The sequence below is a fragment of the Blennius ocellaris genome, assembly GCF_963422515.1.
Source record: "Blennius ocellaris genome assembly, chromosome: 13".
NCBI lineage: Eukaryota > Metazoa > Chordata > Actinopteri > Blenniiformes > Blenniidae > Blennius > Blennius ocellaris.
The window spans coordinates 3,745,395-4,033,752 of NC_137662.1; the positions used below are offsets into that span (position 1 = coordinate 3,745,395).

At 44.7% G+C, this 288,358-nt stretch overlaps 9 protein-coding genes and 1 long non-coding RNA gene across 10 annotated transcripts in view; 8 read left to right on the plus strand and 2 right to left on the minus strand.

The window, feature by feature from the left end:
* Positions 1-1,939, plus strand: part of mdh1ab (malate dehydrogenase 1Ab, NAD (soluble)) — a 6,389-nt gene extending 4,450 nt beyond the window's left edge. The window contains exons 7-9 of the mRNA XM_080507555.1: positions 249-362; positions 649-738; positions 1,439-1,939. Coding sequence (XP_080363681.1) covers positions 249-362; positions 649-738; positions 1,439-1,561 — 327 coding nt within the window. The 3' untranslated portion in view covers positions 1,562-1,939. The remainder of the gene's footprint in view (positions 1-248; positions 363-648; positions 739-1,438) is intronic.
* A 3,594-nt stretch (positions 1,940-5,533) lies between these two features.
* On the plus strand, positions 5,534-9,979 carry LOC308138441 (E3 ubiquitin-protein ligase TRIM21-like). The gene is made up of 2 exons (XM_080507552.1): positions 5,534-5,646; positions 6,154-9,979. The coding sequence occupies exon 2, from the start codon at positions 6,163-6,165 to the stop codon at positions 7,792-7,794; it is 1,632 nt and encodes a 543-aa protein (XP_080363678.1). The 5' UTR covers positions 5,534-5,646; positions 6,154-6,162; the 3' UTR covers positions 7,795-9,979.
* A 10,474-nt stretch (positions 9,980-20,453) lies between these two features.
* On the minus strand, positions 20,454-20,987 carry LOC308138448. The gene is made up of 3 exons (XR_013936883.1): positions 20,921-20,987; positions 20,713-20,820; positions 20,454-20,627 (listed from the first exon to the last, which is right to left on the minus strand). It is a non-coding gene; the product is annotated as an uncharacterized lncRNA (long non-coding RNA).
* Positions 20,988-29,350: 8,363 nt separating this feature from the next.
* On the plus strand, positions 29,351-30,982 carry LOC308138442 (E3 ubiquitin-protein ligase TRIM21-like; the record flags this gene model as incomplete). The annotated part of the gene is made up of 1 exon (XM_080507553.1): positions 29,351-30,982. One exon carries the CDS (start codon positions 29,351-29,353, stop codon positions 30,980-30,982), a length of 1,632 nt encoding a protein of 543 aa, XP_080363679.1.
* Positions 30,983-39,314: 8,332 nt separating this feature from the next.
* LOC308138445 (carbonyl reductase [NADPH] 1-like) lies at positions 39,315-44,335 on the minus strand (the record flags this gene model as incomplete). The annotated part of the gene is made up of 6 exons (XM_080507556.1): positions 39,315-39,689; positions 40,625-40,678; positions 40,795-41,003; positions 41,722-41,823; positions 41,938-42,107; positions 44,223-44,335. The coding sequence occupies 6 exons, from the start codon at positions 44,333-44,335 to the stop codon at positions 39,516-39,518; spliced, it is 822 nt and encodes a 273-aa protein (XP_080363682.1). The 3' UTR covers positions 39,315-39,515.
* A 5,862-nt stretch (positions 44,336-50,197) lies between these two features.
* LOC308138446 (tubulin alpha-1A chain-like) lies at positions 50,198-51,662 on the plus strand (the record flags this gene model as incomplete). Its single annotated transcript, XM_080507557.1, has 3 exons — positions 50,198-50,365; positions 50,448-50,596; positions 50,682-51,662. The coding sequence occupies exons 1-3, from the start codon at positions 50,245-50,247 to the stop codon at positions 51,660-51,662; spliced, it is 1,251 nt and encodes a 416-aa protein (XP_080363683.1). The 5' UTR covers positions 50,198-50,244.
* Positions 51,663-53,123: 1,461 nt separating this feature from the next.
* Positions 53,124-55,970, plus strand: LOC308138443 (tubulin alpha chain-like). Its single transcript, XM_080507554.1, has 4 exons — positions 53,124-53,222; positions 54,286-54,508; positions 54,615-54,763; positions 54,874-55,970. The coding sequence occupies exons 1-4, from the start codon at positions 53,220-53,222 to the stop codon at positions 55,840-55,842; spliced, it is 1,344 nt and encodes a 447-aa protein (XP_080363680.1). The 5' UTR covers positions 53,124-53,219; the 3' UTR covers positions 55,843-55,970.
* A 1,700-nt stretch (positions 55,971-57,670) lies between these two features.
* On the plus strand, positions 57,671-59,789 carry LOC308138447 (uncharacterized protein). The gene is made up of 6 exons (XM_080507558.1): positions 57,671-57,800; positions 57,882-57,999; positions 58,072-58,208; positions 58,288-58,365; positions 58,472-58,758; positions 58,847-59,789. The coding sequence occupies exons 1-5, from the start codon at positions 57,732-57,734 to the stop codon at positions 58,532-58,534; spliced, it is 465 nt and encodes a 154-aa protein (XP_080363684.1). The 5' UTR covers positions 57,671-57,731; the 3' UTR covers positions 58,535-58,758; positions 58,847-59,789.
* A 1,204-nt stretch (positions 59,790-60,993) lies between these two features.
* thada (THADA armadillo repeat containing) lies at positions 60,994-169,944 on the plus strand (the record flags this gene model as incomplete). The annotated part of the gene is given in 38 exon segments (XM_080507551.1): positions 60,994-61,066; positions 61,194-61,300; positions 62,047-62,177; positions 62,320-62,468; positions 62,551-62,583; positions 62,658-62,706; positions 63,042-63,226; positions 63,300-63,394; positions 68,786-69,009; positions 69,093-69,814; positions 69,895-70,049; positions 70,145-70,300; positions 71,010-71,117; positions 71,209-71,332; positions 72,874-73,019; positions 73,113-73,341; positions 73,847-73,982; positions 74,097-74,233; positions 74,820-74,954; positions 75,308-75,453; positions 83,856-83,965; positions 88,251-88,383; positions 91,178-91,300; positions 91,416-91,538; positions 91,636-91,727; positions 98,172-98,261; positions 105,608-105,739; positions 113,613-113,781; positions 128,106-128,209; positions 131,161-131,243; positions 141,812-141,978; positions 141,980-142,225; positions 146,381-146,505; positions 148,737-148,809; positions 149,099-149,252; positions 149,334-149,456; positions 166,252-166,433; positions 168,995-169,944. Coding segments are annotated over 38 exon segments (5,772 nt in total). The 3' UTR covers positions 169,298-169,944.
* A 2,133-nt stretch (positions 169,945-172,077) lies between these two features.
* zfp36l2 (zinc finger protein 36, C3H type-like 2) lies at positions 172,078-175,524 on the plus strand. Its single transcript, XM_080507092.1, has 2 exons — positions 172,078-172,360; positions 172,527-175,524. Exons 1-2 carry the CDS (start codon positions 172,271-172,273, stop codon positions 173,784-173,786), a joined length of 1,350 nt encoding a protein of 449 aa, XP_080363218.1. The 5' UTR covers positions 172,078-172,270; the 3' UTR covers positions 173,787-175,524.
* Positions 175,525-288,358: the final 112,834 nt, after the last annotated feature.

The following is a 288,358-nucleotide window of genomic DNA, read 5'->3' on the forward strand; positions in this document are numbered from 1 at the left end:
TATACACGATTACTCTGCACACTGCTCTCACAGCTGACAGTGGCTGTGAGAGCAAATGTTTTTTTTAGAAAAAATGTGAAATTGGATAATTTCCCGCGGCACAGTGGTTGAAAAACACTGATCTAAAGGGGCAAACGGCCAAATACCAATGTCATGACGCTTTACATTGAAATCAAATGACAGTAATGGTCCAATACAGACTGTGGACTAGAGTCAGTAGTAATATTCCACACGTTGTTGCGTTGCAGACGGTGCAGCAGAGAGGCGCTGCAGTCATCAAGGCCAGGAAGCTGTCCAGTGCCATGTCTGCCGCCAAGGCCATCTGCGACCACATGAGGGACATCTGGTCGGGCACCACGGAGGTAGTGGCGCCGCTGGCTCCCCGACGACTGTTGCCACGCTGTGCCAAGTTGAACACGTGTTTATATACTATATCTAGTGCGTATGGGAACGTTGCTCAAAGGCTTCGGTCCGTACGTTTACACAGACGACGTCTTGAAGTGAAAATGCAGAACTTTATTTGCACACTTTGCTGCTGAGCTGCTATTTGGATCAATATTCATATTTATTTGTATACATGGATGTTGTTTGTGATTCCAAAAGCCCATAATGACTGTCACTGAATTTCTTTTTTTTTTTTTTGCCCAGGGTGAATTTATTTCTATGGGCATTTACTCCAGTGGAAACTCCTACAAGGTCCCAGACGACCTCATCTACTCGTTCCCTGTGCAGATCAAGGTGAGACGCGTTTCGCTTGATGATGCAAATAACAAACAACACATTTGAATTCATTAGTTGGTTTTCTTCATCGTTTCAAACGGTGACGCTTGTGTAGATTTTTCATTCACTGAAATGCAAACATCATAAGTGGGCTTTTTCTTTCTGTTATTTGAATGTCTAAGTTACAGACATTAGGTCCCGTTTACACACTTCAGGTGAAAACGCATCGTTTTGGTTTGGGCAAAGCAAAAAAATAAAAAAGCCCACCAGTGGTTAAATTGGAGTCGGACTCTGCGTGTGGCTGTGGAGGGAAATGTTCTCCCACATAAAAACAATTATTTTAAGAATTCATTTTTAAACCGTTTCAAAATGGGTTTGGGTCAGTCGTCATTTATAATTCTGGCCTCTTAAAAGATATTTGTAAATATTATAAATGGGAAAATGTCAGTCTATTTTCTGCTTTTTTTAATGCATATATATATATATATATATATATATATATATATGAATGATATTGAAGGCTCACTGTTGTGGGTAAAGATGAACTTTTCCATTTTGGTTTGAACATTAATTCTTATGGATTGGGGTAAAGTTGTAAAATTCCCCTGAAATATTGATCACATGTCGTTTGATATGTATTTATTTATTTTATCGTTTTGATTTGGTCACAGAATTGTGTGTGTGTGTGGGGTTACTGAGTGTTAAAATCTGCCCCCAGGACAAAACCTGGAAGGTCGTGGATGGCCTGGCCATCAACAAGTTCTCCCAGGAGAAGATGGACGCCACAGCAGCAGAGCTGATGGAGGAGAGAGACGTGGCCGTGTCTTTCCTGGGGGTATGACTAGACCCTGCTGGGACTCTGCGCTCACGCCACGGCCCCACGGCTCCAGACGCCCGGCTGTGACCAAGCTCTCCACCATGACCGTGTTTATGAGTGTACGGCGGGAGGTACATCCGTGTGCTTTAAATGACGTTTGGGATCGGAGCCACGCCGAGGAAAAAAAACGCAAGAATGTATTGTTGGTTTGTTCACCTGAGTCACTGGGGACACACAAGTATACCTCTCAGTATGAAGACATGCCCAAAGTCCACCGACGCATCTATTCCTCTTTTCCAGTGATTTTCTCTCAGTAAGTGAACGGATGATTGTTACATTTAGTCAGTGATGCACTACGTCCTCCAGCACTGGAATTTAATAAAGACAAAAACATGGAACCAATGTGGCCTTTTTGGGGTTTTTTGTTCTTCATAGAGCTTCAAGCTGGATGAAAATAAGATTGATGTATAAATAGTTCTGGTGGTTTTATAATTTTTTTAAAGAAAATAACAGAGTGGCTGTGAAACCGTGATAAATTTAAAATAAGCCATGTTGCAGGCTGTGTGTAACACAATGCTTTTAAAAGACTGGAGAGTTTAAACCTGCAGGCTATAAACTGGAGACGAGTTACAGAAACTGAAAGTGATGGACGATTCAGCTCCACCTCATTTGTGACGGTTTACAAAGGATTGAGTTTGTTTTGTTGGATATTCTATGGTAAAATAGGATGTTTTGAGTCTATACTGATACTTTGTATTGTTTGTTCTATTAATTTTAAGCGTGATATTTCAAACATTTTGTGCAATCACATATGAAATTGATCAGTCATATCCAACAATACTGTACTTTGATCAATTGTAGCATATGGAAAATATTTGGATGAAATATATAATGTGTTTAAGTATACCCACACATTAAAACATACACACATTCCTCATATCTCTTCAACATGCCTGAAAAGGGGTAGGAAGAAGTAAACTAGACAAATGAAACTCCTTTGCCAATATTCAGTAACTTTATAATGATCTTTCTGTATCAATAATAGTTGGTATATATATATATATATATATATATATATAGCAGTAACAATGTTACCCAATATAGAAAATGTAGAACATTCTAAAATGAAGTGCATATGTTTAAGTATCCACATATTTTGTAGGGTTTTGTTGTTCGACTGGAGAACTTGACCAAACTCTGCTGTCATTTACATTTTGCTGTTGTCACATAATTATCTCTCTCTACAAATGTGTCTGGAATTACAAGGTGCAAGCGAGACGCCATATAAATGAGTTGTGGGACATTCTGTCCTTCATCTCTTCTAATACAACAGTGGCAGTAACTAAGAATGTCCACTAGATGTCACTAAAGCAGCAGGAGTATCGAGTTCAGGGGCCACGTACGACCCATGTTCCTCCTGAGGGACCAGGCTGGACACTTTAGTCACAGTTATGTCAGACAGGTAAAGACAGTGTTCTCCTGCGTGTGCTTGTCTGTGGCCTTGGTTATCATGTTGGACTTTCCGTGCTCACACACTGCTCAAAAAAATAAAGGGACACTAAAATAACACATCCTAGATCTGAATGAATGAAATATTCCTATTAAATGCTTTGTTCTTTACAGAGTTGATTGTGCTGACAACAAAATCACAAAAATCATCAATGGAAATCAAATGTATTAACCCATGGAGGTCTGGATTTGGAGTCACACTCAAAATTAAAGTGGAAAAACACTACAGGCTGATCCAACTTTGATGCAATGTCCTTGCAACAAGTCAAAATGAGGCTCAGTAGTGTGTGTGGCCTCCACGTGCCTGTATGACCTCCCTACAACACCTGGGCTCCTGATGAGGTGGACCATGGTCTCCTGAGGGATCTCCTCCCAGACCTGGACTAAAGCATCTGCCAACTCCTGGACAGTCTGTTGGTGGAAGAAGAGAGTCATGTTGTCCCAGATGTGCTCAACTGGATTCAGGTCTGGGGACCGGGGGGGCCAGTCCAGAGCATCAATGTCTTCATCTTGCAGAAACTGCTGACACTCCAGCCACATGAGGTCCAGCATCGTCTTGCATTAGGAGGAACCCAGGGCCAACCGCACCAGCATCTGGTCTCACAAGGGGTCTGAGGATCTCATCTCAGTACCTCATGGCAGTCAGGCTACCTCTGGTGAGCACATGGAGGGCTGTGTGAACCTGCTTTCATCTGTGAAGATCACAGGGCGCCAGTGGCCAATGTGCCGATCTTGGTGTTCTCTGGCAAATGTCCTACACGGTGTTGGGCTGTAAGCACAACCCCCACCTGTGGACATCGGCCCTCATACCACCCTCATGGAGTCTGTTTTAGCAGACAGCTGCAAACAAAGCCACAGCTCATTGATGTTCCATCCTGGATGAGCTGCACTCCCTGAGCCACTGTGGTTGTAGATTCCGTCTCATGCTGCCACTACAGTGAAGCACCGCCAGCATTCAAGTGACCAAAACCTCAGCCAGGGAGCAGAGGAACTGAGAAGTGGGCTGTGGTCACCACCTGCAGAAACACTCCTTTACTGGGAGGGTCTTGCTAATTGCCTAACTGATTAACCAGACTGACGTCTGTTAAGTTTCGATTTTACTGGCAAATGTATGTGCTGCCATCTATTGGCGAAGAGTATTTATACATGTTTACTCTTCAACACACTGCTCTCACAGGCTGTGAGAGCAAATGATTTTTAGAAAAAAATTTGAAATTGGAGGCACACCTGACTACATCTCGCGGAACACCAGTGTGCCGCGGCACAGTGGTTGAAAAACACTGATGTAGAAGCTGCAGCTCTGATCACCTCCTTCACTGGCTGCTGCTTCACTGACAAACTCCTCCCAATCTTCAGTCCCTGTCGTAATGATGGTGGTAAAAACTCTGCACCTCTGATCATCTGTCCTGTCAATCAAACTGTCTGATCAGTTTTTATCATTAAACGTCACCAACAATGAATAAAGTGGTGAGAAAGTGACGATTCACTGTGATCCATGGTGAACAACTCTAGGATTTCACTGAGCAGTAGTTTGTACCTAAAGAAACGTTCTGACAGTTTGTCCTAAACAAGTAAAGATCTGATGGAAGAGGAAACTGAGCAGTCAGATTCATGACATGTTTGACGACTCAATCTAATATAAGCAGACAAATTATTAAATTAACCAAAACACAGCAAACGCTGATTACAGAGAGGCGTCATGGACTCATGGGAAAGCGGACATTTTTTCTATTTTCTAAGCAATTTTACTTTTCTTTCTTGACATATTAAGTTTTTATTCCCCTCACTTTTGGAAATTGTAGTCATTTTAGCATTTTTTTTTTTTTTTTTTTTTAGCTTTTTTAAATTTCTTGTTGTTTTATTTATTTGACCTTTTTAAAAACCCAAGCAATAAAAGTCATTTTGGAAATGACTCACCTACTTGTACAGTTGTAAAAGGAGGAGGAGCTCTTCTGTCTCCTCCTTCTGGCACTGGAATGGGAAGTTATTCAGACAAACCTTGGACTTTCTACGGAGTTTACCTGGAGTCTGTCACATACTGGTGAGTTTCTACAAGCACACTGAATTCAAAGTCCACCAACTTTCAAGTATAATAGAAAAGTACAAACTGTAAAGTCGCTCCGGTGGAAACTGAGGTTAGTTTCTAACTCATCGACAGAAACTGCCGGAATTTGCAACGAGTTCTGAGGTTTATCAACAGAGAAAATCACGACAACTTAAAGTCTGAGTGAAGCAGAGACTCATAGGAGTTAATGACGTTTGAGAAAATCCTGTTATTTACCGCTTAAATCGTGTTATTGACGATTACATGTGATTGTGGTGCGCAGCTTCAGTAAAACCGAAAGTAAAAAGCGCTGCGTCACAAATGTGGAAAAACAGGAACTGTCAATGTGATCATACTTTAAGATGTCAGCAAAGTGTTTATAAAAGAAGCCATTGCGCCTTAAGAACGATTTTATGTGGCGGATTACATAATAAAGAAGTGGAAAAACATCCATCCATCCATCCATCCATTGTCTACCACTTTATCCGGGGCCGGGTCGCGGAGGCAGCAGTCTGATCAGAGTGGCCCAGACTTCCCTCGCCAGGTTTCACACTGAGTGAGTAAAAATACAAAAGAAAAATTGGGAAATACTTTTTTTCTGTATTTATTTGATTCGTGTTGATAAAACTTTGATGAGAATGACTTTATATTGTTAATAGAGGCTACAGAGTTTCAAATTTTGACATTTTCGGGTGGTGGTGTGCCTCCAGATTTTTCCAAAGAAAAAAGTGTGCCTTGGCTCAAAAAAGGTTGAAAAACACTGGTCTAATGTGCCATTTGGCTCTGCAACTTCTAGACTGGATCATGTGCATGCTGACTATGTGGGCTAATTTCCTAGTATTTCCAGACCTTCCTTTTCAATCGTGACCTTTGTATGTTTACTGTCTTGTTCTGAAGGCTCAAGTAGAATAGAATCTTAATGATTTATCCAAGAGGGAATTTTCTTTATTAGATGAAATGTTGGTTTAGGCATAATTTATAGAAAGCCACTACAAAAAGGCCAAAGAACCACATGTACAATGATGCATTCATCTTTCAATCAACTCTTGTCTTTTGTCATCAGGGTGTGAAGATGTCTGCTGCCAGTCCAGATCAGTTCCTGTGCTCCATCTGTCTGGACGTGTTCACTCATCCAGTCTCCACACCATGTGGACACAACTTCTGCAACCAGTGCATCACTAAACACTGGAACTCCAAGGTCATATGTGACTGTCCCCTGTGTAAAAAGGTTTTCAAAAAGAGACCTCAGCTCAATGTCAACACTTTGCTCTCTGAGGTTGCTGCTCAGTTCAGACATGAAGCTGAACACAAAGCCAGCAGCAGCTCAGAGCAACAAGCTGCCAAACCAGGACAAGTTCCCTGTGACGTCTGCACTGGAACCAAAGTGAAGGCCCTCAAGTCCTGCCTGGTGTGCCTGGTCTCCTTCTGTCAGACTCACCTGGAGCCTCATCTGACAGTGTCAGGCCTGAAGAAACATCAGCTAGTGGAGCCTGTGGAGAACCTGGAAGGCAGGATGTGTCCGAAGCACCAGAAACCTCTGGAGCTGTTCTGTAAGAGCGAGCAGACGTGTGTCTGCATGATGTGCAGTGTTTTAGAGCACAAGACTCACCAGATTGTTTCTCTGAGTGAAGAATGTGAAGGAAAGAAGACGGAGCTGAGGAAGACTGAGGCTGAAATGCAGCAGATGGTCCAGAAGAGACGAGTGAAGATCAAGGAGATCAAAGAGTGTCTGAAGAAGAGTCAAGCTGCTGCAGACAGAGAGAAAGCAGAAGGTGTTGAGGTGTTCACTGCTCTGATGCAGCGTGTTGAGAGAGATCTGAAGCAGATGATGGAGAGAATGGAAGAGGAAGAGAAAGCCAGAGAGAAACAGGCTGAAGGTCTCATCAAACATCTGGAAGAGGAGATCAGTGAGCTGATGAAGAGGAGCTCAGAGGTGGAGCAGCTCCTTCACTCTGAAGACCACCTCCACCTCCTCCAAGGCTTCTCCTCCCTGAAAGCTGCTCCACCCACCCAGGACTGGACGGAGGTCAGCATCCCTCCATCATCCTATGAGGGGACTGTGGTGAGAGCTGTGGCTCAGCTGGAGGAGACTCTCAGCAAAGACATGAAGAAGAAGCTGTTTGATCCTGAGCTGAAGAGGAAGCAGCAGTTTGCAGTGGATGTGACTCTTGATCCTGATACAGCTCATCCTCATCTCATCCTGTCTGATGATGGAAAACAAGTGAGTTGTGGTGAAGTGATGAAGAAGCTTCCAGACAACCCAGAGAGATTTTCTTTTTTTCCTTTTGTTTTAGGAAAACAGAGTTTCTCTTCAGGTCAATTTTACTTTGAGGTTCAGGTTAAAGGAAAGACGAAGTGGGATTTAGGAGTGAGCAAAGAGTCCGTCACCAGGAAGGGAGAGTTCACACTGAGACCTGATAAAGGTTTCTGGACAATATGCTTGAGAAATGGAAATGAGTACTGGGCTCGTAAAGAGCCTTCAGTTCGTCTCTCTCTGAGGTTTGCTCCTGAGAAGGTGGGGGTGTTTGTGGATTATGAGGAGGGTCTGGTCTCTTTTTATGATGTAGAAGCTGCAGCTCTGATCACCTCCTTCACTGGCTGCTGCTTCACTGACAAACTCCTCCCATATTTCAGTCCCAGTCTTAATGATGGTGGTAAAAACTCTGCACCTCTGATCATCTGTCCTGTCAATCAAACTGTCTGATCAGTTTTCATCATGAAACGTCACCAACAATGAACAAAGTGGTGAGAAAGTGACGATTCACTGTGATCCATGGTGAACAACTCTAGGATTTCACTGAGCAGCAGTTTGTACCTAAAGAAACGTTCTGACAGTTTGTCCAAAACAAGTAAAGATCTGATGGAAGAGGAAACTGAGCAGTCAGATTCATGACATGTTTGACTCAATCAGGATATTTTTCATGTGTTTGTTTTAGAGCTTCATGAGCAGGAATCTTTCAGTCTGTGTGTCTTCAAGCTGCAGAGTCACAACATGAACACACACGTTTTTCTCTGCAGCTTCAAAGCTTCTTAACGGCGACATTTAATGTGAAGATTTTACAATCAAATGTAACAGTTTGATGGAAGAAGTATAAAAAAACCTTTTTATTAAAGTTTTCATTTATGTAGGATGATTAACACGGTGTGTTCAAATGAACGGGTTGAAAGGTAGGAGGTTTGTCCCACATAGTGTAAATTGAAGAGAAACAAAAAACAGCATCAACAATAAAGTGTAACGGCTCTGTGAGGATCAGTGCAAACTACATCCTGATCACACGTCATTTGTGAGGATTTTGCCTGTAAAAATTGATGAATGTTTGAAAACAGACTTCAGCTCATGAATATAGACTCGCTTGGATCACCTGGAGTTTTTCCTCCATGGAAACATTATGGTTGGTGAAAGTTTTTTTGTTTATTTGAGCAGTAAACATTCTGCTCAAAAGGAGTGGGCTGAAGCAAGAAGCTTCTGAGCGCCTTCCCCCAAATTAAAAAGTACATTTTACACTGGTATAAAAGAACAAAACATCAACAAAAACAACTTGTTACATTTTAAACGACTATATCGACACGGACCAAACTTACCACACACACACACACACACACACACACACACACACACACACACACACACACACACACACACACACACACACACACACACAGACACACACACACACACACACACACACACACACACACACACACACACACACACAAACACACACAAGTTGATCCTACTCCTGATGGCAATGCATTTCTTCCTCTCTGTATATTTCAAAAGTCTTTTGTTTGTATTTGTATTTGAACAGGTTGATGTTTGGACATTGTTTCTACTCCGTCTCCAATTTGTTCCACAATTGAACACCTTTAACTGTCGGGCTAAAACTTTTCAGGGTTGTGTTTATGTTTCTGAGTCCTAAAGTTTAATTCCTCACGTATTTCATAACGACCAGTACGATCTGGAACCTTCTTTGTATTTGTCTAGGTAACAATCTGTAACTTGCTTTATATAACATCTGTACTTTACATAACATCTGTACTTTACATAAAATCTGTACTTTATATAACATCTGTACTTTATATAACATCTGTACTTTATATAACATCTGTACTGCTTGGAACTCCACAATGTCACTAAACTTCATGATCTTTGTTTTAAGAAATAATGACTTTGTGTGGTCCAGAAACCTTTATGGATTAATGGAATAGCTCTTTTTTGTAACATTACTATTGGTTTTACTGTGTTTTTATAAGTACTACCCCAAACCACAGTACAATAATATAAATAGGGCAAAATCAGAGAACAGTATAAGGTGTGTAGAGCTTTGATATTTAAAATGTGATTTGCTTTTGCTATTATTGCAATGTTTCTTGAAATTTTCTTGGATATATATTTAATGTGAGATTTCCAAGTAATTCTATCATCTATAAAAACTCCAAGGAATGTGATTTCATGCACCCGCTCAATAACAACACCCTCTATCTGAATTGTTTCCTGTGAATTGGAATTACAGTTGCCTAATATCCTCATTTTTTCTTTTACTCAGATTTAGAGATCATTTGTTTTGTTTGAACCACTTGTTGACACTCTTGAGTTCCAAGTTAACAATTTGACACAGTTGTTTTAAATCGTCTCCTGAAGCAAAAATATTTGTATCGTCTGCAAACAAGATGAATTTAAGAATTTGAGAAGTTTTACAAATGTGGTTTATGTACATGTTAAACAATTGTGGGCCCAGAATGGAACCTTGAGGTACTCCACATACAATTTGTAGACAACTTGACTGATAATCACCAATGTTCACACATTGTTTTCTATATTTTAAGTAACTGGTGACCGACTGTAGAGCTCCACCCTGATCCCATAATGTTCTAGCTTATTAATTCATATGTCATGGTTTATTGTGTCTAATGCTTTACTCATGTCAATAAATAGCCCTAATGCATATTTCTTGTTGTCAACAGCATTAGTTATTTCTTCAGTTATATCAAAGAGTGCGTGTGAAGTTGAGTGATTGTTCCTAAAGCCAAACTGATTGTCAGAGTAAATTGAACCGTTCAATAAAGCTGTCAAGTCTGGAATTGAAAACCTTTTCTAAGATTTTAGAGAATTGCGGTAAAAGGGAGACAGGCCTGTAGTTTGTGAAGAGATGTTTATCTCCTGCCTTGAACAGGAATCACTTTTCACTTTCATACTATCAGGAAATTGGCCAGTTTGTAACGATAAGTTACAGATGTATGTCAACGGCTTAGAGAGACTTTCAATAACACTTTTTAAGGTCTTCATATCCATGTCATCATAGTCTGTCGAGGTTTTATTTTTACACCCTCTAACAATGTCCAGTATCTCCCTTTCATCAGCAGGATTGAGGAACAGGGACAGAGGATTTGTGTCTATGAGCTCACAATTATAATTCTCATCATTTGCTATTGATGAGAATTAAAGCAGAAAGTGACGCACTGCTTCAAAACATTTAATGCGGTCAAAGTAGTGACGTCTACTGGTTGTTTTGAGGTACTGCATTCGAGAGGACAACTTCACAGGCGTCGTCGTTCATTTAGTTTTTAAATGCGTGTTCTCCAATCTAAATATTAAGAGAGAACCTTAAAATATACATGAAGATTTAATATAAAGTATGATGGTGAATGTTCTTTTTTTTGTTGCAGTATTACTCCATTATTATCAGATAAAGAAATATTTCTATCTGGGTAAAATGGGAGAAATAAAGGATATTCTCAAAAACCAAAGTTTCTGGACACTCAGGGTTTTTACACTGTCCAGGTGCTTTTTAGTGCAACCTGTCTATATTTTCTGAAGGGTCTCTTCCACCCACAGTTCAAATACATGCACATTATATGGATTGGATTTTTTATATTGGCCAAAAGCGTCAATATATACTGGAAGAGTCCAAATATCTTATGGGACAGGGTTCATCAATATGAAAACTGCTCTTCACGAGATATATCTACCTTTTTCTTTACACCAGCCATTTAATGCAAATTCTAGAGTGTTTTAAATTTTAAAGTGACTATTTTCAGTTCAAAACAGGCGAAACGTATCCCGTTTCCATCTCATTAGCCAACACTTTCAATCTGTCATCACTTATCGGATCAGACAGTATGCTCTAGGACTGTATTAAACGGTTTGTTATAAAGAAATAACGTATTTTTCCTTGGAAAGTTGTTGTCATTTTAACTTCGATGCGAGCGCCGCTTCATGAAGTGGCGCTTCAGCAACTGGGGCAGAATCCCAGCTGCTGCAGCTGCTGCCAGCGAGGCCACGCCCCAGAACCACCCTGACGGCGAGGCCACGCCCCAGAACCACCCTGACGGCGAGGCCACGCCCCAGAACCACCCTGACGGCGAGGCCACGCCCCAGAACCACCCTGACGGCGAGGCCATGCCCCAGAACCACCCTGACAACACGCCCGGCAACGAGTCTGACTGCCTGATGGTCAGTAGCGACTTTGGTTCACTGCGTTTTCTCAACTGAAGTAAACTCAGCCACATATTTCCTGTCCTGGTTTGTGAACCTCGGTCACACTGAGTGTTTCCAGAACCAGAACCAGATCATCTTCTATACAGAACATGGAACCCCGTTCAGAGCCTCGGACCCTGGCGAGTCCATCTACATTCACTGATTCTGAGCTTAGGTCTGTAGAAAACTTTGTAAAACTACAACGGGCACTCGGTAGAGCACAGACCTTCGCCAACGCCACATTTGTTGGCAGAACCCAGCTGGCATCACTAGCATGATAGCCGTTAGCTGGTAGCCCACTGCCCTCTACTGCTTTACTCACATAGTTGTACTGCACCGCTCCAGTTGTTTTCTCATTCGCACAAATCACAGTGAAAATTAAACATGTTTACGCCAATACACTCGAGACAAAAGTCCTGGTTTTAGACACTCTTTGTCTTTCGATGCTATAAAAATCATGTGGTATTTAAATATCTTCTGTGTGTGAAGTTGTATCATGTCTGCCTCGTTGTGTTTTGACAGACGCTGATGAAAAGCTTCAGGACATCCTCGACAGCCAGGGCTACTTCTCTGATCTCGATGAAGAAAATGAAGATGGAGAGTAAGTCCACCTGTGAATATTCAGAGAAAGATGTTGACGTGTTGATTCTCTTTTCTTTAGCACACAGTTAAAAAGACAAACATAATAAATGTGGCTTTTAGTAAATACATGTTTGAGGATATTGTGACAATTGCTACTCTATTTAGATTTTTTTTATATACTGAAGCCTCTGCAGTCAGTGTCCATACTGAGAATCCTCCTGATGTGGGATTGTTTCAGATATAGTGAACGGGAGTGTTTATAAACCTCATTACTAGTTATATAGTCATTTTAAAGCCACTCCTGTTCCCTCCACCTTTTGTATGACACGACGGTGTCTGTGCCTGTAAGTAACAGTTTTTCCTTTGTGTCCGCAGGTACGAATTCGAAGTCGAGATTGAAATTGAAATTGAGGAATCGCCTGAAGATTACAACATCATCAATATAACCATAGAAGGCCTTGAGGACATGAACCTCCATTAGTCACCACGAGAATAAAGTGGCTAAACTTAGTCTTTCTGTCAGGAGTGTTTTATTGAGGCCTCAAGACACACCACAGACCGTAGTGAGAGATGAGTCAGTCTGAGACTTGTCCTGTGTAGAGTTTGGTCTGAGCACGTGAAGGAAAACAGAAGGGGGGTGACGACCATTACTCCTCCCCCTCCATGTGGAGCAGCTCTGGCACACAATCATTTCCCCTCACAATCGTTCAGAGCAGCACGATACCAAGACTCCTGTGAACACCAAGTACACAGCAGATAGTATATACCCTAACATTTAGGGAGGACCGTGAAGGTGGAAGAACAATTTGTCTTATAATTGCAGGGTTGCGGGTTCACTCCCATCTCCCCCTCTTTACATGCCGAAGTGCCCTTGAGCAAGATATTTTACCACAAACTTCTCCAGATAGTTGGATTGAGCGTCCATGTTGACCAGAGCATGAAACTAAACCCAGGTCCTATTTCTTTGTCCAACATGGAGCCGGTGGACCTGGATGTTGTAGAAGAACAGGTTGTGATAACTGAATCATCTCTGGGAGGCTGAGAGGCCTCAGGTCCAACACACAATCAAATATAGTGTTTTATCTGCTTGTGGCAACAATTTAAGATCAGTAAGTTTCATTGAAAGTTAGAATTTATAGAGCTGGGAAGCTCAAAGCTTAACAAAGAACTTCATTGATAGTTTGACACTCCAGTAACTCCACAATTTGAACTGATTCAAAATTGTGATTAGATTCTAATGAGGTGTGTTCATGATTATCTAAAAACAAAAGTGTAACTCCTGTGAATGTTGGTCTGAGGACGGTCTGAAGTCCCGAGTTACAACCTGAAGGAAAAGTCAGGTTGATGCCTGAAGCAGAGTTCAGCCGTTTGTGGCTCAGTGGCAAAGAAGATGTGTGAATGTTGGCAAATAAAATCATTTAAATGAAGAATGAAGAGTCAGTCTCTCTCTCTCTCTCTCTCAGGAGGACAAAACACTGGTCGAAGAGAGCAGCTACGTTAAACTCAGTTTTTCATTACAAGAGTTTCATCCCAACAGCAACAAGCTAGTGAGGACAAATCCTACTAAATCCACCTGAAAGGGAAAACAAGGAACATTTTTTTTCTGGTATTTACAAAACAGGCTGAGTTTCCCATGTAGGATTTGACACTTATGTCTGTTACTTCTCTTGTAGTTTCACTCTGGCTTTGTGTGACCACAAGCCCAATACAGTTCTAACCAAACATCTTGACCCTGACGTGATTTGAACACGCAGCCTTCTGATCTGGAGTCAGACGCGCTACCATTGCGCCACAGAGTCACACACAAAAGCACATTTGTCCCCTTCTGATCTGGAGTCAGACAGGATAACGTCTCCTGCCCTGACCTGTTAGAAAACACACACACACACACACACACACACACACACACACACACACACACACACACACACACACATCACACATCACAGGCTGGACGTTCCCACGGCTGCGGACTCCGACGTTTCTCTGTACGTCGACTCCAGCAGCTCGTCCGTAGAAGACAAAGTGAGGTTTGGACTGAATCCAGAAGCTGAGACAGAATGTGGCAGTGATGCTGATGCATTGTGGGAGACCTCCGTATTTTTCCAACTTCTGGGGACCCGGTGCAAAGGGGGGGGGGGGGGGGGGGGGGCTGATGTCCTCTTACACCAGAGTGTCAACACACACTTCTAGTCTGAGCCGTGCCTTCCACAGATCTTTCTCATTTCCACACTTCAACCTTTAATTATCACTTCCATATTGAGTTAATGCAGGAAGTAATTCCCCCTCTGGGGATTAATACAGTGCTATAAAAAAAACTACAAAAATGTAATGCAAATACACTGTTTGCTGTCTGATACATTCACACTAATCCACAGTGGTTCACAAAGTGAGAAGGTCATAAACAAACAAACAAACTGACCCTGACGTGATTTGAACACGCAACCTTCTGATCTGGAGTCAGACGCGCTACCGTTGCGCCACAGAGTCCCGTGGGAGAGCTCCATATGTCTATTTAGTTGGATGGTGAACAGGAGCCCAGACAATCTGCATTCCTCTCACTGTATTGGTTCAATCAACCCATCATGACAACAAATCTCAGCTTTGTGATCTGGATCAAGATGTTCTGACACTGAACCACATTGACAACACTGAGTATGAGACATTGAAATCTCTCAATTAATCTGAAGCTTCAAAAGGTACATCTTTCTCTCTTGTCAAGGAACATGGTTTGACAAGTTAACCTTTCCTTTTATTTGGACGGGACAGTGCATATGGATTAAAAGACCATTGCTTCATAAGGTTGCTGTAAATGTGGTACAAAGCTTTTTAATTCATTAATATGCTCCTGTCTGATATATGCATGTGTATGAGAAATGACATTGACCCTGACATGATTTGAACACGCAGCCTTCTGATCTGGAGTCAGACGCGCTACCATTGCGCCACAGAGTCACATTTACCACCAGCCCCACCGTAACAACAAATCTCAGTTTTGTGGTCTTAAGTAAGATGTTTAGAACATTGAAACACATTGACAAAGCTGAGTATGAGACATCAAAATCTCTCAATGAAATGTTTTGAAAGATAACATTGTAATATTGAATCACATTGACAAAGCTGAACAAAAGACATTGAAATCCCTCAATTACCTTCAATCTCCTAAACATTTGCCGTCACTTCTCATAAAGGAACAGAATGACACCGTCTTTTGTGGTTTACTGGATCATTCATGTCAGACAGTGAGCTCACCTGATACCACTGAGTTTAATAAGGTCATAATAAACACTCACACTGATGTGATTTGAACACAGAACCTTCTGATCTGGAGTCAGACGCGCTACCATTGCGCCACAGAGTCTCAACTCAGGTCAATGTCTGAGTTCTATCAACTCACCGTGACGACAAATCTCAGCTTTGTGATCTGGATCAAGATGTTCTAACATTGAACCACATTGACAACACTGAATAGGAGACATCCAAATCTCTCTATTAACTTGACGCTTCAAAGCATATATGATCACATCTCATCAAATTATACAGAGTAACTTTTGATTGGTTGGGTTCTTCTTGTCCCACACAGGGAGCTCACCTGAAACCAGACGTGTTAACATGACATTGAAACAAGCACATTCACCCTGACGGGATTTGAACACGCAACCTTCAGACACCACAGAGTAACATTTGGAAGTATAATATTTGTATTAAAACATAGGAATTGACCGTTCACACATTGAAATCCATCCCAGACATTTTTGATTTGGTACCACATATGATCTTTTGTACAGAGATCTGAATCACAACGTTCACTCAGCCACAAAATAGAAGGACTACAGGCCTCTGTGGGGAGACACACAACCTTCTGATCTGGAGTCAGACGCACTACGGTTGCGCCATGGATGAAAAAGAAATGCTTGTATTTTTTTGCTCTGTTGTACTCCTGTGTGAAGTCATCAATTCATGTCAATGAAACCTTACTGGACCGGCACTCACACAGTATCATGTCATGGTTCAACTGCGACACTCGTCCTCCAGCGACTCCACAATATCTCCTACAGTAGCCTCTGGGGATACGTCACTCAGGACCAAAGCCTTCGCTTCCTGTTTCCTAACACCACTTCAAAAGCTCAGATTGTAACTGTGGACGAGGAAAGAGTCACATTTGGGTAGATAGAGTTGTTACTATTTATTCAAATCAGTGATGCAGGGATATTTCCAGGACGAGCCCTCATGAGCTGTGGCACACAATCACTAAAATGGGGGAAAAGCTTAACAATGTCAGAGAAATAAATCAAGTAAAACTCATGAGAAAAGAAATAAAATGGTTAAAATGGCTGAAATGTCTTTCCTTCCTGTGGCCAATCAGTCCTATAATTCCTCCCTGTAAATACTATTTGCCGTGTTTGGTTAATTTCATCCTTCTTGTGTTTAGGTTCGTCTCTGTAAAGCCTTGAATATGTTAATACCTCAAATTATTATTATTTTTTTTATCCTGTCTTATTTGATATGTATATCTATTTTGTTTATTTATTCTCTGTGGCGAAATGCTGAAATGAATTATATTCTATTTTATTAATTCTTTTCTATTCAATTGTAAAATGTAAAAAATATCAGAAAATGTTGTAAAAGAAAACTGAAACCTTTAAAATCACTTACAGCTGAAAATGTAATGAAATGTTCATCATCCTAAATTGCAATTGAAACTTCGCATATGCAAAATAAGATATAGTTTTTGTTTTAAAACTACTGAATGTATGAAATCGTACAGAGTGTTTGAGCCTCGTTTAAAATTTTGTGAAACCGTGATAAATTTAAAATAAGCCATGTTGCAGGCTGTGTGTAACACAATGCTTTTAAAAGACTGGAGAGTTTAAACCTGCAGGCTATAAACTGGAGACGAGTTACAGAAACTGAAAGTGATGGACGATTCAGCTCCGGCTCATTTGTGACGGTTTACAAAGGATTGAGTTTGTTTTGTTGGATATTCTATGGTAAAATAGGATGTTTTGAGTCTATACTGATATTTTGTATTTTTTGTTTGCTCTATTAATTTTAAGCGTGATATTTCAAACATTTTGTGCAATCACATATGAAATTGATATCCATACACACTCATATCCAACAATACTGTACTTTGATCAACTGTAGCATATGGAAAATAGTTAGATGAAATATATAATGTGTTTAAGTATACCCACACATTAAAACATACACACATTCCTCATATCTCTTCAACATGCCTGAAAAGGTGTAGAAAGAAGTAAACTAGACAAATGAAACTCCTTTGTCTCAGAAAATTTGAATATTGTGATAAAGTCCTTTATTTTCTGTAATGCAACTAAAAACATGACAATGTCATACATTCTGGATTCATTGCACATCAACTGAAATATTGCAAGCCTTTTGTCGTTTTAATATTGCTGATTATGGCATACAGCTTAAGAAAACTCAAATATCCCAATAGAATATTAGAATATCATGAAAAAAAATTGTAGCAGGCCATTTAACTAATCACTTGAATTGTCTAACTAACTGGAAACACCTGCAAGGGTTTCCCTGAGCCTTTAAAAACACTCAGCTTGGTTCAGTAAACTAAATCACAAGTATGGGGAAGACTGCTGACCTGACTGCTGTCCAGAGGACCATCATTGACACCCTCCATCAGGAGGGTCAGACACAAAAAGACATTTCTAAAAGAGCAGGCTGTTCACAGAGTGCAGTTTCAAAGCACATTCACAAAAAGTCTGTTGGAAGGAGGAAATGTGGCAGGAAACGCTGCATAACCAAGAGAGAGGACCGCAGCCTTAACAGCATTGTGAAGCAGAGCCGCTTCAAAGACAGTGGACTGAAGCTGGCGTCCAGGTATCAAAAGCCACCGTATCAAAAGCCACCGACACAGACGTGTCTTGGAAATGGGCTACAATAGCCGTATTGCCATGGTCAAGCCACTCCTGAACTCAAGACAACGGAAGAAGCGTCGGACTTGGGCTCTGGGAAAGAAGCACTGGACAGTTGCAGAGTGGTCCAGAGTCCTGCTTTCAGACCAAAGCAAGTTTTGTATTTCATTTGGAAGTCAAGGCGCTAGAGTCTGGAGGAAGGCTGGAGAGGAGCAAAATCCAAGTTGCTTGAAATCCAGTGTGAAGTTCCCACAGTCAGCAATGGTTTGGGGGGCCATGTCAGCTGCTGGTGTTGGTCCACTGTGTTTCATCAAGTCCAGAGTCAATGCAGCTGTGTACCAAGAGATTTTAGAGCACTACATGCTTCCATCTGTTGAAAAGCTCTATGGAGATGATGATTTCATTTTCCAGCATGATCCGGCACCTGCCCACAGTGCCAAAACCACCAGTAACTGGTGTACCGACCATGGCATTACTGTCCTCCATTGGCCTGCCAACTCCCCTGACCTGAACCCCAGAGAGAATTTGTGAAGAAGAAGCTGAAAGACACCAGACCCAATAATGCAAATGAGCTAAAGGCCGCTATTGAAGCATCCTGGGCATCCATAACACCTCAGCAATGCCACAGGCTGATTGCTTCCATGCCACGCCGCATTGATGCAGTAATCCGTGCAAAAGGATTCCCAACCAAGTACTGGGTGCATTAATTGACATTTTCAAATGTTTGATTTTGTTTTGCTGTTATAAATCTTTTTTTTTTTACTTGGTCTGAGGAAATATTCAAATTTTTGGAGATAGGATTTTTGAGTTTTCTTAAGCTGTATGCCATAATCAGCAATATTAAAATAATAAAAGGCTTGCAATATTCCAGTTGATGTGTAATGAATCCAGAATGTATGACATTTTTTGTTTTTTTAATTGCATTACAGAAAATAAAGGACTTTATCACAATATTCTAATTTTCTGAGACAGTCCCGGGTTTTGTTGTTCGACTGGGAAACTTTACCAAACTCTGCTGTCATTTACATTTTGCTGTTGTCACATAATTATCTCTCTCTACAAATGTGTCTGGAATTACAAGGTGCAAGCGAGACGCCATATAAATGAGTTGTGGGACATTCTGTCCTTCATCTCTTCTAATACAACAGTGGCAGTAACTAAGAATGTCCACTAGATGTCACTAAAGCAGCAGGAGTATCGAGTTCAGGGGCCACGTACGACCCATGTTCCTCCTGAGTGACCAGGCTGGACACTTTAGTCACAGTTATGTCAGACAGGTTAAGGCAGTGTTCTCCTGCGTGTGCTTGTCTGTGGCCTTGGTTATCATGTTGGACTTTCCGTGCTCACACACTGCTCAAAAAAATAAAGGAACACTAAAATAACACATCCTAGATCTGAATGAATGAAATATTCCTATTAAATGCTTTGTTCTTTACAGAGTTGATTGTGCTGACAACAAAATCACAAAAATCATCAATGGAAATCAAATGTATTAACCCATGGAGGTCTGGATTTGGAGTCACACTCAAAATTAAAGTGGAAAAACACTACAGGCTGATCCAACTTTGATGCAATGTCCTTACAACAAGTCAAAATGAGGCTCAGCAGTGTGTGTGGCCTCCACGTGCCTGTATGACCTTCCTACAACACCTGGGCTCCTGATGAGGTGGACCATGGTCTCCTGAGGGATCTCCTCCCAGACCTGGACTAAAGCATCTGCCAACTCCTGGACAGTCTGTTGGTGGAAGAAGAGAGTCATGTTGTCCCAGATGTGCTCAACTGGATTCAGGTCTGGGGACCGGGGGGGCCAGTCCAGAGCATCAATGTCTTCATCTTGCAGGAACTGCTGACACTCCAGCCACATGAGGTCCAGCATCGTCTTGCATTAGGAGGAACCCAGGGCCAACCGCACCAGCATCTGGTCTCACAAGGGGTCTGAGGATCTCATCTCGGTACCTCATGGCAGTCAGGCTACCTCTGGTGAGCACATGGAGGGCTGTGTGGCCCCCCAGAGAAATGCCCCCCCACACCATTACTGACCCACTGCCAAAGCGGTCATGCTGGAGGTCATATATATAGATGCAGCATTATATTCTACAAATGAACACCTGCAAAGTACAACCACCTTGGTTCTGTGGAAAGAAACTGGACTTTTCTAATTGCATTCAAATTAAAATGGGAAAGTAGATGAGAAAGCATCTTCACTGAAGCTGAAGCGGCGACTCTACAAAATAAAGTTAATCCACTGCTGTGGAGTTTTATTTGTGCTACCAAGCATCAACAATCATCAGGTAAAAGCAATAAATACAAAATATAAAATAGTGCTACTCGTGATAATAAAAACAAATGATAGAATGATAGTGAATTTTTAAAAACATTTTTATTTATGAATTGAGTTCAGGGCTGTTGTGGGGCGGCAGTGGGGATCAGTTGTGGCAGATTGAAGGCACAGCCATATTCTGTTTGGAATTGGTGGATTTGGCCCATATTGTCCATCCAACAAAATAACAGAGGCTGCCCTGGTGGAATGGTGGGAGCCACGGCTTTGTTTACCCGTCTCCTGCGCGGCCTTTTTTTCCCCTAAAAACAGAAAATACTTATTTTTAGCAGTTCTAGTGAGGTCTTGTCAACATTTATGAGTTTTAGGTGAGGAGAGAGTTCATACATAGTTGGAGGCAGACGACCATCCTGGATGTTGAACTTCGTGGAGCAGTGCCTCTGCATTGGCCTGTTCATAATACTCCTGCTGCTCGTCTTTCGGGAGTGACTTCCACTGTGGAGAGATGACAACACGTTGTCACAGACACACACAAACACAAAGACAAGCCAGCTTCTAAACATGAGCGATGAATTTGCAGGAGCGGACAACTTACCCTCTTGCCCACCTCCGTGTTCACAGCTGCACTGCCCGTGACGCCCAGCTCAGCCGCTACATTTGCCCTTTGCTCTTTCAGAAAGAGCATGAATGCGTTCTCCGGTTTCTTGACGTAGGGCTGGCCGGCATCGTCCTGACGGGGGCGCTTTCGTTTCCTGCAGGAACCAAAAACAATCAGGAAGAGTTCAAACATACATTGACATGTAATATGGCGTTCCACCCAAATATGTGATACACACTCAGGCCTCACTGAGACTAAATAAACTGAGATTTTCTAGCTGTGCAACGACTCGGAGCTTGAAGTAAAGTGCATGTCGGTAGGTAGGTAGGTAGGTAGCAAGGAAAGTGGACAGGTGAACTCACCTGGAGCTGGAGGGGGCGGGAGGAGCAGCAGGGTTGACAGGATCCACGCCCTGGGAATTTGATACGACACACTGTAGATAAAAGAAAAGTGTTAAATGCACAAGTTCCACAAGTTGAGAGACTGTGAAGATCAACACCAGGAGACACCACATCACTTTGATAGATAATGAGGCAACACACACGTAGTGAGGTGGTATTTAAAGGCCAATTGCAGGAGGAAAGGTTAGTTTTTGTGGACTGATTAAAGGGTTAAATAATCCCTTGTATTAAATTGAATGCCATTTGGATCAAATGTGTCTTTTTTTAAAAGCACATTTTGTTGTGCAGTTAAAGGAGATGTAACTATCAATCAGAGCCCCACATTGCTCCACATCTGGAACCCGTTAACAAGTGAAATCACAGCTCTAAGTTCCAGACCACTGAAGGTCTCACCTGTCCCTCCCCAGTTGGCCCGAGGCTGGTCTGAGGGAGAGCGACTGCTTCGCTGGGTCCCGGCATCTCCTCTGGAGGGTTGAAGGTGAGGTCTGCCAGACCCCCCTCTTCATTCAACACTTCCCGGATCAGCTCAACCAGGTCACTGCTCAGGCCCCCATCAATGTCTTTTCTAGAGCTAGAAGGAGCGTTGAACATTAGGACGAGGTTCACAGTAAAAACTGTGACAAGAATAATGATGCAAACACTGGAACTAACAGTTCTTATCAGAAAAGATTGAATTGATGATTTCTTTCACAGCAGTATATATAAACACAACCGATAACACGTGTAACCGTGTGAAATGTTACTTTTCCCCCTCAGTGAAAACTTGAATGTATTTACTTACTCCACCAGAAGATCTCTGTCATCCACCACAGGCTGGACCGGGTCTGATGGAGCTTTTTCCTCCACCAGTGTGTCAAGCACTTTGAACACGTCCATCCTAGAGATAGAAACATGGTTGAATGTTAGAATGAGGTTCAGAGTCACTTTAAAGACAAACATGTTACAAGAATAATGACATAAACACTGGCACTAATAGTTCTTAACATCAGAAATGACTGAATTTATGATTTCACAGCAGTAAATATAAACACAGTTGAAAATACTTGTAGAGAACATCAACCACAATCCAAGAGCTGTAGCAACAACTAATACTGCAGGATAATTCACTGTAAGATAAATGTTTAAAATATACTGAAACACTACAAATTGAAGTTTCTGAGTGAAAACACAGTGTGACATGTTGCTTTTCCCACTCTGCCAGTTAAAACTAGATTGTATTTGGAGTTTCAAAAGTGGACTCAATAATCTGAGTGTGGCTGCTGCTCGGTGTTAGCTAGCATCTCTAGCTAGCATCTCCTCGATACTGACAGTGAGTAGGTTAATATAAAAATATCTCTTAATTGTTCGTCTAGGAGAGACATGATATATATAAATGTGTAATAATAACAATAATAGTGGGAAAGAATCAATAAAGCATCCGTAATAGTCAGAAAGTAGTCGGAAACCTGCAGTGTTTATGGGTCGTCATGGAGACGAGGTCCTGCCGTTGCAGGTTAGCTTTAGCAGCTAGCAGGACGGGAGTTGTAGCCTCAAATAAATTATTATAATTCGATAGCCGAGCGACCAATTTGAAGTATTTTTGAAATTGCAGCTTCCGTTTTAGTGTGAAATGTTACTCTTGGTTAAAACTTGAATATATTTGGAGTTTTTTCAGTATTTCAAACTAAAATGTTTGTCGTCAGAAACTGTGTTAAACGATCCAAACCTCTCAGAGATATCAACTGAAGGCTACTACAGCATGATCTAAAAACAACAGACTGTGTAAACACTTACGGTGCCTGTGGCTCTGGGTCGTCAAAAAACAGGACCGGGTCTGGTGTCCAATAGTCGCCCAGAAGTTGTTGAAAAAATGTATCGCTGTCCATTCTAGAGATGAAAAAAAAAATTTAATATAATTTTTAAGAGTGTGTGTTTGAGAGAGATATGATATATATGTGGATAATTCCAAAACAACACAATCTCACGTGAATATGGAGCTTTTTTCGGGTCTGAAGGTTGGCAGATGCTGACTCTGAGAAAGCTGCAGCAAGAGTGGCGGCTGGCAGGGCTTTGGCAGCAGTGTCGTCAATTAAGTTAACTGTCCTTCACATAGCAACAGGTTCATACATACACTCCGGTCAATATCTCCACGGTATCCTTGTCAAACAATTTTTTTTCTTTAACTGCGAAGTCAAACTTATTTGGGAGGGGAAATTAAACTTTGAATACCTTTATATTTCTGTCAATTTAATGCTCGTTAAAAGTAACCAATTTTTAAAAATGTCAAATTTCCCAGAGTATGTGGATATATTTGTATATATTGATAATTATATTAATTAGTAACTATATTATATTAATTCATTATGTATAGATTAAATTATTAGGTCATATTTTTGGACCGCACTGTAGTTGAGCACCGCAGCGGGCCGACGTTACGGATTAACTGGTTTCCATGTTAACTGGTACCCAACATCAGATATGCATAAAAAATATATTAAAAAAAATATATATATATACAAACCCGACAGAAGTCCGTAGCAGTCCTAGCCAGCGCCATTTAACCACATTTACAATAAACTTTAAAAGTGAGTCTTATTTCAATGTCTGCAGTGACAAACAGCAAAGATTGAAAGAGGCCGGTCAGTTAACACGGACGCCAGTTAATCCGAAACTCGGGCTAGCGGACTGATTTACAGCTACATGTCCGTGATGAAACTATTATTAATCCCTGTGGGTGGAATAACTAAAGTAAAAGAAAATGGAGGAAGAAGGACATTCAAATGATAAAGGTAAGACAATTGTTTGTGATGCTGGCTTACCCGGAGGTTTAACACTGATTTTTCAGCAAATGTGTTTATTTTATTTGTCCTGCTTGGTTGGTTGGGTTGGTTTGCTTCATGGATTTAAAATTAATATGTCGTGCAAAGGTTTATTTTGAAGTGAATGTTAACAATTTGGTCAATTGATGTTTATTTTATGCCATTGTGGCAGTGGATCATTTATCTTAATTTTATTACATCAACACAGCCTGAGATCGCTTGGTAGATTATTGAAGACTGGTGAAATGATTGTCTTGAGTCTTTGAGGAAAAAATGTCTCAAAAAGAGACACATGATGAGCAGATTCTGCAGGTGTTTGTCTGCTCTTTGTGCTGTAAGCCTCATTTGCCATTTTCCCAAAGAGCTTCCTGTCCTCTAGGAAACCTCCTGAGAAAAAGATCAGTGGGGTTGAGGTCAGGTGACCGTGACAGTCTGCTGCAAAACATTCTTCACCCAAGAGGGCTGTGGTTGGCACAGGGAGCCTTGTTTGCTTTGTGGCATTTCAGAGTAGTGAGGTCCATGCTCTCCACCTGCTGCTACTGCAGGTCTTGAATTAGTCATTGAAAATATGGTTCTCATAAAGCACCTCCCGTTTGATGGCTGAATCTTGTGTTTCTCCACCAAGAGTCCAAGACATAAGTTAGGCTCACTATTCACGGGGTTTAAGTGCTGATGGGACAAACTTGATTCATCTCTGGAGTTGTAACTTTGAGATGTTTACTGTGTGAAGACAACCTGGAGAACACAAGGCCACACGGCTATTCATAGATCATTGCAGAAGAGGTCAAAAGGGTGAAGTATTAAAGTTCTGGTATAAATGACCCAGAACTCAGTCGTTCGCCACACATTGGTGTAAACCAGTAGCTGGAGCAAACATGAACATTAATTCAATAATACCACATCTAATACATTAATAAATACTGGTATATCCTGGCAGCAAACCCAACCATGTTTTCTCTTCTTTGAAGAGAAATGCTAAATAAAAGACATTGTTTTTTTTTTTATTGTGATTGGATTGTATGTTGATGAACAGTTTGCAGTGTCGCTCATTTGATTATGTCTGATTGAGCTTTGGACACAAATGATCCTGGTATTATGGAGTGCAAGATATTTGATATTTCATCATTTAGCTTTTCAGAATTTATTGTGCATAAACGTTTTAACACTTTCTCTGATGCTCTTCCAGTTTTGGATCAAACTTATTCACAATACGGTTCTAACATTTAGATCCTTTTTGTCCTGGTGAAAGATCCATCACTGGGAATGGTCTCCCTTCTTTGCAGATTTCTGATGCTCCAGGCGACGGCTGCCTCTGGTGAGAGCACCTTGTTGAAGCACTTTTCCTCAGACTGCTTGGACAAAGACGAGGCCACAGGCCTATCGATGCCCGGCAGCGCTGAGGTGGAGCAGATCCTCTTTGATACCACCAGTCTCCACGACGATGAGGTCATAGCTGCCCACTGCAGCATGGTGGACGACGGGTCCGGGGAGACCCAGGCAAACTCTCCAGGAGGCTGTAATCTAGCAATATGGGTTTATTTATTTTTGGAAATAAAAATGCTTGTAGATTTGGCGTGTGGAAGGCAGTGATAAAGCACTAGTGGACAAAACACAACATGGACAGTTCTGTGACCTGGTCCTTTACACCTACAACACGGTCGGGAGAGAGAAACGGATCGTCTACATTTGGTGGCTGTGACATTTTCACCATCGCTAAATATTCTGTCCAAATAGTTTCCTTAAACCGGACCTGAAGTTGTATTTACTCCAACACAATTGAACAGACACGCCTGTAATGCCGTCACATCTTTGTCCAGCATTCCTTCTCCAACACGAGTTAGAAATATCATTCCAGTTAACTTAATGATTATTGACTTCAGCTTCATACGGCTGCATTAATTTGCAGACTGGAACTTCTCAATGTGGTCAAATTCCAGCTGAATTCTAAAAAGTACTGTGGCTTTGCTGTGTAGGCAAGGACAGAAGTGCAGCCAAGATGAGCTGGGTGCTGGAGCCGTCCTGGCAGTGGAGCTGGACGACTCTCTGTGTGGAGAAGCTCCACAGGTAAGATGTTTCCATGTTTAAAGTATAATGTAGGCTGTGGCTCCTCTCCATGTGGTCGGCCCCCGAGGAGGCTGTTTTCTGTCCTGGATCATCAGTGCTCACACATTCTTACTTCACTTTTTATATTTTGATACGGGCAGTTGGGGCTGGTGGTATGTGTGCTATGTGTGTTGGATTATGAGGAGGGTCTGGTCTCGTTTTATGATGTAGAACAGTGTTTTTCAACCTTTTTGAGCCAAGGCACACTTTTTGCTTGGAAAAATCTCGAGGCACACCACCACCCGAAAATGTTAAAATGTGAAACTCTGTAGCCTATATTAACAATATAAAGTCGTTCTCATCAAAGTTTTATCAACAGGAATCAAATAAATCCAGAAAAAAAGGATTTCCCAATTTCTTTTTTCTTTTATTTTTACTCACTCAGTATGAAAACTGGGTCTGATGGATGAACACAGAGCTGATATCCTGGTTAACATTCTTGGTTTTCAAAAACTTCTCCATCACTGTCACTGACACAGTACTTTGGTACAAGATGGGAGCAGGAGGTGGAGATTAACCAGACTGACGTCTGTTAAGTTTCGATTTTACTGGCAAATTTATGTGCTGCCATCTATTGGCGAAGAGTATTTATACATGTTTACTCTTCAACACACTGCTCTCACAGGCTGTGAGAGCAAATGATTTTTAGAAAAAAATGTGAAATTGGAGGCACACCTGACTACATCTCGCGGAACACCAGTGTGCCGCGGCACAGTGGTTGAAAAACACTAAGCAATTTTACCTTTCTTTCTTGACATTTGAAGTTTTTATTCCCCTCACTTTTGGAAATTGTAGTCATTTTAGCATTTTCTTTTTTTTTATTATTTCTTATTGTTTTATTTATTTTACCTTTTTAAAAATCCAAGCGATAAAAGTCATTTTGGAAATGACTCAACTACTTGTGGCTCCAAAGTTGCAGTTGTAAAACTGAGAGGAGGAGGAGGAGGATGTCTTTATTATGTTTTAAGTAGGAGGACCACGACTGTGTACCTTCGAACAATGGCTTTATTTAACTAAACTACTTTTCCCAGCATCCATCAGGAGCGCGGGCTTTTTACAAACAGCAAAGACAAGTACACGTCACTGTTGTGACACACCCACATAAACACCGGTCACGGTGGTATGTAACAGTCTTCTGTCTCCTCCTTCTGGCCATGAAATAGGAAGTTATTCAGACAAACCTTGGACTTTCTACGGAGTTCACCTGGAGTCTGTCACATACTGGTGAGTTTCTACAAGCACACTCAATTTAAAGTCCACCAACTTTCAAGTATAATAGAAAAGTACAAACTGTAAAGTCGCTCCGGTGGAAACTGAGGTTAGTTTCTAACTCATCGACAGAAACTGCCGGGATTTGTAACGAGTTGTGAGGTTTATCAACAGAGAAAATCACGACAACTTAAAGTCTGAGTGAAGCAGAGACTTAGAGGAGTTTATGACGTTTGAGAAAATCCTGTTATTTACCGCTTGAATCGTGTTATTGACGATTACATGTGATTGTGGCGCGCAGCTTCAGTAAAACCGAAAGTAAAAAGCGCTGCGTCTCAAATGTGGAAAAACAGGAAGTGTCAATGTGATCATACTTTAAGATGTCAGCAAAGTGTTTATAAAAGAAGCCATTGCGCCTTAAGAACGATTTTATGTGGCGGATTACATAATAAAGAAATGGAAAAACATTCTTATTAGTATTGTCTTTAATTTATAGGATAGCATGTCAATTGCATGTAATAAATTAGAAATCAATACTAATACAAAATCAGAGTACAATATAAATACGCATACCCAAAAATAAAGATGATGTCAATAGGTGAATATGTAATATTAATATTTACAGTAATAGAGAACAAGCAGAACAAACAGTTCAAATATCCAGAGTTTGCACACAGTAAATTACAGACTATATACGAAACCAAATATAACAGTGCTATACAGAGCAATATAAAGTGTGTATATATATATATATATATATATATATATATATATATATATATATATATATATATATATATATATATATATATATATATTGTAATGCTCAGGCAACTAGACGCAGTCTTCTTTCTTTTATCCAGCACTTTATTAACGAGAACAGCACACGCTCATCCTACAACACATGCTCAACTTTTTCCCGAACTTCCGGCAACAACTCTCTCTCCTTCCGTTTCCGCTAACACCGCCCCCTCCCATACCCACGAACAGTAACACATTAAACACAGTCATTACAATATATATATATATATATATATATATATATATATATATATATATATATATATATATATATATATATATATATATATATATATATATATATATATATATATATATATATATATAATGTTGTTGTTGTTGGCCTAACGTTTGCACAGGCTAAACGACTGAAGAAAGAAGATTGTTATAGCTATTATAGAAACTGAAGATTAGTAGAGGAAAAGAAAAGAAAACGTAACAGATACATGTTTATGAGGCATGTGTAATATAAAATGTATTTTTTTCTGACATGCATATTATAGATATAGACATATTCAATACAACTTTATTGCCATGACAGTGAATGGTTGATAAGCAGTAAATTGCAATTTAATATTGCATGTTCGAATGCTACGTTATGGAGTAACAACAACAATAACAACAACAATAATAATAACAATTAATAACAACAATAATAACAAGAACTTTACAATTGAATCAATGTCAGCTTTTCTAGTTCAAGATTTAATAGTAATAATTCGTTTTAATAATTTTATTGAAGTTGTTTTTTTCTTCTAGGTTTTGTGGCGCCCTCTAGAGGCCATGACACGCTTTGCATTAACTTTGCCTCATGGGCCATTTGGCTCTGCAACTTCTAGACTGGATCATGTGCATGCTGACTATGTGGGCTAATTTCCTAGTATTTCCAGACCTTCCTTTTCTATCGGGACCTTTGTATGTTTACTGTCTTGTTCTGAAGGCTCAAGTAGAATAGAATCTAAATGATTTATCCTAGAGGGAATTTTCTTTATAAGATGAAATGTTGTTTTAGGCATAATTTATAGAAAGCCACTACAAAAAGGCCAAAGAACCACATGTACAATGATGCATTAATCTTTCAATCAACTCTTGTCTTTTGTCATCAGGGTGTGAAGATGTCTGCTGCCAGTCCAGATCAGTTCCTGTGCTCCATCTGTCTGGACGTGTTCACTCATCCAGTCTCCATACCATGTGGACACAACTTCTGCAACCAGTGCATCACTGAGCACTGGAACTCCAAGGTCATATGTGACTGTCCCCTGTGTCAAGAGGTTTTCTACAAGAGACCTCAGCTGAGGGTCAACACTTTGCTCTCGGAGGTTCTTGCTCAGTTCAGACATGAAGCTGAACACAAAGCCAGCAGCAGCTCAGAGCAACAAGCTGCCAAACCAGGACAAGTTCCCTGTGACGTCTGCACTGGAACCAAAGTGAAGGCCCTCAAGTCCTGCCTGGTGTGCCTGGTCTCCTACTGTCAGACTCACCTGGAGCCTCATCTGACAGTGTCAGTCCTGAAGAAACATCAGCTGGTGGAGCCTGTGGAGAACCTGGAAGGCAGGATGTGTCCGAAGCACCAGAAACCTCTGGAGCTGTTCTGTAAGAGCGAGCAGACGTGTGTCTGCATGATGTGCACTGTTTTAGAGCACAAGACTCACCAGCTTGTTCCTCTGAGTGAAGAATGTGAAGGAAAGAAGACGGAGCTGAGGAAGACCGAGGCTGAAATGCAGCAGATGGTCCAGAAGAGACGAGTGAAGATCAAGGAGATCAAAGAGTGTCTGAAGAAGAGTCAAGCTGCTGCAGACAGAGAGAAAGCAGAAGGTGTTGAGGTGTTCACTGCTCTGATGCAGCGTGTTGAGAGAGATCTGAACCAGATGATGGAGAGAATGGAAGAGGAAGAGAAAGCCAGAGAGAAACAGGCTGAAGGTCTCATCAAACATCTGGAAGAGGAGATCAGTCAGCTGATGAAGAGGAGCTCAGAGGTGGAGCAGCTCCTTCACTCTGAAGACCACCTCCACCTCCTCCAAGGCTTCTCCTCCCTGAAAGCTGCTCCACCCACCCAGGACTGGACGGAGGTCAGCATCCCTCCATCATCCTATGAGGGGACTGTGGTGAGAGCTGTGGCTCAGCTGGAGGAGACTCTCAGCAAAGACATGAAGAAGAAGCTGTCTGAGGCTGAGCTGAAGAGGAAGCAGCAGTTTGCAGTGGATGTGACTCTTGATCCTGATACAGCTCATGCTAATCTCATCCTGTCTGATGATGGAAAACAAGTGAGTTGTGGTGACATGATGAAGGAGCTTCCAGACAACCCAGAGAGATGTACTAATTTTATTATTGTTTTAGGAAAACAGAGTTTCTCTTCAGGTAAATTTTACTTTGAGGTTCAGGTTAAAGGAAAGACGAAGTGGGATTTAGGAGTGAGCAAAGAGTCCGTCACCAGGAAGGGAAAGTTCACACTGAGACCTGATGAAGGTTTCTGGACAATATCCTTGAGAAATGGAAATGAGTACTGGGTTAATAAAGAGCCTCCAGTTCGTCTCTCTCTGAGGTTTGCTCCTGAGAAGGTGGGGGTGTTTGTGGATTATGAGGAGGATCTGGTCTCTTTTTATCATGTAGAAGCTGCAGCTCTGATCACCTCCTTCACTGGCTGCTGCTTCACTGACAAACTCCTCCCATATTTCAGTCCCTGTCGTAATGATGGTGGTAAAAACTCTGCACCTCTGATCATCTGTCCTGTCAATCAAACTGTCTGATCAGTTTTCATCATGAAACGTCACCAACAATGAACAAAGTGGTGAGAAAGTGACGATTCAGTCACAACATGAACACACACGTTTTTCTCTGCAGCTTCAAAGCTTCTTAACGGCGACATTTAATGTGAAGATTTTACAATCAAATGTAACAGTTTGATGGAAGAAGTATAAGAGCTCTCTCTTTAAAAAACCCTTTTTATTAAAGTTTTCATTTATGTAGGATGATTAACACGGTGTGTTCAAATGAACGGGTTGAAAGGTAGGAGGTTTGTCCCACATAGTGTAAATTGAAGAGAAACTAAAAACAGCATCAGCAATAAAGTGTAACGGCTCTGTGAGGATCAGTGCAAACTACATCCTGATCACGTGTCATTTGTGAGGATTTTGCCTGTAAAAATTGCTGAATGTTTGAAAACAGACTTCAGCTCATGAATATAGACTCGCTTGGATCACCTGGAGTTTTTCCTCCATGGAAACATTATGGTTGGTGAAAGTTTTTTTGTTTATTTGAGCAGTAAACATTCTGCTCAAAAGGAGTGGGCTGAAGCAAGAAGCTTCTGAGCGCCTTCCCCCAAATTCAGTGCAATAAAAAGTACATTTTACACTGGTATAAAAGAACAAAACATCAACAAAAACAACTTGTTAGATTTCAAACGACTATATCGACACGGACCAAACTTACAACACACACACACACACACACACACAAGTTGATCCTACTCCTCCTGGTGGCAATGCATTTCTTCTTCTCTGTCTGTTTCAAAAGTCTTTTGTTTGTATTTGTATTTGAACAGGTTGATGTTTGGACATCGTTTATACTCCGTCTCCAATTTGTTCCACAATTTAACTGTCGGGCTAAAACTTTTCAGGGTTGTGTTTATGTTTCTGAGTCCTAAAGTTTAATTCCTCACGTATTTCATAACGACCAGTACGATCTGGAACCTTCTTTGTATTTGTCTAGGTAACAATCTGTAACTTGCTTTATATAACATCTGTACTTTATATAACATCTGTACTGCTTGGAACTCAATAATGTCACTAAACTTCATGATCTTTGATTTTAAAAATAATGAGTTTGTGTGGTCCAGAAACAAACTTTATGGATTAATCGAATAGCTCTTTTTTGCAACATTACTATTGGTTTTACTGTGTTTTTATAAGTACTACCCCAAACCACAGTACAATAATATAAATAGGGCAAAATCAGAGAACAGTATAAGGTGTGTAGAGCTTTGATATTTTAAATGTGCTTTGCTTTTGCTATTATTGCAATGTTTCTTGACATTTTGGTAGATATATATTTAATGTGAGATTTCCAAGTAATTCTTTCATCTATAAAAACTCCAAGGAATGTGATTTCATGCACCCGCTCAATAACAACACCCTCTATCTGAATTGTTTTCTGTGAATTGGAATTACAGTTGCCGAATATCCTCATTTTGCTTTTACTCACATTTAGAGATCATTTGTTTTGTTTGAACCACTTGTTGACACTCTTGAGTTCCAAGTTAACAATTTGACACAGTTGTTTTAAATCGTCTCCTGAAGCAAAAATATTTGTATCGTCTGCAAACAAGATGAATCTAAGAATTTGATAAGTTTTACAAATGTCGTTTATGTACCTGTTAAACAATTGTGGGCCCAGAATGGAACCTTGAGGTACTCCACACACAATTTGTAGACAACTTGACTGATAATCACCGATTTTCACATTGTTTTCTATTTTTTAAGTAACTGGTGACCGACTGTAGAGCTCCACCCTGATCCCATAATGTTCTAGCTTATTAATCAATATGTCATAGTTTATTGTGTCTAATGCTTTACTCGGGTCAATAAATAGCCCTAATGCATATTTCTTGTTGTCAACAGCATTAATTATTTCTTCAGTTATATCAAAGAGTGCGTGTGAAGTTGAGTGATTGTTCCTGAAGCCAAACTGATTATCAGAGTAAATTGAACCGTTCAATAAAGCTGTCAAGTCTGGAATTGAAAACCTTTTCTAAGATTTTAGAGAATTGCGGTAAAAGGGAGACAGGCCTGTAGTTTGTGAAGAGATGTTTATCTCCTGCCTTGAACAGGAATCACTTTTACAACTTTCATACTATCAGGAAATTGGCCAGTTTGTAACGATAAGATACAGATGTATGTTAACACTTTTTAAGGTCTTCATATCCATGTCATAATAGTCTGTCGAGGTTTTATTTTTACACCCTCTAACAATGTCCGGTATCTCCTTTTCCTCCACAGGATTGAGGAACAGGACAGAGGATTTGTGTCTATAAGCTCACAAGTATAATTCTCATCATTTGTTATTTTTGCAGCCAGGTTCGGTCCAACATTTACAAAGAATTTATTAAATGTATCAACTACTTCATTCATATTATTTACAGTTTTATCCTCATCTTTGAAATGCTGTGGATAATTGATCTTTCTTGGTTTACTTCTAATTATACTGTTTAAGACATTCCATAAGCCTTTAATATTATTCTTATTGTTATCTACCAATCTATTATAATAATCCTGTTTACATTTTCTAATTATACCTGTCAATTTGTTTTTATATTTCTTATATTTGATCTCTGCATCTTTTGATCTATTATTTATAAATATTTTATAAAGTGAATTTTTTTTCTTGGATGCATTCAACAATCCTTTCGACATCCATGGGTTTTCTTTACACTTTCTGTTTATACAGTATTTTTTCATTGGGCAGTGTTTATCATATAATTTTTGGAATATTTTTATAAACTCATCATCGTTATTAGTATCAATCTCTCTGAGTACAAAACTCCAGTCTTGAGTTAATAGCTCCTTTTTAAATGCATCAATAGTTTTATCTGTTTTTACCCTTCTAAACCAATATTTGTTTTCTTCTTCATTATTTGAACATCCATTTTTGTACACTACAACAACTGTTATCTTTCAAAACATTTCATTGAGAGATTTTGATGTCTCATACTCAGCTTTGTCAATGTGTTTCAATGTTCTAAACATCTTACTTAACACCACAAAACTGAGATTTGTTGTTACGGTGGGGCTGGTGGTAACTGTGACTCTGGCGCAATGGTAGCGCATCTGACTCCAGATCAGAAGGTTGCGTGTTCAAATCATGTCAGGGTCAATGTCATTTCTCATACACATGCATATATCAGACAGGAGCATATTAAGGAATTAAAAAGCTTTGTACCACATTTACAGCAACCTTATGAAGCGATGGTCTTTTAATCCATATGCACTGTCCCATCCAAATAAAAGGAAAGGTTAACTTGTCAAACCATGTTCCTTGACAAGAGAGAAAGATGTACCTTTTGAAGCTTCAGATTAATTGAGAGATTTCAATGTCTCATATTCAGTGTTGTCAATGTGGTTCAGTGTCAGAACATCTTGATCCAGATCACAAAGCTGAGATTTGTTGTCATGATGGGTTTATTGAACCAATACAGTGAGAGGAATGCAGATTGGCTGGGCTCCTGTTCACCATCCAACTAAATAGACATATGGAGCTCTCCCACGGGACTCTGTGGCGCAACGGTAGCGCGTCTGACTCCAGATCAGAAGGTTGTGTGTTCAAATCACGTCAGGGTCAGTTTGCTTGTTTGTTTATGACCTTCTCACTTTGTGAACCACTGTGGATTCAGTGTGAATGTATCAGACAGCAAACAGTGTATTACATTTTTGTAGTTTTTTTTATAGCACTGTATTAATCCCCAGAGGGGGAATTACTTCCTGCATTAACTCAATATGGAAGTGTTACTAAAAGTGGAAGTGTGGTAGTGAGAAAGATCTGTGGTAGGCACGGCTCTGACTAGAAGTGTGTGTTGACACTCTGGTGTAAGAGGACATCAGCCCCCCCCCCCCCCCCCCCCCTTTGGACCGGGTCCTCAGAAGTTGGAAAAATACAGAGGTCTCCCACAATGCATCAGTATCACTACCACATTCTGTCTCAGCTTCTGGATTCAGTCCAAACCTCACTTTGTCTTCTACGGACGAGCTGCTGGAGTCGACGTACAGAGAAACGTCGGAGTCCGCAGCCGTGGGAACGTCCAGCCTGTGATGTGTGTGTGTGTGTGTGTGTGTGTGTGTGTGTGTGTGTGTGTGTGTGTGTGTGTGTGTGTGTGTGTGTCTTTTCTAACAGGTCAGGACAGGAGACGTTATCCTGACGTTATCAGAAGGGGACAAATGTACTTTTACGTGTGACTCTGTGGCGCAATGGTAGCGCGTCTGACTCCAGATCAGAAGGCTGCGTGTTCAAATCACGTCAGGGTCAAGATGTTTGGTTAGAACTGTGTTGGGCTTGTGGTTACACAAAACCAGAGTGAAACTACGAGAGAAGTAACAGACATAAGTGTCAAATCCTACATGGGAAACCCAACATGTTCAAATTGTGGAGTTACTGGAGTGTCAAACTATCGATGAAGTTCTTTGTTAAGCTTTGAGCTTCCCAGCTCTATAAATTCTAACTTTCAATGAAACTTACTGATCTTAAATTGTTGCCACAAGCAGATAAAACACACTTTATTTGACCTTCAGCCCACCCAGCGGGACATTCATTAAGACATGTTAAGACATTCATTAAGACATGTTAAGACATTCATTAGGACATTAAGATGGACGCCACAGCTGGAGAGATGCACTACGTCCTCCAGCACTGGAATTTAATAAAGACAAAAACATGGAACCAATGTGGCCTTTTTTGGGTTTTTTCTTCTTCATAGAGCTTCAAGCTGGATGAAAATAAGATTGATGTATAAATAGTTCTGGTGGTTTTTTTTTTTTTTTTTAAAGAAAATAACAGAGTGGCTGTGAAACCGTCATAAATTTAAAATAAGCCATGTTGCAGGCTGTATGGAACACAATGCTTTTAAAAGACTGGAGAGTTTAAACCTGCAGACTATAAACTGGAGACGAGTTACAGAAACTGAAAGTGATGGACGATTCAGCTCCGCCTCATTTGTGACGGTTTACAAAGGATTGAGTTTGTTTTGTTGGATATTCTATGGTAAAATAGGATGTTTTGAGTCTATACTGATATTTTATATTTTTCAAACATTTTGTGCAATCACATATGAAATTGATATCATACAGTCATATCCAACAATACTGTACTTTGATCAATTGTAGCATATGGAAAATAGTTAGATGAAATATATGTGTTTAAGTATACCCACACATTAAAACATACACACATTCCTCATATCTCATCAACATGCCTGAAAAGGGGTAGGAAGAAGTAAACTAGCCAAATGAAACTCCTTTGCCAATATTCAGTAACTTTATAATGATCTTTCTGTATCAATAATAGTTGGTTTATATATATATATATATATATATATATATCAGTAACAATGTTACCCACTATAGAAAATGTAGAACATTCTAAAATGAAGTGCATATGTTTAAGTATCCACATATTTTGTGGGGTTTTGTTGTTCGACTGGGAAACTTTACCAAACTCTGCTGTCATCTACATTTTGCTGTTGTCACATAATTATCCCTCTCTACAAATGTGTCTGGAATTACAAGCGAGTAATTCACGCAAGCGAGACGCCATATAAATGAGTTGTGGGCCACCTTTAACATGACATTCTGTCCTTCATCTCTTCTAATACAACAGTGGCAGTAACTAAGAATGTCCACTAGATGTCACTAAAGCAGCAGGAGTATCGAGTTCAGGGGCCACGTACGACCCATGTTCCTCCTGAGTGACCAGGCTGGACACTTTAGTCACAGTTATGTCAGACAGGTAAAGACATGTGTTCTCCTGCGTCTGCTTGTCTGTGGCCTTGGTTATCATGTTGGACTTTCCGTGCTCACACACTGCTCAAAAAAATAAAGGAACACTAAAATAACACATCCTAGATCTGAATGAATGAAATATTCCTATTAAATACTTTGTTCTTTACAGAGTTGATTGTGTTGACAACAAAATCACAAAAATCATCAATGGAAATCAAATGTATTAACCCATGGAGGTCTGGATTTGGAGTCACACTCAAAATTAAAGTGGAAAAACACTACAGGCTGATCCAACTTTGATGCAATGTCCTTGCAACAAGTCAAAATGAGGCTCAGTAGTGTGTGTGGCCTCCACGTGCCTGTATGACCTCCCTACAACACCTGGGCTCCTGATGAGGTGGACCATGGTCTCCTGAGGGATCTCCTCCCAGACCTGGACTAAAGCATCTGCCAACTCCTGGACAGTCTGTTGGTGGATGAAGAGAGTCATGATGTCCCAGATGTGCTCAACTGGATTCAGGTCTGGGGACCGGGGGGGGCCAGTCCAGAGCATCAATGTCTTCATCTTGCAGGAACTGCTGACACTCCAACCACATGAGGTCCAGCATCGTCTTGCATTAGGAGGAACCCAGGGCCAACCGCACCAGCATCTGGTCTCACAAGGGGTCTGAGGATCTCATCTCGGTACCTCATGGCAGTCAGGCTACCTCTGGTGAGCACATGGAGGGCTGTGTGAACCTGCTTTCATCTGTGAAGATCACAGGGCGCCAGTGGCCAATGTGCCGATCTTGGTGTTCTCTGGCAAATGTCCTACACGGTGTTGGGCTGTAAGCACAACCCCCACCTGTGGACATCGGCCCTCATACCACCCTCATGGAGTCTGTTTTAGCAGACAGCTGCAAACAAAGCCACAGCTCATTGATGTTCCATCCTGGATGAGCTGCACTCCCTGAGCCACTGTGGTTGTAGATTCCGTCTCATGCTGCCACTACAGTGAAGCACCACCAGCATTCAAGTGACCAAAACCTCATCCAGAGAGCAGAGGAACTGAGAAGTGGGCTGTGGTCACCACCTGCAGAAACACTCCTTTACTGGGGGGGTCTTGCTTATTGCCTATAATTTCCACCTGTTGTCTTTTCCATTTGCACAGCAGGTGAAACTGATGGTCAATCAGTGTTGCTTCCTAAGTGACAGTTTGATTTCACAAAGTGTGATTGACTTGGAGTTGCATTGTGTTGTTTCAGTGTTCCCTTTATTGTTTTGAGCAGTGTATAATGCCGTCCTCTGGATTAGAAAGCTTCTTTAAAAATAAAGATTGATTCATGTGCACACACATAACTAAGGCTGCAAAATATTAAACATTTGATAATGTTTTAAATCACTTTGATCCAACTTTCACCAAACACAGAGCAATGTCTTTTTTCTTATTTTTTATTACATTTATTTATTTTTTCATTATTTTTTTCTTTCTTTAATTTATTTCCAAACATGTGAAAAATAAAGGAAACAAGAAAAACAAACAGAATTCTTGTTTTTTTTAAGAGACTCATCCATATGAGTGATCCAGAGATCCCTCACTGTTTGAAAAATTGGGTAGGAAGAAGTTTAACTTTTTTAATCCTACCACTTTAGCGTCACAAATCACATTAAAGATTTTTTTCTTAAATTACATACATACATACATTTCCCAACAGCATTTGTTAAAAAAAATTGTTGTGCTTTGGAATTGTGGCCTGTCTTCATGAAATCTGATGTAACATTGAAGAAACTAATTTTAAGAACCGTCCGTCGTCTAGAAACTCTTGTTCCTTCAAACCTCCACCTGATCTGAACATGTTGGCATGTTGTTGGCATAACCCTAACATGGAAACTGATTCATGTTCGAGAGACTGAGTTGAAGGATTTTTCCCACCGTGAGCGTCAGAGGAGGCTCAGAGCTTCTCATGTCTTGAAAAGCTTCCGTTTCACCAGAGACAGTTGATAAAAAATGTCTCAACTTTTGGGTTTGAGTGAGAAAATGTCTCCCAAAAACCACACTGGAGTGTTTGGGAGGAAATGAGGCACATGCTGCAAGTCTAGAGAACCGTTTGTGTTACAGACAGAAGTGGCGCCTTATGAGAAGCACAAGGCCTGCAGCTACGTTTTCATGTATAATGTGACAAAATTGGGAGAGAAATTTGGCCGCAAAGACGAGAGAGATGTTTATTTTTTTAGTTTCAAGCTTGACACCTTTTCCCTCTCTAAAAAAAAAAAAACTCTCGTTAAACATCAAAAACAGCTGAAAACGTTACCAAACTTAAAGGCTCACCGGTTAAAATGGGCTGAGGACAGGATTGAGATGTTTCCACACCTGAATAGAGGACAGACGCGGCACCGTTTTCAAAGTTAAATTAGGTCTGGAGCTGAAAGTATGGCGATGTCACCTGGCGTTGGAGACGGAGGATTGTTTGGGGTGTTTTTCTCTCAGTTCACACGGAATGCTTTGAATGGGAAATTATTCGTTGTGTAAAAATTTGGACAAACACCGTGTCGCAGACAAAAAGCATTTTATTTTCTTTCATATAAACACATTTATGATTCATCCACTTAAGGCCAGTTTACAGTTCCATATAAAACATTATAGTATACGAGAGAAACGAGCACAGTTGTCTTTGTATATGATAAAGTCACACACTCGTGTTCTTTCAAACGGTTTGAACGCGTTTGTGATTCTATTCTCAGGTATCTGTGGTTAGTAGCTGTGAAATGTTTTATAATACCCGACTCATCATTCGAAAGAGTTAATTTTTGTTGTTTTTCACCAGGGCTGAACTTTTTGGTCAGAAACAAACTTCCCATGAGGCTCTGAGGCTCCGGGCGGCAGCAGGGCGAGGTAAACCGGCGTGATTGCGCCCTCCTCTGGCGACTTGGAGGCTTCAGGGCTGGTCATGTCTGTGCGCACCCATCCTGGGCAGCAGGCGTTGAGCAAGATCTGGAAAATGAAGACGTATCGGTGAACCTTAACCGAAAGCAAAATCACAGCACGTTTAAAAAAAGAAAAAGAAGAAAGCAACCCAAAAACCATTATGATTTCATAGTACTGGAAGTAGAAAGGATCAGTTTCAAGTTACCTTTAACCATTTTCTTAGTTATGCTGCTATAGGTTTAGAACTTTTACAACACAATGAGCTTTTCTCCACTATGAACTCAATTAAAATATCACTGAAATTGTACTTTTCCCCTCCTGTAGCTGCTGATGTGTTGATGTTGTGGTTACGGCAGCTGGAGTTGGACACGAAGACATACTTTGAGAAAAAGTTTCAGCGAGCGTCACCAGACGTTAGAAAGCCTCCTCTGATCTCGATTGACCACAACTTCACAGTGAAACCAAATGTGGGGAGATCAGAGTCGAGTCCAAAATCCACTTTGACACAAAAGAAGTGAGGTTTTTCTCTAGAGAATATCTGTACGTCCACAATCAGTGACCGATTCTTCTTTTCAATTCCATTCTATTCACTATTCTTTCAGCTTTAAGGTCTTTATTGGCTTTTTATTGGTTTGGTCTCAGCGTTCTTTTCTTTCTTTGCCACGCCTCTGAACACCCTTGAGCTCTGCACTCTGCAGGCAGGTTTCGGTTCTGGAATAGAACCACTGGAGGATAATGCGTTTCTGATCGCTTGACGCTGGATTCGTTCTGTGATCACGCCCCAATAACTTGCAGGGCTGCATACCTCTGAAGGACTTTGTACTTGTCAGAATCTGTTTGATCACTTTTCTGGTCTATTTAACCAGCTTTCTTCCTGTTACACTGTTTCCTGTGCTGCTTATGTGAAATTGCTGGTTACTTTGTTTCTAGTTCATTGAAGGAGGATTAAGAGCACGACATTAATAAACGGTTGTGATTCTATCTGGATGAGTTCTCCTTACCCCGTCATTCGGTCGCTCCTTGGACAAGCGACGAGCCAAGATCATGGACAGGACCTAAACACACATCAGACATTCCGGTTTAACGTGGTGAGAGCAGAGGTTTCCATCACGTCATCAGAGTTTTCTTCCACATTTCAAGGCCACGACACAACAAATGTGGACGAGCCCACCGTCAGTCCAGTTTTGGACAAGCTGTACGCCTTAAGAGGGCTGTCGCCTTCCTTCGGTTCTTCATTCTTGGCCTTGTCCACCATCTGCTGCATGAGGCCCACCAGCTCGTCCTCGCCGATGTCCTCGCTGCGGAATCGCTGCTGCAGGGCCGGATCGCACTGCGTCAGAGCGCTGCGGCCCAGAGTGCTGGAGACGTTCACCACACGGCCTGAAACCAGCAGGAGACGGTGGAGGTTGAAATGGGAGGCTCCAGCTCTGATGCTTTGAAATCTCAACTGGAGACATTTTGTACACAAGGGAGATATTACAGCACATTGAGCAGCATTACAAAATAATACAATCAGCCTGAAGAGGATGTTTACATTCAGTTGCAGAAGAAGTAATAGTCATAGCAGCAAACAGAAGGGGACCAAGGACAGCCTTGTGGGACGCCTTGTACAATCGTTTACAACACATGATGTACGTCTGTGTGAGACCAATTGTATGCGAGTCTACCAAAACCAAAGTTATTAAGCTTTTGTATAATAAATAAAAAAAACAAAAACATTCAGCTACATGCAAAGCTTTTGAAAGGTCAATAAAGTAAATATTTCTTATAATTCAGAGTTGAAATGTCACTGCAGTGCCTCAGAGGACTTTCTCACTATGATCGTTCAATCGCCAGCAGTGTGTCACACATGTGGAACACAAGTTTCTCACTTCTGTGAAAAACGCAGAGATTCTGAACGTTGACGCAGAAAAACATCTAAAACTTTGTATATATTCTACACAAATAAATCATATCAAAATAAGTCAATTGAACGGTAAAACATTGAAAGATGCTGTGCTTTACTCTCAAAATGAAACTTTTTTTTTTAATGACGACTAAGCGTGCAGAAGCAGAAAAGACACAGGAGAGGAAACCGCATTCAGATTGTTGTTCGTACCTCCTGCTTTGACCAGCGGCATGAAGTGAGTCAGCATGTCCCTGGTGGCGAAGAAGTTTGTCTTGAAAGTCACGTCCATGTGGACACCGTAGGGCTCAGCAGCTGAAAGGAAAAACACATGCATATCAAACTTCATCACAATGGAATTGGACTGGAACAAAATTGTAGTCATGACCGTCGCAGCTTTGACTCGAAAATGCAATTCGAAAATCTTACAACTCATCAATATTGCGGCGTTATTGACGAGGACGTCCACTCCCCCGTAGCTCTGCTTGAAGAACGCTGCAGCGGCGGCGATGCTGTTCAGGTTGTCGATGTCCAGCTGGTGAAACTTTGCCTTCAGCCCCTCAGAGCTCAGCGACTCCACGGCTTCCTCACCGCGACCTCTGACACACGAGCACAGACTCATTGATTCTTGTCTGTGGGTTAACACACTCACCGGCCTGCATGTTGTTTCTGTTTTGTTTTTGGCTTCATCAATTTTGCATTTCACAGTTCTCCACCATCTCTTTTTGATGGTTCTGAACAGTTAAAGCAAATGGACTAAACTCAATGCAAACCAATAAGTGACTTTAAGCAACTGGGAACGCTGAAAGTGACCAGATGGGGAAACGATTTCCATCTCTGTTCACCGGTCTGCCTCACAAAACCAGACAGATAAATCCATCTATTATTACTTATTATGTTAAATATAGACACTGCTGCATTCAGGCACCGCCTCGGCAAACAATGTCTGGCAAGTTCCTCTTTATCTGCAACAAGGGAGGTTCATTCATTTATTGGTGGGAATTAGTGAGAGTGACCAGTTAGGAAAGTCCCACTTTCAGATACGACATGATCATTACACACATAAACCAACACAAACATGAAATCATGCTTTGAAAGTCAAACTTCCAAGGACTTTACTTTTACACATGCGTAAAGGTGGATTATTTTCAATTCAACAGTTCAAGATGATTAAAAGATAATACAAAAATGTAACTTTTTTGGGACATTTCACTGTAATGAGCACAAGTCTAACATTTCTCAATGAAACCTAAATGATTTATGGTAAAATCAATCATAATATCATTTACAATGCATTTGCATGTTGGTGAAACATTCGTGTGAAATCTAAGCCCACAACATATTTGAATAATTTGTGGTGAGTTTAGGCAGTTTGGTCCAATTCTTTGTTAATGTTTCTAAAAAAAAGATGTAAAAACAAGTAACTAAGTACTTATACCATCATAAACACAGTATGATGACAGTGTGAGACCAGCACAGTGCTGATGTTGAGGACGAGAGGACTTTGATGTAGTTTTCAGGTTTGTGTGCAGGATGATGCTTTATTTATTTTATTTCAGTTTAACGTTCCTTAAGAAATTAACAGAAAAATATTTCCTCAACAGTGTTTGCTGGACCGGTACTCTGGTGGTTCACAAATTACTTTCATCAATCATATGAGAGTGTTTAAAGAGCAGACTGGTGAGTCCATCTGTGTTCACGTCATTACATTTATAAACCGTCCCGCGTCACACGCTTGTCTTAAATAAACAAACCGGATCGTATCTGTCCACTTGTGTGAACTCCATTGTTTGACTCCGAGCCGTTACAAGTCACACAAAGCTGGAATGTCTCCCAGCAAACACGGGCTGAGAGCCAGGAGACCCTTGCTGTCGACCGTTTCCTTCAGGTTGCACAAACGCACATCTACGGAGTGGATCCGGGAATCGCTGGAGGTTGTGTGACGTGTGGTTTGGATCATCATAGTCCAATTAGCCAATGACACAGTGATATTAGAGAACAAAGAAACAGGAGAAATTCAGTCCCGAACACCAACCTGGACATCAGCGTATGTCACAAACACCAACAAAATGACCCAACCAGGAGGTCCAGATGCTGGAGATGGATTCACATAGATAAACTTGCTTTGACCAAACTGGTGGCGCTAAATCAGGGGTGTCAAATATAAGGCCTGTGGGTCAAAACCAGCCTGAAAGTGGCTGCAATGTGTCCCACAAACCCACCATGCAAATTGAATAAAAAACCTTTCTGAGAAGAAAGCAGAGAATTTTTAACACAGTCATCATTGTTCCCAACTCGCCCTCAAACCATGCTGTCAGGGTGAGTTTGTGGAAAAAATGCGTGCAATAGGCTGTCAAATACAACAGTGAGAAATGTTTATTTTGGACATTTCACCCCATTAAATCATTAAAATTGTCTAAACGTTGAGGTCATTTTTGGCACTAATTGCTCCGTCGCATTTTCATGGACATTTTCATGGTGTCTCGTCTTTGCTACGACTAAGAAAACCTTTACAGTGTCTATTTAAAGGCTATTATGGTATGAGTTCACCAGTTCAGCCTGCTGAAAATCAAACTGGGCTGGATGTGGCCTCAAAGCTTAAATGAGTTCGACACTCCTGCAGGAGTGAATGTGATCGAGTGTCTGGCCCTCCATGAAGGATGGATGTTGTTGCAACACGTGTGAAAGTTGTTTTCCCACGGAAATGTACCTACACGTCTCTGGCAGTGAGGTAAACGTCTCCCTGGAACTGTTTGCAGAGCGCCTGTACGATGGCCAGGCCGATGCCCTTGTTGCCACCTGTTACCACTGCAACCCTGGATGCCATGTCTGGGGGGGGGGGGGGGGGGGGGGGAGAGAGAGAGATCAACCAATAGAAAATTGTATTAAAAGCACCAGACACAGCCTTTCCTCTCCTGTCATATAAAGTCAGTTCTCCCAGCAGTCTGCAGCGGAGGCTCTGTACCAACGCACAACATTTGCTTTCCTCATGCAGTTGACAGTCAGTGATGATAAAACCTTTTGTTGTCCGGGAGGTATGTGAACGTTTTTATAGAAATCTCCCAGTTGGGTTTAATGTTGGTTTTGACGTCACAAACACAGAAGGTGACAAAGCCTCTGCCTCCTTTCTGGGCAGAGAGGTGATGAAGACCTGATTCACACCAGGGTCTTCATCACCTCTCTGCCTGTTAGAAATGTCAGAAATATATCAGTCAGATCTATTCATCTCTTTATCTCCACCTGGATTTCTTAAACCTCACACTCTTCTCAATACAACTAGGTTCTTAAAAACTCAACAGAGATTCTTTAAACATGACCCCAAACTCTTAAAAGTAGATTTAAGGGTTGTTTTAAAATCACATGGATTCATCAAATATCAGACGGATTTGTTTCGAAAACAGCACAAAACAGGGAGCAAAATAAACCCACACATAACTTTCCCTGTTTAAACGACACTTTCCAAACCAAACTAACAGACACGAAGTCTTCAAACGAAACGACTAGTTGATGTATGCATGATGGACTCTGGAACCCTGACCAGAGACTCTTAGGCCTTTATGCAAACAGCATGTGATATAATGGCAGTAAAAACAAGGCCCTAAAAATAGTAATTTTGAATATTTGTAGTCGTTATTTTCGCCTCTGACAGCAAATATATTGACATGTAATCGTAGACTCAATAAAATATTGCAAAATACAACGACTGTGTCGATATTATTACGGAATGTGAAACGTTTTAAGAACAATCATAGCGCCTGCGTCGTTTTATTGTACATTTACACAAAAACGATTTCTGAATTCTACCTAAATACAGAGAAACTGTTCATTTACAGATCACTATTGAACAACCTTCGGCGTCCGCTGCTGTTGCGTTCAAAAACAACCCGCTAAACGAAGACGCGCCCTCACATAGCTGTGAAATGTGTTTTAAAAAGGTATTTTTTGTGAGTCGCTAAAGCGCAGCCTTACCGTGAGAAAGGCTGAAACGCGGTTTCTTCCTGAGAGCCGGAGGTGAAGCTGCTTCGCGGGGCTGATCAGAGACAAGGAATGAAGCCAGAAGGGGAGGAGCTTAGGAGCTCCGAGGGGCGATGAACGCACCATGGGAATATTCGATTTAAACACGCATGCCAGTGCTGGCTCGGTTTAATTGAACAAATAAGTTTGTAATTCAAATTGAACGGAGTTTAACAGCGTAAGGACTCTACGTAATTCATGTCTCCCCCAATCCACTGTTGTGGAGTTTTATTTGTGCTACTAAGCATCAACAATAATCAGGTTAAAGCAATACATATCAAATATAAAATAGCGCTACTCGTGATAATAAAAACAAATGATAGAATGATAGTGAATTTTTTTTTTTATTTATGAATTGAGTTCAGGGCTGTTGTGGGGCGGCAGTGGGGATCAGTTGTGGCAGATTGAAGGCACAGCCATATTCTGTTTGGAATTGGTGGATTTGGCCCATATTGTCCATCCAACAAAATAACAGAGGCTGCCCTGGTGGAATGGTGGGAGCCACGGCTTTGTTTACCCGTCTCCTGCGTGGCCTTTTTTCCCCCTAAAAACAGAAAATACTTATTTTTAGCAGTTCTAGTGAGGTCTTGTCAACATTTATGAGTTTTAGGTGAGGAGAGAGTTCATACATAGTTGGAGGCAGACGACCATCCTGGATGTTGAACTTCGTGGAGCAGTGCCTCTGCATTGGCCTGTTCATAATACTCCTGCTGCTCGTCTTTCGGGAGTGACTTCCACTGTGGAGAGATGACAACACGTTGTCACACACACACACACACACACACACACACGCACACACACACACACACACACACACACACACACACACACACACACACACACACACACACACACACACACACACACACACACACACACACACACACACACACACACGCACACAAAGACAAGCCAGCTTCTAAACATGAGTAATGAATTTGCAGCAGCGGACAACTTACCCTCTTGCCCACCTCCGTGTTCACACGTGTGAGTTTGTGCGCGTGTTTATTGTATTTTTTTATTGCATGTGAAGTATATTGCGCTGCCATTTTTCTTTGCATGAGAAAGTGCTATGTAAATAAAGTTTGATTTGATTTGATCATTAACCATATATGTATTCCACATGCACAGGGAGAACATGTAGTTAGAACTCCAAGGCCAACAAACATCTTGTTAGAAGGCAAAATGAAATAATTAATGATCTCTTAAATCAATGCTGTCTTTTTCCAATAAAGTCCATGAGGCAACTATATGGCTAATGTTTAAAAGTGTGCTTGAGATTTGATTACCAGAGCAAAGTTTGCTGAGTCGTTGTGTGACATGATTTACTGATTTTGTGATGAAAGGATAAAAAAAAACATATTTTTATTTTAAGTTTTAATTTATCGAGTTGTGTTTTGCAGCATAACTCACTTAATTTAAACGTGCAGGAATAACCTTATATCTAATACACCTAATATAGAAATAAAAGCCCACACCTTGTCGCCAGCAACAAGCTTTGCAATCTTCAATCCCTGCAGATTATCTGGAGCCGGCTCGCAGAATAAAAGTGTTGTCATTATATGGATAACAGATATGAACACGGTCGTTTTCCAGGTGCTGGAGTTTTCCCAGTTCTGTGTCAAACTCAGCAGACTGCAGGTTTATATTGGCTGAACAGAAACTCCACACAACTCCAGTTGTTGACTTTGATTCCACTTTGTGAGTTGATCTCTGTTTGTCGCTGCCCCTGAAAAGCAGAACAGGATGTTTAGGTTTCACATCGACCACCAGTCTGATGCAGAGGAGCTCAGTTTACAATAGATGAGTGGTTCTCAGCAGGTTTCTTTCTTCTCTGAGTTGCAGCCCACAGACTTCCTCTACGAAAGGTTGTGGACTCAATCTCTGATCGGACACGACCTCTCTCACCAAATACAGTCAAAAGTCAGAATGAATGTTTAACCTGACTGATACACGAAGCTCTTTTTTTTTATGTACTTGAACTGTGGAGGTCAAATCAGCCACCATAGACAAAAAAAAACCAGGAACCAAATAATGTATTAAAAACAGATTCATGTTCCATCAATATATCAATCTTCAGTGCTGCTTCATCCCCGTCGGATGTTGGGACTGGAGCCGATCTCAGCCAGGAAACACCCTGAACACATCGCCAGTTCATCACAGGGAAAACAGGTCGAATAGCAAACATGTTCACATTCAGTAGGAGTGGAGTTACACTTTGGTAAAATAAAATGAAGAAGTAAAAATTATATTTAAGACATTTTTTAGTTGGGAGGTTATATATTTACTGTCGATTTGAGACAAATAAACAAGAGGTGTCAGTGGGGAATGTCTTGTTATTTCGAAAAAAATAAAAGCTCATGATCACATTTTACTATAATGGAAAAAAACACCTTAAAATGTCGTGATGAGTACAGGAACTCTCACACCAAATGAAAGTGCACACTGGCATCTCCTGGCCTCTTTCGAACTTTCACTAATTTAAACAAGTTCAACTTGTAAAACATTCAACAATTTAAACTCCTTTATTTTTCAACCTCTTGAAACTTTTTGAAATATTTGAACTTTTAAAAAAGCATTTAAACTTTTAAGAAATATTTAAACTTTTCGAAAATACTGTAACATTGAAGTGGTTGGAAAAACCTTCAACTTGCCTTTAAACTCCTTGAACTTTGAACCACTACAGGTTCGCCAGACTTTCAGCGAAAAGACTTAATTTAACTTTGAATTCGTAACAAAATCTGTCCACTATTCAGGTGAGATAAAGCAGGGACAGATACGTTCACTGGTTTTAAGTAATTTTCTTTTCAAATTCAGTGCTTATAAACTTTATATATTGGCTTACCCTTTTTTCTTTGCAGGGGAGCTACCGCCCTCTGCTGGCGCTTTATGGAAGAACCACGAATTATGGAGCAAAAACTGTTATTTTTGTGCAGCTTCAATACGTTTAGATACCAAATATAGACAGACATATTTGTTTGAAAATGAATAAATGTAACCAATTTATCTTTGAGTAATTGAATTATCGCCAGTAAAATGTGATCAATGTGGACAGATTACTCTCACTGCTCATGTAATTCATTAATTCATAAAATTTTTTATGGCAAGCCTGACTTTGTTGATGCCTGACCATCAGATTTGACCAAGAAGGCCTGTCTCAGATCATTTTGAGGTTTTTTTTTTTTAATTCCACATCAGTCTCCACAACCTCTACGGTCTTTAATTGAGTGTTCTTATCTGAAAATGCAAATCCTCTATTGGCAGCACGTCCCACTGTTTGGCGCTGATGAGGATCTCTGTCCAGCTCTGTGTGTGTTGAGCTGCTGCCTCATCCGGCCGGTCAGTTATCTGAGAGCTAAAGCCAATGAAAAGAGTAACTAGGGAAACTAAACGAGAGCACGTTCAGGCAGGCTTCACTTGGCTCTTGGTAACAGTTTGTCATCTCTCCTCTCGGGTTACCTTCAGGGGCTAAGGTGAAACATTCGACAGTCTTTTGAAGTCATACAAAAGAGCATTTATATGATTTTCATATTTAAAAAAACATGGCCTTTAACGCTTTTTTAATACTTTTGTAATTATGTATCCATTCAGTGTTTCAGGGAAGTCCATGAAGAACAACAGCTTTATTGTCTTTGGGGAGAAATTCCTCAGGGCAAAGTGTAATCGTCTGTTAATCTGTAGTTTAAAGCGACATACATCCACTTTGCCTGTTTTCTCTTTAGTTATGAACAAACATCGACATTCTACAGCCTGTGTGACTACACAGTGATCTCATGTGTCACCTGCTCCGATGTTTTTCGCTGGCGGTCGGCCCCCTTTGCAATGCAAATTAATCCCCCACCAAAGTGTCGATGCAACGGTAACAAAAGCCTATTCAGTTTGCTGTGGGAGGTATCCGCTTTCTCCCAGCCGTGAGATGAGAAGAGTCAGGGTCCAAAAACACCCAGGGCCGGGTTTTAATTTGAACAGGAGAGAGCCATTTCCCTCATATATCATGTTTTAAATTTTAAAAAAAGTAAAGAAAAAGAGTTTGAGTTTGATCCATGAGCAATAAAGACAGTTCCTCGCAGTCAGCTCAAGGGTCATAGAACAATGTTTAACATCACAGGCAAGGCAACAGGTCACGTTTCACTGCCACTCGGGTCACTGTTGACAGTTACTCATCTGCATAACGACAGCCGCTGTTGCTTAGATCGGTACCAGGTGAGCACATCAGTACATTTTGCTCTTTGTGCCCCTTCCTCCTCATCTTTCATCTCAGAGAAGCCACTTTGTGCGTCTCCAGCTCCTCCGGTTACCACAACAGAGCCGGCTGTTGCTTAGTGATACGACGCTATAAAGCAGCTTCGTGCACTCGCAGCTGACACAGAATCCCCGGCCGCTCTTTTCAGGTGATCAAGGGACTACATCGGGCATCAAAACCATGGTGAGGATCTCTTTATTACATCATTATTTCAATGTAAACGATTCAAAGTCTTCATGAGTGGATGTTCAACATCTCGCAATGAAAAAGTAAGACTATAATGATGCCATATGCCTTATAACCTTTGAGCCAGATTTTCTGGTGAGATGGTGCTTTGTTCTCATAGTTCATTCTACCTGAAATTTTCTTGCTTTCAGCGTGAGTGCATCTCTATCCATGTTGGCCAAGCTGGCGCCCAGATCGGAAATGCATGCTGGGAGCTTTATTGTCTGGAGCATGGCATCCAGCCGGACGGTCAGATGCCCAGCGACAAGACCATCGGAGGAGGAGATGACTCCTTCAACACCTTCTTCAGCGAGACTGGAGCTGGCAAACATGTTCCCAGGGCCGTGTTTGTGGATCTCGAGCCCACAGTCATTGGTGAGATCATTACTCGCTGATATATATTAGTGTTGTAGCATAGCAAGATTGAGGAGTCGTCCTTATTGTTTTTCCATTATAGATGAGGTCCGCACAGGAACATATCGCCAGCTGTTTCACCCCGAGCAGCTGATCACAGGAAAGGAGGATGCTGCTAACAACTATGCTCGTGGTCACTACACTATTGGTAAGGAGATCATCGACCTGGTTCTGGACAGGATTCGTAAACTGGTGAGTTTGTAGAGAATATTGTTTTATAATTTAATTCAGTTCCAGTTAACGATTACAAATTAAAGTTATATCTTCACACCTGCAGGCCGACCAGTGCACGGGGCTCCAGGGTTTCCTTATCTTCCACTCCTTTGGAGGAGGAACCGGCTCTGGCTTCACCTCCCTGCTGATGGAACGTCTCTCTGTTGACTATGGCAAGAAGTCCAAACTGGAGTTTGCCATCTACCCTGCCCCTCAGGTGTCCACTGCTGTGGTGGAGCCCTACAACTCCATCCTGACCACCCACACCACCCTGGAGCACTCCGACTGTGCCTTCATGGTAGACAACGAGGCCATCTACGACATCTGCCGCAGGAACCTGGACATCGAGCGTCCCACCTACACCAACCTCAACCGGCTGATTGGACAGATCGTCTCCTCCATCACTGCCTCCCTGCGCTTCGACGGAGCCCTGAACGTGGACCTGACGGAGTTCCAGACCAACCTGGTGCCCTACCCTCGCATCCACTTCCCACTGGCCACCTACGCTCCGGTCATCTCAGCAGAGAAGGCCTATCACGAGCAGCTCTCCGTGGCTGAGATCACCAACGCCTGCTTCGAGCCGGCCAACCAGATGGTGAAGTGCGACCCTCGCCATGGGAAGTACATGGCCTGCTGTCTGTTATTCAGAGGTGATGTGGTGCCCAAAGATGTCAACTCGGCCATCGCCACAATCAAGACCAAGCGCACCATCCAATTCGTGGACTGGTGTCCTACAGGGTTTAAGGTGGGAATCAACTACCAGCCTCCCACCGTGGTTCCAGGAGGAGACCTGGCCAAAGTGCAGAGAGCAGTGTGCATGCTGAGCAACACCACCGCCATCGCCGAGGCCTGGGCTCGCCTGGACCACAAGTTCGACCTGATGTACGCCAAGAGGGCCTTCGTCCACTGGTATGTCGGTGAGGGGATGGAGGAGGGAGAGTTCTCTGAGGCCAGAGAAGACATGGCGGCTCTGGAGAAGGATTACGAAGAGGTGGGCACCGACAGCCTGGGAGACGAAGGCGAGGAAGAAGGGGAAGAATACTAAGTTTAATTCTAACCAATAAAATAATCACTTCTGATGCTCCGTTTTGGTTTCATGCACTTCAAACAAAGCTGGCCCATCAATTTGTCATTTCACCACGTCAAAAGAGCATCGAACTGCTGTTTCAGAGACAGATGAAACACCAAAACAATGTACAATGTTTTTTAAACTCTCCAGCTCTCTCGCAATTAGTTTGTTTAAGGGATACTGATGCCTTTGTATTTGCTGTTTGTTTGAAAAAACACATTCAAGCTTTGCTTCAATTGTTGCTAAGACAATGTCTACTTAAGATTTCTGTTTTCAATAATGACTGTAGAGCAGGATAGTTATGAGGTACTCAACTCAGTATGGAAAAGTCAAAATTGTCAAGTCCTCATGAGGGAAAGCAGTGTGCTGATAATCTCTAATTATTTGTAGAAAATAAAGCATAGCATAATATATAACATTTTTAGTGTGAATGTACCACCTGTCTCATTTTATCTTAAAACATAACACTGAATCATGTTTCCACTCTTTATGGTGCCTGAGTGAGCATCATTAACTTACTTCACCCTTTGGAAAAGTCCTGATTATTTAAGCATTACGTAACAAAACCTGAGAGGGATCAGGTCCTGAGTTGGCACAGTGTCACAGCTTCATCACCAGTGAATAAATTCAAGGTGATAATTTATAGCTTTTTCATTGAAATGTTTGCATAAATCGGTCAGTCTTAATTTTCTTTTATGATGTTGACATAACTTAGTCACGGTTTATAAGTAAAGAGAATTGAATTAAATGAATGAACAAGTCCTTCTCTTAGTGGAACAACTATACATACTATTTCAATAATAAAAAAAAGCCTGCTGTACTTACTTCCATATTTGAGTTCTGTTGCCTTTAACAGCAGTGAACCAAATGCATGAGGTAAAATTATGATATATTCATACAATTACTTTCAGGTTTTCAACAATATTTTTAGATTTCCCTTCAAACATTTACATACTAACAGGTGCATTTTACACATTTCTTTGACAAACAGTCTATTTTGATGATTCTTATCTGATAAATTGTTGTCTTGTTTTGAATTACTGCATGTCTTCCTAAAATCGAGACTGTATTATACTAAATAAATGGAAGAAACACGTGAAACACATTGAAAGGTTGACAGGCTTCATTGAATGCAGCAGCCTAAGGATTTAGTAGTCACATGGCTGAACAGGAAGCCACACGCAGGCTCTTTAGAACGTTTGTTTTTCCTCTATGAAAGCTGATTTACAAAGAAACGTTAGACTTATTAACTGACGGACTGCTCGAGTGAAGATTCCTCCTTTCTTCATTAAGGTAAATACGATTTCCAAGTTTTCACAACGTGATTAGAGGAGTGTGCATATTACGGACAGCACTTGAATGCATCACGGCTCGACGTACAAGACGCTGCCACTAAAGTTGAACGTTCTAGAAGCTGCTTTAGCCCCGCCCCCCAGCCAAGTATAAAAGCAGCGGGCGCACACTTCCTGCTCCAGTACCGCCTTCAGGAACCGATCCTTAGAGTCGAGAAGAAGGACAGAACCTACTTGAAAAATGGTAAGTAAAGATAAAGTAGAAAGCGCATACATTTAAAGTTGCTTCATTTTAAAATTAGACCGTGCTTGGGATTAAAGCGTAAAATTTTGCCAAAAATATCTAATGTAATAAATTATCCGCGCCGTTTCCCCCGTGTGATTCGGTCTGAAAGTCGTGTAACCCGGTGTTTTTACACTTTAAACCGTTAATCATGTAATGTGCGTAGTTATCGTTATCTCAGGGCCACGAGCCCCGCTGCTCATCCATCCAGTCAAAATGGAGGAGGAAGTCTGGGCGAAAGCGCGCGACCCGTCGTGTCATATAAGGCTTTTCAGTTGAAATAAGCCATGTAGTTGAAGAAAATAAAGTCGTTTTCTGCTTTATTTTTTGTGTGTGTGTCCTAGTGCACCGTTTTAATGGGCAATGCGCAAACATGACTATGCCAGGGCCCGGCTCGTTTTTAATTTTTTTTTTTTTTTTATCCTGCCGCCAGATTTTCAGCTCCGCGGCGAAAAGCCATTGGAAACACATTTATCATGCGGGAAATTGTGATACGACTTTTATTAACGATTCGGCTAACTGCGACAAAACCCCCTCATTGCAGATGGGAGTTCTTTGGGGGGGGGGGGAGAAAAAACCCAAAATGGAGGAGATGCTCGTTGGTCGGCCGCGTGCGTCGGGCACTAGTTTAACCATGAAGTTAGTAGTTCGTTTTTAACGTATGTAAGTGGAACTTATAACGGCTTTTAATTGAATCGGAAGGCGCCATCAGTTAAGACGCCCTGTCCGTGAACGTTACACAGACGTTGGGCGGGAGGAAGGGGGGGAGGGGCGAGGCGGGGCGAGGCTGCGCTTACTTCCTGTCTGCATAGATCAGTGAAACGTCGACCAGGGAGGAGTTTGACAAATCCGTCGCTCCCGGGAGGGGCGAGCGGTACGTCACCACCGAAATCAAAAGCCTTGATGAGTTTTCAGACATTTTTGGTCATTTTTACAGTCGATCCCAGCACAAAACCTCACAATGTTTTTTTTCAATGTGAAATGAAACCTGTCTGTCCTGACTGACCTGTCCCTCTTCTTTCAGAGGGAGTGTATTTCAATGCATGTCGGCCAAGCCGGGGTCCAGATGGGGAATGCATGCTGGGAGCTTTATTGTCTGGAGCACGGCATCCAACCAGACGGTCAGATGCCAAGTGGCAAGACCTCTGGAGGTGGAGACGACTCCTTCAACACCTTCTTCAGCGAGACTGGAGCTGGAAAACATGTTCCGAGAGCTGTATTTGTTGACCTGGAGCCCACAGTCATCGGTAAGATCATCTCTTACTTATGAAAGGTTTAAAAAAAAAAAAAAGCTTTGTGTATATATACATGTACAACATTCTCCTCAACTTGAGCCCGTTTTGTGTTTTTCAGATGAGGTCCGCACAGGAACATATCGCCAGCTGTTTCACCCTGAGCAGCTGATTACAGGAAAGGAAGACGCCGCTAACAATTATGCTCGGGGTCACTACACGGTCGGGAAGGAGATCATCGACCTGGTTCTTGACAGGACTCGCAAATTGGTGAGTTGTTTCCAGAAATGCAAATTCTTTATCAAGCTCCTTAATGATGTAGTGGTTTTTGTTTTTCTTCCCCACTGAAGCTGAGTTCTCATTTTAAATTCTTTTCACAGGCCGACCAGTGCACGGGGCTCCAGGGTTTCCTTATCTTCCACTCCTTTGGAGGAGGAACCGGCTCTGGCTTCACCTCTCTGCTGATGGAACGTCTCTCTGTTGATTATGGCAAGAAGTCCAAGCTTGAGTTTGCCGTTTACCCTGCCCCTCAGGTATCCACTGCAGTGGTGGAACCCTACAACTCCATCCTGACCACCCACACCACCCTGGAGCACTCCGACTGTGCCTTCATGGTAGACAACGAGGCCATCTACGACATCTGCCGCAGGAACCTGGACATCGAGCGTCCCAGCTACACCAACCTCAACCGGCTGATTGGACAGATCGTCTCCTCCATCACTGCCTCCCTGCGCTTCGACGGAGCCCTGAACGTGGACCTGACGGAGTTCCAGACCAACCTGGTGCCCTACCCTCGCATCCACTTCCCCCTGGCCACCTACGCTCCGGTCATCTCGGCAGAGAAGGCCTATCACGAGCAGCTCTCCGTGGCCGACATCACCAACGCCTGCTTCGAGCCAGCCAACCAGATGGTGAAGTGCGACCCTCGCCATGGGAAGTACATGGCCTGCTGTCTCCTGTACCGTGGCGACGTTGTGCCTAAAGATGTCAACTCGGCCATCGCCACAATCAAGACCAAGCGCACCATCCAATTCGTGGACTGGTGTCCTACAGGGTTTAAGGTGGGAATCAACTACCAGCCTCCCACCGTGGTTCCAGGAGGAGACCTGGCCAAGGTGCAGAGAGCAGTGTGCATGCTGAGCAACACCACCGCCATCGCCGAGGCCTGGGCTCGCCTGGACCACAAGTTTGACCTGATGTACGCCAAGAGGGCCTTCGTCCACTGGTATGTCGGCGAGGGGATGGAGGAGGGAGAGTTCTCTGAGGCCAGAGAAGACATGGCGGCTCTGGAGAAGGATTACGAAGAGGTGGGCACCGACAGCCTTGCCGAGGGGGAAGAGGAGTATTAGATATTACAAGAGTATTGATTTAAGTTTTCCCTGCAAATAAAGAATTATGAGGCTCTCCCCATTTAGCCTCATTCTTTAGACTGCAAGTCTTTTTCTCTTGTTAAATTAATAAAGAGTCTTAAAATGCACCAGTCTGTTTCTTGCACAAAACTCCTCAATTTCAATTCACTGTCTTAACTTGTACATTTGAGAAGTGCTCCAGTCCTTATGGACTGAACTTTTCAATTGATGTTCAGCAGAAAACATGGTGATGTGTTGGCTGTAAATCAAATTTAATCACTTTTTCAGATGAAGTAATGTCTATATGAAGTGCAGGTGTAGAACGTCACAAGAAGTGACTGCTGCACTTGGAAACAAGCACAAATAGTTTCTCTTCCAAGGTAAACAATCTATCCAGAGACAAAATGATCTGACTGGCTCGGAATGCACTGCACAGGAAGTGACATTTGAGATTTATCTTGCAGTGTATCTGGCTTTTAATTTTTTTATTTTGCTGCCGTCCAAAGCTGAACATGGTGACTACAGCAGCATGGATTCTACAAATGACAGGAAAAGAGGAAATTGGAACAAGGTTTTCAGTTTAGACTAGATTGATAAAAATGTGTTTCAATCATTTGTGGCACCCATTTTATTTTCAGACCTACTGCTTTTGAAGTTCTCTGAAAATTCTTTACTTAAAAAAAAAAAAAAAAAAGCTATTCATGAGGCTATCATTAAATGCCTAATGACCTAATTTTGAGTTCTGTAAGTAAAATGACCATTCCAGATGGTACTTTGGCATCTTTCAGCAAAGACTGATCCGACATTACTTTAGCTTGATATCTAAAAATTTATCAGTGCCTTGGCCTGTATGACACCATCTTGTTTTTCTCAATGAATTTATTTCTTTTTGACAGGCAAGGTCCTTCCCTCACATAGATGCTGTCTCTATATTACATATTTCATTGGGGTCAGGCTTCTTCGTATCCTGGTTTTATGGAGGCAGAACTTCAGCGACTGCAGTAAAAGAAACAACTTGGGGATGCAACAGATTGTCGTCACACGCAGTAATGAGGAAATGGGTCTAAGGTAAACATTTCACCTGTAACTGTGTGGTTCAGGATCATGTTGATGAAAATGTCCAGTCTGGCCGGTCCCGTCGCTATGGAAATAAAATAAGACGTTTTTTTCTAAAACAATCCAGATGTTTTGTGGGGGATGAGTAGAAGAGCTGCCACTGAAATGTTGAATTCTTGGCTCAAAGTCAGATATAATCAAGGGTCTGTTTGAACTGACTTGATTTAACCCTGGTTAGCATACTTCACTGCAGGGTAGATCCAGAGTTTGTCCCAAACATAAAGCCCTATTATTCATTATTCTTTATGCATTCTATGAATCAAGGACAATTCCAGTTGACTATTGTCAATACAGTTGTTTTAAAATGTCTTACAGTGGTAACAATAACAATCACATTCTTGGGATCACATTTTTATAATTTTTTACATCAGTGTACCTTAAATTGACACTGAATCAAGAGCGACTGTGGAATTTATTTTAAATTCATTTAGTAAAAGCAGTATTACTTTTTCAGTGAAGCTTTATAAAAATGTTAAGAAACAAAACAAAAACCCATATTTGATTTTCTGGAGCGAAGCAATGTAATATCACATTTGTATCAATTATTTTATAAATATCACATTATTTTACGAGGACAGATTTCCGAATAACGCGCGAGGGGCGGATCGGGTCCTTGACTGGTCACGTGGTGCTACGAGGCCTCGTACGTTACCACATACGTCATCAACACACGCCTCGATGCGCAGCCTCATAACAATTCGTCATGCATTACGCGACCCACGACTCGACGCCTCGACACGGAAGGACACATCGTTACTGGAGACGTCTTTGTCATGGAGCCGCCGAGAAAGAAGAGGTTTTCACCTGTCTGGGAGCATTTTGAGCTTATCTGTCTCAATAAGGTGATTTAGTAAATGTTATAACTCGATATAAAACGTGACATTGCATTGTCACCTTTGTACTAATGTCCATCCATTCAATAGGTGAAGTGTTTATTGTGCTTCAAAGTAATCGGATACAACGATAACACCTCGTCTATGCTGAGGCATTATCGAGCACTGCATGAAGGAAAGGAGACCATCGACAATGACCCAAGCTCAGGTGAGCAGGTCGCCTCAGTCTCCCTCCCATATTAATGTCTGTACTATACTACGGTGTTTTCTGTTTAATCAGGAGAGAAGCGTATTGCGGATGAGGCCTTGGTTGACATGGTGATAGAGGACTCGCAGCCCTTCACTATTGTGGAGGATAAAGGGTTCCAAAAGCTTATTAAAGCGTTAAATCCGAACTATGTCCTCCCCACAAAGCAGGTATGCATCTGAGCACATGAAGCACCCATCCTCCCCACACACATTTTCCAATATTTGACAAGAATGTTCTGTCTTTCAGACTTTGAAATCTATGGTGGAGGACAGATACCAGAAGTCCAAGGAGAAGGTCAAAGCCGCTGTGTCCCGAGCAACAGCGGTGAGCCTGACAGCAGACATGTGGACCCCAGTAAACACGGATTCCTATCTCGCTGTGACGGGCCATTTTATAGACACAAGCACCTCTTTACAATCTGTTGTTTTAGGGGTGCTGCGTGTCCCACAGCCACATACGGCTGAAGATCTGGCGAGCGCACACGCGGCACTGATGTCACAGTGGGACATCACACACAAAGTTACTGGCCTTGTGACGAACGGTGCCACGAACATGGCGGCTTGTGCCAACGCCCTGAATCTGGAACACTCGCACTGTGTGGCCGATTGTTTCAATGTGATCGTTCAAAGGGCTCTCGAAGAAAACCCCGCGCTGTGCGATATCCGGGCACAAGCTCGGAAAATTGTGGGTTATTTCAAGAGCAGCACCACTGCAAAGGTGAGTTGTTTACATCACTGTCGCATACCTGATGAGACAGTCGCTTGAGTTGCTGCTGCAGTGATGATTTTGTTGTCACATTTTGTAGGAGACACTGGTGAAGGTGAATGAAAAAATGTGCCGTCCAAAACTAAAATTAACACAAGAGGTGGCTGCCCGTTGGAACAGCACTTATGATATGCTGCAAGGCGTTCACAACCTGCGGAAGCCTATTGGAGCTGCTTTGGCTGGCTTACGCACAGACATTGGGCCACTTTCATCACAACAGTATGCGATAATTGCGGAGTTTCTGAAAGTTTTGTCGCCGTTTCACGATGCCACCGTGGAGCTATCTGAGGAAAAAAGAGTCTCGGGATCCAAAGTTATTCCCCTGTTGACGATGCTCCACCACGTACTGGAGGAGGAGGATCTTGAAATCCTCCAAACTCCCGAGTGCAGAGATCTGGTGGTGAGCCTGAGGAAACAGGTGAAGGACAAACTCTCCGTCTTCCAATCAAAGAGCATCACGTCACTGGCAACACTGCTGGACCCACGGTTCAAAAAAATAGGCTTCTATAATCCCCATAAAGCTGAGGAGGCAGAGAAGAGGCTAATAGCAGAATGTGCTGCTCTCTTCCCTCCATCTTCATCTTCCTCCTCATCCTCATCAGAAGCGTCTCTCTATGGGACTCAAGGTAACCAATGTATTTTAATTGGTTTATTGTATGTATTTTTATTGTATGTAGTCACTTCTTGTCGGGTTTTCTCTTTTAGAGAGCAAACTGTGGCATCGTCTGGACGCCACGGTGCAACAGACAAGGATCCATAACGAAACCGCGGCTGCAACATTGGAGGTCCAGACATATCTTGCAGAACCAAACATCAGTAGATCAGAGGACCCGCTACAATACTGGGAAACGTATAGAAATGTACACAACAACTTGTATAAGCTCGCGGTGAAGATTCTGTGTACCCCAGCCTCATCTGTGCCCTGTGACCAGGTCTTTTCAAAAGCAGGTGAAATAATCTCAAAGAAAAGAAACTGCCTGACGCCAAGCACCCTTGAAAAGTTGCTGCTTTTAAATGAAAATTAATAAATGTATCCCCAAGCACAAGTAACATGAGCATGTTTTTCTTTATTGCGTTATCATTTAAGCACAAATTATGTCAGAGCTTCACGCAGTGAAGCCACGTTATTATTTGAATGAACCACTGCTTTACATCTATTCATTTATTTGGTGACAAACGTTATCTGGACCGGTCACGTGGTACGGCCGGTTCGCAAGGCGTTGAACGTCATCGACACACGACTCAGAAAAATCAACCTAAATTACTCGACACACGCTTCGAAGTCTCGACAGCATGTATCTCTATTATAAGCCTCTCCCTGGACTGTGTTGTAAAATATAGTAAATATAATGAATTGTGTCTGATAAAAACATATCAGAAGTACCCCGCGTCGTATTGCCCGGACCAACATGGCCGACGCATTGACCTATGACGTCTTAAATTGAGCGACCAGAGTGACGCATTGCTTGTACGGAGAATGAAGCTCTCGGGAGGTACATGCGAAAGAGAAGACGTCTGCCTTCAAAAATAAAATTGCACGACAAACAAAAACAAGAAGAAAGCTATTGTTTTCTGAAAATTTGGGGGACAATTGTATTTTCATTGTTTGAAAAAATAGAACCATGTAAAACACTTCACGACTTGTAGACACAACAGTCTCGGGTTGATTATTTCTAATCTCTTTTCGAATGAGGTTTTATTCTGACGAAAGCAGTCCCGGAAATGAAGTGGCTGCAGCTGGCGGAACTCTACGAGCTGCTGTTGGAGTGAACCACATGCTGATTGTAAGCCAATGTTTCTCTTCCTAAACTGTACCTATTAATGAAGCTTTTCTAGTATTTTAAGGGTTTCTGGTGTAATATAAACACATTCTGTACCCGTTTGCTCACTTTTAATCGCAGCCCGTGCCAGAAAGCAAGCAGTAGTTTTCGAGCCGGCAACACAGGGCTCAAAGCAGGGAAGAGAAGAACGATGAAGTTAGGATGGAGGATATGTATTGTATTTCTGTGCTTCTGTCCTTGTTTACATATTTATGCGTGTGTGTTTATGTGTGTGTGTGTGTGTGATAGAAACTGAAAGCCACTGTTGATGTTGTTTAACTTGCAGCAGTTGAGGTCACTGATTGTACAGAATCATCTGTTCAGTTGAGTTGTAGCAGTGACTTGATGGTTGATGCTCCTCAGAGTCATGGTGGTGAAGAAGAAGACGACCAGGGTGGAGGCTGTGGTGCTGGAGGAGAAGAAGCTGCATGAGCTGATGGGTAAGTGGTGAGAAACACGGATCTCTTAACTGATGAGAGAAATGATGTGTAAATCACGTTTTATTGTGTTTCCATGGGAATAACATGCGTCACTTTTCCTTACTGTGGTGTTTTGAATCCGTTCTAGCGTTGCTCTCTGTTGGAGGGGAGGATGGAGTCACACAGCTCGCTGAAACGCTGCAGTCTTGTCTGGAGCTGACGGAGCCGGTGCAGCAGATCCAGTTGGTTAAAAAGGTGCGTCCAGGTGGAAATGTGGAATTTTATAGCGAGCTGAGGAAACAAGACAAAATACCATTGACTGTAGAATTACTTTGTATGAGTCCAGGCTACTAAACCAAGTGAGAAACTACCTCGGAAAGACACGCAGCTGTTATGCAGATATGCAAGATGATCAAAAATAGAAACACAACCATCACAGCTGCACATATATTGATCAGGGAAAGGAACGGGAAGCTGGAGTAGCTGGAGGAAATCCACATACAATGAGAACATGCCAACTCTGCCGGGCTGGATTTGAATTCACAACATTCTTGCTGTAAAGCAAGAGGCTTCACCACTGATCCACCGCCTGGTGAATCAAAAACTACAACAGGAACACACAACTATCACAAAATACACAAGAAACACAAAGTTGAACTGAACGCAAAATTACCATGAAGAAGCAGAAAAGAGACGTGGAGCTTTTTACAGCACCATTTACACATTATTCAGGCGAGGCATCGTGAGCAGGTGGTTAAACCGGACAACCACGGGGACGTGATGCTTCCAGATACATACACAAAAGCATGTGGTGACACACACACACACACACACACACACACACACACACACACACACACACACACACACACACACACACACACACACACACACACACACACACACACACACACACAAACAGAAAAACACTCATCCAGACAGTGTGATGCTTGTCTGTTCTCAGTTTTTGTGATACAGTTTGTGTGTCCATGCTGCCTCAGGCAGGGTCCCAGCTGGAGGCCCTGGGTGGAGAGCAGCGTGACGGAGAACTTCTGGACTCTTGCGTACACACCCTGACTCTGCTCTACACGGCCCTGCAGGCCAAGAACCCCCTACGGCGAGCTGTTGCCAGGTACGCGTAGCGCGCGTTGTCCTACGCAGTGTTTTTCCCCGGACAATAGAAAGTTTGCTGCAGATGTGATTGACGGGCGATTAATCCAGGGTGCAGTAAGATAATCTGGGTTTTGAACCTTGCTGTGTGTCTCTCTCCTCAGCGCTTTAGCATCGGCACCACACTGGCTTCAGGAGCGCGTCGTCAACCATTTGTCGGCCCGTTTGTTGGACTGCACATCCTGTCCGTCTGCAGAGAAGCACCCACATACTGTGGACACCATCGGGGCCTGCCTGGATGGCTTCCCTCTCGGTCTGTGCAGACAAACACACGAGTCTGGCCTCGTCTTATTGGTTATATAAGCACCTTTTGTAAAGTTTCTGTTCATTCCCAGGTGAGAGATGCATCAAGAAGCTGCTGGTTGAAGGTTTGTATCCGTCGTAATTTATGTGAAACGACGTCGTATTTCTGCCGTCAACAAGCTCTCCTTCTGCTTTGTAGTGTTGCAGTTTTTGCACAAGGTGTTGAGTGAATATCTTCAACAGAACAGGTATGGAGGTGATCTTTTAGGTCTTTATGTTCACATTTAAAGCCTAATATATATATAGTCGTGAGAAAATGTTTGGTGTTCAGCCCTAAGATATAACCAAATCATCAACTGTGGGACTAATATAGTGGCAGAGTGAACTATATTGTATCTGCTTGTGTTTGACTATGTAATAATATTATAACTCCTTCTATAGTCAATACATGTAGGACTTCTACATTATTCCCCGGCCGTACATGTCAAACACACCTCCCATCTTTCTGGCTGCTGCTTCCTCCACCCGTTCTTGTCCTCTTCTCTCACGTGTGTGCCTCTGTCGCCCTCTTCTGGCCCGACAGAGGTCTGGCAGGCCGCCACATCGCCCAGGCCCAGCTGATGCATTCCTGCCTGGCTGCGGTGAAGACCTCCATGCTGGTGGTCCAGAGGTGTCAGGACTCCCTGGCTGCCGCTCTGCAGGATCAGCGCGAGCTGGAGGAGCCGCTGGCCGGCCTGCTGGGCTGCTACACGCACATCCTCACTGACGGTGAGCCGGTTACCACATCCGGCCACGTCCGTTACGGGTCGGCTTAATTCAACTGTTGTCGTCTTTCCTCCAGAGGAGTTCATTCAGTCTGTGCAGAGCACAGCTGGCATGGCTGTGGTGCTACTGATCAGGTCTGTCCTGGGCTCCGGAGACGACGTCGCCTCTGTGGTACGTGAAGCATGCAGAGGAATAAACGCTCCAAATGTTCTATTTGGCATAAAGTAATAGAATTTACAATAATGTTTCATATGCCCCTTTTTACATAAACTTAAACGATTAATTGTCCCATTGCCCCATAAGGAATATTACATAATACCAACCGATGGACACACATACTTATAACAATCACCAGCATTGCTTTGATTCATTAGTAGGTGATAGCATGAGCATGCGCAGTGAGTGATTCCAGTGTGACGTAATCGAGTGCAATCAAACATGGCAACACTGAGCTTGTAATGCAAACCTTTCTGACTGAAGAGGGGAAAAACAACAAACTAAACCAAACTACACAAGGGGTAAATTAAGGTAAAGTATAACACTGCAAGAAGACACAATAGAAGACCTTCAAGCATACGTGGACGAGTGCTACGACCGTCTGGTCATGTCCAAGACTCCGCAGACGTCATCGTCAAAGAGGAGCCGCGCTGAAAACTCCCCAACAGCGGCTCCTTCACCATCTCAACCGTTCGAGGACATCCTGGACAGCATCAACACCAAGCTGTCCAGCTTCGACGCCCGTCCCGCCCTGGTGGAGGTGCTCCACCGTGAGTTTCAAGCTCTTTGGGAGTCGCTGGAATTTAGCCAACAACAGGTAGTGGACCTCATAGCAGAGAACCAGGGGCTGAGCTTCAGCGCCTCCCCCGCATCACAGTGGACAGGCTCTACGTCAACGGCCGGCTGTACCGGGACCCCGCTGTCACCCCCTGGCTCCACTGCTGGTCCTCAGAAATGAGTAACATCCCCTCGAACACACACACACACACACACACACACACACACACACACACACACACACACACACACACACACACACACACACACACACACACACACACACACACACACACACACACACACACACACACGCGCACACATCACAGGTTTACTGATGCCCAGGTAAATATCTAACAGCAACATTCATAAGCATCATGATTGATTAAATAAGGCGAAGGTAATTAATATTATATTGTTAAAATACACGAAAAACAAAGCAGGCACTCTTACGTTACCACTAACGTCACCTATGAGTTTGGGTTTTGGTTTCCTACTTTCTATTTCTACACACTCCCTTGTTTTAGCAGTAATGCTTTTCCACTGTTTTAACCACATTAAGACCACGACACCACAATCCAACTGTCATGAGATCACACACTCCTATTGTGGCAGACACACACTCCCATGTTGAAATAACCAGTCACAATTAGGAACCTTAAAAACAGACCTAACACAGACACACACGCACACGCAGACACACATGCACGCACACACAGATGCACACGCACACACATATACACGCACACACAGATGCACATGCACACACAAATACACATGCACACACAAATACACACGCACACACAGATACACACGCACCCACAGATACACGCGCACCCACAGATACACACGCACACACAGATACTCACCCACAGATACACACGCACACACAGATACACACGCACACACAGATACACACGCACCCACAGATACACACGCACACACAGATACACGCGCACCCACAGATACACGCACACACAGATACACGCGCACCCACAGATACACACGCACACAGATACACACGCACACACAGATACACACGCACACACAGATACACACGCACCCACAGATACACACGCACCCACAGATACACGCGCACCCACAGATACACGCGCACCCACAGATACACGCGCACCCACAGATACACGCGCACCCACAGATACACACGCACCCACAGATACACGCGCACCCACAGATACACAGGCACACAGATACACACGCACACATTAGAAAACCCACCTAGAAGAGATGGTGCCGCCTTGGGGCTCTTGGGGCGTCGTGGCTTGGGTGGTTGGCGGCCCTGCGGTCTAGGGGGGTGCTGGCATCTATCCTGGGGAGTGGCGGCCTGGCCTAGGGGGTGCTGGGGAGGTTGTGTGTTAGGGGGGCTCTGCTCTGGGTTGGGGGTGGTTCTGCTGGTGTGGGGTGGGGGTGCTGGGCGTCGGGCCCCAGCCGGGCTGCCTGGCCGGGGCGGGCGGGTGTGGGGCTTCGGGGCCTTGGGGGCTGGGTGCCCTCCCGGTCCTGGTGGGGGTGCCCGCTGCGGCGCCGGGGGTGGGTCCTCCCTCTGCCTCCCTCCCCCCGCTGGGGCGGGGATGGCCCCTGCTGCCGTGCTCTGGGTCTGGCTCGCTCCCGGATCTGGGGGGAGACGGGGGCAGTGGGGCTCCGGGTTTGGATGGACAGCTGACTGGAAGTGACCCCCAGGGGCGTTTATGTGGGAGAGGAGCCGGGTGTGTGTGTGTGTGTAAGTGTCTGTGTGTGTTTTTGTGTGTATGTGTGTGGGGGGTAAATGTGAGTGTGGATGAGTGTGTGCGGGTGTATGTGTGGGTGTGCATTCTATATATGAGTATGGGTGTCGTCTTGTGTGAGTATGTGAGGGTGTTGGGGGGGGGGGGTTAAATATGTTCCCTGGCCGCTGGCCTCCAGCCGGGCTCGTGCTGGGCCATGCGGGTCTTAGACTCTGCTCTTCGGCTGTCGGGTGGGGTGGGGGGGCTTCCTGTCCGGGTCCTCTTGCGGTGCCTTGTCGGGGTGGGTGTTGGTCCCCGTGTTCCAGGCCGGCCACTTCGGGGTGGGGCGGGGCGGCGCGGGGGGTCCAGCTGGGCCAAGTCCTAGCGACGGGGGGACCTTCTCCCTCTCAGCCCCTCCTACCTTACCTCACCTTACCTCATTCAACAATAGGGGCCAGTGGGCGGGGCCTAGGGTGGGGGGCCCAGGCTACTTAACTGTGGTCTGGACCCTCCCCCGACTTTGCGCCGCCCACAATTTTAACTACACTTAGTCACGCAGGGTCTTGAGGGGATCAGCTGGCTTTCGGGGTTCTGCCGCTGGGCAGCGGTAGAACGCCCGGGCCCCCGCTACCTCTCAATTTTAAACTGCACCCTAGACACACACATTGCACCACCTCTTCAAAACTCAAATACACACCTCCACATGCATCCAACACCCCTCAGGGTGGAGGGGGTGGGGGTGGCGGTGGGGGCTCCCCCCAGCACCTCCCGCTGTGGTCCCGCCGTGTTCCGGGGTGAGTGCGGCTGGAGTACGGGGGGCACGCTCGCTCGGGCGTGGCGCCTCCGGGGGGGCTGGGTAGTGGTTCTCCCTCCCTATTCACAGTTGGATTGGTGGAGGACGAGATCCCGTAGTGGCCTGGTGGGGGCCTGGCTGGCGGCCTGGGGAGTGGGGGGGCACCCCCCTCCCAACCAAATAAATGTGTGTGTGTGTGTGTGTGTGTGTGTGTGTGTGTGTGTGTGTGTGTGTGTGTGTGTGTGTGTGTGTGTGTGTGTGTGTGTGTGTGTGTAGGCGTATGCTTAGGTGTGGGTGTGCGGATAGGCTGGGAATAAGTGATTGGGCGGTGGGGGGTGGTATGGAGGCTCCTGGGGGTTGGAGGGTGGCTGTCCTCTGGCCGGGCCTGGCTGGGCCTTTGCTCTTCCTGGTCTGGGGGGGGTCTGATCTGGGGCTCGGCAGCATGGGCCCTCTCTGTCCCAACGGGGTTGGGGGGGGGGGTGGTGGGGGGATGGCCCCTGGGGGTGCGGCGGGCTCCGCTGCTGGGATCGGGGGGGCTCCCTGCCCGTGTGGCCTGGGGGCGCTGCACTGGCCGGCCCCGGCTTGGCAGCTCGGGTCGGGGCCCGGGGCTCTGCACCCTTTATCCTTCTCCTGTGGGCCCCTCTGGCCTGGGGGGGGGCCTCTCTACGCGCTCCGTCTGGTGCCTTCCGGGTTGGGGCGTGGCTCTCCGGGGGGGTTTGTCGGGGCCTTCCTGGGTCCGGGGGGCTGCTGGGTACCGGAGTGGCGGCGTCCGGCCCTGGTGGCCTCGGGCCCCGGGGTGGTACTGCGGGCCCCCCCACAACAGTTCCATTCACATCCAGAGGACAAACACACACACACACACACACACACACACACACACACACACACACACACACACACACACACACACACACACACACACACACACACACACACACACACACACACACACACACACACACACACACACACACTTCCACTTCCACTTCCACTCCTCATTGATGAGATTTTCTATTGCTGTTGTTCTTTCAATGATCAAAATCATGTTTCTTTTTGTTCTTTGTTTTGTGTCATTTTGTTTTTGCTTTTGTTATAATTGTTGTGATTGTTTTGCTTTTTGCTCTGTTGTTGTTCAGGCTGGTTTAATCTCATGACAGTTGGAAAATATTTGGATCAGTTTGACAAACAAAACAAACAAACAAACAACAACAAAAATATATATGTAGCACTAACAAGGGTATTGTATGTATCTCCCCACCAAGTCTTTCTCTGTCTCTCCTCTCCTCTCCTCTCCTCTCTCCTCTCCTCTCCTCTCCTCTATCCTTTCACCCCAACCGGTCCGCAGAAATCCTCCACCTCTGACTCTGGTTTCTGCAAAGGTTTCTCCCTGTTGGGAGTTTTTCCTTTCCACAGTCGCAAATAAACCTGCTTGCTCATGTGGATATGTTGGGCTTTTCTGTTTTCTCTATAAAAGCACATAGGAATGACTGTACTGTATTAAAAAAAAAAAGTAAGTGATATATTATAACCACACTATTAATTTTAGATTCTAGACATTTCTATTCTCATTTCATTAATATTCTTCTTAATTTCTTTACTTTTACATTTATTTCACTACTCATTTCCACATTTATTTCTTCAGTTATGTACTCTGTGTATAATCTCTGCATATCTATGTATATTTATATCCACATTTCTATTTTATAGTTTTCCATCATAATGAGCGGGTCTACAACCTTTACCACTGAACGAGCTGTTTTCGCGAAACATTCAGATTTTCTGAAATGAAGAAAAAACTTTGCTTTCTTTTCTTCTTCTTTTTCAGACTTTTCAATTTTTCTTCATATTTTCTCTATTTTTGTCTTTCTTAATTTTCTCTTTTTGCACTTTTCTTCATTTTCGACTCAATTTTTGTGCTTTTTCTTTTACTTTCTTCTGCTTTTTGTCTTCATGTTTGTCATTTTTTCCATTTTCTCTTCATGTTTTTATTTTTGTCTGCATTTTACCCCCCCTTTTGTTTTCATTTCCTATTATGGTGGCAATCACAATAATCTTTTTTCTATTTTTAACCATTGATCGTAATTCCAGCTCTCCTTCCTTCCTTATCCATCTTTATCTGCTCCGAGTATGTCGTTCACCTTGAATATAAAGACGGTGGTTTAACTAACGGAGAATATTCCCCCAAGAAGACCAATAAGATATCTGTACTGCAATTCTGTTCCATGTCTTATTTATCGAAGCAGTTGTTGTCATTCCACTCCCCCTGTGTCTCAGGTGTGTGGTTTGCTGCGAAGCTGTGCTGGTGTTCTGGAGTCGGGCCCTCGGTGGTTGAAGCAGCGGTGTGAGGGCCTCTGCTCCGGCCGACGCCCCGCCGGCGTGTCTCTGTACCTGTGTCACGGAGCTCTGGCCATGCTGGGCTGGAAGAGCGCCCTCCCCGGGCCGCAGTGGGAGCGGCTGCTGCTGCTGGTGCCGAACACGCTGCTGGAGCTGGACGTCAGGTAGACCCGCCTGCTCCCGTCAGACACTGCAGTTGTTCTTCTTCCGAGCGGCTAACGAGGTTGTTGTCATGCGGCCGCCGTAGCATCAAGGAGTCCGGCACGGCCATGGTGGTGGCCCGGGTCCTCACCCTGTGGAGCAGCGCCGCTCTGGACTGCCTGCAGGGGGAGACTGCAGCCGGCCCCCCCTCCCTCCGGCAGGCCCTCGTCGGAGGCTCGGAGCTGCAGCGGCGCCTGCTGGAGCACATCTACTCCCACTGGGAGCACCCGCTGGACGGGGTCCGCCACCAGACCCGGTCCCTGTTCCGTAACCTGCTCGTCCTCCATCAGCACGCCGCCGGCGCCGCCGCCGGCCCCGACCAGACCCGGGACCCTTACGTCTCCGAGCTCACCCGGAGCCTGCTGGGGCTGGAGTGGCACATGAGGGGCAAGTACGGCTCCCTGGGCTGCCTGGTGGAGCTGTACGGGGCGGGGCACCTGCTGGACCTGCAGCCCCGGCTGCCGTCGCAGCTCCTGGGCCTGATGGGGGACCAGACCCTGGCTCCGTACGCCAGCGACCTGCTGGAGCGCCTGTTTGTCAGCCACAAGGCGCAGCTGGCCAGCGCGGCGGCGGGGCCGGGGAGCCGGGGCTGGATGGAGCCGTGGCACCAGACGTGGGTCGGCCCCCTCCTGCGCGTGCTGTGCCGGGCCCGGCCGGACCAGACCACCTACATCCTGGACTACTTCTTACCCAAGCTGCTTCGCTGCAGCCCGTCCAGCCTGGCTCACATGGTCGGGGCCTTGCAGGACCCGCCGCCCTGCAGTGCAGGTAGGAAAACACCCGCGTCCCCGGTTGCATTTCGAGGGGGGAAATCTTTGCTTGAACCGTGTTTCTTCTCTCCCCGTCAGGCCCTGCAGGCAGCAGGGGGGCTCTGGGAGCGCTGATGACGTGTCTGCGGGCAGCCAGGGCCCAGGGAGTCATCCCGGCCTCCGAGGGGGGTCTCTGGGGAGGCCTGGTGCCCCTCTCCCTGCTGCAGCAAGCTTTGATCCACAAGCATGATCAAGTGAGATCCGGTTTCACTCTCTGAGACTCCAGGTTTTCAGTCTTTAAGCTGCGTCGTGACTTCCGGTGTCCCCCCCCCCCCCTTCCTCCCTCCAGGTGAGGATGGACGCCTTGGGCTTGGTGTGCGAGAGCCACCGCAGCACCGAGGTTCTGACCACAGAAGAACTGGAGCTCATCCGCCACTTCCTGCCTCCCAACCTGAACAGCCAGTCACCAGGGATCAGGCAGCAAACGGTCAGCCTGCTGAAGAAGGTGAGCTCTGCCCCCAGCGCCGCCTTCCAGGTTCCTCTCCTGTCGTGACGGAGCGCCCCCTCCTGGTGGGACGCAGTCATCCCGGGGTGTGTCGGAGCGTCACCGAGGTGCTTCAGTGACCGCTTCACCTTTAACATGGTGTTTCCACCAAAACTCATTATTTCTTTAAAAAGCTCAGGTTCAGATAATCTGGCTTTATTTTAAAGAATCTTTTTGGGTTTCAGATATTTTTTTTTCGTGTGAAACATAGAATATCTCAGTGATAATATATTGTCTTCTAATACAATGAAAATATAAACAAAAATAGGTTGTACAATATAGTATTGGCTGTAACTCCAACATCAAAACAGAAATGGGGGAGAAAAAGGAAGATAAAATAAAGCGTGACTCCCTCCTCATCCCACCGTCTGCCACATGCTGCTCAACATGGTCCAACATCATTCTTCAAATATGAAATGATCTGTTTCCAATCCTCCTGAAGTCCTCCACTTAATTCTCTCCACATGTAAAGTGTCAGGACAGTAGGTGGCGCTGTGGTCTCTTTAGGCTTCAGAGTCCATTGGATCTGGGCTCATTTTGGTCTTAAAAACACCTTGAAAAGTTGTACGTTACGTTTGCAGACGCTCAAAGAGACTCGGTTAAGTTGATCAAGTCTGTGACGAGTGACGGTCTTGGGTTGAGAAGTAAACGAAGCTCTGTCTCCTCCCAGCTGCTGTGCAGGGCGAAGGACGGCGCTCAGCTGCTGCAGAAGAGGCGGAGCCAGGAGAGAGACGGCGAGCAGAGCGAGGCGGACCGCCACACCCTTCACCTGTACAAGGTGCGAGTGTCCAGCGAGAGGCGTCGGCGCTCGGCCTCCGTTCGGCCTTCCGTTAAAAGAGTCGCCTGGCTTTTTGTTTTTTTTGACGCAGGAGTTCCTGCGCTGGCTGAGCGTGACGCTGCTGGACGTGCTGCTGCCCGCAGCCTCCTTCTCCAAAAGCCTCCTGTCGCTGCAGCTGCTGGCTCTGCTGGCGCAGCTCTTCACCTTCAGCACCGGTACGGCACTTACAGAGTCAAACACGTCCTCAAGTCCTGGTCCTTACACTGCGTATGCAGGGAATAAGCACTTAAAACCAAAAAAAACACGTGGGCTGTTTGCACTGTTTTTACATTATCACTGTGTTTCAGGTTAATTCAGCAGCCAGATGAGTTGTAAGTGTAAAGAACCAGCCTGCTGGATAGAGTTTCTGCTTGGACTTGGATGTTGGTTTTAGTTCGAGGAAAGTGTGAATAAATGATGCATTTTCCTCTGGTTTGGATCCTCTTCAGTGAATGTGAGGATTCACATTTCGATCGGCTCAAATTGGGTGTTTTTGTCCTTAACACAGACGTCATCTGTCTGGTGTGCAGCCTGCGGTTTGCTGTTTTTAACATCTTTTAGCGTCAGAAAGGCCTCGAATATCTTCCATTTGTGTCTTCTTGCATTCGTGATTAGTTGGTTTTGGAGATTCACGTAGAAATCAGAAGATATACGATCATTAGAATGCTCAGTATGAAAAGGTATTTGAGTACGACATCTGGTGTTTTCTTTCTGATTAATACATTTTTTTTTTCACACCACTGAGGCTGTATGTCTGGTCTACTTTAAATGAGAGCAGCTTTCTGGTGTCGAAGAGGCATTACTGAAACAGAAAAATGATCGATCAAACAAAAATGTCATGCTTATTGTGCAGAATATCAACAAAAATGTCAAACTACCTGAGAAGTTTGGATCCAAAAACTTGAAATAACTACTCATTGACTCAAAGAACATTTGTGGTTTAATCTCAACGAGTGTTTGATTGTAAACACTTGTCGATTGTTCACTAAATTGCATTTAGTGAAATGTTAAAATCTCCTTCCACTGCGTCGCTATTCATGTTTAAACATCACAATAACAGTTACTGAGGCTGACCGTACGAAGCTTTTCTCTGAAACTGATCCTGACCCGATGTGAGTCCATGGAATTGATTCCCAATGTTGGAACTTTGTGGGCGTCTTGTTTAACTTCTCCTCTTGATGCTTCACCACAACGTGTTCAGTGCAGGAAACGATTCCCCCCATAAACACGTCGTCTCTTCCTGATCATCAAATAAAGGAAATTATTCTTTAATGTCAGTTTTATTACAAACTTGATGAACCAAGTTTAGTCATTTGTCTTCAACACGGGCGAACATAAAGCTGGAAATGTGATCGTGTGTGCCAACGAGTGAAATGCATTATGGGATTGATCCATTGGGATGATATTCAGGTTGTTACGTCTACATGAATCCTGAATAATTTCATTCGGGAAGAATTTGTTGAAGTTGTTGACGTAAAAACAGCTACTGGTGGGGGAAAAACATGCCATTCATCTGACAACTGAAATGTTTTCCAGGAGAGCAGAACCTTGTTTTACTTCAGATTTATTCCAGGACGGTTCAGCAGCAGTACTTTTCATGGCCACCGTGACTCGAGCACATTTCCTCCCGTCTCTGTCCTCCAAGCCAGCGTCTCTACTTCGGCCCGACGCTCCTCCTGACGTCCTCTCGCCTCTCGCCTCTCCTCTTCCCTCTCAGGCCCTGACTTGTTCGCCCTCGGAGAGGTCGTGACCCCCGCACACGCTCAGAACGTCCTCTACTGCGTCGCCAGCAACTTCCTGGAAGTCAAACAGCTGGCCTCGGCGTTGCTACGGCAACTCCCCCCATCCACTGTCGGCCTTCAGGTCTGAGAACTCCGTCACGTTTTCTCGACGTGAAACCAGTTGCAGATATCTCAAATGCTTTGCGCTGATGACTTAGTGTTTTTTTTTCTTCAGGAGCCCGACCGGACGCTCGGCGTCCTGCAGGCGGCGCTGGACCTCAGCACCAGCACCAAACCCTTCGACAGCGTGACGGCGGCCCACCTCCTCAACCTGCTGCTCCACCAGCCGGACCTGAGCCGCGCTCTGCTGCTCTGCGCTGAGCAGCAAGGCCTCCGCCTGCAGCCCCCCTCGCCACCCGCCCAGGCCTCGCACACTCTCCTTCTGGAGCTCAACACCCTGGCCGGTCCGTCACACACACCGATTTGTTTCTCAATATTTATCAATGTAAACACTGTAAATACCACTTTCTTTTTCGTTTAAGATTGCTTGACACCGTTTTATTATATGTATGTATGTATACGTTGAAGCCATGATTGGACTCTTCGGTTTGGACTCCGATCTTGAATCTGGCCGGTCCAGAACAGAATGGATTTACAAATGGCATAGAGATCAAATTCAACATGTCTGGAACTTGGTAGAAAGAAGTTAAACTTGTTTACTCCTACCACTTCCCCCCCAAAAAAGTCAGTCATTACCCTGACTGTTACTTGTTTTGCACTTGTTTGTCTCTTGTCTTTTCATTAACTTGCAGATTATTTTCCATTTGTACATTATTGCTTTGTTAATAATGAACATGCTCATCAACTGTTTTCTAATCCACTCAAATTGTGTTTTTGGGAATGACTGTTGCCGTCTTTCAGTTCATATGGATATGATAGATAATTAACCAGCGGTTCTCCGGTCCTCAGTGGTGCAGCTGCTGCTGCTGTGTCTGCAGTCAGAGGTCCAGAAGGCCGAGTCGTCTCTGCTGCGGGCGGCGTCCTCCCGTCCCCTGTACGGCCGAGCGCACTGCATCACCGCCGTGCTGCAGCACCTCGACACACAGTGAGCACAAACATCCACACGTCTCCCATCTGCTCTGCTCATGCAAAAAAAAAAGAAGAAAAGTTTCAACATGTTCTGTCCTGCATGTGTGTGTGTGTGTGTGTGTGTGTGCAGGAGTCTGACCCGGACAGAGCAGTGGAGGTTCCTGGTGTCTGAGCTCATCGAGGTGTGCTACAGGATGTCCCGCGTGGTTTCGCCTGTGGTCCAGAGCTCGTCCCCGGAGGGACTCATCCCCATGGATACAGACTCGGGTAATCAGCAGCCATCGTTTCAGCGCACCGCTGCGACAAGGAGGCTGTTTAATGGCAATGGAAACAAAATAAGCATTTTATTGAGGCTAGTTCACTCACCAACAGTCAAAATAAAATAAAAAAACAAGCCACCATTTATAGTAAATCAACACTGATTTTCAATTAGTAGGTTGAGACTCAAAAGTTTTTCTCAATATAAAAATGTACATGGTGTCAGTTATTCACATTCCTTGATTTTAAAATTTTTGAATTTTAGATTTTTGAATTTTAAAACAAAAGATTTAATAAAAACGTTTGGCGTGTTGCAAACCTAAAAAGCTGTTTAATAAACATGCTTAATGGCATTTAAAACAAAGTTAAGTGTTGGAGATTGTATTATTCCAAATCTGGACGCCAATATTTTCACCTTTATGGCAAGTGAATATCGGCTCCGGACATTGTTTAACGGCTCCTTGACCACGAATCGTCAGTATCGACCATGAGAAGACCCTCTCGGTCTGGCGCTAATAAATATCTAAAAGCTGAATTCAACTTGAGTGATCCTGCAATGATAAAGGACTGAATCCTAATTGTTTTTTCTGTACAGACACGTCGGCCGGTCTGCAGAGGATCCTGCAGGAGATTCAGCCCCGAGACACCAATGACTTCTTCACCAGCGCCAGGCAGCTGGAAACTCACCAAGGAGACCATCGCAACTCGCACACGCCCTCCCTCCACGCAGGTGAACCCTCCTTCTGCTCCACAAGCAACTTGTTTGTTTTTGGACTGTGGGGAGAAACGATCACGGGGGAACTGGCTGCAGTTCCCGTGATGTCCAGGAGGTGGGAGTGTTGTGCCTGTCTGTGTGGCACCCGTTCGTCATGACTGGCTGTGTCGAGGATGATTTCGTGTGAGATTTGTGTCACGACTGAAATCAAACATGAAACACTTCACTCAGCTTCAGCTCATCACACAGTAACATGTACAGTAACATCAGTTCATAAGCCAAAGACTGGTCAAAGGTTTCTTGCGTTAATGTGTGTTACTGTGTGTGTGTGTGTGTGTGTGTGTGTGTGTGTGTGTGTGTGTTGACAGCGGGCGGCGAGGGCTACAGGGTGACCGCACAGATGGTGCTGGTGTGCTGCTGGCGGAGCATGAAGGAGGTGGCCATGCTGCTGGGCCAGCTGTGTCAGACCCTGCCGCTGCACTGCACACAGCCGGGGCTCATCACAGAAGAGCAGGTGAGCACACACACACACACACACACACACACACACACACACACACACACACACACACACACACACACACACACACACAGGCTCAACACACACACACAGCATTCACACTGTCACAACAGGGTGGCATCCAGCCGGCGTCAGAGTCTCCACCGTCACCTTCACGACTCCCGTCCTCATTGATCTTTGTTAGAATCTTCCACTTTGCTGTTTTCACAATATCAGCAATTTTTCTCTCAGGTTTCCAGCTTAAAGAGGCTCAAGCTTTCCGCCCGAAGATGTTTTAAGTTCAGCATCAGAACATGCGAAGCCTTGAAATAAACTGTCCCGTTAGCCTCTCGCTCATCTGAGGTGAAAATGTCAAGTTTGATACAAACTTCTGTTATGAAGTGAAACTTCCCACCATGTAGAGTGGTGATGAGGTTTTTTAGCAACATGCTTCTTTAGCAGAAATGTTTAACATTTTAACATAAAAACGTAATGAACTTGGATCATTTTCCACCGTGACTCGCTTAAAAGATTGAAAAGAGGCAGTTAGCAGGACGAACGATGACGTAATGGATGCGATTACATGAACCTGAGTTCTCATCAACGGGTTTAAATGCGAGAAAACGAGACATTTTGTCAGCGTCGTTATTGCGAAAGCCCAGACTACGGACGTAGGAGTCGGTTACGACTTCCACAGCAATTTGCCCTCAGAAATCAACACCCGGCCGAATGAAGTGCATGAACTGCTAATACTGGCGCTGCGGTGCACCGCCACAAATGGCCGAATGTGGAAATGGGTCGACGCTGTGCGTCTTGACGGAGACCTCGGAACGGGCGCCGCCGCTGCCGCCACGAACTCGCCGACCATTCTGGACCGTCTGAGCCTGATGCCGAGTCAGCCGTTTGCACACATCGCGCATTCTGTGCAAAAGCTCTTTTCACTGTCTGCTCACCTTTAACGGGGAAGGATGTGAATGTGTGTGTGTGTGTGTGTGTGTGTGTGTGTGTGAGGCCCCACGCTGGGAAGACTCTTCAATTAGCGTCTGCCCTCGTTAGCGCCGCGCTTTCATTTGAGGCCCGACCCCGCTGGTTTAATGGCCGCGCCGCCCCTCCCTGTTCCACTGCATTCTTTCCAAATCACTTCCACCAGCAGCAGGAAAACACACACACACACAAACACAAACACACACACACACACAGGAATAGTTGTCTGAGTGGTTCAGCATGTGTACGTCCTTAATAACAAGGGTCCCAGACATGGGCTGTGTTTGTCTGCGTAGGGGGTGAAGGGTGTGTGTGTGTGTGTGTGTGTGTGTGTGTGTGTGTGTGTGTGTGTGTGTGTGTGTGTGTGCGTTAGAAGGCTGCAGTTTTTCCTGTCCAGGTTCTTCGCCTGCGACGTGTTGACTGTTGCAGCCGTGAGCAGAATTTATTATTGTCGTTTGGCAAAGAATGAGAGAAAACCCTGCAGTTATTCACATTCTCGTCTTGCTGTTCAGTACATAAATAATAATATACTTTTTCTTTCAACAAGATGGATCTAATTACTTGGTAAATTGGCTCTCCTGTTGTTCTCACCGGTCTGTCTCACCGCGATTCACGCTTCAGGTTCAGCCAGCAGAAATGTTATGGCGTGTTGGATTGAATCCGACATTTTAAATATGGGATATTTTTTAGTTTAATGTGATTTTCAGCAGATTTTTAACAGGATTTTTAAGGCCTCCGAGCATCTTGCCCTGGAAATAACTGAACTCCAGGACCATGAGGAGTCTCCAGTGAGCCGTTTACGTTCTTATTTTCACTATTACATCTGAGTGAAGCTCCGGCTTCCTCTGATTGAGACTTCATTTCCTCGCTTCTCACCTCCACAGCTGGTCTGGTCCTGGATGCTAGGAGATTCTGACTGTCAGTGACGTGGTTTTATTTGCTTTTCATCGTCAAGCATTAGTACGAGTGTAGAAGAGTCCCTCACTTTACTGCCAGTGCTGCTTTAACTTGTGGTTCAAGTGCTCTACGACGACTCTCCAGCCTTGCCCCCAAATGATCACATTGACGCGTTCCTGTGATATTACTGCGTTAACTCGCCCAGCCTAGGCTTTCTTTGGACGGAACGATCAGTCAGAGTCTCTGGCGATGGAAAGCAGCGAGGCGAGCTGGGCTCATTACCGTCAACTTAGAAGTGGCTCCATGATTGATTCGGGTTTTACAGCAGTTATTCAATCTTCCTATCGCGACCGGCTTGAAGCAGCCAGTTGGAAGCCTCAGTGTTGTGATGATGCCGCGACCGCAGCGGGGATAATTGCCGGTGATATCATGTTGTCTGTGGTTACTATGGAAACGGCTCGATTACATAACCGGCGTGATGTAACCGAGTCAAACTGAGGAGCAGACGGACAGAAGGAAAATCTCAACTCCCACCCTCCTCCTCCTCCTCCTCCTCCTCCTCCTCCTTCTTCTTCGTCCCCGCCTCTCTTTTTCATGTTCTTGCTCCTGTCGTCAGCGTCGCACTCGGCCAGCGTGTGCGGGTCTGACTCGCCGTCACTCCGCCGCAGCGGTGACCTGCACGGCCAAACGTACGCGTCGAGGTGTTTGCGGGACCAAAACGTGTTTCCTGCGGGAAGGGAGCTCGACGCCTCCGCCACCAGCAAATTGTAAAAGAATTCAAAGAAAACTGACTTTTTTTTTAAAAGCACAGTTCCTGAAATGAGCGCACTCGACACAACACTGAGACTCCAGCTCAGATATTGGTGATGCTGTCATGAGTTTGTAAAAACATGCGTAAAGCAACAGCTGTGAGAGACGTTTTATGGACATTTCAAAGTATTTTACACCAGAAGGTTTCGTTAAACTGGGGTTTATGTTGTAAAGTACATTTCTGGAGACATTTTCATCATTGATTCAACAACAGCAAAAAAAACTTTAAAGATTAAATGTGTTTGTACTATTTTGCAGGTCCGGCCCACTCGAGATGAAATTAGGCTTAATGTGGGTTCGGGTGAGTTAAAATGTGTTTGACACCCCCGTCATAGATGGCTGGGGTTAGGTCTGAGCCTCTGATCATAGAGGATTCATGTCCGGTCGCTTGTCACTTTAACCATAAATCAATAAAAATGATTCCAACTTTTAAGTTGGTCACATTCTTTTAGCTCCCTTCAAAATGTGATGAATTCAACGTTAAATGTATTAGAAATCACCTTGAATTTGGACAGATTCAAAATAAACTAAAATCCCACATTTACAACGCTATCTTCACATTTATTCTGCACAATTGTTTGGTCACGCCAAGCGGCCACGTCATCATCACTGTGTAAGTCCGAGAGTTCGCAACCAAAGCAGCTGTAACACGTCGACTCTGCTCAACGTGTGAAGGCGTGCAAGATGTTAGCAGGTCATTTGACTCCCATGCATCAGTGAGCATTAACTACTCATGTACCTGGAGCCAGTTTACTGCATTTCCTTCTTTTGGCCACTTTGGATGGATAACCCCACGACAACACGCCTGCTAACACGTGCCATGAGATCAGTCGTTGTCGCGAAAGCACTAAACCTGTTTTATCAGCAGCTCCTCATGTTTTACGTAAAAGTTTTCTTAAAACAAAAAGGCAGATATGGAGTCCCAAGGAATTCCAACACAAACTCTGCTGGATGTCCTCCCTCACTCCAGTTGTCTTGACGACACTAAACTAATAGTGGACACTTTAAGTTTGAACTGATCTTGCATGTTGTCACCTAGTTATACAGTTCCAGTAAGTCGCTGGTTCTGGAACCGCTGTGGAGATTCTTCATCCTTCTTTTTTTTTTAAAAAAAGCTCTGACGTCGTACTCATCCGTCGCTTCGTTGAGTCCTCTGTACTCCTCTCCAAGTTTACTTTGTAAACGTCCCATCAAATTAGTTGTGTTGCACAAATGCTTCCAAGCTCGACAAGCGCTGGTTTTTGCAGAAGGTGCAAATTGCAGTTGGATTGTTTTTCACTCTGTACTTTGAAATATTTCCGTGTTGCTGATTATTACATGGCGTGTCGCAGACGCTGCCCAGTTTTTATGGCAGCTGTCATTAAACAACCCCCAGAACTAAACAAGCCGAGGAATTAAAAACCTTGAAACTTGTTCGATGTGATCAGTGTTTTTATTCACAGAACTTATTGGATTATAAGATTTAGATCTGATCTCCTGATATTAAAAAAGAAATATTGTAATATTGTAGAACCTCTGAATGTCCCGTTCATTTTCAGATTAATAATCATTGAGATGAATAAACTCTTTAACAAGTGTGTCCTGAGGAGTTGGTGGGTGGCCGAGGGTCTTGCTCAGGGAACCCCCGGTGCATGTTGGTTTTTCGGACTGTGGGGGAACACACACACACACACACACACACAAACGTGTCGAGAACATGCAAACTCCACACAGAAAGGTCCTGTATTTAAACCCTCGACCTTCTTGCTGTGAGGCCAGCGCGCTCACATGAGCACTTAAAATGATTTAAAATTAAAACCGTGAAAATGAAATAATTTTTCAAACAAACTCTAAATACAGGTGATGGACGGACTTGAATTCATTGCAGCGAGTGTGTGTGTGTGTGTGTGTGTGTGTGTGTGTGTGTGTGTGTGTGTGTGTGTGTGTGTGTGTGTGTGTGTGTGTGTGTGTGCGTGTGCGTGTGCGTGTGTGTGTGTGTGAGAGACCACCGAGGTGGCTGGTCAGCTGCACTGTGACGGCTCTGGTGTTTGTCCTGGCCCAGCTCTTTCGCGGCTTTCGGTCACGCAGAGGAGGCAGACGTTTGTTTGGGCCGCTCTGCAGCAAAGGAGGAAACGCACCCACAGACACACCTCGGAACACAATGCCAACGCTCTGTCTGACGTTGCTCTATCAGCAGACAAGGTTTACTTCACGCCATCTCGTTGTGAGAGCAAGAAGCCTAAAAATAAATCACAACGCCCACGAGGGTCGAACAGAACAATAAACTCTCCTAAAAGTGTGACTTTTCACAACAGAGGCGACTTTTAGAAGATTCATGGAGCTGATGGTATAAGAGGAGTTTGTTTTAGATGTACACAATGACTTAAAGTGTGTCCTCTCATCATGAACCAGTGCAATTGACCCGTGTCACAAGTTGAAGCGTGGCCAAGGTTCAACAATAGGGTTTAATGCTGATGTTGACACAATCCAGTCGTCGACCAGGATCAAGTGGAGATACACTGATAGTTAAGTGGGTAGTTAACGACACTATGGGAGTCTTTTCTTTGTTCTTCTCGCTCAAATGTAGTAGGTGTCCCTCCTGGTCCACACCAGAATGCAACGAGAGAGTATAAGACTCTTCCAGTGAAGACGCCTCGCTTTTGTGTTTCCGTGTCAGAAAGGTGTTGCGGTTTGAAAAACAATGTCCGTCTTCACGGGAACGGCAGAAACGCTGAGCGTGTGTGTTTACGTGCATTATCGGGTGTCCGTTTCCATGACGATGGTGCCACTGAAAACGCAACCGGTTGACAATGCTCTGACTCGGTTGCCGTGGAAACGGGGAGAGAGATGCTACTTTTCTGAAACGCCATCACTGCGCATGTGCACCTCGGTGTCAACGGGCAAACTGGGCCTACGATGGATAAATCCACTGAAACGGGCTAAAAAGAATGTTAAAATGACCAGACGGTTGTAAAACGTTGATAAAATATCTTCTGAACTGTAGAGATAATGACGTCATTATATTGCAGAAGACAAACAAATAAACTACAAAAACCTGTTTTATCTTAATTTCTAAGGTAATTATGTTTCTTGCATTGGAGTAAAAAAGTGTTAAATTAAACGTGTTCTAAGCCAGTGTATTAAATCTGCAAGTCTGTTCTTTATTCACAGTCTCACACAACCACTTTATATTGAGCTGCGGGCGTTTTAAAGCAACAATAGATTGATTATGGCTTTTTTGTTTTTTTAATGCTGGCACTGTGTTTTGCAGACATTGAGGATTCCTGCTGCAGCAACAACAAACATCAGCAGAGTGGAGTGTAACCTCCGGGACATTGGGGGGGGGGGGGGGGGGGGGGGGGTAGAGGAGCTGGCTATTTGGGTCACAGTCACGGCCCACGAGCCACACATGTAATTACACTTGGGAAACTTCCCTCACTCCACACAAGTTCTTTTTTTTTTTTTTTCTGGGAAACGGGTGCGTTTGCAAACAGGAAGTTGACGTCTAAATAAAGCGCCCCCCCCCCTTCCTTTTCTTTTTTTTCTCCCCTCAAACTCTTGCACAGACGAGGACGGAGCAGCAAAGGGGAGGTGAAGCTTTCTTAAATAGGCACCAGGAGGGCCGGCCCCTGCTCAGGGCCAGCTCAGCACCGCAGCGGTCTGGGCCCCGGCGAGCCGCGGGCACCGTCCACACCGGCGCCCGGCGCTGCCATTTTTACTCCCCGATGAGGTCAGGCCCCGTCCTGGGAGTCTGTGATAAGTCACGGGGCTCGGGGCGGCGGCGGTCGGCTCCGGACTCAGCTTTGGCGTGTTTTTTTCTTTTTTTTTTTTTTTCTTCTTCTTTCCCCGGGTTGGTTCACTTTAGGTCCGCGGGGTCAGCCGGGTTTATGGCGGCGACAAACGGGCTGCCTAAGCCCTCTGTGTCTCTTGAGTCTTCATTCATACGTTCAGACCGGTGACATCAGGGCCAAACTCCAGTGACTCCACAGTATTCCCTCCACTTCGCGTGTTGCGTCTCACCCCGCGTCCATATTTTAGTTATTCATTTTCTCTCCCTCGCTTTTTCTTCACACTGTTTTGTCTTTGATTTAATTTGCCCCGTGGGGGGTGGTGGGGGGGGGGGGGGTGACCCCTCCCTGTGCCCTCCGTGCCACCCCTGACTAAGCCGAGGCCAGGCTGCCTCTGCGGTGGCGATGATACCGCAGCCGTAATGACAGGGCGCTGCAGCCTCGCCCTGCCGCCTCACCTGCAACACACTCACCCGTTTACGCACTGCCTCGTCTGTGTGTGTGTGTGTGTGTATAGTTAGAATAATGTCGCTAACACTATTACTAACCGGATGGTTTTACTGACGGTGGCCATTATGCGGATGTCTCAGCATCCGCATTTGAACACGGTTGTCACGCTACTGACACGCCGCTCTCACGCTCGACATGCTCGCCGCTCGTCGGAACCAAAACGAAGTGGTCGCCTCTAAAACAAGAGTGTGGCTTGTGGCGCTGGCCAAGCTTCAGCCGTCTCTCTCTCGCTCTCTCTCTCCCTCTACCTCTCTCTCTCTCTCTCTCAGCTGAAGGAGGATTAGGCAATGCAGTTTGCCTTCTCCGTGTTTTTATTTCGGACCTAATCGATAGTTCCGTGTTCAAACGGCGCAGCTCGTCAGGGAGATTGTTAATTTCGCCGTTTGTGAGCGTCTGATAGTGCAGTTATTGTCATTGCCAAGGGTAGAGTCGGGTTCGAGGGGGTTATTGTTCTGGTCGTGTTTAGCGTTTATTGCACGTATTTAGACGTAATTGCTCCACTTCAAAATGATTCTTCCGCTAAAGCGAAGCACCAAGTTGGCCGTGGAGGGCTTCCCGGTGCGTTTCTCATCGTTCTCATTGGAGGGATTCTCCCCGAGGCTGGCGGAGGCACTGACTTGGCATCTTGTTGTGTCCAAACACAAAAGTACGCAATGTCTGACCAGCAGGCCGTAGTAAATAACGTGCGCGTGTTCTGGTTGGTTTAATTCTTGTCTCGCCAACTTCTCTCAGGAAAACTTGTCTTTTTTCATTAAATGGCTGGTTTTCCCTTCTGCAGCACGTTTCAACTGCTTGAGCAGTCCCAAAGCACTTTACATCGTTGATCACATTCACCCGTACACACACATACACACACACACACTCACACTCACACTCACACTCACACTCACACTCACACTCACACACACCAGTGGGGGAAGTTGCCATGCGAGGCACTCGGTCCATCCACTGGGAGCAGTTTGGGGTTCAGTGTCTTGCTCAAGGACACTTTGACAGGTGGAAATGTGAATTTACTCCACTCAGTATTCAAACTAAATCAATACTTGGTACTAAGTCTATATTCAGACTTCTCACTATGCATTTAGAGATATGATATAGTAATTACTGCGTTGAAATCGGCAATAGTAACGTCGAAATGCGTAAATTCAGCCTTTTTCTCGGCTGCTCTCTTCACTAAACTCATGTCATCCTCAGCCATGGCTCCTAATAGGACATCATGTATTCTACTTTACGTTATGGACGGACCAGAAGGAAAACCCTGGAGGAAACTGCATCCATGCAGCAGTCCTTCAATCCAACATCCTTCTCTATAAAACAAAACCATAGTGGGTCCTTTTGTTTCCCTGTAATTCACTCCGTGATTCGTCGGTTATGTCATTGTGACCTGTTGAAATATGCGGTGAGAAATGTACTTCCTGCTGAGTGTGTGTGTGTGTGTGTGTTTTGCAGGTGGAAGGGGTGGGCCTGTACTTCCGTCAGCAGCTCCTGCAGTCCCGTCACCGCGGCGCCTTTGAACTGGCCTACGTGGGCTTTGTGCGTCTCACCGACATGCTGTGCAGGTGCGTGTGTGTGTGTGTGTGTGTGTGTGTGTGAGCTGAAAAGTAAAACCACGCACACACAGTGCGCCGCGTCATTCCTCAGATGTAATACTCCTTGATTACAGCTCAAAACGCTGGATTTAATAAGTCTGGAGCTCAAAAACACAACTTGTCAGGACGCCAAAAATGTAAATGTATGATAGCATGGCTTTGAGGCAGCGAGGTAAGGAGGCTCCCTTACCTCGCTGCCTCAGCTCGGGTCTCAGAGTTCTGTAACCCTCTTAAGAGATTTTTTTTTAAAAATCAACGATTTTTGCTTGGTGGTTTTGCCGGATTAAAGCCTCTTGCAGGTTGGTTTTGGCCCACAGCCTTTACGTTTCACACCCCTGACCTAACTCAGGTCTGGATTTGTATGCATTAGTGTTAAGAAATATAATTAATTCAGGTATTTTAGGTCCATTTAGCTGAGTCCAAATGTAAAAAAAAAAATTACTATGTGACTCTTCAGTATTGTTATTAAAGTAAGTATGTGTGTTTCTATTTGTTTTGATTGATTGATCGATCCTTTATTCATCTCGCAGATGGAGAAATTTACAATGAATAAAAGAGGCTAAAACAATAGGTAAGGAGATGAGAAAAAAAACAAGGCAGGTCCCTTCTTATAAAATATATTTTACATTTTTTGTCTGTGTCATTCAGACAGAATCGTCTTCGACGATCTCTTTTCTTTTTTTTTTTCCTCACTGTTTTTGCAGAACAACTATTCCGGTTTGTTGTTTCTCGCCGTTTCTATGGAGACGGAGTTAGACCATTTTCAAAAAGTTCCACCTCGGGAGGCATTTAAAAAAAAAAAAAAAGTGTTTTCAGTGACTTTGAGCACCTTTGTAGTTTTAAGCGACTCTCCACAACGCGACGGAACTTTTTCCGCTTTCACATGAGAACGTTGCCGTGGAAACGGACCCTTGACCTCCTGACGGTCTCGGCTTTTTTTTTTTTCCTCGACTTTTTTTCTTCACTCCTGAAATTCATGCCACATTTGTCTTTACTTTACTCACAAATAAAGGCAAGACGTAAACAATGGGCCTTATTGACCCAGGTTACGTGGCTCATATAGATATAGAGACTTGACATAGATAAACCATACACGACTCCACTCCTCATCACCTCGGCTATTCCTAGAACTACCCCCCCCCCCCCCGTTTCCCACTGGAGGGAAGCGAGACGGAACAATGTTAATATTTTAAACGACTTCCTCGCACCTCACGCCCGGTGCTCCTCGACGGTGGGCTGCGGGGAAACGTCTCGCTCCCTGCAGCAGGTGAAGAACCGCAGGAGTGCCGCAGTCGCGTCGAGCCTCCCGGTGCCGAGCAGTTAAAAACCCGGAGCGGCCTGTTTTTTTTTTTTTTTTTGGTTCCTGTGCAGGGAAGCAGTCGCCGTGAGGGGAGCGACATTCCCGCGGTAGTGTGTTTTCCAGGAGGGGAAGAGCAGAGTGTGGATGGTATGCAGGCCGTGCGCTGTGTTATGGGGTGTTGATTGTGGGGTGTGTGACCGCAGCCGTTTGATGCCCGGCCTTGGCTTTTGGTGCGCTGCACTGTGTTTGCACTCTCACTGCGCCGCCGCCTCGCTCGCCACTCATTCTTGTCCGTCTTTGTTTCACTCCCGTCACTTTGTTTTCCTTTCTTTTTATATTTCAAACCCCGTCGCCTGTTTGGGCCCGTGCATTTATATTTTCGGCGGTCCCCCCCGCAGAGCACCCAGTTGTCCCCTGTTTGTACTGTCTTCCCACAGTCACCCTCCAGTTCCTCGACAGTGCCCCAAAAGTCTTCTCTCTAAGCCCCGCCTACTTTTTAACCTGTTTTCTGTGGAGGAAACGCACCAGATTTGACTCTGGGTACACTTTGCAATAATGCTACTTCCCTTCCCTGCACTTTTTGTGCGGTGGAAACGGAGCCCCATGGAGTTCCCATAGTTTAGACCAGGGGTCGGCAACCCGCGGCTCTTTGGTCCCTCCACTGCGGCTCCTTGAGCCTCCGTCCCACTGCAGTTCATCCTGGAGGGACGTAAGGAGGCAAGGCCACCCAGAGTACAGTCCCGCTACAAAGAGTGGTAAAATGTAGGGTCGTGAACGACGCAGTGATGGAGCGTCATTACGCAACAATAACGGCAGGAAGAACGTAGAATTGCGGCTGCAGGTCACGACAGCGGCTCAACTGGTGTCTGAAGCCTGGAGCTTCCTGTACCTTTCACAGTAAAACTGCTGCGCTGCGGAGCGCCGACAGTTCCGGGAGGTTCATTGCAGGCTTGTTGAGAGTGACGACAAATTCTAGTGAATTACACAACAACTACAGGACATTAAAGCCACACCACTCACACTCATGGTTCTAACAATCCCACATCTCCCACATTTATCTTCCATTTTAATAATGTGCAGCAATAAAGGAGCTGAGAGCTGCAATGCATTGTGGGAGTTTCTGTGTGTCGTGTTTTAAATGTAGTTATTGAGGGTTATATTAGGTTTGTAGTGTCGGTAATAATTGTGTTGTGTTGTGTTTTTGTTGCTTAGTTCATGTAGTTTAGTTTATTAGTTGTAAGTTGTCGACCAGCAGTGAAGAAGGTTTTGTGTGTAGTTTCCTCCTGGCGTGGTCTGCCTGTGGGACTGTCAAAATAAAATGTGTGCGGCTCTCTGGGTGTTGTGTTCTGTAGGAAACGGGACCAAATGGCTCTTCGAACACTAAAGGTTGCCGACCCCTGGTTTAGACCCTCTGTACTTGTGTGTCCTTGTGCCTCCTTGAGGTATCAAATGTATAATAGAATCGTCCTCGCTTCTCTCACCTCGTCGCTGCAGCTGCTCCTTGCGGGACCGGATCTTATTCCCAGGCCTGGTTTCACCACGTGCAGCAGACGACGGTGTAAATGTGTCAGAAAGGTCAAAGCGTGAGCTCCCATTGTAGCGACGGCCCTTCACGACCTGTACAAGCCAAGTCGTGGATCGACATGGGAATGTGAACACGCGGGAATCATGTTATGCGCTGGACGAGGTGACACCATTTATGAGTTGGATTTAGATCCAAACCATGTTTCAGTCCGTGATAAGAGGATGCACACATTTTTATATAAACATAAATATTATTATGCCGTTGTGCGGGCTTGCAATATCTCAGCATGTCATTAATGCACTTGCAGCTTTTCCCTACTTTGTCAGTCATGTCCCCACTGCAGAGTTTCCTAATGTTTTGTACAAAGTGGAATGAGTCAATTTTATTATTGTGAACTACGAGCGCAAGTCGTCCATTAATTCCTGCAATCTTTTGCAAAGGCAATCACATTAATCCTGCAAATGGTAATTATACTCAAGTTACCAGTGAATGACTAATACATATTGTCTGTGTAAATAAGATATTTAGGCACGCAAACAACGTGATTGTTTTCAGTTTGATTCCACCATCAAGTCCAAACCATTAGTTGAGAGCAGCCAGTGAATCAAAGCAGCAGATGGAGCCGCTGAAACGTCGTCCAACACAAAGGCCTCCTGCCTGGATTTAGGATAATATGCAGAGACAATCATGAGGCCCGTGAGCCAAAACCGGCCGCGAGAGGCTCCAATCTGGCCAAACCACCAAGAAAATTTGAATTTTTTTTTTTTTTTTTCAACAACTTTTGACAAATGGCAGACGCCATACAACAACGACACTCGAGCTAAGATATCAGTGATGCCGCCATGAAATATAGAATGAGTTTATAAAAACATGCATAATGAAGCGGTTACAGGAGAAACGTTTTCTTGAACGCTTCACTGCGTTTTCCACATGAAGGTTTCATCAAAATTGGCTTCATGTTGCGATTGGAGTCAATTTATATATTAATAGTATAGATTTGTGAAAATGTAGACATTTGTACGACACATAGTGAGAAAAAGTTAAAAGTTGGCCCTCTTTTACCAGTGTGATCCACTGGAGATGAAATTGTGTTGCTTCATGCAAATTTTTAAATTTTTTTTTAATTTTTTTTAATTTTTAAATTTAAATTTATTCAATATAAACAAAGCATATGAAGATATGCTGCAATTTCTAGTCCACTTAATAGAAATCACATTACCCACACTTCGACATACAATTTATCAGTAAGGTTTTGAGTGGTTTTTAACGATACAAATTTCACATTTTGGACCAAATAGACGTCGCATATAAGCGTCAACACCTACAACCACAGCGTATTTAAGGTCTGTGCGACGTGTCCAGGTAAGCCTACTTCATGGAGGCCCCCCCCTCGCCGCGTTGTGACCGTGTGGTGTTGCCGTGTGTCTCAGGAGCGGCAGTCAGCCCCTGCAGCAGCTTCCCGCCCGCTGGCTGTCCCAGGTCCTGGAGGAGGTGAAGTCCAGCGACCCGTCGTCCAAGCTGTGCGCCACCCGCCGCAGCGCCGGGATACCTTTCTACATCCAGGTTCGTACGGCCGGCGTGAAATTCTCTTCGCCGTGTTTGGGAGAAAAACTATTTTATTTGGAAAAAGAAAGGCAAAAAAAAAAAAAAAGAAATCACCAGCTAGCCCAAAAACCTATAAGCATCCAACTTAGGCTTTAATTTCTTTCTTATTTTTGCGGAGCTCAGTCTAGTTGCCATCAATTAGTTGAAAGTGGTTATCTCCACCAGGGGCCCCCGTCCTGCATGTCTTAGCCCTCCTTCAGCAGACCTGACTCTACTGATGATGTCATCACCAAGGCTGGGAAAAAGCCCAATAACGAGCCCCTTCGTCGCAAACAGGTGTGTTGAACTGGGAGGAGCTAAACCCTGCATTGGTAATGATTATATTATTCAGTTTTTATGATTTCTGACACCTTCTAATGAAGGAGAGACCAGTTACAATGTCTGTTTTCAGCGTGTGAACATATTAAGCTGTTCTTTTAATTGTTAGAGCTGCTTAAAGTTGTTCATCGAGCCTCAACATATTAGCTGGTGATGCCCTCTTTTTTTCTCTAGAGCAATAGTTTTTTCATTATTTTATAATACAATGCCACAGAGTGAACAAACACACAACGTAATAATATAACATGACAGATGGATTTCTACATGACTGACTTTTCAATTTAACCTCCTAAAAGGTGAAAGTTATGTAAAAATCCTCATATTTCCTCACGAGTTTTACAAACAACTAAGACCCCGTTTGCAAACAACGTTTTAAAGTGAATATGCAACACTTTCCTTGTTCGTTAACACGACCTCAGTGTGCGGAGACACTGGAAAAAAATAAACAATATTCAGTAAGAGTTTCAGTATGTGAGATGAGAGACCATCTTAACCAAAGATCAGACGGTGATATTCAGAGAAAAACCATGTCAGAGTTGGGACTCGAATACACTTGAGCTCAGAGTTTTGGAGAGAAGGTTTCATGGCCCACGTATCATCAAAAAGTCCTAAAACTGACTCAAACCACCAACAGAACAAATTAATTTGAAAGGTTTGTTTTCCTGTTCTTGAAAGGAAATACAATCACAGGCAATGACACTGTCCTCTTTCCTCCCATGCAGTTTTCCATTTGCCAAATAGTAACTGAAGCCTCAGCTTCTTCATTCATATGGTGTTTGAGTGATAAGAGACTTAAAAAAAGTACGTTTTTGACTTCTCTAAAGTCGACTCTCAAATGCAGCTTGTATGGGCTGACCTGCTCCCGCTGACACAGGAAACATGGTTCATTTGTTTGATTTGCAGAGTAAATCGATTGCAAATGAGTAAATAATGACCTGTTTTCTTTTTCTCATTCAACAACAAAAAAAAAGAATCTTTGTAAAGCTTTTTACATTATTTTCTTAAATCAAGTTAACGAGCCCTTCAGGTGAGCGGGCTGTTTATCCGCCGTACGATTCCCCCCCTTCGTGTCCAGGAGAAAGTTTTCATTGAAATGGTTTGGGAGGTCGTGGTGAGACGGTGCCTCCTGCATCCCTCCCTTTCTCTCGTACCTTCCCCCACTTCTCCCCTCCACAAGAGGAGCCAGACGGCGCCGCCGCCTCCCCGTCTGCTCCTCTATCCTCCATCCCTCCGTCCCTCCGTCCTCCCATCACTCCCTCCTCCGGCCCGACACACAGCTGGCTCCCATCAGCTCCCACCGCCAACATCTCCAGCTCCCACTGCTTTTACAATTCCAACGGCATCATCCAGCGACCGTCCCGGGGGAACTCATCCCATTTGTTTTTTTTTTTTTTTTTTTTTTTACAGTACGTAAACATCAGCGCGGTTCAGCCGAGAGGCTTTTGCTCATTTGAACTCTCGTGATCATGAGACGGTTTGAGGGACGTCCATCATCCTGCTCTCAGCGCTGTGGAGGGTGTGTTCTTCTCTCTTTAGGTGACGTCTCCACTGAGCGGCAGCCTGATGAGATGGTCTCTTTTTTTTTATATCATTGGTGGAAACCGGTCGTCTGTTTTTTCCAACGGACTTCATGATTCAGTCGTTATCCTGATGTCACAAACAAAATCGCAAAACCTGTAGCCATAGAGTTAGTGTCTCGAGTGTATTGTGTATACTCATATTGGCTCAAATTAGAAAAAAAATTATATTAAAAGATGTCCAGTTGTGAAAAGCACCAGGTGTGGTGGTTCTGTTGGTGTGCGCCACAATTTAAAGTGACAGTACGCAGTGACAGATGATGCAGAAGCAAGTTTCCGAAACATTTGATCAAAATCCCTTTTAATCAAAAGTCTTTGGATGTAGGATTTTTCATGGTTCTAATGTCTTACATCACTGTCCTTTATTGTTTTTTGTTGGATTGTATTGGGTGAACAGTAGTTTAAATCAACCTTTTTGGACTAAAATGGTCATTTTCATGACCTTCTTCCGCGATGTTCACGTGTCGTTTCTCTGTGATCGAATCTTTACACTTCCATCAAACACACTGCATGTGGGTTTGAGTCCAGCAGTTGTTGATGAATCAAAATCAAGTTCAGACCCCCCCCCCCCCCCCCCCCCTCACATTAGATTTATTTTAAATGATTTTAAGAACTTTTCTTAACTCCTGGCTGGCTTTCCATGGTTTCCCAACCATTTTCTGAAGTCCTTCAACAAGTTGCCCACCTCAATGGCAGAAGTTAAATCTACAGTGAGCTGTTCTAAGTTATTTATCCACAATCAGAAAGAGGACCGCACCAGATTTAAATGCATGTGATAAAAAGCCTTTTTTTTTTTTTTTGCCATTTCTAAAAACGTGGTGACAACCTGCGGCTTCACCACTATTTCTCTGTCACAGGCTCTGCTGTCCTCTGAGCCCAAGTCGTCCAGCTGCAGCCTGTTGAAGATGACCATGAGGACGCTCATCGCTCTGGCCACGCCCTCCGCCGAGGGGGACGGCGACCGCTCCACCGTGCCGCAGGTCCGACCACGCAACGTCTCAGGTGTCACCTGCCGTCAGGTGTGCGTCTCTCGGAGAGGTGGAGTCTCCGTTTGACCGGCCGACGTCTGCCCCCCCCCCCCCTCCCCCCATGCAGGTCCACGCTCTGAACATCCTCCGGGCTCTCTACAGGGACACCCGTCTCGGGGAGAACATCATCCCCTTCGTCTCTGACGGCATGCAGGCCGCCGTCCTGGGCTTCACCTCCCCGGTCTGGGCGGTGAGTGTTCCAACGCCGTCCCGACACCCAAAGGTTGGACCGTTCCCTCGCTCTCGTCGTCATACCCCACTTTGTCCGCCGCCTGTTTCCCCCACAGGTGAGGAACTCCTCCACTCTTCTCTTCAGCACTCTGATCACCAGGATCTTTGGGGTGAAGAAAGGGAAGGACGAGCACTCGAAGAAGAACAGGTCCGCTGCGTCGTGCACCCCAACACCCAGTTTTGAAGTCGCGTGCGTGGAATTTAAACCTGTGGATCAATTATCCTCTAGCAACCATCAGTTTGACCTGAGCCAGTAGGATTGTATGTGGTCTTATAGCATAGTGTTACCAGTTCACCACAGGGGGGCACTGTTGTTACACCTCCTCAGCTGGGCAGTAGCAGTTTAGTTTTTTTTATAGTTTTTTTTTAAACCTCCTGCCTGCTTATTATTTCCTTCCAGGGAAGCAGGTTTTCACTGCTTCTGCACCAGCAATAAGGAAATGACAAAGTCGGCTCGAGGAAAAGGGAAGTTTTAAACCCCCCCCCCCCCAAAAAAAAAAAAACGCCCCAGAAGCACAAAATGGTAATTTAGTTTTATTGGTATGAAAGGAGTATCAGCCTTACTGAGCGTGCTCTGCAACAGATAACTTTAATATTTTCCAAACAGCGGATAAAAGCTGTGGATATGAAGTGGGAGGGTGAAAAGTGTGGACAGATTTGCACATAGTGAGACACTTCACTGAAACGCATAGCGTTGCTCTGGCAAACGGAACATTGTTTTTACTCTACCTGCTCTTCATTTCATATGTTCGATGGCTTTAGAGCAGTTTTCAGTGGCTCAGAGCAGCGCTGGCGAGGGAACAGACCCCGAAAACACAACGGAAGCGTTGCATTTTCACTGGAAAACGTTTTGTAAACATGGTCCCCCGACATGTCCAGTCAGACCCGAGGGGATAATTATGGTTTATATTCTTAATATTGTTTGGTAGACCGACTGTCCTCCAGCAGCAAGCAGTGACTCACAGACTGACGAAGAATCCGTATAAAAATCTGTTTCTGTTGGAAGTTTTATGGTCGATAGACTAAAACTTTACAGGTTGTTTTCAAAGTTTTGATTACTAACAGACTTCCAGCACCTTGTCAAACAACCCTCTTCCTGTTTGAACACCTTGACAGCACTTCAGATGTTTGTTTTTTTCTCCCCCACACATACATTTTGGGATTTGAGTTAACGTGTTAATCTCAGCACACTGGTTTTGGATTACAGCCACTCAGCATTTCTGGTAAGGTTGCAAAATAGTCATTGACGTGGTCCATCCAGGTTCACTTTTTATTTATTTTCATATTACTGGGTGCTTTGGTTTGTCTAAACTTGACGTCACCTGAAAATGTGCATTTTCAAGGTCAGGTTTTGTGGAAACCGGCCAGACTCCGTGGAAACTCGAGGAAACGCTGGGAAATTGTTCCGGTGCACATGCGCCAAGGAGGGAGACAATAACAACGATGGCGGCCTCCGTCACGCCATGACTCCCAGTCCACGTTCTCCTGGGACCTGGAAAGTTTTATAGTCGAGAGTCTCTGTAATAACCATCCAACCTGTCTGTTCATTGGAGCATCATTCTTTTATCGTCGGCGTGTTTTCATTGCTAAGTCCTAACTGGCTCACTCTCCAGATTTCATCATCGTGGGAGAATAAAGGAATATTGATGGACATGAAGCACTTGGACCAGTGTGACGGTGGAACTGAGGTCTATATCGAGCTCACAAACCACTTGTTCACTCGCAAGACAGTCCAGGATATGAAGTTTCCCAGGGCTTTTGGGGTTCTGCTTCAGTCTGGTTCCTCATGCATTTACATTTTTGTTCCTCCTCCTCCTCCATCTTTCTCTTGGCTCCGTCAGCCCAGCCAAGGCTGCTCCTGTTTATCTTGTCTGTTTTCACTTGTGTTTTCAGTCTGCACTTCCAGCCCTTTTGTACAGCTCTCACTTATCTCCCCCCCTCTCGTCTGCAGCTTACGTTCTTATTATTAGTGCGCTGCGGTTGCCGTTGAGCGCCCGTGGGAGCGTGCGCGCCGTGATGAATGAGAAACAACAATAAATGACGGCTGTAGAAAATGAGCCCGGAGAACTCCGGCGGGTTATCGCGCGGGAGTTTGGACGGCTCGGGGATTCTGTTTCCCCCGCTGCCCCGCCATCACGTGGTCATTACTTCTCTGCTCCCGTAACACGTCGCTCACCACGGCAGCGAGTCGCAACAAATCGACCCGACATTGTTTCCAAACCGCACGTTTCTGAGCCGCAACGGCGGCGTCTCATCTCTAATTGTCTGTGAGAGTCCCCCCCCCCCCCCCCCCCCCCCTCCGCCCGGCCTCTGCTATTACCGTGATTTTACTGTAGTGATCTCTGGCAGCGCACAATGCACTGTGACAGCTTGTCCACTCTAATGTTTGGCAGCGGGAGGTTTTCTCGGTTGGCTTAAGCTGGACCATAAACACCCAAACCCCCCCCTCACGCAAAACCCGTTTTTATCACACCGCTTTGCGACGACGCCAAGCGAAATCCAGCATCCAGAGGTGGGGGACTCCGATCCATCCCGCTCGGCGACCAGATATCGCCGTCGACACGCACGCAGCCGCAAACAAAGCGGGCAGAGCGAAGAGCGCACTCCGCATTCCTGCCGAAGGCCCGGCAGCCTTATCTCCGGTCGGTCGGCTCCTCGCTTCGAACCCCTCGACTGCTAAAAACATTGACGCTGGAGTGCGACGAACGGTATCAGACACTTTAATGAGGAACGAGATAAAAAAGCGACACAACCAAACCATCGATTGTCCTCCTGGTAAGTTAAAGGGTGTGTTAAAACAAACCATTGCCTTGTTGCGTGGATATTGAGATCCATTTGGTCTCCAAGCGGCGCGATCAAACATGGAGAGGAAGTCGGAGGACACCGAAGTTTAGACTCCGTTATTTCACAGACTCTCAGTGAGTTCTTCAGAGATCTGTGGACATCCAAACACTTTTTACATCGGGGCTACGATTTCTCCTGCTGTTTTTGTTCACCCTGAACATCCACTTGTCCCTTAGTCTGGACACGTCTGGTCTCCATCTTGGAAATGCCCAATGTTTACGAATGCGGCCTCATATTTGCGGAATTCTTAGTTTCCCTTACTCATTTTAGCAGTTGTCGTCTCTTCCAGCACAGCCCCGTTCACACGGCAAGGTTTCAACTGGAAACATCATGTTTCACAAAAGTTTTGTGAAACACACTTAGGCCCCGTTGACACGACAACGAATACGAGTGTATACGAGGGTCTGTTTACACGAGACAAGTGTGCAGGTGCACTGTATGTTTTAATCCGGCTCCCAGGGTGGAGAGATTCTTTCCCTCCTGCAGAGACTGGTGGAGGCTACGTGCACGTCTCTCTCCCTCCCTCCTGCTCATCCAGTTGTAAACAAACATGGCGGCCCCAGAGTGGAATGACTCGCAGTCAGGATTCGAGTTTTACCGTCCAGATCAGTAGTTTAATAGTTGAGACTCTCCCCTGATAGCATCCGCTGCGTCATCAGTCCATGCGGATGTCAGGTTCTCTCTATTCTCTTCATGCTTATAGCGTATTGTTCTCTGCACACGTCTGTGTGGTTTCATTACAAAATCAAGCAACAGCGCCGTCCTGTGGCCCGGCATACTAACTACATCGTTGTCTGTGAGTCCGCTGCTGCTGTAGTGTAAACACACTCCTTTTTTTAATGGACTCGGTGTCACGTGAAACGTTGTCGTGTAAATGGGGCCTGGTGTTTTGAAAACAATGTCACTTCCTCATGCATGTGCAGAAGAAGTATTTACTACTGCCGTGGTGCGCATGCGCAGTCGCAGTGTTTCTGAAAAGTAGAATTTTCTCCCATTTCTATAGCAGCATACTCGGCATGTTTTCAAAAAGGTTTTTTTGTTGTTGTTTTTTTTACAAATGCGCAAATGTAAAGTTTCATAATGAGGTCATCTCAGACATAAGACACAAGTTTGTAAAAAAAAAAAAAAGCTGCAACATGTGACGAGGAAATAATTTGAGCTGCTCGCAACCTTTTCCTGATGAGATCCATTTTGAATAATCCACGTTGCGGCGCTCCGGCACGGATGAGACATTTCATCCACATGAACAGTCGCTCTTCAAACCTGCAGCAGCGCCGTCGGAGCCGCTGTGGCCGAGTCGAATTCAAGGCCGAGCTTACAAACATCCAGCGTCCCATGCGTGTCATTTGACACCAGCCTCTTCATCGCGCTCATGCAAAAACCAAACATCGACGTCAGTGGGAAGCCTGAGTCACTTGAATGGGAATAAATGAACAATGTGTGTTTATAAAAAAAAAAAGGTAATATTTCAAATTCACGCAAGGCAAGTACCGAGTATACTGTTGTAGTTTTGCCGTCAGTGTATAAGGTAGACGTATACTTTCAGCTCGTTACGGCAGGTTTAGAAATAATGATAAATTCCATTCCAGTTGTTTCAGTATTTATCGATTCAGTGTGAGGACGCCGTCTCGGTTCCGTCCTCTTGTTCAACAACGGCTGCTGATCACATGTTTTCTGGCATTCCCGTTCGGAGGTCGTACGCCACGCAGCGCGCTCACAAACACTGGAGTCGAGCGGCTCACTCACACCTCCTGCGACCCTCAACCCTCTTACCCCGTCTAATCTGCTCCGACGCAGCCTCTGACCTCTGCTGGAGGCAGCGCCGCCATGTCAGACTGAGAGGCTCTCATTAAGTGGAGCAGAGGATGAGACACACACACACACACACACACACTTGCTCGACTCTTTCTTATACAACCCCCCCCCCCCCGTGTGTTTATGCACTTGTGCATCTACCCCCATGCCTCACCTGTGTGTACGTGCCAGGTCACAGGAGGTGAGGAGTGCGACACATCCGCGTTCAAACCCTTGCACGCGGCTCACTTTTCCCATTTGTGTGTGTGTGTGTGTGTGTGTGTGTGTGTGTGTGTGTGTGTGTGTGTGTGTGTGTGTGTGTGTGTGTGTGTGTGTGTGTGTGTGTGTGTGTGTGTGTGTGTGTGTGTGTCTGGCCAGACGTGCCTGACTGCAGCCTCCTCCAGTCTTGTGATCGAGTGCTTGGCCAAGCGGACCTCTTCCCCTCAGGAGCGACTTGATTTAGACGACCGGAGTTAAAAAAAAAAAAAGAAAAGCGTTTATTGGCCCAGAGGCTGAATGGCGGTCAGTGCAACGGAGAGCGCCAGCGTTAAATATAAAGTTTGGCGTTTTATTGACAGTAGTGTGCGAGCGAGCGAACGCATGAGCGTTAAAAAAAAAAAAGCACGTGACGGAGCACATGGCGCAAGCGCGGGCACGCATTAACTGGGGGGCGGTCTATTTGCAGCCGCGGCGACGCTCGGCAAACATAAAGGCTCCACTTGTTTACGTTTGGCACAGGAAGGACACTTTTATCAGCTCCTCTTTCACTTTTCCCCTCCTGCTCACTTTTATGGACGCGCAGCGCTCGCAGCATATGATTTGAATCAGGACTAACTGCAAACTAATTCAATTAGGTGAAACACAAGCTGGATGGCGGCAGAACCACCGGCCTCCCCTGTGTGGCTGTGCAGCAGCTCGACTCCATTCACGCCACAGTGGTTCAAGTGAAAACAAACTTTTTTTGTGTGTGTGTGTGTTTGGAGTTCAGACGTGTTTGTGCAGCCGGGTTCTGAAAACGATGGCCGTTTACAAGGAAACGGCAGAAACATTGAAAACAATGTCGTTTTCCCGTCATCGGGCCGTCGCTCACATCAAACTTCGCTACAGAAGTCGCTTCAGATGATCCTCGTGTGAGAATCTGTGTCGAAGCAACACTCCAGCACTGACACCGTTCTGTTCATATCAAGAGAGATTTGAAAGTAATACATAACTATTTTTAAATGCTTTTCCGTTAGCCTGACTATCTGGCACCTTGCCGTGGACTAAACTCTTTGAATCGGAGTCTCTGAATGTCGAATACTCTTAGAAGTGACGTTAAGCAGTGTACGAGGCAGGAGGGCGCCACATAGTCGGTTTAATAGGTAAGGGGGAGTCGGGTCGTTTCAGAAGAGTTCTTTCTCACTGCAACGTTGAGCGCAGTTTGTGTTTGTGAGGATTTGTTGTGATTTGTTTTATTTCTGTAATCCCGGTTTGCAACACCGCTTATTAAGTATCACGCGAAAAATGTGAGACCTTCGGTGAGAACTGAGAATAAACACGATACTTGTGTTCCGCTGGCGACCTTCAGAGTTGCAACGTGTTGCCGGCCCTGGCCGGAGCCGACTGCCAGACAGACAGTCTCACATTCACAAGCAACATTGGGGACTGTAGTTGGGGGAAGTCGAAGTACGCATGTGGAGAACATGCAGACCCCACAAGTATTATATCTTAATTTATTTATTTTTGGGTGGGGGGGGGGGGGGGGGGGGGGGGGGGGGGGGGGGGGTTCTTCTGACATGGTGAGCTCATAAGGTCATAGGCTGAAACCTGATTTCCTTTAAAAAAAAAAGAAAAAGAAAAGTTTTGAGTAAGTCTCAGCAGCTTTTGCAGCATCAGCGCTGCACACTGAGTTATGATGGTATGTCCATGGGCAAACTGACTATAAAGTATTCTTGTGGCTTTTTTTGGTCTGCAGGATGACCGGTCGGGAGTTCTTCACCCGGTTCCCGGCTCTCTACCCGTTCCTGCTGAACCAGCTGGAGGAGGCGGCCGCCACGGTGGAGAGGTGAGACTCTACGTTGGTGAAAACGATATCAATCACTCGCAAGTGTTTTGGGCGTTTGGTCACGTGACAAAAACGGCACTCAAAGTTTCTTCCCGTTGAAGAGGTGCAACTTTTCGTCAACTTTATTTCCCTGATGAATTCGCAGCGACGTGGCCTGAGTTCTCACGTGAGCCCCCTTTTTCTTTCCCTTTATCTCCGGCTCATCTGACGGCCTGTTTGCTCAAACCTTTACGACCTAATAAAGTCCATGTCTCGCAGAGAATTAGTTGAGTTTTTTTGGGAGTTGAGAGTCGAGTCCACGGAGGTTCATTGGCCTTAACTCTGTCAGCTCAGCCCAAAACTCCCTTTATTTTTCTTCTGAAGCATCTGAGCGGCCCGGCGGCTCCCCGGGCGGCCTTATCTTAATGTGGATCCAATTAATTGAGAGCTTTTTTTTTTCTTCACAAACCAGCTCTTTCACAATTCCCCGCACTCCCTTCGACCCTTGTTAAAACATTCGCAGATTTCCCACGGAACCAGATCTCTGGCCGTCTGACTCCCCCCCCCCCAAACCCCCCCCCCCCTCCCCCCACTCTTCCTCCACACACATCATTTCAGTATACCTCGCCACCCAAACAGACCGACCGCACCATAGCGTCGTCGCTCACAGCAGGACAGGAGGGGCGAAGAGCTGCTGTTCGTGGTTTCCAGCAGACAGGCACAACTTCTCGTGCGAGGCCTCCAGAATAGGCCGCGCTATAAGAAACGCCGCAGAAATCACATGCGGAGCTCCGTAAAGTCCTACTTTTCAATCCACTTATATACTGCCTGCATTATGTAATCCGTCCTTGAGAGAAAGACGGGGAATCTGCTGGATGTGTGGAGTCAAAGCAGTGATTGACATCCTGGTTTACAGCGGCAGTGAGAGAAGGGAGTTTGAGTCGGCTTCTTTTTTTTTTTTTTTTTTCTGTTGCCATGATTATGGTCCCATCGAGACGAGCATGAAATCCGTTGCATTATATGTTAGAGCTGCACATTTGAGATGATCCCTGGCTTTACTACGCCCTAATTTTCCGCTCTTATAGAAATATGTTGTTTAAAATACATGAGCTTAAAAAAAAAAAAAAAAGTCTTAACTGAGCCCAAATGTTCATATACAGCAAGTGGAAAGAGTTTAATGATTTTAATGTAAAAGACTTACGATTTCAATATCGGGTGAAACATCGTGCATGTCAGAGCTTGGTGTAATACCTTTGGCCCTTTTCAATGTAATAAAACTTGTATTTTAATAGCCAATAATGTGATGAATTATTAGATTATTGAAGTAGCATTAAAAAAAATCCTTTGAAAAGATGATGCATTATATTAAAATAAATGAATAAAATCTTTTTTTGGCTCGGTCACAGAAGATACAGCACTTTTAGTCATAGTCATAAAAAAACATACTATTTTATTGCATTATTGGCATTAATGATTCTCATATCTTTCATTTATAGATTTTTTTAATATAACAATCAAGTGAGGGTTCAGTTTAAAAGCCGCCATCAGAATCAAAACAGCTTGACAACAAATTCTAAATTCAGAAAGACAAATCTAGTAAAAAAAACCAACAAAAAAACTTACCTACCCATCATTAACATTAACTTTAATATTGGTAGATTGTCTCTACTTTGCATTATGTGACAAAAAAATATCGATTACAGAAGAGAATTGTTGACTGAGCAACACGATACACAAACACGTGTAACATCCATCCAGGATCCCGTCGTCCAGAGCGACAAGACACGTGTAACAAAATATACACTGGAGGGAGAGAGGGAGAAGAAGAAATCCACGTTGCTTCGATGAGTGTATACTGTTACATATATGACGCCGTGCATATACGTGATGTACAATAAGAACCACCCGGCAAAACACGAGCAGCAACCCGGGTCAAAGGTCAGGGTCTTTACCTGCCGCCCTCACAGAGGCTCCATCTGCACCAGATGATGTCTGACGACATGTACCGGTAGAGACAGTGACGACTGGGATAACTTTTGAATTTAAAGCACATGAAGTCTGAGCTCATAATGCCTCTGTGTGTGCTTGGTGTTTTGGCCGCTGGTGTCGTCTTTCATGCCACTTTCAGTATTTTTGCCTCTTTGCTGTTAGTAATTAGCCGCGCAAACACATTTTTAAGTCGGATCATCTGCAATGACTGTTTACCGTCGAAAGACGAGACAAGATTTGAAGCTGTCGTGAAGTTCAATGGACATCCGAGATAACGCCGCCTTTTGATGGCTTAAGCCGTCTTCTCATGTGGCATCAGCCTGTAGTTAGTTTTCTCAGTTCCACATTCAACTGGAAATAATAGCGCAGCACATGTTGTCAGTTTGACCTCTTTCAAACGAATGTGTTGCTGTGATGCCGCTGCTTTTAGCTACAAACATCTTAGTAATGGATTACAAGTAGAAAACGACTAAAACTAAAACTTTAGGAGGGTGACTGCGTGAAAATAATTAAGACCCAATTTTATTTGTTGATGTAACATCTCTAATACTTTGTCAATACCTTTCTGAAGGAAATTTACCATTATGCTCATAAAAAAACATGCATTTCCAGGATTTAAATTTCGCACATTTCAGCATCTCTAAAATTCCAAAGATTCCCGAAGCACTGGAAAACTGGAGAGTCGCACTGGAAAAACAATCAGCGATCTTTTTCCCCACGTTTCACACTATTCTCGTGACTGTGTGTGTGTGTGTGTGTGTGTGTGTGTGTGTGTGTGTGTGTGTGTGTGTGTGTGTGTGTGTGTGTGTGTGTGTGTGTGTGTGGTGTGGGGGGGTTATGTAATAATAGTACAATATGTAATAATGTAATACATTTTATTTAGTTACAAATTGTGGCAAAGTATTTTATTTCAAAATGCGCCAGATTATTACAAAATAAGGCATTGTTGTGTGACTTGAATAGTTATTACATTATTACATATTGTGCCATTGTTACATAACTACAGGCTTTCAATGCAAAACAAAAACAAAAACAAAAACAAAACAACCAACAGCACCCACTAGTGGCCTGGCATGTTTACGTACATCATTTTCATTATTTCCATGTAAAAAAAACCTTCGTTTTCAAAAAGTTATCATGTAAACAGAGACTTATTCTCCAGAAAATACAGTGAATAACATTGGCATCATGCTGCAATAGTGGATCTAAACAAATTTTAGTTTTTTTATTTTTGGGTATTTTTGCGACCCTGTTTAGTTCTTTTGAGCTGCTGCAGCTGTGCGTTGTGATTTAAACATGGATAATATGCACTGATCGATCACGATAAAAAGTCTCCGTCACAAACTGCATTTATGTCTTGCAGTTTGGAGACAGACGTACTTATTGCCAACACATTTTGTACAAGCGCCTTTATCTGAATCGTTATTGCTCTCCCCTGGTGTATTGTTCACTTGGGACATTTTATTTGTTTTCGGTGTCCCGACATGGACATAAAGTCCATCCAGCCTCCGTGTCATGTGCTCGTACTCCCAACACACTCAATTTGTTCTTTAGAATAATGTGATTGGGGTCCCGGCTCACATTCGTAGCGCCAGTTGCTTCGGATTCCAAGCGTTTTTATCTCGCTGTGGCAAAACTCGACCAGGTTTATCTGTGAAACTATTTCAGGTCAGCGCCCGCGTTTCAGGCTGCTGCCATTCGCCGCGGCGCTCTGCCTTATCTGCCCCGGCCTCCCCTTCCAAAGAAAACAGTTTTTGTATCATATTTCAAGTAATTTTCTAAACACGGCCAGTGATTTATTTGTCTGGAAGGGAAATAAAAGGTCAGTTAAAGCTGGAGTTTAGTTCAGAGCTTCTCAGGGTTGTTTTTAAAAAAAAATTTCTGCCTTTGAACAAAAGACTGGAGACGCTAAAGGTCCGCTGTGGCGTTTCCAGCTCTCTCACAAAGGAGACGAAACAAAAACAAGTCTTTGGTCCGATTCCGGGGATGACTGAGGAGGCGAGAGACACGTTTATGGAAGTGCGTTTAAATGCCAAAGAGTTTTCTTTCATCCTGTCAGATGTTTCTGCCTCCAGCTGTGTCCCAACAATATCTCTGCTCGCCCTCGCCTGTGACATCACATCCTGTCCCGCTCCGCTGAACCGTGACATTCAACACGTCAGACCGTTTACTGATTGCCGCGCTATTACGTTTCCCCATCTCGTCGATCTGCGGCAGGTCCCGGCGGACGGCCGGCGTAATGAAAAGCACACGTTGTTTTTCGGCCGGGTTTTGTTGTTCCGTCTCAGCTCTGCCTGGGGGGGGGGGGGGGGGGGGGGGGCGACACCCCCCCCCCCGCAGGACACGGCGCTGAGAGACCGTACAGCCCTTCACAGCGCTCGACCACAAAGCGCTCCCTGCGTCGTAAAGCCGTGTTCCTCCCACAACAATCCCGCTCTGCCAAAGGATGACAGCAGGACAGGAAGGGGGAAAAAAAGCTTGTGGCTCAATTTTATGAGATAACAGATATCCATTGAGTGAATCACTGCCGTAATTTGCAGTTGGAGTACCAATCCGGTTTCCTTTTTTTTTTGTATATATATATATATCCCGATTCTTTTTTCTGTGTTTCTTTCACTGCAAGTATGTGTCAGAGTGAAATTGTGAAACTTGCTGGCAGAGATGCGCAGTTTCCATTCTGACTCAGCGGGATGGAGGGAAAACAGGGAGGTGAAAAGCAGCAGTTCAAGGGCGGCCGAGGAGATGACTGTGTATGGGAGCGTGGGTGGGTTTCAGACCGCAAAGAGAATCTGGGCCAGTTCTGTTTGGCTCCGCCGCTCCAATTAGCTGCGGTTTCATCCGGCAGTCACCAGAGCCGAGCTACAACCATGCCATTGTTCTTCTCGGGCGTTCGGACAGGTAGCGGGGACAAACATACTTACGCTGCGCCGCGGCCGACCGCAGCTCAGAGATGAGGCGGAACAGCCCGACCGCCAAATACCAGGCTGCTGGACATCCTTTCTGTTTAGTATTCCATCGGCCATGAAATGATATGCCATTAAACACACATTTTGTGGGATATATATATTCAATTGAGTTTTTACGAATAATCTATAATGTAGACGCAGACGATGTTTCGGCGTGAGTATGTAAACACAGCATACGATTTGTGATCAAAGCTTCGGGGCAGGTGTTAAGGTTTCACACCGGGACTCTTTTCTTGAGAGGAAATCTTGTTAGGTCGAAACATTGACACATACCAGTTATAATACAAGGCCGTAAATGTTACAGGGATGCACCGATACCACTTTGTTGAGAGTAAACCTCAGGGAGTGCGTAGGTACGGCAGGCTGTGGATCGGGGGTGGCCAACCAATCAGAGGCCAGGAGCCCCTCAAAGAGTCACATAGGAACAGACTGGGCTTACAAATAAACTCCCTCTCTCACACAAAGATGAACATTATTTACATAATGGTCAGTTAAAATAGTATTTCTCATAACTCCTAGAGAATAATATTGATTCTCCAAAGACACTGGTTTTTGACCAAAATGAGATTGTAGTATATTGTCGAGCTCAGGCCGATGGGAAAGAGGCGTAATTTGTGTGTTGATGACGTTTTGTCCAAGAGTTCTTGCTGCCGGACTTTTACCAAGCCGCTGCAGGTGTGTCTGAGTTGAATCCACCAAATAACTCCAAACTTCTTCACATACCTGCTCCGTGTGGCGTGTCTGGAGCGTTATTATCTGGTCCAGGCAGCTTTTGTGTTCAACTGTGGGACAACGCGAGTGAGAAAGTTGGTGCCGTGCTCTGAACGACGCGTTTCGGCACGAGTGAAGAAAATCCACACTCTTGAGTTTCGCACCAGAACCATTTATAGCTGGAAGGTTCCTGAACCCCCTAAACTCTTTCGCGTGTAGCTCGAGTTAATGAGCGACATGGGGCTCACTCTGCTGCTGCGAATGTCTCTGTTGATTAAGTTGCTGGTGTCAGATCAACGAGCTTTCACCTTCTCTTGATGTTTTGGCAGAATATAATTTACCGTCTCTTACTTTTGTCATTCTCATTATTACTAAAGGATCTCCAAAACTCAGATGTTCTGTCGTCAGGTAGTACTCCTGAGCCTATAATGGGGATCTGTTGCGAGTCTGAGTATTATGATCAGTATTATTATCAGTATTATGATCAGTGCATCCCTGCTACAGAGACTTACTTTTGGCTCATTCTTCTCTTAACTTGCACCGTAAACACATTTAAGCACCTTAATAATGAACTCTTGACAATATTGACTTTTCATCTGAAAATATATCAAGTGAGAAATTGGACATGTTTCTAACATTGGGGGCGACTCAGTGAAAATTCGAGGCTGAAGTTCCAACTGAGCATTAGAATGATGGAGAAAGAAGTGACTGAACATTGTATAGTTGTTGGTGTGAGAGAGGCTGATCTGAGTATTTCACAAACTGCTGATCTACTGGGATTTTGGCACCCAATCATCTCTCGGGGTTCCAGGGAATGGCCTGAAAAAGAGAAAATACCCAGTAAGCGTCGGTTCCCTGGGCGGAAATGCCTATTCAGCCGCCACATTCAGATAGTCGGCTGAGCAGTCGGTGGAATCGACACGGAAAGCCTTTCGTCAACGACTCAGGCTGCTGCTGCTCCTCGTAAAGATGTAGGTGAGAGTTTCTTCAAAGACGTTTGGACTCTTGGTAGTAATTGAACCACATTTATCCCACATGAGTATTGTTGCTGGCCTTTATGACCACAAGCGCACCATCGTCCGATGGTTAACCAGGATGACGACAACAAAAGACTTCAAACGCCAATGAAAACGAGTGAATTGTTTATGTTGACGTGCGTTTGAGAAATAACCCAAAACAGGCTGTCGCTCCAGTGATGTAAAACTACCGAGATGTGTATTTTCTTAGGGAAATCAAATGTCACCGACTTATTTTAATTTTTTTTAACTTTCTTTTATTTTTAAAGCCATGGTCATGACCAGTGGATTTGTCCCCTGTGCCCTCCCTCCTGCATGCTCAGCTTTGTTAATCACTCAGTCGCCTTCATGCTCTGCATGCGTGTCACACTATGATTATGACACCTTGCCACCTCTTATAACATTGGGCGTCTTGTCCCTCCTGTAAGTGTGGCCTTTGCAAACAGTCATAAACACCTCCGCCTGTCCCAGAAACCTGCCGCACCACCATTCTGGGAACATCATCAAGCACATTCGCTTGAAAGGCTCCTTTATTCAATGTTACGCACGCGAAAACGGCACATTTTAGGTTGTTTTAATGATGCATTGGTGGAATCTGACAGCTTGGTTTTGTGTGTGTGTGTGTGTGTGTGTGTGTGTGTGTGTGTGTGTGTGTGTGTGTGTGTGTGTGTGTGTGTGTGTTCAGCGACAGTGGTCAGGTGAAGCTCCACCCCAGCCTGTTCCTGCTGCTGCTGGTGCTCAGTCGACTCTACCCGTCACCCATGGACGGCTCTTCCTCGCCTCTGGGGCTCGCACCTTTCATGCCCTTCATTATGAGGTAGGTGTAAGTCCGGGAAACGTGTCCATGCCCGGCAGCACCGGCTGCCACATCTGCAGTGTGAATGGCACCACAAAGCAGGAGGTGGTGAAAGTCCGTTTTCCATTCGTAACTATTCTGGATTAGCATATGAGCACTAAGTGACTAGTACGCCATTTATAAAAGCGCTCCTATTCATAACAGTGCATAAACTGAAACACTGGAGTCATTCAACAGTATCGGATGTCTTTATTAACGCATACTTGGCTCACGTTTGCATATTTTCCAGGTTACAGCTCGATAATGTTTTAAATGTTGATATCTTACACTCAGGTCTGATGACTTTCTTAGAATGATTCATATTCACTTTGGTTTCTCTATAGTTTTGGTTTCTATCTTTACATAAAACCTTTTTATTTCCATAAACGTCATGTGTTTTTGAAATCCTCTGTCACCCTGACATGCTGGTGTGTCTCACCTTAAGGTCACTGTCCTTGTTTCCCCTTCCAAGAAGTGGTTCAGGGAAGCCAATCTATTTCTGAGACTAAACAGCATGACTTCTCGTCATGACTTCAGTTTGGATTCTCAGAGAATTTGGATGATCTTTTGGCGATTTGCTCACTTCTGTTCTGCCCGGAGGAGTTTTTTGGATAAAGCAGATCCAGTTTCCACACAGCGTGTCAGATCTGTGCGCAATGCTGCCTCAGCAACAGTCGGTCAATCCAAGATATCCCACTGAGGGAAAAAATGCCTGAGAAGAGCAAAGATGTGTCAACTAAGTTCTCATTACAATCCCCGACTATCGCTACCCAAAAACTGAAGAATGTTCTCATTAAGTGTGTGCCATGAATAATGGTAGGGATAGAGGTCGGTCTGAAATTTGATGGGAAAAGAAGTAAGTTAACTCTTGATCTGAATGAAAGAGCTGACGAATCGATGAGTGAAGTCGAGAGAGACGCTCAGTCACCAACAAGCCCAAAATCATTTGGTCCAGTTTGTGAAGTCCCTCCCTTTGGCTGCTAGGTGGCAGTATTGTAGTATCGTAGTCCGTCGTCAGCCGTGTTTTCCAGAGTCAGTGAGACAGGAAGTCAAACCAAGCTTTAGCACAGCTAACCAACAAGCAGCTGTATTAGAAAACAATTGAGGTATAACCAACTATCGAAAAGAAATCAATGCAATTTTAGGAAATGGTGCATTATCGTCATTTATACTAGTACAGTATTTTAAATGTGTTCGCACTCCTTTGAGACTTTCTAAAGGTTAAGGAGACATTAACAAAGGGAATGTTCTGTGAGAAACAAGGAAGGTCACACAGTCACTCCCCTCAGATGAACCTGCTTCTGCGCTAGAGCTCGTTCTAACTATAGAACGAAGGGTCGCCGAGACAAAACACAGCCAGTCTAAACACTAGAGTGTGCACCCTTCTCTTGCATTGTTGTTGCAGGTGCATCTGCAGCGTTTACACAAATGTGCAGGCATCTTTTATCAATGCGACTGGTTTTCCCGCTCCGGGATCCTCGTGACATGTTCCCAACGTTTGGCCGTGGACGCGAGCGAGATAGGGCCGAGTTCTTGCGCGCGTTCGTGTGACTTCGGTGTTTGCGCATGCCGAGACAAAACACCCTCCCGGTCCGAGTCGGTCTCCGGCGCGAGCGTCTCCGCTTGTGTTGTCTCGTGTCGCGGCTCTTGTTTTCGGCTGCGAGCGGCTTTATCTGAGCCGGCTCGCTGTTTACCGGGGAGGAAACCTTCCAGGCGAGTGGGAAACTGTGGGCACAGGCTTCATTTTTGACATTCCTGAGATGGAAGTGTGAACAAATGTTATCGCAAAAAACGCTCATGTGCATCTCGGTGCACCTGCAGGACTTGGGACATGCATTCTGCACGCACGCTTTTTTGAAAGCAATCCACAAAGTCTAATCTTAAACTCGAGACCAAACGCCTCATTTCTTCATTTCACTCTCAATCTCGACTCATAAAAGTTAATCCAAGGGTAGTTTTAGAGCAATTCCGCTTTCTTCTTTTGTCACGGTTGTAAAGTGTAGAAAATAAACCCAGGGGTGGCTCTTTGCTGTCGGCAGTGAATCTGTACACAGACTGAAGCTCCGTTCTGGAGGTGTTTCTTCCTGCGAAGCCTGGAATGCCAGCAAACACAGCTGGCGATGCTTTGTGGATGGAAACACTGACTGAATGGGAAATCTGGAGGAGACATGGTCTTCTTCATGTGTTACATGCTCTGTTCAAAGAAAGTCAACGGCTGTTGCCCCTCAGTACAAACCTTCATGATGCCATCAGGCGCCCACATCCACTCTTGACACCAACGTTTGGTCAAAAAGTTAGAAAGACCAGCAAAATGAATGGCATTTCTATGACGATCAGATACACAAATGCACAGTTCTGTCGTTCAGGAGGGAGAGAAGCAAGGCCACATCTCTCCAGTATAGCTGTGAGTTGATTGTGGCTTCTCTTTTCCACACTTGCTCTTCTACCAGAAATGATAAGGTGTATATCGACAGCCATATATATATATATATATATATATATATATATATATATATATATATATATATAGTACCATCGCTGGATGTAAATGATCAGAAATCCATCATTTACGACACTTCTAATGAAAGCCATATAAAATTGAGTACTCCTCCATGTGCGGCTAATGACACTTATTTGTTTTATTTCTATCCATAATTGTTTTGGGGGATAAGCCACGTCTGTTTTCCTGAATTCCTCCCGGTCAGCTAACAGCAAGTTAATAGTTATGGGCTGATTTCCTGGACTTGCTGTGATTCAACAAATGAGTAATTTTGTGAAATCTTCCGGGTATTTCCTTTCAGGCCCACTCTCTTGTCGCTGCAGTCAATGGGGGTTGAGCCAAGTCTGTGACTGTCGGAGAAGGTATGCGGCGCATGCATCCACCCAAATGTAGCCCACATGCTGGTTAAATATAGCCCAGCTTGAACTTCTTTGGCTGCAGCCGTGTTTCTCGACACGTCCCCCCCCCCTACCCCCATCCATATGCCCCCATCTTCCCCGAGCTTGTGTGGATGTGTCTGGTGAGGTCAAAGACCCCCCCCCCCCCCTCTCTCTCTCTTTCAAGCCCCGCCACTTCTTTCCTTTCTCAAAGGATCTGAACCTGCCCCGGGATCAAATGTTGCTCCGCCCGTCGCGTTGGCAGGACTGAGCCTCATGCCCGCCATCACACCACATAACAGTTTTATCTTTATACCCTCCCACCCACTGGATGCTCGGCATTCCCCCGCCGCCTGGCCTCCGCATGCGTCACACCTACGTGGATGATGCCAAGGTGAACGATAATGATGACAACAGAAAGGGGGGGGGCTGACAGATTGATTGTAATAATTAATAGCTGCTTTCATTCCGGCCCTTGATGTCTTTATATGTACCCAGTATTTCTTGTCTACTCAACAGGTTCTCTATCCAGGGCTCCTCTTTTCCCATTCCTCTTCCTTTGCCTTGAAGCTCGAACTTTTGGTGTTGTGCTTTGATTTATATCCCATGATATCCAGTCCAGGCATTTCTCCTTCCCCTGTCTGCCTCGTTCCCTGGCTCCTCTGTGTTGTATCTCCTTTCTTTTTAAAAGGGCCCAGTGATGCCTATAAACTAACTCACTACTTCAAAAGTGGTCCATCCGAGAGCGCTTACATTAGCCAACATTTCTTGTTGCTCTTCTTCTGTTGGGATCAATCATTAACGGTTAAAGAACACGATAGTGCAGAGGGGTTTGTCTTCTTCCTGCTACATCATAAGGCGTCTCCGGTCTGGCCCAGGTACGTGAACTGGGTATTCTGAAAATGCTTTTGTTTGTTGTGGCATTTTTAAAGTACAGTACATTGTCCTTCAAGGTTCTCGTGATGCTTTTACTTTTAAAATATTAAAAGGGGGGGTTAGTGTCATCATGGTGACTCTCTACCAGTAGAGGAGATCCTTAAGTTGAGTTGTGCTACCAGGATGAAATCAGTTTGCCTTAAAATCACTGACGCGATCAGGTTGCATCAAAGTTGATACGTTACTGTACGTCACAAGTATGTAATGCTTGTTTTTTTATTATCACAATGTAAAGGTGGCATGAATTATGCCAGTTGGAGGTCATCACGACGCAGGCACGTGACCAAGCCGGAGTTTCTTGTGAAGTCAATGGAGTTGGAAAGACGTTAGTCCATCGTCGGAGCTGAAGAGCTCCTGACTGAGAAGTTTCTATGTACCTTCAAATGGGAAGACGTTGAAAACTGTTGTCCAGTCTGCAGACTACTTTAAACTGAATAGCTAGGGATGGTTTTTACTCTAGCTTCTACTTTATCCTGAATCCAGATAGAAAGGAAGAGAAGACCACCTGCAGTGCTGGTAGAACAGAGCAGCTCGAAGGTCTTCGTCAAATTTGTGACTGAAGCCCTGGAGACACGATTGTGACTCACCACTTCCCCCACACTACATTATTCTGCACCGTTCATAGAGCTTTTTAAGTCAAATCTGGCAACCGCATAAAACAAACATTCCAAGTACATCAGGATGACATCAGTCAGTCCATCTCCAGAAATGTGAATAAGTGAAATATTTTTGTGTTTTTAGCTGTCAAGACTTTGAACGTGTCGTGTCTGCAGTGCTGTGGGTCCGCTCAGTATTTGGACTTATTGTCAGACATTTCACTATCTTACTCAGTAAGGCGAAAACAAAGCGGCGATGAACACATTCATTCCTCTTCATCTGAAGGCCCAGATATACTCCGAACTGACACAAAACACAAACAGCAGCGTGGACAGGATTGTGTTTACATTACGTTGGCTGTCCGCCTGAGCGGACCAGCAGATTTGTGCAGCCGCTGCCCTTCATTCCAGGGATTTCTAACTTCCACATGCACTGTGGTCGTATGATGACTGCAAATTAAACAACTCGCAAAAAAAAAAAAAAAAAAAGAAATAGATTTGGCGCTCAAGCAACAGAGCTGCAGTGTTCAGCCAGCGATATCTCGCCACCACGTCGGCTCCCAAACTCTCCCGCAGTGCGCTTTTTGCATGACGGACTCCGATAATCTGCCTTGTTGGAACCGACGCGCTCCGGCCTCTGTGGAGGAAACACTTCTCGATTAAATGAAGCCCAGATGAGAGGCGTCCACGCCAGTCAGCAAGTCTGCCAACTGACCCCACAGGGGACGCCCCCTGTTTCTAAAATTACACCCTTCCAAACTGTCATTTCCTTTCGCAAAAGACTTTCAATGGGACAAATTAGCACAGATAGTTAACATATGGGCCCCAAACGAGGGGACTGGGAGAGGTGGGGGAGGGAGGGGGGTGTGTGTGGGGGGGGGGTGTATGGGTGAGCACCGTGCAGGACTTTGCAATCGTCAGGCGTGTGACATTTGTGCACATAAATCCACACGTACAAGCATGTAGAGATCAGGAATGCAAACTGTTGTCTGTGCGCGACACTGAAGCTCTGGGTGTCTGTCTGACCATAGGTGTGCGGGAAAGACGGAGGCATTTGCGACAACAGGTGGAGCAGCATTTGCAGACAGTTGATGTGTGGCTCCACACAACCCTCTCATTCAGTTCCCGGCGGCTCTTCGTGTTCGTACTCAGGCCGTTGCTCTCACAGCTACACGCTTATGCCTTTTAGATGTACGTATCTCACCCTTCACTCCAGCCCGGCTTCTGTTTCACCCCCTCATACCGCGAAATGACGGGTGGATGTTGAGCGGTTCTCTGGAACCTTTGCTCTAGTTTTGCCTGCAGACGCCAATACAACAGCAGGCCCTAAGAACAGCTCGCGTCTTTTGTCCTCTTTTGACTTTTGCTCCTCGTGTATATAAATGCACTTTCTTGGCCAGACTTGTACGTGCCTGTATATACATCACCGATGTGTCCTCAGCATACAGGTCATGTGGACACTCCATATTTTAACCTAAAATGACACCGCGTGGATGTATGTCGAAGTGGCGTCTTGCCTCCTACCCACCCGGAAACATGTCGGTCACGGATACATGACCCACATTATCCTTAAGATTTCTCTTTTCTTGGCATGCTTTGCTCAGCTCGCTCAAAAGTCCCAATTTAGTTTGGTGTTTCTCAGAGAAAGCGGTCCAGTGAGGACAGTCGGAGCAGCTGACCTCGAAGCACCTCGGCGGCCACGCTGCTGGGAGCAGGACTACTTCTGGTGGAGGGTGGCAACCCCCCAGGGAGGTCTCGTGTATTTTGGACTGGACAGAAAGGAGGGTGTCCTCACAACACATTTGTCTGACTGACCTCTAGTGTGAGTTTTGGGCCCCGAGCGTTTCCTGGACACCAACAGGATGAATTGGGTTTAAAGTCTCAAATCGGTTCTAAATATCTTTTTATGGCCGGAGACCCAAACTAGTGTTGGCAAAAGCAACACATTATCATTTATTGGCAATGTTGCCATTGATCCATTTCCTATGCTCACTATGTCCAGAGTTTACTTACAGTTTTGGAGTGCAGAAGGATGTTTGTCAATTAACTAAGACCCTGTTTTCCACGTTAAAGCACTCTCAAACTGAAATGCAATAAACTTCTCATCGCTGTCACTGTCAGCATCACGGACATCTCCGCTCTGGTCTCAGTGCCGTGTTGTCTGCACTACAAAATGAATGTTTTTTTTTTAAGTTTTCACAATTTACTTAGTGGTTAGGCCGGATTGGAGCCTGTTTTGGCTCATGGGCTTTATGTTTGACACCCCGGGTACAACACACATCATTTATCTTACTACATATATATATATATATATATATATATATATATATATATATATACACACTAAAATAATAGCAGTGGTGTCGGCTGGTCAAACCAAAAATGAACGTGTCTTTGACAATTAAAGAAGGCCTTTTGACATTTTCACTGAAAATGACCAGAAAACATTTCTCGATTACGTTCAACCATTAAAGCTCTTGCTTTGTATTTAGTAGGCAGACCGCCGCGTGGAACCGATCATCATAAACAAAGGAGATTGTCTTAATAGATGCAACAAAACTGATGTTCTGTGAAATTATAGCTTCAGAAAACAAAACTTCAGCTATCAATTTATAAGCAAAACACCCTGCCGAGCTGGAATCGTTCCTTCAGCAGCAGTGGGAGTTTCCTCTGCCCCCCCGCCCCCCCCCCCCCCCCAAACCGCCTCGCCACCTCCTCCCTTTATCTCATTCACGTCTTGGTCGTGTCCTTCTCTCATGTCTGCTCTGGCTGTGTTATGACACTGGAGAACGAAAGACTATCAGTGTGTAAACAAGGTTAATTTTAGCGTTTCACTCCGGGTGACTCGCCACATTTTCTGTATCGCCATCGAACATTGTAAGAAGACCGTGGGACAAAGTCATCTACGTGTGGGACAACACATAACGGAGTAGATTCTTGTGTTGGTTAAGTAATGAGTTTTTGTGTTTTTTTCCCAAAAAAAAGAGCTTGCAGATATATCTGTCAACTCTTGGCCTGCAAGCTGTTTATGTTCATTTGCTGCTGAGGGAAGAGGCAGACTGGAACAAAGAGAGCGGGGAGAAAAGAAAAAAAAACAAAAAACAAAAGCTGGAGACAATACAGAAAAATAACCACAAACTGTCCAAATCAAATAAGTCATGCGTCATCATCCCAAAGTGGTGGATTTATTCACACAGTGTCCTCAGTGAACATAATAATGACCATTAATAGTCATAACATGCGCTGCAATTACATAATTTAATGTTGCAGCTGGGAAATAAATTAAACTCTGTAGTTGGAATAACAAACCGTGACCTGTGATAATGGGAGAGCGCACAGCTTCCTCCATTAACGCACACATATAATGTTGCATAATTCTCGGGCTGAAAGGTTCTCATAACATCACGTGCTCCACACTCACCCTTCCGTCACCGCTGTTTCTCCAGATGCGGCCGTTCTGCGGTGTATCGGACCAGGGAGATGGCCGCCCGGGCCCTCGTCCCCTTCGTCCTGCTCACCCAGGTCCCAGGCACCGTCCACTCGTTGCTGCAGGAGCTGCCGCCACAGCCGGGAACCAAGGTCCAGCAGAACCACATCCACGGAACGCTGCTGCAGGTCTGATGACACACACGTTCATAAAGCTCATACAGCACGTGCAACATTGTCAACGACTCAATTTAATGTCGTCCCAGTGTCCTGTGTGTGGGACAGAACTGGCTGCGGCCTGCTTCCCCTCCAATCACCCAGAGACGCACTTTAAAGTCTTTATTTTGTTGTTGTAGAGTCTCTATTGGGCATTAACTGTGTTGTTTGTGAGTCTGAAGCTGAGGTTACACCTGTTAGTGGGAGGAAACAGCAGGGGGGTCAGACTTGTCGTTACACAAACTTAGAAACATGACCTTTTCAAAATCAAATAATTAAATGAGAAAATGACTGTAATCTCAACACAAAGCGAGATTTAATGATATCGCCTGCTATAAAATACGGTGAAATCCCCCCCCCCCCCCCCAAGAACTTCTTTCAAGATTCATGATCGAAAATAACAAAACAGTTGAGATAAATGACTTTCAGGCAGAAGCGATTAGCTGTGATGAAGGAAAAGCAAACATTGAATCCTCATCAGAGCAACGGTGGATTTCAAGCCAAGTGTTACTGACGGTCTGACATTGATGGTCTCAACTCCAGTAAACAGGAGTTTAGTCAAATAGCAACTATGAGGTTATTCCCCGGAAACGTCTGCTTCAGATGTTAAAGCTTTTCCTGCGTTGAGTTAGCATCGACAGCTTTTCATGTAACACGTCTACTAAAACTGGAGTTGATGTAACGGCATTATTCATTTCACAATCACTTATGACTTGTACAACAACATATTATTGACAGCAGTTAATTAGTTAATTAGTTCATTAAAATGAAGCCTAAATGCATTTGGTTGTGGTTGTCTGAACTGAAATAAATGCACGTAATTGGACATTTGGACGGATCCTTACTGTCTGAAATTATATTTAACTTAGACCCCGTTTACATGACATTTCAAATGAAAAAAAAAAATTAGTGTTTTTGTTCACTTTTGTGTTTACACAGCAACGTTTTGAGAATGGAGTAATTTTCAAGTTGGGCCACTAGAGGGCGCTGCTGTTTGCTTTTGTAGTGAAAAGCACAAACGTTTAACGATCGATCCAGACCAGTACCGGTCAGGAAACATATAGTTCTCCAATAATCAGTTTGTATAATAACCTCTGCTGGAGGAAACTGCAAATGCACGTCTTGGAAGAAAACAAAAGTAATAAACAAAACACAGGGGTGCACCGTGAGTCTCAATGAAAATAGTGCTGACGTTTGTGAAAACAGGCGTTTGGCTCCCGGTCCGGTGGTCAGCAGGGGGCAGTGGCAGCGAGCAGGGCATGAATTAGTTGACAGTTTATTGAGGGTGTTTGTTATTCCTCAGGAGGAATGTGGGTTGGTATGCGGCAGCCGTACGCACTCAACTACACACACACAAGAGATACAAGCAAATATGCCTCGGTAAGAAACGGCAGATTAAAAACGGCAACAAGATGAGAAGTGCAAGGCAAGGACTTCCTGCAATAAATCGCAGAATAAACACCTGAGCAGCGATACTGGTGTTTACAGTGTGTTTGAAAAGACCTCTGGCAAGTAAACATGGCCTCAAGCGTGCTGTGAGTTTGTGAATGGACGTGAATAAACATGTCATTTGTTTGCAAGATAACTCCACAATGCAGCCTTTAATAAGTTGGACTTGCCAAGTGTACACAGTGTATTCGGTATTTGTTTGTATTTGGCATGCGTCCTTATTTTAAAGCCAAACTCCTGACATTGGGATTTTGATTGTCTTTTTTTTTTTATTTATTTTTTTTTACTTTGTAAAGTAAAACATGAGAAAGCAGCGACTGAGGTAGTTGCCGGTCAGATTTAAAGTCACGTTCACGGTTGGGGGCGATGAGGAGACGGCTATACGAGCACACAGTCACAGGCCGGGTTTCCACACGGAGCCTGTCCAGACAAGGCGGTTATCGCAGGGTAAATACCAATGTTTAGTTCTGTCATCACACTCTGACAAACACAACCAAACAGTCTGCCGGTAATATCAACACATGCAGCGGAACAGGGAGAAGGGGAGTTTCCCCTGCCCTTTTTATTGAAGGCCACCGATGAGGGTCGGCGGGGAGGGGGGGGCAGGCGGAGAGTCGGGGGGGCGAGGGGGGTCAAAACAAAGGCGAAAACCTCCTCCGTGCTCCTCGGAGCGAGATGGAGCACTTGTGGTCTGATAGTGGTCTGAGCTGCAGGGAGGTCCGATGTGGGCAGGAGGCCTGGACGGAGGAGGAGGAGGAGGAGGAGGAGGAGGAGGAGGAGGAGGAGGAGGAGAGGTGGGCCTCCTAAAGGCTTCGGGGAGATTTCACGAGGAGACGGCGTTTCCATTCCCTGCCACGCTCCACGTGTGCCGAGGTTCGCCCGGCATCTCCTGACCTTCACTTTCATTTCCAGCCGTTTCTTCACTTTCACTTTCCCCTGTTTGACTTTTCTTCTCTACTTCCTCACGTTCAAGAAGATGACACGTCTCTTTTTATTTACATATTAACAGTATCGAGGGCAGATTTTGAAGCAGTGTGGTGAGAAGTCCAGTAAAATAATGTGATTCATTTGGAGGCTCAGCCAGAGCCACAGGTTGTACGTTTTCTCAGAGGAAAGTGGATTTAATGTAAACCCTCCGCTGCAGGAATGCAGAACCACAGTGAAAATGGTGCAGCTCCTGATGACAGTGACCTGATAAAACCCACCTCACTCTGGCCGTTTACAGGACAACGATTCAAGTGGAAATGCATCGATTTTGCGTTTTCGTTTCACAAAAGTTTGGCTTTTATGATTTTGAAAATGACGTCCGTTTCCATGGTAATGGCAGAAATGCTGAAAATGTATGTCGTTGTCATGCCGGGCCACGGTACTGTTGGTTGTTTTTGTAAAGAAACTCCATATATTCATAGAACAATACGCTCTAAACATCAGCAACGGGAATACACAGACATTTGTATGGACAGAAGAGGAAGTCGTACTGTTATTACTGCATTATTACTGTATTATTACTGTCAGCTATAGGACTGGCATTCATGACACTCTTGACGCCGCCGTTGTTGTTATTGTCAGTCAGCGGAAGAACTATTCACTGCAGCCGTGGTGGGCATGCAGTGTTTTCAAAAAGTTTCGTGAGATTGGGTCAAAGCGTTTCAATAAAGGAGCCGTTTTCAAAACGCTGGGTTTTTAGTGGCTCTGAGGACCGTTGCCGTGTAAACGGACACCAAAATGTAATGAAAGATTCGCATTTTCACTTGAAAATGTTGAAGGTTTCATTAATTCAACATCTGATTCCTGAAGCGCCGACCTGCAGCAAAGTGCTCGGTACTCCGACGACATTAAAACAGTTTTTCAAGAATTTGGTCCAGGGCTCCAAATGGCTCTTAATACAAACAATATCTTGATGATAAACCTTGATTGTTGATGAACTTGTTTGGAATCCTGCATCACATCTGCCAATAAAGCAGGCGACTTCATACTTTCCTTCGTCGCTCTGAGAACTCGATTACAGCGGTGGCGAACAGCGGTATTTAAAGAAGCAGTGCCTCTCGTCGGTGCGAGCATCAAGTGTGATCAAGTGTTTAGCTCAAGAACCCAACACATGAAGGCCTTGTGACCACTTCAGGGGTGAAACCCGCAGCTCACTGGTTCCCAGGTCCACTTCCGTACCAATAATCAGCCACAACGTTCAAAACACTCGCATGCTTTTGTTGGATGAAAACGATTAAGGTTTGGTTTTTAACAATAGATCTTATGAGTTTAATGTTGCCGTCAGTAGATAGTCTCAGATACTCTTGTACTTGTATTGACAGCTTTTGTTGCCGAAGCAGAACTTCCATCAGCTGTGATATCTGTCCTCAAGAGGTTAGCAATCGATAATGAAAGTTTTTTTTTTTTAATGCAAATTTCAATGATAATCCAGACTATAAATGAAACTGTTTCACATCTTCCAGGTAAAGCGTCAGGACAAATCTTGACATAGAGTTTTGGCGACTCGGATATTAATCCCAGTCGCATCAGAAAACTAGTGTTAAACCTCAGCAGGGGTTCTGGATGCCTTGACTTGCTGCAAACAATAAGCATCCTGTTCAGTTAACGCTAAGTCAAGTTTGTTCTTTCACAGTTTTCTGAAAAGCGAATGGTGGTCCAGTGAGCTGACGCTCTCCTAATACCTATATCTGTCAGATCCAGTCTAGAGATAGCAGCTGTGCAGGTAGGCGGCTGCGAGCGCTGGCTGGATGATAGACGCCGATATGCCAGAAGCATTTGGCCGTGGGGAGGGGGGGTGTGGTGGGGGGGTGTCCTTGCAGAAGTGCATGCAGGTGAAGTGCTCTAAACTTAGGGAGACAAAGATAGAAGTCTCTTCCCCCGATGATTGGAGAGCGTCGCTCACACAGTCACCGATGGTGGCTGAGATTCAACCGTGCAGCGTGTGTGTGTGTGTGTGTGTGTGTGTGTGTGTGTGTGTGTGTGTGTGTGTGTGTGTGTGTGTGTGTGTGTGTGTGTGTGTGTGTGTGTGTGTGTGTGTGTGTGTGTGTGTGTGTGTGTGTGTGTGTGAGGAAGGTCCTGCGCTCGGCGAGGAGGCAAGATGTTTAGACTTGAGCTGGAGAGAAAAGGAACGAGTGTTTGGATTACGGCGTGCACCCCGCCGTGCCCGTGTGTGTGCGCTCCTGTACGCCGGCATTGTGTTTACACTGGGCTGATGAGGACATTGTGTTGAGCCTGGGGATCTGTCCTAATGTATGTTAATACACTTCACTGCGTGGGTTTTTTTGGGTAACAGGTAGCAGATGTTTGTGCTCGAGGGAGAAATGACTTCCTTTGTTATTGTGAAAGAAACAACAGTGAGCCGGCCCGGTGTGGGGCTGGGAACCGTCACGGCTCCCGAGACCCGCTTGTGCTGACTCACAGTTAAAGACACATGAAGCATGTCTCCATCCAGGGAGCTTTTGTTTTCTTCCAGTTGTTCCCCACAGATGAGTCGGGCGATGACGAACCGTGATACTATGAGCTTATATTTGTTGTATTTTATTTTGCCGTCAGATCAGTGATTCCACACACTGTTCTCCCGCCACAGTGTGAGCTACTGTAGTGAATTAATGGACGTACTGGAGGTTCGGACGGGTTTGATTCCCAAACTTTGCGATGCTCCTGGAATATGTTTGTGAATCGTGTTAAATTGGCCGTTGGCCTGTTTCTGACGTCCTTTTGAGAGTTGAAATTTACTTTCCAAATCTTGTTTTCCAAGATTTTGTATTGCCAGTATCATTGTGGGCTGATCTATAAAGGAGTATCCCAGTAGATACTGCATATATAAAATCATTGAAAAGTCATTTCAGTGATTCAATTAAAAAAAGGGGGGACTTGATTTTCTGAGTGGAATGAATCTATTGATCAAGTTTCCCCTTATTTAATTGAAGCATTGAAATAAATGGATTTTTCAATGTTGTTCTAATTCAAAATGCAACAGTAAACCCATCTTTGTTGTTGTTTACTCTTTATTTGGATTGTCGTATGTGAAAATCACAGTCGATCAGCAGTTTGTGAAATAGCCGTTTGGGACCAGCATACCATACCATACCATACCATACCATACCATACCATACCATAGCATAGCATACATACCGTAGCATAGCATAGCATAACATAACATAGCATACCATACGATAGCATAACATAGCATACCATACCATACCATACCATACCATACCATACCATAGAGACTTTAAAAGCAGTGTCTTTGTAGCAGATTGTAGTTCGTGAGTATCTTTGAAGGAGTTCTTGGCACCGTTTGAAATCCGTCGTACATTTTCTGAGTTGTTGTGGAGCTCACATGCATTGTGCACCCTTCAGTTCGGTACAAAGCATTGTTGTGGAAATAATGCTGCAGGATTTCCGTCACAACAGCTGTCGCCTTGTTCTATTCACGTAGCGGTTCAATGACTGAAATGCCACTGTGAGCATGAAGCCCATTGAGCCGGAGTGGACGCAAACCGGTGGACCGCTCCACAAGTGTGAACCCTGCTTTAGTGATTCCCTTCTCTTGTTATACCCCAGCTCTCTCAACAACACGTGTTGTGACTCTGGAAGGCGTTCAGCAGCATCAGTGAGCACTAATTTCTTAAGGTTCTTAATCTAATTTTCACTGTGAAAATATGTGGCCCCGGGTATCTTCATGTCTTTATATCTGTTTTATGCTGGACCCCCTGCAGACTGAGAAACATGAGCGATCTTTATTCTATTACATGCTGCAGTGTTATGTAATGAAGTTTATGTGGAGATCTGGAATGTCAAGTTTCACTCGATTAGAGGCGACGACTGCTACAACGTGCACCAATAAGCCTAAAGTTCAAATTGAACTATTCAGCGATTCAGTTGTCTTTGTGACATTATTGCTCATATGAAAATAGAAAATGTGGAAAGGCAGGATGTGGAGTTTTTTAAATTTTTAGTTTAAAAGACATTTGGATGAGCTGATTATTGTGCCATTTCCCGTTTTATCTCTATTGGTTGGAAAATAGCAGCAGTCACTCTAATATGGGAGTTGATGGGCAAGTCCTGGTCAGAAATAAGTCCAAGGTTCCTGGCAGTAGAGCTCAAAGTAACACCGTGTCTCTAAGACGAGCTTCTATTGTGAGAAGTTGATTAGTGTCATCCGGTTTCATAGACAGGCACGGTTGTGTATCATCTGCATAACAATGGAAGTTAATGGAGTGTTTCCTGATAGTTTCCCCTGCAGGAAGCATTGTGTGAAAAGTATAGGTCCGAAGACGGAACCCTGTGGAACTCCATGATTAACTTTAGTCTGAGCTGAAGAGTCATTGACATGAAGGAAGTGGAACCTGTCCTACAGATATGATCGAAACCAGTTTAATGCTGTTTCTATTCATCAACTTGTTTGAAACGCTTTTGAAACCATGCCCACCGTGGCTTTGTGTGTGTTTGTGGTTTCATGGCAAAAACAAACGGCAGCGCCCACTAGTGGCTCTTCATGCAAACTGCGTCATTTTCAGCGCTTCTGCCATTTCTGTGGGAACGGCCATCGTTGTGAAACGGACTGAGCTTTACAGTACAATTACAGAAGAAGACCAGGTTTTCTGGCTGTTGTCAGAATTAGACCCTCACGATCACCTGGCTGACTTGAAGTCGACTCTCTGAATGGACACTTCACACTTCTCTCTGTGTAAAATGCACATTTTCTTAAAAAAAAAAAAAAAAAAATCTAATCTGGGGTGCGTCCAACTCGAAGCTCTGTTGATCCAATGTGAACGGAGCCTAACAAGCCCGTGGGCCAGACCGGCACTAACCCGAGCCGACACCGGACTCCGCTCTTGACACGCGCCAGCAGCAGCCCTGGCCCGCGGTGCCGGGTACGAGCCAGACGTATTAAAGCTGCGGCCTGCGGTGGTTTGAGGAGGGCTCGCTTGACGGATGTAATCCTTTGTGTATTTCCACAACAGAGGGGGAAATGAGAAAGAGACGGAGCAGGCCCTGGGACTGGGAGGACCTCCTGCTCCCTGGCAGCACTGGCGTTGGCCTCGCCTGGCTCACTAGATTCTCCTCTGCTGTTGTGCAGGCTGCCTTTGGCCAGCGGTCTGAAAAACCCTCCGAGTCCAGTGAAGGAAGGTGTCGGCCCTCAAAACAGAAGCAGCTTCTTTTTATGTATTTTTTAATTGTTCCCCAGGATGAATCCGTTTCAGATGACAATCACTATTATTAGGGATAACGAGGGATCTTTTTCTCCCTGGTCAAGACTCCCTGGATTTCCACCTGAGCAAAAACATTTTAACATTGTTCTTGAAACAGAACGGCTGCTTCTGATGTATTTACTTCACTGAGTGAGGCAGCCGGAGGCATTGGTATAGACGAGCGTACTGTTGAAATATTCCCTTTAAAATGTGAACTTGTTCAGGTTTTCTAACAAAGAAGTTGATGGAAAGATGATGTAAATCTGCACTTTTATTAAATTAATGCTGCATTGTATCAAAAATGTAATGAACCCAAGTTGTGCGTTTTTGCAGCTTCGATTAATAAACTTAATCAACTTTATCGATTGACATGATGATGATGATGATGATGATGGTGAATAGAGATAAGGCACCTGTCCGGTTCATTACACGACTTGGAGATCTTTTTCATGATCACTAACCTGCTTATTTCATTACTACTGTCAGAGTAAAACCCTCTTTGTGTCGAGCGAAAATGCATTTTGTTTCCTTAAAAGTTGCACCTTTTATACAGCAACATTTTGAAAATAATGTCTGTAACACTGTAAATGATGTAGTTTCCTTGTAGGACCACTAGTGGGTGCCGTTGTTTATTTTTTGTGACTAAAGCTGCATGTGAGCAGAGAACAACAGGCTATAAAGTTTAAGAACGTCCAGGACACGTATCGAAATGGAGCCTTGCTCCACGGTTTGAGGTGCGGAGGAGGAAAGTGACTTGACCTTGGCCTTTTTCGGGGCCGTTTGCGAGGCACTGCAGCTCGGATTTTACTGCCCGGGGGAGACACAAGCAGGAGTGATGACAAGGGGCAGCTGAATGTCAAACCCCTCCCGTCTCCATGTGCTGCCTGCACTGAAAATATACCGTCTCCTGCCGACATGATGGTAGCAACAAAAAGCTCCCCGGGGAGGAGCTGCGATGCACCGTCGTTAACTTTCCGACAAAGATGTAGTTATGCAGCTTGTGCACAGACGCAGAGACGCACACACACACACACACACGCACCACAAAATTGCGAGTCGGTCACGCCCCGCTCACATGTGCATGTGTGAAAAAGTATGACATGGTGTCTGGAGTGCATACGCTCGCGTTGTTTGTGCAGCGGCGGGCCTATATGGAGCGGGAGAATGTTTATTTCCCTTTATATTTAGCCCGTCTTTATTGGGATCTCTTTTTGCCTAATTGGCCGCGTCCGCCTTCCCCTCTATCTGCTTTTATGTGAACTTCAATTTATATGCTCCTTTGTGCTTCGGGTTTTACTGGACACAGCCCTGGATCGCTGTGCAATTATTTGCTCTTGCACTTGCTGTGTATGTGTGTGTGTGTGTGTTTTGTGTGTGTGTGTGTGTGTGTGTGTCTGCTCGCCCGTGTGGTCAGTCTGTGGTTGCGGCAGTGGGAGGGACGGCAGCGCAGGCTGATAACAGAGTCTGAAGGGACCTCACATCCACCACCACTATTTTTACCAGGCCCAAAAGTAGAGTAACGCTACTTTAAAAAAAAAAAAAAAAAAAGAAACAACAAAAAAAACACACACAAATATACGAGCGTTGTACTAGAAAACAAGGCACACAAATAGGGTTTGGTATTTGTGTATATTAAGCACAGTGGTGGAGGATTGTGTTAGCGACAAGGCTTAAAGGCTACGTTATGTATTTTCATAGTTCTGGGACAAATTGAATGTCTCACGTGAGAATTGTCCCATATAGTGAAGACAACTGGTGGAATTATCATCCAGCTGTAAAACCTCAAACTGCTCAAAGTGTTGGTCCTATGTCCCTCAGCGTAAATGTTTAGATTGCGTTTTAAAGTATATGCTGAATTATTGTGGTATATATATATTTTTTTACCACATATATGTGGTATATATGTATATGCACTCCTGGAACATTTTTTTTTTTTTTTCATAGTTAAGTTGGACTATCACTCCCTGGACGCATCAAACAGTTGGAACAGGTGAAGGGGGAGTGTACTTTAAAAAAAAGAAAAAAGTTTGAAATCTCTGTCACAGCATATTTTATTCTTCTGCTCGACACAATAATGTCTTATGTGCAACAGATGCTCAACATTAGTTCCTATGTGACAATGGTATTTTCAAAAATAAATGCTGTAAAATCCTGAGAAAATCTATATTACAATGACCTTGATAACATTTATGCCAGTGAAAAAGACAAATTAAGATAAAGTTGCATATTGAAGTTTGAACATTATCATATTTTTCGAACACTTATGGTAAAGCTCAGTTTTCAGGAAAGCATTTACAGAATAAGCAGCAGGTATGAAGACGACGCCGGTTGAATTCTAATTAAAAACAGTCCAGGCCACAATATCAGACTCAACATGTTCATATTTTAAATTATATCACATAATGGCAATTCAATCTTCTGTTTATCAAATCTGTTGGTTTTTGTATTTCCTCACATTTTATATCCAGTTTGTTGTTTTTTTTTAGTTTTTTTTTTTAGTTTTAGAAAACAGTTGTTATGACTCGCCAGCTTCGCGGATGTGGTTTGACACCAGCATCATCGACATTTTGGCTCATGTTGGTGTAGCAGCAGATGGGCCCATGAACAAAACCTTTTATGTGAAATTGTGCATTTGAAGATGTAAACATGTAATTAGTTTGACTCCTTTGCTTCATTCAGTGTGAATGTCCTTAACTGGTTCCTTTTAAAATGCTTGTTTTTAACATTTAAGTATCCAAAGGTTTTTTTTTGTAGCATTTTAGTGCATCACAAATAACATGATGCAACCAGGCTTTTACAGGCCTTAAGCACAAACATTATGAAACGTGTTTCTGAATAAATCAACAACTTTTATTGTTTCCCTTTTTAAAAAGTGAAACAATAAATCAATACAAAAAGTGTCATTAGACTTTAAAGAATTCAAAGTTTTTTTTTCCTCTGCATGTGATTATAATGACTTTAAAAGAAAAAGAAAAAGTCCTGTTTGCGGGCAGTTATAGGAGAAGGCATTAGGATTTGGACCATCAACACTGAGCGGCTGTCTGATCGTCTCTCATTCATTTGAGCCTGTTCCAATCCCAGCGTCTCCTCCCACATGGGGTGTAGTTCTGTCCTCACTCCTTGGGAGGAGGGACGAGGAGGAAGTTTTCTTTTTCTTCCTTTTTTCTATAAATATTTGGTTTCTTTCTCAGCGCCGGGCTGGATTGAGCCGGTTCGGCCCACCAGACAGGGACTTCCCAAACCCGGGCGAGCGAGCAGAAGAGAGTGAGAGTGAAAGATCTGGGGGAAAAGCGGCAGGGCGAGTGATGTTACACAACCGACTGCAGTGCCACTGATGCTCCTCGTGACCCGGTCGCGTGATTGACCCTCACGTCTTAGTCGTTTCTGCCATCGGTGTCATGTTTGCACATGCAACACGGAGGTTTTGGGAAGGATGCAGGTCACTCTGGCCCGGTGTTGAGGAAAACGTGGCGGAGAATAGAATTGACTACGTGTTAGCAAACACGGGCTGCAGTAAGAGATTGTTGTCGGTCGCACGCGGGTCAAGCAGGTGAGCCGTGACCCGGGGGAACTGAAACCCGAGACACGTTTTTCTTGGGTTGCTCCCTCGACACGAGTTTCTAACGACATGAATAAGAAGCTTAGGGCGTCACAACCAGCTCCTGGAGAGCGGGGATGTCATGGGGGGGGGGGGAATGTTTCTACCCGGGCCTCGGTTCCGACGCCGTATCCCCGAAGCCGGCGGCGCGAGCCAGGCGCTGGGTGTTGGCTGGGCGTGGAGACGGCAGGAGAGGAGACGGGGCAGGCCAGAGCCCGGCGGGCCGGGCCCGGTGCTACGTGGTCGGGCCTGGTTTTTCCCCCACGTTGCCTTCGCCGAGCGGCGTAATGAATGGCTTCCTACTGGTCTGTGGCCGTGGCCCCAGCTTAAAGAGTATACTTACCCAGGCCCAGAATACACACCCCGGGCCAGCCAGCCCGTGTCCTGGCCTCTGGACACTCCCAACCACCAGTCCACCTGCTCCACACTGACTCAGCCTGTCACCGTCACACCAGCAGTTCAAACAGGAGAATTCGCTCCTCACTTGGAAACAAGTTTGTTTTCCAGCAGCAGGTGTTTTTTTTTTTCTCCCCCCGTTCAGAGATAAGGTGTCGAGGAGGACTGTCCTCCCCGGCATTTTGGGCGCTGCCGGCCCTCAGGACACTCTGGCCTGAAGGAGGATCCTCTGGATGAAACCAAGGCAGCAACAGGGAGGAAGCTAGCTTCCTTTTTTTTTTTTTTTTTTTTTAAATCAAAGGGCTCATTAAGGTTTAGGGCCGAGCAGTTGGTGAGATTACTGCGCTGGTTGGGATACTCTCAGTCCCATCTGTGTGAGGCAGCGTGCAAAACAACTCCCAGAGATCACACTTTGCCATGTTTATACACCCCAGCTCTGTTTACGCCCGGCCATGTGTCCGTCTTCTTTACCTGCTCTGACCGAGCCTGAAGTCCAGGGGCCACATCGCAGCCCGACCTCACTTCCAGTTGGCTGCAAACCGTTAAAATAGTGCCGTGAAGTGAAAAGCAGAGTCGTGGTCCCGATTAGTCCAGATTTCATTGTTTTTTTTTTTTTTCTTTTTTCTCCTAGCGTGTCCTTCACACCTCATGACCTCACTGCATTATGTAATTTCATACGGAGACGACTGTGAAGGAGCGCTTTCATCCTTATCACTCCTTGTGCTTCACTCCTTCACCCAAACTTGTTACTTGTTCCAGTCGTCCTGCCAACAGTCTGCCTCGGGGTGTGAAAGAAGTCTCACGAGTCAAGTCAGCTTTGTTGTCTTTTAGCCTGTCATTGTGTTATTGAAGGAACTTGAGAAAACTACCCCCACTTGCACCTTAAGGTAATAATAATAAATAAATAAATAAATACCTTACTTTACAATAGAATAATTTATTAGATATTTGTAAATCTTTTGCCTTTTTGGTCTTCGTAGGACAGTAAGGTATTCACTATATATTCTCTTATCGACTTTGGTTCAGGTGTTCCTTGGTCTGGATTGAACTTTTGGATCTAAAACAACACGACGTGCTGTAATGTACAGTATGTAAAGACCTACACATGATGGGTGTGTACTTTGCGTGCCGATCTTGTTTAATGTCGAAGGCAGCTGGAGCCTCTAGCAGTGTGTCGATGCGGCGGCGGGGCACATTCTCAGCAGGGCAGCAGTTTGGCTCCGGAGGAAACAGACAAACGTAGCGGCGGTCAGGTGGACACCTTGACCCCATTGTCACAACAATGAGGCTGGTGTGAAATTACAAGCACGCCATCTTGTCTGTTGGCAGGTTCAGCATTATTAAAAAAAAAAGAAAAAAAAAAGAGGCTTGGAATTTCAAATGTGGTCACGTCATCCTTGGGTGAATATTACAATGTTTACGCCAACCATTGAGTCAAGTCTGCAGAAACACGAGCTTCTTTTCCAGGTTTTTATCAATCTACAGTATTCTAGATTGTACATATTCCAGATTATCATTAAAATAAAGACAATTACTCTCTTCATAGTTCCTCTCAAATGTTCTAAGCGCTACTAATGCGTTCATATACAATAAAGTGACGTGTGGTAATATTTTGTCATTGTACTGTTATTTTAGATTAATTATTTTCATTTAATTCTTGACAAACTAAGTTGAAAATATTATTTTCACAATATATTTTCTGTAGTTTTGTTCTTTCTTCGAGTTGGATGTTTATTTTAATGTTAAATAAAATGGTATACATGTAATGGGCCTCCATTGTCATGAATGCAACATTTCTTTGACTTTGTTCTGACTGATAGATTTAAATTTTCATTGTTTTTAGCTTTAAATGGTCCAAGATCCCCGAAGTCACCACATTTCAATGTTTTCATCTGAAAGAGGAGTTAATGAATGTTGGAATCTTTATATTGTGTCCACTGATTATTCCCATGACTCTTCAACCGGGCATAATTTCACATTGTCAAAACAATTCATGTGAAATAATGTAAGAAGAAAATTAGACAATATCAAATAGTACAACAAAAACTGTGTGTGTGTGTGTAATACACTATATATGTAATACTACTTACTATATCTTTAAAATGACATGTTAGCTAAACTGCATCAAATGCTCTTTTTCCCCCCTATTGAGGCTGGTGTCAAATTACATCCTCACTAAAGATTCTATTGAGGTGGATTTGTGCTCACTTGAAACTAAAAACGACCCCTTGAGACAAACGGATTGAAATGTGCAATAAAGTGTTAAGAAGCTTTGCAAAAACTCAGATTTGGTTTTATATGATCCAACAAACGTCACGATGAGTTTTTAGATACAGATTTTTGTAAACACTGCTTCTCTTGCATTGCATGAAAAGTACAACGAAAAGTCAGCTGCACTGATTAAAGAACAACATGAGGCTGATGTCAAATTACACCCCCCTTTTTCACACTTTTGAAAGAACCTTCCAGAAATGCTTGAGAGGAGGATGTGGGGTTTAGTGGCGTGGTTGTAAAAATACAGGAATCCCAATGTGGTCGTCTTTATTTATTTATTTTCCTCCGGTTTTTTTTGCAGTGCGGAGCCCACAACACTTTCTCTTTTGATCCTGGCGGACGACGGTCCCCGCTGATGCAAATGTTCAAGCGCATGCACGCCTGTGTGTTTGCAGGTGCTGTTTCTGCTGCGCTCCTACCAGGCCGACTCGCACAGACCCCTGCCAGCAGGAAGTGGCGTTGGCGAGGCCCTCGGTCAGCGCATGTGGCTGGCTTCTCGGTAACTCTAGACACACACACACACACACACACACACACACACACACACACACACACACACACACACATGCGCGCACAGATAAGCATCCATCCCGGCTTTTCAAGCTCCCCCGCCAGAAGAATGGCTCCTTGTCTGGCTGAACATCCCCTCCCTCGGCCGCGTCCGCTTCATGTCCTGCCCGGGCTTCCATTTCAAAGAGACCGCCCGCTGACCCATCCGCAGACACCCCTCCTTCTCTTTTCCTTGCCCTCCTCTCACCAAAGACCCAGGCCTCAGGTTGGGACACAGTTCATCCCCCCCCTCCTCCCTCCTCCCTCCTCCCCTTGACTGGCCGAGGTCACCCCCCGGTCTGATCCCCCCCTCCCACCCCTCCGCCCACCGCCGCCGCCGCCGTGGTCCAGCCTGCAGCAAATAACACAGGGCGGCTCGGTTAGCGGCGAGCTCCGCTTGGTTACACTGATGAGCCTTTATTAAGATGACGAGGTGAATTCTTGCTCGGCGGAGCGCGGCCCACTCGTTTGATCACGCAGCGCCGCGGATCTCAGGACTTCACAGGTCAGAGGCTCTGTGTTTTCAGGATAAGACCAACCCCCCCCCCCCCCCAAACTCGTCCACAACGCCACTAATTTGACGCTGCCGCGCTCCACAAAAGCTTTATTGGTCATTATCAGGGATTTGGCACCTCGGGGTTTTGTTCCTCCGGCTTGTCGACGGCGTCGGGAGCCGTGACGACGGCCGCAGATTCTCCTGGAGCGCAGTTTGGCTCGCTGAGGCGTTCTGCTGGAACCATTCACCTCAGACTCCACGTTCATTACCCAGAACTCAGTCCTGCTCTCGCCCAACCAGACCCCCGGATACACACTCCATCGTGTGTGTGTGTGTGTGTGTGTGTGTGTGTGTGTGTGTGTGTGTGTGTGTGTTAATAATATCCGAGTGATGAAAACATGACGTCAAGCTCACACACTGTCTCCGTTGTTCTCACACACACACACACACACACACACACACACACACACACACACACACACACACACACACACACACACACACACACACACACACACACACACACACACACACACACACACACACACACACACACACACACACACACACACACACACACACACACACACACACACACAAACTTCACCATGACCACACACACTCAAGCAGATAAAGTCAAGTTAGTAATATAAATCACTTCACTGGTTCTGTGTGTGTGTGTCTGTGTGCGTGTGTGCGCGTGTGCGTGTGCGTGTGTGTGTGTGTGTGTGTGTATATCAAAGTGTGTGAACAGTCATTTGAATCGGTCAGATTTGGGATCACACAGCTGCGGGCATTTCATATGACGCTGGCACATTTGTGGCTCAGAAGATTCACCACAAGTACAAAAGCACAGGACGCCGTCTCCTCCAGCTTCTGACCCTGAAGTAACAGTAACCGTTTTGTTTTTTGGGGTCGTCAAACTGGAACAGATGGGACGTCTCGCACATTTTGGACATTGTGTTATATGTGGTTTAATTCAGAAAGCGGTCATGCACATACTGTGTCGTATCTGAACAAAAAAAAACCCAAACTAAACCCTTAAAACATCTTGCATACATAATCGACAGTGGGAAGAAAATAAAGTATGATGGAGATCATGATCATCGTGATTAGATGCTAATACAAGAATCCCTTTATTTTCTAGCAGGTTTTTCAAAAATGGTACTGGAACCACAAACTTATGTGTGTATTGAGTATAAATGAGCATTTCAGACTTTTAACAAGAACTCGTATCAGCAGGAAGCTAAAGGTTATTATTCGTACTTGTACTTGAGACTGGAACTCGTGTCAAGCGACGCTCTCTCTGTTATCGCGATTGAGCTGAACTAAAACGTCAGTGTTTTCTGAACACCCTCTCCAAAGCGTGATATGTTGGTGTGTTGACATTTGCTAACGCGCCCCACTGTTGACCTGACACTTGACCTTTGAACTTTCTCTTCTTCTATAACCGATCTGTCGCCGTAGCCGTCGCCTCGTCCCGCTGGCCTTTCTCATTGAACAGATATAATAATCTATCCAGCCCACTCCTCTCTGGTCCAGTAGATTCCTAAAGCAGGTCAACGTCATCTCCCGTCACACACCACTTCAACTGATAGTTATTGCTTTCAGCTGGGCGTACCTAAATAACCACTAACCCCAGTGTATACGCAAACTCCCAGCTCATCGTTTTCTTTGCAATTATTTTTGGTTCTTTGTGTATTTTCACGTGTTTGGCTTATTTGACCGTTGAGCCGTCGATTCTGGGGACTTTGAGGTGCATCTGGCTTGTAGCTTATCTCCTGCCGTCACGGTATTCCGTTTATTTACCTTCGCGGTTTATTAGTGCAACGACCTCAGATGATGTCGGAGTCCGAAATGAGAACGTAAGCTGTAGACGCACTGCTGATTGAATGTAAACACACTTGGAATGGCCTGCATCACGGTTTGGGGACGGCCGTCACAAGAGAAACAAGCAGGAGAAAGACGACCTTTATTTAATGTAATTTCATTCCGCTTTTGTTTAGGAGATCCCGTGTAACATCCCCCCCCCCATTCATAAAAGCAGTTTATAGTGCCATCGGCCCCCGGGACCACCCCCAGATCCCCCTCACCCACACAACCAATGGGTTCATTGAGCGCCGGGTGTCCGTCGGCATTATTCAGTAGTTGTGCGGCGAGACATGAGCCTGTCTCTGCAGAAAGAAAATCTGTGTCTGTGATCTCAATGGGAACCAGATGATCACCGACTGCGGGCTGCGCTCTTATCTCTTTAAAGCAATAAGCACGTCAGAAACATCATAACAGCCTGCTTAATAAAAGAGATCCTTCTCAGACTCTGTGCTTTCTCCGCCTGCGTCGGGACGTTTCCGCGGCTTCTCCCAGGTCACGCCCACATTGAGCGAGTTGTGTTTCTGTCCTTTCAGGCAGAACGGCTGCGTGGTGACAAGAGGAGCCTTTCTCGACGTGTTGCTGTGTTTGTGCAGGCCGAAGATCAGCCTTCTGGACGGTGAGCGCTTGCCTCCCATCAAACCCAAGCGAAAAGTGAACACACGACACACACGCATTATCACGGGAACCAGATGTTGGCTTTAGCAACGGCACAACGTCCTTAGTTGGAATATTCACAAACAGCAGACGTATTTTTAACGTACCGTAATTTCCCGGACTATAAGCCTCTACTTTTTTTTCGCACGGCTTAAACAGTGATGTAGCTAATTTATGGATTTTTATGGATTAATGAGATTCATGCCACTGATACAAGGGTGATGTGTTCAGGTGCATCACGTAACTCTGCCCTTTTTTTTTTTTTTTTTTTTTTTTGGTGCGGCTTATATTCAGGTGCACTCATCTGGAAATTGCGGATTAAAGAGCTATTTAAAACAAAATAGATTAAACTAAATAGTTCACCGTCGTTGTTCTTATTTCCTCCGTGGGATTTCCATTAGACAACAGTTAAAATAATACTGGCCAGTTCTCCTCACATGATACTAACACTTTGTTTCAACTTCTCTCATCTTGTTGTAATCACAACAATATCATTAATTAATGGTGGGAGTGGTAATATTGGTGCGTTGAAAATGATGTAGTTAGCATATTGAGCCACTAGTGGGTGCTGTTGTTTGTTTTTTTCAATGAAACCACACACACATGCGCGCAGAGAACAATACGCTCTATACATTAGTAATGAGAGTACACGGGACATTTGTATCGACAGACGACCAAGATAGATGGTTGTTACGGGGACTGTCAAAATAAAAGTACCAAGTCCCAGGAGAATCTAGGCTGGGTGTCGTGACTCTCTGGACGAAACATTGTTCTTGTTGTCTATTGACTCCAGCTGTGATGCTCATGCAGGAGCAGCATTTCTAAAAAGTTGTATCCCCCCCCCCCCTTTTCCACAAAGACCAAGTCAGAGCATTTTCGAAAAGTTGCATGACACTGAGACTGGGGTCAAATTACAAGCACTAAATAATTCTGTCTGTTTTTTTTGATGATGCTGTGAAACACAAAAGCAAACAGATTGTTTGAAACTCTGGAGCTGTAACGCATCACAATATGGATTCTTCACACGTTATGGTGTGAATATTATCTCTTCACAGGTGTCCTCTAAGTATATTTGAGCTGTGGTAAGGAGTTTGTGTATTTAGGCCTCAGAAGTGTGCGTGTGTCTCCCCCCCCCCCCCCCCCCAATCTCCTTATGTCCTTTGTTTCCCATCTTGTCTTGGTCTGGAGGGCCCGCTGCTCCTGGCGGACAGTTGCCAGCAGCTCAGTCCAACTTGACTTTGAATCCCGCATCCCAACAAACAACCGCGCTGAGCGTTTGCCGGAGAGGCTGTGCACCGCTGCGCTCCCCCTTTTAGACCGACTGTTGACAGCAGTCGTCCTCGAGTATCGCGGAGTTCAGAGAAGGGCCCCCCCCTCCACCCACCCCCCCAACCCCCCGCTGTGCGTGTGCGGTCCTGTGCACATGTGCTGGAACCTGCTGGGTCTCGGCGGTGGAGGAATGTGAAACCGAAGGCGAGCGATCTCTGACAGATGGTGGGATTGTGCCTATGGCCCACTTTGTGAAGGAGTGCTGCGCGGGGAGGGAAGGAGGAGGAGGAGGAGGCGGCGGCGAGGGAGGCAGGCGGGCGCTCGTGTTTTTGCCCGGGCCATGTGCTGAACACATGTTGGTCCTGACAGTGGAAATACCGAGGATTTCTCCAAACAAGCCTGTAGATTGAGGAACAGGCCCGGCCCGACTTGGCTCGGCTCCTTACATAACTAAATAAGCAGCCCTCTGGCTTCCACACCTCTAATGCTGCTATTATTATCATAAGTCTGTCTTTGGCTGCATCCATCACCCCCCCCCTCCCCCTCTCTCTCTCTCCCTGGTGAAGTCAGACCCCTGTGTCCATCTGTCTTTTTTCCTCCCTCCTTACTTCTAATCCCTCGCTCTTTTCCTCTCATGTAATTGCGCCACTCAGACGAATCAGGAGTTAAAAAGCCACAGGTTGTCGAGGCGCATATGAAAGCGGCGGGCAGCCGAACGCTCCTGGCACCCGGTGAAAGGAGGGGAACAATCCTCTTTCTCAATATTACTTCTGTTTTCCCTCTCCCCCCTTTTAACTGGCACCCCGCGTTAAGTAGGAACTTTTCATTTACAGGCCAATTCCTCCTGCTCTCTGAACACAGGTCTTTGTGTGTGTGTGTGTGTGTGTGTGTGTGTGTGTGTGTGTGTGTGTGTGTGTGTGTGTGTGTGTGTGTGTGTGTGTGTGTGTGTGTGTGTGTGTGTGTGTGTGTGTGTGTGTGTGTGTGTGTGTGTGTGTGTGTGTGTGTGTGCACACTCACACACATTGCTCTACCCCCTGGCCCCTTTGATCCATTTGGTCCCATTAAAAAAAAAAAAAAAAAAAGACCCCTGCATCCATTGCTTCATCTTTACCTCTGCCAGTCTTCTGTTTCTTTGCTTTCTAGTCATGCCAGTAAAAAAAAAAAAAAAGCTGAAAGGTTCTGGTTTGAGAGAAAAAGGGGGAACTGGGGGTAAAAAAATAGAACAGAGAGTGGGGGACTACTTGCATTGAACCTCACTAACACACTTTAATGTGTTTCCACCGGTGTGTGAGCAGCAGGTCGTGTTTAAAGATGATGCTAAAACACTCAAGTGTTTCTATAGAAACTGCCATAAGTCAGATTTACCTTACCGCAGGAAGATTCAGCTTGATCTATATAGCAGCACATACAACAGAGTCGCTTCTGCCAAAGTAGGGGCAAAGTAGGGATGTAAGGTCAATCAATAGTTCCACTACTTCTTGGTGAAGATGAATGATGGTTAGGATTACAAACTAGCCTCTGACTGTTACAGTGAGAACATTAAAGCAAACGTTCACCTCCAGTGACGACTGGAACAACATTTACATCCTGCCTTACAACTCAATTATAATGTATGTGGATCCTTTGCATGATGTCCTGTTCAAGAACTTTCATCCTGCAAATGGTGATAAAAATGGCAAATTATTACAAACGTGTTGAAGAAAGGTTCCTTACACCCTTGATCATGACTGGTTCTGATTCTGAGAGTACTGTTTATGCTGGGTCTGGTCCAAAAGGCCGACCTTCACGAGAACTTTCACTTTTTAATTCAGAGAACCCAAACTGTTCATTTGGGTTATTTTAGTGTAGACGGTGACTCATTCTGTTATTAAATGCCGACAACTTTCACGATATGAGCCTGAAACTAAACTCTTCCTGTTCCAGCTACACAGTCTTTTTTTAATGTCGTCTTACTTGAATTGTTTTTAATAATAATCTAAATGTCGCCCACTGGGAAATCATTCGAATTAATCTCAAATCCTCAATTTTTGATTTGAGTTGATGAAGTAAAAATAAAAGCACAAGACAAGATTATATTGCAGGAAAAATTGCAACGTCATAGTTTTACAAAGTTTCGACAAAGATAACCGCTGAATATAACGCGTCGAGCTTCTCCAGACCCGGTAGCACATCTATTTGAAGCGTTGGAGCGGTGGAACGCCTAAACCATAAACCATGCAAGTCACAGCGGAGCAGGGCTGACCGACACCGGTCGGACAAAAGAGGCGACACAATAACCAGTTCTTGTGCAAAAATGTACTTCTCCGGTGGAGATTGAAGAGGCCTCATAAAGCTTTGGCCACGAGTGTGGCTTGTCGAGTCGTATTTTTAAGCAGTTCATGTGCTGGTTGTGTTCAGTGGAAGAGCACTCTGGGCTCAAAACACCCACAAGAATCTGGGTGAACTCGAAAAGGAATTTCTTACTACCGGGGAGACAGACTTTCACACAGACTCGCTCCATTTTTCTGAATCAGACAGCCGAACCCTGCAAATGTAATCTTTTATCCCGGGTGCATAATCTGGGGATGAGTGATGTGAATGTCGAGTATTCAAACGCATTCCTGAACTTTTTTTTTATTTGGTTTTAGTGCACACACAAAACAAAACAAAACAAAACAAATGTCTTGCCATAAATACGCTTCCAGCTACTTTAGTACATGGATTGATGTTCCTGTGTGACAGCTTGGTTTGCCATGCACGGCCATATTTGGATGTTTGACCATTAAACTCAGAAGTGAATGGCAATATGCAGTGACTGGTGAGTAGCTTTGTATTATTTACTTCTACTCCACCGAAGAAGCTGCAGTCCTCGACCATTTGTTGTTAGTTTACAGGTTTATTTAAACGGAGTCATGATTTTAGATTGAAAATCTTGCATGTGTCTCCTTGAAAAGTCCGACTTTCAATGCTTCAGGAGATGTTCAAATCCAATTTTTTGATTTAATGGGCAATTGCAGGGGTCTCATCCCTGCACTGACATCTTGGGAAGCTTCATTTACCACCCGAGGGTCCGAAGTCAGGCAGATCTTCTTCTTTTTTTTTTAGTACACTCTCATCAGAATCCAAAGAGATCGAGGACCAGTGAAGTCACAGCTCCAGGAATGGATAATTGTCAAAAATGCACAGAAGAAAAAGAGCCAAATTAGCTCGGCTAAAAAAAAAAAAAGGAATTAAATGTAAATATTATAATATTTCACATTTACAGTGAACAGAGCCAGTCTCATGTTGTCTCGTGTTTATTTACCGAAGCTGTTCCCACTCTGGCTGCGTGTCGACGTCAATAGTTGTTACTCAGGCCATGATCCAAATACGAGCGCCGATTCTTATAAAACAGGCTCAAGTAAACATTTCTATCGGATTAGATGATGCCTGTTCATGATGCAGTCTCCTTACGTCTCAAGAGGACATCGGGTGGCTGTTGGACCGTTGTTGACATGTCTGTTATGTAACCTCAGGATCCACACTGCATTTTAAAATGAATCGTGTTAAATGGCTCAACGGGAAGACGCTTCACTGACGATGTATCAAAGACAAATTGATCTTTCATGCTGCCGAGTGAAGCTCGATGTCGGATCATTTCACAAGGACCTGCCTCGCACACGGTGCAAAGCATTATGGGATTGATCCACTTATATCGCATATCAACCCACACGTCAACCTGATCACCTCAGTCAAGGTTCATGTAAACAAGACAGTCCAAATTACCACCAAAATAACCGATGCGTTTGAACTTAAAAGTTTTTCCATTATTGTGGCAGAGAGTGCAAGTTTTGAAAAATTCAATTTGTTTTTGCAAAGCGTTTCACTGTTAGTGCACAAAATGACTCCAGTCTCAACATAAAACCAATTTTAATGAAACCCTCTGAACCTCACTGAATTCTGAAAATTCAGTGAAATGGCCAATTAATCCTCTATTTGCAGCGTTTTGCGTGCATTTTTTGGTTTGTTTTACAAACGCCGCTGGAGAGCGTGACTTTGAGGCTAATGCTCGTTTGCTAGTCACAATGTCGCCCATTGTCTCATCTTTTTGTTTTACATCAATTTATGTTGGGACTCAATCTCAATCTATTCGAATTTTCAGTTTCAATGTGTTCAATAAAAATGAGTACGATATCTCATCTTGGATCTCAGTGTTGTGTATGTCTAAGTTCTGAAACTGTGGTTTGTTTACAGTGTTTTTCCAGTTTGCTTGGTCCCTTCCTGGGCCAGGTTGGGTCCCGGGGCCTTATGTTGTAAACCTCGACAGAATCGGAGACGACTGGCTGGCGTCATGTCGAGTCAGGGTTCATGTCGGAGATGAGTTCCTCCCGCTTCTTTTGACGAGCCCTTAGTAGACATTGATTCACTTGGGAGACAAACAAGCCGCTTTCAGCGTGAAGCTTAACTGCTGGACGCCGCCGCCATTATCGGGCCGGCGTTTACGTGTCGCACGTTTTTGGGATCAGCGTATGTATACTTGGATAGAGAGTCCGATTTGAGGCTAATTGGAGGGACGGACCCGGTGTAAAGTGTGAGCTCTGTCAGCATGAGAAGGTCGGCTCGCTCACTTGTCAGACGCACACACACACACACACACACACACACACACACACACACACACACACACACACACACACACACACACACACACACACACACACACACACACACACACACACACACACACACACACACACACACACGAAGCGTCTGGGGTTTGTTTTTCACAGTTTGGGTAATGACGGTGGGAGTTGATGTGAAATCCAGCTGTGTGCTTGCGTGTGAGAGCACGTGCGAGCGTTCCGCCAGAACTCTCGCTCGCCACAGCAAAAGCGTCTGTACTGGCAGCCCTCGGCGGGTTTTAGCAACGGCGTTAGCGGACGAGCGGCACGCTGTCTGTCCGTCTCCGCGGTGCGGCTCGTAACGTCCAGCGCGTCGCGGGCGGATCGCTCCGTCGCTCCCATTCCTCCACTTTGGCGTCTTTGATCATTTAACCGTGGAAACATGGCGGCGGCGGCGTTCGGTGGGATGTATCTCCACATTCCCCGGGGCCTTCCTGCCCTCCAACCCAAACTGTCGCCATTGTCTAAAGTTTACTTGAACCAGATGTTGTGGTTACTTTTAGTTTAAATATTTGACCTTTGCTGTAAAACAGGCCATCACACATGCAGCACTCGCCGTGTTCCTCTCTTTTTTTCACACACACACACACACACACATGCATGTGCAAATTTGTCGTTTTTTTTTTTCTTATTCGGAGGCCGCCAAAAGCTTCGCACTGTGCCGCTGCCGCTCGCAGTCCGTGCTGTTTTCCTTTTGGGCGTCTACGCTGGAATGCTAATACCGCCAGGTGAAGGCTGGGCTGCTTTCAGGTTTCAGGTTCCATTTAGTCAAACATGACAGACACACAGGGGAAATCAGCAGAACCTTGATGCGTGTTTGGACTTCGCTGCGGCACGTATTCTTCTTTTCGTGGTCGGATTTTCTGGACGGCACCGACGCTGGTTGGATGTTTGTACTGAGGAGATGTGAGATGGAGGCGCTAACCTAAATAATAATCACCAGCTTCCTCATTAATCTCTTTTTGTGGAGCTAAAAAGGGGCCGGCAGGATGCGGCTCTGACCCACTTTTCAAGTACAAAAGTTTTTTGTTTTTTTAACCAAATAGTGCTCAGCTTACGCGTTTCCATGAAATAGATAAAGGATACAGGCAATACAAATAGAAAATGCAGCTAAAATAAATTATTAAAAGGCTGAAAACGGTAATATGAAAGACATTAAAAAACAGTGTAGAGTGAAAAGTCAACGGCTCACGTGGCCTCGAAAGCCAAAGCGAAAAGACGGGTTGTCAACACCAGCGCTTTAATTTGAACAGTCGCCTGCTTCAGGCTAAATGAAGCCTCATATTGAGCTGTTAACATCAACCAAAGAACTTATTTAGTCCAGTTTTTAGCATCGATTTGCACGCGGACCACCGAGACCTTGTTGAGAAAACACAAACAATCATCTCTTATATTGATCAAAAAGCTCTTTCTGTGCGTCTGCATTGGCAAGACGCTCCCAGCGCCCCTCTTTGAGTGTGATTAAACCTCCGTCAGCTGCCGGTGCTGGAAGGTGGCGTGAAAATGCGCCAGTGACACGGCAGTGGCTCCATCACGACTCTTTTTAAACGGCAAAAGAGTTGTCTGTGTGATTTCCCAACAATAACCACCATTTGTGAGCGTCGTGTTGAAAACGTCATCGTAGTAGTTTGGGGGCAGTTTTGCTTTGACAACCACGGAGCGCTCTGGAAGGAGAACTCAGAAAACGGACTTCAACCCAGCTCTGGTATCAGCAGTGGGACGGAAGCGGCAGCTAGTGATGTGTTTTCTCACGAGGATTACGAGTGTTTCACTGTGGATTAACAACTCGTCATCAGGAAGCTCAAAGACCTCTGTTCACACTGCAGGTGTTGATGCTCCATTCAGACTTCTTTGCGTGCTCATTGACCTGCGGCGTGAACGTGATCGGACCGGATGTGAAGTCACGCCAGAGCTATTTACACATGGCGCCAGGGTTGCCAGGTGTGACTCACCGTTTCCAGCCAAAACGATGAAAACTCACACACCTCAATAAAACAAACCGGCTTCAATCTCAACCTGTGTCGGAATCATGTTTAAACCGACACAACTATTATATGCGTGATCATGAACACGTCATAAACCAACACATACACGAAATAAACATGGAGGGAAAGAGAGTTTGGCTCCACACTGTGGGGGACACCGCCATAATCTGGCAACGCTGGAGAGCCCATGTAGATTCATTTTCAAGTGGTTGTGAAACACGAGACGACAAAATCTCGACAACATGACGAGGGAAAGAAGAAGGATTGGGGGGGGGGACCACAGCTTTAAACATTAGACGGTGGAGCCGCTTCCTCCGGCGCTTCCCGTGACATCGGTCACTCGCAAATGACGAAGCCGTCGCATGTAGAAACATATCCAAATTGGTGCCACGTTGAAAGAGGCCTGGCTCTGGTGTGTAAAAATGTGAATTGGCTCTTTCACACAGCCGCCAAACAGCTAGGATACGAGTGGAATGGGGTCTCATTTCCCTGGACCGGCGGTCCAGAAAGAGCAGTTGAACCAGCGCACTATGGTAGAGCCGGCGCTCTTCAAACCGTGCCCTCGCACGCCATTCACCGACTCGGGTCCACTGAAGCCGGACCTCGTCCCGGCGCATCCTAAATATATTGAGCGCTTAATCGCAACTTAATAGAGTCTGGCTGCGCTCCAGGTTTTGCACCCTTGCTGGCATGAAGGCGTACGAGTGTCGCCGATCAAAATAAACACAGCTGCTCAGGAGAACAATGGCTGGCGGTGACCGGACGCCGAGGCGGCGAGGAGCGCTCCTGCCGCTGTCTCCGCCACCACACTTCAATACGCAGCACCGTCAAGCTGCTCTGCATCCCCCCCCCCCCCCCCCCCCCTTTTCTCTTCCACTCGAGCTCCTTCCACTTTTCTTCTCTCGTTGTTTCGCTCTCTGTTCAGAGCAGGTGGGGTGCATTGAAAGCCTTTGTCGTGGTTGTATAAAAGCCGGAGCGTTACAGTCGACAGTATCCGCCGCTTCTTTAACCTCGCTGACACACAAACACACACTTCATGTCCGTGTCCTGACAGGCAGCTGTTTTCTCTTTGACATGCTCCCATTCCCCCCCCCCCCCCCCTTCTTCATCATCTGTGCCATTACTGTGCCCTCACCCTTATAACCATTAGCCCTTATGCCTATTTGCCCCCCCCTCCCCCCTCCTGCTTTGAGGATCAGGTTCCATAGTAACCCGGTCCATCTCTGGAGGAATGCGGCATTTCCCGCTCTTTTGTCAGGCCACGTTTTGAGTGGCGCAGCGGGGCCGGATTGAGTTGCAGCGGGTTTTATAAGCTTTTTGTGTGTGTGTGTGTGTGTGTGTGTGTGTGTGTGTGTGTGTGTGTGTGTGTGTGTGTGTGTGTGTGTGTGTGTGTGTGTGTGTGTGTGTGTGTGTGTGTGTGTGTGTGTGTGTGTGTGTGTGTGTGTGTGTGTGTGTGTGTGCGTGCGTGTGCGTGTGCGTGTGCGTGTGTGTGTGTGTGCGTGTGTGTGCGTGTTCAACTAATTGAGTTGGCTGTCAAAGCAGGGTCTGTGCAGAGTCTCGGACCAGCGGCGTCGGGTTTCCGTACAGCAGCCCTGCCACTGGATTATACTTCTATTTCACAGGAAGCACGCGCACTTCAACCCAACGCGCGCCCGCGCACATATTTGCTCTGCCTCCCATCACTTCAAGCCCCGAGGGCGTGCGTCCGCAGGTGGCCGGGCTGGCACGGCCGCGGGCATTTCCAAACACGGCCTGACGCAGCCCTTCTTGTAAAAAAGTGAAAATAGAAAGGAACAGACGACGCATGCTGCTTCACTCTGGCCTGTTGTCTGCATCTGTTCGCCTCACCAAAGGCCGCGTGCGCACGTCTGTGTGGCTCCTTGTAAAGCTTACGACGAAATAAAAAACGAACAGCAATATCTAAATCCTCCTGATTTTTAAATGTCGGGCTTAATGAATGTTTTGTTGAGTCCATTCAAGCAAGACTGAAGTGCAACCCGTGCAGTGTGTGCCACCAAAGTGAGGTGAACGAGTGAATCCGTCCGGAAAGGGTGAACCGAGGACACGTCTGCAGTCTGTCCGTTACCTTTGATGCACCCGTACCTGACCTCCAACATGTCAGCCATTCTGGAACCATTGTGAAATGGTTCTATTCACATCGGAAAAGAGCTTTTGATGCCCATTCTACATTGTTCTAATACTCGTGTAATATTGCGTGGTGTTCCACAGGGTTCTATATTGGGCCCACATCTGTTCTCTGTATATAGGTTCCCACTTGTTCGTATCAGATCGTGGAATTGGCCAGCCCTTTAATGCAAATTATGTACTGAAAATAGCTGGTCCAGTATCATTAAATCAATCTTAGAATAATACCAAATATCAGCATCTGGTATGGATCTTTATATAATGTATTTATGTAATAACTTTTTTTTAATGGATAAAATGCCAAGAGTGGATTATTTATTTATTTAGTTCTTTAGTTAGTTACTTCATTAGTTATGTATTTTGTATGTATTTTTTAATTTAAGACAAACTGTAATGGTCCTCATTAGGGGCGACAGGCTGGACTTATGGAATGGGTTTTCCTACTACGGGTGTGAAAAGTGTTGCATGTGTGGGTTCCTCTTGTGTTTCAGGCTCGGAGGTGAGCTCGCTGCGTCAGAGCGCCCTGTCCGTCCTGACGGCCTCGGAGCTGGTGACCTCCGAACCCCGGCCCGACGCCTTGGCCCCCGGCGCCACGCAGTACCTGCTCAGCCTGGCCTCGCTGGCCCTCAGCGCCAGCGTGGAGCGGCCCGGGCTGTGGGGGGGCTCGGCGGCTGACGTCCCGCCTCCTGGAGCCCCTGCTGAGGTGCCCCCAGTACGAAGTGAGGGAGCTGGCTGTGGAGGGGCTGCTGAGGAGGCTGCAGGAGGAGGAGGAGGAGGAGGAGGAGGAGGAGGAGGAGAAGAAGGAGGAGAAGGGGAGGAAGTGGCCACAGTGGCTGGACGAGACCACTCTGTCTAACCTGATTGGTCTGGCGATTCATGAGAAACACCCCCAGTGTCTGGCCAAGGTGATCACACACACACACACACACACACACACACACACACACACACACACACACACACACACACACACACACACACACACACACACACACACACACACACACACACACACACACACACACACACACACACACACAACACACAAACGTCCATTTGTTTGTTTTATAAATGTGAGCAGAATGTGTCCAGCGCCACAATCGTCACTTCTGTCGGCACATAATGAGCAGCGCCTCTTGAAAAAGGGAAGAAAAAAAAAAACGTTTTTCCTGCTTGACACACTCTCGCTGAACCACAGCGACTTTTTTGCCGCGAACCCGTCAGACGCCCCAAAAACCCCTCGTCTCGGAGGCTAGCGTGAGAGGCTAATCGGCCTGGCGGGGAAGCGCCAAAAGGAGCGCTGGCATCGCGCTGACGCACTCCACTTCCACACGCTGGCTGGAGGTTCCCGGTCCCGGAGTGGGAAAACGCTGCAGATTTCCTGTTTGGGGACACGAGGTCGTATTTCAGCGCGTCGCTGAGGCGAGCACAAGGCCGCCAGCGGACCTGCTCCGTTACTGCCGTTGTTAACACTCCTCCACGACTCTGGACGGCTGTGCGGACGGATCTGTGTTTTATGTGTCGTCTTCTTCTTTTTCTTTCTTTCTTTTTTTTTTTTAAGTACGTGTGTGTGTGTGTTTGGTCACAAATTCCTCGCCAGGCTCGGCTTTACAGGCTCGCCGTTAATGTTTAATGTGTCGGGCCCCGTTAAGTGGAGCCCGCCTTGCGCCAAGGACACGCCAACCCAACGGGCCGGTTGCCATGGTGCGCTTTAGGACTCAGCTGAGGCATTCTGGGAGAAGGGAAGGTGTCAGGCCAAGGACTTGTCTCACCGCCGCATGAAGGAAACTCGTCATTTATGGAACTGAGGAGGAAAATATACGGTTCAGATGAGTTGGGTACTTTTTATGTTCAGTCAAAGCTTTCAGTTCACTTATATCCATATAGAAAGAGCGTGTGACAAATCCTCTAAAGCCGGGGTGTCAGGCTCTCTTAATTCATGAGTCGCACGCAGCTGAATTTGATCTTGATTGGACTTGAGCATTAAAATGGTACAATAATAACTCCAAAGTTCAAATCTCTGCTCCACTCAACAGGTCTTTTTCCACATAAAAGTCAGTTGTGACTTTTGCTTTTGGTGCAAGTTACAGTGAAATATCCACAAAAACAATATCCTCCAAATTGTGTGGTTTTGCAGCATGTTTTTTTTTTTTTTTTTCCTTTCTAAATTCACCCTCACAGTTTGAGTGCAACATTCAGCAATAAGTCAGCTTTCAGGATGGATCACAACTGAATGAAGCTAATCGACAAAATGTGAGAAAATAACATTTCCAGCTGTTCCTGTTTCCACTAAACAAGCCTCACATGGTCTTGTTCTCCCAGTTTGTACCACAGAACGGTGCCGTCTGCTTCATGTTTAGAACAAGGGGGGGGTGAAATGTGTTTGATGGACCGGATCAGTCAAATAGAGCCTTAATAACCTTTTAATTTAAACTTTTAAAGTTTTCATTTGTTGTGGTGTCGAGTATGTATGATAAATCCATGTGAATAAACAGCAGCTAATCTTGATAATTATATAATGTCAACCCTGAATAGTAGTATTTTATATTGTGACTCTTTATTGGGGGGGGGGGACTAATAATATACTTTTGGTTCCGTTTTTTTATTTTGCTGCTAAAACGGAAACTTAAATCAAATGACACAGTACTGCCATTATTCACAACGCTTAGTGAACTTCCCAATCTAAATCTTTGTTTGTTTTGAATGAAATAAGTGGAGAAGAAGAGTGCGTTGCGTCTGTTCCAGCCGCAGAGAAAAGCTGGCAGTGATCCACGGTGGTCAGTGTCTCTAGTGGGTTGACTTAACCTCCACTCCAGGCCCAGTGTGTTTGCAGACGCCTCGTAGCAGCCTGAACGCAGGACTGTAAATAGTGCCGAGGCTGGAGGGAAGTGCAGGTAGGGCCGAGTGCAACTTTTTATATTTGTTTGTGCGCGCCTGTGCCCGTGTGTGTTTTCACGCAGGGTGGGCGTTACTATTTATTTGCATGTTACAGCCGTGAAAGCCGGTGGGCCTGAGTTGGCATGTTTTCCTGTGACTGTGTATATTTGAGTACGCGAGGCAGTCGAGTGTGTTGCAAGACTGGGAGCTCATTAAAAGCAGCTCGTAAAAAAAAAAAAAAAAAAAAAAAAAAGCAGGCGGCAGAAGGCAGACGGTCAAACCAGCTGGGTCGGACGGCGCTAACCAGCCAATATAAGCTGAGATTGAACTTAGTGTACTCAGTGCTGCAGAAACAGTGGGAAAGCATTGGATTCTTTGTATTCGTTATTTTGGCATAGTTTTAATTAAGAAAAAGGAATACTGCAAGTATTGTAAAAGACAGTTGGTAAAAAAACAAAACAAAAAACCCCCCATCATTTATACAATCATCGCAGCAAACGTCCACCAGACTGAAATGTAGACATTGATTTTCACTTTTTTAAAACACTTTGGAGAAGCAGAACTGGGGAAACTGAGATTGTACAGTTGGACCGCAGCCATTAGTCGAGGGAATGCAAAAAGAAAAGCATACTTATTGATGCCGTTGGGAAGATTTTACATTTAAATCATCATTATATTTCACCTTAATTACCAAGGTGAGACTTATCGTCTCCAGTGTTGTGCTCCTATCCTCTGAATCGTTCTTGTTTTCGACATCGTTATGGATCTCAGTGTTTTGTATTTGTGTTTAGTTTGGTTGCTGTTTGTAAAAAATGTTCATTGAAAAATTTTTTGTTATAAAAACAGTTCGATTCAAACACAAGCTACATCACAGTATGACACCTGAACCTTCTCCCGAATCCTGCGTTAATCTTTTGAATGGGCCACACAAATGATTGAGAATATCCAACGTTATGCCTGTGACAGCATAAATAAAACATAAATGTCATTTCAAGTCACATGAAAAGAAACTCGGCGACAGCAAAGGAACCTGGAAGTTCAACCTGAAGCCGCTGCGAAGGCTTATCTTAAGATGTATGTATAAAAAAAATATATACCATCAATGACCACCAGGTGTCACTGTGTAACAACTGAATGCTGCTAAAGTACTCTATTACTGCTGAGAGATCACGAAAAAGACAACGCTACACAGCAGAATTTAAACTATAAATTTGGAAATAGAACTAATGTAGTGAACTAAAACCTGAATAGAGCTAATAAACTCAAAAGAATTTAAGGACAGGTGCGACTTATAGTTGCGGGGGAAATACGTGATACATTTAAATAATTTTGTTGGAGAAAGTCCGACATTTACACTTCCTTGTGAATCATAGTAGGTCCGATGTTTCTCTCACTGTTGCCAAAATCCCTCATTCACTTACTAGTTTTAATATTCACAGCGAGAGGTGATGGCAAGAAAGCAAAAACATTCACTGAGCAAAAGAAAAGTCAATGGTTGTAATTCACAGAAACACTGTGCAGCTTGAATGTGTTGTATTAAAACGCCTCCAGTGGACCAGAGGAGGTGCAAAGCTTCATCTTGTCTTTTTTTTTTTTTTTTTACTGCTCACACACACAAATAAACAGCCACACACAGACAAGCCCCCGCCTGCCCCCCCCCCCAGCCTGTAAAGCCAGCTTTATTTTAAATCTCTAATAACAGGTCAGGGCCTTGAAAGAAATAATAATCAGCGAGATATGCGGGCAGGAATGTCAACACGTGTTCTCGGCCGGGGATGTGTGTCTTTAAACGGGTCGTCTCCTCGCGTCTGGAGCGCCGCCCTGAGATGCTGGAGGAGCGAAGGAAGGCGGCGTCGGGAAGGATGGAGGAGGCAGGAAGTGGAGTTCAGGAGGTTACGATGGAGACATCTGAAGTGACACAAAGCTCATGTAGATATTTCTGTGTGTGTGTGTGTGTGTGAGATGGAGGCAGCTGTGTGCCCGTGGTTAGGGTGGATCTGACCAGCGGGGTAAAAATACCCTCAGGGGGGTGTGGGGGGTGGGGGTGGGGGGGGCAACTTGCCAGGACACCAAAGCTGCGCTGATGGATCACCAGGAGATATTCCTCTCATCAGTGGGTCTGTGAAGGGGAGACCTGAAGGTGAAGTCCATTAACCCGCCCGCCGTCTCCTCCCTCCCGCCAGGTCCTGAAGGCGCTCCTGGTGCTGAGCTCCGACGGCGAGCTGCTGTGGACGGATGGAGTCCAGGTCCTGTCCCAGCAGGAGGTCCTGCAGCACCTCCTCACCCTGGCCCAGAACTCCACTTATTGGTCAGTAAAAACACACAGAACAGGCCTCACAGCCCACGCTTGAGCCACTTTGTAATAATCTTTACTATTTAAATGCATCGAGACACGCCGACCTTTGGGTTTAACCCTGACATTCTGTTGAGCGTGTGAAGTTGGGTCGTGCCGACATCTGAAGGCGGAGCCACGCCGTGGGAGTTTTTCTGTCGCAAAGGGAAGATGAGCAAACAGAGAGGTCGTTTCCTGTTGTTTAGAATCTGGTCTCAGAAGATAACCTGAGACTCTGAACCTCAAGGACGTCTGTCTCAGTGAGGTTCACCAGGAAACCATGCAACGATCTGTGTGAAAAATACAATCCTCCTCTGCAGCCAATGAATGTTAAAGAATCCAGACATACATTAAGCTCAATGGTTGAATCTGCAAGGTTCTTTTCCATTTCCATTAGAAAGCAGAAGTTGCATGTTAATGAACATGGCAGAGGCTTCGGAGGACAAAACACACTGAAGGGAGCTGAAAGGTTAAAAGTCCATCTTCACACCTTTAACACCTCCAGCCCAGTGAGGAAGAGGGAAAACACACGAGGGAAAGACAAAACACCAGGAGCATGGTCTCTGTGCTCAGGTTGGTGGTCTTCTCAGCCATCAAAAACTATACGTCCCAGGTGGGAATGTGCACAAGAAGCAGCATGAGCAGGATTCATGATGTTGTAACTTTTGTGTGCTCTGGAGGAGAGTTTTTCTTTTTTTTTTTTACTGTCTTTGCAGTCGTGGTGCTGAGTTGCATGAGCCTCTTGGACCTTCCTCAAGCTCCCACTTTCCCAGTGCAGAGTTGCATATTCGCCCACTCCATAAGTCCACGCTCACTCTTGTTTCAAGGAGACGGTCTGCTACGTTCAAGTGTATTTGTGAGCATATAAACCGCGACGTGTTTCCCAGCGAGTTCAAGGTGAATTCGGGAGCAGCGAGGCCGCTGTGCGACTCCCCGTCTGGAAGCCTGCTGTCAAAACATCGTCACAGTGGTCCCGGAGCAGCTTTCGGCCGTGATGGATGGAGGAGACGTGGATGTGGACGCTGCCGTGCACCTCCTCTTTCACTGCCTCCAGCTGGCTGTCGCCTCTTCATTCACAGCTACACACCGTGGAGGAGTGCAGCGCGGTGGCACAGGTTCACTGGCTGCACCTTCACCCCGCACCTGGGCACACCTGAAGTCTCCCAGTCTTTCTTCTCCTCGTGTATTATAATCATGGAAAAGTGGCTGAAAGCTGATATTTGGCCTCCACCGCACTATTATCCCGACAATGGATTATTCACACCTGTCAGGCCCAAAGCATTGGTTTTGTCAGAGTTTACGAGAAACCCGTGAGCCACAGGGCCTCCCTCCCTGCCTTTTACCACAAACTGATTTGGTACATGCTGTTTGAGTGTATGTACGTGTGTGCGTGTGCGTGTGTGTGTGTGTGTGTGTGTGCTGGTTTCTATAAGCCCTTTGACAGGCATTGGCAGACACACACCCACACACCTTCCTTGACAAACCCTCTGCAGTACTTTTCTCACCTCTTGACAGAGAATACGAGGCTTGAATGAGGATTGGATTACAAAGGCTTTTAGGCCCGTAAAGCCTTTTCCTGGCCACAATCTCTGGACCCGGGGATCCACTTTCCCCGCGGAGCGGCCCCGGGGTTATGATTAGAGCCGGGGAGGGGACGGGATTGGGTTGCTGGCCGCCCTTGTCCGCCAGCGTGATTGAATGGCACTCCAGCTATTGTGATCCATAATGCGGTGACGAGCACCAGCACACTTCTTTTGTGGGGCCGTAAGTCAATCTAGCAGAGCGATGTGCGCGTCGCTGGCGGCGCCGGAGGCGTGCGTAATGGTTTCCACACGCAGCCACCCGAGGAGCGCGTTATCACTTTCAAATGCCCTCATTGCACAAATATGTCTGATTAGAGGCTCCAACGCCGCAAATGTCGAAAGAAACCTGCCGTAAATGCCAGCGTCTATCTATGATCAGGCGTTTTTGCCGAACATAATGGATCCCCGGGGACAGAAATCAGAGACCGCCAATACAGACGTCTGCGTCGTCTCCTCAGACGACTCCCTCATAGTGCAAACCACGTTTTGCACCGTTTCTGATGCATGAACCCAGAAGAGCGGCTCATTTCTCATTCTCGGTACTCAGTTGTGCTTGAATGATCATTTCTGCTCATGACAACATACAACCTGTAATCACGTGGATTTGTTCTTCTTCTGTTTCAGTGTGGAGCTCCACTGCGCCGCCCTGACGCTGCTCTCTCAACTGGTGGTGCAGCTGGTGAACTCTGACCCTCAGGTACGGCGCGATCTATCTCTGTCATCGCGCCCTGCAGTAATGCTCTGCCACCACGTGGAGAGGAATGTCACATTTAACGTGGAGGCGGCGTGTGCGGTTACCGCCCGTCCTCAGCCGAGCGCCGCCGTTCCTCTCTCGGCGATACGTCGCGGGGAAAAATAAGAAATCGCAATAATGTCTTTCGGGGGAGTCCCTCCACGGTGCGAGCAAAGCTTCTGGGAAAAGAGGAGCACACTGAAATCATAACACTGAGTGAAGCGCCGTGCCTGAATGTGACTCTCTCCTCCAGGGTGCTGCAGCTGCAGTGTGCTGCGCCGCTCAGTGGGCGGCGCTGGTGTGCGCCGGCTGCCGCGAGGAGCAGCCGGCGGAGGTGAAGATGGCGGCCGCCGAGGTGCTGGTCCACTGCACGCCCGCCCTGCTGGTCAGCCCCCGTCTGCCACTGGGTGAGTCTCGGCGCGTGTCCGGGAAGGTCTTCCGTTCCGAGATCCTAAAACAAAAAAGGTGTTTGTTTGTGGTGGCGTCAGGCCTCTCCATGACGGTGGCGCTGTGGAGGAGTTTGCTCATGTTGCTGCAGGATGAAGACCAGGAGGTCCGAGATGCAGCGTCGGACTTCATGTCCAATGTGCCGGCTCATCTTCTCAGTACAGGTACACACACACACACACACACACTCGACTTCTGTTCATTACATACACGTATATACTTTTAAAATACACATGTCATGACAGGCTATTGATGCTCAGGTATGAAAGTTTAATTCAATATGAGCAAATGTTTGTTGGTGATGAGAATGAGGTGAAGAACAAGTGACTGGCGAATCTCCATCGGTTGGTTGAATGTTGTGTGTTTTTCCCAAAAATTGTCCCAAACTTCAGCCTGCACGGTGTCTCCTTCATGTTTTGTAGCATTTGGCAGTAGTAAAAAAACAAAACAAAAACAAATGCCAGATCAGATAAAAACAGATAATATGTGTAGTTGACTCATGACTTTGTGAAGATTTAACATCATGACTCCTCAGTGGTCGACGATCACGTCATCAGGCCCAAGATGCTCATTGTTCTTGGTCTCACTGAACGGCTACAGCTCATGTCACACCACCGACGTTCCACGTTGACTTTTATTTGATTGTAGTTCTCCAGGATGAATAGAAGGAAGGGTGGAGCTGCTTTTTTGACCTCGAACAATAAACGCTCAGCAGCCTCTTTCTACGGAACTCCTCGCTCGCGCTGTTTGATCCCCTCTGCCTTCAGAGCGGCGAAGTATCGGTGTCTTCACTTCAGCATGACGCTGGGAATGTTCCTCACAGATTTCCACCCGTATCGACGTTAGAGCATCTCAAGATCTGCCGACTGTGGAGGTGTTGGAGGTGTATAGGAAGCCTCCATCAGATGGTGGCACACTGCGGTCCGAAAGGAATAAAAAAAAAAAAAAGCGAGCCTCAAATACCTGGGTCACACCAATAATCAACAAATTCTCTGCAATCGAGTCCAAAAAGGAAGGATTTTAAATTGGATTTACACAGTTTCACCTTCGTTGTTTCACTTCCTGTTTGTTGTCCTTCTACGGTCTGAATCCTGGTGTTGCTGGTGGAAAATGGACGATGACATCGCTTCGTGTTTGGGATCGTTCCTGGAATGAATAATTGTAGTTCAGTGGTCGGGATGTGAAACGTGTGCTTGTTTGTGTGGCGATGTGTCATTGTTGTAGGAATGCCTGAGGTCTGTGTTCTGAGGAACTGTAGGAACATACACACACACACACACACACACACACACACACACACACACACACACACACACACACACACACACACACACGGAAGCCACCTTCTCGCCTCTCGGCTGACAGCCGCCGCCACTCGAACAGCCTCAGCGCCACTTCTTCCACTCGCGGCGCTGACTTCCGACATTTTCCCAGCTTCCCCTGCAGGAGCCGCCCTTATTGTGTCTGCCGCCGCCGATAGGATCTCATAACATAACACGGGATTGCGAAAACATCTCCTGAAAGAAAGGAGGAGGAGAAACAAAAAGGTTCTCCCCGTAGCAACGCTGTTTTGTGGATGGGGGAAGACTCAACTCAAGCTGGGCTTCATTTAGCCGAAGGACTCCTCATGCCTGTGTGTGTTTTGTTTTTCTTTCCTTTAAGGGCAGAGTCTGTGATGTGAGGTCTCTGGAAATGCACCTTAAATTCTCGGAAGTGTTGTGATACCAGTATTTATCCAAAAGTGGTATGTGTGGGCTCTATAAGCGTGTTTATGTATGTAAGGCCGGCCAGGGTCAGATAAGCTTCAGAATCAGATCGCAGGTCAAACGACGCGGCCGCGGCGTGGAGCGTTCCTTTCTGTGCGGCAGGAAGGCCGACACAATAGGCCTGATTACAGAGCAAGAGAGAGTGGGACATCCTCCTCTGTTGGTCCGTGTCCGCCACTCGCTTTTACACGTGAAGCGCCTCGCGTTTTCCTCCTCTTCATGAGATCCCTCCGGGTTTTTATTTAGACGCGTGTCGTCCGCGCTGCAGGAATGCGGCACGCTGGAAACCCGGGACTGTAAATTGGTGATGTATGAAACGATCGGGCGAAGTTGGCCCGGAGAGCCGGATTCCTTTTTGTGTAAATGAAAAACAACGGAAAAACCCAAGCGATATTTAATCCCACTGACTGTAAAAAGAAAGAAAGACAAAAAAAAAAAACAATACTCAAGAAAAGATGTCATGTTTCTACTTATAAGGTTTTGTAGGCGTCTAAAATTACACGCGGCTCTCATTGCTGGAAGGCCACATTGGCCCTGGGGAAGAGGGTTAATGAAGTCACTGTGATTGTAAGAGCGCTCCTGCTGCTGGAGGACGTTTTAGGCTTGAAACGAGTGTTTGTGTGGAGACTTTGTAATTGCCACTGTGCCTTAAGGTTAATGTGCCGGGATACACTAAACAAAGGGGCAATTCTTGGAAGCAGACACCAAAGATTCCACCAGAAAATCCATTTACCTCAAAGCTTTTATCGCTTCTATACATACCGGATATTAAAAAACTCTTGAAAATGTCAGTTGCTGTGTGGGATTAAGTAAAGCTGCACAATGTATCAAATGTATCATCAATGCAATAACATATAAGATATATATATATATATATATATATAGATATATATATCGCTAACCCCATCACAATAAGATTTGCAGTTTTGCCATTAATGCAACAAGTTTGCTGCTTCTGTAAAATCCATTTTTGCACCAAGCATATTTTGTCCTTCAACTCGGACGTTAGTAACACGTTGGTATTGCTATGGTGGTGAACAACCTTTAGAACTTTTGATTCATGCAATCTATAATTTAATTAAAACTACCAAACACGTTCTGTGCGTTCATGTACTGGATGTACCAAATCACATGGTGCCTTACAGAACTACATTGTGCAGGGAAAATCTCTTTTAACTTGATGAGTTCGAGTCAGAAGCACAGAAATCAAGGGAAAACTACTAAAAGTTGCATGTAAGTTAACAAGCTGGTTCGCTGGTCTGGTTAAAATTGGGCCCAATAAGGGAAAGAGCACTGAAGCACACAAAGACCTTCATATACTCAAAGTTCAACTAATATCAAGCATTAATTGTGTTAATTATTCGCCAGTGTGGTTCACAACAATAGTTGAACCACACAGTGAACACACATTTGACGCAGACCGAAATGCCTTTTTGGGCGACTTCCTGGTAAACGATGACGCTCTTCAACTGGTGTCGTGGTGAAAGTGTCTCACTGTTACTCTGCAGCGGCGTGGATCCGTCTGGCTCATTGGTCTGCGGGATATCTGAGGTCGGGTCAGGCCACGGTTACCTCGCGTTGTCAGACGGCCAGAGCGATGAAACGGTGCAGCAGGGCAGTGGAAAAACACATCAGTGTGTGTGTGTATGTGTGTGTGTGTGTGTGTGTGTGTGTGTGTGTGTACACGAGCCACTGTGGGAATGTACAGTGTGTGTCTGTGCTTGTTTGTGTGTATGCTTCCCGTGTGTGTGTGTGTGTGTGTGTGTGTGTGTATGTGTGTGTGTGTGTGTGTGTGTGTGTGTGTGTGTGTGTGTGTGTGTGTGTGTGTGTGTGTGTGTGTGTGTGTGTGTGTGTGTGTGTGTGTGTGTGTGTGTGTGTTTGTGTTTTATGACCTGCCGTCACAGAGTCAAGTATCCGAGGTGCGAGCTGCTTGGGATGGAGGCGACGACTCTCGGCCCTTTGATATGGAGCGCAGGCAGAAATGTGGGAACAGAGACGGGTTTAACAACACACACACACACACACACTGAGGAAGCAATTTAAATTTTAAAGTTGGGCCTACAGGACTTTACCAGGGAGTAAAAACAAACATGTTTGCCACGTGTGACATGTAGCATCTCAATCATGAGTCCTTTTTAGAAAACTGTCGGTGTCGTTGGGGAATGTGAATTAATTCCCTGAAAACCATTAGTCGGCTTTTTTTTTTTTTTTTTTTTTAATGGGAGATCATCGATTAACTCAAAATTCTTTCCTTTGATAAACAGCTGGATCACTTTTAAACCCCCCCCCCCCCCCCCCTTTAATTGGTCAATAGTCCCTAAAGTTAAAATGACTATTTAAAAAAAGAAAAGAAAAAAGAAACCTGTGGGAGAGAAATCTTTGCAGATCACATCAAATCTGTGTCCCACAGTGAAGCCATTGTCCTGGACAGGAAGAGCAAATCTAATTTACCCCCCCCGTCTCCCCTCACACTCGCTGCAAACCCGCTCCACCATCACCACAACCACAACCCAAATACCTCCAGACTAATTGAGTCTGAAATCAAACTCCACTCTCCCTCGCCGGACCCCCAGCGCCGTGACAGACTCGGGGGGGGGGGGGGGGGGGCTTTATATTTAGAGCACAGAGGGATTTAGATGTGCGTAGGTGGGCATCGATTTAGATTCCGATTCGGAACGTGAAGGGAAGCTCATGTTTCGTGTCGCTTTAAATTGTGAGGACGTCCGTCTCAGTTACTAGACGCTATTCGGTACGATAGTATTGAGTTGTTCTGCGGCGTCTGTGATGGTGTCTCCGTTTTGGGCCCGTTTCCACAACTCTGCTCTACAAAACATGAGCATTGGAAACCGCCCGACCAGCCCAATGCCACACACACACACACACACACACACACACACACACACACACACACACACACACACACACACACACACACACACACACACACACACACACACACTCTGCTGACGCTCCTGTATTTCCCAGGCTGTTCCCAGTGAACCGTGATCCACCAGCCACTCACCAGTAACCTACTTTGCTTACAGTGAATCTTACAGAATAAAAGCCCTTCATGTGTCTTTTCCCCCCACGGTTCATTCATTGACAGCGCGGGAGGCAGATGATTGGACGGCGACCACCTGCCACTGCCGATGGACACTCATTAAACGGAGCCTCGCGGCCTATTTCAGCACGACACTCAGTCAGCCATTAAACCTGGCTTTGTGCTTCTCACGTGCGAAAAGAAGAACAAAAAGCGGGAGCATATAAGCCGATGTTTCACCGCTCGGTGGGAACGACACCAACAGTCGTAATTGCTTCGGCATTAACGTCAGGCTGCACAGTGCGCTGGCTTGTACTGAGCATGAGGTTTCATTTCTGAGGTTTCATCCCAGATAGACGATTCCCAGTTAGACGATTCCCAGTTAGACGACTTATTACAATAATTGAATTATTTGTATTACATGTTATAAGTAATTCACTTAGTATATTAAGTCGTGTGAATGGGAATCGTCTATCTGGGGGGGGGAAACACTGTCGTCTAACTGGGAATCGTCTAGCTGAGAAAAAAAACACTGTCGTCTAACTTTGAATCGTCTATCTGGGGGGGAAAAACACTGTCGTCTAACTGGGAATCGTCTATCTGGGGGGAAAAAAACATTGTCGTCTAACTGGGAATCGTCTATCTGGGGGGAAAAAAACATTGTCGTCTAACTTTGAATCGTCTATCTGGGGGGGAAAAACACTGTCGTCTAACTGGGAGTCGTCTATCTGGGGGGAAAAAAACATTGTCGTCTAACTGGGAATCGTCTATCTGGGGGGAAAAAAACATTGTCGTCTAACTGGGAATCGTCTATCTGGGGGGGGGGAAACACTGTCGTCTAACTGGGAATCGTCTATCTGGGGGGGAAAAAACATTGTCGTCTAACTGGGAATCGTCTATCTGGGGGGGAAAAAACATTGTCGTCTAACTGGGAATCGTCTATCTGGGGGGGAAAAAACATTGTCGTCTAACTGGGAATCGTCTATCTGGGGGGAAAAAAACATTGTCGTCTAACTGGGAATCGTCTATCTGGGGGGGAAAAACACTGTCGTCTAACTGGGAATCGTCTATCTGGGGGAAAAAAAACATTGTCGTCTAACTGGGAATCGTCTATCTGAGAAAAAAAAAATGTTGTCTAACTGGGAATCGTCTATCTGAGAAAAAAACACTGTTGTCTAACTGGGAATCGTCTATCTGGGGAAAAAATACTGTTGTCTAACTGGGAATCGTCTAACTGGGAATCGTCTATCTGGGGAAAAAACACTGTTGTCTAACTGGGAATCGTCTATCTGAGAAAAAAACACTGTTGTCTAACTGGGAATCGTCTATCTGGGGGGAAAAAACTGTTGTCTAACTGGGAATCGTCTATCTGGGGGGAAAAAACTGTTGTCTAACTGGGAATCGTCTAACTGGGAATCGTCTGTCTGAGAAAAAAAACACTGTCGTCTAACTGGGAATCATCTATCTGGGGGAAAAAAACACTGTCACCTAACTGGGAATCGTCTATCTGGGAATCGTCTATCTGAGAAAAAAATACTGTTGTCTAACTGGGAATCGTCTATCTGAGAAAAAAACACTGTTGTCTAACTGGGAATCGTCTATCTAGGGAAAAAATACTGTTGTCTAACTGGGAATCGTCTAACTGGGGAAAAAATACTGTTGTCTAACTGGGAATCGTCTAACTGGGGAAAAAATACTGTTGTCTAACTGGGAATCGTATATCTGAGAAAAAAAACACTGTCGTCTAACTGGGAATCGTCTATCTGGGGAAAAAAACACTGTTGTCTAACTGGGAATCGTCTATCTGGGGAAAAAAACACTGTCGTCTAACTGGGAATCGTCTATCTGGGGAAAAAAACATTGTCGTCTAACTGGGAATCGTCTATCTGGGGGGGAAAAACACTGTCGTCTAACTGGGAATCGTCTATCTGGGGGAAAAAAAACATTGTCGTCTAACTGGGAATCGTCTATCTGAGAAAAAAAAAATGTTGTCTAACTGGGAATCGTCTATCTGAGAAAAAAACACTGTTGTCTAACTGGGAATCGTCTATCTGGGGAAAAAATACTGTTGTCTAACTGGGAATCGTCTAACTGGGAATCGTCTATCTGGGGAAAAAACACTGTTGTCTAACTGGGAATCGTCTATCTGAGAAAAAAACACTGTTGTCTAACTGGGAATCGTCTATCTGGGGGGAAAAAACTGTTGTCTAACTGGGAATCGTCTATCTGGGGGGAAAAAACTGTTGTCTAACTGGGAATCGTCTAACTGGGAATCGTCTGTCTGAGAAAAAAAACACTGTCGTCTAACTGGGAATCATCTATCTGGGGGAAAAAAACACTGTCACCTAACTGGGAATCGTCTATCTGGGAATCGTCTATCTGAGAAAAAAATACTGTTGTCTAACTGGGAATCGTCTATCTGAGAAAAAAACACTGTTGTCTAACTGGGAATCGTCTATCTAGGGAAAAAATACTGTTGTCTAACTGGGAATCGTCTAACTGGGGAAAAAATACTGTTGTCTAACTGGGAATCGTCTAACTGGGGAAAAAATACTGTTGTCTAACTGGGAATCGTATATCTGAGAAAAAAAACACTGTCGTCTAACTGGGAATCGTCTATCTGGGGAAAAAAACACTGTTGTCTAACTGGGAATCGTCTATCTGGGGAAAAAAACACTGTCATCTAACTGGGAATCGTCTATCTGGGATGACACGATTTCTGAAATAGACGTACAGAGTGTTTGACGTTCGTCTTTTCTCAGTACAATTGTGTGAAATCGAAAGAAGTTTGGAAAAACTCATCAATGTATTCATTTAAATATTCAATTCAAGCCAAAAGCAAAATTAGATTTGCAAGAAAACACTGACTTCAACTTTATCTCGACTGGGTTGGACCCGTAAAATAATGTCATAGTAACCTGTGATGACATTTTTGATATTTTTCCAAAAATCAAACAATTACTAGGAAAAATAACTCTTAAGTATTCATTTTTCAGATTCAATAAAGTTTTTTCAGATAAACAGTCCTTCAGTGTTGACGGTCCTCTCCTTCCTCGTACCAAAAGAGAAGAATTTCACGAGTTTTGAAGCTGAGCACAGACTTGATGATGTGTGTACGACCAGCGAACAGCTGCAGTGCTGTTGTGACACGTCGATACATTTGGATTAAATCTGCACCGAACACTAGCGCTTTAGTAAAAGTGATTTATGCTCGGAGCTTTTCTGGGACAAAAACTTTTGAACTTTTTCAACTTCCTAACAAAGCCAAACGCCGCCGTCATCCATCACAGCAGCACATTATTTTCCAGAACTTTCAGGCTTCTCTTTGTATGCAAAAGCTCTGCGGTTTCTCTGTGAGGCGCATCATTTTGTCTAAAGTTTTAAAGAATCTTGCTTCTTGCATGAAATTGCTCATAAGAGTCACTTTTTTTTTTTTTTTAAACTATACTCAGGACAAGAATTCACAAATGTTGGGAAACCTACTGCTCACAACAAACTCGCCTTATTTTTCTGGCTTATTTTCACACTGAACCCGTGAAGATAAGTGTTGAAAGAGAATTTCATGCAAATTCAAGTGATTTGCATTGTGCTCTGGAAGTCAGAACTGAACTAAGAGTTCTTTGAAATGCGGCAAGCGCTCTCTCTTTCATTGCTGTACTTCACTTGCATTGTTTATGCTTGCCTGAGAAAAGGATTGAAAACTCCGCCCACGCACCCAGGGGTGGAGAGGAAAACAAAATAGTATAGTAAAGACAGCCGCGGAGTACTTGGATATCTATTGTTCCATCCATTGTGGCTTTTGGGACCAACATCCCTGTAGATTCTCTCAAGCCTCTTTGACATGAAAGCTCGCCGTCAGCTGTTCGCCTGCAGGACCTGATCAGCCGTGATCCCCCCCCCCCCCCCCCCCCCCCCCCCCCGTTGAGCGTAAACACCGCCCCTGCGATTGATCTCTGACTGCTCTAGGTGTTGTGCCACACTTCAGGACAAATGTTGCACTGAGCCGAGCTCAGGCTGCCAGCACGCTGCCAGGCCGCCATTTTTATGCAAATGCTGAGCGGGTACTTTTGCAGTTGTGTTTCCTGTCGTCGTCGTCGCTCTGCTCTCTGCCTCCCTGCTTCTCATCCGTCAGCAGAGGAAGTCTGAGGGGGTGGTGGCCGTAAAAGTGTGTTTTGATTTCGCACCTCTCTCCTGATCTCGCACCTATGCTTCCTGCAGTCTCGGCTCCACGTCTGCGGGGGGGTGGAGGTGGGGGGTGGGGTGTGTGAAGAGGAAGTGGGGATCCTTTTAACCGAGGCTCGAGGAAACGGCGTGGGGGGGGGGTTTTGCCGTCGTTGGATGAAGACAAACAAAAAGTCTTGCTTTCGGTATTCTGAGGCCGATCGAGCCGCCATCTGATTGGCCGCCTCTGGACAAATGGCCGTTGTCCGCGCTGTTGAGGAATGAAGAGGCGTCTGTGGCTCAGGGCAGGTGTCGCAGACGATTCCAGGACGACTCGTCCACGGATGACGTTTCAGAATTTCTTGGGAGAGAAAAAAAAATCCTGCACAATGTACTTTTACATATTATTTCAAATTGACATTTTATATATGTTCCATATATCTAGTCTATGTCCATATATAATTCGTATGACATCATATGGCTTTTTATTCTAATGAAGAATGGTCTTCTTTGCTCGCCACCCGAAACCTGGGCACTGCTGTGCACTACGCTGCACGGTCCAGCTCACTAATGACAATCAGTCATATTTTAATCATGTTTATCAAGTGACGCCGCTACTGAATGAGCCCCGCAGCTCTTTAATGTGTCGGAAGGTCCTCTTACGTGATGCACCTGAACGCATCACTCAAAGCGGTCAGCTACTAAGCGGCGTTTTCCCGTTCCGGCATTGAGACACGACAATGTTATAAAGATATATTAGTCCTGAGCGCCATGTCAAAAGTTCTCCATTTGTAATCCTGCAGTTTCTTTTAAAACCAGTGTTTAAAGTCGGTACTATCTTTACTAGCGTAATGATATTGTTGTCGTGCGTCTGAGTCACATGTAAGCTGCTGGTCCAACAGGAGAGAGCAAAACATCCAAGATACAGCAGTTTAGAGGAGGAACACATGACAAAAAAAAACCTTTAATAAGCCATCAAATATACTGATGAAGACACTTAATAATCCTTCCACATGTCTCAAATATCGTTCGATATCCAATCCCTTAAATCAATAATGCTGAAAAAAAATGGTCTGTGTCTGAGCACCGTGGAGCCCACAGGGCCGTCCAACCACAATCCCAGAGGAATGAACTCCCACAAGGACACTGGAGAGTGGACGTATTTGGGATTTCACTACCCCCCCCTCCACCATTCCACCCACTCCCCCCATAACCCTGCTCTCAATAGACCTGACCCCCCCCAGCTGCAGAGGCTCAGTGTGGATTTACTGGAGAGAGAAGGTCTCTTCACTGCTGAAACATTGTCATCCAGTGTGACCCAGAGCACAGACACTGAGGATCCTGTACTCTGACAGGACTACAGGATACTGATAGGATACTGGAATATTGACATTGAGCCCCCAGACTCCAAGAAAACCTCTTGATGTGCAGCAGTTGAGGGATTCCTAGCTGATGCCAGAGTGAAGGAGAACATTAAATCAGCCACGCAGCCATCTTGTAACCTTTATAAAGCTTCAGGGTCAAAGGGCTGTGCAGACGAGAAAAGAGAAAATAAAGGCGATCAGCTGAGCTCAAATCAGGGAAATAAATTGGTGCTTTCGTGGATTCCTTGAGTTTTATGTGAAACACCGGAGTGGGTTCTCTCATCGGGGTTCCTTCAAACTTCAATCGACACGCTCACTTGCATTAAAAGATCAAATCAGATTGTAGTGGTTCCAGGCTTGTCTTGATGTGTGTAAATTTAGAACAACAAGGAACAATTTGACCCCACAATTTAAAATCCATCACGTTTCATGTCGGCCCAACGAAGTCATGCAGATGATCTGTTTTTCTTCATAAGATATATTTGATAGAGTGCTGAGAAGAAATGGCCATTTTTAATCACGGTATTTTCTCCCAAGAATGAACTGGTCAAAGGTCATTGTGGCATCATAGTTTGTCCATCATTACTTGAACTTCAGGAATGTCCCAAAAGAATATCTTCCCCAAAAAAACCCAGTAGGGATCAAAGGTCACTTCAGTGTCCACTTTATATGTCATCATAATGTTGATAAGAGAATTGTCTTTAAGCATGGACGCTCCTTTCCAGTCCAGCACGAACTGAACGTGTCTGTAACTTCTGCTGAAGATATTTTCATTTCACCCGGCTAACCTCTCAAACTCCTCGATTAACTGCCAGCGTTCAAAGTTAACTGCCCCTTCTACACGTTCTCCACACTGTCAGCCTCTGTCAAGGTCTTGCAGGTTGCGGTCGCCGCCGTTTCTCACTAAATAACCAAAGACGTCAACGTACGGAGAGAAAAAGTAAACACAGAACTCTCCCGGCCGGTGCGTCTGTCCCGCTGCTTTCCACAAGTGGCACAAGGTTAAGTTTTCCCCGTCACGCCGCGGCCCTGCCCAGCTCAAATGTACCGTGTGAGTGCCAGCGGGTCGAGTGTGTGCCAGCGGATGCCAACTGCAGAGCGGTCTCACCCAGGCGCCTCGCCGCCTCCTGCTGAAAACACCCCAGCCCAGAGTGGAGAGTCACTTCACAGACTTTCTGGACGACATACGGCCTGATTAGACGGCGCAAAAGAAAGGAGAACAAAACAAAAAAGTAATACCCCCTGAAAGACAATCCCCTTGAGAAAAAGGCCATTTTTTTTTGCGCCAAAAGCTGTGGTGGGGAAATCAGGTTAAGCAACGTGTGAAACTCTTCGTAGAAAAGCAGATAAACCGAACGCAGCTAAGATTTCCTATTATGTCTCTTAATGTCGGGGGGGGGGGCACTGTAAAGGCCTGGACTTCAGAGACGGGGGCCGACCCGGCGAGAGACAGACAGAGAGAGAGAGAGAGAGAGAGAGAGGCGGCTTCTCAGTTAAAGAAAGGAATTTGTCACTCAAGCTCTTAAATGCTTAAATCTCCTCTAATACTGTACAATCATCAGGCTCCAGTGTTCCCCTCCACACTCACTGCAGGCTCTGCTGCCATTTTACGCCTCCTCTCTGAAGATGAAAATCAATCCCCCGTTCCCAACCCCCTACGTGTGTGTGTGTGTGTGTGTGTGTGTGTGTGTGTGTGTGTGTGTGTGTGTGTGTGTGTGTGTGTGTGTGTGTGTGTGTGTGTGTGTGTGTGTGTGTGTGTGTGTGTGTGTGTGTGTGTGTGTGTGTGTGTGTGTGTGTGTGCATGCGTGCTGATGAGGGTCTCTCCCTCCCTCCCTCCCTCCCTCCTCTCTTCCCATAGTGGTAGTGTTTTGGCTAGTGGCTCCCAAAGCCTTTTGAAGTCTCTGGTGTTATCAGGGTGTCAGCTACAGTGAGGACGGTCAAGGTGGGAGAATGGCGCGCACACACACACACACACACGCACGCGCGCGCACGCACACACGCCGTCAGGTAGTTGCTGCTGCGAGGACAACTGGAGTCGTTAAGCGAAGCGTTGTGTTTGAAGTGTGTTTCCTTAAACTCACACTTCCTTTGTGACGCTTCCTTTGACAAGCTGCTGGAGGGCCTGCGTCCTGCGTCCTGCATCGTGTGTCCTGCGTCCTGCGTCCTGCACACACACTGCAGGGAAAGTCCAGATCGCAGTGCGAACACTCGTCTGATTTCAAATTAAAATACAGCAAGTTAGACATGGCTTCCATAATTTCCAGACTATAAGCCGCTACTTTTTCGCCCCCTCACCCTATGGTTAAAACAATGACTCGGCTAATTTATGGATTTCTAAGTATTAACCAGCGTCATGCCAGGTGATGCGTTCAGGTGCATCCCGTAACTCCGTCCATTCATGTCTTTTTAAATCGGCTGGTTGCAGCTTATATTCAGAATTGTTCAACACTCCGGAAATGTTGTTTTTCGACTCTTTAAAACATCTATTTTCAGGGTTGGTTTTAAACATGTCAACAGATTTAGGTGCTGATGTTGTTGGTTTAAAAAGATTTTACTTTATTGTATATTTTGATAACTTACTTGCCAAATGTATGGATAGAATCAATTCAATTGATTTTTATTTTAAATATATAAACACCAACCGTCTAGTTTCCTTCCTTCCTTCCTTCCTTCCTTCCTTCCTTCCCCTGTTCTCAGATGACCTTCACAGTCACTGGATCCCATTTTATATGCATAAAACCTTGAGATGAACACAATAATGAAAGCACTTCCTTGTACTTACAATAACGTTATTTTCCGTTCACTCCGAAACATAATAAATCTTCAAATATGTCACTTTCTGGTTTTCAACTTGGTGCCACATGTAGATCAGTGTGACCAGACTGGGACCGATGTCCCATTCAGTTAGAATGGAAGCGGATGAGCGAGGTTGCAGGGCAGCACACCACATGAACGGCCCTGAGGACCAAGCCTCTGGTTTTCAATCGCAGCCACATCAGGACAAGACAAGGACAAGTCCCTCTTTCAAAAACAAAAGCCCATTTTGTCCATCTTTGACTAATAATGCAGAATATAATCAGGCCTCTTCGGTGTTGAACTGAGGTGCTTTTCACTGTCACTTGCTCACAGCTTGGGATCAGGGTCGGATCAGGTTTGCTTTAGAGACGCGTCACGATGCACTGAATAGACGACTTGAGCTATAGTTTTTGGTAAATGTACAAAAAAAGAAAGATTTTTTTTTTTTTTACTTTTGCCCAACTAATTAATTGACACCCACGCCCACCAACACACACACACACACACACACACACGCATGCTCACGCTCATTAAACGGAGTGCTGACGGTGAGTCAGTCTGAGTGCACATCAGTGCAGAATACTTTCAAACCCACTGGTACACACCCTCATGGTGGTTGGTGGCATGAGCTTTATTTCCCAGAATCATGTCCAAGTCTCACACACACACACACACACACACACACACACACACACACACACACACACACACACACACACACACACACACACACACACACACACACACACACACACACACACACACACACACACACACACACACACACACACACACACACACACACACACACACACACACACACGAGAATCTTTCCCCTGCTTCAGTATTTTATTTCACATCTGATCTGATAATCCTTCAACTTTCAGCAGGTTTATTTTCCCCTGAGTTTGGACTCGCAGGGACACTTTTATTTTCTTCCTTCAAAACCGTACAAACATTTTCTACACGGGCTTCTGTTGGGCTGTGGAAACGGATTTATTTAGACTTATTTGTTCCAGCTTGTAATTATGTAATTATTTTTCTATTGAGGGACTCACCGTCACCAGTAATGGTTTTTCCTCCCGGCGCTGGTGCTTGGTCCCTGGTACAAACTGAAGAAAGAGATCCACCTTTCTACGCGGGAAGCCGTTCTCATCCCCCATCCCTCCCGTTACGTCTCCTCTCGTGGATTTCAACGCATCGTTTACATGGAGGCTGTTGCATTCTGAAAAGCATGTTGAACTGGAACCGACTGGAGGACGACCAGACGAGAACTCAGGATAACTGACTCGCATGTTGAGGTGGAAATCTTACATCAGACAATACGTATAAACCGTGACGCTAAACAGACAAAACATGAAATGCTGATGACCCAAACTGGCCGCTGATAACGGGAACTGTTTTAACAGTTTGTGTTCACCTGCAGATAAACTATTAATCAACATTGCACGACGTTAGTATTTCGATGTCAGTGGACATTTAGTTCCTACATGACTTTCTTTACACTTTACCTGGTTTATAACATTTAAAAGGAGGTGAAATCGTCCACGCTAAAGTCTGCAAAATAGCACCTTGTTTAAATTACATTTCGTCTTCCTTTGAATGAGTCACTCTTTAAGGTTTTTGTGACAATATATGAAGTTAAATAAGATTTCTTTTTTTTTTTTTATGTATTTATGTTTTCACCAAGAAATAATTCATTTATCATTATACAAAATTAATTATTTGTTTGTTCAGCCCCCTGGGGATTTTTGGTTGTTTGTATATAGCAAATTTTAAATTTTCAAAACGCATCGTTTTTTTAAAGGTTCAAGTTTACATGGCAACGCTTTGAAACACAACGTAGTTTCCGTATCCGGCCACTAGTGGGCGCTGTTTGTTTATTGTATTTGAACCACACACGCACCTGCGCGCAGAGAACAAAAATGTCGTGAACATGAACAATGGCGAGTTCGAGGACGTCCGTCTGGGCAGATGACGAAGTTTGATTGATCGCATTGAGCCGTTTCTCTAAAGTGGCGTTTCCAGTGACTCCGTTCTCCGCCGGACGAGGGAAACTCACCGCTCTGAGGGAAAACGCGGGGCTCGCTCTTCCACACCTGGAGTTACATAATCTGGCATTTGAAATGTACGAATGATCTCGCCATTGGAAAGATGAGGTCTCAGATGTTGGTCGGATGGAAAATAGCAGTGCCGTTTGATATTACCCAACTGCTCTCGCAAAAGCGAAGGAATGTCTCCCTATAAACAGATTAATTCTTCTGTGTGGAATAATCCACTAGTGCGTACTGGAGAGTCTGTGTTTTTGGTGGAGGAAGTGGCTTGACCTAGGGAGGCAAAACACAGGACATTTATTTAGAGGGGATAATTGTCTATCATTTTAATATGTTAAAAGAAATGTTTAACTTGGATTTGTGGACATACTTACAGATGAAGAGCAGTGTGGGTTCAGTCTTGAGCTCTAATCTGATACTGGGGGGAAAATGAAACATTGCAGCTTCTGTCGTGTGCGAGGGTCTAAGATTGATCTGGCAAAGGGAACGACCATCTGAAATGAATGAAGAGGCTCGGAAGAATATTATTTCACAAATAGGACGGGCAACGAGAGACGCCAGAAGCGAACGTCTCCACTAGAAGACATTGGTCTTATTTTACACCTTCAAGGTTCTTTTCAAATGGGCTTATTTACAAACCCATACTTGCTGGAAATGTGGAACAAGACACGGGTACGTGTCTCCATCGTTTCTGGGAATGTCCTTTTCGTGTCTCCCCTTTGGACTGAAGCGATGGAAAACTTGGGGGACAATGGACAGGGACGTCTGTCCCAGTAGTGCCTCAGCTGTGCTTGCTGGGAGACGCGTCCCTCGTGTCCCCTGAGTGTCCAGAACAAATGTCTGGTTTGGTGATTGTTTTCCAGACGAATCCTGCAGATTTGATAGAGCCGTCATAGACACTGAATAGAGGAAATGGTGACGTTGCTTAACGAGACATTCATCTCTGAACTTCATAATATCCATAAAACAACCATAAACATGGATATATTTTATGTCGTTTATTAAAAAACAAGACTCAGTTGTCATTAGAATATCTTGTCTTTTTGTGATGCTTATATTTATTGATTTAATCTTATTTTATTCTTTTTACTATTACTTATGCATGTTTTTGCTGTTTTGTTCATTGAAAAAGAGAAGTCAATAAAAACTTAAATGACAAAATAAATAAATAAAAAACCCAGATACTGAAATACTTCAGCTATTCTTGTGGTTTGTTTTGGTAAAGTTTGTATTCTGGTTGCCTGGACATCAGGCAGAGGAACACATTTAATGCACTCAAGTAAGAAAGTACTTCCATGAAACAGATGTGGATCGCACTGGATTACTGTTAGTGGAGCTTTTTGCAGATATTTATTTATTTATTTGTTTTTGTTGTTTTGCCACCTCTCGCTGTCACAGATGGTGGATTCTGGATTGTGGGCCGATGAAAAGTTGATCATTTAGACTCATTGAACCACACGGGCCACGTCTCTACTTAATAAAAAAAACGCCTTCCGTTCAATTTCTGCACGTCAGCGTTTGAGTCCCTGCCATAAATCATCTACTCGGTTTTATGTGAGGAACTATGTTGAGCTTTTGAACTCTTTTTATACCCAGTCTGTTGATAATTCACCTCATTGGTTACCACATGCTTTTGATGCCAGTGATTCCCGTTCTCGTCCTCATTGAATCCTTTAGACTCGAGGAACCTTGTGGCTCCTTGCCTCTGACCTCCATACAGGACCTCACTGGTCTGCCTGCAGGTCCGACAGTCTCACGCCTCGTGTTTTCCTCCTCAGGTGTGGCGGCGGCGTCCTCGGTGTGTCCTCCGGCCGCCTTGCTCTCGGGCGTGGAGCTGCTGTGCCGGCTGCTGGGGCTGTGGGGGCGTCCCGTGGCGGGGGTCCTGGCGCTGACGGAGTGGCTGCTGGGAGAGGAGGACGGCGAGGACCGGGACACGCCTGCAGACGCTGCTCCAACCCTGGTCAATCTCTCCCTCTCTCTCTCTCTCTCTCCCTCCCTCTCCCTCCCTCTCGTGACCTTTCAGTTTGTCGCGGCGACCTCGGGGGCAGACACATATTGACGGCTCAGAACGTCCTGAACAGAAACGCAGCACACGTCCTCACGGTGATCTAGTCAAAGTGTTCAAGGATTTTCTGGCCGTCGTCTGTGAAGCAGGAAAACACAGCTGATCGTCTGATGTCACCAACACACACACACACACACACACACACACACACACACACACACACACACACACACACACACTGTCAACACCAACACACACGGGGCAGGAGCCGTCAAAACACAGGCATGAGAATCAAAAAGTGCCTTGTTATGGTTTTCTTTTGATATCTTCTGAGCAGACGAAGCTTGGTAACCCCGCGGCGGCTGCAGGCAGTTGTAGGTTCACACCAACACAAACCGTCGTGCTTCAGGTTGTATGTTTTTAAGCGTGGTGTCACTGTGACACACACAATAGCAGAGCGTTAAGATAGGCAGGTCCTGCTCTCTTGTCGAGCTGCGCCGCACCTTTACCTGCTCATGCAAACAAAGAAAGAAGGTAAGGGGCTTTTCACATTGGAAGAGAAGAGAACCTGATCAAACCGCCTGGGAAATGTTACGCAATTACAACAGGTGGTGGTTAGGGGGCGCTGAAACAACCACTGACCAGAGAGGAAGTGAAGAAGAAACACGGCTCATTGATTGGTCCAGAACCAAAAGTCCCGCTGCTTTAGCCCGTGGTGGCTAGGCTAGTTAGCTCGTGGCTAACAGGTAGCTACAAACAACCACGATATTTAGTCTTCAGACCAATGAGAGTCTTCCTCTCTTCTTCTTCCTCTCTACTTCTTCGTCACTACTTCTTCCTCTCTACTTCTTCATCACTACTTCTTCCTCTCTACTTCTTCATCACTACTTCTTCCTCTCTTCTTCTCTACTTCTTCCTTTCTTCTTCCTCTCTACTTCTTCCTCTCTACTTCTTCATCACTACTTCTTCCTCTCTTCTTCTCTACTTCTCCCTCTTCTTCTTCTTCTCTTCTTCTTCCTCTCTACTTCTTCATCACTACTTCTTCCTCTCTTCTTCTCTACTTCTTCGTCTCTTCTTCTTCCTCTTCCTCTCTACTTCTTCACCACTACTTCTTCCTCTCTTCTTCTTCCTCTCTACTTCTTCCTCTCTACTTCTTCATCACTACTACTTCATCACTACTTCTTCCTCTCTACTTCTTCATCACTACTACTTCATCACTACTTCTTCCTCTCTACTTCTTCCTCTCTACTTCTTCATCACTACTTCTTCCTCTCTACTTCTTCATCACTACTTCTTCCTCTCTTCTTCTCTACTTCTTCCTTTCTTCTTCCTCTCTACTTCTTCTTCTCTACTTCTTCATCACTACTTCTTCCTCTCTTCTTCTCTACTTCTCCCTCTTCTTCTTCTTCTCTTCTTCTTCCTCTCTACTTCTTCATCACTACTTCTTCCTCTCTTCTTCTCTACTTCTTCGTCTCTTCTTCTTCCTCTTCCTCTCTACTTCTTCACCACTACTTCTTCCTCTCTTCTTCTTCCTCTCTACTTCTTCCTCTCTACTTCTTCATCACTACTACTTCATCACTACTTCTTCCTCTCTACTTCTTCATCACTACTACTTCATCACTACTTCTTCCTCTCTACTTCTTCCTCTCTACTTCTTCATCACTACTTCTTCCTCTACTTCTTCTCTACTTCTTCGTCTCTTCTTCTTCCTCTTCCTCTCTACTTCTTCACCACTACTTCTTCCTCTCTTCTTCTTCCTCTCTACTTCATCACTACTTCTTCCTCTCTACTTCTTCATCATTACTTCTTCATCACTACTTCTTCCTCTCTACTTCTTCATCACTACTACTTCCTCTCTACTTCTTCCTCTCTGATCCATGCCTACCCACCAGATATTTTCCAACTTTTTCTTCCTGTGTCTTCTTCTGGTTCGTGCGGTTAGCTTTATTACTTTACTACCCAGAATGCATTTGGCACTACGTCATGTCCTCTCCCCCCGTCCGCTAGAAAGATGGTTTGTCAACGAGCCGATAACGAGGATTTCAAGGGAACCAGAGTTCACGTCTTGGCTCCAGTCTATTCGGTGGGAGGTTTCATGTTGCCCAATCAAAACGGCTCTTCTCTGAAATGACCTCCAGTCTGGATCCATCAGGAATCTGAACACGACCGAAGTGTAAACTTCAGCCTTTATAGCCTTGAAATGTCCAACAAGGTGACGAGTGATGGTGAAGTGTCAAAAGTGTTTTAAGATGAGGGATCGACTGAAGTGTCTCTGCCCCTTTTTTTCTTTCCCGCAACATTTTTCGTCAAAGGTTTAACGCTTTAAAATGCTTTATAGTTGCAATCATGATTTGAAATGTGTTTCTTTGTCGCCTCTAAGTATTTTAAACAAAGGTTGAGTTCCTCTGGCCTGTTCTAAAGAGCGCCGGGGTTCAGCAGTTCAGACGCCATTGAGACAACGTTTCAAGTGAAAAGGCATCGTTTTTGCATTTAAACTCTTTTTATTTTGTCTCCAGGATGACGAGGACTTCCTCTTTGAGAAGGGCGATCTGAACCTGTGGGCGGAGCCGGCGCAGTGGGTGACGCTGCTGCACGCCCACCTGACCCCCCTCGTCCAGACGGCCGACCCGGGAGCCGCCGACCCGGAGGAGGTCCGGCGGATCCGGGACCGGGCCCGGACCCGAGCCCTGGGCTCCCGGCAGGCCCTGGACGCTCTGCCGGCTCTGCCGCAGTTCTCCTGCAGCGTGGACCACGCCCGCCTCACGCTGCGGCGGCGCCGGGCCGAGCTGGCGCTGGACCTGTTGGAGAGGCTGCTGTAGGCGAGCGTCGCAGGGCTTCACTTTTATTTTTTTTAAAGTGCAGGTGGTTCAGAGAGCAGGGGCCGGAGTGTGTGACTGACAATAATCTCACAGGACTGTAACGATCTTATGACGGAATCAATGAATGTCATCTAGATTTCATCCACTTCACCTGTTTTTGATAAGGAAACTGCATGAAAGCTGCAAAAGAAGCATTTATACCCAAGAAATGCAAACATATTTGTGTATTTTTATAACATTCTGTGCAGTTTTTGTTTCATTTTTTTTTTTTACGTGATTCCTTATGGTACAAACTTATAGATCATAATGGATCAAATATGTTTTTAAACTTTTTGGAAGTTATTAGATGATTTGCTTGAATGGCTGAAAACGATATAAATGATGTTATTGTTTTGGTAATGATTTCAATACACTTGTCAAAACTCCGTTTTTTTTGTTCCATGAAACTTGTAAGAAGATTTCTACGTTTTTTTTAAATCCACAAAAAACCCAGAAAAAAACGGAACTTGCAGCCACCAGGGGGCGACATACACCCTCACACACAACACTTCTGGCTATCTTTGTACTTTCTGTAAGACTAAACATGTTTGTGTCCACTGTATTTTGTTAAAATTACTGTATTATTTTTTTTAAAACCCCAAAATGAAAGAGATCACATTAAACAGCTCGTTTCCTTTTAAAGTCTTCGATTCTATAAAAAGAAGCGGGAAAATATCCCGAGCAAGCAGGCCCCGTGGACACGATCGATATCAGCTCGATACGGGGAGTCACGGCGGTAATTTGTGCGCCACGGCAACGCAACACTCGTCACTCTGTTCTCGCAATCGGTCACACGGCGGGACCAAAACAGTGTTCGCATTGAGGAGCGTTGCCACTTGGCCACATCAAGCCAAGAGGAGGAGGAGGAAGAGGAGGAGGAAGAAGCTCGAACCCCTCGAGAGTTTCCGCCGCCAAATCTGGCGTGAGGTTCGATGGCAGCCGGGCGAGTCTGAAGGCCAACGAGAGCGACTCGCCTGTGAAAGTTGTGCTTTCTACCGTTTCGAGAAGGTGTTATTTTCCTGTGATATTTAATTCGCTGCAGGATTCTTCCCAGCGGAGGGAGTTTTTATGGTCCCCGTTAGTTTTCCCGGTTATGTAATTAGCAGAAAGGCACAATGGACTACTGTCCTCTCTCTCTCTCTCTTTCACTCTCTGTTTTCATGCTGCCCGCTCACTCGTACAGCTGGACCCATCTCTCTCTCTCTCTCCCTCTCTCCCTCGGTTGCCATGTTCCCTGTTACAGTAAACCTGACGTAATGTTTTGGAACAGCCCGACTCCATCTCCCCCCCACTTTCTCCACCCCAATAAAAACAGCCGTGTGACGATGGGTAAGAGCGGTTTCTGTGGACGAGGATGCGTTCGAGGGATTTCTCAGGAGCCTCTCTCGCTCCCCGTCCGTCCTTCACATTCAAACTATTTATCACAACTCTGCAAAATAGACCTGGGGCAGCCCTCACACTAATTTTAGGGTTGGTAGTAGTAGATTCCAGCTTCTTATGTCACTTGTTTTTCCCCGCTTGTTGCTATTTTCCCTCCTTACTTTTTCCTCTTTCCTCTTGCCATTCAGAACGTTAGATTTAAGCAAACTAATAAACACTCAGCGGCCTGTCATGGAAAAGGCTTTCAGTGCGGCTTCTTTCTCCCTGTGCTGAGGAGTTTGATGTTTATATGCCGTCCTGGGAAGGAAAGGTCAAATAACCCTGCGAGAGAAGAGGAGCTCACTACTTTGAGCTTCCTTAAAATGACACAAATAATGAAAACATCCTCTAAGTGTTTATTTTTCTTTGTGTAGAGCTGGGTTTACTCTGACATACTAAGAAAGGGATACAATTTGAGCCTGATTGTCCCGAGTCCACCTCCTAAAGTCCTCCTCCAGCCGCCAGGGGGCGCATGATTGGTTTTTTTGCGTGCAGTTCCTGTTTCGCTCTCAAGGGGTCAGTGTTGCACCGTTTTTCCACATAAAACCCACATTCCTGCAGTCAAACAGCCCCAGATTGTTGAGGGGTGGTTGGTGGAAAAAACAAAGTTTAAGAAAGGGGGGGAATAAAGTTTCTCGTTATAATGACTGTGTTTGAGGAGCGTGCGCTTTGTGATCAACAATTTCTAAATGGACATTGTTGTAAAAGTGGGTCATGTGCCGGTTTTTTCCATGTGGATTATGCAACCAGCGGCTTCTAAAAATTGAATATGTGCTGTGCAACTCTGCCTGGACTCCGGTCCGCTCACACTTTGCGGTCTCAGCGAGAAGAGGCGCACTTTATTCCATTACAAACTCCCCGCGCGGCGGGACGCCGGTTCGAATCCGCGCCGCGGCGCATTGAAATGTTGAAGTGGCAGATATCTAATATATTCTGAGGAGAAAGGGGGAAGGAAAAAAAAAAGAAAAAGAAAACAACTTCCACTAAATTAGTTTGTGTGATTAAAAAGCGAAAGAAAAAAAATGGGCAGGGGGTGGTGGAGAAGGGGAGGCCCGGGGTTGGGTTTCAAGGCGTGGTGTTGAAGAATAGGCGGCCAACCAGTGAATGGAAGTTTTTTTTTTTCTCCCTCTCTCTTTCACCGAGAGGAGGGAGAAGAGGAGGCGGCTCCTCGCAAAACTTTTGCGCCGACTTGTGCTCGCCCCTCCCCGGCCACGGCGCGGCTCTTAAACCGGCGGAGAGGCTCCGGAGCTCACAGTGAAGCTCTCAGGCTCAGCGCTTCAAGAGGGGAGGAAACACACGCACACACTCACTAAACAACACGAATCTATCACCCCCTCCTTTTTTTTTTTTTTTTTTTTTTTTAAATCTCACCCACTTTCCACGGACTTAAAACTTAAAAAGAAACTTTTCTTTTTTTTTTCGGAAACTTCTTTTTTTTCCCCCCTTTCCTTCCCCACAACCAAAAACCAGTCGTGGCACAGACGCGTCGCCTGCAGGGATCCGACTCCTTCCTCCATGAAAGAGGCAGTGCGGCTGCAAACTTGGGGAAACGAGATGTCAGCCACCGTGTTGTCTGCGCTCTACGACATGGACATGCTTTACAAGGTGAATATCCACAGGTCTACCAACTACTTCTGTTGTTTTTTTTAATCGTGGAGCTGCAGTAACTTCTGCGGACGCTTGCAACAAGTTGCATTAAACAGTCGCATGTCTTAAATCTGTTCCATTTCTTATTTTAATTATAATTTTATTTTATTTTTTTACCCGACAGGATAAAAGCATGAACATCAACGCCCTCCACATCAACAGCATGCTGGATAAGAAGGCGGTGGGAGCTCCGGTCTCGACCCACGGCTCCGGCGGGTCGTTCGCGCCGGGATTCTTCCGCAGGAACTCCGCCAGCAACTTGGAGGCCATGAACAACGGCAACAAGTACTCGCTGAGCTCGTACAGCGGCCTGAAGGAGAGCTCGCCGGGCGGCGGAGGAGGAGGAGGAGGTGGTGGAGGAGGCGGCTGCAGCAGCGCCGCCGCCGCCGCCGCCGCCACGGCCCTCATGAACAAGGAGAACAAGTTCCGCGACCGCGCGTACAGCGAGAGCGGCGAGCGGGGCGTGCTGCAGCAGAAGCCCGGCTCGCAGATCAACTCCACCCGCTACAAGACGGAGCTGTGCCGGCCCTTCGAGGAGAACGGCTCGTGCAAGTACGGCGAGAAGTGTCAGTTCGCTCACGGCTACCACGAGCTGCGCAGCCTGTCCCGCCACCCCAAGTACAAGACGGAGCCGTGCCGCACCTTCCACACCATCGGCTTCTGCCCGTACGGCCCGCGGTGTCACTTTATCCACAACGCCGACGAGCGCCGGCCCGCCCCGCCCGCCAACGCCAACGTGCAGGCGGGGGAGTCGCGGTCGGCCCGCGAGCTGTGCGGCTACGGGCAGAGGGACGTCCTGCCGCCGCAGCAGCAGCACCACCAGCAGCTCGGCTACACCCAGCGGGACAGACCAAAGCTCCACCACAGCCTCAGCTTCTCCGGCTTCTCCACCCACCACGGCCTGGAGTCCCCCCTGCTGGACAGCCCCACGTCCCGGACCCCTCCCCCCGCCACCACCGCCTCCTCGTGCACGTCCGCCTCCAGCTTCTACGACGACGTGCTGTCCCCGAGCATCCACGGTGCCTTCTCCTTCCCCGGGCAGGACCTGAAAGCGCTGCTGGCGCCCCTGGCCGTGCACACGCCCGGCGGCTACGCGGGCAGCAACCACTCCGCCGGCGCCTTCTACGGGAACCTGCAGGGCGGCGGCGTGTGTCCGTCCTCCCCCCCGACCTACAACATGAGCCACCTGCAGGCGCTGCGGCGCCTCAGCGAGTCGCCGGTGTTCGAGCCCCCCCCCAGCCCGCCGGACTCGCTCTCCGACCGGGAGAGCTACGCGAGCGGGTCCCTCAGCTCTTCCGGGAGCCTCAGCGGCTCCGAGTCCCCGAGTCTGGACGCTGGAAGACGTTTGCCAATCTTCAGCAGGCTGTCGATTTCAGATGACTAATTATTACTTTTTTTCCTCTTTTGTTTTTTTTTCCCTCTTGATTTTGTTATTATAAACTTTTTTTTTTTTCTTTTCATATGGATTATGGACGAGTCAGGCAGCAGGAGGTGGTGGTTGTTGTTGTTGTGGGGGGGTGAGGGGGGTGAGGAGGTCGAGGCAGACTGTCCAGCAAAGGATCTCCTCTTCAAGCCCCCCCCCACCACAAACCCCCCCCCTCCCCCCTTCTTCCATCCTCCTCTTCCTCCTGCTTCATCAGCAGCATCCACTCCTGCTGAAGTGCCTTCGAGCAGGACTTTTGAATCCCTACCAGCTCCAGGGGGCGAGCCCCCCCTCTGAGAGGGGAGGCCTCCCCCCCCCCAACAGGGATCAATCAGTCAAAGTGTCCTTGACCTGGCATTAGTGTAGTATTCTTCTCTTTTTTGTGTAATATAGCTGTATTAAACCTTAGATAGCAAACAGAAGGCATTCCATCAGTGCCTTGCCCAAGGGGCTCATGGCAGCCCCCTTCTCCCCCTCTATTTTTTCTTTCCTTGTTTTGTTTTTCTTGCCACACTTCTTTCCTGGGATTAGATGTTTGTGTAACATGACTTGACAAGAAGAAGAGACTGTAAGCGGTGTCAGATTTCCTCCCATCCTGCCAAGAATATGCCTTGACTTAAAGTAACATGTTTTTTTTTTTCCTTTCAAAAAAAAAAAAAATCCAAGTGTTTTTTTTTTTTCCTTCTTCAACTTCCATTCCAGACCTCTCCTCCTTCCTCCTCCTCCCTCCTCCCTCCTCCTCCTCCTCTAGCGCCACCCAGTGGTCGCCTCGGTTTAGTCTGTTGCTTGGTTAAAGAAAAAAGCACTCTTGAGTTGGGTTTGTTTGGGGAAATCACTGCTGATGGTTGAGTATATTTTTTTAGCTTTTTTCTTTTCTTTTTTTTTTTCTTTCGAGTGATTCACATAGCGGTGCGTAACTGGCTATGGACTATTTAACTTATTTATTATCTTGTGAAAAAAAAGTATAGGCTACATTGGTAATTTGTGTCCATACTGTATTTATCAAGTATGATGAAGCAATAGATCTATATTCTTTTATGTTTAAATTATGATCGCCATTATTAATCTGCATAAAGAGGAGTGTATGTTCTTTTCACAGTAATATATATATTTTGTTTTTTTTTTCTCCTTTTTTTTGTAACTTCACTTGGTTATTTTTATTGTAAATGAGTTAAAAAAAATCTTAATTTAAGAGAAACGTATGTGATATTTATTTCATTAATTTTGTTTCCTTGTTTACGTTTATTAAAAAAAAAAGTTTGCGTGATTGCTGTTTGCTCTTGAGGTTGTGTGTCAGTGCTGTAGAAGGCTTTTTGTTTTTTTTCCCCTTTTGGAGGATCCCGTTTTTTTTAGTTTTTTTTTTTAGATATTTCTGTAGAATGTATACACAATGTGGTTGTACAGACCGTCCAAACCTTACTTCTTTTTGTTGATCTAGATCAGTGACAAAGAACCCAAGTCGATAAATTAACCAAAAAGTATTTTTTTTTCTCTCTCTCTCTCTCTCTCTCTCTCTATTTTTGTTTTTCTCTGTTTGCACGAGGTCACACTGTGATTCCAGCCACGTGCTAAAGAATGTAGCAATCCCTTGTGCCCCAGTATTATTGTGTAGTGCCTATGGGGCTCACCATCTTGACATGCCTTAAAATTAACCAAATAAAGTATTTTTCCTACATGGCATCTTTTTATACAGGTTGAACTGAATGTAGTGTTGGATTTATTTTTTGATTTATTTTAAGGTTGTTTACCACTCAGATGACAGAAAACAACCATAATCTTTCTCTAAATCCCCATTCCTCTCTCTTTTTTTTTTCTTTTTGGTTATTGAAATCTAGTCTTGAGAGTTTTTGCTGGAGGCGAAGTGGATGAACATGTTCGGTTTGTACATAGTAGGTACAGGGGGAAGCGCACTATGTACTTTTGACTACTTTTATCAGAAGTAAAAGCTTTTTGAATGTAACAAGAGAGGATTTAAAAGAAAGAGGAAAAAAAAAATACGGACAAAAAGACAACGAGAGTTGTAATTTTATTTTATTTTTTTCCGGGGGAGTCGGTTCACTACAAATCGAGTGTGAGACTGTTAACTTTGTACTGTACATTTTTTTGTAGTTCTCCCAATAAAAAAAGAAAACGTCATTTTGAAAAAAAAAAAAAAAAGGGTTGCGGATTCTTTTTGACTTCTTGAAACGCCTGCAACAGCTGTGACATAATGAGAAACGTGAGGCTTGTTTTTCTGCTGCGGTGGAAGAATAAAGCCTGAGGGCAGAAAGGAGTTGGGGGGTGGGGGTGGGGGGGGGGGCACAGCCGAGCCCTAGCTGCCCTTTGACACCACTTGGCTGGCGGGGCTTTGTTGGCAGGAGACGGTTGACGCCCGGAGGAGCTGGCTTGTTGGGTAGAAGTGGACGCAGAAGGCCTCGGGGCCCCGTGGAGCCGTAGTGTAACGTTACATAACGTCTTGATTCTGGTCATTAAGCCGCCGGCCGTACCGCCGCTCTGGAATGAAGTCTGGAATCTCTTTGAAATGGGGAAACCGTTTGCAGGCTGGATGTTTGCCCGCGCGGATAAGATTTTAATCTTTTAATAAGTCTGGTATTACGGTGTTTTTTTTTTTTTTTTTAATATTCTGATACACGCCTGAGGCTCCTCGTCGTCGGACCTTAATTCTCTTCTCAACGGTAACTCGGGAGACTTGAGCGGTCATTCAAACACGACGAGTACAGAAGGATTAACTGGAAAGAGTTGTATTTTAATTTACAGAGACCTGCCTCCGTGGCTGTGACAGAAACGGTTGGATCGTAAATCAAGTGGCCGGGATTCCTCTGCATTTAACACATTGCTCAAGGGCGCACTGAGCTGGTTTCTTCACTTTCTACACTGTAACCCGGTCCAATGATTGGGTCAAGGAGACGGAGGTGTGTCTCTTCACTCCTGCGAAATACAAATAACGTGTTCATCAGCAGCGTCCTTGCGTCTGCAGGTGGAGACGTAAATGACGTTTCAGACAAAGGGACTCTGGCAGGTTCAGACGGAGTGAGAACCAAACAATCCCACAACAGACTTGGATGCAGTAGATCTCTCCATCAGGGAGAATCGTTCATCACGATTGATGGACGTTTCCTGTCCGATTGCACCTCGGATTGTCCCCCAGTTGGATCACCGGCTGGTTTAATGAGTATAGAAGGAAAGCAGTCGGATCAGAGCTCAGGTCATCTGAACGTTTACGGGCGATCTTTGGTTTTAGTCAGCTCTCCAAGACATAATCGTCACCACCGGAGCGTCTCTGGTGTTCGGGCCGTCCAGCTGGCCTTGTTACATCATATATATGAACGTTATGAGTTTCACAGGGTTACTTACACAGTATGTTTAATGTTTTAATAACTCTGGCTCATGTCAAGGTGATGCTCAAACACAGTGTACAAACTTGATGGGCTCTATTTCTTTACCTTCACAGTTCTTGAAGGTATTAGTTGAGATGAGGAAATAGCAGCACCTCAGTTCTGATGGAAAAGGCAACAATGACCTCAGAGGGAAGTCTCATGCTGTTATTGGAGGTAAAAGAAGTTTGAAGTGATTCTTTTAATGGAGGAACTAAAACCGCCTGAGATCGTTCGTCGACATTTTGTCCTTCAAACACAAATGTTGGCTTTCATGAAAAGTCTTTATAGAAACTGTGTTTACAGCTTATTTTATCGATCTGGGTAAAAAGACACAAGGTCTTCCAGTGGATGAAACAATCAGTCTGCTTGTTCTCATTTCTCCGGATACTTGATTATCCAGCAGAACTGATGAAGCGACACGGATCTCCCTAGAGGTATGACTAAGTCCTTTTTCGATTGCTTTCAGTTGACAATACGCTGGCGTTTGGAAGGTAATAGGTGAGTGGAGCAAACCTCAAGGATTACTTCAGCAATTTGCTGCATTGAATTTCGAGTTTTGGTCAAAATCTTCTCCCAACAAGGAGCTTTCTCTAAACTTAGTCAAGCTGCGACCTTTGACAGAGCTCTGTTTATTAGCACAGCAGACATATTTGTCATATAAGACAAAAAAAACTAAAACAACATTCACTCAGAGGAAACACTGGAATAAAAGTGCTTGGATTTATGTCCGGTGTGTGTGAGTGTCATTTTCATGAATGAGCTGAGGTGATTGGGTGGCCCAGCAGGGAACCGTTGGCGGTGATGTTGTGTCGGAGGTTGGAGAAGGACACTTCAACCATCCATCAGCTCATAACTGATTAACTGTGCAGCTGTAAATGCACCTCTGCTATCAGTCACCCAGCAGGTGAAACCAGGACAGCGGTGAATGTTTAGCCACTCGTTCGCCTTAATAGACGTGAAATACATTCCAACACGTCCAAATCAACAGGCTGCTTTTTTTTTTCTTTTTTTTTTTTTTTTTCTTTAGACCAGTAATCTGGATATTGAAGTGATACCTTCAATAAAATTGAAGTCGTGCAAAGTAAACGTGAGTTGCTACATGTTTCTTCAACAAACCCGTGAGGATGTGCGGGTTTCTGACAGGTGCTCAACTCAAACATGCTGAAATGTGATTGTTATTTAAAGTTAAACCAAGTCCCACGCTGTCCTGTCTTGTAGTACCACTTCTCACCACATGTTGGTGTCATGAGTCACTTTCACTTTCAGTTTGTCCTCAGTCTAACAAGTGAAGAAGAAGAAGCAGCTTCCTGAAGCTTTTGGAAACTTCTAACAGCAAACTGGAGAGTTTTTGACACTGCAACAATGAATGAATGAATGAATTGATTTATTTATGAAACTTAACAGCTCCAAGACGGAGGGCAGATTCTCAGACGTATGCCTCGTTTAGATCGTAACGTTTCAAGTGAAAGCATTCAGCAATAGTAAATGTAACATTTACACCGAATGGTGCTCAATCTGCTGCCAGGAGGAAATTATTTGAGTTATTTGTTTTCAAAAAAAGGGACATGAAGCAGAATTATTAACCCGAGTCAGTGTGAAAAGATCACTACTGTTTAAAACAAAATTTAAAAAAAGAACCTCTTATTGGTTTGACATTGGAACAACTAATTACAGCATTTCAGATTGAATTTCATTCTCAGGAGTAGAATATGCAGTTCCTACATGTACTCGGTAACCTGCATGCTCTGGAGGAAGTAACCATGATTTCTGTGTGATTGTGTATGAAGTTCTATCCTAAATGTTTACATTGATCCAGAAATATGACAACAATCAGATCGAGAAGATCAGAATTAATGTGTGTATTTCCTGCTGTCATATATAAATGAGTAATCTAATCCTCAGATCCTCAGAGGGCAATTTATCATTGTTATTCACCTGTGAATATTTATAGTCATTAAAGTCAACTGTGCGGCTGTAATTATTCAGGAAGTTTGTGACAAGCAGCTCATTGTGTGACTCTTTATCTCCCATCCATCCACCTTCTGCTTTGTCCAGCAGATCAGCTCACAAACAAGACGCTCAGATTTTAACTCTTTATTGGGCAACTGACTCTTAAAAAGTCAGTTTCTTTCAGGGATCCAAGGAGACGGAGACTTTCTAAGTCAGAAATAATGAAATATGTGTGATTTTGGTCTAAAAGATGCTATAAAACATATTAGATTTATATGTGACGCACATAAGAGTGTACTATTTCAATGAATGCCTGAAAAGAAAAGACTCATTCAGCCAAGTCTGATATGTTTCTATTTTTTACAACCGATTTGAAGAACACATAGTTTTTTGTTGTTGATCGGACGAAGAAAAATGATCTGAGGCCTTTAAAAATAAAAAAAAACAATTTATTTCTCGCCAGTCGCATTCGCCCGGGCCGACATTCGGGTGTCCCGCTGCGCCTTTCAAAGGCGGAGCGATTCTTGCCCGGAGTTATCGGCGGCAGCAAGGACATTAAGAAAATAAAGGTCCTCGGGAGTCATGTGGTGCTGGAGTTCACGCCAAGATAAGGCGCGCTGATAAGGGCCTCTGCAAATATTTACTGTGTCCTCAGGATTTTGTAATGAAGTGTTTATCAGAGCCGAGCCAAAGGGCGGCACAATGCGCCGCGGCCCTGCAAGTAGGATCCGCATGCCTGTGACTCAGTGTGGGAACACGGCGACTGAGACTTAACTGTGTCAGTCGGCAAACCTGCGTTATGATCGCCCCACGCATCGGGATGTGTGAATCCTGGGACAGATGAGCGCTCTCCTCAGAGGATGTGCACGCCGTGGCGGTGGCGGCGCGAGCGGCGCCGAGGTGGGGGGGTCTCTGCCGGTTGATGGGGTCTGGGAGCCGCGACAATGAAAGGAAACGCTCCCTGACTTGTGATTAGGGCAGGAAGAGTCCCACTTCCTGGCCGACACCCATTTCCACCTCTTCTTCGTCCTGCTGTTTTTCCTCCTCCTCGGCTTCCTCTCCCCTCTGTAGTGGCGGCCGACAGATTCGAGAAGTTACTATTTGTGTTCCACCGCCGCTCTGGGAAGCCCGCCGCTTGTCCTGGCATTGTGTTGGCGTGCTGGGCCCAGACCTGGGGGTCAAGTGGTGAGTGGCTTATAACTTTGTGGACGGTGCTGGAGAATATATGGGAGCCAGATGGGAGGAGGTTTGCGGAGCAGTTCATCACGCCTGTGTCACAAACCTCCAATTAGACTCCAGTAACGCTTCCACTTCGTCCCGCTTTCCCTCCGAGAGCCGTTGGCGTAGGGGATCAAACACAATATCTACAATTTTTAATGAGCTGTAATTGTTGCTTGGAGCTGAAGTGAAAGTAAAGCATCTATCATGGTAGCGGAAAGGGGGGGGGGGTCCCTACATGATCCCTTCAGGCACCGGGGCTGACTCACACTGAGATCATAAATCAAACCTCGAAAGTCCCCTTGGTTTGTCTACCTGTGATTGTCACCTTTAAGTGACCCTGTTCCTGCTACACAATGAAACAATGAGTGTGTGTGTGTGTGTGTGTGTGTGTGTGTGTGTGTGTGTGTGTGTGTGTGTGTGTGTGTGTGTGTGTGCGTGCGTGCGTGTGTGCGAGTGTGTGCGTGTGTGCGTGTGTGCGTGTGTGTGTGTGTATGTGTGTGTGAAGCTCCACCCGACCACCATGACAAACAGCAGTCAGACATTGTAGAAGCAATTAAAATGACAAGAACACAACAAGAACACTTTGTGTGACGGTCCCGCCGCCCCGCCGTGGGCGACAGAGTCACAGTAACCTAAACCCTGTTCACACTGAGCCATAACTTTATAACCACCATTGTGTAAAGTTAAAAAAAAAAAAAAAAAAGCACCGACTTCATCAAGGCACCTGTTAGTGAATATATCAGGGCTTTTCTCATTTGTCCAGAAAACAACAAGAACGCAGGCGAAAGACATTTCAATACACGTCCTGTCTAGTTGGTTCAGTCAGTTTTGGATTAACAACAGGATTTTCTTCTTTTTTTTTTTTTTTTATCTCATCTTCCAACAGGACTGTGTTCATCATCTGAGCCTCTGACATGATGATCATTTCCATCAGCACCACCCATCAAGTGAAGCCATCCAGCGGGAATAATACCTCAATAGCACCATAAATCTGGACTCTCAAGAAAAATACACATTTAGCAAAAACAACTAAAATGTTAGTATAATATAATATAATATAATATAATATAATATAATATAATATAATATAATATAATATAATATAATATAATATAATATAATATAATATAATTTAATATAATTCATGGTACATCTCTAATGGAGATGAGTCAAAAGGTTTGCGTTCTTTGTGGGGAAGTGGCAGGCCGGACCCCCCGCTCCACACTGAGATGCCCTCCGGGGGCAGAAAGCTTTTGCTGTTTGCCCAGTGGAAGTAAAGTCCGGTGCTGGTCAGAGGTGTGAGGTGTATGTGTGTGTGAGTGCGTGGGGGGGGTGGGGGGGGGGTGGTGGTGGGGTGGCTACGCCATGTTCCCTCTCCTCCAGCGCACGCCGGCCTGTAAATATTTACTGAGCATCCTGTGAGAGGCCCGAGTGTTTACTGCTCATGGCTCCACACGCCCGGCCTGCTTCTCTTGGCCCTCGTGCTGCTGCGTGTGTCGGATGAGGTACTTCCCTCGGCGCTCTCGCACTGGCTAACTCGGACCCCACCACACACCAGGCCACCCCCCCCCCCCCCCCCCCCCCCCACCCCCCAGAGCAACGCTTCCCCTCAAGCAGAAATGATGGGAGAGGTGTTTGTTCACCTCGGCCTGCGTGACGAGGCTGCGGCGCTGACATCACGTCTTCATCGGCGGAAAATTCTCATAAAAGGTGTTTTCTTTACTCCTTTCCCAAAGCAAATAATGCAGAGGGTGTAAATACTATTCGAGGGCTTCTTCTCTCTATGAAGATGTTTCCAGCGCGGTGCGGCCCCGGGTGACGGTGCGTGGGCGAAGGTTTCTCTGGAGGCTCACACGTTAACCTGGACCGGCTCTATTTCTGTCGCTGGCCGCTTCACTTCAGAGAGCAGCTCTTTAATCATCCACAGAAACCAGGTCAAACCTACAACAGACGATGACAACTCCTCGCCGGAGCTAACACCACCCATGCTAATCAAAAATATTGACCTCTATACATGTAACTGAGAAAACGAACAACTCTGGTTGTGTTTTGAGAACCAATGGCACTGGGAGCCACTGAAAACAGAACTTTATAAAATGCTCCGACTCTAAAACAGCTGCTCCGGCTATAAATCAAACTTATTGAAGAAATGCAAGCGTTTAATAATTTCCAACTGATAATCCATTTAGATTTTGCATATTCATGGGATAATTGCACCTGATATTGGGTTCAAATATGATTTATTGGTCTTCTTTCTTGCATGAAGACGTTAAGTCGCAGGCGCCACGGTCCGTTATGGAGGATTGTGGAAACACGGTGACACTATCAGGTACTTGCACACTTCAACGGGTGTGTTGGTCTTGAAATGAGAAGCGTCTGCTGTATTAGCATCTTCAGCTGATGCAAAACTGCATTGTTAAGAAAATAGTGAGGAATTTGAGAGCCCTGGTGTCCATTCACACAGAAATGACAGAAACAGTGAAAACCACTAGTGGGTGCTGGTGGTTGTTTTTGTTTATTGTCAACAATAAAACTATCAAATTGTTGTTACTGTCCATCTACTGAGCATGTGCAGAATAGCACCATTTTCCCCTGTCCAGATGGAGACAGAGTCGGAGAGTTTTCAAAAAGTTGTGTTTTTAGTGGCTCCAAGCACCGTCGTCGTGCCAACGGACACCCAAAATGCAAATTTTTTTCTCCAGTTTCAACTTGGAAACTTTGTCGTGTAAAGTGGCCCTGAGTGTGACAGTCGGCATTAAAATGAGCTGAGGCTACATCGCGATTCGCAATGCCCTTGTAATACATGGCCAAATAGACCCTTCATTTACATATTCAACGATACAACTCAAGCTGTTGTGTACAGCGTATATAGCCAAATCAAACAAAGCTAGCATTAGCAGCTATTGCCTGCCTTCAAGCTTAAATAACACAAATTAAGGAAGTTTGGTGTCAGGGTTGATCTAAATTAAAAAATAGTGTGTCCTCGTCGTGGTAAGTTCTGGTTTCGCAGCTAGTTTAATAGCTAAACATTCAACGCAGTGACAACACCGCTGTGTTAGCTAGCACAAACTTGTTTGACCACCGGGCTCCGTGGAGGAGCTCGGCGAGAGCGGAGGATCTGTGCTGCTGGCGTCATTCGCCGGGCTCCGGCGGGCCGGCGTTATGGTCGTGTGAAAGTCCCGAGGTGAAGAGGAAGAGACGGAGGGAAGGCGTCAAAATCTCAGGCTCAGGAGTGTTTGAGAGACGCAGCTGTAAAATGTAACAGGTCCCAGCGAGCTCGGTGAGGAGCTTTACTTAGAGCAGGCGTGGGCTCTGGACATGTGATTGTGTGTGTGTGTGTGTGTGTGTGTGTGTGTGTGTGTGTGTGTGTGTTTTGACGTTTCTTGTATTCCCTCCCTTCGCGACCAATGGCGTTGAAGAAAGGGAGCCACACATGAGCCCTCGCCTTGCGATGAATGAAGCTCAACGGTCGAGCGCCGCGGTCTGACTCTCCCTCCTCAGAGGAGCAGGGAGTCAAATTATGGAGTAAAGCAATAAGTGGGTAGATTGACATGAAAATATTTGACGGGGGTGTTTATTTGGAGAGGATCTTGGCAGTGAGTTTGTCCCTGACTTCTTTCGTTACTGCCTTATTACTCGGTAAACACTTTGCCGGGAGGAAGAGAGTCCCTGAGGTCGGCGTTGCGCAGGCCGTCGTGGACGTCCACGCTGCTGCGCCCGGTAATTACATACAATCATCCCCAATGTTTATACTGTACAAATAGCAGAACTGTGCTGAGTGAGTGCCTGTGTGGGACGTTGTGAATGAGCTCGGATTGTCATGCAGCGGGACGGCAGGCCTGCTATCGCTCTTTGTGAGCGCGCCGCACTGTAATAAACATAAAGACTCACTGTGTGACGCAGTCTTCAGGCTGTATGGCTGCTCTTATAGAGCAGAGGAAGGTCCCGGCCTACATTCACTACGCCATCGTTTCCCACAGGATTCGACCCGTTTCTGACCCCAGCCGGTCTGTAGTATTAGCAGCTTTTTTTGTGTGTGTGATTTGCATGAAAGTGGAGGGGAATCACCCAGAATGCAACGTTGTGTGGGGTTGAAATGCCTGTCAAAAGCCTTTTAGATACAAATCTTGTGAAAACAGAATTACAATCTGACCTGAGGCCATGATTGGCATTGACGACCCAGCTCTCTTCATTCTTCGTAAGTGTGTATGCATGGAGGACAAAGTTCACCTTCAAAATTCAGAATAATTCCAAATTCGTCTTTTGCACTGCCTCACATAAGGACATCTCGACCAGTGCTGCCAGGTTGGTTTGGGCTCCCGTCCAATTTGTGTTCTTGTTTTGGAAAGTTTAACAAAATTTCGGTGGCTTTTCACAACATTAGATAACTTGTTTTTTTTTTTAATATAAATAAATATTTGAAATCATGGCTAAAATAGTCACTAAAAAGTAAAAGGTGTCTCATGCCAACCTTGAACAGGGTAATCAGTGTTTGGTATTGGTTAATATGAACTGCTGTTTGAAAACAATATACACAAGATCCAAGAAATAAATTCAGCAGAATTTGACAAATTCATCTTTTACAACAAAACAAGAAATGCAAGCAGATAAATACTGAACAAAGACAAAAGAGAGAAAGACAGAGTAACACGTTCCAGCCTGATCAAGCCATTAATCACGGCAGCCAGCTCTTATCTAACGCTTTCCTGACACGCGCTCGCTGTCACTGTATGACTCGCATTTTGGTATTTCCATGCTAATTAGCGCCCGCTGTGTCGCTTCCCGCCTGTGTTTGTGTTTAATGAGAGGCTGTTGCATTGTTCTTGGATTAAACAAGCGACTCTTGGGCCAGATTCACATGTCTGAGCCGTGTTGTACAGCGTCGGCGTGTCAATCCAACACATCTGGCCCATTCACAAACAGGATTATCGCGGCTCGCGCTATGAGTGCCGGAGGTAACCAGTTTTAATTGCTCACTGTAATAAAACCTCCTCACGGTTGCCTGCCTCTGCCAACCTCTGACATGGAGACAAATAAAGAGAATTGGTTGGGATGTTTTAATGTGAATCATTTTCTGTAGGGAACTGTTTCTCATGCAATGTCGGTTCAGACCTGAGGTTTTAATATTCATGAAAAGAAGACGACTGTGATATTCTGCTTGTTTTTTACCATTAAAACTAAGCCAGTTCATCTTTGTGCAACTTCATAAATGGGCACTGGGTAGTGCGCATACTCTCGCCAATGCCGCATTTCTTTACGGAACTGAGTTAGCATCGCTAGCATGTCAGCCGTTAGCTCATATCGACGCCGGCTCGCTTGTCTGATAGCAAAGTCACTGAGTGGGGCACACAGGTAAACCACTGCAAGAGTCAATGCGCTTACATTGGTGTATCCGGATACTTTCTGAACCGAGATATAATATTTATAACATCCTCATCATTTAGCCAACAAACAAAGTAATCTGAATATCCCCATCTTTTAAAGTACCAACACGGACGTTACTTAATATGAGATGTCGGATGCTTAAAAGCTGAATAAATACAACTACAGCTCGAGGAAAGGTTCAAACTTTGAGTTAATTCTGCGTTTACGTCAACTTTATAATCAACAGATTCTGATTTCCCCCTCGTCTGTTCATTTATTTGTGCACATTGAGTCTTTGTACTTTTATTAAATTCCTAACAGTCTCCACTGCACGTATCATGACTCTGGATATTTATTAAAGTCATCTGCCTCATTTCCTCCAGGCCCTCATGTGCATCCACAATCTTTTCGCAGATGTTCCGCCTCATTTGCGTTCTGTAGGCCTGCGTGAATACATTACCGGCGGTAAATACACAAAAAATAATAAAGAGAGGAAAGTGAGAGTCCGAGGGCCTTTGAGGTGTGACCTGCATCTGGAAGAAAGTAACTGCGGGGGTCAAGGGTCACTTGGTCCGGATGTGGTGGCAGAGGTTGTGTGTGTGCAGGATGGGGGGGGGGGGGGCGTCTCGGTCCACTTGCAGTGCTCTCACTCACGTCCATATTTCATATCTGCGGCTTTCAAACAAAAGCCGTGTGTTGATACGATCTGCTGGCCGGCCAGAGGAAATGAGCGTTTGTGTGTTCACTAATGATGTTTCTGTTTCTCTTTCTAACGTGATCCAGTTCTTTCCACTGAGCTCATTAGAGCGCAGACCTTCATTCCTCAGCGTGACCACACATGTACTCCTTCCATCCCACTCATGTACATTGTGGCATCAGGTCATCCAGGGCCGTCGACTGGAGCTCGGGAGGTTATCCCACTTTGAGAAATTGATCTCCATTGCACCCCAGTCATTCTTCCTGGCTTCTTATTTATCAATCTATCCTCTCCAAGTGCCGTTTTATCGCTTCCTGAAAGTTTGTGTCTATCAGTTTTCTATATTAATGCAACTCTTCCCCGTTTCCCTTGAAGGAAAGCTCATCTCGAATTGCCAAGTATGACAGTGAAGTGAAACTGATCGACACACATGGCCTGACATACACATCCAGAAACATTTAAAATACAGAAAAAGTTGTTGGCTTCATATATTTTTTAAAAAGTGTCTTACGATAGCCTTCATTAGTCTCTCCTGTAACCTCCTCCATTTTTCTGTACGGACCATATTTATGTTAGAGCTGCGTTGAGTGAAGATAAACGACAGGTTTCCTAACATTCGGATTGTTGTCTGTCTTCATAAATGTCAATGTTTTCATTGGGTTGTTCTCTGTGTACACGGGTATGTTTTCAACACAAAAATGACCAACTGCACCAACTCGTGGCATGCAAATGACGTACTTTTCACCGTTTGTGACGTTTCCCACATCGTTTTCAAAATGATGTCGCATAAAACGCAAAACTTTTCTGAAACAAAAATGATGCATTTTCAGGTGAAACGCTAACATGTAAACGGGGATTTAGAGTCAGTGAATCCCGGAAAAACATTCAAACTCCATGCAGAACAATCACAAGCCCACATCTTTTTCCACTGTGATGCAGGAACGCTAACCGCGGCCAGATGGAAAGAATAATGTAAATATTCCAGAATCAAGTTGGGTTCTGAGATTAATTAACGGTTTGTCAGAAATGGCTTCAGTTTCTGGAAATTTGACACCAGCTTAATTTTATTATATATATATATTTTTTTGTAGGCGTGAGCTCTCTCCTCAAAAGGAGTTTTCAGAACATGCAATTTGCCTCATCCTCTGGCACTTTTTCTCCGTGGATGATGAACACCTCGGTTTCCCTGTGCTTCCCTGCTTCCTCGCCAGCTGCAGGTGAGGATCCAAGGTTACCATCAGTTCTAATCTCCTTCCGACGCACCGCGTCTCACGCAGGCATGCAATCCGGGGACGCTCGTCCTGGGGGGAAAGCGTAGTTTTAGAGCTCTCCAGACCCGCCCCCTCCCCCCCTCCCCCCCTCCCTCCCTCCCCTCGTCCGTCAGGAGGACGCAGGCCGCGGAGCTGCAGCCGGCCGCCCTCCTGCTCCTCCCGTCAATGCCTCCTTTAAGGGTCAGTGGAGCAGAGCTGCAGCACAGACCACCTTTATCTGCCCCTCTCAGGACACTCATTCATACTGCAGAGAGGGGCAGCAACACACACACACACACACACACACACACACACACACACACACACACACACACACACACACACACACACACACACACACACACACACACACACTGAGCAAAGCCTGTAACGTGTGTGTGTGCTCGCTTACTCAAACACCACCGGAGAGTGAAAAAACACACCTCCTGCTCTCATTTCCACTCTGCATATGTGCATAAGTGTGTGTTTTGCATCAGGGTCCATGCGCACACACGCCCGCCCCTCTGTTCATTGTAAATGAAGATAGCGTGGCAGAAAGGTGATCAAGCCCCCGATTGGACTCAGGTGTGCTGCCTCACCTCTCTGCCCATAAAAGGAGGAGCGGCCCTGACAGGCGGGAGACTCTGGCTGAGGAGCCAGCGTGAGCTTTGTGTTGGTTTGGTTCACTTTAATAAAAACTATGTTTGATTGACATCCTGACTCCGCGTCTCCGTGGGGGAACGGTTTCATTTTTATAAACAAACGTGTTTATTTCAGTGCTCAATCTCAAGCCGGTGCTTGTTTGCAGCCATGTACAAGTTTTTTTTTTTTTTTTTTCTCTGTGCTGTTTCTCAGCGGTGACCTACGAACGCAGCTCGCTCTCTCTGTTCAGCAGGAGTCTGATTCCTGCACGCTCCATTTCACTCTAATAACACAGAAACTCGTCTCGAGAAGTTGAGTCATAACCACCAGCACCACCTGACACTGGTACATTTATTTGTACTGGACACACACACACACACACACGCGCGCACACACACACACACACACGCCTCTGTTGTTGCTTTACTAACCTAAATAATCTCACTCAAAACGTTGAGTCACCTTATAAACAGTGAGAGTGACCCGAAATCACCCGGACTCACACCCGGACACACAACACAGAAAAATATCACGAAACAAGTTAATGAACTTTTTTTTTTTTCTTTTTTTTTTTTAATTACCGCTCTTCAACATTACATCATGAATTTGCACATTTTTCATCCACATGATAGTGACCGGCCAGAACAGGACGAGTTGTCCCTGACGACAACAGCTTATATAAATTGAATTCCGACCTAAACTCGAAACCAGTGCCGCCTGATTAGCCAGTTCAGATGTGCTGTGACAAATTTTGTCAAGTTGTAACTCTATCCGATGGCAATAATCAGCGTAATGACAGATGGTGAGTCATTAGGCCCCAGAGCGTTCAGACTGACTGACCCAAATCGCAATGTGCCTCCTGCATTCCCTAACTTTGTGTCACCATATCGGCCCGAGGCCCTTATGCAACATTCATTACCAGGAGAAGCTGCCTTGGAAAGTCCTTAACCCCGTTTGCTGAGCGAGGGGGTCCGGGTGCCGTCACAAGCGTCTCATCGGAGACAGACCAGAGAGAGGAGCCTGATAAATGCTCTCCTCTTAACATTTAATATGATTTACAGTGATTGATCTGTATTTACATTCAAAAGCTCAATATTTTCAAAATGCAGCCTTGTTTCCACCGACTGATGATAATTCAGTTCATGTTGAAGCCTGTTTGCACTTTTACAACATGTGACATTAAAGGAAAAAAGTGTTAAATGTTTAGAAGACAAAAATGTTCCCCCATGTTTTCTGGTGGGAAAACCCCCTCTGTATTTGAGTGAGATTAGGCTCGGTGAGCAAAACTTCAATACATCCTGATGCAGTCTTGTTGGGTCAGTCTGACCTCAATCTTCAGCCAAAACCTAATGGAGTCATGGCCGAGTCAACATTTTTGCAGAATTATGAAGCGATTGCTCCTTGATATTCCCCTCGAGGAGAGAAAGGAAAAACTTACCACTGCCCCACTGGACCGTTGACCTGAAGCTTACCAAAACCTGGCCCGATCAAGTCCCAGTCCTCTTGTGTCACAGTTCAAAGCTGACTTTGTATTTTCAGTACTTAAGAACCTTTTTTTATGTTAACACAAACAAAACCTCATGACACCGCAGCCACGACAGGAGCTAAAAATGTTTGCAGTTCACTCCTATAGTGTAAAGCTATGTTTGGACAATTGCTGTTTGGGTCGTCCGAAGTGAAATGGTGATTCCAGCTGGAGGCTTTACCAGCCGTTTATTACCGGCTCAATATTGATAAAAGAGAACATCAGACCCTCTGTGTCTCATATCCGCACGGGCATCCCCAACGGACCGCTGCTCCCTGGAGGAAATGAGAGGTTTGAGATCTCTCAGCTGATAAAGCAGCAAACCTGCCACAATGTGTTTACACAGTGCCACGCTCCCTGCAGCTCTGTGCAGCTCCCTGCAGAGCTACAGAGAACTGCAGCACCAGAGCTTCTCAGGCCACATCCACATGAGCCAAAATGATGCGTTCGCGCAAACAAAATTCCTCCACCGCAGCTCAACACGAGGCTTAAGGGCATGTAGTACACACCAGGCCTTTCGGGGGCGCTGTGACTCACCAAACACACCAAAATACGCAGAAGAAGACAGCGCACATATACAGTGTATAGGTCTATGGCCCTGCTCCTGCCACTTCTAGCGTCAGCAGCTTCTGCAGCTCCACCGGAGCTTGGAGTCTGTGATGGTTGTGGTTATTGGGTGACATCACGGACCGCGGTGGGGGTGGGTGGGCGATTACGTCATCGTTTTCCCACAGATGATTGTCTTTGCCGTCCACACCTGACAGCCGAGCCGAGGTTTTAGAATTTCCCCATTCTGGGACATTTTCGGGCCTCAAAAACGCCGCCTCGTGTGGATGATCGTCCCAAAACGGTGCGTTTACGTGAACCGGCGTTCACGTGTGGAGGGCTGCCAATTCCAGTCTCTTTTCCTCTGCTGCTGTTTATTAGGCCACGATTACAGGTACCCAGGTTTTTACAAAAAAATTCTGCCTGCAAAATCACCTGGCTCAGAGCTGCTATGGCCATGCCAAACCTGTAGGGGGCAATGTAGCGAGAAGCATGAAGCTGTGGTAGCCAATCAGCCAATCGGAAAAAAAAACACCACTTCACGAATTGTGACATAAATATCCACCTGCCCCCCTTTCGATGCAACCGGAGATATAGAGTTGATCCAGATCTCCACTGTGACTGGAGTTTTCAGGAATTATTGTTTGTGGTGAGTCGTCGCTGCGTTTCTGTGTCAATGCACAGAGAAATATCACACTTCTTTCGAATACGTGTAAAGGTGGCTTTAGAAGAGCCCTACGTAAACAGTTTTTTTTTTTTTTTTTAATTCCTCATTGCCGGAGAAATCTATGAAATCATTCATTATCGGTCGACCCTTTTTATTTGGTTCAGCATTAATTTTGTGTCAAACATCCTGGCATGTGGATCCGTATTCACAAGGAGCCGTTTCCAGCACTGAGGTCAAAATTTACTGATGTTTTCCTTTTTTTTTTTTTTTTCAACACTCTTGTAAAAGTCTTTTCCAGAAGAGGTGAGCTTGTCCGAGCGGCCGAGGCCAAGAAGTGAGATGTGTGAAGACTTTATGTGAGAGAAATAAAGTGGAGCTGAAGAAGAGGCTTGTGTTCGCGGCCAAAGTAATTCATGCTGTCGGAGCTTCGTGTCTGATTGGTTTTCAGTCCACGACACATGATGTATTCAGGCCCGTGTGAACGCTGAGTATCCGTCAGTCTCGTGGACAAATATTATTTATACGAGCTTTTAATCTGATTTACAAGAAGACGAATGTGTCACTGAAGCATAAAGCCAATAGATGAGCTTTTCTTGGTTTATATCAAACTCAGAGAGGTGGTTTAGTCGGGTTTCCTCCTGGTTGGTTAACTAGATGCAAAATATTTAGTTATGTAGATTATATAGAAAGAGAAATAATAACAATAATAAAATAATAATAATAATAATAACAATAATAATAATACGAATTATTATTATTATTATTAATAATTTATTTATTCCCATTTATTTTGAAATATGAGGTACTTTCTGAGTGTTACAAGGTAGAAACATAAAAGTGCTGCGACACAATATCATCACAGTCTCATAAGGGTACATTGCAGGCCAGCAGATTAAAAGGTGTCTTACACTCGTTCTCCACTTAAAATGAGGAGGTTTAGAAGCTCAATCTGGTTAAAAGGTTTTTTTTTTTCCCACTCCCCTTTGCGTGCAATCAAACCTGAGAATGTACTTGCTTAGAATTTTATAAAAGCGTGTTTATGGCCAAATGTTTATCAATGTGCCGAGAGGAACAATCGCTTTCCAATAAAACCTGCAACACATAACAGTGAAATTAAATCATCATTGAAAATATGTTTTGGTTTAGTTTGGAGAGAAACTCATTTCTTCCCATTGTGATTCTCTTTTTGTTTGAAATCTCCGGCTGCCCCGATGAGGAGGAGGCGGAGCCTGTCGGTGACTCCATAAGTGTCTTTCAAGAGGAAACTTCTTTGCTTCACGTTGAAGAAGTGAACCCAGTGAAACTTAAAGAACACACCTTCTGTTGAGACAATGAAGTTAGTTTGTCTAGACAGGGAATTTCATCAAACCACCTAATCCCCTCCTCAAGTTTACAACCCTCTCGCCTGATTCCTGGGAAAAATGCACAAGCTTAAGAAACTGTGGATCAACCATCATATATCAATATTTTGCATTTTCTTCTGCATAAATCATTTCAGGAACTTTAAAGCTTCTAAAAACTACCCATCATTCAACTTGTTTCAACCTTTGAATGTTATTTAATGTCTTCCAAAGTTGCCATTACTCACGAGACGGATTGTAGGCATGCCGATAGGGGGAATATTTTTGGAGCGTTGGTACTCGGAGTCACTGAAAACGAAGTGTTTGGACAGGATTCTGGCAAAAATACAGCGACATTGCATTGATAATATAAAAGTTATGTCATTAATGGTCTTAAATTGGGTTTGTCAGTGCCTGGGGTTGAGCAGAACAGGTTGCCATTCAAAAGTTGCTTCGGACTGAATGAAAAAGGGATTTGAAGTTGAACCCACTGGCACCCAGTTTAGCTCTTCCTCTCACTCGCCATGTCGTCGTTATCTCGGCCTCACGAGGCTCCGCCCTCCTTGCGACACTGACCCAAATTCTAGCTTACTGCCGACTTTACACACACACACACACACACACACGCACACACACACACACACACACACACACACACACACACACACACACACACACACACACACACACACACACACACACACACACACACACACACACACACACACACACACACACACACACACACACCAGTGTATTTATTGACTCGCTAATGCCAGAAGCCTTTACTCAGCAAACACTCACTGTACACATGATGAAATGTACACAGAATACTCATGTGACCTGGAAGGAAATACAAAGAATAAAGCTCGGATACATTTTCAGAGTCGTTGTTGCTCCGACGACACAACAGAAAGTGTTTTTGCAGGTCATTTTTTATAAGATAAACACAGTAGGACAAGTCTTTGGACTTTTTATATCGAAGAACACAGGCAAGTGCATGTTGGCATTCAGTGTACACACACGCACGCACGCACACACACACACGCACGCACGCACGCACACACACACACACACACACACACACACACACACACACACACACACACACACACACACACACACACACACACACACACGCACACACGCACACACACACACACACACACACACGCACACGCGCACACACACACACACACACACCGAGGGGGTGAGACAGCATGTAAGAGCATTTAAATTCCTCACTCCTGCCCTCTGGGTGCACACAGAGGAATCTACGGACCAATAAAACAGAGTGTGTTTGTCCCGCCGCTGGCCAATGAGGGCTGCTTTTCACATTACCAAATACTGTACATTCCTCCAAATGGTAAACACATCCTCATCAAGTGCGCACGCACACACACACACGCACACACACACACACACACACACACACACACACACACACACACACACACACACACACACACACACACACACACACACACACACACACACACACACACACACACACACACACACACACACACACACACACACACACACACACACACACACACACACAAGCTATTGCTGTGTATATGTGTGTGTGTGTGTGTGTGTGTCAGTACACACCACATAAATCTGGTGAGTCAGAGGAAGATGAAGATCCAACTGGGGCAACGCAGGTCAGTGTGTGTGTGTGTGTGTGTGTGTCACATCATAGTACCTTAAGAGCAAGGTAGGGAACAGCTGGAAACCGACATTAACACCTGTCAGTTGTCTCTGACACACTCCTACACTCTACCGTCTGTGTGTGTGTGTGTGTGTGTGTGTATATACAGAGGAGCTGTATGACGGTGTGTGTACCCATCAGTGCGACCTCAGTGGTAACCTGTGGTGCCCTCCCCTCATGAGTGCAGGAGCTCCGGGGGTCTCGCAGGGTTAAAGTCATATTTGCCCTCAGCTCCTGATATCGCTATCAGCTGCAGTGTGTTTGGTTTCTGCTGGGAAAGAGGGCAAACTCCTGGCAGCTGCGGCTTCGACTCAGACGGAAGCAGTTTGGAATAACTATGGCAGAGTCTGCGATAACATATCCACATCCAGAGGGATCAAATGATCTCCTAATAAGGCCTGATCAGGGAATTCTTGCTCCGTGGCTTGGACTGGCAGACGTAGAGCGTTGCTTTCTGTTTACTCGAAGCAGGTTGCAGTTGCCCTCAGAATCACAGTGTGTAAGACTTAGTGAGCTCTAATCATCAAGCCACTGACTGTAATCGACTGAATGCGTCTTCTCCGGAGCTCCACTCTCAAGCGTCCAAACACTTTTCCAAACCCATTGTACTTTAGGAATGCCGACTGGAAGGCTGAGGTGACGGTGAACACGGCTCAAGACTCCTGGGAACAGACAACAATGTAACATCACTAGTGTGGCAGCGTGTAGAACATCAAACGCTTCCTTGGGTGTGTGTACACTTCTTAAAGTTCCAGTCAGATTGCAGTTGCCAGTGCTCCGGATGGGATCGGAATTATGTTCCTGGAAGTTCCAAACATGATAATGATCATATGAAAAAAAAACCCTGATCTGATCAGCCAAACAAAGTTTTGCAACTGAAGATCAAAAAGTGAAGCATTGGACGGTCTCCTCTTGGACGGCCTCCTACATTTGGAATAATCAGGGAGTGTTGTTCAAGATTTGACAATAGAAAAATTGAAAGCACATCATTGGAATCTGATTTGTGACTCTGGCCAGCAAACCGCCGAAGAACCAGCGAGACCTCCGCGTCCTGCGTCGTCAGGCTTTCTTCTTCCTGGGCGGTACATCTGGAGTCGTGTTTTCTTTTTCCAAAATCAAGCTGAAGTTGGTGAAGATAACTAATACGAATACATTCAACATTTTGTTGAAAAACCTTTAGATCTGAAACAGAAAGGAAATGTGACAGTCGAGTAAAAATAAATCTGATTTCAATAGCTGCTCATTTCCGTCAGACCCGACACAAATCAAAGAAAATCCATTGGAATCATGTGGAAACAAAAACTGGAGTCAAGTCAATTACTTTTTTCTTTCTACTGCATTTTTTTTATTTTAATGTTTTGAAGTCTGTGTGAGCCACCGACAAGCCTTTGAGAGTTTCTCTCCAGAGATTCTCCAAAACCTGCAGATGACTTTTCCAATCAGAAACCTGTGTCGCACACAAACAAGCCGTGAAACCGCTTCCAGCCGTCAACCTGGGCCGACGTTCAGCGTCTTCGTTCAAAGTCGGTACGATGCATAGAAGACGACTCAACTCCAACTGTGAGAATCTAGGTCAACGTAATCTCGTCTTCCATCTTTGTCTTGATGCAAACCACCGAAAGAAGCGTATCGATCTCCACCATCTCCACCGTCTCCACCGTCTCCACCGTCTCCACCATCTCCACCATCTCCACCATCTCCACCATCTCCACTATCTCCACCATCTCCACCGTCTCCACCATCTCCACCATCTCCACCATCTCCACCATCTCCACCATCTCCACCATCTCCACTATCTCCACCATCTCCACCGTCTCCACCGTCTCCACCATCTCCACCATCTCCACCATCTCCACCATCTCCACCCAGGGAGTCCAAAGCTTTCAAAAGTGCAACCAGATTCCATCTTGTGAAAGTCTCCACGGTCAAGACACCCTCTTTACTTTGACTTCAAATGCTGGAATACTGTCTCTCAAGACCGTTTACACGACTTTTCAAGTGAAGATGCGTTCGTTTTTTGTGAAAAGATTTGCACGGCAATGTTTTGAAAGCTGTTTCCATGGAAATGGCTGAAACGCTGAAAACGATGGAGTTGTGCATGAATGCATGTTAGCGATGGGATTCCTCAGTAGAGGGGTGGCATTCAGTTTGACATACTGCTGTTAAAAGAGTCAATTAACCGACGATGTAACTACATGAAATTATGTTTTAATATCCATATATTTTACTTCACGTGGAACTTCACACGACGCTGGAAGGGAGGTCACTTCCTGTATGGAGGTAGGAGTTTCAGTTTTAACCGACTATGTGATGATATAAAATTTTGTTTTTAAATCCAATCCAATCCAACTTTACTTGTTCAGCACTTTAAAACAACTACAGCTGACCAAAGTGCTGTACAGAAGATAAATATGATACGTAACAGCTCACATGAGATAAAAAAAAAAAAAAATTACATTGGAAATACAAAACAAGTTAAAAGGCATTAAACATCAGTCAGGATACACAGTAAAAGAAATCTGCCTGCTTGTTAAATTTTCAAGCGAAAAGAGGGAAAAAAAGGAAAAATTAAGACAAAAAGGGCAAAAAAAATGATCCAAACACACGATTATATTTTAAAATCTGCCGGCTACTTTACACTGAATAAACACACACACAGTGTTGGTGACTTCCTGTACAAAGGGGCATTATATGTAGAAGACGACGCACTTCCTGTACAAAGATCACGTGACTTCCAGTATGGCGGGGAGGCACGGCCCAAAAAAAAAAAAAGGATTTACTGAACATGTAGTCGAATGTGAGCGAGGCTAGCAGTGATTGGTCTCACCATTACGCTACGCAATCAAGTCAAACAGGAATTGCAAGTCGCGTTTATTTTTAGTTTTGTAATCGGGTCATCTGAGCCCGGCCAGTAATGGGGGCCAGACGCTGGACCTCACTGAGCGACAGATTTATGTAACAAGATCAAGAGATTAAACCAAACCGGGGGGAAAAAAACAAAACAAAACAATCAGCAATCTTTTTTTTATCAGCAGCTTATTTTGAGATATTAAATAAAAGCAGCATGTCAACATCGATGTGAACTAAGAAAAAGGGGAAAAAGTCACACTTGTCAATCAATCAATTATCCCAACCAGCAGGGCATGATGGGAAATACGCTGACCACCGAGCGTCACATGCTGCTGTGCACACTGGAGCCGCCTCGCCTCGCCGTCCCGGCACGTCAGCGTGTTTTCAACACCGCATCCATTCAGCCTTTTATCAGCAACATCAACGGTGGCGTGAAACACATGGCTTCCCTCAGAGCGCTGCGTTCCCACTTCCCTCCGTGTGGTTCCCGCTCCACATCCACATCGGCTACGCTTCCACCGGCTCAGAGACGAGGAGGAGAGGTAGTGAAGACATCCATTTTGGATGTGTCATTTACTTGTTTTACTTTTGAAACCCGATGAAGCGTCGTCGTCGCTCCTTATAGAATCACAAAACCAAAGAACCACAGAGGAGCGCTGCCTTTCGTTCCCCACGAGCAGGAAGACGGTTGTTACCTCTGGCCTGGACGTCCATGAGGGCAGAAGCCCGTGCCGTCACCTATTATTATTTTAGCGCGCCGTGTCTGCATGGGTACTTTTCAGGAACGACTGTTTTCGCAGGTCTGGGTTGAGTGTGTGTGTATGTGTGTGTGTGTGTGTGTGTGAGAGAGAGAGAGAGAGGGAGGACTTGTGTTTGCCTTGTGTGGTTTTCCTCCGGCTGTGAAGGGCTCGCCTCAGCCTCCTCCAGCATCACTCCAGCCAGGAAGTAGGAAAACACAGGGAGCGATTTATAGAGAGAGAAAACACAGAATTAAGTAAGACTCTCTCTGGCAAGTCATGTTGGCCGAACTGTCCTATTTCTGTCCGACAACCTTTTAATTCCTCCGCTGCTGGTGAGACAGGTGAGTGGCACACCATGTCACAGGGAGTTTGTCGGTGGACGACAGTTGAACCCTGAGCGACACGTTGCCTTCTAGGTGGCTGGAATTTAACCAGAAGTGTCTCATCGAAGCAGTGAGCTTATGATTAAAGACAAAAGAAGAACAAAACTGACCTCTGGGTCATGGGTTGGGGTGAGAGTGGACAACATGCTCACTCCTCACATCAGGAGGCGACGGTTCAAACCTCCACACCACTGTGGGCTTTTTTATTATTCACGTCTTTAACCAAACCACCCCTCAACCTTCCTGTTTGCATTTGTGTGTGCCTTCTAAACCCTCGTTACATATACATTAGTGCCTAAAAAAAAGTTAATCTAATGGATTAGTTGGTTAATAAAGTAGTACAATAATATGTTTTTATTCAAACAACAGAATTTGATACAAAAATCTATTTTTTTCAGTTCAAACTGATTTAATAATAATAATAATGATGATGACGATCATGATTATGTATTCTTCTTCTTCTTATTGTTTGCATTGTATTGTATAGTTAAATATATTTTTTTAATTATACAGATAATAAACAGAAAAGACTTTCGCATAAGTTAAGTGTTAAATAAAATATTTTTTAAATTTATCATAACAACCACTATAAAAGCACCATAATACATTAAAAGACAAAAGATAGTACAACACATTTAAAATCAGAGTAGGGTTAAAACAGTTCATTTATAAAAAAAATAATAATAATACGTTTACACAACACAATCGTGTTTATTCATGGTGAGGATTTTCTTTGGTGAGTTGCAAGTTTTGTGTTGCACAGAGTTGTGCTCCGATCCATCTGATAAACTGTATTATAATACATTAAGTTTGATTAGTTAATTGAAACTAAGCAGTCCGAATGCCATCCCCAATCAGATTAAACCTAACTGCCTTACATTCTGTTGATCATATTTCTTTCTCTTCACCATCTAACCTTTATTTCATGCCGAGTGACGACATTTAGAGACGCCAGAGGCAGAAAGCTGAATAAAAACAACCAAATCATGCTGGTCAGATGATCAGGTGAGAATAAATAATAATAACTAACTAACTCATATCCACTAGTCCGCTGGGCTTTTCTTCATGTGGCTCCTTCTGTGCTGCAATCATATCGACCTGGGAACGGTTTTGGGCTGTTAAATTGTAAGAGCGTCCGTGTGGAACACACATGACCCGCTCCGTGTTCCAGCCTCAGATGTGTGTTTCCAGCCGGCAGTAATAAGGTCAGGGGCTGGAGATGTGGCGGCGAGGGAAAGCCGGGGCGGCTTCAAACAGGCTGCGGGTCGGCGAGGTGAGCCGGTGGTTCCCAGCAGGTGGGGAGGAGGCCTGGTGTGTTTGTGCATGTGTGTGTCGGGGAGGGGGGGGTGGGGGGCTGAATTCCTTCATGCGAGCGTTTAGGCAAGCCGAGTGCCACAGACCCTGTTTTTTTTTTTTTACCCCCCCCCCCCAACTGCTGCTAATGGCTGAAGCCAGCGGCCCAATGATAACCTGACTGACTGGAAACTGGAATTTGAGTGTGTGTGTGTGTGTGTGTGTGTGTGTGTGTGTGTGTGTGTGTGTGTGTGTGCGCGCGTGTCCACACGAACTTCTGTCTCTCAAACCCAAGAGCTTCGTCTTGGATTGTGCGCGAGCTGACACAGCAAAAAAAAAACAAAAAAAAAACTTGTATATTTGCTTTTCGCGAGGAACAGCTGTGGACAAGACACATGATCGTGTGTGAGCTAAAGTCAACAGGATGAACACACATGAAGACGTCTTGCATCACTCGTTTCGCTCCGAGACGCAGTCGCTTTCCCACGTTGCGAATGCTTGGAAAACAAGTGGGGTCTTTGTGTTCCGCCGGCCGTGTGGTGACCTGCCGGGGTCGACACATGTTGGACGCCCCGCCTTCAGACCAGCCAGCGAAACACAGAACTGTAATCTGTGTCATCATGACTTGATCCAAACGACACGGTGTGTTTGCAGTAGACAAGACACAGAATGTCCAACCGGTTAAGAGCATGATTCTATTATGTATTAATAATTTTGTTAAAGGATCAGAAAAGCACACTGGTTGTTTTCAATTTAAAGGAGAACATTGGGAAGTTTCAGGAGCTCCATTCACAATAGCTTTCTTGGTTCTTCTATCTTTGGACTTTTGTTATCTTCATTTTCCCGTTGCAGCCTGTTACTGAGACATTTCATATTGTTATACAGCGTTTACCTGTTATGGCGAATTAGGAAGGCAGTTAACTTAACTTTGTTGCTCATTTTTAAGTGGAAACGATGAACTTTTACAGAGTTCTGCCTGTTCTGTTGTACTCTACAGCTTGCGGAATGAAACATCTTACTGTAGAAACAATCTGTTTCCGTCCTGAAATGAGTTCACTGTCCACTTTTAAAACAAAGCTTAATACCCATTTTTACCCCCCTTCTCTTAACCATGTTTGCCGGCTTTTATTGTTGCCAATTGTATTGCTTGTTTTACTGTATTTTATTGTAATTATTACTTGTCTATTCTGTGAAGCGCTTTGACTTTGGATTTAAAGTGCGACATAAATAAAGCTGACTTGACTTCACACCCTGAGGACGTTTGCGCATTAGAATTTCCCTGCAACGCCACCGTCCCGAGACCGATTTGCGGCACATCCTGTTCACACTACAAAGCCCGCGTGGTCAGATGCTCCTCGACCACATCGGAAAGCGGTTTGCTGTATGTTCATTCTCGCCTTTAGGGCTCGCCGCTTATGATGCGATCACCCGAAACACATCCTGAAGCCCGGTCTGAATGAGCCCAGTGAGTAATTTCCATCTTTTTCTCAATTGATGGTGGAAGAATTATAGTTTCCACTCACACAACTGCAAATATACACAATATTTTGCAAAAGAAAGTCCAAAGACCAGTTATGGTCAATTTGACATGTTTGCCTGATGGCCGTCTCGGATTAGGGGGCTCTTGACTAAAACACTGCTGATTGGACGTCGTGACCTCCGTATTGGTGCTGTGCCACACGCTCATGTGTGCAGCTCGCTAAGGGAGGCCCGTCCTGACCCTTAATACATCATTCATGTGTTAGACGAGCATAAATTCTCTGGCAAACTTCCAATGAAAACTCTTAGCGAGCTGAGCGAAGCCGTTGCTCTCGGCATTCACAGCCTTTCCACAGACAACAGGAGTAATTATATATAGCGAGCAACACAAGAGAAGTGAGCATCAGTTATATAACAAAGGATGGTCTAGAGATATGTGTGGATGCTCCAGCGCTGTGGGTGCAGCTGGCCAACAAACCTTTAAAGTGACACATCATTCATGTCTCAGATTTGCAGGGATCGTCTGGCAGACGTCCAATCAAAACGCATCGACGCGGCTACTTAACTCAACTCCTTTTGTATTTAGGTCACTTGAGTACGGCGGGGATATATTCCAGGTCTTTGCCCACAATACTGGATCCCATGTCTTTCCCTGCTTGTTCAGCACACAACTTAATGACAGCTTAAATGCATATGTATGTCGCTCTCCCACAGTCGCTCGCTCGCTGGGGCCCTGCGTGACGAGCTGGTGGCACGAGTAGGGTGAACGAGTTCAGTGTGTGTGTGTGTGTGTGTCTGTGTGTGTGTGAGAGAGAGAGAGAGAGAGAGAGAGCGAGAGAGAGAGAGAGAGAGTGATAGACATGACAACCGGGGTCGGCTGACCACAGAGGAATTCTCCCTCCAGGCCTCAAGGCCCACAGCTGATCGCAGCACATGGCAATTAGTTTACCTCAGTGTACACACACACACACACACACACACACACACACACACACACACACACACACACACACACACACACACACACACACACACACACACACACACACACACACACACTTCCATAGCAAGAAACACACAGAGCGTTTATAGACTTCCCCGTCAGAGATGGCTCGGTCTCGAGGAGCCAGGGGGACGAACCACGTTCAGGCGTCCGAGTTTCCCTCCTGTGTTGTTCAGGGACGTTCAGGAAATTTAACGGTTGCACCCGGACTCATTTAATACAAATCCATAACACACACAGTTCTTATATAACGAATGATCCCTGACGTAATATCTCACAACAGTAGTCTTTATACAGTATACATTTTCTATTCTCACTTAATTCAACTGAGCAGCCAGTGTTTATCTTTTTTAGTTTGCATAAAAATGTATACAATAACTATCAAGTTCAAGTAGAAAGGTTGAGTTACAACATTTTGTGCAAACAAGACAAAAAAACAAAACTCCCAAGCGGATTCAAAGTCTTCCCACAATGCAAATACATACAAAAAAGTATATTTAGATATAGAAAAATAAATGCAAAATATTGTAAATATTTGCATTTCTAGTGTACCGAGGTCAGAAGTCTTCTCAGTTGTTCTACAGATATTAGGGAAATATTGTTAATTCAGTAACTGGGCTCCTGTGAACATTCAACGGATTCTGATTTTTAAGGCCTCATTTAATCGGCGACGTTTCAAGTGAAAACGCATCATTTTCGCATTTTTCCTTTCAGAAAGGTGTTGTGGTACATACCAAGGTTTTGAGAACACGCAGAGAATAACAGACTACAAACTAACAATGGGAGAACACAGACATTTGTATCGACAGACCACCAAGTTAGATTGTTATTCCAGTGATTGTCAACCATCAAACTAACCAAGTCCCGGGAGAATGTGGACTGGGAGTCATGACACTCTGGAATTTCATTTGAGGTTCTGACTTTTAAATGCAAAGAAAAGCTAAAATTCAACTATTGTTAAGCTCTTTGTGCACTTTCACACGTTGAGTCTCACTGATGATGGTCTGCGTCGAAGTGTGTTTTGTGTGTGCGTGTGTGTCTGTGTAGAGATAAGCTTGTATGTCGTGAGATCGGTATAATGTGTGTTGAGGACTGGATCAATGCTCTATGAAAACACAACCACATGACACGCTGAGGAAACACCACACCACTAACTCTCTCTCTCTCTCTCTCTCTCTCTCTCTCTCTCTCTCTCTCTCTCTCTCTCTCTGCGCCCGCCGTCGACATGACAACCATGGACGTCACGGCCACCTTGACTACGCCCTCGCCTGCTCTCGGTGTGTGCTAATTGATCATGAGACCATGGAAACATACAAGGGAGGGCAGCGGGGAGTCACGCATGAAGAGGAAGAAGAAGAAGAAGAAGAAGGAGAATAAGAAGAAGAAAAAGGGAATTGAGTTACATTTATTGAATCACTTGTTTTGTAAATGAACTTGAGGAAAATCAGGCGCAAAGACCTTCGTGAAGCGACTCAGCCGTGTTGCCAGCCCCAGTGACGAAAGTAACCTCAAATCTGATTTTTGGTGAAATGCAATAATAATAATTTCATATCTGTGGCTCCTTTGGACTTTAAGACGGCTAATAGCTGGAAAAACAAGGTCATTGGGTTATTCTCGGGATCTCCTTGTGACCTGCACTACATGCTCCACGTTGGGCTACAGCACACTGTGTGGAGTCGCCTCTGGCTGCTCTCATCAGCGTCACCTCTACACTACATGTGCTTATGTTTATCTGGAGCATAAGAAACAGATAGGCTGTGTAAAAAAAATGCAAATGACGGCACATATTAGCTGCTGGTATTCATATTTTCTTTCCTTCACATGTCATCCACTGGAGTTTTCTTTTTTTTAAGATGAAAAGAATTCTTTGTAATCACGCCTCACTTTTTTTTGTTCATTCATACGTCGGATGTGTCCAGAAAACCACGAACCAGCAAGGTCACTGTGCTCACAAGGCTCACGATGCAAACTGCAAAAGCTGCGGCACTTTTGCAGCAACGATAGCGTGAAGTGAAAATATCACAAATACGAAAAGCTACAACACAAATACAAAAGACACACTGTAAATAATAAAGCTACAACACAAATACAAAAGACACACTGTAAATAATAAAGCCACAACACAAATACAAAAGACACACTGTAAATAATAAAGCCACAACACAAATACAAAAGACACACTGTAAATAATAAAGCCACAACACAAATACAAAGGGCCCAAAATGGATACAAAACCACAAAACTGTTACAGAAACCACATCATCAAGACGTAAGCCACACCCAGACAACAAACGCCACCACACAGACACAGAAGAGAAGACATTCATATAAAAGCCACAGATCATTTACAGAAACACTTGAAGACGTGACAATATAAACATAAAAGTAAAAAAAGCCAGAAAATGTATACAAAACCACAACACGACTACAAAAGTGACAACACAAACCAAAGCACAATGCAAAAGTTGAAGCCACAAGGGGAGCTAGTGAGCAGTGGGCTATTTTAACAGACAGACGTTTTTTTTTTTTTTTTTTGTATGAACTGAGATGTATGTTATGCTGGGAAACACTGAAAAGAGGTTTCAACATTGCACTTTTCTTTCAGTACATGGAAACATGTTGCAATACTTTGTCAAACAACTCGTCAAACTTTCTGCCAAAACCTTCGGTCAGCAAGAAAAGTCCCTCTGCAGCCCAGACCTGCTGACCTCTTAATGGCTTCAAGCCTCATCTGGAAATCTCTCACAATCTGGAACCAAGAACTGTCCCGTCAAAATTATCCTTGAAAAGCTGAATTTCTTCTTCTTTTAGGTTTAATGGCAGTTTGGCATCCGTAAAGTCACATTACCGCCACCTGCTGGTTCTATCTATCTACAATGTTTCCCACTGCTCTCGCCATCCCTGATGACTGTTTCTCTCTCTAATCAGCAGCAAAAGAAAAGAAGAAAGAAAGAAAGAAAGCCCTTCCCTCTCTCCTTTATTGTAACTTAATCATCAATAACAACACTCTACCCATGTTAATCCCACTTTCACAATAAAACTCAAAGCATTAACCTCTCAATGGATGAAGCCATTACAGGGGTTACAGCCAGTCTGATGGAGTCACGTCGCTCTGCTGCTCATCTGACGTGTGCGTGATCCTGAGTCCAGACCGTGGGTCCAGCACTGCGGCCAAAACTGTGACCTTCAGCGTGACCTGGGCCGCCCCCTGCAAGCGCAGAGGAAATGAATGAAAATCTACTGAACCTAAGGGGTCAGTTAGTGTGTGTGTGTGTGTGTGTGTCATATGATTAAATTAGTCAGACTCAGCACACTCCACTGCTCCCTGACCGGCTCGCTGTACGGCTCCAGATGAGCTCCACACAGTGGGCGACTGTGTTCGATTCTTACAACCGTGTTTTGAGGCGCCTCAGTATCGCGTGAATTGATGGGTTGATCTCTGTTTCCGTAAACCGCCAATGGTTTGGCCTGAGCAAGTCGCCAGGCCTGTTTTCAGACTGACCTCGTTCCACACGGACTTACAAATTAGATTTCTTTCCCAATTTACCCAATTCGTCTAAAGCATGCAAAGTGAACGTGTGTACAATCACCTGAGGACTTAATGCCACTTTAAAAGTGGGTTTATTTATCCTAAATGTCACATAAGGACCCACACCAACATCCGTCTCCACTATGTCATTATGTCTGTATTTTGTTCGTTTTCCGAAAGGTTACGGATAAAAACCACTGATGCAGTACCGCCAGTACTCACTGTATTTAGTCTTGAGTGTGTGATTATGAAGCTACTTTAGACTGTTGCATTGGAACTTTTTGGTATTTTACAAGGAAAACGCAGATGTAATTGCACTGAAAAACTTCATGCTGACTGGGCACCAGGTACCGGGCCACTCTAAAGGGGTTGTAATATACTCAATTTACTTTCCAATGGTTTTCCAATCATATTAATTGTCCCCATACCTGGAACGACACTCCAGAAGAGAATAAAGTGTGTCCTCTCTCCCCCCGACTTGTTCCAGGTTTTAAAAAGTGTGTTGCTCCAACCAGCCAATCAGAAATCAAACCCTATATAGTGTCATCGGGGGCTTTAGTCAATCACAATCAAGGTAGGGTCCTCCCCTTTGACTCCTCCCACAATCAGGCAGCTCTGCTCTGGCACATGGCACCACAAGAGGAAGTACTTCCTCCTCTTCCCATAGATGGGCATGTGTGGGCGGAGCCAGTCCAGCTCACCTAGACACAGCAGATTCTGAATGCAGCTCCTATGATCCAATATTAAAATGGAGGAGAATCAAGGAAAAGCAATAAAGTTTGAATACAATGTTTTTGGACCAACACGCCCATGTGGAAGTCTTTAAAAACAAGCATGACTCAGATAAGATGGTAAATGGTCTAGATTTATATAGCGCCTTCTAACCACACTGAGGTAGTCCCAAAGCGCTTCACATATCAGTCATTCACCCATTCACGCTCACATTCACACACCAATGGGACAGAGCTGCCATGCAAGGCGCTAGTCGACCACTGGGAGCAATTTAGGGTTCAGTGTCTTGCCCAAGGACACTTCGACTCATAGACCAGTGTAGACTGGGATCGAACCTCCGACCTCTCACTCCGAAAGACGACCACTCTACCACCTGAGCCACGGTCGCCCGATAGTCATTCCAGATCATTCATTATAGATAGCTCTTATTATCAAACACAGTGGTGTACAGATGGATTCTTCCTGGGAAAACAAACCTAACATGTGTTGTCATTCATTAACAAGGTGTATAATTCAATAAGCAGCGGTATCATTTCTTTAGAAAAACACATTGTTCATCAAGTTATGCAACACATGTTATACTCCAGGGTCTAAAAGTGGAGAAATATATGTCCTCCTGTGCAGATTTCATCCATATTGCTAATGTTACCTGGTCCTGTGCTGCTGTCTGTGGCTGCAGAGGCACATTTGGGCCAGAGAGCCCCACGGGATCCAAATAAAAGTCCTATCTGTTTGTGTTCAGACCAGTCATAACCTATAATGCAGCGTGAGGAACATCACTGGCCTCAGGGGTAAAAGGTTATGAGACAATACTGCCACTAATGCTATTTAATACGGACAAGCAGCTGTCTCTCTGGATGTCTCCCTGCCTGCCCGTCTGTCTATGTCTGATATTAAGCCTTTTCTTTTTTTGTGGATGAAATCTGCTGCCACATACCTGATCTGCTGCTTGTTTATGGAAACTCTGTCCTCTCTGATGTGATTACTTCCTGGTCTCAGGCCTCCCACTCATGCCTGACTCACTTTATGAGGCGTCCCTGCGGACAAACAGACTTTTCGCGCTTTGTATGCATGCTTTGGGAACATTTTTCCAAATTCTTAATTGTTTGCGAATGTGGAGCCACTGTTACCAATAAATAAATGAATAAATAAGTAAGTAAATAAACGGTAGGAGGTAGGAGAAAAAATGCTTTTGATAATATTTGTATTCAGATGCTTCTCCGGAGGAGGCCCTGCGCAACACATGTGCTCCCCACTGTGCACGCTATAGCCTGCAATGCTAACTCCTGGAAATACAGGTGATAAAGGTAAAGTCATTGTTCAGCTGCAGGCGGCATGACACACATACGCACCCTCGGCTCAGAAAAGTAGGCCAGCTGATAAGAGCTGCGATAACAGATAAGCTCCCTTCAAACAAATATCATTCAGTGGTGTCGAGGAGGCTAATTTATGATCACCAGTCACTGTTGCTGTGCTTGGCAACGACTTATAGTGGGAGTTATATAAGAGCCGTGCCCAGCAAGTAGTCTGACCTGATTCTGAACCTGTGGTCACGGCTAAAGCTGCTAAAGCAAGGCAGGCAGGCAGCAGTTCACAATCCAATGAGCGAAAAAATGAGGCTCCAGTATTGGTTTTTAATCTGAATCATACAACAACGAAAAAAAAAATCAAAAAACCAAAACAAATGCCAAAAGTTAAAAGTCGTAGGGCAGCATGTCAACAACCAGTCACATGCATGCAAAGGTTATGGGCTGTTTAGCAAGTTCTTGTAAGTGCAATTTTAGTTAAATTCTAACCGGCAACCTTTGCGATGTCAGCTGCTTCGTCGATCATCACCAGAGAGAGAAATGCACGCTGACAGGAGACACATAGGTGATGTTGGTCTAATGTCGGTCTGTAAAAGTAAAAACTTGACAAACATCAAAGTGAAAACCATGCGTCAAAAGAACAAGTATTTAAATAGTATGTAACACCCATGAAATTAAGTCATAGCTGATCTATTCAACCCGAGATTGGACACTTTTTAAAAGACATGACATGAATGGAAAAAATCTGAGATCTGAGAAGACAAAATGTCAATAGGTCCTGTTTTTTTGTTATCATCCATTCTCCTTCTGTTCTACTTCATCCAATCAATTATGAAGCAAAACTACCTGAAAAAGATGCAGTGAGTGTCATTATCAGGACAGAAACATGAGGCAGGATGTCGGAGGGGGTCACGGCAGCGTCGGCTAACCTCATCTCGCCTCATCTCGCCTCATCTAGCCTCATCTCGCCTCATCTCGCCCGGCTCTGTGAAGCTGCTCCACCAGGCCATCCAGTATTCATCTCCATCTGTGGTCTGCAGGCGCTGGCTGAAAGCAGAGCTCCCTGTCGTTCATATGCAGGTGCTGGAAAGATGCACGCATGGGGCATGGATGAGGGGGCAGGAAGGACACTGATGGAATAATTTGGCTCAGAAAAAAAAAAAAAGTCAAAGTGCAGCGTCAGCTCCTCTGATCATGTAACAGGTGGAAAAAGGACAGAAAGAGATAAAGACCAAGACAATGGAAGGAAGTGACATCAGCGGGACGCCACATGGCCGCGAACAAGGCCCACTGTGATTCTGTGTGTGTTGTTTTACAGGGAAAAAGTGAGTGAGCGGCCACAAACACGCTTTAATAACACAAGGGGGAAATGTGTGCGTTGAAGAAAGCAAGTGTGTCTGGCTGTGATGCGTGTCTGTGTGTCTGTGTGTGTGTGTGTGTGTGTGTGTGTGTGTGTGTGTGTGTGTGTGTGTGTGTGTTTTTTCTGATCAGTTTAATCCCGAAGCACCATCATCGCCCTCATTAATCAAAGTTATGAAGACAATTTTGCTACATTTACTGAAACTGATACTTCAATTATTCTCTATTGGCTTCATTATTTAGAAACATCTTACACTTTATTTAGCATGTTTTAGTGGTTTTCACCGTTTCAGCTTCTTTTCAAACATACTGTCTACTGACCAATTCAGCAGTTTAGCTTTTGCTGCCATTGTTAACGTATTTTAGCTACTTGAGCCATTTTATGAGCTATTTTAGCTGTTTTAATTATTTTTGAATGTTTAGCTTTTATGAGCAATTGTAACTGTTTTTTTTTTACGTGGTTGATGCCATTTCATTAAAAAAAAAATTTTTAAATACATTTTGAGATTTATCTTAAGCTTATTTTAGCCACTTAACAATTTTAAGAGAATTGTGTTGTGGTCAAGCCATTTTAGCTGTTTTCAGCAGTTTAAGACATTTGATCAATTTGACATTTTAATGTTTCTTTGGTGGTTTAATCCATTTCAGCTGTTATTAACATTTAAGAACACTTGAGTTGTTTAAGCCATTGTAGCTTTTTTAAACCAATTTCAAACTGTTGACAAGTGTATTGTTTAAAAAAAATACATTTAAACATTTTTCAAGTGGCTTTTAAGCCATTTCAACAGCTTTAGCCATATTCAGCAGTTGTATGTAGCAGATGTGGCCCTTACAAAGTAAAAACAAATAATCTCAGTTTTATTTCCTTCACAAATTTACTGTTTAAGAGGTTAAGTCCATTATAGTTTTTAGAGCCAGTCTAGCTGCTCATGAAAATATCTGACCTTTTTGTAAACATTTTACCTTCATTAGGGGTTTTCGGCAGTTTCTTTAAGTCAGTATCCCTCCAGCAAAAATGAGTTGCAGGTGATGAAAGATTTGGCGTGAGCACCGTTTAACCGTGACGTCATCTAGAAACATAACAAGCAAAAACAAACCAGAACTGGAGCATTAATCCTTGTTTGATACGCTGTTTGTTTGTTTTTCTTAGCATTTCCTGACCTCCAGGTAAAATTCACATGAAGGTTCCTCACTCCTCTGATAAATAGTCACAGCTGGGATCCATTTATTACGCTGCTCTTTTCACGGAGAGTTGACGAAATCCTCCTCGATCACTTAGACAGGATTTCTCCTGTCAGGTTTTTGATGTGTTTTTGCATTTTTGCACAATATCAAAAGGAGCAGAAACTGCAGAGGGGAAGAGCCCATAAATAATCCCTTTCATGAAACAAAATGTACACAGGCAGTATGTTATATGCATGGGTGATACAGTAAATCAGGGCACCTTTCAGAATTTGTGCTATTGTTATCCGTTGCGCCGCGGCTGCTGCACGTAGATTAGCCTTTGTCGCGCCTGACATGTTTATGTTCCTGAAGGTTGTTAGACGCTGTAAATGTCAGCGTGGTTTCCACCTTGACCGTGAAGGCTGGGCTGGGATGAATGAGAACCCGGGACGTTATTAATGGATGTACTGACTGCTCGTCTGGGGACAGGAGGGCTTTTTCCCCATTTTTTTTCTCCCCTGGAATAAAAAAAACAAATCAGCTGATGTGACGTGACATTTACATGGAAGTGGAGGAAACCTGATCGCAGAGGTAGACTGACTGACCTGCACGTGTGCACGTATATGTACTGTGGCGGGGTCTTTCTATAGCTGTCATATCCTGCTGGTGAGAAGGAACACATAAAAACATCAGGACTGAAACTCTAATTGGTATTGCTGTCCCAATGCCGTACATGCACACGGAAATCACCATTTTATTACATACAGTATATTATGTCACAGAGTATCGTACTACTTTATCATGTCAGATCATGAAATCCTGTTTTGATAAAGTGACACATCATATAACACCATAACACAATACCATAAACATGGCGAAACTGTATTGCCATGTTGTGACACTTTTACTGCAATGATGTGATAAATTCTGAATGACATTATTGTGCTTTGCTTGTAAACATTGTCACAGAGTAACTGTAAACATTGTAGGAAAATAAAAAGTATTATTACACTATGTTAGAAACACCACATTGAAATGTGAAACTGGGTCATATAGTACAGAGGTAGAAGGAAGGCATGCAGAAAACTTTGTTTCAACAAAAAGGGGCGGGGCTTCAGAATGAGGCAAGGGGCAGCTAGTTTTTGAAAATGCTCAGTTTCCATGTAAATGTGGGAAAATGCCAATATTCTGAAATGCTGCTACTGTGCATGTGCGCCACGGTCGTAGTAAATAATTCTTCTGCACATGCTCAGTAGATGGACAATAACAACAGTGGCGACCTCCATTTTCTCCTGAGACTGGGTAGTTTTATATGTATAAACAAATTAACAAATTAAGCAGGTGCAAATGTTAATTTTCAAAATAAGGGCTGGAATATTATGGGTCATTTCTTGTGAGTAATACATTACACAGTGGGACTCAATATATATATATATATATATATATATATATATATATATATATATATATATATATATATATATACATATAGTGTGTGTGCTTTTAGTTTTAGTGCTTTTCAGCAGATTTTATTCAACATAATTGGCATTAAAGGGTGTTTAATTATACTTTGATGAGTCATAAAACACAAACAGGTTTTGATGTATAAAAACAAAACAAATGATAATGTGATTTCTTTTCTTCTTTTTTTTTTTTACATTTTCAATCTGATTTTATTTACAACTCCCACACATTCACTAAGAAACCTTGACATCCTATACATGCAATTTACATCACATGAAATTAATGGATTTTGAAGATTTTGTTGGTATTACATGATCAACCGCACCCAACTGGAGGAAAGCTGAGGAGAATAAAATAAACAGGTTGTAAACTGCCCTCCTTTCAGTTCATATCTCACACAGGCATATTTGCTCGTGGACTTTGTCATCAGTGTGTCTTCCTGTCGCTGAGCAGCAATCACATATACAAGACAGATAAAAACAAGCAACACGTAAAGTTTCATTCTGTATTTCTATATATTTCTGTTTTCGCTCGTCAGAAACAGAACAACTTTTTTTTTGTTTGTTTTGTTAGTATGACGTTAGAACGTCTGCGTCTCACTTCCTCGCCTCCTGCCTTTGGAGCTCATAACCCGCACTGTACGATAAGAAATATGGTAATTATAGCAGAAGTGGGGCATTGTGGCCAAGGACAGCCTGCCATAATAAACACTTGGCCGCCAACACACACACACAAACTGTGCCACCCTAGTGAGGTTATCTCAGCAGAGATACTGGGTGGTGTTGGCTGAAAGAGGCGATAGTGACTATCCGAGACACTAAACGCTACCTTTCATCCACACCGACCATGTGAGTATATGGATCTGTTTATGGCCAGCTCGCTTTAGGAGGCTGCTGCCACTTGTGGGCGTCTGTGAAGTTTCATAATCTTGTAGACTAACGCGGTCCGACCTCCCCTGGGAGAGTTCATTTGCAGTAAGTATAACCATTTGCTAAGTATACCTTTAATACTGGAGGGAGGCTGCGAGGGAGGTGACTTTGCAGGGAAGATAGCTTCTGGTTGGAATGCAGCCCGGGAGTCTGGGAGGCCATCTGGATTGAAGATTGACCTGCCATACCTGCAAATGATTTACAGCCTGCAGGAATCTATCACACACACACACACACACACACACACACACACACACACACACACACACACACACACACACACACACACACACACACACACACACACACACACACACACACACACACACACACACACAACAGACATGAGGTAATATGCGTGTACACAGAGCGCTCACCAAGGCAGCAGTGTGGACAGCGCGGTATACTCACAATGCTAGCAGACCACCGAAGGCAGCGAGGAGGACTGAAATACAGTAGAGGAGTGTCAAACGTAAGGCCTGTGGGCCAAAACCAGTGCATAAGAGGCTCCAGTATGGCCTGAGTGTGGTCAAACCACCAAACTGTAAGGTATTAAGAGAAAACGTTGTAGCCACACGACAAAATGCTGAAACATGAGCTGAGGGTTCAGCGATGCTGCCCTTAACTAGAGCAATCGAGCATCAAAGCCAAGTTGTCAGGGTGAGTTTGTAAAAACACGCATAATGCAGCAGCCGCGTGAGACGTTTTCGGGGTATTTCACTTTATTTTGCACCACAAGGTTTCATCGCAATGTGCGTCATTGGCAGCTCATTGTAAACAACCCCAGAGGGCAAACAAGGATCTTGGTTCTGGGCTGAAGAAACAACAACTTGGGTGATTTACAGAAGTGTCAATCGAAACGGTTCTTAGTGGACAATTGTTCTCATTTGGCAGGGCAAGTCGTCTTCCCGTCCAGGTTTCGGCGAATAGATCCTCAACGTCAAGAGTCAAAGTGTCCTCGGACCAGACACTGAACCTCAAGTTGCCGTCAGCACACCAGTGGTGTATTTGTGTACGTGCAGGTCGGACTGACAGATAAGAGGTCAGTCATCAGAAACCCACTGAAATGTTGAAAAATGTTCTGCACCCGAGGCAGGAACTCCTCTGGTTCACATCAGTGACGCTCCTCTTTTTGTTCATCCAGAGACAGAGTTGGTTTGGAGGTGAGTGAACCAGCCGGTTCAGGAGGCTGGGATTGTTTGTCGTCCACCAAAGGTTTGGACCTTGGATCTGCCACACAGTCGCAGTGAAATCATTGCAATACCGCAAAATAAACCATCAACCTGAATAAAGACACACAGTATTAGCTGCCTGTTGCGTTGTATGTATGCACAAGTGAATGAATAAATTGGGCACTTTTGTTTTTAGATTCCCTATTTGAGTCATTTTAATAGAGGAAATATCCTCCTTAAAGCTGGAAAACTCAGCATGTGTGATTGAATGATTATTGATTAACAAGACAAATGCTGATGCTAGACAAATGCTAGTTGTGTAACTGCTGGCTGTAGGCTCACAATATATTCTGTTTTATGGTTTCCTCCATCGCCAGAAATGTGAAATCAGTCTGAACAAAGACCTCAAATATGAATAAAAACAAATATTTTGTAAATTCATCATCAAACAGGTACCGAATCCTGAAGTCACATCGGATGCAGCTCTGGTAGGACTTTGCAGTGATTCAGGGTCGTTACAGGCAATGCTGGTGTTTCTCCACAGACAACATGTCGGTTCTTCTTCACAGACGTTAAGTCAAGTTGGGGTGAAACGACCGAGGCAGACAGGAAGTTGCGACGCGGAAGGAATCAGCCTCTCACACTACAATAGATGTTGACACTGCTCCTTTCAAAACTGTCATTTAAAATTCACGCATCAGTCAGCAGATTAATCTCTGAACCAGTTCACTAAGAATAGAGGGAGGATCCTCATGTGGGATTACTGTAAGACAGTACAATACTAAAACTTATAGTGACAGTTACATTCGCGCTGATTCTTTCTCATTGGAAAACGATTTGAACGACAACATTTCTCTTTCCACGGCGACCCGCATTGACATCCAGACGTCTGTGAGCAGCCACGACTGGAATGCAACGAGTGAGGGTCAACAGCATGTTAAAGGTCAGCACAAAGCTGAAGGGGAGATGAGGAGGCGGAGGAGGAGGAGGAGGAGGAGGAGGAGGAGGAGGAGGAGGAGGGAGTAAATGAGAAGAGCAGCCTGCCCACGAAACCAGGAGGTAAACGAGAGAACCAGCAAAGGACGACACGAACAGCACTCCCACGTCGTTGAATGTCGACTGATCAGTGTGTGTGTGTGTGTGTGTGTGTGTGTGTGTGTGTGTGTGTGTGTGTGTGTGTGTGTGTGTGTGTGTGTGTGTGTGTGTGTGTGTGTGTGTGTGCAAAAGAGAGTAAGCAGCTAACTAAACAACAGCAAAAGGAGGACGCTGAGTAAAAGTGCAGCTCTGATCTACAAATAGCAAATGGTCTTACAGTGGAGAAACCAGATGGTTACATAGAGACACACACGCTCAGTACCAACGTGTGTGTGTGTGTGTGTGTGTGTGTGTGTGTATACGGGCGTTTGAGGCAGATCACCCATATCCTTTTCTGCACAAACAATGAAGAGAGGATTGACTTCGTGAGCAACGCGCCGAACAAGTCAAGACTTTCCCGATGCATCATGGGAAACGGGCACTGAAACGTGGAGGATTGTGGGAAAACAAAGAAGGCCCCAGCGTGTGCGAGCGCGGTGATTTTAGCCGACACGCTGGCACTTTGCATCCCCGCTTGCAGGCATATAGGACGCTGTGGCCAGGCAGAGCTGTCATTTCTAAACTTAAACTGTGCAGCTTGTAGTACACACTAAGTGTGTGTGTGTGACAGCGAGAGAGTGAGTGAGAGAGAGAGAGAGAGAGAGAGAGAGAGCCTCTTTGGTTGTCTGTGCACTTTCAAGGACGAGTTAAACACTGCTGTCTTTTTATAGCAGCAGCAATTCAGTGTGTGTGTGTGTGTGTGTGTGTGTGTGTGTGTGTGTGTGTGTGTGTGTGTGTGTGTGTGTGTGTGTGTGTATGTGTGTGTGTGTGTGTGTGTGTGTGTGTGTGTGTGTGTGTGTGTGTGTGTGTGTGTGCGTGTGTGTGTGTGTGTACTGCAGGGATCAACTTGGTGAATGAAGGAAGTTGTGTGTTTGTGCGTACTACGAGTTTTGTGTGAGTTTTGTGAGTGTGACATTTTGGAGGGAAACCAGAGAACCGTATATTTGTGTGCGTGCGTGTGTGTGTGCGTGTGTTTGTGTGTGTAAGCATGTATGCTCCTGTATGTCCTTGGGCCTTTCAGCACAGCTTAGTGCCCTGCTGTCAGAGCAGTCATAAAAGCATATGTTTCTACTAGTGTGTGTGTGTGTGTGTGTGTGTGTGTGTGTGTGTGTGTGTGTGTATGTGTGTGTGTGTGTGTGTGTGTGTGTGTGTGTGTGTGAGAGAGAGAGAGAGAGAGACAGAGAGAGAGAGAGAGAGAGAGAGAGAGAGCAGTACACACACGCGTGTATTTTTCCACTCAGGTGTGAGAAAACAGACGGCGCTGTCAGAGACGAGAGCCTGACTCATCCGACCTGCATTTCACACACTCCTTGCACTTGCTCGGGAAACAAATACACGGCTGTTATTTTCAACAGGTCCACATGTCCACGGCTGTGGACGGACACGCTGCAGAGTACATGGACGGCCTGTCGGGTCTGCAGCTGTTTTCAACCTGCTCAAATCCCACTGCTTGTTCATTTTCCCTGCTATTTATATATATAGCAGTATAACCCAGCCATTACCAGGCCCCATCACCTGTTATAACATTATGGCTGATCTGTGCACACTTATGATCGACTGTATGCAGAGACTATAAATATCCCACCTGCTCCTCACAACAGGAGCTGATGGGATATCTCTATCTGTGTTGCATGATTAACTCCCGAGCATGTTTGACCTAGATTGACTCATTGTCATCTAAGAAATGAATAAGTGAGTCTGCACCTTGATTCCAGCCCAGAGGCCATTTTCAGTCTGTACTTCCCCCGTTGTCCCTAGGAAATGCAGAATGGTATGAAACGAGTAGAACCGACGCTACACTTGGCCGTATTTACACAAGTGAAGACGCAAGCTTCGCGTTTATACAGAAATGTGTTGAAATTCATGTCTTGTTCCATGGAGACGATGAAAATGATGGCGTTAGCCTGCCAGGCCTCGGGGTGGCACTGTTGTGTGTTTTTGTGAATAAACCACACGCATTCTGGACGTTGTTATTATACTTGCACGTGTGCTGAAGAATTATTGGTGGGAGCCATATTTTCAAAAAGGGGTCCGAAATGCAAACATTACACACGATTCGTTCCTCAAATGTGACACAGTGACTTTCTAGCTTTCTATGCAGAACAAGTCACTCCAGCGCCGCGTGGCTTCCGGCAGACACTCATGTTCTCCCTCAGGTCACAGCAGCATTTCAACCTGTCGTTAAAACGCCACAGTTCCATTCCACAGCCGAGGCTTCTGCTCGACAATGACGAAGAATCCAAAGACTAATAATTAATGATAACACGACAAGGTACACACGGCCCTCCCACCCGTCCATCTACCGCTACGCCTCCCTCCATCACATTTCGCCGGGCCTGGAAAAACACCGCCGGCTCAGGGCTCTGCTGTCTCTGCTATGCCTGGAATGACTGAAATGGCCGGGTGTCAGTCAACCGAGCCGCCGTACCCGTTTCCCTGGGCGTTACGCTACCTTCAGCTCCGGCCCTATAAAATAAGCGCTTTGGCCCTGACAGATCAGAGGTTGTTTTATATTTATAGGAATCACAGCAAACCTAACTCTTGATCATTGCATAATGCGTCGTCCCTTCAGTTCCCAAACACGCTGTCCTGACGTGTGGCTACGGATCTCAGTCCCCGGCTGATTTATCGCCGTTACGCCTCGCAAGCTACGACAGAAACGAAGCGGCGTACGCGATTAAAGCGAGCAATAAAAATTAACACTACCAGCTACATGTTCACACATGAGCGTTGCGACACACGTTTTGTGTGCGTGTGTGTGTGTGTGTGTGTCATTCAGTCGTCTTAAAAATCACTGTTGTGGCTGCTCCGTGTCATATCTTGTAAGATTCCAGGTCTGGGCTAAGTAGAGGCCTGGGATATTGTCACGGGGATGAAATACGAGCGGCTGCAGGTATGTTCCCATTAAGGCTCACCTGTGCGGGAGAACAGCGTGGTTATTAAGTCGGCCTGATAACAGGAATGAAAAGGACACCCTATTATCTCAATACTGGAAGTCATCTCATTTTCTTGCACTCGGCTTCCAAAGTGGTGCTTTGGGTGTTTTTGTTGTCCTCGTGTCGTCCGTCACGGCCAGAAGATGCTCCGAGCCTTTTGTTGGCGACGCTCCTGTTCCTTTATTCGAATTCCCACAATGTGATTTACGCCACCGTCATGTCAAGGTAACGCAGCTTTTTGTGATTTTGTTATGACGTTGACCAAAGAAAATGCTTCCTCAAAATACAACAATTCTGGGGCGCTTTCCCTTTGAACCGCAGTTAATCAAGGCATAAAATAATGGGGGGGTGAAAAATGTATGTACGATTCGGCAACACGATTGACTCATACCACCAACTAAACCCACATAAGGAAGACTTCAAATTAAGTTTAACGTGAAGTCAAATTAAAGAGCAGCAAGGGGGTATAAATCATATAAACCACTTGCAATTCAAACAAAAACATCTTCCCCAGTCTGTCAAATGTGTAAAATGTAATAAAATTAAAGTCAGCAACGACGAGAGCCCATACATTGTTGTTGTGTTTTGCATTAGAGGAATACAACTGATTGTATAAAACATAGGCCCAAGTGGCAAATCAACACAAAATGGATCGTACGGCGTGGTCTCCCATTGTTCCAGTTTCTACGACATAAAATGTTGATTTGTTCATCACAGGTTGAGATCATGGATGGTGTTTTAAAATATCTCATCCATAAGAATCAAAAGAAAATATTTAGCTTGAATCACATGACTGGTTTTTAAATGTATGTATGACAATAGTTCTAAATAACGTATTTGATGGTTAACTGCTGGGTTAAAAAAAAAAAAAAAAACGGTCTCTAAAGAAAGCCAGAAAAAAAAATCGAACCTTAATTAGCTTTTTTGAGTTTCTGTGCTGGCCTTTATAAAGCTTAAACCTCGACACACAGTCGAACCTCATTTTCAATAGTAAGGCTTGAAAGGTTTTGGACACCTGTGGTTGTAAAGAAGACTTACATTCATTATCCCATTCTCAGCCATACATAATACTTCCCTGTTACCGTAGTCGTAAAAACCCAATATTCAGTGACTTGTATCCCTACAAAGATTCCAAATCCCCTTAATATGAGTGTATGAATAGATTCTCCTCGGTCATAAGCTGCAATCGTGGGTATTTGCACGTAAACACACACTGTGTGCCCAGTGTGGCACCGCAATGAAAACAAAGACATGATGTGAAAAAGGAGTTTAACTCCCCTTGATACGACCAGATGCAATAGCAAATCCTATCACATTACTCCTGTAATTATTAACCACTCATTTTGTGTGGGTGATGCTCTGCATGCATGGTTGTCTCTGTATCTCATGTGACCCTGCTGGGTTTTTTTTTTTTTTTTTTATGCAACAAGTCAACATCACTTTTGTTGACCTTATCGGGCCTCTGTACACACTGATGTCATTCCCAGGTGTGGATGTGTGTGTTGGAGTGTTAGTCTAAGGACGGTGGATGTCTGGTTTGCTTAAGATTGGAAGAAGAATCAGGGACTATTAGATATTCCGCTCTGCTTGAGCAGTTTGTTCGCTATCATTCTGGAGCTGGTGTGACTGCAGGGGCCACACATGTGGAGCAGACTCCTGTCAGACTGATCTATATTTGCGAAAACACGCTTTAAGTCTTTCGGCAAATCACTTTTTCTACCTATCTGACCTACGTCTGGAGGAGATGAATCGCTCTCCAAGAGAACATGGCTTGACAAGTTCACAGTATCAACACTCTTATGACTCAACCTGCAAAAATGTGAAGAGTCGGAATGCTGTTTGACCCACTGTGAAAAAAGCAGACGCAGCTCAGGTTCTCATAGGAAGGGAAGAGATTATTGTTATGGGTAAGAATGAACAAGACCAGAACGCCTTCTGTTGAAGGCTTATGTCATCTTCTTTTATTTACTGCTAATGCTATTATACAAATATGAACATAACCTGTTTTGTGGCTGCAGTTAAAACTAATTTGGGTCTTTTGGTGATAGCGGGTGCAGAGCCCTGCCTCAGAGCCTCCAGTCCTCTACATTAGGAGGAGACGACGCTGCCTGGTCGTCTCCTGTTGGTGTACTGAGCTCTGGGTCAAAACCCCAGTATGGATCCATGATTGGCTGGACAGTTTATATCTTTCAGTCTGCCGTTTGAAGTCTCCCCAGATGGACTCTCTCGATTGGGTCCCATGATGACCTCTGAGTGACCCATTTGTTTATGGCATGTCGTTTTTAGAAGAAAGTCGCATCTAAATCCAAGAACAATGAACTTCTGATCACATCGCCACTGCCAGGCGTCTACTGGTGATTCACTCATGTTGCGACTTGCCTGCCTAGCCCTGCATCACACCCAACCTCTGCCTTGGACACTATCGGGAGAGTACTACGCATTATACTTCCTGGTTTGGGGGCAGATTGGCTGCTTTACATGGCGAAGCTGCTCGGCTCTGAGCTGAAACATTATTCCCTGGACTGACTCTGTGGTTGGACATGGTGAAATCCTCCTGGACCCCTCTGAGGACAGTCAACACTGAAGTGTTGATCTTCTCCATGGGGGAGTTTGAATCACAATTGTCGGGGTCTTCGTCATTTCAGACCTGTTTATCTTCAGACGGGCACTGGCTGACGTAACAGCTGCCGTCTCTCTGGTACCTTTTCTTCTTCTCTTGCTTTGAATCCTTTATGTTTGTCCAGAATGAAAATACTAATAATCTCGGGTGTCAGTGATACAAGTACAACATCCATCCATCCATCCATCCATCCATTGTCTACCGCTTCTACCTTCCTGAATTGATTTGGGCCGACTTGACTTTTAAAATGCCAAATGTTGATGTTGATCCATTGTTTGCCGAGTTTCAGCTCAGATGGGCTCCAACATCCCCGAGAAAACGATTTCCATGTCGAAGATGGATGGATCGTTTGGCTCTAAATGCAAAAGTCATGTATCTGATGACTGACATTCGTCAGCACAAGTCGTAACTTATCATTAGCTCCAGTCTGCAGCTTTCAGGAGGAGACCCAGGGGGAGTTTCGTGCACTCGGTGCACTGCTTGTTTTCCATCGACTTACCGAGACGTGGCATCTGATTCTCCCAGCAGTACGGGTCTAATGTTAGTCCAGGAGCAGCATGGGGGGAGTCTCCAGCTGCCCAGCTCTGTTTAGTCAGACGTTTTAGTCAAACACTTGCTCCTTACATACACCCACCCTCATTCTTTTCCTCGTCTTCTTCTTTTTGAGCAACAAAAACTGCAAGAGAGAGAAATGACTACCAAACCGGTGAAGCTCAGGTAAAATTAAATGTGACGAGTGCCAACCAACCCCAACACCCACCCACCCACCCACCATCCTCCTTCATTGTTTTTCTTTGCTTGACCTCCAGTCTGCCGTTACATAACAGTGCTGGTGAGAACCTGCTGGCTGTTCAAACAGGTCGGCATCACGGAGGATTAGAGGCTGACAGACATGACCCACATACTGAGACACTGCCCTGCAGGTAGCTGTCGGCCCGGGGCGCACACACACACACACACACACACACACACACACACACACACACACACACACACACACACACACACACACACACACACACACACACACACACACACACACACACACACACACACACACACACACACACACACACACACACGCTTGTGCATGCCCACGCAGAGATTTTTTTCCCTGCTGTCATGTTTGAGGATGAGCCCCAGAGATAATAAATGGCCGCCAGCGGGCCAAACAGGTGACGGGATTGATCCGAGTTCTTAGTGCGGAAACCGGTCTCATGGCCACGGATAGACTTTTCATTGTTCGCCTCCATCTTTACTGACGTGACTCATTTCAGACAAGTGGCTTGTTCAGACTCATGACTACTTGCTTTTGTGTTAGTTTGAATTCTTCATGTACAGATTTTGCTCCCTGGCTTTATGTTCTCAGCAGGGCGTGCAACGCTTATGCAACTCAGGGGCCTTAAAGCACTATCATTTAATTATTGGTAGAAATGTTTTAGCTTATTTGTTTCTGTTTTAGGGACCGTGTACAGAAAATATTCATCTTAAAGAAAAGATGCTTTGTAGCAGGTTTAGCCATGGCAAGTTTCCATCTGCGGTCCCCATGTAAGGATTTATCGTTTTTACATAATACGTAATTATTCTTTTTTGTTTCATTTTGTGGATGAAATACATCAAAAAATTAAAACTTGTGCTTTTTAATATATTATTTAATAACCTTAGTGATAAAATAGGATTGCTAAAAAGTCATTTGGTGCTCAAAAATCAACACTCTCTAAGATACTATATGTATCTATGTTAAGCGATAACTTCAATCTTAGTTAACAAAAATCTCCCATTTCTACAGTGTCTCCAGAACCTTATGTAGTATGTTTGAATACTAATCAACATCAACAGTGACATCTCTGTTTGTCTTTCAGAAACACACACACACACACACACACACACACACACACACACACACACACACACACACACACACACACACACACACACACACACACACACACACACACACACACACACACACACACACGGTTCACCATCTTTCAATCAGAGGCAAAGTTGCAGTTTGCTAAAATTGTTAAAATTGCTGTTATCGCCAAGACCAGTTATTATAATAATAATCTCTCTTCTTAATGACGATATGAGTACTTTTTCTATCACACAGTGATAATAGGGCTCGGATACGCACACGTCTATTAAATTTTGATTGCAACTAAATATTTTTTGTAATTTGTAACAGTATGCTGATCCTAAACTGACAGTAATATTAGGTTGGAACATTAACATCTTGTGCTTCTGCTTCCTCACAGTAGGGCGCAGTGCAAATTATAGTTTTGGTTTTCTGTTTTATGGAGTGAATAAATCATGATTAAACGTGTCAATCTTGAAACTTTTAACCAAACAATCAAAATCAAAGTCTCGGCTCTATTTATTCTCAACACTGAATACCTTGAATACTGAACAACACCCACATCTGTCATAGTTTTCCTGCTGAGAGAGACAAAGTTGTTTGTTGTCCTGAAAATAAACTCCGTTTCCCAGAGAGGATGAAGAGTCTCTCCAACGCTTCACCAGAATCCAAGCCTGTAATTAAAACAGCTAATGCAGGTCAACATTCATATGTGCCTGTTTGTGGCTCCATAAAACTTTAATACCAGCTCATTATGAGGTTACATTATATATATATATATATATATATATATATATATATATATATATATATATATATATATATATATATATATATATATATATATATATATATATATATATATATATATATATATATATATATATATATATATATTTAAAAAGAGTCATACCTATTGTATTTCAAGAGGACGACAAATGTCAGTATGATTTCAAATGATATTGCTTGAGTCTTGACAACAGAGCAAACAATGTGTAAACAGTCGTGAGTCATCCAGCGTGTATTCACTGCTGGAAGTCAGACGCATGCAGCCTCTCCGCCCCGTGCCACGAGGTTAAGATAACCACAGGTTGTCTGTTTGTGTTTATCTCTGATTTGCTGTCTCGCTGACAATAGCTCCATTATCCTGGTGGTGTTGACTCCACCCGGCTGCCCCGTCAGGCCGGGAGAGACCTGGAGGAGCTGCTCAGTCGCTCATCTGGGCGTCAACAGGCGGTGCAGTGGACAGCAGGTTTTTAATTACAGAACTTCATTTGAAGCAGGTAAAACAGCTTGTAGGGAACGCTGCCATGAATAAGGCTTATTTATAACTCCATGTCGTTCGCTTACATTCATGTTGAGGAACAAAATGTGTTGAATGAAGTCTTAATCCTGGACACTGGTCCTTTATTGAACTGCTGACTTTGTCAGTGTTCCTGAGTGTCATCAACACTGGACACTATAGTTTAACATCTTATTTCAGTACAACGCCACTGAAGAAAAGGCTGAAACTGCAGCACAAGTTGTTCTTTTATTAGAGTAATATTGTGAGTAATGTTATACGACACAAGGAGAACTTAGTCACTCCAACATTTATCAACATGTACGACTTTATATTAGATATTTGGTGTAAAATGTCTGATCAGGAGAAGGATAGAACATAGAGGAGTGAAGCAGGTGAAGCAATGGAAGGTGGAGAAACTGATGAAGATCAGTTTAGGTCTGAGTGAAACATGGATTAACTCCTAATAGTTTTGAAACATTAACTATTTCATGGTGACCAGACTTTTGCACTGAACAATATGAGTTATTGGGAAAGAGCAAATCTTATTTATTAGACTTTGTTTTCATTGTACAAATTTGCTGTATTGAGTTTCAAACTGAGTCGGTCTATTTTACTAACTATTGCTTTACTTAAGGTTTAATTAGGGGGCATAACATTAAGAAGTATAATTATCTAATGTTAAAACTGATAATTTTTTCATTTTAATCATCTGATATTCAAAAGTGAATAATTTTGTCACATTATTTGTCTTGTCAGAAAGTTGTTACTGAAAGAACCACTTCAATTGCCAAACAACCTCAGTAAATGCATTTTTAACCACAATCAAATGGATTTTGACCAGTATAAACATATTAAATCATGCACCTGTGTGTGATACTACATTTGTCTTTGTGGTACTGAAATATTTAGCGTGCTAGTGAGTCCTGTGGTGACATAATCCTTACGCTTTATTTAGTCTTGCTCGACCTCTTTGCCTTAAACTGAAACAGAACCGTTCCTTGTTTTTAGCAGGGACAACAGACATTTTTAGCAAGCTGGAGCTGCTGGTTCCAGTGGAAAGTTCTGGAACAGGATGCTGGAGTTAACTTTAAAGACACTTAGCGGCTGAGCCTGGAGTCGCTTCCTGCCTTTGTCTGTTTTCCACACATGCACTCGCATGTCATCTCACATACAGTAGAAGAACACAGGCAGACGGTATGGTCACAAGGCCCGCCGCGCTCCCGCGGCCGTCCATCTGTGTGGCAGGTCGTGGAGGCGTGATCAACCTGCTAAGTGCACTTCTCTGTCGTCGCCGTGGTTACCCGTCGACGGCGGGGCTTGAAGAGGATGGACACCCTAAGGCCGTAGGAATGAGTTTAAAACCTGACAGATCCGTAAATAGTTTAAGCAGAAATGTCAAAAATTAACTAAATCACAAACCACTGAGAAAAACCACTTCTCCCTCTTTCTCCACAACAAAATGGTTTGAGATTTAAATAAAGCGTAAGGATTATGTCACCACAGGACTCACTAGCAAGCTAAATATTTCAGTAGCACAAAGACAAATGTAGTATCACACACAGGTGCATGATTTAATATGTTTATACTGGTCAAAATCCATTTGATTGTGGTTAAAAAATGCATTTACTAAGGTTGTTTCGCAATTGAACTAGTTCTTTCAGTAACAACTTTCTGACAAGATGAATAATGTGACAAAAATTATTCACTTTTGAATATCAGATGATAAAAATTTAAAAATGATCAGTTTTAACATTGTATAATTATACTTCTTAATGTTATGCCTCCTAAAACCTTTCTTCCTCCTGTCATTTGCAGCCATAAACTGCTCACATATTGACTTCTTGTCCAATAAGACTCCAATAAAGTAGAATAAGTTTGAACTTACTACGAGCAAGCAGCTCAAATATTTTTACTTTTTAATGAACCTTATGTTTTTTTTTTTTAGTGAACTTATAAAACATCTCTATATGTTACCCTCTCTTACCTGTTGCTCTGCACCGTCCCTCCCTCACTTTGATTCACTGTCTCGAGCCCTTCATGTCCCTGCAGGACATTCATGTATTGACAACAGACAACATTACATATAGTAAGTAAGTTAGAAAGTAAGAGAAATGTATTTATATAGCACTTTTCACAAACAATGGTCACAAAGTGCTTCACAAAAATAGGCATATCGAAAAGATCATACGATCAGGGACAAAGTTTTAAGAAGCTTAAAATGCATAAAGTGTAGCTGAACGCAGGGACAGGTTGGTCTAAAAAGCTTCTCAGTACTCAGAAAACATAAAACTCGTGAGGTTAAATAGGGAAAAGAAACAACAATCGTAGAGTGCAGCAACACAGTGCAGGTCAGCTCAGTCTAAAAGGCTTTCTGGAACAAAAATGATTTCAGGTGCTTTTTAAAAGCATCGACTGAGGCCGGGGAGCGCAGGTCTGAAGGAAGTGCCTTCCAGTCTCCCCGAGTCTTAAAGCCTGTCGGTGGGACCGTCAGCAGGAAGTAGCCAGGCGACCTCCAGGCCTCCAGCTGGACTGTAGGGCTTGATTAAGTCTGTGATGGAGGTCGGGGTCTGGCCATGAAGGGCTCGGAAGGTCAGCACTTTAAACTGCACACGGTGCACCACAGGGAGCCAGTGGAGAGATTTCAGTACAGGTGTGATGTGGGACCTCACAGCAGAGTTTTGGACATACTGGAGGAGAGCCAACTCTTTCTTGATACGGCAGGTGAACATGCTGTTGCAGTCGTCTCACTACGATTACACACATGCATGAATGATCATTTCAAGCTCCCCCTTACACACCATGGGCCTGAGCTGCATTGCTGTGCAGCAGAAAGAAGCCGTTTTTGACCAGCTGTCTTGAATGGTGCTCTCGTGACATAGCTTGGTCAAAAGTCACCCCAGGATTCCTCCGTTATATTTTGGTAGAGAGGCTGAGTTCAGCTCAGTTTTCTTTCCTTCAAAACGATGACATGTAATGATCAGAATTATATTGCGCTTTTCCACTAGTACCTACTCAGCACTACTCGACTTGACTCGCCGTTTAGGCTTTTCCATTACGTGCTAGTACCTGGTACCAAGTACTTTTGTGGTACCTCACAGCAGCTGTTAAAAACACAACTAAAATCCATACCTGTACTGCCGAATGCCGTTTAAACTCAATTTCTATTAAAGTTTAAAGTATCGTACCATTTGTGGTTTTTTATAACATCAGCTGCTGCTAAAGACTTGTGGCAGAAGTCACCAGTTAACAGGGGCACCAGTTAAACCGAAACACTGGTCAGTGAAGCATCATCGTGACAATCCATATTTTGTAATGTTATTATTAATGAATATATACATGCATTTACTGTTGGATTTATTATTTGAGCTGATATCCAATTGTTCACTCCGCATCGTATCGGGGGTGATTACTTGTGCACGACGGCAAAAAGCTCAGATGACTCCGCCCACACCTGTGGTACTATATTGAAATGGAAAATGAAGGAAACTGAGTCGAGTGGAGGTGAGTTGAGTCGGGCCGCGTCGGCGCCAATAGACTTTATGTGTAAAAAGCAGCGCATTGCTGTGTTTCAGTTCCTTGAGGAATCGTGTGCTTGACAGTGATCCACAAAGGGGACAGGTCGTCTCTGCTGTCTGGTCATGATATGAGTGTAAATCATCACTGCGCAGGCCTGACATTTCAAAACACCCCAGCCGACCAATCAGCTGCCTTGAACTGGAGACACCTGCTCAAATTTGCTCGTCACAGTTTGATTTTGTGTTTCTTTCCGAGTATTACTGTTAGCAATGTTCAAAAGTCCCTAACATGTGATTGATGTCTCAGATTTGAAAGCAGACGCTCAGTCAAACTGTTATTGAAGATTGAATGGGAGATTCCTGTGCGTGGGCGCATTTACTAATAACCTCAAACCTGCTCCGTGCGGCAGAGTGTTAATATATGAGCAGATGAGGGTGTTCTGAGAAACGGGGGCTACACGCTCTCTCATTGCTCAGTTTCAATACTCACACTGTTTCTTTGGCGTCGTGACTCATGTGGCAGTGCGTCAAATAAACCTACAAATATTCATTTGAAAGGGTGAAGGTGACTGCAGCTCGGGGAGCCAAATGTGTCATAACCCACCGATAGTTTAATATTGTGGTCCAACTCAAAAGTGCATCTGAGAAGTGTGTTTTTCTCTGATGTGACTCGCTTTTACGTTTGGCGTGCAGGTGCCATGAGGCCGCGCGTCATCCAGCCTCAGCAGTCGCGTCGAAGCGGCTGAACGGAGCCTCGAGACCACAGGCCTGACTCATCCCGCCGGCTTGTTGTTGTTCTGCAGCTTCCCTGTTGTTCTATGACCCTCACCTTTGCACTACTTTCTCCCCGAGGCAAATGAGCATCTCTCAGCTCACTTTCGACCCCCCCCCCCCCCCCGCCCCCGGCTTGCTTTCTTCACTATTTTCCTTCTCGTTTTCTTTTATCTCCAGCCTGAAAGCGCTTCCTGCCTAACAATTGGAGGAACCCCGGCAGTCAGAGGTGTCACGCTCGCTCTCATCCCGCTGTATCTCTGCCCCGTGCACAGATAGCGCACGAGGACTCACACATGGAACGCAACGCTGGGGAGATCTGGGGACATCCACAGGAAGAAGCTGTTCCTGTTCAGGGGTTCATGGAGGATGACCGCATTAAAATCAGCTTGAAAAATCCTCTAAAGTACACTCGTGCATCACGTGGTTTCCATTTGTTGACTTTTTTATTTTTTCCAGACATTTAACAGATGTTCCTCGAGAAATGTAAAGTGATTGTCTTGTTTGTAAAATGTTCATGATCAAGGTGAACATTCAGGGAAGGATTGTAGGTGGTGATTGTCAGTGTGTGTGTGTGTGTGTGTGTGTGTGTGTGTGTGTGTGTGCGTGTGTTTGTGTGACCTCACGTCGTTTCTTTCTTCAAAATGGAATATCTCTGCGACATCTTTTAGATCAGGTCTTTGGATTTAGCTTGAATTGGCTCGAGGATTTAATGGTCTCATTGTGCATTTGGATGCAGTTTCATGTTGGTGTAAATGATTTTCCTAAACTCTTCCTCTTCGTCCTATTCCTGCTCTCAGGAGTGTCTCTGAGGATAATTTTTCACGTTTAGACACTCAAGAGGATTTTATTGACCTTCCTTTAGTCATCACTCCATTCATTAGATCGGAAAAGGGATGTTGTAAAATGTAAACTGTAAAATGTTCATATTGTGATGCATGAACAAGATTTAAAGATCTCGCATTGTGGGTGAATGTAAAATTAAAATATATTTCTGATTTAAGGGAACTAATTAAGTGAAGTTTGCGCCCATGTTTTTACACCCAATGCGACTAATGGAGACACATTTTTCCTTTGCTGGATGATTAAAAGTGAGCTGAAACAGTTAATACAATCACTGACACTCCAGTGTAAAGACTCCAGGTTTTACCCTTTATTGACTTGAAGAATCAAGTAACCTGTCCTCTTTGAAAAAAGTGATAGAACTAATACAAAATGACATGATGGAAATTATGAAACAACAAAAGCAACAAAAACTAAAAATACGACATTCTTTTGGTGGCAGTCACACAGACCGATGGAAGAGTCAGAAAAACAGATATTTAAAGGCCTGGGCTCCCCTTGTGTATTCAGACCACTGGGTACGTTTTAGGGGAAACCCTATGGCTTCTTCATTGGACGGCACTTTGTTTATCAGGCTGCATTTTCTGCAGGATTCTGCAGCGGTCATGGTGACTGTGTAAAGTTTGTCTTCCCTAAGTTTGTGGGTTACTGAGTGGTGACCTGCCAGATTTCTGTGCCCGTGTGTGTGTCTTTGCCGCTCAATGCTCGATTACATTTCGTCTGAACCAATTAAATATGCTTTTTAATAAATCTTCCACATGAAAAAAAAAAGAAAGAAAAAAAGAGCACAGTCGTAAAGAACTCATGACTGACCTTACTGAACAGTCACGCAGAATCGGCACACAAGAGTTGTGCACACGCTGGAAAAACAGCTGGAGGTTGCCCCGGGAGCGAGGGGTCCGCTGGGTTGATGGACGTGAGCCTTAACAGGCCGTGATTGGCTCTAATCTCACCTGAGATGGGCCGCATGCTGACCGCTGTTTGTGGTAACGGCAACTGACACACACACACACGCACACACACACGCACAAACACACACTCTGCCTCACTTTGTTAACAATACCAGCCCGCCCGCCAGCAATGTCTTAAACTGTGTCCCTCAAAATTTCATCCACCCCGAGTCCAGTAGCAATGAAGACATTCTGTTTGATCTGCAGAGGAATTTCCCCACTCTCCCATCTCCAGGACAGAGGGAGAGAGAGTCGCACAATGTACCAGTTAAAAAGACTTGGTCTCCATTGAAACTGGGCCCTCTAAAATCCCTGTAGAGCCCCCGGGGCCCCATTACGGTTCTGGCTCTATAGAAGGGAGCCGCGGTGCTGAACACTGGGCCTCCTTGTATTCTCCCGGTGCCCCAGCCGAGAGGCATTGACAAGCCCCACAATGTCCCGAGCGCTCCTTTACAGTAGAGAAGGGCTCTTTTCTCTAAAAGGGTGGCTCTGGACGAGAGAAGGGGGACCTACTTTTTTTTTTCACAAGGAGCCCTCTCCAATAGAGGCATCTGCAATCTGTTGCTCACAAGCTCGGTCCAGCCCCTTCTCCCCTTCAGCTCTCTCTGTCTTTTTTCCTTTTTTTGTTGTTGTAATTTTATTGCAAACTGGCCGCGAACAAGGATAAATCGAGCATGAATTCCTCAGCGCCTGGCAGCCGCTGCCCGCTCCAGCTTTGTAAACTCTCTCTTGCTTTCTGGACTTTTCTCTGGTACTCTCCACACTCTCTCTCTCTCTCTCTCTGTCTGAGCATTCAATTTCCCTCACTTGCCCTCTAACTCTTGTCTTTTGTGTACAAAAAACTCCCCCGAAGGCCTGTTTTCTTCCCCCTGGACTACCGCTTTACTTCTCTCCCGCTCCCTCCTCATGTGTATCTTTCAACCGCTTCCCACTCTCTCTCCGTGAGTGAAGTGGAAAACACAGGAGGTGAGAGGGCTAACGAACAGGAAAAAAAAATATATATATATAGAGAGAGCTGCTGACAGAAAATCAGTTTTATGGGGGATCCACCCATAGACCAGCAACCCCACGTCTCATTCCACCTTGTGAGATAAATGTGAGACGAGGACAACGAGGAAGGGATGACGCTTAAAATGTCACCACACTGAATGTCTCCTCTCCATCCTCACATCCGTCCTTCTGGAGGAGAGCAGTGTGTCGTTCGCTGTGCTTCTGTGTGGCCTCTGGTCTCACATGAGGAGAACCCACACACCGAGTGTTTGACATCCAAGCTGGCCCGTACCGCATACACGGGACCACGTTTGTGATGTTATATAACTTGTGTGGAAATGTTCTTGGGTAATTCAAACAAGGAAAAAAAGTTACAGATTTAGTCAGTCAACATATTTCATTAACTTCTTGAAACTTTTCGGTTTATGTGCTGCATCACAGTGTCTCTGGGTAAATGATGTCAAAAAGGCCAGAGTGTGACAATGCTTGCAGCAGCTCCGGCAGTCATTGGGGTTAACATGAAAACACTGAAGTTATGTGCAGGGAGTTATTTCTCCTGGCAAATCCTCCATGTTAGCTCGTTTTGAATTCCAGCTGACGACTGAAGAGGCATTCTTCAGATACTCACTCCTGCCATCAGAAGATGTGTTTTGGGGATTTATTGGTGGCTGAATAGACTTCAGTCCCACGTGGGTAAAGTTGAAGGAGGTAAAGATACTTGATGGTGGGTCACACAATGGCCTAGTGGTTAATGCTCTCGCCTCACTGTGAGATTATTTTTCATTGAGTTTGCATGTTCTCCCCCTGTCTGTGTGGATTATTACTCAGGCGACTTTGGTTTTCATGATCGCACAAATCAAAACCATCACTCTGAATTGCCTGCAGATGTGAATATGAGTGTGTGTGGTTGTCTGTCTGTCTGCATTTGCCCTGCAATTGGACTGAAGGAATGTCCAGGATGTATCCTGCCTTTCACCCCAGTCGGTGGGCTTCAGCAGCCCATGACCACGAGGCGGATAACACTCTTGAATTCTAGAGATTTTAATGCCTCACATCTATCTTGACCATTGAGGTTTGTCACTGAAATCTAATCAAGTCAACCTTGAGTTCATAATTTGAGGAGTACCTGAGACATTCTGGCCTTAAAAATGTCCCAAATAGGACATTATTCCCCCTATGGACCCAAATCTGATCATTTATCCTCAAGTCCACTCAATGTTGGTGTGAAGCTGAGAGAAAACAATGCAAAGTCATTGTGTCTTGAACTTTGACTTCAGTTCTCAATATTTAATCAGTTCCTCCCTAGTTGGTATGAAATTTGGTTCCATACTTAATGAAATCTTTTCAACAAGTTATTTTTCTGATGGAGAACAATACAAAATCCGACAACCACAACCCTACATTCTGTGGACTGATGCATTCTTCTAGCTAGAAAATTAACCAACTCCTGAACCAAAGTTATCTAATGCGACACACTGTGACATGGGGTTTATCTCCCGTAAACAACAGTATTTCTAGCCAAAACCAGAAAACTTCTATGTATAAATGTTCTAGCAGGCAGGACTGTTTAGGTCTTCATCACTCATCTTCACCATGCTCATCAATAGGCAGTGGTGTGCAGTCAGGAGCAGCAGGGCTAGCACTACTAGCCCTGTAGAAATGTATTTTTCTTTTTTTTTAAATAATTAAAAAGTGATTCTGAAATCTGTGTCTGGAATCAATTAGTGACTTTAGCAACTTTATCCAGAAGATGACTGGTTTTGTGAAGTTCAAATCTCCTATGTCCTCTGAACGCATCACAGCTCCTTTCCTCTGCTGGGGCTAGCAGTAGCTTCACTGCTAACCTCTGATGGAAGCTGGACGCTGCTATTGGGTTAAAATGTAGAGTGACAGGATCATCAGCCAATCAGAGGTTGATGAGCTATTGACGGACCACCTCAGGACCAGCAGAGTTTCTAGTGCTGGTCTGGGTGTGATCATTGAAATGAGCTTGACTGATTGGCTCATGGGCAGGTGGTGATGACTCTGTTATTATCTGCTATTCTGGAGTGATGGAGGCTGATTTAACATCAAGATAGATGATATGATAGAAGACCTGCTTTGGGGACCTTTTTCAAGACGCCTGTTTGCAGAAGAAATGGAAATTAGAGGAAGACCGACACCAGAAATGGATGAGCTAACTCAGACCAACAAAGGCTTTGTGCAGCATTTTACAGCATGAAACTAGTAACACTACGACGGGGTGACAACTCTCTGGGAGCACAATGAGCTGTTCTGCTGGCCATGTTCACTCTTCAGTACAAACTCTGGAACATGGATTAGCAGTGGTTTTAGCAGCCTTATAGAGCGATTCATCAAAAAGGATCGCAGGATAGATTTCATCTATAAGTGATGGGTGAGTGCTCAGGTTGTATTTTGTTACTGCTGGCCCTGACTGAAACACCACCACGCTACTGTTAATAAGCGACTCATATATTTAATGTACAATGCTGAGAATGTAGAAACTGTGAGAATTGACCAAGAGACTATGAATGACGAGGTAAACTAGGTTCAAAAACGTCTAGAAGTTTGACACAGAGTAATGAATGATTGTAGCTCCCTGACAGTAAGATGATAAACCCTCTGTCTCTCACGGGGAACAAATGCCACATGAAAACGCGTCGTCAAACGGCGCTGTCACACGTGCGAAACATCCACAGTAAACATGAGCTGCTCGCAAACACGGCGGCCCGGTCACACGAGCCTTCTGTCAAGGACACTCTCATCGTCTTTCCTCCTCCCTCGCTTTCTGCAAAGCCCGGGGGATCCCGGCGTCCAAGGACACTCCTCTGCGCACATCTGCTGTGCTGGACGGGCAGGCTGGCAGGCGAGGCGAGGCGAGGCGAGGGGCCCGCCGGTCAGGGTACTTGGCTTTGGAAAGACTCAGGGGGGCCGTCGGCTGGATGGAGACTGGGGAGGGGGCGTGAGGGTGGGATGCCTCAGAGCAGCGCGCGGGCTTCCATGGAGATACTGTCTTACAGTGTTTACAATCTCCCAATAGCGTATCCGACCTCTCCTCCCCATCCCTCCATCCCTCCACAGGCCCACTGTGTCCGTCCTCTTCTAATGTAAATGTCGGGGGGCTGGCAGGCTGACGGTTTAGTGTGTGTGTGTGAAGGGTGGGCAGCTTGTTTTGGTGATTCTCTGCCTTCCCTCTGTGCTCTTGTTGGGGCCGTGTTTTACGGTGTCGGCCTTTCATTTTATAACTCGCTCCGTCCTTTCTCCTACTTTTATAAGAGGCTCTGTCCGTCCAGGCCTGCTGCCCACCAAACGCCGGTGCCGGTGCCATCGGGCTTTCACGCCGCCACCTATTAAGGCGAGTGAAAAGGTGGCAGGGTTTAAGTGTGTTGTCTGGCCCGGAGCACGCAGCACCTGGTGGAAGTCATGTGCCAGCTCGGACACCAGGCCAACAGCGTCCATCTGACCAGCTCATTTTGTCTGGAAATACATTCTAAAACTTTGTTTTTTTTTATTTTTTCAACCCTCTTTATTTTCTTTGTCCAGCCGTCCTCTTCACTGCTTTATTCAACTGATCGCTGGAGCCGGTCCCAGCTGACTGTGGGTGCTCCCTGACACAGACAAACACAGTGACACAGGCAGTCACTCACATTTACTTGAATTTTTTTGAACCAACAATTCGCCTCAAATGCAGGTTTTTAAAAAAAAATGCTGTGTAAGAAATCCAACACGCAGGAACAAACAAGCAAACTCCACAGAACTATGAGTCGACAGCGCTTACCGCTTATTTGTGGTAATTTTTTTGCTTTTTTTGGGAGGATGATGCCATTTTGTACTTAACAAAATTAGAGCAATAGCATCAGATTAGTCATGGCTCATAAAACACTTCTCGATGCTGATTAATGAAAGATTTGATCGTACAGCAGTTGACGCACACTCACACTGTGCGCACGCTAGAAAGTATCTAGTAACTCAGGGCATTTGGATTCACAATGATTGGATTTAAATCTGAAAAAAGTTGGTTTCTTAAGAAAGTTTCAAATCCATTTCAGCAGATAAGGATTTCTCAGCTTTGTGGTTTTTTTGTTATTTTTTTTTAGTTCCACACAAATTACACTTGATCTGTTTATGAACTTTAACTGTTCACCGACACTAAATATGCAGGCGATACAGGAGTCTTCTGTCTGTCTTATGTGTTCATTAATGTGGACTTTGGTATGTTTCTAGTGAGCCTACTGATATGTAGCATACAAACTAATACCACTGGTGGCCTGTAGGGGCAGTGTTGTGCTGTGCAGCTCACATGTGACCAGCTAAAGGAGCAAAAACGACATAACTTGAAAGAAAACAGAACTCAGGTTCCCTTCGAGGAAAGACTGTTAACAAGCATGGATACAAACATATCGTGTCTCGGACTTAACCTCACCTGGACTTCAGGACAAAGAAGTTTCAGAGGACTGTTGTGGACGGTTTATAAACGTCTTGTTTTGAGAAGATAAAGCAGCAAATTATGGACCAAAACAAAACTTTAAATACTCTGTTTTACAGTTTTAAATGTGTTTTGCTTATGTTTTGGATTACTTCACACTTCTACCAGTAATTTTCACATCAACTGTTTTTAGCATTATCTTTTTTGTTTGGTGACGGGCTGTGATGTGTATTTTAAAAATTTTTTTGGTGAGAACATTGAGTCACATCTGTCACCTCAGACTGAGATAAGGAACAAGAACAGCATTGAATATCAGATAAAGACGTCTATTTACACAGTGAAACCTACACGGAGTCACGGAAGAGAGCCGAGGCCTTTTGCATGAAAACAAATCACAAGGCTGTTACAGTGAGTGATGAACATCTTCTGTGATATTTACACCAACTTTATGCTCTTTTATTGACTTTTTATTGTCATCAGGCGAGAAGTGTTTCTGAGTAATCTGTTCATCACCTCTGCAAAATAAAGCTGTTGACTATCGGCCCGTTTTTCTGCTCTCACGGGGAAAAGAGAGATAAAATAAAGATTTATGAGTGAGATGTGAACAATGTGAAGAATGACAAACTGTTTAAACTGCACTGAGTCATTTCTAACCAACCGTGGATCATCTCGCGTGTTCTTTTCTAAGAGCTGCCGGGTTCTTGATAAATCACCGACGGTTATGCATTCAAAGAAACGCTTGCGCGCGCACGCACCCACACACACACACACGCACACACACACCATTGCGAGAGTGAGACAGCTAGCAGACTGCTGATTGATTTCTGTGGATAAGAACAGAAGCACCTGACCATTAATGGAGAATGAGGGGCGGCGTCCGAACAGAGGGGCTTTTTACAAGCCCAGTGCGACTGTGACAACACCAGGGATCCAAGCGTGTCTGTGTGTGTGTGTGTGTGTGTGTGTGTGTGTGTGTGTGTGCGTGTGTGTGTGTGTGTGTGTATGTGTGTGAGTGTTGGTTGGTTGGAGGAGGCTCTCATCAGTCCAGCTGTGCTTCTTTTTATCCGCACTTCCGAAGCCCATCAAGTTGGCTTTTTCACGCCCCCTCGCCAAGCCCAACTGCACACACACACACACACACACACACACACACACACACACACACACACACACACACACACACACACACACACACACACACACACACACACACACACACACACACACACACACACACACACACACACACACACACACACACACACACACACACACACACACTTTGACGTTGTACTGGTTGAGTTGTTGCCTTCATCGTGGACCAGTGCTTGTCGCTATTGAATAAATGACAATGATCTCAAGTCAGTCTTTGGCATTGGTTTTACACCAAGTAATGAATTAAAGAACTGGAACTTTCAGGAGTTCCGGCCTCCAACAACTCATAAAACCGATGTATTACAGAAATGGAAGCCCGCGTTGCCACTGCGTCTTCGTACTGTGCTTAATGCACCAGATGGTGGACAGGAGGCCGAGGACAGTCATCGTTTTAGTTCTTCAGTTGTTCTTTAATGTATTTCTGTCATGTATCATGTATGGCTCGGCGTCACTGCGGAGAGTTTTACACCGATTTGCCAGCCTATGAAAGCGTGGATGACATCGACAAGTTAAACAGACCAAGTTCCAGTGGGATGTGGTGGATTGGGCTGTGGGATGATCCCACATCCTGGAAAAGCTCAAAACACCTCCCGGCCACACATGAATCGTCAGGGAAAAATCTGAAAAATAATATGACACTGAATAAAAAATGAAATTTGAAGATCTACTAAATGACCCAGTGTTGCTAATTCCTCAAAAATGTTGAGTAACAATTGGCTTTCCTTGTCAAAAGTTGATGTCCTCACGTACTTTATACTATAGGCGTGGAAATGGACCGTTAAAGTGGCCATTTAGATGATGGGAGAGACAAAGTGCAGTTAAAAACACCACCCATGTTCAGTACTGCAATGGCAGGATGAACCAGTGCTTCATTTACATTCAGAACACGGAGGGTTGATTGTAGTAGTTGTGCAATGACTCCCTTTTGATGTTATCGCTACTTAAAGCCCTTCAGCTGCAACACGGCTTCACTTGACGTGATGTTACGAGGAGCTGGGGCCGATTGCAGGCTGATGATGTGCAAAAGCGTTATTCAAACCGGACAGGCAGTCCACCGTGGGGATAACACACACTCGCATTCCCATTTCAGATCACTTTCAATTGTCGTATTTACCGAGTAGCCTGAAAAAAGCCTTATTTTCTACTCTGGAAGGAACCAGTGGTACCAGGAGAAAACCTCCACACACAAAGGGAAAATGTGCTGAAGACCAACCATGTCTTTTCTCACTTCAAGGCAAAAGTCCTACTGCCTTCACAAATAAAATGACGCAACATGTTTTTATCAAACTTTATAAACTGTATGAAAAAGTGATTTGAAATAATTTAAGATCTCAGTGGAGGACAATAGAGAATTCTGACTCCAGTTTAAAATACACAAAAACAGCTTAGATTACTTGTAGCTTTTGTCGTCAAATTATTTCAACAGTTATTGATGTTAGATAGTCATTTGAACTGCAAAAATAATGTTGATTTATTTTTTCTGTCAAGCTTGTAATTACTGAATATTTGAACTTAGGATATCAACGCTCTCTAACTTTATAATTCATAAAAGTGCTGATAAATATCAGCCCTGCTTCCCAGTGTTTGTATCTCAGCTGTCAGTATGACCCAGTGTGTTGTGTCTTTGCTGTATTCCCATATTTTGATTGTAATTCTTGTTCCAGCCATCATCCTAAATAAACCAAGCTTTGACTTGGAACCTGGTTGTTCGTTGGTGTACAGATTCCACGCCACCTGCCATTCAGAAGCATTACTCAGGTGAACGGAAGCAGTCCTGCGCACTTACGATACGTTCGGATATAAAAATGTCTATTCCATGTTTTGGGCCAAACACAATAACTTCTGTTTTGTCTGAATTAAAGTCAGGTCATCAAAAAAGTTGGTTTCCTGCTTGCAGATTTGAGGGATTCCAGCACATTGTATACATACATTCCTTCATGAAGCTATCGTTCCCTTACACTTCCCTTTTCCACAGTGCTACAGTCAGGAAAGACCCCCGCACTGTGCTCATATTGATTTTTTTTTACCCCCCCACTTACGAGCACCACAAAGCCCCCCCGGGTAGACCAGAGCGAGGCCTCTTTATGAACTTGGCAATCTTCTTTCTTTCTTTTTTACAGTCTCTTTAATGAATGGGATAGTTGGGGGTGTGAAGGAGGGAGGGGAGGAAAGAAAAAGTGACCAAACAAAAGAGGTAAGCGGGGGGTCCTGCGGGGAGAGAGAGGGAGGGGGGGGCTCCTGTTTCTTTCCTGCCTTCAATCAAGACCTTTGATATGCGGCGGTAGATTGGGACTCTGTCAAGTGCAAGTGTGTGTGTGTGTGTGTGTGTGTGTGTGTGTGTGTGTGTGTGTGTGTGTGTGTGTGTGTGTGTGTGTGTGTGTGTGTGTGTGTGTGTGTGTGTGTGTGTGTTTTGCAGTGTTCATCCATTCTGGTAAGAGAGACGGATGAAAGGATGGATGGATGTGTAGATAGATGCTCTATTTGTCACTTCGACTTCCGTCAAAATGAAATTTTGTCGCGATGGATGTAGGAATTTTCATTAAAACTGTAGAAAAAAATAAAACAAACTATAGAATAATAAAACATTACTCTTAGTATACTCCCCATTAGGTTTTAAATGATATATAAATGTATTGATTGGTGATGACAGATGATACTGACCAGCTTGTCAGACCAGAACCTTGCCTTAACGTCATAAAAGCTGATTTTTCTGCTTCTTAAGTGAAATCAAGCTTTTTTTTATTTTAATTTTAACAAATACAATACATATAATACCTAATCATAAACTGTAATGCTGATTCTTGTTTTAATCTTGCATCCATGCTATTATTAATTCAAGCAATTCAACATTCAGTTTTTTCTTTCAATCTGCAACCATGATTTGAACATTGCATTAAAACATTGCAAAATACTGGCGTGAACGTAAATTCTAATTTCAACTGAGTATTAATCACAATTTTAAACAAATCAAACTGGTGATAGGACCATTGTACTTGGTTAAAACATATTTTTTGGGGAAAAAAAGGCTTTTACTAACATTAGCCACAATGCTAGCTGTGTTTATCTCAATTAAAAAATCTGATTTGAGCGTCAAGACCTGCAGTTTGAACGTAGCCTAATGCTGGTCGGCTTTAATGACGCTTACATTCCAGGTCAGTGAGCAATTTGCAGGTTTACTGGGAAAGTAAATAAAAACAGAGCGATTGATGGTGATATTACTTCCAACTGTTGTTGGTCAGGTTATTATTATAATTTTTTTAATTGTTTTCTGGATCGTAATTGACCTGAAATCTGAAATCTGTTATTAATAGCAGCTGTCTTTCCCCCGTTACTTTCCAAGAGGCTAAGCCAGAAGAAGTTGATCAAACACCGATCTGGCTAAAGCGAACTCTGTGATATCATTTTATTCTGACTCAGCCAAACGAGACTCAGACAGCTGCTTCCTTGTTTATTTGTGCTAAATGTCCAAAGTGATGTGCTTTTCGGTGAGACAGCTTGAAGGAATCTCTGAGACTGAAGATAAAATGTGTTCTTCATCATGCTACAGTTTAGCGGAACTGCTCTGGAAACAGTTAGCTGGTGTTTGAGCTGTTCGCACAAACCCAGAGTAAACAATACCACTTTTTCATCTCCGACACAAAACAGAACTAATGCATTCCCATTGAAGAGTGAGTCAGATGGCTGCTTGAAATAATGAATTACTGTAAGTGAGGCTGTCTGTGCAGCTCGTGTAGGAGATATTCAAAATAGTGGTTTCCGAAGTCGAATCGCGTCGCCTCTAATAACGATAACGCGGGGCGTTTATGTGAAATCTGGAACTAAAACCCCAAGTTCAATGCAGTAAATCATGTGCTCTCCAGTTAGTGTCAGTGCCGCAACTGGTGCAAAATCACTTGTGGTGTTCGACTGCGCTTCGGAGGAGGAAACCTGCTTGAGAGGGTTTGGTTTCCCTGCAGCAGCAGCAGCAGCAGCAGCAGCAGCAGCAGTAGCGATAGTAGTGGTGGTGGTGGATTGTAGAGAAAGGTAACACAAAAAATGTGGCATAAAGAGGTTGAGGGGATCTGAATATCTGAATAAATGCAAAAACGGCTAATGCAAATGACCATTGAAAAGTAACTTTTGTGTGTGTGTGTGTGTGTGTGTGTGTGTGTGTGTGTGTGTGTGTGTGTGTGTGCGTGCGTGCATGCATGCACGTGTGTGTGTGTGTCAGAAAAAAAAGGAAAGTGACAAAACAAGGTTCTGAACATTAAGTTCCTTCGTGTTTTGGTAAGTTTGAGACACGACTGGAAGCTGTTTGGTTTAAACCACATCACAGACACACAGACACACAGACACACACACACACACACACACACACACACACACACACACACACACACACACACACACACACACACACACACACACACACACACACACACACACACACACACACACACACACACACACACACACACACACACACACACTGAGCAGAGGCTGCCAACACGCCACATACAAAACCACACTTAGTTGAGAACACAGCAGTCGTTGGCTGGCTTCCTGTACCTGTGCCGGCAGATGTGGGCCAGAGATCACTTAAAATAAGCGCTTGTTTATACACTGTGTGTGTGTGTGTGTGTGTGTGTGTGTGTGTGTGTGTGTGTGTGTGTGTGTGTGTGTGTGTGTGTGTGTGTTCCCAGGTGTGGGTTTTTGCTTGTGGATATGTGTCATGTCTCTGCGTCACTGTGTTTCGTTAAGTGAACATGATGTGTCTGTGGTTGTGAATGGGCGATGCACACGTTTACAAAACTTTACTGTTGAGTGTATGTGTGTGTGTGTGTGTGTGTGTGCCCGCCATCACCGTGCCAGCGTGCTGACTCTACAGGGGCAAACACAAGCAGACAGATGAATGTGAGGCAATACGTGTTTCCCCACCACCCTCAGCCCCTGGGAAAACACAGCGGAGACGTCCTGCTCCCTGTTAATGGACTCTCACCAGGGCCTCTGCGACGCCCCCCCTCCCAGTTCTACACTAGGGTGAGAGATCGACGTGAATGAGGACAGGCTGTGCTGAATCTGAGCCCATCTGGGATAAGTCATTCATAAAATGTACACATGAGATGCTCTGCAGTACAAAGCTGTGACGTACGCAGCATTCATACGGGAGGTTATTGACATGCGGCAGCTAAAAGGAAAGGTAAGGAAAGACTCATGTGTGAGGGTAAGTCATATCTAGTGCTGCAAGTGAGTAAAAGTGGACGGCTGATCTTTTGGGACTTTCACACGCAGCCATCTCCAGGACTCACAGAATGGTCTGAACAATCCATCCAATGAGCAGCAGTTCTCTGGGACAAAAGGCAGGAACTTAAATAACCTGTGGTTACAACTAAGGGTAAATCGAGAGAAAAACTATCTTTTTTCTCCCCAGCCTTCTCCAAAAAGGCTCTCTATGAACGATGAACTCGGCTCAACATGAGGCTTCAGGGCATGTAGTACACGTGCCAGGCCTTTAGGGGCACTCTGACTTACCAAACAGACCAAAAACGCAGAAGAAGACAGCACATAGAACTTTAGAAGTAGATTCCTGCTAATAATACTAGTTCTATAGGTCTATGGCCACACTCAAAAACCAGAGTTAAAAAAAACAACCTGTTTTCACACTTCTAAAATCGCCTCATCTGGATGACAGGCCAGAAACAGCATGTTTAGGTGAACCGGCTTCATGGTGTGGACGGCCCCGCAGGTGGAAGAGCTTCTCTGAGCTTCTCCAACAGGGTGAACCTTGAAGCTGATGGACAGCAGCAGAAGGCCACACCGGGTCACACAGGACCAGCAAAACTGGACAATCAACGACTGGAGAAACACCATGAAAGCTTGGATCCAGTTTGCCTTGTTTCAATAATTCAAGCTACTGCTGGTGATTTGGTGGCGCGAGGGAAAGTGTTCATCGGCACACGCTGGTATTGTTGCTGACCGTGTCCGTCGCTGTATGAAAGCCACCAGAGGGCATTTAGGATATGGTAGGAAGAATCTGCAGCAACTGTGGGACGCTCTCGTGTCAAAATGGATTACATTTCCAGAACCTTGTTGAATCAATGGCACCAAGAAAAAAAAAGAGCGTCCTGGGGGTCTAAGTGAGTATTAGTAATGTGTACCTAGTAACGTGGCTCGGTCAGGTTGTGTGTGCTCAGGCCCCGTCCACATCAGCTTCCTGTCCTTCTTAAAACCTTCCCCGTCCACTGTCAATGAAAACAGGACTGCACATCTGAAGCATAAAAACATGAACTGCTGGAGAAGCTCCTCTTTTACTACACATTGATGAGACGTTGGCTTTTTGATAAGTTTTCCTTTATTTTCCTTTATCTTGTTGTTGTTGTTGATGACATACTTGTTCAAAAAACAAACACATTTTTGATCAAATTCTGTTTCATATGTTCTCTCACACTCCCGGATGGACGGGCATCAGTTGGAAACCCAAAGAGGACAAGGTCAAAGGTCAAAGGTCAGTTGTTTACAAAGTCAAATCTGCTGAACAACAAATTGCCACAAACTCATGAATGACACGATTCTGCATTTGGTGGTCAAGGTCATTTAGACTTTTTTGAATGTTCCTCTTCTTTTCTGTGAAAACTGCACATCACCAAGAATCTGTTGCTTCATTAGATGTCACGGTTCGTATTTCACAATATCTTACAATCAATAGTTTGATTCGACAAAAAGTCTGATTTGAGCGCTTTTGTTTTTGTTTTTATTTCAGTTTCCATGCAAGATGAGCATGAAGCATTTATTTTGTGCAGATCAGAGGAAGCCAGCTGCGTTCATCAAGACAAAAGTAGCTTTTCCTCTGCAGCAACTTGGTGCTTGTGTTGTAATCTGTCATCACTCGGTTGTTTGAGAGTCGAAGTGAGACAGGAAGTGAAGCAGGACTCGTCTTCTAATGTTAACAAGAGACGCGTGCCTCTATGCATGGATTAATCCCTCTCTCCATCCATCCTCTGAACTGCTTCATCCATCTTCGGCTCTCGGGGGTCTCGAGCTGCGACGTCCTGAACAGAGACACGTGTAGGGATACAAACTAGACTGTCGCCAGGAAGTGTTTCTAAAGACTCAACAAACTGCAGCCAAACTTCATAACTGCCACCAGCCTTTCGCCATAAATCCTCAAAGTCAGTTGGGCAGAAGCGTGCAGATGAATTGCCGGTTTTTCTTGTCGGTATAAAACACTTCCCTCAGCTTTCCGCGAGAGGCTGTTTGCAGAGTTGCATCGTCACAGCAGAGACGCAGCGTGCTCACGCTGAGTTGCACTAAGGCGCCATAAACCACGTGTTTCCTTCCAGCTCAACACAGGCAAGGTGTGGAATCCTGCCCTCTGGTCCAAGCTTCGCATGTTGGTGTGTGTGCGTGTGTGTGTGTGCGTGTGTGTGTGTGTGTGTGTGTGTGTGCGTGTGTGTGTGTGTGTGTGTGTACAAGACAGCTGGCACCTTTATCGAAGCCTCTCGTCTCCGTCACATCTGCAGGCTCAGCCCTTTGTACCTGCCCGCTCTCTTACGTACGCTGTGGTTTCTCAACCAGCCCTGCAGTACTCTCGCAGCCGCAGATAAGAGCTGTTTATCTCGCCACGGCCGCTTCCTCTCCAGCACACAAACATGCTCTGTCTCTTACCCTCTTTTTCACTTCTAGTTTTTTTTTTATTTGGTGTGTGTGTTTTTGTACTTCATCACGCGGAGATGGTGCCTGTGTCACTGTGGGCTCGTCTTTTCCTGTCTGAGAGCAGACTTGACGCGCAGAAAGGCCAAAGATGCCGTCGATGGCCGCGGCGCACGCCATCACACTCTGGCGTTTATGCTCCGACACGGGCCGCATGCATGCACCGACAAGCGTCCTTAGAAACCCCCGAGAAACAAACACACGAAGAGAGTGATGCGTGTCCGGAATGCTCTTACACAACTGCCCCGCATCGCTCCGCTGTCTGACATGGGACAATGTACAGTAGAACGGCTGAAAGCTTCTGACTGCCCTGCTGATTGACATCCATCCCCTCACAGTGTACTTCTCTTCAGTCACGAGATTTACCTGAAATACTCTCCCCACTGTGGTAAACCAGACATTTAGCATTGTTGCTATCGGTTAGCATTTGTAGGAAGTACAGTCCAATAAAGCACAAATTGTTCCCTCGACTGATTGGTCCCTGTAATACTTTATTACATATTTCATAACAGAGTCCCTAATTGGCCCTGCGTTGCTATTTTAGGTATCATAAATGCAATGTAGCCAGGCAGGTAACAAAGTATGAAGCTGGACAACTTAATGTCTTCAGAAGAGAACATAGAACTGGGATTGCTTCAGAAACACACGATGAATTTCACACAATCAATAATAATCACACAAGATACTTTTTTCAGATTTGCATATATTGTACATGATTTTTGAAAGTCCCACATAAAATCACACAGATGGAGAAAGTGCACTAAAGGAGGAAAAGAGAACGTCCCAGTATGAAGCCTTGAGGAACGCCGCTTCAAGTAATACCAAGACACAGTAATAAAATTTTAATTCTTGGACAATATATTAAAATCAAGAAGAAATAAGATACAGTGCCCATTTTTTAGAAAGCAAAAAATTATAGTAGAGCCTCATGTTTGATGTAGATTTAACTCTGCTGATCAGAGAACCTTGTGACTTGATTTGTGATTGTCCTGTTTGTATTTTAGCTTCTTTTCCCCCTCCTTTTAAAAATATTTCCATCTTGTCATCCCTGTATTCCCTGTTGGTCGTTATGTTTCCAGTTCCTCTGGTTCCAATTTCTAGTTCTATCCTGTGCTCCATTGATTGTTGTTAGTCATGCCTTGTTGTCTCCTTACTCCTCGTGTGCGTCATCTCCTGGAGCGTCTGAAGATCTCTGAATTTTGATTTTAGTTTCCCGACTTTGCAAGTCTTTACTGAAGATCACTTTGGACTCAGTGTTTGCTTCCTCCACATGATTGATGTCCAGCCAAACCCCAAAAATCCTCCGTGTTTTTCCAATGTATTGCAACTTGAGCCTCTATTCATCTTTAGTGAAGTGTAGCTCATTGCGGAGCCATTATTGAGCTCTGACACAAACACGAGTGGAGTGATCGGGAGGGAAAGGAGCAAAAGGACCATCAAATGAGAAAGAAATCAGTTAGACAAAAGAGGGGGTCTGTGGCAGAGAGACAAAGTGGGGTAACGAAAGAGTGGGAGTGATGGCGTGTGAGAGCACCTGTCCTGCGGGAATCAGGTCCACTCGTGGCTAACCAAAGTTGGCAGCACCTCAGCTTGACCTTGTCCCCCACTGCCGCCGCTTCCTTCTGATCCCATTAGGGACCAGGCACCATGGTAAGACCCAGCCCCCCCCCACCCGTCACTCCCTTCATCACAGACACACATACACACTTACACTGCCGCCCTTCCTCCCAGATCCACACCCCCGTCCGTCCCGAGCTGGGCCTCCCCTCGCTGAGGCCCAGGACAAACACCAGGCCGGCGGAACAGGCCGGTCACTAATGTGCACCGACAGGACAGACAATTAGAACCAAGCACATCCTGCGTGCGAGCCCGCACGAGCCCGGGAGAGGGTTGAGGAGTCGGCGTCCATCAAGAGGTTTTGTATAACAAGATGAGGTTTATTCAATACTCATCGTATCTGGTGAAAAAAAGAAAAAGTGCTGTAGTTGCAAATTACAGCCTGAAAGCAGGAATATGAAGGTCAACAAGCCACATCCAGTGAACTGCTTCCTCAACAGACCTTAGATGTTTAGGCAGAGGCCTCAAGCCTGCAACCCATTTAAAGGAGCTTCAAAATGATCGATACGTTATTACTATTAGTGCTGCTCAAGCAAATCAAGTTCATAGTCCTATAAATAAAAGAAATGCGCAGAAATACAATCTTCTCATAGCTGTGTCCCTCTATGCAAACCCTCTCAGGATTTCCCGAAATCTGGTTTTAGTTCACGCCACTTGAGAAACCCTGACCTACTTGGCAGATTATGTAAGAGTATGACAAGGAAGTGGAGGCCGCGGAAACAACAGAAGAAGAAAAAAAAAAAAAGAAACCCTTAAATGCTCATGTAAACAAAATGTATGGCCTTGTGTCATCCACAAACCGCTGCACCTCAATTCAGACGTACTGTACTTTAATATACATTCTGTAGCTCATCTCGGAACTCCACTTTGCTCTGGCTCGAAGAGAGGAAACAAAAGAACCATAGCCTATGTAGTTGTGGTTGCTAAAACAGCAAAAGAACACACAACACTAAAGTTAGCAACCGTCTGGGTTCTGGAACCATCGTCTGAGATACGTTTAGCCGCACGGCGCGAGCGTGACGCTGCTGGTATAACCTTGGTAGGGATTGCAGAGGACTGTGGCTGAAGCAAGTTCAGAAATGAAGAATTTACCGTTGTTTGACCACATTTTGACTTCTAAACATAGAAAACACTTTTATTTTCCATCCAGTTAATTTGCTGCACAAGCAAAGTTCATGTAACAGTTCCTGATCTGCATGTCATTGCACACGAGTAGAGTGTAGTCATTCCCATATAAAAAGGCATTCACCCATTAAATAGAAAAAAAAAACTAAAAAACTTGAGTTGAAGCACAATTTGACGATAAGCGAGGGCTCAGAAATTAATGACACAATTTAATACTAAAGAAGATGCATTTTTGAGCAAAATTCTGCCTGAAATGGAAAAGAGACAGTTATTCTTTGCAACAAATAGATATTGTTAAACATTTGAACTCCAACATATAAAATGTGTGATTTGTCAGATTGTGTGGAACTGTAGCTGGTAATGCTCATCAAAATCTTGTCCTTTTTCACTGGAAAATCCTTTTATCTGTTTGACCAAGTGGTATTGGTCATTGATGCAGTAGAATGAGACAAAATTCAACAACAGTTCATCTTTTCAATGAAAGCAATAAAGATTTTTAGACATCCATCGATCTGGTTGACAGAGGAACAGTAATTCCTCAATGGTCAAGGACCAAGTTACATCCTGAACAAGTCTTCAGATCATCAACACCGGTTCCCCGATCAAGCATGTCTGTGGAAAGAAGCTGGAGTCCAAGAAGAAAGATCAAGCAGACCCAAGTCAGAAAGGTTTAAGTACCGTATATCATGGAGCCCTCGACACCTATGGCCACGTTACAATCACCAATGACCCTTTGTAAGACATTTTTTGAAGTAGATGGAAAAAGAAACATTTCAACATTCAGAAAAGAAAAAAGTACCCAATTTTCTCAAGACTGACTTTTTTCTAACATGGCTCAATTATATGTATATGAGATACTAGGAGGAGAGAGCAAAGCTGACGTAAATGACATTGTATTTCACAACTCCTATTTAGAAAAAATAATTAATTAGAATAAAACTCAACAGTAGGAACTCTTTGGAATAACGATGTGCTCGTTAAGTGTAAATTTCCCTTAAATGGTCATATTTTCCAGCTTTTCAACGCTTTCACATAGATCATTTTCATCCAAAATCATTGTATTCAATACTTATTGCTCCAGCTCCTCCTTGATTTTCCCTCCATTTGAATATTGGATCATAGGAGCTGCATTCAGAATCTGCTGTGTCTGTGTGAGCTGGACTGGCTCCGCCCACACATGCCCATCTATGGGAAGAGGAGGAAGTCCTTTCCCTCGTGGTGCCATGTGCCAGAGCAGAGCTGCCTGATTGTGGGAGGAGTCAAAGGGGAGGAGCCTACCTTGACTGTGATTGGCTAAACCCCCAATGACACGACATAGGGTTTGATTTCTGATTGGCTGGTTGGAGCAAAACACTTTTTAAAACCTGGAACAAGCCAGGGAGAGAGAGGACACACTTTCTTCTCTTCTGGGGCGTCGTTCCAGGTATGGAGATGATCAGTACTGCTGGAAAACCTTTGGAAAATGACTTTTGCATAATATGACCCTTTAAAACATCTCCATCTGTTTACTGTGCCTAAACCTGTCTTCTTCTCTTAGTGTTTCCAGGTTGAACAGACTGTGACAATTCAGATTTTGACATTTAATTTAAATTGGGATGAGGTTATGAAGCACATTTTGATCTACGATCCGCTTAAAAAAAACAACTTCTTTCCTTTTATTTGGGCTTCATTGCTGCATGAACATCCCGGTTTAAATCAGGCTTTGGGTCCCTGTTTCCTCAAACTGTCCAAAAACCTGAGCTTGGAGGCATTTGTTGACCTTGAACTGTCTTAAAGTGTAAATGTGAATGTGTGAACGTCAACGTTGGGGTGATGAAGTGTTTAAGGTGGATTAAAGGACGTGAACTACGTTCTGTATAGATGTTTGAGATTGAGACGGATCTTCTAACCTACTTTCGCTCCTCATTCCATTCACCTCTCACGTTTAATAGCTGCGCTAAATCAGCTCAGCAATCCAAGTGGTTCTCGTCAATCTGTTCTGAAGTTTCGCTCCAACGCTTCGCCCGCTTCCCTCACACGCACACACACACACACACACACACACACACACACACACACACACACACACACACACACACACACACACACACACACACACACACACACACACACACACACACACACACACACACACACACACACACACACACACACACAGGGAGGCAGGTTGGGACTCGTGGGGCCCGGAGGCAGTCCGTCCTCCTCTTTGGTCGATCAGCCAACACATCCTCACGTAAACATCCCTGTGTGCTGGCACACATTAGGGATACACTAGACGGCAGGCATGTCGCCACACATACCGTATGTCTGCGTGGTACGGCGCGGCGCGGCAGGCCGCCGCATGCCAGCACACCTTCGGGTAACACGGTAACAGCGACCGGTTCAAGAACCCGGAGTGAGACGGGCCGAGCAGCACCGCAGGAGGCCACATGGCGGGATGAAGATACACCTGTTGTCCTCAGTGATGCTTGTTTATTCTGCTGAAACATACGAGAGTTAAAAAAAAAAAAAGTCTCTTCTGCTGTGTAATTCATCACATGAGGGCAAAGTGACAAAATAAAAACATGCAGAGTGAAAAAGTGCAGCCAGCATGAGACAGGAAATTCAAATGGCAGCGTGGCTGCAGAGTGAACAAAAGTGGAAACAGAAACAATACAATGGGCTGGATTCAGGATGTGTTATGACTATTATTTCCTATAAAAACAGCTCTGTATTTTAGTCCAACAGATCTCACGGCCAACGGGGGGGAAAAAAATAACAAGTTTCCTCCCCGTTTCCCCGTGTGCTGCCGCCACTCCTCTACTAGACCTAAGCAGTGAGATTATTGGACTTTCCATCAAAATTAATATGGATTTTAAACTGCAGACCATTTTGCGTTACCAAACAGTGTGAGCTACATGACCAACAAAACCATTTTCTATGACTCTCCACCATGTTTTGGTATCAGTTTGCGTTAACCCCCTATCACAGATCTGCAAACGTAGTAAACTTTAGTAACTTTGCATCCACACGAGGCGTTCGAGGAGCGTGGGTCACCTGGCAATATTTCTGAACGCACTCCTCCAGTAAACAGGAGTTTAATGGAACAGTAACAGAACTGTTTTCACCGGGCAACGGATGACAAGAATACCTCTTCAAGACTTAGCAGGCCATCTTTGGTCTAATAAGAAATGTATTAGTGCAGGTTTCCAAACATGAACTGAAGCAGTTTTTACAGTTTTTCACTGAATAAGTTTGTGTCTTTCACTGAGGGGGACATGTGGTGCAGATAATGTCAGCTGATTCAAAGCATTCTCACAATAATATGATTTTCAGTTTAGAAAATGTGGAAATAACATGGGCTGCCAAATTTCTTTTGCAATTTTGAAGCCTCATGAGGTGGCTTCTAGAGGCATGCCTGCCACAAACCACGATTTGTTCTCGATGATGTTTGACTGACTTTGGAATTCCACAATGTAGAATTTCACTCAGATCACATCCAGAAAGGAGTCCCAGGTGGAAAATCCTTCCGCCGTTACACTGGGATCAGGGTCCCTTTGGGTCAGCGGCCACTTCAAAGGCTGACGGCGAGCTTTGTCGCCGGGCTGTGGGCAGCGAGCTGGAGCGTCCTGGGGCTCCATCTCCCCCCAACAGTAATGGGATTAGGGCTTCCAGAGGGCAGATTAAGGGGCTCCAGGTCCCACCTTGTTCTCCCTGCCAGTCGAGGTAATTCCCTTCCGTTGAGCCTCAAGTGATCGGGGCTGGCGGAGTGGGAATCCTCCCGGTGTTGATGCAATGTGAAGTAATGTGACGTGACTTGACATACTTTCACAGAAACCATTCATAACTTAACACACTGGAACATAAAACATTAGAACGCTGTGTCAAATGGCATGACATCATGTGATTCAGCTTAACATTGTGATTTCATCCTATTACATGGTTTTATATTATATGAACACGACACAACATAGTTTGATGGACTGCAGCACGAAGTGATGGCAAACAATTCGCACAATTTAGCATAGCATAGTGATTTCATACATGATATAAATGAACATGATATGATGTAGTCTGACTGACACAATGATACATTCTATGTATATTACTTTAGTAACACACCACATACAGTACTGGTGAATGACAGAGCACACTATGATGTACCAGAGGGAGCAGAACTTATAACATGTTATGATATATTATAATAAATCAACATGATTTCATTCACATGGATCATACAGTAAAAATATTCAGATTGGAAAACGACTTACTGCATTAGTGACAAGACATACAGTAGTTTGCTATATCATGTTATGAAACACCACGATGCCAATTTATCACATGACAAAACACATCATTATTTTACCATAACATTGTTTTTGGCCTGGTATAGAGAAATACGCCTCGCATAACACTAATAAATCATAATTTGAAATGATGTGACAGATTTGAAATAGTTAACTTGCTCTATATACAACATTGTGAGTATAAAGAAACTAAACTGTCATGACAAGTCATGACATAGTGTGATATGACGTAACAGAATCTAGTGGACACGTCCTGATACGTTGATATATACCGTAAGGTGACACAGCATGATGCAGAACATAACTAACATGATGGACTACTGTACAACATGTCACGACATTATCTCATATATCATGACATAGCAAAATGTAGCTCACTTTACAAACCTGATAATGACTTGTGATATTGACTTAATTAATTCATTGACATAAACATATCGTGACATGGCCTGCATGTCGGGATATACCACAATACAACACGGCGTGTCATTACTTATGGTAAGACAACACTAGTCGGCATGACTGTCATATCGTGACATCATGGAGCACGTCACAATATTTCGGACTGGATATCGTGGAACACAGTTTTACAACCTGCTACCATGTGACAGAAACTGTACTGCGTTAGAACTGGACATGACTGGACACATCGGAACATAACCTGACACGCTGCCGTCCATAATGACCCCACATGTAACGTGACATAATGCGAGAAACTTTCCAGCCTGTCGGTGGATTTGTGGAACTCACCTTGCATCCGTGGCATGTGAAAGCGGAGCATGTGTTGTGAGATTAAGCCGGTGTGGATGTCATAAATTGGCCTGTCTAAATTTAGTCCTCACCACAGTGGTGGCAGTTATGATTACACACACACACATACACACACACAGACACACACACACGCACACACATGCACGCACACACAGGATTAAATGTACTCGTCTATGCACACACACCCTCACGGGCCCGTGTTTGTTTCCACACATAACAGCGGGACGATCACACCAGATACAATCAGTTTGGTCATTTCTCATTGTTTTTGACACGCTCGCAGGGCGAGACGAAGACAGACGAGGATGAAAAGCAGATGATAGCAGGAGGTCACGTGACGAAAGGAGAAGCAGAGTGATGAAACTGGACATTGTGAGGCTTATACTGCAGACAATACGGAGGAGAAGGCCCGTCTCTCCTCCAGGTCGCCATCACAGTGAGGGAGCAGAGTCTGTCCGACCCTGGCTGGATGGTGAGAGAGAGAGAGAGAGAGAGAGAGAGAGAGAGAGAGAGAGAGAGAGAGAGAGAGACGGTGGAGGTGCCACCAACTGCTTTTACTTGCATGAACACTGACCCCTAGTGTCAGCAGCACACTTGTTTTGGTGGGGTTAGAGAAGGAAAGCTGTAAAACTATTTACCAGCAGATGCTTATGTTTGCAATTATTCTGCAGCACTTCAAAGGAGGGAAATCGCCAGAGAAATATAACTGTCGTGCCCCGAAGTAATCGAATCACATGATTGGAATCTCTCTTGGATCTCTCAACAGTTGTGTTGAGTTTGGAAAAACAATAAGTGATTCTATTTATAAGGGGTTTCTGGGCTGTGTTTACATATTGTATGAGACTGTAAAGGTGTGTGTGTGTCTGTGTGTGTGTGTGTGTGTGTGTGTGTGTGTGTGTGTGTGTGTGTGTGTGTGTGTGTGTGTGTGTGTGTGTGTGTGTGTGTGTGTGTGTGTGTGTGTGTGTATTCATGCTTCCTTTTCTCTTTCTCTGTCTCCACTCAACATGTGTTTTAAACTATATAATCCAATTTGGTAGGAAGCATCACACACACACACACACACACACACACACACACACACACACACACACACACACACACACACACACACACACACACACACACACACACACACACACACACACACACACACACACACACACACACACACACACACACACACACACACACTCACACACACACACACACACTCTATCATGTGCTGTAGTGTGTCCGTCTCCGCTACCTCGGAGCTTCCCTCCCGGCCCAGCTGGCAGGAGTTACAGGCTGGGCAACAATGTGCCCGCTGGACGGGCCTGGACAGGTCCGGGACCGGGGGTGGGGGGGAGGAGGGGCGGGGGGCCAGGGGGCCCCGCTGAAAGGCTCCTATTGTCCGGCTCCACCTCTATCAGGCACCATTAATTATGGGCCGCGGAGCACGGCTCTGAGTCAGATAAAGTCCAACCTACACACACACACACACACACACACACACACACACACACACACACACACACACACACACACACACACACACACACACACACACACACACACACACACACACACACACACACACACACACACACACATCCTAACTCCCTCTGTTACAGCATAAACACTGGGATAGGGCTTCTCCTCCTCCTCCTCCTCCTCCTCCTTCTCCTCCTCCTCCTCCTCCTCTTCTCCATCCCTTCTCGTCTGCTGGCACTTTTAATGAAGCCAAGCTGAGTTGAGGGCCACTGCAGCTTGTCAAGCTTCTTTTTTTTGTTGTAACCTCCACTAAGGAGGAAGACAAATGGAAAGCCAAAGTGTTTTCATTCTTTTTTCTCATGGATCTCGGTGGTCTTCACACTCTACACCTCCACCTTCATCTTCCTCACTCACGGTGTGGATGTGATAAGAAAGCATACACATGAGACTGAAAGATTATTTCCTTTCACTTGCGGCACATGCAAACAAAACCACACCTTCTGTTCATAGAATTACACAGTTTTACAGTCAAACAATAAACGAATCATCATTAAGGGAAAGGATAATCTGGTAATAACAAAAAAAATTGCTGTAACATTAAACCATCTTAAAAACACACAATACAAGACAGTTGACAGTGCTGCTGTACTACATATCAGATCATTGTCAGAACTACTGCAGTTCTGACAGTGATCTGGACAAGAGAAAACTACTGTTTTAAATGCAGAATTTGCATCATAGATAAGTATTTATGACAAAGTTCTACCTGACAATAAAATTCCAAACGTTGTGTTCACTAAGATGTATTTTAATCATAGTGCATTGATGGGGCAGTGGAAGAGGGTTTTATAAAGAGTATCTACTATTTGCATGTTGTCTTATGCAACATGCTCAATGTAATGCAACCGTCACTTTGTAGCAGTATAATAATAAAAAAAAATGTGATACATCATTTGTTTTCTCCTTTGCATGTAGTTTTTGCCTGCTGTCTCTCCCTCCTGACTACAAATAAGCAGTAATTGTTTTGCACGGTCATATATGGTGATTTTTGCACATTTCGTTTCACTGTGATCCCGGTTGAAATGAGTGAAATCAATGATGCATTTAACTGATTCGACCTCATATGCAACATTTTCAGGTTGCATTTACATTAATATCCTCTATGTACATGCGCGTGTGATTTACTCACGTACGCAAAACCATAAACTGTAAACTGGACTGACTCACGTAATGACAAGGTGCCCTCGGTACAACAAACAATCGTAATACACTTTGCCTGGGAACAATATAACACACCGCAGCTTTGAAACACTCAATCTGAGGGGAAAATAAAAGCCAAAAAGATTTCACAAGACTAAATGATTCGGATACAAATGATACTTAATAAGATTTTACATCATAAAAGCCAAGTGACATCATCTGGTTTCCTTCTCGCAGAGCACTGCTGGACGAAAACCCCGGGTGGACGACGCGTTGCATTACACATCCCTCAGTAACGTGCCGCCACCCAAGAGCAGTTACTCAACATGAAAGTGCATTTCTGGTTCTGGCAATAACCCGCGGTCGAACCGTCGCCAGCAGCGACAGACAGTCAAACCCCATTCTTTAGTCAGTGCAACTTTCTGTCCACATTCACATCGTAACACGCGAAACGCCAGGAGGCAGAGAGCTTTCCAGTGTGCCGGACGGAGTGAACCGGTATAGATCTGAAGGCCAAATGTGCATCGCGTTCAGCCATGTGGGCTTCAGAGCAACTCGCCGGAGTGCGTGCTGACACTTCATGACGCCCAGGCTTCGCTTCACGTCCTGCTGACTGGCGAGATACGAGTTTTATGCCTGAAGTGATGCGTTTAAGGACTTGAAGGCTGCTGCAGCTCAAATTTAACTTAATTAGTATATGCAATTGTTTGTTTTACGATGTGCAGAATTATGTACGACGCAGTCGATACAGGTCGTGCCACATGGGAAGGGCTGTAGTTATAACATTAGCCAAGCGCTCGCTTAACCACTGGTGGAGTGAAGAAAGAAAGCATTTGGCTTCTAATGTTTTCTCAAGTTTTTTGTTTTTATGAATTGAATCTGGGTCAATATCTTTGTTAATTATCCCCAGGTGGACAGTAACAGACTTAATTCCACTGAGCTGCAGCTAATTGGTGCGAACACGCTCACAGAATGAAGCGTTTGTTATTTGAAGATTGTGAGCGGCCCAGTCTCTAATTCACGAGAGTATCTGTTTCAGGAAAACACCATGAAGACGGAATAACTCTCCAAGCCACCCCATAATAATGCACGAGTTTGGTTAATTCCAACATGAATGCATGGAAAGGGTTCTTTAGTAAATGGGTTCCAGAGTTGGAGGACTTTGAAAACACCGTCTTGGCTTTCACCCACATTTCCAGAAAACGATGACGTCATTGCGCCGCCTCTCGGGCCGAGGTTCCGCTACGTCACTTAACAACGACAACAATGGCGGACTCCATGCTCCTGAGAGCTGCAGACGCTACTGATGCTGTTTGGTTTAGTCAGGCCAGATGTTAGATTTGACTTTTCTCTGTTTTTGGTGTATTTCTGTGGCGGTGGTACAGCGCCGCCTATAGGCCTGGCATGTGTACTACATCACTTTAATGGTGTTTCCTGTTTGGATGGGAAACTTCTTAAGGACGACGGGGATAAAAAAAAAAAAAAGAAGTTTTGGTTCATGTGGACAGGGTCTGAGTCCTCCGGAGGAGTTTCAAGCACTTGACGTGGTCGATATTCTGCACACACAGCAAGAAATCAGCAAAGGTGAAGATCTTCAGAACAGCTTTTCTGAATTTGATTATCCAAAATCACAAAAGAGACTCCAAGGCCACTTGAAAGAAGGTTCTTTTGGAGTCTTTAGAACACATTGATAGAGGTCTAAAATACCATACCCAAAGCCCATCTTTAAGAGGAAGCACTGCAGCGTCATCATCATGCTGTGTTGAAACTTAGCAGCAGGTGAAGATGAAATGAATGCAGTAAAATGTCTAGGCAAGCAAGCTACAAGTTACAAATATATCTTATTTTAGAGCTCCAATAGTAGAGTTAAAATCAGTCCACAAGTTGAGTAATTTGGGGAAACGGTGGAGGAAATGGGCCTTTAACGGTACAAAGGTATTCAATGTTCTGGGGACTTATTGAGTTTACAGTCTACTGTATTGAATCTATAAATCTACTAAGTAGGACTTAAAGAAAAGACACTGAATCCCACCTCAGGACTGTCAGAGTAACATGTGGAGAGCGGTTAGAGACGTATTTACGTATATACAGGACTCTTGTGTGTTAGAGTGTTTATGGAGCGAGAATCTGTGTGGACGTATGAAGCCTCTGAAACTTACACAGACCTCAGAGATCAGGGAGCAAAAGCTGTCTTTCTCCTTCTTCCTCACGCCTGACATTCTTCCTCTCTTCTTCTTCTTCTTTTTCTTCCTCCTCGGTCTGACCCTCACCTCTCTATTCCCCCCGGAGAGGAGCGTTACATAACATATTTCCAGCACTCCTCCACCACTAACACTCACACATACACATATACACACTCCTGCTACACTTCATCAGTTCCTGCCCCTCATCTACACCCCCCCCCCCCACACACACACACACACTTGTCAGCTGTGAAATATTTCTCCCCCAGATCTTTTCGACTGGACACTGAACAGACTCTTGTATGAGTCGAGAACCTTCTCATGCCCTGATTCTTCTCTAACTTCTCTCTCTCTCTCTCTCTCTCTCTCTCTCTCTCTCTCTCTCTCTCTCTCTCTCTCTCTCTCTCTCTCTCTCTCTACATTCTCCCCCTTTCTCACCCCCTCCTCTTCACCCCTCTTCCCTTTTCTTCCCTTTCATCTCTCAAACAAACACCCCATTGCATTAATCAGGGTTTTCCCCCCCCTTGCCACCCTCACAATGGTTCTGTTTTACATCACTGATTGGGGATGTGACCCACCTCTCTCTCGCTCTCTCTCTCTCTCTTTCTCTCGCCCCTCTCAGCTCGCTGCTTCCCACAATGCAACAGTCAGAGAAAAATGGAAACTCAACACCACCCCCCCACCCTGCCACGGCTTTTAGCGGCGGGGTCACGGAGTGGGGTGCAGAGGGTTGACACCAAGGTCAACCATGTCAGATCTGGGCCCGGGGGTCGGGGGAGGGGGCAGGGAGCTTCTCCGGGGTTGTTTGGGTTTTGGACAATAGCGCTCCCTGACACCTGAAGAGAAAAGATGCACGGCAAAGAGGCCTGATATGAATGAGCGGTTTGTCACACTGTTCAGGGATCCACTTTTGCAAGGGTGGTTTGGCAGAGGGGTGGGTGTGAGTGTGTGTGTGTGTGTGTGTGTGGGTGGGGGTGTCCTATTGTGTACAACAAGTACAAGTGAATTGAGGTATGGTGCGCTGGGAGAAGCACTGGGGTATTAACACAATTTATGGTAAAGAACAACTTGAGTGAACAAATGATTGTGAAACGACAAAATAAATTGAAAAAGAAAACAGCCAGACTTATTTTGATTCTGAACCTTTTTGTGATCTTTACAATGCAGTGACACTTATATAGAGAACATTTTGCTTTTGTTTTTGTATTTGTATTTGGTTTGTTGAAAACTTGAATTTCCCTGAAAATGAATAAAGTATGTATGTATGTATGTATGTATGTATGTATGTATGTATGTATGTATGTATGTATGTATGTATGTATGTATGTATGTATGTATGTATGTATGCGACCTAGAATTAGAACATCTTTCAGGTCCTTTTAAAAAAAATTTAATTCTCCAATCTTATAAAGTGAAACGTTGCATCACCTGCAGTTTGAGAATGAAAAGAAGAATGACGACAGTTTTTCTCAGTTTCGTAGTCTTTAATTAGCCCAGCACAAATGTAGGTGCAAAAATCTTTACAGTAATGCCAAAAAGCACTGAGGAAGACAGACGATGGTTTTTAGATTTCACGTGAGGACAGCAATGTTCAGAAAAAAAAAAAAAAAAGCCAATCAGAAAAGCCAGAAACGCTGTAGTTTGTATGTCAGGCCACTAGTTGATGATGTTTTTAGTTTACATGTAACCACATTCTGAGAACAGTCCAATGGAAACATTCAAGCTCCTTTAAACTGTCGTTCTTATGTGTGGTGTCGCTTTTGATGATCAGATCACAAGTAAGACAAGCGTGAACAGGAACCAAAGTGCTTTTGGTCCAACCACTTCCCAGGCTTTGTAGCGTGCACCGGTATGAGTTGTATGGTCTGTAAAACTTTGAAATTTTCTCAAAAAAAAACATGGCCGTCGGTGCCTGGAGGTCTGCATAGTCATGGAGCCTCGTAGCGGCGAGGGCAGAGGACCCGTCCAGCGCAAGCTGGATGATTCATAACAGCAGGCTTGGCCATTTAGCGGAGTGATGTAAAGCTCGTAACACAATCTGATCTCAAATGGTTCACCCAAAATCCTCCAATGTTATTGTCACTGGTCAACATGGCTATTGACTGGTGGTAGTGTGCATGTGCAACGCTCAGAAAAGATGGAGAAGAAAAGAGAAAATGGAGAGGCGTGTTTTCAAAATGTTGCTTTCCCGAAAGCAGATCTCAAAATGTTTCTCACCTGTTGACCAACCAATGTCGTCTGAACAAACTGCAACAGAAGTTTCACTTGAAATCGTTGTAATGTCGGTCTGTGGGTCTCATTATGGCCAATAAGCTAAGCCAACATGTCATAATGTGTTTGTTGCTACGACAACAGCGATTTAGAAAAAAATCCATCACTTCGGGTTTCTATTGATTATGTTTGTCGAGGGACCGAAGTACAGCTTCACTCACGATCAACGATAATCACTTCAACCCCGAGTCGGACAAAACTGTATGAAAACTGTATAGATGGATTATAATTTCTGTCCATATGACTTTTGTCACTAATTGTAACATTCTGATATCTTTACAATCACGTAAAGCTGCTTCCTCTTTGACAACTGTCATACACATCGGCTCACCATTCCCTTGCCGTCGTCCTAAAATCCTAAAAACACTTCATCGTTAACATCAGTGTGTCTACACAGTTCAGGACCAGTGTGTGTTGCTCGTCTGTGATTATCCTCAAATACTGAAATACTGGTTTAACTGTAATTTACGGGCTGGAATTGACACACTACACTTTCCATAATATGACGGGGATTTACAATTTAATCCAGGGCGTCACTCTCAAACTATTGTGTTTAATTACAAAATAATATTTAGATTACATCATGTTTCATCCTGGAAGAAGAGCGTGTGTGTGTGTGTGTGTGCGCACTCACAAATATCATATTGTGCGTATGGGCGTGTGCATCCGCATGCGCTGAGCTTAGTTTTTCCCATGCCTCATCCTTTGCTGATCATCATGGGTTTGGATAAACCTCTGAAAAGTACAGTGAAGTAAAGCCGCGTTGGCTTTGTTAGGTGTCAGGCTGAGTCCGCCACAGTCTGGGTGGCTGAGACGGACTCAGCTGAGAGCCTTGTGACTCCGTAGTGTGCCTGGACACGGACCTGCTTCAGGTCTCCTCGACCTCGGGGTGGGTGGGGTCGTGGGTTGGTGGGTTGGTGGCTGGGTGGGGGGGGTGGGGTGGGGTGGGGTTGTGTTCACAGACTGGCACAGGGTCAGACTTGGCATGGGTCGCTGGATCTGGAAGAGTGGACTTCCCGAAAGCACGGCGGCTGCTGGTGGAGGGGAGGGTCTGGATCTGGTTTGGGTTTTATAGCAGAGGCGGGGTGGTGGTGGTGGTGGGGGGGGGGATTGAAGAGGTGGTGGAGGTAGGTGAAGGGACTGAATGGGTGTCATATTTTGCATCTCTAAAAGCCAGCCCCGGACAAAAAGAGAGGCGTCCGTCGCCCTGCCTGCCTCAATAATGCCCAGCAGGACCCCAATGGGGGCGCCATGCTAATGAGCGCATGCGATTAGCGCAGCAGAGTGAGTTAGCAGTGGAGACATGTGGGAGAAGAGAAGAGGGGGTGGGGGCGGTGGTGGATGGCATCTATTGGCTCTTAATGAGAAGTGAAGGGCCAATCCCCCCCCAATGCTGGCCCCCCTTTCCCAGCAGCGGCCCATTGGGGGCTGTTGCAGTTTTTTAGAGGGTCATTGCAGGCTGCGCATTAATGATGAGCCACATACCAGCGGACAGAAAGCGGGTGGAGGGGGGCCGGGGGCAGGGCAGGGTGCTGGTGGGGAGGGTTATCTAAGACAAAAGTAAAGCTGTGGAAAAATGCTAATTCACCAGTGGCTCGGTGAAGACGGACGGTGGCGGTGGTGGGGAGGTGACAACAGAGAGGCCGGGAGGGGGGCAAGCGTGTAGCGTGCAAGAGATATTTTGGGAAGGAGGGGGCTTAAGAGTGTGTGTATTTGTGTGTGTGTGTGTCTGTGTGTATGTATTTGAGTGCTGGCATGGCCAAAGGGTGGAAACAAAAGCAGCGAGCGAGGCCTCGCACTCCGAGGCCCTCGCCGCATGGAGAAACTCAACCCCCTGTTGCACGCTGCTCTGATTTAAACCCTCGGAGCTCATGATGGATTTAACCCAGACACCGTTCGACAGTGACATAAACACTCGCACAGCTCCGAGTCGCCCCTAAAAGGTCCAATATGTAAGTGCAGCACAGGGCCTCGTGCTGCAAACCTCGACCGGCTTCACTTTAACAGTGATTTATTCAGAGGGAGGCATCGAGCAGGGATTGTAATCAGCCAGAGTGTTCCACATGAGGACAGGGCGGAAAGTTGTATGTGTGCACGGAGGCTAATGTAGGAACAATGTTCAAGCATACACAAATAATCTGTTGACCTTCCCTCAGGATATGGAGGTTTGGTGATTTCCAGAAAAATCCAGATTATTTTTTCTCCATTTAACTCTTATTAAAATGAACAAATTGGGCAACAATTTGATCAAAATGCATTTAAAATCAAGAATCAACATGTACAGAGAGGCACAGTTTATACAAAGGCACAGCACACATGTGCTTGTCAGCTATTTACAGTCGTGCAGCTATTCCCAAACTCCAGAATCACACAGTCCACTTGAAACATATGTAAATGATAAAACCTTCTGCGGCTCAGCCAAACATAATGTCCACAATCTGATCAAAACATGAGCCTGAGATTAGTTTTTCTGCAAATGTTGTTTTTTTGTGGAATTTCTTCCAGAAACACAATAATTCAATATAAACATGAGCTATTGCTTATCTCTAGATGCAGCTCGTCGCAGTCGACAAACACGTCATGATTCTCGTACTTTTTAATGTCTGTTTCTCGTTCGTACTCAAGGTCTATGTGACGACGTTTCAAGTGAAAACATTTTTATAATTTCTGTTTCAGAAATGTTTCATGTTTTCATGGCATCATTTTTAAAATGACGTCCATTTCTACAGAGAAAACGCTGAAAATGATGTAGTGAATGCCAGGCTAATGCCGTAAACATTAACACTGGGAGAACACGGACATTCGAGTGGACAGACGACCAAGTTGGATTGTTATTACGGTGACTGTCAAAATAAAACTACCAAGTGTCAGAAGAAAAAGGACTGGAAGTCATGACACTCTGGAGGAAATGTTGTTCTGATTGTCTCTACTGAGCATGTGCAGAAGAACGAATTACTGCAGCCGGGGTGGTTTGCCCCCGTTTCCATGGAGACAGAGCTTTTTTCAAAAAGTTCCACCTCGGGAGGCGTTTTCAAAAAGTTGTGTTTTTAGTGATTTCGAGTGTCGTCGTCGTATAAACAAATACTCAAAGTACAACAAAACCTCAATGAGTCAACGGCAAACCAACTTCAAGAAACAACTTTATCAATATAGGCCAAATAAAAAATAAACTGTATCATACTTTTTTAAATTATTGTTTTAATTTAAATACATGTATATGACTTTTCGTTATTCCAAACACAATTTCAGCATTGAAAACTTTTGATGACCTTTTTGTGATTTTATTTCCACAACTTCAGCACTGCGGCCCACACCTCAGGAGTCACTGCAATACTGTGTTGATGTTTCTGAACATTATTCCTGCAGCATTTCCACAGAGTTTGAGTTTGACAGAGTTGGCTGCACAACTTTCCTACTTTGGAGCTGGGAAAGAAGTGACAGACGTGGAAACATCTGTCACTGGGTTACACAAGATGCTTAATGCGTACAGAATAAAACATGTTTTAGTGCAAAATGCATTCCGTTGTGCTCAGTTTCTTTCCTTTAACTCAAAATTAAATAACATTTAATGAAACGCATCAATATATGGTCTTACGCCTCTATAACAGCTAAAATGTTCTAAGTTGTAGGAATGAAAGATGTTTTTTTTTTCAACTTTATGAACTTTGTTATCCTCACATTTAAGGTTTGAAGTCATTCAATTGGTGTACAGTAGTGAATGGGTTGCAGACCTGGGGCCGAGTCCAATCATGCAGGTCATTGACAACAAACAAACACCGACCATCAGGTAAACATTGGGTTCCTCCACATACGAGATGGAAAATCCAGACTCTTTCACTGATTCAAATGATGTCACTTTACCAATAATGACGTGCCGTGAGACCCGGAGGCACCTGAAGAATAACTGGTGCTCACAGGTGCTTCCAGTGTGGTTTGACCCACTTTCCCCTGCTGCCTGCCGGCTGGATAATACTGCGGTTTAGCAGCGGCGAGAGTTCACACCCGGGGAATGCCTGGTGGCCGTGGCGGGAGGGAGGGGGTGACGGTGGGCGAGCGGGCTACTGTAAGGCTGTGATTAATGGGTGAGTGTTATGGCAGCGCCGCAAAGAACAAAGCGACTAATCTACAGCACATGGAGGGCGGAAAACGCGGCACATACCGCCGGGTGGATCTTAAAAACTCACCCACGTCTCCTGGTCAGTGTCGGCGCTGGAGAACACCGGCTGCCCACGTGGCGACGGCGAAGACTTGATGTGGCGCTGCATAATGTATACCCAATAGAATAGGTGAAGGGCTGAGCATTCGACAATGACGGTAAACACAAAGAGCTTAGAGGCGGTGTGTGTGTGTGTGTGTGCGTGTGTGTGTGTGTGTGTGTGTCAAGCATTGATTAATGTCTGGGTGCAATGGCACGGTTAATCTGGAGGGCTCAGGCTTCAGGCTTCCATCCCCTCCTCTGTTAGTGGCAGGTGTGCCTTTCTCCAGGCTCAAGTCACTCACCTCGTCCATAAATCACACACTCGGGCTAATTGATTCAGCTCGGGCTCTTACGCAGCTTCCACGCCAAATCCTTAAAGAGGCTGCTTTTTTAACAGAGTGTTGGGTTCTGTTATGCAAGCCTCAATAAACCGCTCATGTTCTCTTCAAAGGACTTCACGGAGAGGCGTCTGATTCGCGACCTCTGACCGCTTACCTTCCACACGCCCTCCACTGATCACCTCAGCGCTTTCCGACGCCGCCTGCACCCGCCAAGCGCGCTGGTGGAGTTTCAAACACCGCGGTGGTTAACGAAGTGGCAGGACTTCTGTGATTCTTCAAGTCATAATATAATAAAATTGAATGTGGTCGCGAGCCCTCGCCAACCAGTGGAGTTGCGCTCCACTTTTATGTCCGTCCAAACCCAAAGTAATATATGTCGCAAAAGACTGTTCAAGAATGTCGTAAAAGGTATCGGGTGTAGGTTTCGCAAAATGAAGAAATGATTATCACATTGTTATGATGTGTTCAATGAGTTCCAGTGGAAAACTGAGTGTTGCTGCGGAGGAGTGGAAAGAGTATTTATAAGACGAGACAAAATTAAAACCATCTCACATTAGCGCTCCATGTTTGTGTGAAAGTGTCACGATTACCTTTTGCAAAGATGCTCGTGTTAATATGTTGAGAGTCATTTTTCCACTGGCCCTACATTATTTTTATTTACAGATTTTCTACTTCTTCAAAGGTCCACTCGTCTTTTCTGAACCTCTTCTATTGCTCCCATTTCTCCCAGAACCTGGACAGAATCTTCCAGTTTCTTTTTTGTTGTGTCGGTCCGATACGTAAGTCCTCCACCAACTCATCAGCCCTCCATCACATCACTGCAAGGCCCATGCTGGTGAGGTATCATCAAAACAACTCAAATTGCAGATCGTTCTCCTGCGATCAAGACACAAAGTCCTCATGCGGCTGCTTCTGTTTGTGTTGCGATGTCACTCCATTGCCATGTGTGTGTGTGAACGGGTGAACGTGATTAACCATGTAGAGCTCTTTGGGGCTGCTAGAAAAGTTGAAAACCATTTTTACTTAAGAGTCTGTTTGAAAGTTCAATCTATTTGTGTGAACATGTATTTTTTTTTTATGCACTTCACAAAATGGTCTTAGGAAATCAGGCCCTGTGGTCAACTGTGAATCATGATTTTTGGACTCTCTAAGGTATTTCTGAGATGTTGTTTCGTTGAGAACAGCATGTATTTAAAGCGGCGACAACCTTGATTTGTGGCTGCTGAAATCTGACACGTCCTTGTATGTCTTGAAGGCCGAGACCAATGAGTTTTTTTGCTCCACTGAAATGTTTTGTGTTGAAATCGAGAACATTCACGGAAAAATAAACCAATAGCCTGAACAAATGCACGAATAATTAAAATATATATTTTTTTATTAAATAAAATAAAATAAAATAAAATAAAATAAAATAAAATAAAATAAAATAAAATAAAATAAAATAAAATAAAATAAAATAAAATAAAATAAAATAAAATAAAATAAAATAAAATAAAATAAAATAAAATAAAATAATGAATGAATGAATAATAAATAAACAAACAAACAAACAAAAAATCCTATTTGTTCTGGATGAAAACTTGAAAATTCCTATCATTGATCATTATTTCTGCATAACTTGTTGTCAGGTTTCTCCGGGTGCCAGGGTTTCTGTGTTTGTCTTTTCTATTATGAAGCTGTGTCTTGAATGTGTGGCCAGTTGGAAGCGATCTGCCGGCTGGCAGTCAATGAAAGAGCTCCCGGTTCATCCCCGATGCTCTCCAGCCGCCGTCCGCCCGACTCTCTCCCCGGGCCTCCGTCTCCAGCCCTCGCGGGTTGGGCTAAAACCTGCTCCAGGTCTCCTCTGTGATGTGAGCTGCCCAATGAAACCAGACGCTCGCTTGATTCCCAGGCCTGGTTTCCCCCTGAGTTTTTATCTTTCACAGCGTTGGCTGAGGATGAGGGATTGCCAGAGAATGAGGCTTTACACCACTCAGTCAGACTGGCTCAACAAGCCAGTGGAGTGCATTTGTCTGCAGCTTCATTTTAATATTTTCCAATCAAATCGGATGATGGCGATGGGAAACCTTCAACGTAGTTCTTCAATGTGTGAAAATAGATTCATCTTGATTCTATCCTCAGTTTATATTTACATGAAAGAAAATCCAGACTGACAACAGGCTGAATTTGTCTACAAAAAAAGAAGGAATTTAGCAGTACAATCGAGAGTTATCAGTGTCCTTGTGTGTCTGCGTTGGGTCGGTCCAGTGCTGCATCAGGATTTACTGCCACAAGAACAAACCCCTCACATGACGGCGAGTCAAGAGAAACCCACTAGTGTCGGCGAGGGGGTCTTAGCCGGCTTAGTTGTCTGCGTTTGTTTTGGCTTAACTGAAAAGCATTTTTACAAAAACCCACGACTGCACACTCACATCAGGACGGACCGTTTTGAACTGAGACTTGAAATCCTGCAACTTGGCATCATGTAGAAACGGCAGTTGAGACTGCAGCTTATGTTTAAATGCTTTCTGAGGTGAGAAACATATGTAAGAAATGCTTCAAACTATGCAAGGGAAAAAAAAAAGTAATGATCGCAATTGTAGCATGCTTCATCTGTTAAGATGTGGACAGAGACGATGCCTGGAAGCTGTTTTCTTAAAAGTGTGGTTTTGGGAGACTTATAAGATCATTGTTTTGTAAACCAACAGCCAAAACACAATAAAAGTATTTCATTTTCTCTTGAAAATGTGTAAACATCTCTGAACAAAAACCCTCCAAAACTACAATCTTTTTAACTCGTTTACAAATTTTATAATAGGAATAACTTAGAAATGTGCTGTCGTCGAACATTGTGGCTTTGGAATTGGTTTCCCGCTGGTTGATTTGCGTTTATACTTGTGTGGCTATTGGCAGCGGCAGAACAACGAGTTGGTGAGTCACTTTCAGTCAGACACTAATTAAAAAAACAATGCTGTGGCTAAATGAAGAGATGTCGCCTCTGTAAAGCAGCACGTTCAATAAAAACAAGTCGGCATGAAAGTAGTGTCAGTACGAAAACCCCCCAAGAAATAACGGAACATTTGAACTGAAACCTGCACCAAACATTAGCTGATGCTGTTAGCCGTGCGAGCTAGCTGCGCTCAGGCTAGTTTGAGGTTGTTTAATCTGCTGAACACGGCAACGTTTTCAAGTGAAAATGGAAAGACAATTGTTGTCCTTTTAGGCTCACGACAACGGAGCTTCGAGACACTGGATATGCAACTTTTTGATAATGGCTTCCAAGGTGGAACTTTTTGACACTCTGACTCCGTCTCCTTTTAAACGGGGGAAAATGGCACTTTTCTGAAACGTTCCTATGCATGTAGACCACCGCCGTGGTAAATAGTTCTTCTGCACATCTGCGTGCAGATAGACCAGAGGTCTGCAGCCTGTGTCTCTGGATCCACATGTGGCTCTTTAGACCCTCTGTAGTGGCTCCATGAAGCATTCAAATTTTGTGATATTGACACACAACATAAATCTTCAAAAGGAATTGTATCTTTTGGCTAAAAGGGGAATTAAAAAAAGGTACAAGCAAAATGGGGGAAACCACAAGAAATGGAGGGGAAAAAATAAAAAATGGCTTGAATAAACTGACATGACTAGAATTTCTAATAAAATGGGTACAAAAAAACATGTGGAATTTCAGAAAGAGCCAAAAATGGTTAAAATGTCAAGATTGTCCACAAAAATGCTGAAAAAGAGGAGCAAAGTACTAAAAATAGGTACAACAGGTCAAATGCAATGAAATGTTCACTCGTCTGAATTGTAATTGACACTAAATGAAGTACGTTTTTCATAAATGTGATATATGAAACGTTATAAACTGTGTCTGCATCACCGTAAAGGTTAAACATGTTTTGTGACTCCAGTTACACTTGATTCGGAGGAAAGTCACAAAAATGGCTCTTTTGGTCATAAAGGTTGCCGACCCCGGAGATACACAATAATAACCAGATTGTCACGACTCTCAGTCCATATCCTCCAGGAATCCAACTTTGTCATTTGTGCAGACGAATACTCGGCCATTGTTAATGTTTATTTTATGTATTGTCTGCGTGCGTTTGCAAAACATTGCTGTGAACATCGAATTGATTCAATTCAACTTTATTGATATAGCACCACATACAACACAGTCCTTTCTAGGTGCTTTTAACAGAGAGAAACCCAACAAATACATTTTTATGCATTTTTACTTGAAACCCTGTCGTATAAACAGGGCCTCAGTTGAAGGCTTAGAGGATCCCGGGAAGTAGAATCCAAAGATCTGATACATCTGTTGAAGTTTGTGATTAAATACGTCTCATTATATTTAAGTAACAATATTTATGTTCCTGTTCCATGACTCAGCGGTCACACAGCCTGGAGTCAGAACGTAAACGTGACCTTTCCTTGGTCAAACCTGGGCGACACTGTAGAAGCCGCCCCAGCACGTAGGAGCTGTAACGTAACATGTTGGAGACAGCAGCTGCTCTGGCTGCTCGCTGCCTCCCCGTCGGAACAGGCCCGGCCTTATACAACATATTACACGCAGTCAAAGATTAACATGTAGTCACCGAGTTAATCTATTGCACAAACACAGACAAACAGGTGTGCACACAAACATGCGCAGGTCCGCGACGAGGGCCGCGCCGCGCCGAAACAGGCGCACGTTTGTGCAAATGCACACGCATGCAAACACACAGAAAAAGGGACGTACAAGCACAAACAGATCCCAGCAGAGAGGCAGAGCGGGATTTACACCACGGTCAGTCTGTGGTATACAAAAACATGGATACGCCACACACATGCACGCAGACACAAGTTCACCCAGTCATTCCATCCTCGCGGCGGTGAGCCTGTTTTTCCATCGGCTGGGCTCGTGGCGTGAGACGGCGGTCCAAACAGCGGTGAAATATTGCATGGGCCCGGGTTATTAAAACTGTTATTAGCATGGCCAATTGGGGCTAAACAGGACCTGACTGTCACCCTAATGACAGGGTGGCTGAGGCCTGGGAGAGACGAGGGGTGGGCTGCGAGAAAACCTCCGACCAGCATCCACTAAACAGCCTCAGCAGATTCCCAACCACTACCATCCATCCATCCATCCATCCATCCATCCATCCATCCGTCCATCCATCCATCCATCCATCCATCCATAGATCCTTGTGCAAGAAGCCAGAGAGACACGCAGACATATAGGAAAACAAGAACAGACCCTATTTGTACAAATAAACACTGATGCACAAAACACATTTTTACACCAGGAAAAAAAACCCAAACAACTTTTCTTTCCCCATGTCTCAGAAGCAAAGCAAACAAAAAGAAGATTAGAGAGTACTACACACACCATGCATGAATAGAGACCGCAACCTCACTGAGAAAAACAAGGCTACACTAAATAATGCTTATGTAAATGGGGCCTTGAATCAACATTAGTATTTTCATCAAGGCCGGAAATAGTTGCCTGGTCATTGTGTGGTTATTAGGATCTTCAATAATACCGTCATTATTTTCACCGTGGCAAAGTGTGTCCTACAAGTGATGGGAGTTTTATTGAATGCATCTCAGTATTTGATCAAAGAAGCAACATTCTTCCAATCAAACACGTGTGGCAGATGCATGAATCAATAATCACATGTACGTATGTTTACAAATATTTGGTTTGTTCATGTTTTCGTACCGTTTGCTTGTGGTTACATGGTTATCAATGAGCTCATCACAAAGGAGTAAGTGGGCCATAGTTTACTAGCTGCACTCAATTGGGCGAATAGCAGATCCATATTTCATAAAGTTCATGTTTGCATGCTTCATAAGTGATATTGAAGCTGACCTATTTAATTTGTTATGTGATCATAACCCAATGAACTTAATTCAATTATTGCGGTTTATTTCTATATTTTCATGCCGGAGGCACTTTTTCACACTGAACAAATATAATTCCATCAGATGGAGGCAAAGTGCCACCAAGCCATAAATGATAATCAAGCATTTTTGAAGTGCCTCAGATGAGTTTTTTCCCACATGATTACTGTTTTGCCTGAGGAGCACTCAACCCCAAAATCTTTAACATCATCCAATTTCTTTCCAGCGGCTTCTCCTCACAGTAATAATACGACGGAAAGCCTTAACCTCACAACGTGTACTTATAAAAAATTTCCCGAAAGTCAATAAGCACATATCATATTTTTTGTTTATGAATCACCCGCAGGCCCGGCCTCCTCCACCTATGACCCCCTTCATTTCCTCCTGACAGACTGAGCCCTGGCTGCAGTGAAACCCATCATCACGGAGTCACGGGGACCAGAACATAGCTGCAGCCCAGCGGTGGTCCGGGCTGACCAGCGTCGACTGGAGCCGAAGAGACCACTGTGGTTATCGCTGAGTATTTACGTATCCAAAACAGAGTTATGTTAACCCCCCCCCCCCACCCCCACTCCCCCCAGTCCCCCCAGTCCCTCTCCCCATTCAGCCTTCCACCACAGAGGCAGATCCATTCAAAACTCCAAACACGCAGCGGATATCAAAACGCCACATGCCTTCAGACTCTTCACTTACTTTTATTGCCTCGAAGCCACAAGTGACAAGACAATAAATCACTTTTTTTCCCTCCTTGACTTGGACAAAAGGAGGCAGTAGGATCAGTCAATGGTTACAACTGGTGAAAACAAGAAGACTAAACGACCATCCCATATCATCATAAAACACTTATTAATCACCCGGGTGATTGAGAACAATATTCTCAGCCTGAGGACAAATTGTGTTTGGTAGATTATGTCTTTGTAACATTCGTTCTTGGCAAAGATTCCATAACCAATGGAAAGCTGCTTGACTACTTTCCATTTGTGGGGTGAGCAGCGGAGACGCACCCCCACAGAAACAGCTTGTTTAGTATGGAGTATGAAGAACTTAAGACTTTAACAGGAGCCTCACTGGCAAGTGAGAGACCAAACTGACCCGCTACCTTCTCGGTGTGGGGGTCACCAACCTGTTCATGCACTGTGGTCGGACACCACGTCATTCTGGAAGCAGTATTTGCCACCAGGAACTCTGTGATCCAAGTACACATCATGCTGATCGTCAGGTTGTTGAAGAGTAACTGAAAAACAACCAACATCTGGTTAGCGAGAAGCAGGTTTTATGCTGAAATAGATAATAATAGTGGTTGGTCTTGTTGTGTATGAATCCAGTAGAGTGGGACAATGTCTGTGGTTACAATAACTCCAGGACTGGAAAGAGAAAATCTATTTCTGAATTAACTGATTCAGCTATAAACCGTTTTGTATATTTGGAGGAGGATGGGACAAATTTGTTCGAGTGACAAAAAATGATTCAGCTGAAGGTAGAATAAATGGACCAGAGGGAGGAATCTCCCCGGCCAAATGGCACCCTGGTTACACTCCAAAGTAATCATGAACTACAGCTGGGAAATAAATCAAGCTGAGTCAGACCTTTTTCCAATATGTTGTCTATGAAGTCCAGCCAGGCGAGGTATTAAACTACCAGAATAGACATCTTCAAGCTGAAATGACAAAATGAGATGACTGCTGACGGCATACTTGAGCCTGGAGACCCTCTTTAGCACCGACATGTCATTACAGATAATGATGCGAGAGCATGACAAGACTGTTGACAACGGAGGACCCAAAGACAAAAGTCAAGCGCAGACGAGGTTCAGAAACTCTACTTGAAGTCCAAAAACAAGGAATTATGGAAATCTAGAACAAGGTCTGATCAAAACCTCGAATAAGATGTAAGTTCCAAGCAATCACAACCAGTCACTATGTGAAAGAGGAATTTGTAAAAGCATGAAAACAAAAACAAACAACAACATGAACAGGGACAGCATAAAGTCGACACGGCACCAGGGATCCTCGCAATTTCCAACAATCCAAACTTTCAAGCTTTTGATGTAAATACTTAGTTAAACTTTGGAAGAAAAATGGCAGTTTGTTTGTGGCCTTTCCTGAAAATGACTGTTGACTTACCGTACATGTCATGAGTGAATGTGACCAACAATGAATACACACATAAACACTATTTAAGCAAAAATCCATTCAACATGTAGCCATGCCAATATTCGTTTGTTGACCAGCAATATTCGAAATTCAAACCTGCACCAGGTGACGGCGATCACAAATTCAGGCACAGGTGAAAGATATCCTGTCAGATATCCTCTTGTACACGAACAACGCCTCCATTGTGAACGCACTCCGTACTTGTACTGAGGAATTACAGTTCCTGCAGTGAATTAGTTTTGATTGTTGTGCTTTGAATTCAACTAAGCAAAAGAAATTTGAGTCAAAGCAACTGAAACTCGCCTCCTGTTCGATTGTATCAGCAGTTATTTCTAATCTCACAGAGGTCAATGGCAAACACCTGGCGTCTAAAATAGCAGTCTTTCAGCAAAATGGCCATGTCGTGTGCCTAACTTCTGTGTTTATGTTTGGATGGACCAAAAAGAGCCAGTTTTTTTTTTTTTTTTTCTTGAAGCAGAATTATCCTTTAAGGACAACCACATGTGACGTGCACATGTTGAATTGATCATCACGTCAGCTCGCAAAAGGGAGTTTGTTTGACAGCAAGATACACTGCTCGATTCATTACCCATGTCTCGCTGCATTATTTATTTCACTTCTTCAAAAATGGAGAAAAAGAAAATGGAAACATCAGCTACTCCTTTATTTTCCTTTCAGGTCAAGAGGTAAAAACAACTAATAACCATGAAAAAATACTGTCTGTAGATTGAAGACATCCACTGTACACACATCCCTATCCACCCATCTGTCCGTCCGTCCATCCGTTTGTCCAAACATTCAAAGAGGACAGAGAGGCCATTTCCAACTCTGGCTCCATCGCTCTCACATCAACACATGGAGTGGGTTTGAACCAACAAACAAGAGGTCTGCTCCATGAAATACGAGTCCAAAAACAAAGCTCTCCCTTCAGTGAACCCCCCCTTCACCTTCACAACCTCAGCACACACACACACACACACACACACACACACACACACACACACACACACACACACACACACATGCACGCCACAGTTCAACCCCCCCCACGATCCCCTGGTTCAGCCTGGACCCTTCTACTTCCAGCAGTTAATGACACACCTGGGGCTGAGCAAAGGGCGGGGGTGGGGGTGCTGGAGCGATTCCACGGCGGTGACACGAGGGCTAGCGGTGAGTTGTGGCCCTTTCGGACAGTCACCAGAGACAGAGCCGGTCAATGTGTTCCTGTGTGTCCACGTTGTGCGGGGATCGCCTCCAACATTTCCCCTCCTCTCTGTTTATTTGGCCTCAGAAATGATGGCTGTCAGGCCCAATCGCCCGGGCCCGCCACTGATTTACTCCAGGTGGCGCTTTGGCTATTGTCCGGCTCAAGGGGCTGCCCTGACCTTCGGCCCCTGACCCCAACTGTGGTTTGCCCTGCACCCTAACCAGAGGACAGAGGCTGGACTTGTTGCTGATGGGAAAGGCGACATGGGGATTAGCCCAGACAGAGTGATGTGTGTGTGTGTGTGTGTGTGTGTGTGCGTAAACGGACGTTTCCCAGGACATTACAAACACACAACCAACGCTATAGTAAGATATTGTTTGGTTCAATATGAACCGACATTTTATGCTGTCTCTGCAACGTGTCGGGATGAACAACAAATACCACAAACAATTGTTGTTTATGGGATATTTTAGCATTTTCTAAGGGCCACCTGTAGAAACTTACTAACTTACTTACTTCTACTCTTGCACTATTTTGGAAGATGTGCTTTATGTTGTCAGTAACTACTTAAAGAGAAAGACGCAAGAGAAAGATTATCAACAAAAATAGGCAAATGTAGATGATGTAGACTGGAAATCGACCATATTGAATTTAAGTAATTCCAAATTCCTCGGAGGATTTGGACTGGGAGTTATGACACTCCGGAGGCCCACTTGGCTGTTGTTGTCCATCTACACATGCATGTGCACAAGAACCATTTACTATGATCATAGTGTATGACCCCTATGTAGTTTACCGTCAGGATTCTTGTATGAATTATGCAGATGCATTTAGTCCCAAATGTGTTTATAAAGACAAATTTGTTGTCCGTGAGCAGGGATATTACATATTACTGATGTATATACTGATGAATAGCCCCACCTTGAGTTACCTTCACCCACTCGTCACTGACTGTGTAGAGCATTCACTGACTTGGAATAATTAGACTTTCAGAGACAACAAAATAAAATCTGGAAGTTCATGGAAACCAAAAAAAAAAGTGTTTGGTTTGTCCAGCCTTTGGTTTCCACTGATGTCAGGGTTTGGCCCAAGCTTGACCGTGTTATGTGACAAACCTCATTCCAGTGGTATGTCACTCCCTCTGTAACTTACTGGAGTAAGCAGAGTGGGACTGAGGGTGCTGCTCGCAGGCATGACCCCATTAGCTTTCGTCCCACGACAGTCGGTGGGGTGTACAGCCATACGACCACATGTACAGAACATACATCAGCCGACCTTTGCGCCACCCAAAACACCCATGGCATGCTTAAATATAGCCCGGGCATGTGCGACACACTACTGGTGATTATGTTCATGTTATTACTGCTGTATATGACCCGACTCTTGTAAAGTCTTTTTGACCGGGGCACACGCACGTTTCCATAATCCCTCAGTATTCTTAGAACAAAACAAAGTGTGCATATAGCATACGAAAAGACAGGTTTTACACATTTCAAATGTTGGATTAAATAATACACAAATAGAATTTCTGGTTGTAACACAGCCATTTCTTGAAATGGTAATACAAAGTCACTAAATTCCAGCATGAACATGAATTTTCTTTGAGAAGGGAATTTTCACGCCCTTTTCACATACACACACATGTCAGAACTTGCTCTGATCCAGGCTAAATATATACACCGGGCACGCTACCAGGTGCTTGGTGGTCGGTAGGCACCCTTGACTGGGGCTGATGACAGAGCGCGAGCAGGCAGACAGCAGCTGTCAGTCTGGCTCAGTTACAGCCAAACACCACCAACACTGATACACCTCACCAATACCACCAATGCCCAGAGGTCCAAGTCTGGGTCATGGAGCTCTGGAGTTCACCCTGCCCTTTAACACCGGTCTGCCCTTCTCACACCGAGATGTATTTTCATCTGATCATTCTGTCGGCTGGAATGTGGCACCGATCCTCTTGCAGCATCTTTAATTTTAACTCAGGAAGGCATGATTAGATGCAATTAATTATATTCCCAAGTGTGTCATAAGGGGAGTGTAAAAGAAGGGTTACAGTTTCGCACCACAAGCAGGGAAGCATTGGCGGATACGTTGACTTGTTATAGACATTTTAAATGAAATTCAGACTTACCGAGAGTAGTTAGAGGTGAGTCTGGGAATAAACTGATCTCAGCGCCCGAATATCTTTGGTGCAGGCACCACAATTCATATGAGTGTCGCTTTTGAATGAAACGATCAAGGATCTACGCAAAGAATGCAACGCTTGGCGACTGACTATTTCACAAGACTAAAGCCAAAATGTCTCGATTGCTTCCTGTTGACTTGCTTCAGGTGGTTATAAATATTTCCCCCGTTTCATTTTACATGAGCCAAACAGAAAACACTCCTCAAATAACCGTTCCACACAGTTGAAATCTATTATTTCATGTCTGCCCAATGAAATCTTCTTGTTGTTTTCGAATAAATATAGATATCTAACCTAAAATGATGAAGTAAAATGAGGTAAGAGTCCATCAACACCGCATAGATTCTGATGTTATGACACCAATAAGATGCCAGCAGAGAGATTCTGGTTTATTTCTTAACCGAATAGAAGGAAGTGGACATACAGTGTGTCTTCTACCTTCATACAACCCATGAATAAACTGCTTGTGGGTTATATGAATGTCAAACTGTTAACTGCATTACTCTAAAATAAGAGGGTTTAATCCAAAACCACCAGATGGGTTTTGCTCGAGGTGAGATTAGACTTTAATTACAACTTTAATGTCCATTTGGTTTGACAATAGAAATTTCAGCAATCAGAACCCAAAAACTTAGAAAATGCTGTATCGTAGCCATGGTGTGTTTCTGTGAAATATAAGGGAATGGAAGAAGATGTTTCCACAAGAAACTCAACCACTTACCGTAAGTAGCAAACAGGAAGTAAAGGATTGTTGAATAAATGAAAACCCGCGCCTGAAACTCAAAGCACATCGCAGGTACAAAAATGGTTGTAATGCCAAGCTTTGTAGAAGAAACAATATATTAGACTTCTGCTGCGTTCTCATGTTCTGTGAAACACCACCATGACTTTCTATTTATGATGTTTTTCCTCCGTGTTTATAAAATTTACTACGTGGGTCCAGTTTTCTCCCCAGTGAGATTATTAAAATTCCATTTCATCTTCCCGAAACTAACCATTGAAATTATTTACGATTTTGTTTTTTTTTTAAATGGGGGAAATTTAGGGCTTTTAGGTTACCATCCTCACATTTTATGGCCCTTTCCAGACCAGACTGCAAACGGACACTTAACCCAACCCAGACTTTTTGCCAAAAAACTAAAGTTGTAATTCAAAAGCCCCCCCTGTGTGTTAGTTATATAGGCAATCCCCACAACTGAGAGTCTCCCCCTTTTCTACCTCCAGTGCTTCCAGTTTACTTCCCTGTTACGCCTGACTGGCATGGCGTAGACATGGGCCCTCTGTCTGACGGGCTCCGGTTGCACCGGCGGCATAAACCTGGTGCAGATGGGGGAGATACAACAGAGCAGTCTCATGCGTGCATGTGCAGAAAGCCCTTACTGTACACACACACTCACACAAAACACATAATGGGCAAGTCTTTCTTTTGTAACACATGTGTGTGAAATCCTAGAGGAGCGTCACTCGAGCGGCGAATGCACAGCTAAGAGTCGGAGTTGTTGGAGCGAGGGAATGCCGGGGGTTTTGAGAGAGGACGTCTGGAGCAATAAAGGTTGGTACCAGCCTTCAGAGTTTAAGGGCCAACAGGGCGTCGGATATGAATCTCGTCCAAGCACGTCAACCTCTGACCTCCTCCCAGAAGCCCCCCCGAGGGGCGCAGTGCAGTTATTGTCTCCATCTTTCTGCCCAACTCTCCCTGACCTCCTCTGTCTTCCATCTGCACCAGTCTATTACATCTATTTATTTCGTCCGGCAGAGACTCTCCCTTGCACATGAACTGCTCTTTTTCCCTCCTCTTCTTGCTCTCTATTCACTCTCTGTTGCTGCCGTCCATTCATAAACCAAACAGAGCCGCCGATTCATGAGCCGGACGTGACCGTATTGTGTCAGAATGCGGGGACGAGCAAAGGAGAAAAGAAAGAGAGACACTGAAAGGCCGAGAGCGGTCCGGAGGTCAGCGTGGAGAAGAGAGAATGAGGCTAAATGCGCTCGACATTTGACTGATTTTCAGACGTTTCGGTCCGTCGGGAGACATTCAGACCCTCGAGGCAAGAGAGCTCGCCGCTTCAACATCACTTTTCATCCACTGTACGCTGGTGGAGATTTGACATTCCATGTCATGGGAAAATGGTCCGTCTTAAATCTAACATCGGTTTGCTAGAGAATCGCTTTGTGTTGAAAACAAAGACAGTACTTGTAGCATTAGATCTTTTTTTGGTCACTTTCTCACAAGACTCAAGTTAGTATTTCATTACAGTTCACATTTCCTGCTTGCAAAAGTACAATCCTAAAAGGTCATTTAGGTAAACTGAAAAGGAAAATTTATGATGTTTCAGATGTGAACTGCAGCTTGTCTTGACGAGACTATTGTAACCCACAGCAGAGCGTTTAAATAGGCCTGTGTGCTTATTTGTGCATTTATTCCTTTACTTTATTTGTCGTTACTCAATTCAATCCTTCCTTAACGCATATACATTCTGCTCCGTGCATGCACATATTACTGTGGAGAACTTGGAGTTCTGCACAGCAGGGAGTGGAAACTGAAACTCTGCATAAAGCTCAAACATCAGCCCGCTCCCCCCACCCGCCTCCGTCCCTGCTGTATTTTTTAAAACCCCAGAGGGGAATCCCAAGCTTTCGCTCACCGTCCGTTTCAGCGGCTTGACACTTTTAGTCATGACTTCACCTCACTACATAACAACAAACAGAGCAAGACGTAACCGGATGACCCTCCTGCTCGGGGACCATCGGCGAGGCTGTTGATTCCATTCTCCTTCTGACCCAACTCCTCCAAGACCTACTCCTCTTTCCCTCCTGGGACTCCCAATCACTGATGAAGAGGTAAAGACTGAGTGAGCTAACAGTGAGAGAAACGCATTCGTCACCGGAGGCTAACAAATTCCCTTTCTGAATGGTAAAAGATGGATTCATAAAGATAAAAACTTTCCTCAGGTCTATTTATGTAAAGTGAAAGTGGATGACGCCAGAACAGATATATCTCATGTAGGATTAGAACAATTCACTCTGTCGCTGAATTCCTCCAAAGACATTCTCAAACTGGTGTTAAAAGCAATTTTGTCACCAACTTTTCACGAGGAATTGTACCAGTGGGTTTAAACTTTCCTTCACCCCTCCCAATTAATGCTGTGAACAAGAATGTGTCATCAGGGAAGCTGCCTTCTTAAAACAGGGGTTGAAGCCTCTGGATCCAGCTGCAATCAGCCCCAGCGGCACACATCGCAGTGCATCACGGGCCACGCTGGGCCTAATGAAGACGAGGTGAGGTGTGATGGAAGATGAAGTCACTGGGCGAGGGGAGGCGATGGGAAAGTAGCACCGGGAGTCATAAATCTGAACTCATTGTCTGTGTCAGGGAATGTGTGTGTGAGGGGGCTGTGACCGGGTGGACGTGATGGGCTGGAGAGGGTTCTGAAAGGGTGGTGGGAGTGGAATGGGGTGGATGTGTGCATGTGTGTGTGTGTGTGTGTGTAGGGGGGGGTTCAACAGTCAGGAATAGTGGATGCTAGCGAGATCAGGGTGCGGTCAGTGTGATGTAATCCGCTGGACATCTGTGCTTCAGTGACAGACAAGACACGCCGTATTCTAGCTCCAGGAGTCCTTGGACTCATGCTCACGTCCACACACACACACGCACACGCACACGCACACGCACACGCACATGCACATGCACACGCACGCGCACACACACACACACACACACACACACACACACACACACACACACACACACACACACACACACACACACACACACACACACACACACACACACCGATACACACTCCCTCCCCTGGGAGCTGTGGTGCTGTCCCTGTCTGGGAGCCAGAAACTTGGTACTAATGAGACTAAATGAGGCTGGAGCCTCTCTGAGAAGAGGTCACAGCCTGTCAAATAATCAGTCAGGCAGCTGGTTACAATATTGGTTTGAGTAGGTCCCTACCAGTTGAACATGTTAGCTGCTCAGCTACTCAGTCAAGCAGCAAAGCAAATCAGAGGACCACTCTAGGAACTATAAGACGAGCTCAATGCCCAAACAACTAGACGAGCGGTAAAGAAACTATCATGACAAGAAGCCAAACAATGTAGAATTCTACCAGCATTTCAATTCAATTCAATTCAATTCAATTCAATTCAATTCAATTCAATTCAATTCAATTCAATTCAATTCAATTCAATTCAATTCAATTCAATTCAATTCAATTCAATTCAATTCAATTCAATTCAATTCAATTGGATTCAACTATATTCATATAGCACCAAATACAACACAGTCATTCCTCTGTGCTTTTTACAGAGAAAAGAGAAAAACCCAACGGATCCACATGAGCAAGCAAGTTTATTTGCGACTGTGGAAAGGAAAAACTCCCTCTAACAGGAAGAAACCTTTGCAGAAACCAGACTCAGAGGTGGCGACTGAATTCCATCAGTAAAGAAGTAAGCTCCTCAGTTGAACAATTAAGTGAATTAATTTACCAGTTGGTTGATTAGCTGTTGTTCATTGGTTTAGCTCATAAAATGGACAAAAGTTATTTGTCAATCAGAGACAATATAGGTAGTCATTAACCCTGAAGGACACAAACTAATTTTTTATTTTGGTCTCGACAACCCAAAATGATGTCCACGTATGTGGACGCCACGTCCTAAAGGGTTAAATACCTGTACTATGAGAAAACCAGTCAAATTCCTGATGGAAAAAAATTAACCATGTAATGTTTTCCTCCTCTCTGCAAGCAATTTAACACGCTGATTTAGTTAGTGACGCTACAAACTAATAACCAATAAGTCAATCACATAACCAGTAAGCAGTTTGATAATCAGATTGTCCCGCACTGCCAATGACAACCTTAAGTAGTTGTTTAGCATCCAGCAGATGCCTCAAACAATCAACCAGTCAGTCTGTTTACTATTAAGTTGGATCATCAATCAATTACCGACTGAGCTCGCTGGTTAACCAGTTACAAAGAATCATTGTTAAGGACAAGTTTAGTGTTCCAACAAACGGAATATCATCTTATCTATCATGCCTGAGCTCACAAAGCATAGATAAATAAACTTGATAACCAGTGAGTCAACCAGCAATTCAGCCCAGAGGCCATTGAAACAATATAAAACACAGAGCCAGCTAGCGGGTATCCACAATATTAAGTTCTTTCAATCACATGGGCACATTTATAACGGTAGTAATGTGAAGTCATTGAGCTGACTTATTAATCCTCCAGTCTGTTGCCTAATGAGGCTTTCAAAACATCAAAAATAGTTTCCCGGTTATCCGAGCACCGTGTGTTTCAGTCAGTCTGCAAGTAGCCGGCGAGCGGCTAGTCATATTACTGAATGGAAAAATAAGCCTTGAAGCAACAGGCAGCCAATCACTTCATCATGTAACCAGCCTGCCTGTCAGTCACCAGGAGCTGAGTTTAGCCATGCGTATGCTGATTAAAGCGATGGTGGAGAGGGGCAGGGGAAGGACGGGTGGGGTGGTGGTGGAGGGGGAGTGGGGGTACGGTGGGTCACCAGGCTTATGTAAGGCAACAGTGAGGCCAAGCAGAACTGACACAGGCCAGGCCCGAGATTGCCTCAGCATGGGGCAGAAATGTGCTGACCAAGGCTGCGGGCTGATTGAAAGTCCAGGGGGTTTGAATGGAGTTTATTTGACTGTGGGCAATATAGGCTTCCTTCAAAAACAAACAGGACTAATTTTGTTTGCTGTGTGTTTTAGCAGCTGTGACCTCCTATACGAGGAAGGCCGACCTCGTCCTCGCAGCCCCGCGGATCCCAGCTCCTCGAATGTCCGTCACTGAGGTCAAACACACGAGCGAGAATTCTGCCGTATGTTCCCTCGCGTTTGACTTAGTGTGACGTGGAGGAGTGGCTGTGCATGTGTTGGTTGGAGTGTGTGATTCCAAGGTTAGGAGAAGTCCTTGGTACAGGTGCAGGATGGAAAGATATACTGGACAATGGTCATCACACACACACACACACACACACACACACACACACACACACACACACACACACACACACACACACACACACACACACACACACACACACACACACACACACACACACACACACTGGATCTCTCACAGCTCAAATAACAGAGACAACATAGTCACTCGGGCCCTTTTTTAAAAGCCAAACCAGGACTTGGACCAGACTATTCCCATGACTTCAGGGCTGGGATGATGATTACACTGTTGCCATAGATACTTCAGATGACAAAATATTGTCAGTGGAGTATTCATGACAAAGTATTTCAGCAGATGTTTCACGACCAAAGAATTGTAGTAGTAAAAGCCCTGATGGAGATTTTGAAATTCGTCCTAGTGCATTTAAAATAACAGAAAACAAAGGATCAGTCAACTCATTCCAGAGCACACACTTTAATCATCTTTGAATCTCCCAGAGGAATGCCTCGCACATGTGGAGACACAATGAACCCTTTTGCATAAGAGCAGACACTTCGAACGGCAAAAGCTCTTTTTATAACGAGAGTGAAAATGTGCTCCGAACAGCGGCCTGCTACACAAAGTCGCAGAGGCGATGGAAATATAGTTTGCGATCGCGCGCAAAGAACACTCAGGGAAAAAAAAGTGATAACTAATTCATATTCATTATCTCGTTACAGTGGCGAGGCTGTGTTTTGTATCCAAAGCTGTTGTGTTGGAAGCACTGTGGATGGAGGCTAAACTGTCATGATTACACGACTGCTTCGGAGCTCTGTGTTTCCTATGAATTACCTCAGCCGTGGCCACCCGCCATGTTCTAATTTGTAGTCTCAAATTGAACCAAAAATACCTCTATACTGTCCACATTAGGAGGGTTGTGAAATTATGAAATGGCAAAGCATCTTGCGCTCAGTCTTTCCTGGAATGTGAAGTGAACGTTACATACTCATGTACCATAATGAGTCGGGACTGTTGAGCGCACCTGAGAGAGAGAGAGAGAGAGAGAGAGAGAGAGAGAGAGAGAGAGCGAGAGCGAGAGAGAGGGCAAGTGAATTACAGCAAGGAGTGCAGAAGATTGGAGTTACATGATGCACCTGAACGCATCACCCCGTATTGGCTGCATGAAGCCCGTTAACCCCTAAAAATGCATCATTGTTTAAGCCCCAGTGTTCAAAGCTTGTGAAAAAGTACCAGCTTATCGTCTACAAATTATAGTGACTCTATTCTGATTCCGATTCGTATGAATTTTGCTCGTGATCAATCGTAATGAGTGAAGTAGACCATGAGATGTGCAAACAGGTGACATCAAATGAGAGCTTTGTTTGCATTATGGTTTATTCACACCAGCATGGCTGGCGGGAAACATTTAAGTGTTTGTTCATTTGCTTCGTCATGGAGGGATTAGATGTCTAACAGCAACTACAAAATACATGTGACACCATGGATTTGGATGCGCTTGTCCTCTTTCTGTGGGAAGTCAGATGATCTAAGAAAAACACAGGAAATATCTTATATAAGTCCGCAAGTAAAAGCGGTGTGCAGCCAGCAGAGGAAACGCCTCAATAACAATGGAGGAACCAACTCGCATCTCCTTTTCAAACACATATGAAACAGATCATAACAATTAAACCATTGTCAAACATATTAAATCATACCGTGAGCTGTTCATCAATTTATTGCAAAAAACTTTTCTGGATCTGGAACACATTCCTAATTTTCTATATTCAAGAAGAAACTCGCTCGAAGGCCTGCCATCAGGGAAGTTCTCAGTCTTTGATAAGGAAGCAGTCTCGCTCAGAGTCTGGGCTTTTTGGCCCGTCTCAACATGATAGCAGCTCCCTGGACTCACCAGATGACGCTTCCTCTTCACCAAGATGAAGTTGAAGCTGAAGCGACAGTGTTTTGACTGTGCAGACCGTGTTTGACACACTTGGAAGAAAAGACTTCCAGCGATTGCTTCAAGCATGAGCGTTGTAGCAGTGCATCAGCGCAAGGAGTGATGATTTTGACTGGAAACAAGAGTACATCAGGCCTTTTACGTTGTTTTCATATGTGCAGTTCTGGGACACGTTATGCTAAGCTAAGGTTAGCGTTAGACAAGAAGGTGGTTATGGAGATGGCCGGACTAAATCAGAGAGGAATGAATATAAGCAAAATTTAATATCCATAATTATTTTTTAAAAAGTGCTTTCCAATTGTACAGTGGTAGAAGAGCCTGGCATCCGGTCAGTGGAGTCAATCATATTCTAAATTACAAATTAAAACAGACAGTTTGCTTAAATGTTTATGTTGCGTGTTTGTAGTTGCTGTTCAGAAATGTCTTGGTATTCAAATTTCAGAAGATACCTGAGGGTGTTCACTAGTCCATAAAAAGACATTGTACATGCAGCTTAACCTGTGTCGTGCTTGTGGGGTTTAATCAAATGTAGTATATGTAAATACACAAGTATCCACTGAGAACCATGGCGAACATGCAAACTCCAAACAAATTGACCCTGAAGTCGTCATCCTCTCATTGTGAAGCAAAAGCGACAACTTTCCCTCAAAGTGGTCCACATGTAAATATATAGGACTCAAGTAGCCCTCCTTTACAGTGAAACCGTGTCGTTTTTGCATTCTCGATCCAAATTTTTTTTAAAACAATGTTCGTTTACACTGAAAACAATGTAGTTTTCATGCTGGGCCACTAGCGGGTGCTATTGTTTGTTTTTGTAATGAAGCCAGACACACATGCACACAGAGAACGAGACAATAAACATTAACATCGGGAGTCCACGGTCATTCATATGTACAGATGACAAAGTTGGATTGTTATTACGGTGACGGTTAACTACAAAACTACCACGTACCAGGAGAATTTGGGCAGAGAGTCATGACACGACAGAGGCAAAAATAGTTCTTACTGCACTTACTGAGCATGTGCAGAACTATTGACGATGGCAGTGGTGCACACATGAAGCATTTCAGAAGTCAGAGTGTTTATCAGAACGTGGCGTTTTCAGTGGCTCTGAGCACCATTTCCACCTGAGACACAATAAAAGTTTTCACTTTTCAAAGTCGTGTCGACGGAGCCTCGATCAACTTTCATAATTGATCTGACTTACAAGGCACATTTAATTACTTTTGACCCCACCAACTCTTTTCTCACATGAAAGTCTCCTAAACCAGGATGTGACATGAATAAATGTGTTTCCAGATCTGAAACACAAGCCGCTCTGACTTTGTTTACCACAGACTACATTGGAGACATAAAGCTAAAAAACTATTTCTCATCGTTCAGGAGGAGGAATCCAAACTTATCGCTTTGTTTTGAGAGTCACGCCTGCAGTACTGTTAAATAGCTACTAGAAATGTATTTTGAAATTCCCACCCCTTCAAAAGAGAGAACAATAGCAGAACAAAGCGCAGATTGTTTTTGTTAACAGCAAACCAACATTATGAAACAACTTCACTTTGGCAATTTTCTGAAAAATAACTTTGGTGTGAGAAACAATGTGTTTTGTACATATTTTCTCTCCACCAATCTCATTAAGACGCGGACGCTCCGACGAAGTGACCCGTCGCTCTGCTGCGCGGAGTCCATCGACGTGCAGTTCATCACTGCGGGGGGTCAGAGGTCAGGGCTGATGTGGGGAGCCGGGGTCACTGGGAGTCTCCTCTGGTCTTTTTCCCCAGGGCCCCTCCCTGGGGCAGGTCAGCCATATACACATCACACAGGCTGCCCCATGCTACGCCTGACAAATAATCGTGGGACAATAGTTGGGGGCAACTCTCTCCCTCTTCTGGGGGACTCTATGTTGACCAGTTACACAATCTGTCCATCAGAACATTTAAAAATCTTTTTTTTTTTTATTAGCAATCAAAGCAAAGACGTCCAAACGTGTTCCGGGAAGAATAAAGTTGCTTATGGAACTTTTTTTTTTTTTTCATTGTTTCATGAGAATGAAACGTTGAAGGCTATGATAGATAATGCCAGACAGCTGCACACAGACATGTTTTTCTGATTTTCCCTCTGTTACCACTCTCTTTCTCTTTCTCTCTCTCTCTACACTCCCTCTTTCTAATCCTGCTAATTAAACATTGAGAGCCTGCACCCTCCCCCCCCCCCCCCCACTTTCTCACAGGCATCATAAAAGAGGCTGGAGGAGAGCAGAGCGAGGGGGACAGACAGAGCGAGGGGGACAGACAGAGCGAGGGGGACAGACAGAGCGAGGGGGACAGACAGAGCGAGGGGGACAGACAGAGCGAGGGAAATGGCCGAACAGAGGCTGGATTCATGGAGGCTCGCCTCTGCTTCTTATCAGTAACCCTGCTCCGTGAATGAAGCTCTTCAGACGAGCTCCTCGCCTCCCGACACCCAATACGCCTCCAAAGCTATCTCCCACTGCGTGTGCACGCACACACACGCGCACCTTACACACACACACACACAGCCAGTGATAGGGAGGCAGCTGTGCACATCCGAGCTGGAGCTAATGATTACTCCGCTGCTAACTTCAGATAAGTCTGTTAATTAAAAGCCCTTTCTCAAAGTGACGTCCTCAGACCAAACAATCGGGTCCATTGAAGTGATGCTTTTATGGCGACTTGGACAAAACGGAACATAAAGAGGACGTCGTCCATTTCCCCTCGCTCCTCCAACCTCGAGGCGACACCGTTTGGTCATTTACCGTTTCCACCGCTCATGCAGATTTGAATATCTGCAATAGCGTGAGTCAGTCGAGAGCTTCACAACAACCTTGAGGCGAGAGATTGAACAGGAACTGTATGCAAAAGTTGGTTCAACAGCATTTCAAACACCCGCTGTGTGATATTAATCACATTGACCCTTTCTATTTCTGGGATGAGCCGCCGCATTACGTCTCCTGGAGCCTCTCGGCCATCACTGCTCCACAGCCTTAATGTTCACATGAATAATAAATTCACACTGATTATTATTATTATGAGCAGTCATCACCAGGAAAGTTTTAGAAAAGTAGCTGAAACTAATTCTGAGTTTCTTTAGCCTCTACATCCGGAGCCTTGTTGCTTGAACGTGACTTCATTCTTTGACACTGACTCACACAGTCGCCACAGCGATGTTCAGTTCTCTTGTTTTATCAGATGAGGAGAGTGTGACTTTTTTTTTGCATCCTGTTGCACCATTTATTGTTTCTTGTTATGAAAACGTGTGAGTAACTGTGTCCGATTGTTCGCAGAGATGGAAGTCTTCCAGAGACGCTTGTTGTTTACATGCGATGCAGAACCTCCGCACTTGAGTTTGCTGAACGGCATTTTTAATTTACACTCAAGTCCGGAGTGAACAAACTTTCCCAGAGCCTCGCCGCTGCTTCTTTCGTGACACATGCACAAAGAAACACACTAGGAAGTCACGCCGCCGACCATCATGTCATAATATTGATCTGGGTCTGATCTATCAAGGCAAACATCACCAAGAAACCTGATTTCCCAACACAGAATCAAACTGTTTGGTGTTTGATTTCCTGATACTCAGTGCATTCTCTGCGCTGATGCTTATTTATCTAGCTCACAGTAGCCCCTACTTAGTGGCCTGCTTGTAATGACTGGGAGCCGTTGTGCAGCTATGCACTGGTTAGATCCAAATAAGAGGTGAGGGACGGAGGGGGGGTGGATTGGGTATCTTGGCTTATTTGTGGTGCGGGCGGCCCACTCCCCCTTCTATCCCCCTGGTGAAGGCTGTTTTGGAGAAAAGCGGTGTGCAAAAGCAGGAGGTTGCGGGAGTGGGGGGGTTTATATTATAGGATATTAAATAGTAATGATGGGGATGGAAGCAGCGGATCCATGGGAAAGTGGTTGATGTGTCTCGCTGTGGCCCAGCGTCGGTCCTCAGCCTCTGGAAGTCAGAACCGGGTCGCCCAGCCACAGTAGATCATTATGGGTTAAGTAATGGTAGAGCTGTTTGGGGGATGTAGATGGCAGACCTGGTTGACCACTTCACCCCTATACCCATCCCTCAAGTTCTCCCCCCCGCCCCCTTTTTTTTTTCTCAGCGGAAATCTGCCGACCGCCTGCGCATGCCCCTCTGGAAAACGTCCCTCGCCACAGTCGCCAGGCTCCCCCAACCCCAGCCTCCTCGCCGAGTTGACCCAAGCATCCAGACAACATGGAGAAGCTCGGGGGCGGACGGGAAGAAACCACAAGCCAGTGCCGTGACACAGACATGAGGGCGGCATGAAGGGGAGTGGGCTCCCACCGCAGGATTCATCCTCGCTGTCAGGACGTCCGCCGAGGAAGATGGGAAACGGACAATGGGAGGGAGGAGGACGGGCTCTAATTTCACTGCATTCCTTTATTTCAACCAAGCATTCAGCATATTGCCAACGAATCCCACACTGACAGCTCCCCACAGGGTGCACGTTAATGCTTATCAGAGGAGAGTGTTTCCCGAACACAGAGACTTGGGACAAAGAGCATTATGTAAGGGACTTTGTTTACATGCGTGTCGCGACGCAGCCCATCATCTCAAGTCAGACTCCGGGGAGCGTGTTGGCTTGTGAGATCATATGTATACAAGTTTTACAAACACAAATCACAGTGCATGTGTATACACCCGGGGTTAGCGTCAGCCTGACTGTAGTACAGAATCACATTGTCTCTCCAGAAAGGAGTTTCATCTCAAATGGACATGGGTTTTTCTTTGGTGTTTGCATGTTTTGCCTCTTTCTGAATTCGTTTTCACAGAGTACTTCCTCCCACGATACAGCGTTATCCCTGTTTGGCTCATTATTCATTGGACATTTATGACAGTGAGCAAAGCGAGTATAGAGTATAGATGAATGAACAGCTGGGTGGTCGCTGTCCTGATACACGAGGTTATCAGTCGAGGACCCGTCATTGTGATTCAGGTGTTTGTTTACATCGGAGACACTGAAAATGTAACTTTTTGAAAACAGCTCCCAATGTATAACTTTACGAAAACACTCGGGCTGGACGGCGGAAAACGCAACTTTTCTGAAGCGCTGCTATTGCACGTGCGCACCATTGTACATAGTCCTTCTGCACATGCTCAGTAGAAGGACAACAACGACAACAATGTTTTCCTCCAGTGTCACGACTCCCAATCCATATTCTCCTGAGATTTCATAGTTTTATTTTGACAGTCACCATAATAACAATCCAACTTGGTCGTCTGTCAAATAGAATGTGTGTGTTCTCCCAGTGTTAATCTTTGTAGCATATTGTTCTCTGCTATATGTGTGTGTGGTTTCATTAGGAAAACAACCAACAAAACCCACTTGTAGCCCAACGTGGTAACTAAGTCGTTTTTTGTGTTTCTGTCATTTCTTTGACATCTTTTTCAAAATGTTGTCATATATATATATGTGTGTGTGTGTGTGTGTGTGTTTTATCCATTCATTGTATTTTTGTCTTTTTCAAGAACAGCATCAGGAGGATTACAGAAGATCTTCATCGAAATAACTTATTAAAATGAGTCTGAGCCATTAGTCTGATGCACAAGAGGAACCTTTCAGAGTAACTTTATATTTTTAGTAACCGGTGCACCACATATTTAACAAAATATCTACTAACTGTATTCAAGTTCTAAGTTTAAGTAAACTGTTAACAGAAATGTTCCGAACTTAAACAAAATATCTCCATCATGAAATAGCTTTGTCACTCTCATTAGAATTGTAAAAATGTCATAGTCGGCTTCGAAAACTTACATTTGAGCTGCTGCTGAAACATTTTACGTGTTGAGCTCTACATATTTAGTCTAAGTTGCTGTAGCAAGACGAAAATAAAAAAAAAACATCAATAAACTCCGCACCAGGCACCACAGACATGCTGTAAATCCCCGCGGC

What these genes read in the sequence shown, in the direction of transcription:
- LOC308138441 (XM_080507552.1), top strand. Translation starts at nt 6,163, where the DNA reads ATGTCTGCTGCCAGTCCAGATCAGTTCCTGTGCTCCATCTGTCTGGAC.
- LOC308138443 (XM_080507554.1), top strand. An exon ending in CCTGGAGCCCACAGTCATCG is followed by an intron (nt 54,509 to 54,614) that starts GTAAGATCATCT and finishes TGTGTTTTTCAG; the next exon opens with ATGAGGTCCGCACAGGAACA. An exon ending in TTGACAGGACTCGCAAATTG is followed by an intron (nt 54,764 to 54,873) that starts GTGAGTTGTTTC and finishes TTCTTTTCACAG; the next exon opens with GCCGACCAGTGCACGGGGCT.
- LOC308138447 (XM_080507558.1), top strand. Translation starts at nt 57,732, where the DNA reads ATGGAGCCGCCGAGAAAGAAGAGGTTTTCACCTGTCTGGGAGCATTTT. An exon ending in CGACAATGACCCAAGCTCAG is followed by an intron (nt 58,000 to 58,071) that starts GTGAGCAGGTCG and finishes CTGTTTAATCAG; the next exon opens with GAGAGAAGCGTATTGCGGAT. An exon ending in ATGTCCTCCCCACAAAGCAG is followed by an intron (nt 58,209 to 58,287) that starts GTATGCATCTGA and finishes TCTGTCTTTCAG; the next exon opens with ACTTTGAAATCTATGGTGGA.
- zfp36l2 (XM_080507092.1), top strand. Translation starts at nt 172,271, where the DNA reads ATGAAAGAGGCAGTGCGGCTGCAAACTTGGGGAAACGAGATGTCAGCC. An exon ending in ACATGGACATGCTTTACAAG is followed by an intron (nt 172,361 to 172,526) that starts GTGAATATCCAC and finishes TTTACCCGACAG; the next exon opens with GATAAAAGCATGAACATCAA.